The 238027-nt window shown below is 46.4% G+C and overlaps 7 protein-coding genes and 2 long non-coding RNA genes across 16 annotated transcripts; 4 read left to right on the forward strand and 5 right to left on the reverse strand.

Annotated features, from left to right (window-relative positions):
- Nucleotides 1-8027: 8027 nt before the first annotated feature.
- Nucleotides 8028-29891, reverse strand: MORF4L1 (mortality factor 4 like 1). Of its 2 annotated transcripts, XM_082060569.1 has the most exons (13): nucleotides 29747-29891; nucleotides 26584-26630; nucleotides 25339-25406; nucleotides 22973-23059; nucleotides 22092-22172; nucleotides 19449-19511; nucleotides 14981-15006; nucleotides 14284-14372; nucleotides 13901-14002; nucleotides 12284-12372; nucleotides 10851-11023; nucleotides 10438-10522; nucleotides 8028-8713 (listed from the first exon to the last, which is right to left on the reverse strand). In XM_082060569.1, the coding sequence occupies exons 1-13, from the start codon at nucleotides 29784-29786 to the stop codon at nucleotides 8629-8631; spliced, it is 1035 nt and encodes a 344-aa protein (XP_081916695.1). In that variant the 5' UTR covers nucleotides 29787-29891; the 3' UTR covers nucleotides 8028-8628. The 2 variants fall into 2 exon arrangements, with proteins under 2 accessions (XP_081916695.1, XP_081916696.1); XM_082060570.1 differs by lacking the exon at nucleotides 19449-19511.
- A 1714-nt stretch (nucleotides 29892-31605) lies between these two features.
- ADAMTS7 (ADAM metallopeptidase with thrombospondin type 1 motif 7) lies at nucleotides 31606-75425 on the forward strand (the record flags this gene model as incomplete). Its single annotated transcript, XM_082061457.1, has 24 exons — nucleotides 31606-31693; nucleotides 32489-32841; nucleotides 34709-34880; nucleotides 37170-37366; nucleotides 38613-38696; nucleotides 39272-39396; nucleotides 40384-40533; nucleotides 41216-41359; nucleotides 44953-45097; nucleotides 45241-45333; nucleotides 46368-46513; nucleotides 48871-49040; nucleotides 49279-49412; nucleotides 50216-50336; nucleotides 50849-51093; nucleotides 53541-53682; nucleotides 54966-55092; nucleotides 55670-55883; nucleotides 58782-60560; nucleotides 62069-62221; nucleotides 62821-62994; nucleotides 63996-64142; nucleotides 64329-64488; nucleotides 73868-75425. 24 exons carry the CDS (start codon nucleotides 31606-31608, stop codon nucleotides 74038-74040), a joined length of 5436 nt encoding a protein of 1811 aa, XP_081917583.1. The 3' UTR covers nucleotides 74041-75425.
- Nucleotides 75426-80789: 5364 nt separating this feature from the next.
- CIAO2A (cytosolic iron-sulfur assembly component 2A) lies at nucleotides 80790-88085 on the reverse strand. Its single transcript, XM_082061058.1, has 5 exons — nucleotides 87875-88085; nucleotides 84474-84638; nucleotides 83087-83136; nucleotides 82269-82314; nucleotides 80790-81253 (listed from the first exon to the last, which is right to left on the reverse strand). The coding sequence occupies exons 1-5, from the start codon at nucleotides 87999-88001 to the stop codon at nucleotides 81156-81158; spliced, it is 486 nt and encodes a 161-aa protein (XP_081917184.1). The 5' UTR covers nucleotides 88002-88085; the 3' UTR covers nucleotides 80790-81155.
- Nucleotides 88086-94959: 6874 nt separating this feature from the next.
- On the forward strand, nucleotides 94960-124692 carry SPG11 (SPG11 vesicle trafficking associated, spatacsin). Its single transcript, XM_082061055.1, has 34 exons — nucleotides 94960-95099; nucleotides 95232-95377; nucleotides 96594-96740; nucleotides 98027-98205; nucleotides 98374-98550; nucleotides 99016-99087; nucleotides 99337-99464; nucleotides 100113-100291; nucleotides 100756-100963; nucleotides 101465-101668; nucleotides 102550-102656; nucleotides 103428-103573; nucleotides 104437-104598; nucleotides 105360-105426; nucleotides 105860-106025; nucleotides 106806-107011; nucleotides 107773-107881; nucleotides 108378-108537; nucleotides 109706-109957; nucleotides 110177-110377; nucleotides 110693-110800; nucleotides 111874-112036; nucleotides 112446-112660; nucleotides 113103-113847; nucleotides 114710-114852; nucleotides 116210-116408; nucleotides 117419-117556; nucleotides 118718-118851; nucleotides 119473-119580; nucleotides 120134-120302; nucleotides 121016-121104; nucleotides 121605-121760; nucleotides 121847-121998; nucleotides 122404-124692. The coding sequence occupies exons 2-34, from the start codon at nucleotides 95341-95343 to the stop codon at nucleotides 122582-122584; spliced, it is 5607 nt and encodes a 1868-aa protein (XP_081917181.1). The 5' UTR covers nucleotides 94960-95099; nucleotides 95232-95340; the 3' UTR covers nucleotides 122585-124692.
- Nucleotides 123943-134238, reverse strand: EIF3J (eukaryotic translation initiation factor 3 subunit J). Of its 2 annotated transcripts, none has more exons than XM_082061057.1 (8): nucleotides 134082-134238; nucleotides 133905-134005; nucleotides 128407-128464; nucleotides 128099-128190; nucleotides 127524-127638; nucleotides 126391-126549; nucleotides 125490-125563; nucleotides 123943-124944 (listed from the first exon to the last, which is right to left on the reverse strand). In XM_082061057.1, the coding sequence occupies exons 1-8, from the start codon at nucleotides 134107-134109 to the stop codon at nucleotides 124816-124818; spliced, it is 756 nt and encodes a 251-aa protein (XP_081917183.1). In that variant the 5' UTR covers nucleotides 134110-134238; the 3' UTR covers nucleotides 123943-124815. The 2 variants fall into 2 exon arrangements, with proteins under 2 accessions (XP_081917183.1, XP_081917182.1); XM_082061056.1 differs by having other exon boundaries at nucleotides 123943-124947.
- LOC309443794 lies at nucleotides 133903-134884 on the forward strand. The gene is made up of 2 exons (XR_014184860.1): nucleotides 133903-134026; nucleotides 134576-134884. It is a non-coding gene; the product is annotated as an uncharacterized lncRNA (long non-coding RNA).
- Nucleotides 134885-138908: 4024 nt separating this feature from the next.
- Nucleotides 138909-177618, reverse strand: CTDSPL2 (CTD small phosphatase like 2). 3 transcript variants are annotated; one of them, XM_082061458.1, is made up of 14 exons: nucleotides 177450-177618; nucleotides 169558-169789; nucleotides 159526-159734; nucleotides 155354-155492; nucleotides 153128-153277; nucleotides 152414-152629; nucleotides 151354-151432; nucleotides 150976-151087; nucleotides 150030-150116; nucleotides 144796-144858; nucleotides 144622-144701; nucleotides 142072-142198; nucleotides 141389-141484; nucleotides 138909-140858 (listed from the first exon to the last, which is right to left on the reverse strand). In XM_082061458.1, exons 3-14 carry the CDS (start codon nucleotides 159715-159717, stop codon nucleotides 140793-140795), a joined length of 1407 nt encoding a protein of 468 aa, XP_081917584.1. In that variant the 5' UTR covers nucleotides 159718-159734; nucleotides 169558-169789; nucleotides 177450-177618; the 3' UTR covers nucleotides 138909-140792. The 3 variants fall into 3 exon arrangements, with proteins under 3 accessions (XP_081917584.1, XP_081917585.1, XP_081917586.1); XM_082061459.1 differs by lacking the exon at nucleotides 169558-169789 and having other exon boundaries at nucleotides 177450-177617; XM_082061460.1 differs by lacking the exons at nucleotides 169558-169789; nucleotides 177450-177618 and adding an exon at nucleotides 162980-163000.
- Nucleotides 177142-182318, forward strand: LOC309443997. Of its 3 annotated transcripts, none has more exons than XR_014184899.1 (3): nucleotides 177142-177252; nucleotides 178748-178857; nucleotides 180510-182318. It is a non-coding gene; the product is annotated as an uncharacterized lncRNA (long non-coding RNA). The 3 variants fall into 3 exon arrangements; XR_014184900.1 differs by lacking the exon at nucleotides 177142-177252 and adding an exon at nucleotides 177780-177973; XR_014184901.1 differs by lacking the exon at nucleotides 177142-177252 and adding an exon at nucleotides 177780-177973 and having other exon boundaries at nucleotides 178748-178839.
- A 4095-nt stretch (nucleotides 182319-186413) lies between these two features.
- On the reverse strand, nucleotides 186414-207850 carry GOLM2 (golgi membrane protein 2). Of its 2 annotated transcripts, XM_082061275.1 has the most exons (10): nucleotides 207177-207850; nucleotides 201466-201520; nucleotides 200403-200505; nucleotides 199245-199335; nucleotides 198194-198338; nucleotides 197465-197545; nucleotides 197014-197112; nucleotides 195433-195606; nucleotides 191116-191283; nucleotides 186414-188076 (listed from the first exon to the last, which is right to left on the reverse strand). In XM_082061275.1, the coding sequence occupies exons 1-10, from the start codon at nucleotides 207501-207503 to the stop codon at nucleotides 188003-188005; spliced, it is 1317 nt and encodes a 438-aa protein (XP_081917401.1). In that variant the 5' UTR covers nucleotides 207504-207850; the 3' UTR covers nucleotides 186414-188002. The 2 variants fall into 2 exon arrangements, with proteins under 2 accessions (XP_081917401.1, XP_081917402.1); XM_082061276.1 differs by lacking the exon at nucleotides 191116-191283.
- Between the last annotated feature and the right edge of the window lie 30177 nt (nucleotides 207851-238027).

Here is a 238027-nt window from a genome sequence, read left to right on the forward strand (position 1 = left end):
AGCTGGGGTTTGGCCCCATTAAAAAAAAAAAAAAAAGCAAACTGCTTTGTCACACACCAGTTCTTAATCAAAATTAATTCTTATGTATCATTAATTCTCTCAGGAGGAAAAGAAAATAAAACTAGCATGTGTAACTGCATCTCTTTGCAAGATGCTCCATAGGCAGCATAAGGGGGATTTCTGGAGAGCAGAGGGGCCGGGGCAGAGCCACAGCCCAAGCTCTGCGGACACTCACACCCACCGCGGATGTCGCTTCACAGCAGGACCAGCATTTGATTCATCTTGACGTGCGGGCAGGTGAGGTTGCAGCTGCCGCCCAGGTTCAGCTGGGGCAAAGAGACACATCAGAGCAAATTACGGGGAAGAGCTTCTGCTGTGAAACTCCCGTGAGAAAGAATGAACAGGAGCAACTACTCCCCAGCCGCTCCCATGGGCTAATTGCTGAGAGCCACGGCCCAGGAAGCCCAAGCAAGTAATTATCCCTCCTCAGGAGCAGGATTGTCACCTTCCCCATCGTCACCTCCCCTGCAGCCGGGTTCAGGCAGAGGCTGGAGGTTCGCATGGGTCAGGGCTCCTGAACAGCAGCTCCAGCATCCTGGTTTGGGCACGGTGGAGATCTTGCTCGCCGTGGGCTGGAACGGGCCCACAGCTCCGCCAACGGGAAACCCAAGTTTTGGTGCTGATTTAGAGCCCAGCCCTGATCACATCAGCGCTGCTGGGGCCGCAGGACGCACAGGGACGATGCTCAGCCCGTTTCCATGGAGAACTCAGCAATGAGAGGAGAGTGGGCTGGGATCTTCATTTAATACCATTCAGAGAGCTGGGCCCCTGAATAATAAATCCCTCTTGTTTGTATAGAAAGGAGACACCAGGTTTCCACTCTCCACCCAGTTAAAAAACAAAAGCAGCGATTGCAGCAGCAGGAGCGTCCGGCTGATAAGGCACCCGCAGGCCTGCAGGGCCAGCACACAGCGGGATGCTCCAGGCCAGCCTCCACCTGCAGAAAACGCTTTTCTCTTCCCTCCACCTGCACAAAACGCTTTTCTCTTCCCTCCGCCTGCACAAAACGCTTTCCTTTTCCCTCTGCCTGCAGAAAACACTGTTATTTTCCCTCGGGGCGTGCACGATGCTGTCACGGGGTCAGGAGCCAAGGCGGCTGCCCGTGGCATCTCCTGGGCACAGGCTCCCGGCTACAGGTGTGCCCAGACCCTGATGGAGACCCACACACCCCATCTGCTGTGACGGGGCCCCATGAAGCCGCCATGGGCCAACACACAAGGAAAGCAGAGAGGGGACAGCAGGCGGGAATGGAGCCATGCTCCATCCCAGACACCAGGTCGGTGCTCCAGACGAGCAGGAGTCACAATCATCAGTGTACTGCAGCCTGAGAGGTGACAGCATCCAGCAGTAACAAATGCACCAACAGGAGAAATGGCCTCAGAGCAGCAGCTGTGCCAGGAACCGTCCCCGTCAGGACCAGCTGCAGGACGGGGGCTCCTCCTGCTGCACCCCAGCTCAGCTGCCCTATCCTGTGGCAGCTCCCGGCCCATGCCCAGCTGGGTGCTGCCCAGCCGGTGGCACAAACCATCCAGGATCCTGTGGGGAGATTTTCAGCCATGAGGGCTTTAAATCCAGCCCAGCTGAGCTGGCCTGGGCAAAGAGGAGCATGGCAGGGCTGAGGAACCAGGTATGAAACAGCACAGGGAGCAGAGCAAGAAACCAAGGCTGTGCTGAGGGCACTGCAGCAGCTTGGGGCTTTCAACCATCATCTCATTTTGCTACTGAGGGACTCGGGACTTCCTCAGCTAGGTCTGCATTCACAAACTGTCTCAAACCTCCGGGGCAGGGGGACAGCAGCACCTTCCCCAGGGCCCTGGCTTCCTACAGGGAAACAGTCCCAAATCCCCACGGGTTTGGGAGGACCATGCCCCACTCCCCGGCTCCAGGACACCCCGGCAAACAGCTCGGCTGGGTCTCTGTGTCCCAGAGCCAGCTGCTGAACCCAGCACCCAAAATCCGGGTGGCAAGCAGCCTGTGTGAGAGCACAAGGGCAGCTGCAGGGTACAGCCCGAAGCGCAGGGTTCCTGGCACACACCGTGTCCCTGCGCAGACAAAAGCTCCGGGCACGGCACAAGGCAAACAGGCTGCGCCGCAGAGGGATGTGCGGACATGTCCGGGCACCGCGCTGGCACAACTGCCCGGGCCGCCCAGCGCCTCCGGGGAGGTGGCACAGGGCTGAGGGTGCACCGGGGGGGCACGGGGGTTAAACACGGACAATGGGAGGCCGCACAGAGGGAAAACCTCATGGGTCCTCCGCAGGTCCAGCACTGCTGGGATTCCGAGGGGGGATGGACAAGGGGCTGAGCACCTCCTGGTCCTGCAGTGCTCCCAGAGCCCCATCCCTCTGCACAACTGCAGCCTATCCCACTGTGTAAAGGCACCTGGTGAAGGGAGAAGGGCCAAGACCTGCAGTTATTTGGCTGTCCCTTCGCTGGGAGGATGAGGAGTTTCCAGCGAGACTGTTTTGTAACAGCTGGAGGAATGGCTGGGAACCAGCAGAGGGCTGGGGGCAGAAGCCACATGCTGGCATTCTGAAAAGGAAGAATTTGGGGGTGAAACATTGGTTTTGGGCAACGTTCTCCAAATTAAAAAAAAAAAAGAAAAAAGAAAAAAAGCAAAAAAGCAAAAACAACAAAGAAAATCACCTCAGACTTCCTAAAACATTGGATCCCACCCACTCCCCCAGGACATGCCCTGGGGATGCAACGGAGGGAGCAGGGCAGAGAAAAAGAAGAGAAAGGGAGAAAACAACCAATAAAGAACTAAAAATGGCACAGCCCTGTGTTTCATTTATGGAGTTTGTTCAAATGCATAGTTTGCCCTGAGCCTTTCACAAAATTTCCCTCGCTTCTCCCAAGTACCCTTGGGAATTAAAATGCCATTTCTCACAGTCTGCTCTTAAAACCACTTGTGGCAGGAGCAAGCGGGCCCGTCCCGGGGCAGCCAGGCTGCAGCACAGGCAGGTCGGGGACACCCTGTCCCCCCATAGGGGCCTGCGCTGCTCATTTCCAAATAACAGCGTTCAGCTGTGACACCCACACTGCCCCGGCAGCTCCGGTCTGTGGGAGATGTGAAGGATGAAGTGCGTGCATGTTGTTCTTCCATCAGCCAGCCCCAGGAACAAGGACATCCTCCCGCAGCCTTTCCAGGGGGAGCAAGTCATTCCTGCTTTAAAGAACAAACTAATTAGCAAGCAGCCTTTGTTTCTGGATTTAGCAACCCTTCAGTGCAAATTACAGGTGACAGCAGTGTCAGAGCGCAGGGCTGTGCACCGCCCTCGCACGCTGGCTGCTCCTTGTCCCCTGCGAAGGTCAGGCAGCCCCTGGGTCCCCCCACTCCTCTGGGTTGCGGTGCTAGCAGGTGCTGGCTGGCCCAGGGCCCCCAGACCCACCAGGCGGCTGCTGGGACTCAGGAGGACGTGAAGCCATTTGGGAAATGACCTGGACCAACATGGGCTGGGGTGCGCTGTAAGAGGAGAGCTGGGATGGAAAGCACACAAGCTGCAGGCACATCTGTGCAGCACCGTGCCCCTGCCACCCCCATCCCATGAGGGGCCGCGAGCAGAGACACTGGGCTTCCTGCAGGCACGGCCCCAGAGGAGCCACCCCAGCTGTCCCCAGGCCGGGCAGCAGCGAGCAGCTGCGGCCAGGAGCGTGGCCATGTCCCACATCTCCTGCAAAGTGCAGCGTGGGCTGTGGTTTCTCACAGGAAGGGATGCCCTTGAAAACACTCAGCATTGGTCTTATTTTTCTCCTTCTTTCCTGCAGACAGGGAGGTCCCGCAGGCACCGTGCTCATGGGTGGGAGGAGCAGAGCCCCTCGCCCTTCGCCTCCGGCACTCGTGGGGGCTCTCATAGAATCACCCTCAGGATCAAGTCCAACCTAACCTAAGTCTAGCACTAAACCATGTTCCAAAAAGCCTCATCTTTTGCTCAGCATCAGCTGGAAGTGGTAGGAAAACCACCCTGACCGTATACCTGCTGCAATTTAACTTCCCCTTCACTCACTGTAAATCTTTCTTTAAGGATCTCAACCTTGGCTCATGAGCTGGGGTTTCCTCTGTGGTTTCTGGGGGTGCCCCAGGGCCCCCTCCCTTCCCAAGAGTGAACCCCTGCAGAGCTCTCAAACCCTGGCAGTAACTCCCAGCTTTTCCTCTCTCAGTGGGGAGGTTTGGGGGCTGCTTTGCAAACCGCTTGGGGAGGAGCAGCAGGCTGGTGGGCTCTGGTTTACTGGGCAGGGAGGAAAACCAGGCTTTCCCAAGGGACAGGATGTTCCTCAGAGTAGTAATTCACGAGCTACACTGTGCCTCCAGGTTCTCAGAGCTGGTGTAAGATACCAAGGCGGGGAAAGAGAAAGGGATAATGCCATGGATGTGGAAACTTAACAGAGCCATCCAGCAGCAGCCACTGGAGGATCCTCAAGGGGAGATGCGGTTTCTGGCAGATCCAGGCACCCCCTGCTCCTTCCCAGCTGCAGAAATAAGATTTAGTTGAGGAGAAGCTGGTGACAGTTCCCTGACACCCAGGAGGACAACGGGGTCAGCAGATCCCACAGTGGGACCGTACAGTGACACCGGCAGGTCCCTGGGGAGGGTTCTGCAGGGGCTCTCCACTCTGCATCGCTCCACCGTTCTGCTCACCGATTCCCTTCGTGTTACTAATTAACAGGAGTGAGCAGGGCACGGCTTCGGTGTAATCCCATGTGGCATTAGAATGTGTGTAAAGCCACTAGTGAGTCCCCACAGGCAAAAGCCTCTCGCAGTTAATAGAGAGCCACACGGAGACTTAATGGACTTTGGCTCAAGCCCCGCGGGGGGACCCACGAGCTCTTTACTCCCTGGTGTAAGCACCTTATCTCTCAGGGAAGGCAGCGCAGGCAGCTCCGGAACCTTCACTCATGGTGGGGCCAAGTCCCCACACGCTGGCACAGCCCTGTGTCCCCTCACACCACGGCCGAGTCCCCACACGCCGGCACAGCCCCGTGTCCCCTCACACCACGGCCGAGTCCCCACACGCCGGCACAGCCCCGTGTCCCCTCACACCACGGCCGAGTCCCCACACGCTGGCACAGCCCCGTGTCCCCTCACACCATGGCCGAGTCCCCACACGCTGGCACAGCCCTTTGTCACGGGCAGCCCGTCCCACCAGCGCAGCCCCATGCAGGGTCACATGCGATGCAGCTGCACCAAGAGCACAAACGAGAAGCGGTGCCGGTGGGCCTGAGGCGCCGCAGCAGAGCCCCCAAGAGCAGCTGCTGCCCTGACACATCCTCAGGCACCGGGGACACCGTGCACAGACATGGCCAGAGGGGACAGTGGGAAGGGGTGTGGGAAGTGCTGACCTGTTCGGATGCCGGGGAGCCTCCTGCTCCTCCCTGTCCATCCCATGGGGGCAGAGCAGGGGCCGAGGCTGCCGAGCTCACCGAGGAAGACTCGCTGTGAGGATGGAGGAGCATTAGGATCATCTGACACAAGTGCTGCTGTGCTGGGCAGGCTCTAAATGGCAGCGGGAAAACAAGGCGAGGATGCACCCAGCCCTCCGCACCCCACGGCACAGGAAACCACCCGGGCTGGAGCAAAGGAAGGAAAAAGGTAAAACAATGCATGGGGCAGGATCCAGGGCTGAAGTGCCAGCACCCTGACAGCCACAGAGCCAGGGTCACCCTGACGCGCACCGGGAATAACCACTGCTCATCCTCAGCCTCCTAAATAAAATAATTTTCCATGTGTAAAAGCATTTTCTGCAGGAGGGAGCTTGGCCTGTTGAGCCTCCCCAGGTTTACGCTGCCTGTCCCGCTCTCAGTTTTCCAGTAAGCACCAAGTAACCACTGAGGCATCACCAGAAGGTCCATATAGGTCTCAGGTACAAATGCTGTTCTACAAACATAAGCGCACTGACAGCAAAAGGCTGTTTTCATGCTCGGAGCGGTTTGGCAAAGGATAAACTCATTGTTCAGGCTCAGAACGTAGTCTGGGTAATGACCGTGATAAATAAAGAGCAGGAGTTAATTAGCCTCATGAAGCTGTTCATTAAATGCTGAGAAGAGCACGCAGGGATCAAGACAATCCCAGGCAGCAAGCAGAGCGCACATCTCGTCACACCCACCCAGCTTCTCCCCCAGCCCAGCGCTGGGCAAGGGAACCGGGACCCACAGCCCATCTCCTCCAAACTGATTCCCACCTTGGAATCCACCTCCCCAGTACCACCACTGCCTCCATTTCCATGGCAACTTCCACTCACATCACTGCTCACTATTGTTCTTCTCCATTGAACGGCAGATCCCTGCTGCTCCTTTCAACAGTTCATTATGGTGTGCACTCCAGCAGACCTTCCCTCCACCAGCACCGCCTCGTACAAAACAGAATGCACATAGGAAGTGTCTGTGCTTTGGTACAGAAGGGCAGATGGAAGAGGGTGGGACATAATCCAACTGGGTTCTCATACAGGTACCCACCTCAGGAGGCACCCACCAGGAATCTGAGCCAGCCGAGTCCACTCCCATCTCCACAGGTGAGCGGCTGCTCCAGCAGGTGCACCCTGAGCAGCAGCACATGGGGCTCCTCACCTCCTGCGGGACCCCCCAGCACTCAGCAGCCCTTTGGCACAGCCCTCAGATCCCCAGGTACTGTGCTTTCCTGCAAGAAAATCTGTGATTAAAACCTGGTATATTGCTTAGAAATAGCAGCTAATTAGACCACAGCCAAGTCATGTGATGCTTTTAATAGCTGTGACCAAAAACCTCAGTTATCACCCCCAGGCTGGCCCCAAATAGCACTGCTCTCCTGGCAAACAGCAGGCAGAGAACCCAGAGATGGAGTTCAGTGCTTTGCTGTCGGCAGATGAACCCGCTCACAGGGAAACTCTGGCTCCTGCCCCACAGGCTCAGAGCTGCGGTAAGAAAACCTGGGCCATGCACGGCAGAGCCGACATGCTGAGTCCGGTCTGGCTGACGTCCCTTCCTCCTGGCTCTGGGAATTGGCTTCCAAAGGATGAAGCATGTAAGCGCAGAGTTTACAAACAGAACAAGTTACTCAGATTTACCTAAATGAGCTGGTACAGAAGAGTTTCTCAACAGGCCTGAGGGCAGGAGGAGACAAGACAGGAACAGGAGAGGGCTCCCAGACAGACTTTATCCCAGAGGGCTGGAAGAGTGAGTTGGTAACTTTGATGCCCGAGCACAGACCAGCTGCCCTGGGACACCCACAGGGAGGGCAGGAAAAGAAACAAGGGCTGGACAGGACAGACTCACACAACAGCCTCAGTCTGTGCAGCTCAGAGCTCATTCCATTTGTGACCCTCCCAGGAAAAGTGCGTAAGCTCACAGGGAACTCACAACACAAAGAAGAGAAACTTTACTTGCCTGATACCAACAGCTCAAAGCTGAGTACAACACTAATCTGCCCATGAAAATAAGAAACAGAAGGCACAGTCCGGTGTCAGAGCCTCTTTCCTGCCAGAGCTACTGCACATCTTTGACAGCCATTTCTTCACCACCCATTTCAGCATTTGCCAGAGCTGCTCTTGTACCGAGATAAGAGTCAGGAGCATGAGGATATAACAGCTTCCAGGAAACCATTAAAACCAGCAGCCTGAGTGGTGCAATTCCCAGTGCACCTCACCTGCCCTCCAGTTCACCATTTACAACGTTGCTATATATATAAAAAAGAATTAAAACAGGAAAGCAATTGACAGAAGCCAGGCCAATGTGCTCAGAGTTCAGGCTTTAAGAATAAGCTTTGTAAGTAGATATAATGTTGCAGAATTCTTAAAGACTATATGATGATCCCAGAGAAAAGGCATCTGCTTCCTCCACTGGAACTCTGTGCATGGGCTTTAACTAATGGTCCTCAGAATTAGAAACCCAGCATCTCCCAAGTTAATATTGCAGAACTTTATACTACGCTTAGTACTCTTAGCACTTGACAGGACACAGTCATAGGGTAGTGACTGATGCAAATACAAGAAAACATTTCAAATTAAAAAAGTTTATTTGAAGATTTGTAAAACAGCTGTGTGAAAAACCAACAATTCCAAGACACTATGATATGATAATGCATTTTTCTATTGTTAGAATATAAAAGTCACAGTCCTTCAACTACCTAAATAAAAGCATACATTTATGAACTGAACATTTTACTTCCAACACCAAGAAGGTAAATGGGTTTGAAAGTCAGACTAATCAATAGCACCAACACTAGGTGATCACAACCCCATGGGTCTAAACCTGCATTTGTCATTACTACACAATAAAGCAGATTAGTGAAGCAAATCTTAACGACAAAACAGACCCACAAGCACTGAAGAGTTCATACAATGAAATACCATAATGCATTCTCTGTACATTCCATTGATGCAAACAACAGTAGCAAGCCAGAAACCCCAGAGTTCCCATTCAACTCCAAGAAAATCTTCAGAACTTACAAATGCCAGTTCTGTTTTAAACACACAACTTTATTCACATCATGTTTACATAATTTGTGCAATAGAGACATGTGCAATAGAAAGGTGAAGAACAAGACGCAGAAGAGGACAGTGTTACAGGGGTGCAGTCACCACTCGGCAGCACAGCGTTATACTGCTTTCCGGTGATACTCAGGAGGGGCTACTTCATAGTCACTGGCACTGAACAACGCAGAGGAATTCTTTGCTAAATACCTATCAAAAATAATAAAAAGATGAAATTACTTTTTTTGCCTAAACTCTCCACTGTTTAGCATCACATGAGTGAATCGTTAGGTGCTTGCTGAGACCATAAAACATTACTTTTAGAGTAGAAAATAAACATGTATCTACTAAAAAGTCAGCTGTGTAAGGCAATTAAAGATTTGATAGCTTGCGCCAAAAAAGAAAACCAATTCCAAACAAGTCATGAAGCAACTCCAGCTCCAAGGACACATGAGGTTCAGTCAGCTGCTGGGCCAAGAAGTGATTTACTACTGATTGTACTCAAAGGGGTAGAGACAAGGAGAAGGACACCATGAGGTTCTGTCTGCACAAAGAGAGAACTGACGTGGCCAAAGGGACAATGGTGACAGCAAACTAAGCAGTGGCCGCCTCAGTGCCCTGGCAGAGAAGCGTTATTTGCCATTACTCAGATTTCTGGTCAGTGCACAGGCTTCCCATTGCCACCCGTACAGCCCAGGGCTCCTCAGCACCTAAGGCTCCTTCACACTTACCCAAAAGACCCTGATCTACTCTAGGACCAGTCCAAGGCAAGTGTGCCTGGAAATCAGGCTGCTCCACTCAAGTTCTACTGCAGAGCTGTCCTGGATTGTCTGAGGGTTTTCTTTCAGCTTCTCACAGCGTATTCAAACACACAGAGAGAAAAACTGTATTTACTGGCAAAACAGCTTATTGCTTTGATACTGATTACTTACAAATCTCTTTTTCCAAATACTATCCATAGACCACTAAATCCTTGTATGAAAATATACAGAACACTTCTCTTTCTTCTGTAATTATGTCATGGAGAAATAAGTTTACAGCTTTAGTGAATTTGACCAAGAAAATCTGCCAGTGCAGCAACAGCAGGAAGCTGCAGGACACTGGGAGCTGGCGCACAGCTCAGTTCCAAGCCACACTCCTGGCCCTACACACATGTGTATATAATACAAAGCTCCTCCAGTGTGGCACAGAGGCATGGGAGCTGCTAAAGTCATGCTCGCATATTTATATGGGGAACACAGGTACAATTCCTCAGACACTAAACTGAAGTTTAGTTCTATTGCAGAATCTCACATTCAGGAAACATGTACAGGTGAACCAAGCAAGTGCCTCCATGGTTTTTTACAGATGTGGGTCACCTGTCTGAAATCAAATGTCTGATTTTTTCTTTTCCAAGAGACATCCTGCATTGAAGTCTTGTATTATTTAGGGTGGAGTTTTCATCCTGAATATAACATGTCCACACCACCACAGGTACTGCAGTGCACTAAAGCTACAATGAGAGTTTCTCCCAGAAATACATTGGTAAAGTTCAGTTTTCAACATTTGCTCAATTGTTGTTGAGTAACTATTGCATAATCTAATAGTTTGCTGTAACTGTCATCTGCTTTTTATAGCAACTACAAATAAATGCTTCAACATTTATTTTGAAACAAGTAGCAGACTTGGACAGTTTAAAAGTGCGGACTAATAGTTACGTAAACATGTTGAACTAGCAATAACCTCAGCATAACTGGAGAGAAGTTAAAACCAGTCTTACTCATGTTCCTGACAGCAGAGTTTGAGAAAACTTTGCACTCTTCAGCAAAGATGCCGCACACAGGCCCAAGATAATATATATGGTTTATAACAATTGTTCACTGAAAATAGGCCAAGTTACAACAGCCTATGCTTACTGAACTTTTTCTTTCTTGCTGAAAGACTTAAATACTTACTTTAAGAAGTCATGCAAATAGTTCAAGAGCAAAGCCAGACTCTTCTCGTCCAGGGGAGTGTAAGCAAGCATGGCTCCAATCCGCACTGTTTCACAAGATGTAGAACTTGTTAGTTATAAACAACTTTAACAAGTATTTCAGTACAGTCTAAAACCTTACAGTAGCATATAAAAGCAGCCTAGGAATCTATTCCTTATGTACAAGCTCACCAAAAATGACCAGACTGTCAAAAATCCATTGCCATTCCAAATCCCTGAACGGCTCTGAACATTTTAGGTACATGGAGTAAAGAAAGAATGAAACAAGTTTCATAGCTGCTTGTCTGGTTTCTGCAGTTCACACCCACCAAGACTCAGGACAGGAAGAAGAAGAATTTGAATCCTTTAACCACCCTCCTTCCATCTCTTACTCACCGAATAACCTCAGCAGGTGTGGGGCACCATAGACTTGAGACATGGGAGCATCTGGGTGATCTGCTAGAATTTCAGCATATTGGGGCCTCTCAAACTTGTACAGCAGTTGAGTTCCCAGCATGACATTGAAGTATTCTTTAATTCCAGCCACAACTTCATTGACTGCATACTCCCTGGAAAACAGAGACAACACTGCAAGTCTTGTTCTAGAGACCGGGTGGACACGAGATAATTTTCTTGGTGAGTCCATCAAAATCAAAGATCTTTTACAAGCCTTCAGATTTTAAAGGAAATTTGCCTGGAGACCTTGAAATATGCAGCTGCAGGGAGTAAAGCATTTCAAGATCTCCTTTGAAATGTCCTGTTCTAGACTCAGTATGAATTTAGGCAAACCAAGAAAAGTCTTGCATTTAGTCATCTGTTCACTTAAAATACCTCTTGGAGCAGTCCTTTCAAAGTGACAGTAACTGAGGGTACTTACCAGGTCTGGTGTTTTCAACCTAAATTAATCCCAGCTACACATCAGCTTCAGAGTACAATAGTACTTTAAGTAATCAGACTGAACTCCTGCTTAACAGAAAGGGACATGCACCAAATATTTCAGGGCACTGTCCCTTTCTACCCAGGGTTCTCCAGGCCACACTCCCACAGGCCTCCAATGTCCCGACTAATTGAATAACTGTACAGGAATCAACAGTGGCACTGCATATCTGAGAAGTACAACCCTCCCTCCACCCTGCAAACAAATTCAGAGCAGAGAATTACATAAAAGAATGTTAAAACACCCTGACAAGTCAATGATATGCTTCCTCTTGAAGGGAAGAAAATAACTTCACATTTCTAGTTTCTCTCCCTTTAAAGCAGGAAAGCTTCATTCAGGAATAAACACACCTTGTTTGTTGTCAGGGCTGAACTGCTGAGGTAATTACAAATAAGAATCTTCAAAGCCATCACCTCAAGGTAATTAGGTCTGCCCATCTCGTTCTTTCACAAGTCACTGTCTGCCCCCATCCCCAAGCCCTCTCCCTTCACCAGGGTCCCCCAAACAGGAACACTTTGCTCATCTGCTAAGCAGCTTTTTGGATCATTTGTTGAGCTCATACAGAGCAAGTGCCAATGACTTTAATTCACCCAACACAGGAAGCTGAGCTACAGTGAAGGGGTGGAGAACTCTTCACTCGGCTTGTATTGGCTTCTTTTAGGAAAAGGCTTAGGGAAGGTGCGGTAAGCAGAAATAATATTCAGAAAGCAGAACTGCATTCTTGAATTACCTCGTCAAAGATTTCTCAACTCCTCAATCATCCTTTGTCTTGGAACATAAAGCTGGACATAGGGCTGGGACATTGTTAACTATCTTGTAACATTTTCCATGAAATACAAGTCCAACAACAACAGCTAAAAAAGTATTTAAGCTTTGAAATGACACTACTTACTTGTTATCAGTATTTCCCCGTGATTTTTTGTAGTTTGCATAATCCTCTAAAATGGAGTCAACATTCTTCTTGGCAGGAAGATAGAAGAGCTACAAAAGAAGCAAAACCGAACAAATATAAGTTGTCTAATTTATGCAGGCATTTCTATCTGCATGCTAAATTTAGGCCAACACACATAAGGACATTTCTAGAATAAGATTAACAGGTTAAGAGGTTAAGTGTTAAAGGAACACCCGACTGTTTTAGTTGTGCATACCAAAAAAAACCCAGAAGAGTGACTCCATCCATGTTTCCATGACACATTTGTGCTGCTCAATAACAACCTGACAAACTGTTGAAGTGACCCCAAGAAGCAAAGGCACAAGGCAAAGCATGTGCCCCTGCAGACCTGCCCCAGCAGCTACAACAGCGGCCTTGACCAATCCACCCGCACTGTGTGCGGCTCCACTCGCAGCCCCAGTTCACAGCTGGCACCCGTGAGGAGGTGTCGCTGCCTGTGCAGCGAGGAGTCCCAGCTACATCAGAGCTCACAGAACTGAAGACAAATGTTCCCTGAGGATTAACTTCCAGCTTTAACACCATGCACATCTGTACCCACAGGCACTAGTTCAGCTTTGTGCAGCAAGGCTCAGTAGCACAGCAAATTCACATACACAGGGTTGTTTTTTTGAGGCATGCAGTCCAGTTCTCTGATCTGTTTCCCTTCACAAGAGGACTGCAGTCTGAAGACATCCAAGGGAGAAAAATTAATAATTCTCCAGAATGGGAGTCAGTGTAACACAGCAGTGCTCAATGACCTTTGCTGCTGATGCAAGTTGAAGATTTGTATTCACCAAGAAAAATCAATCTTATCCACACAGGACTTGAACAAGATTTTCCCGTGTCTGGGATTGCAAGAACAGAAAGAGTACCTGGGAGCAGCAGTAAGAGCATGCAATTGCAGCCTGTCTAACAATATCAAACAGTTTAACAGTATTGTCTTCTATACTTCTTGCTAATTTCATACAAGAAACAAGCCATTAATGTTTTAAGATCATGAAAGTATTTTATACTCTCAAAATGGAAAAGCAAAGTTTAATTTACTGTATTAGGGAGCTTTATATGGATCCAGCCTGGCAGAAGTTATTAATAAGAATTGCAATCCCAAGCAGCAGCTTTTGTCAGAGCTGCAGAACAACTCCAGATACCTGCAGAACTTGGCGGTGAGTGACACATAAACAAAGCAGGAAGGACCTCAGGTAAAAATGCATCACGTGGTGTTCCTACAGACCAGTTCTCTACCAACTAAGTCAACTGTTCAAAACATGTCAGCAGGCCAAGCATGCAGAAAGTTAACACCACGCTTAAAGCTTAAGTTTTTAAAATTATTTGCCTTTCTAGCTTATGCTTTATTAGACTAAGTCTATTTTACAAATCTACACACAGCTCTGCTGAGCCACAGTCCTACTCACAGGTGACCTGTGGTTAAAATCCAACTAACAACAAGTGTCAAGGAAGCCATCAGGCTGCTGCCAGGCTCTACAGGAGATTGCACTGCTCTGCACTTGAACGGGATAGGAAATTCCAGTTTTAGTGTCCTCGCTTATATATGGCCAGATGGTTCTGTTGCCAAATTACCTGCTTTTGCCTGGTGATCAGGTCCCAGTCATCTACCAGCCATGGTTTCAGCTCTTCTGGGATTTTCACCTTTACTTCAACTCTGTTCATAAATGTTTCTTCCTGAAAAAAGTACAGCCAGACCAATTGCTTTCATATAACTGTCCAAGCAAAGAGTCACCCATATTTCTTGTTTTCACAACTGAAATACAGCACTGGACTGAGAAATTACTATAGTAACTCCTGCAGGCTCTGCAGGGAACAAAGAAATAGTTCAGATTGGGAACCTTAGCTTTGCAAGCTGTAACATGTCACACCGCAGGACAGAGTATCCCTGTCTGTATTTCTGAGCAAAGCAAGAAGTTTTCTATCAAAAATTCTGTGAGAGAACCAGAAATACATACACTTTCCACTGTTGGATCTACTCGAGCCCTCTTCTTCCTTGGAGGCTGAGGAGTCTCACTGGTACTGCTCCCTTCTCCAATTCCTGGAGCTGCACAGAAAAAAGAGACACTATGCTGCTTACGAAATCTGGTAAATCAGTAAGAAATACCACTAAAAGGGTATAGAAGAAGGACTTAAAAGCGAGACTCAGATTTCTCTCAGGTCACTTTTTTGTTTGTTGTAAATATTACTTGTATTCTGGAAATTCTACATATTTGTGACAGTTTAAGCTGCCATATTTACATTTATCTGAAGATGGAGGTTTCTGCACCAAAAAACCTCAACAGGTCAGTATCTGTAATGTTCTTCAGAAGTAGTTTTGGAACCAGCAACTCAGCTTTGCAGTTATGTCACATCTCCATCTCAACAAGAAAACATAAGCTTGGCTTATGAAATTATTTCAACAGATCCACAGAGATATCGCTTTGCTTTTAATTTGCGAGAGGTCAAACTCACAATAGACCCAAACAAGTAGTTTGGTTATAAGGCAGAAAAGTACACACTCCTCCTGACCATGAGGAAGGGACATCAAAGTGCAAGAGGAACAACACAAGGTGACAGTAAGTCATCTTGGTTAAGACAGATTTAAGGTCTTATTCCAGCTAAGAATCCTTCACTAAGGATATCCATCTATATACAAAATAAAGACATACTTACTTTTCTGTTTGTTCTTTTTTGTTTTCCTGCAAGAAGAACACGAATTATTGCAAATATAAAGACAACTGTACTTAAAGAATCAAAAGTGGAAAGCTGGAAAAATTGTCCACTAAGTTCAGAACAAGTAAATACTCAGTGGTCTTATAAAATATTTAGATAAAAGCACACGAAAGCAATGTCAGATATGATTTAGCATCACAGTTATGATACTACAAGAGCTTACATGTAACTGGTTACAAGTCACTGTTTTTGAGGGGAATCATAAAACTTAAACCTACAAAACCCCAGAAGGCATGCCAAGAACACGAGTGTTTAAAACCGGTACTAACACTGATGCAAGTAATATCTACAGATGTTTTGCACTTTCCAAGTGCTCTTGCAAAGCTACACTAGATTTGTAGGCATTTTATTTCTGTATTTCAGGGACCACTTGGAGACGGAATATGGGACAAGGAAATAGAAATGCTGGGAATTATAAATTGCAATCAACTGAATTAACTTCCAGTTAAGTATTGAAAACACACAGTTTCAGCAGCACAGCAGTGGAGAGAAGTTGAAATAGCACTAGCAGAGTTCTATGCATAAAACTGTGTGGACTGCCTACAATTCTATCACCGTTTTTAGGACGATCACAATTGCACTGCCCACTTATTAGAAACATTTGGACCAGTACTAAATGACCTTGACCCTAATATTTATCTACTTCCAAATGCTCCTCTCAACAATTACTGTTGCTAACATACTTCATGCTTCTCTAAAGTCTCTAACCTTAGCCCTTATTTTTATTCCAAATGAAGAGTTGTACTTCCAAAAACCGGCACTGGAAATACAATGCACACAACATGTAAATATTCTGATAGGTCAAGAGCATAAATGACAAAATTAAACTGTCCTAACAGGTGTTTGTTACTATCTGGACTTTGTATATTTACTAACCATTTTCAGAAAGTGTTAATTGAGAGTACTACTAGTCATGTTTCAATTTGCTCACTATTCACAGGAGTCCAGTGAAACCTCTCAAAAAAAATTGCAGATTGCGTGGATAAAAACTCTTTACCAGCACAAGATTATTTCCCTGGAAATTCACCACTACCTCAAGTGACTGTGCATTCAGGATTTTAACTGCATTTATCTGGGTCAGGGACTAGGCAGAGTTTCTAGGAAGGTCTGAAGATAGGAAGATTAAAGCTTTTTTCAAGCTTCAAGTCATGAAGAAGCATGAGGCCTGAATAAAGCAGAAAAAAGATCATCCCTCTCCAAGAAGGAACAATTGCCAAGTTAAGTCACTGATAATGGACTTGCGCATTGAAGAGAAAGTCTTCCAAACCCAGAGTAAACAAGGAGGAACACTGTGTTCTTTCCAGAATTCAAAAATCACAAGATAAAAATAATGTTAAGCATTAGTTTAGAAGCAGAGTCTTAAACTGGAACAGACAGGCAATATGAAGTACTTAAAGAACTACCGCAATGAAGACAGTAAACCACATCTCTGTCACTGGAGCACAGAGTCTGGCACAAACCACTCCAGGCAGCTGCTTGTGCTCTCCCACCTCATTCCTCAGATTTCCTCATATTTCAAGTCCTGTGTTTCTGCTTGTACTCAGATGTCACCTCCTCAAAGCAGCCGGTCAGCCAGCAGGTCTGCTGAGGAGCAAACCTGGTCTCACTGCAGGGGTTGATTAGAGCAACACTCAGCTATAACAAGAATATTCAAGTGTCAGGGATCAAAATGTGAGACTGAATTAGAAAGCCAAAAATAAATGAACTACTGACATAACCATCTGAAATTGTGTAGAAACAAGATAATCCGTAGAAAACAAACTATTACAGGTCACAGAACAATACTATATGTCAAAGCTGACAGACACTGAAGGAAAATAAGCAGTCCATGCCACAAGAGCATAATGGTGAGCTTCCAGCCTCAGTTTCCAACTCAGGACCATGTTCATGATCAAAATGTGAGACTAAGGAGGATGTCACAGAAGACAGACAAAGACTGCACTTCACCTTCCTATATACATCCCAGCAGAAAGACAATGAAGTGTCTGTTACAGAACCTTGGGCAGCCAGCAATCTGTGCACAAGAGTTGGTGCCAATGCCTACAGGTCTAAACTGGAATGGCTAAGACACGGCTATAGGACTCTCAGTAGAAAAAATAGCTTAAATAATTGAATTAAACACAGAAAGACATCAGGAAAAACCAACACTTCAGAAGGTTCACTTACTCCACAACAGTTAGGAGCCCATGACCAGGTAGATAAAAATGCTGTGGACAATAACAAGTATTTTACTCTCCCCAAATCCATGTGCCTTCTAACATGACTTAGAGGTCTGTTAGAACCTCCCTACAACAGCTGGTTAAGACAAAGGTAGCAGCAGAGACGGCTGCCACTGGGCTCAGGCATTTGAGTTCAATACAGTTATAAATGCCAGAAAAAGGAGATTAGGTGCCCGTTTACTGATAAAACAGCTGTAACTGAGCTATATGAAGTCATAAGGTCTTTCCTAATACAAGGTGACTAGCAGTAAAAAAAAAAAAGACTGAAATGTGAAAAATAAGTATGTTGGAAAAAAGTCTGAAATCAGACACTATTGCTCAAGCAGCTCAGTCACTAACTCAGCTGTGAGAAGGAAGATCCCTACCCAGATCAATTAAACCTTGAACATTATTAGCGAAAGGATCAAAGTCTGGGTTATATACATGTATGCCTCCCATGCCTGGTCAGGCAACCCGACCTTAGAAGGCACGCAATAAAACCAAACGGGTAAAGAGAATAAAGAACAGCTGGCAGTTACAACAGCTTCTACACCAGGAGTAAGCAGGCAGCCCAAGGCTTGCTCAGGTTGAGAGCTGGACAGGGAGACAAGCGAAATGTGGCAGAGTTATCACTAGAGATAAAAGGTAAAGTTCTTTGATTAATCAATCTTTCCTCAAGATGCATTAAAACAAGCAGCAGACATTAAAACTACAGGAGTAATTCTTTCCTCCCCTCTCCAACACAGCGCTGAATTAAAAATGAAAACATGGTGCCACAAGGTGCCAAAAGTCCAAATGGTTCAGAAGTTAGTACATAAAAGTAAGACAGCCCTACACAGGGTTATCAAACCCATCACACAGATACAGCCTACAGCTCTGAAGTCTCTTAATTACAGACTGCTGGAAGCAAAAAGGGTATTTTGGGGAGAGCATCAGTCTAGAGTGGACTTAACTTGATCCTCCATAAAGCAGACAGTACCGGTGACAGTCAGACGGCAGGACAGGGCAGAACACATGGCTGGAGCGGCTGGCACAGCCTGGCACGCAGGTCTTCAGATGTCACTGGACACTTAGAGGACCTTGAAGCAGCTTGTGAGAGCTACTGGCTGTGCCAGGGGCAGCAGGAGCTCAGGCTTTTGAGCAACATGTTCAGATTAAGAACAAGACTTCTAAAAACAAGACTTCTACTAGAAGAAAAATCATTAACCCCAAGTTGAGATAATGTTTTGAGAGTAGCTCCCTTGAGACTGTTCGCATATATAGAATTTCAAAACAGATGCTATTCTCAAATTTACTAGTCAGTAACACAGCTTCCCTCCAGAACACTCTCAGTTGCCTTTCTTATTTTCCAAGAACATGTTAACTCCAATAGTTTACTGTTTTTTTGCAAGTTAATCATATTAGGCCCACAAAATGTAGCATCAAGTCTTAGAAGCTGGAATTCAGCAGAGCTACATATAAAACAGCCTAGAGAAGTCAGTATCTCTAATGATGTGTTTCATTTTTGGCAGCCTGCTATAACCATACAAAGTTTTTTTTCTATGATAATTTCTAGTTATAAGATGAACAGTTACTTTAAAAACAAATGTACCCAACCTGCATTTCATGCATATTTCTATTTGATCAAACATTGCTTACAAATGGTCTCACAAGCTTTTTGAATCAGTTGCTGCAGTTTACAGGCACAGTTATTCAGAACAGAGTCAAGCCAACAATAAACATATAGCACATTAAAGAGCAAGTTCAAAGCAGGCATTTCAGGCACCATCTGTGGCAGCAGCCTCGTGTCCCACATGCAGAAGATGGTGCAATTTGTTACCGACTTCCATGGAAGCGGAACTCCAGCTCCAGTGAGCATGCAGAGCAGCTGGAACCTTCCAGAACCAGCCAGTTCCAGACACCTGAAACCAGGTGCCCCCCGCTTGTTAACCAGTGGCCACACTGAATGCATTTGGCTGCTCACATCGTACCCTAGCCCAACTGAAAAGGGATACACTTCAGAGAAACTAGAAACTGGTGGTCCATACTGGCTTTAAAAAAAACAAAACACAAAGCTATATAGTGCAGTACATCTAATTGTTAACTGAACTGCTACTGAAGCTTACATTATGACAACTGAGGACTTTAAGAGTCTAAAAGAAATGTACGAAAGCAAGGAGATCTGGATCTCAGGATGAAAATCCTGGTTTGACAATCCATCCTTAACTCACCGCGTCGATATTGTAGGCGTCTCCAAACAGCAAACTGTATGCGCTCCATCTCGTCTGAAAAATCTAGGCACAATGGGGGTTGAGTTAAGGAAAGAATGTCAGACCTAGTGTTTAGCCTTAAAGAGAATCTATTTAAGATTCAAAAATTTACCTTTTTTAGCAGCATATTATAGTCTTACTGAACATTCCTGGAGGATAAGTTGTGCTTACATTGTTATTTCCTTCCCATTATTGTTTGACTATCTGAAGAATAAGTTTCAAACTAAAAGTTACCTTTCCCTTTAATTGATCCTCCAAGAATGCTACAAAAGGTAAATTTTGAGGCTCAAATAGGTTGACAATGTTACCCTATTAGAATAGTTTCATTATCACTTTCTCCCCCTCCCCACCATCAGTACTTTATGTATCTGCAATGACCTTAGATTTACAACATGAGAACAATCCAGAAGTTTCATTTCAGAACTGTATTTTGAGATTTTTCAGAAGCCATCTTGCCTTTAGCTGTAAGCAGGATGTGAGCAGCAGTAGTTTGGTCAATAATACATCGGCATCACAACCCTGTGTCGCTGCTGGGGTCAGTCAAAGTATTTCCTCTCCCTCAGTCTCCAAATAGGGAAGAAAAATAATGGGACTGTTGAAAGCAGCAGCACAGGTCTAATTTAGAAAGACACATTGGATGCTGGTGACGGCTAGAGACAAGGAGCAAGATCAGTGCAACAAGCATATAGGACCCTGTCACAAATAACTTCCACAATGCAAGACTGCTGTTCCAGTGACAATAGTTTTCTTTCTTCCCCTTTACACCTCTGAAAATCCACCATCAAGCAATTCATTTTTGTAATCAACATGAAATAGAAGTTTCAGGGAATTAGCTTACTGTCTGTTTCGCTGTGCTGGAAACAGCCACCCAGGCTCAGGAGAGTCATGACAGTAAAAAGCAAAGCTGCTCCCTTTCCCTACCTGGTTTAAACCAGAGAGTAAAGACAGACCCAGTAACGTGCTTTCAAGCTTCAGAGTTACACAGAGGCTTAAGATGAAGTAATTTTTGCTGTGTGGGTCTCCCTTGGACACAACATTATTAGGTGTGGTTGAGAGGATTAAAGCAACTTCAATTTCAAGCACAGGTTGACATTTCATAGTTGCTCAGAGAACAACTCATCCCCCTGCAATCAGTCTGAACTACCCAGTGACTAAAGCTGTGAGCACAGGGAACCTCGTCCTCATGGTACTGCTGGGATATTCTCTGCAGGGCAAATTGCAGCCATTTATAATTGAGTCATCAATACCTCCGTCAAAGTCACACATTAAATTAATTCTACTCCCACTGATTAAAGTGCAAGAAGACTCAGGTACAACAACCCCTGAAGCAGCCGAATTAGTAATGGTCATAATTTAGATATGTTTTGGATAGATTTTAATGACGTTCATTAGGAGCTGTCTAAACAGATGTTTGGGTTGGGTTATTTTTTCCCACTTCCAAACAAAGATAACCGGGTGAGTAGGTCCCTCCAGAGGCCCGTCCCAAGCTGACAAGGCACAAACCAGTGGCAGTAAAGCCCCTCAGAATCTCCAGCAGGTGAGTGTGCCAGCCCACAGGACTCCCCTTCCAGAGACCAAGGGCCAGCATACAGCCTTGGCCAGGCCCGGACTAACCCCAAAGGGAAATCTGCCTTCAGACTTAGAATAAAAAACTGTACCCACTGCTGCTGCACTTCTCAAATCACTGATACATATTTTGTAGCATAAAGTTTCCCCTAAATGAGACATGAACTCTTAGGCTGCTCCCAAAAGTGCTTCTTAGGAACTGATGTCATTTCAGCAGCTTCCTCAAGGACCAGAATCATAAATGAAGGCAGGAGTTCAAAACATCTCATTAGTCATGACCATCTCCATGATGAAGTTAAGCACTGCCCCAAACAGAAGTTCCATGGCACACAAGCAGATCTGCACTGACTGCATGAGAATCTAAACACCACACAAGCCTCTTCCAAAAGCCAAAAAGGGTGGAATGAAAGAAGTCTGACAGTTACATCCTGACATTATTTTTTCTAATAAATGTCTGAGCTTGCTTCTGGTCTCTTAAGATACAAAACCATTCTGAACAACATATGGGTTTAGTTTTGTCAAAAAAAAGCAAAACAAAGACTCCTGAAATGCAGTTTTAACACCTGTATGGTAAGAGGTCAAGGCATTTTGAGGATTTTATTCAAAAGTGCTTACACAGCTTGGAAGAATTGAAAAATTCTATATATAAACCAATTTCACTGAGATACACAAGTCTTAAGAGGACTCACCATTTTTTGAGTGTCAGTTCACTGATTTCAGAGGAACAGAGTGCAAAATAAGTACAGAAGTAGTGTCTACTCAGCAGCCTGATGCAGTATTAAACACTGCACAGTCTAAGAAGGCAGTTTTAATAAAATACTTCAACAAAGGCCTTTTTGATATCACAAAAGTGAAACTCAGCTTTTGTACTGGTTGCCTCAGAAGTAATGTAGTTTAGCCTGCAGGACCATTCTAAGAAATACACTATTTAAAGATCAATTGTAAAACTGACAAGCAAAAATCTGGGAGGTTTTTTGGGTGGGGTTTTGTTTGTTTTTAAATTTAAAAAAAAAAAACAAAACCAACAAAACTTCTTACACTTCAACATTTTTCTGCTGCAGACCAGAAGTCTTCTTGCCCGGAGCAGCACCTCTCATCTTCCCCTCTGCATATTGTTCCCTTTAAAAAAAAACCAAACAAACAAACAAAAAAAAAAACCCAAAAGAAAACAAAAACAAAACAAAAAACAACACACAAACTTGTAAGACTTTAACGGAAAAAGCAGCTCATTTTCCCTCAAAGGGTAGCAGGTTATGCAAAACATTTAGAAAATGTCTAATAAATGGCTTTGCAAATCAGTATGTGCTACGAGCAGGAACAAATTAAACTCAATATCAAGAAAATTTAGGTTTCTGCATACAAAACTTGGCAGTATAAAACCCCATTTCCTCCCCCTCCCACCACCCTTGTTATTCTGAATCACATGGAAGCAAGACACTGCTGCTGAAAAATAGAACAACTTCTCAGTAAAAGCATTTCTATTAAAGAAATAAAAGATGAGCATTCATGAAAATCAAGCTATTTGTAGACATCCCGGAGCTGTCTGAGAAGATCTTTACCACTTCACAATAGATTTTAAGGATACTACATAAGGGTCATTTTTAGGCAGGTAATTTCCACATTACAGGACGTACAAGGTGTCAGGCTGCCCCTCTGTTTCAGCAACCCACTCTTCCTTAAACATCAAGTCACCATTTTAAAACCAAGTAGCAGCTTGTTCTTTCGAAGCTGCTAGAGGGCAAAGATCAGAACACCTCTGTAAGCCAAAGCATCTCAAGAATAAATTAACATATGAATATCAACATTTCTTGAAAGCTTTTTTATTTGTCCCAAACTCACTAACTTCTTTTGATATATGACTGTTGGACTGAAGCTCTATTAAAAAAAATACTGACAAGGACTTCTAACAAAATACTTACTGATTGGCCTTTTGAAGTTCTTTTTGTTTCTGCAAATTGGTATCCACGTATTTGAGCACTCTGCTTTCTGGAACCCATTCATCCCAGCTGAAACAAGAAAATCAAACCATCATTCAAAAACATTACATAATTGCATTCTACATGCAATAGTCAATTACAAGCTTCACAGAATCTGAGACTGAACTCTGCTTTGTGTCAAGTCATGGACTGGCACAACCGAAGGTGTGAATCAGCAAACGCATTCCCCATTGACTGAAGCTGCAATGATTTTTCTAGGGAAGTGCAACCCTCAGTCTTTTCCAAAGAGTTTTCCAAACTAGAAGGATGGGCAATTTAGGAGGGAAGGGACTGTCTTTAATTTAAAAAAGCATCTCAATTAAAAAACACATATTCTACACTTATTAAATTATGGGACACCTGTAGCCATAACAATATTATAAAACAAGCTTCCTTTATCTATTCCAACATTTCACAGGTTAACAAATTCAGCAATAAGATCTTACTGTAAGAAGAAGAGCTCTGATTTCTGTCTGTGAAGGAAACCAAGATGGCATGAATATTTGAAGAATCTGAAGTGAACGATTTAAGAGAACAGGTGTTGGGGAAATCGCCATTATGAGCAAGAATTCCACTTTGACAAAGAGTGGCTTATCTGAGCAATCTGACAATTTATTTCAAAGAAAACACATTAAAAGTGGCCAAGTTATTCAAAAGTACCCAAGTTAAAGCTCTCCTTATAGAGTTCTGTGTCATTTCAATTTCATGGCAACAGCTGCCAGTCTTGGGCCATCAGGCTGGCAAACCCACACTAGTACAGGCCTTCAGGAGCATTAAGGCAAGTTTAGCATCCCAGCACTCCATAGAAACACCTGTCCAGCTGCACACCTGCTAACACTATGTTTTTACGATAGTGCTTCAGTCAGATGTTTAAGCCACTTATCTCACTCCTCCTCATACAGTTGTAAGAGACCTTCAAAAGAAGTGCTATATAACCATGCAGCACATTATACTGTATGATGAACAAACTTTTTTGGTATCCTAACTGTTGATGTTTGCAAAAAAAAGTTAAGCCGAGCAATTAACAAGTAACAAAGGACCATAATTATAGTAACCAAAATTAAGGAGTCATATTGCCCCAGCTGTCTAGATCTTGCAGCAATGCCACTTTTAATGTCATTAATTGGAAGCTTGAAGGCAAAAAAACTCAAACAGCACAAGCAAGAAAAGCAGGAGTCATAACATCACTTATGGCACCTTTCAGAGATAAACAAGAAGAGGAAGTATCTCATTTATGCTGCGTTGTTAACAAACAGCAGCCACCACAGCAATCAATTACCCTCCCTGGAACTGTTGGTGTTTACAATAAAACATTTCCCTGTCCATTTGGCAGGGAGGGTGTGCAGATGCATTTTAAAAATGTGCATATTAAAACATGAAGCTCCGCTTTTAGCCATGTCAGTGACCTGAAGGTACTAGTGACTAAGAGTCTTCACTCTAGAGTCTGTAGCATTGGAAGGAAACAAAAACCAAACAAAACAAGAAAAAGTGCTCTCTGGAAGGCTTCTGGACTCTGAAGATCTGGAGCCTTTAATTGCTAAGAAAAAAATCCCCACTTTTCCCAAATTCAAAACCTAATGACAGAATTCAAAAAGACAAGTACATAAATGCTATAATCTCAGGAAAGTATTCACCTTTAACAGGGTGAACTTTTATTTCATGGAGACGTCTTTATTCTTCAGAAATCCCTCACCTAAAACTCTACCATTCTTGCAGAACAAACAAGTATCTCTAACTCTACCTTAGCATAAGAGGGAAGAACTGAAACATAGGCTAAATCCACTTCTGTCAAGGACTCAGACAGCCTTTCCCATTCTGAGCACAGTCTCACTAAGGCACGCTGTTCCAAATCTTTGCTACCAAACCTTGCTGCCAAAAGTGCTATGAAAGTAAAGAACGCTGTGTATTTGAGCGGAGAGAGTTCCTCCACCTCAGGAGGGGTTGCCTATCCTACCAACACATAACAAGGAAGTTTTTGTACTAGGTGTTTCTGCCATGGAAGAATTACAGTGACTATGTTCAAACTCAACAAACAACGCTACAAAACATTCCCATTACCTTACTAACACCCTAAGCTAGTCTGTCCATACACCCAAAGCTCTGAAGAAAGGGATTAGTTATGCAATATTTTCTTTGTGTTACTATAAATAATTGGTTTATGTATGCAAATCATTTGGGTCCACTTCAGAAGCAATCTCCTCACAGGGACACAGTACTTCTAGTCCATCAAGCTCGCATTCAAACTGATAAAGCTTGCATTTTCCCATCAAGAAAAATGAAATACTGCTTTCATTTTATGCAATACTTACTTTTTATTCCAACCACTGTAATGGATAAAGTATTTCACTTGCTTGTCCTTTATGGCAACCTTTACACACTGGAACAGAGAAGAAAGTTTGGTCAGTGCCAATGAGAACAAGATCCAAGTGAGTTTTGCTCTTTTAGCTTTGAGTTCAAACATGCAGAGATTTCCATGCAAGAGATCAACATCCCCACAGCTGTTCCACAGCAGAAATCAGTTCCCTAATACCAGTGACTGCCTATTGACAGATTCACAAGGGCTAGACTAACAAGTAATGCTGCTCAGCCATGCAAAGGGCCACCTTCTTTCAGGAGAAGGATCAGAGCCCTGAGGATGACCAGAAGAGTTGAGGAGCAGCCAGCTCACTGGCCCAGGGCAACCAGAGCCATTCCTAGAGCTGGGTCACACACAGCCCCCACCTCACACACAGGTGAGCTGGTTGAGTAGGCATCTTCCAGAGTCAAATAAATCATACGGATCTCTACAGCCACAGAGGGAGCATTATATTCAGTAGAAAGAGTTGCAGTAAGGTCTTTTTCTAGGTTAAGAATGTATACATGAGGTAAATAGAAACAGTTCTTTCCATCAAACGACTGGCCTATGAATACAGTGACTTCCTCAGCTACTGCTATTAAGGTGAGACCATTACAAGGGGGAGCATATACATAAAGAGGCGGCTCCAACTACTCCACAACACCACTCAGATGCAGAAGTATCCCTCACAAAATCTGCCTTACAGTCTGGCATACAGTTGCAGAGGTCTGCAGCAGAAACAGTTAAGGATACTCCCCCAAGTCAGAAATTTGCAGTGCATGGTTTCCATGGGTAGAAAGGCAGAACTGAGAATGGCACTGAGAATGCCTTTAATCTGGCATCACCTTCTGCAGGGCTGTCCCATTTGAAGGCCACTGGCAGTACTGCCGCTGGCTTACTGACTCCTGCATCAGCACCACGTCCTCTGGGCACAAACACTTCCCAGTGTTCTGGGAACACAGGGGTATCCGATGTTCAACACACAAGACCTCCCCAACCTTTAGTAGTTTACCAGAATAGCTGCACGGGGGTTTTGTGAAATTCTTCTGTAACATAGAGCTCCAGGATTTAAAACTATTTCATACATTTTCAGGTTTATGTTCATTTTAGTTTCAGTCCTTAATCCCACCTAGTGAGGCACAGCAGGTAAACTGACACAATTCCTTATTTTCTTGGGGAACAGTCAGAACCGCCTGCAGCAATAAGCAGCCACACGTACCTTTGCTTCATAAAGGAGAGGTCCATGAAAACAAAGCACTCGTTCACCTGAAAGAAAGTTGCAGATAAATGTCTTGGAACACCACCAATGTGCCACTCCTGTAAAATAAAAGTCATCAAGTACAACACTGCATTTCTTTCCAGGTTGACACTGGATTCATTCTAAGGCAGTTACTGATTTGAGGAGCAGGCTGGTGTTTGAGAAGCAAATTCACCCTCATACAAAAGAGGATCCAAGAACCTCCCTGCAGAGCACTCACGCAAGCAGAGCTGTGTGCAAACTGCATCCAAGCCTGCCCAGAGTTCTGCAGAACGGCTGGTGACTTCAGCAAACAATTGGTACCAAAACTTACGTTCCTGCCCACACGTTCAGCCACTGCCACCCCAACTTACAGACACCCCTGCATCCTGCTGCAAGGCAGGCATGGAAAACACTTTCAGAGCCTTGAATGTCAATGCAGACACCCAAACACTGTTTCAGCCTAAGCACTCAAGCAGCAAGCAGGTAAAACCATCTTGCTGTACAGGATTCATTAGTCTCCATGACATTGCATTTTGATTCAGAGAAGGAAACCAGCTCTCAGAAGAGGTGTCACCTCTGCAGCTTAAGCTTCTGACACAAAGGGAAGCAAGTGTTCCCGGTGCTCCTTTTCCTGCAGTCACCACCTGCTATTGCTCGTTCAATGAAGTCAGGAAGAGCGAGACCACAGTGTTGTTTCCCCACCCGACTTGTGGGACAGGAGAATGCCAGGTTCGTGCAACAGCAAGAAAAATTGTTCACTTTGTGGTTTTTAAGTAGGAAGAGACTGTTCTTCAGTCTGTTTTTTTTTCCTCCTCAATGGCAAGGTCTTATTGTGTGGTGACATTGTGGGAATTTGAATGTACTTAACACAGGATATCTGAGTACAGATGTTTCCTTCTCAAAAGCTGCAGTACCTCACATTTTCAGAGAGACAAACCGTGTGTAACACTCCAGGGTGTAGCACACTGCCAGTTCTCAGCAACCCTTGCACAACACCAGGACAGCAGGGAGCTGCCACAGTCACCACGTGCGGGCTGGGACTGACCCAATCCCAAACCAGGCAAGGATTGCAGGAACACGCTGTCTCACCAGTAACAACCTTCTTCCTCATGAGCAGCTCAGGAATGATCAGTTCAGGGGCTGTAGGCTGAAAAGTACCTTCCACTGTAAATCTTACTTTGCTCTTCAAAACCAGAATCCAACTGCCCACTCCTTCCAGTGTTTTACACACAAAGTATTTAAAGGAATAAGAGGTTCTCAATTTGTGGATTGAGGATACACCTACCAGGGAAGCCTTCCCAGGTATGTGGGAGCTGCAGGCTAATCAGCACCTTCCGAGCAGACAACACAGATGAAAAATCTGCCTTAAGCAGCCCAAAAATTGAACTTGACATCTGAGACTCTTCACACATATTGCACTCACTTTAAAGAGATACCAGCATCAAGATGCGAACACCTGAAGTACCCACAACTTAGTTCATCCCCAATGCTGATCTCATTTCTCATGCCAACACAAAAACATTAGTCCCTTTGCTTCAAGGAGTATACTCGTACTTCTAGCTTGACATTTAGGTTTTTCTAGCTCTTACACATTTCCATAATAAATTAAGTCTCCTCCTCACCCTTTGCTTTGTGAAGAACACTCTATGGATAACTTCTAAGTCTACCTACCGCTCTTCAATGTACATGTGGCTTGAAAATCTACAATTAAATTAATTTTCATTTGTTATGCCATGAAGGGCCACAAGAAAGCATTAAGTTTTAGGTTTGCATGAAGCCTTATTCACAAAACTCTTCTCCCTTTCATTGTTACAGTTGAGACCACAAACGCATTTGCATCTGTGGAAAAAACCTAAAAAATTTAACTTCTGTACTAAATTTAGGTTGCTCATATTCCTCCAGCTGTGAACATAATTTTAGCCCAGAATTCTACTTCAGTGTCTCCAGTTCACTTGATTTCACATTAATTATTATAATATGAATAATATATTAAAATCTTGATTATTTCTGCAGGTTAATAATACCATTGTTGTTAACGCACAGCACAGAACACTGCTGCACGATTGAACGCATTCCGCCCCAAGCAGCCATGGAGCACACACAATTGCAGCGTTTATAAGCGACCCAGGATGGCCTGTTTCCAGCCATTCTTCTGCAAAATGCACATTTAAAGATAAATCACAATTGTGTGGAAAGTCCTGATTAGAAGCCAAAGTGGTAGAAAGGGTGAAACAGGCTTTCATTTACCATTGTCTTGCATTTTCATTTACCTATGTTAGTATCGACCACAACCATCACCTACAAAATCAAAATGTATGCAAAATAAGTCTCAGAAGAAGCATAATCCTTATCGACTAAAAAAAAATATCTGGTGCTTTATCATAAATATGGATTGCACAACTGCCAGCTCTAGCCCAAATACTGCCCGTGGCTCCTGCATGAGGATCCTGAACCGAGCTCCCTGTTGAGGAACAGTAAATAAAAACCACGGTTCAAACTAAAGACAATAAAAAACCTGACAGATGCAGGAGATTTGAACAGTTTTAATATCAATAAACGTTTGTGCCTGCAAGAAAACGAAGCGTATTTCAAATGGCTGGCAATAGGATATGAAGGCCCCACATCTTACTGGTAGGGAAGGTGAGGAGCAGGAAGAGACACAAAGAGTACGGGAATTATTTCCTCGTTTCTAGGGCTGAGCACTGAAAGCTAAAAACCCAATCACCCTCTGCGCTGAGGGACCATAACCAGCGGCCTCACCGCCGGTGCAGCCGCCCCGCTGGCAGAGCCCAGGGCCGGGACGAGGGGCCGGCTGCTGACCCCCCGGGCCCGTTGGTGCCGCAGCCACATCCCCTCGGGCTGCGCCTCCTCAGAAACAGCTGCAGGATTTTTTTTTTTTTTTTCGGCCCCATTTAAAGCGTTTCCTTTGTTTCTTTTTGTCGCACCCACCACCACAAAGTCAGCGACACAGACGGCAGCAGCGAGGTCAACGCCGGGCTCTGCAGCGAGCGCTGGGCGATGCAGCCCCGGGCCCCCCCTGCCCCACCCCAGGCCGCTGCCCCCCAGGCCTCACCCCCCTGCCGCAGCTCCCCCCCCAGGCCCCCCGCTTCTCATCGCTCCCAGCCCCCCCACCCGCACTCACCCTCCTGGAATTTGGGCTTGGGGTCCTGCTTGGGCGCCATTTATAAGTGACTCTCCCTCCTCCCGCCCCCTCCCCGCGGGGGCCTCACCACCTCCGCCGCATTCTGCGCGGTCGGCCCCGGCCCCCACCCGCACCGCGCAGGCGCATTGCACCCCGCCGCGGGCCCCGCCGCATGCTGGGATTGTAGTCTGCGGGGAAGCACCGCCCTTCCAGGCGCTGTCCTCTGGGGGATAAAGTATCACTGTGGTTGTCAATCGTTGGCTGCAAGGGTCGTGAGGAGGGCGAGCCGAAAGAAAAAATACGATTGATTAAAAAAAAACAAACATGAAAAGTAAAAGCTAGCCTGCGCCCAACGTGGGGCTCGAACCCACGACCCTGGGATTAAGAGTCCCATGCTCTACCGACTGAGCTAGCCGGGCGCTGTGCACAGCTTTTTCTCCGCTCTGCTCTCCGCCCGCGTGCTGCCCGCTCGCCGGCGCTGCCACCAGGGGTCGCCTCCGCGGGCAGGAGCGGGCGCTACCCCAGTCACTTGCCAATCTAATAGTATCGCTTAAATAATCAAGTATCTCCCCCAGGGACGGCAGAAGTGGAGCCGCAGCAGATGGGATTGTCAGTGTCAATGTTGTCTGGACCGCGAGCCCACCGTGCTGCGTGCAGGGAGGAGAAAATACATTTATTCTGCTTTTCTACATTTATTTTGCTTCCTCTGTCCAGGGTGGGACACGGGGGCTCGGGGAGCATCCGGAGTGCGTCACCTGATGCCCTCCTGGGTAGGGACCCCCCTCGTTTCCTCCTGCTTCACTTTCATTCTATACAAAATGTCTTTTACGGTGTGTTTGGGCTGAATTGTGCTCAGAAATGTGGATTTCTGAGCGTGACCTGATCTTCAGGAAATGTCAGAGCTCCAGGTAAGCTGGGCTGGATCCCACAGCCTGGCTTTGTTAGTCCTTGCTCACCAGTCATCCTTCAGAATGGGCTTATCAGAAACTCAACACCTGATTTTGCTATTTTTTAAATATTTTTCCTCTGACTTTCGCAGGTGAAGTTGGGAGGGGTGGAAATGTTGCAGGGGCTGGGCTCTTTTTCCCAGGTGGGAAGTACCTATTTCAGCATAGAATCGCTGGATTATTGAGTAGTTTGGGTGTGAGGAGACCTTCGCAGCTCCCCCAGTGCCACCCCTGCCATGAGCAGGGACATCTTCACCAGCTCAGGTTGCTCAGAGCCCCTTCCAGCCTGGCCTGGGATGTCTCCAGGGATGGTTCATCCACCACCCCTCTGGCCGAACTGGGCCAGGCTCTCACCACCCTCAGGGGCAACAATATCTTCCTTATGTCTGGCCTGAATCTCCCTCCTTTAGTTTAAAACCATTACCCCTTGTCCTATCGCAACAGGCCCTGCTCAAAAGTCTGTCCCCATCTTTCATATCCACCCCTTTTAAGTCTGCAAAGGCCACAATAAGGTCTCCCTGGAGCTCCTCTTCAGCTGAACATGCCAATTGTCTCAGCCTGTTCACCCAGCAGAGCTGTTCCAGCCTCGGACCGTTTCTGTGGCTCCTCTGGACCATCAGGAAAAAGGAGAATTAAAAAGGTGAAGAGGAGAAAGCCTTGGGTTCGGTGCTGTGCCGGGACCGGCAGCCTCAGAACCAGCACGTCCCACCGCCCGCTTCCCCCCGCAGCCCGCGCGGCGAGCAGTGGCTCCCCGCAGCCGCGTGGGGGCGCCCTCGCGCTGCAGCGGGGGGCGGGAGGGGCGCGCGCGCGCGCTGCCCGGCCCTGCCCGCGCCCTCCGCACGCGCGGAGTCCCGCCCGCCGCTGCCGGCACGAGCCGCTGCCGTTGGCCGCGCGGAGCCGCTGCCCGCACCCATGGCGGGACCGGCCGGGCTGCTGCACCTCGCCGCCGCGCTCGCGCTGGCCGCGGGCGGGCGGACGGGCGGAGCGGCGGCGCGGACAGGTCCGCGGAGGGGCGCGGGGAGCGGGGGTGTCCGCGGGGCTGCGCGGGGGTGTCCGCGGGGCTGCCGGCGGGGCGTTCCGCGAGGATGTCCACGGGGTGCGGAGGTGCCGGCGGGGCCGGAGCCGGGCAGCCCGGTGCCCACGCCGCTGCAGCCCCCGGCCGGGCTCGCCCCGCCGCTGCTCCCCGCTCCCGCCGGCTCTCCTGGGACGCAGCTGGGGAAGCTGCGGGGCGCTCAGTGCCCGGGGTACTTTGTCCCCAGAAACGGCTTCCAAACACTGTTTGAAAACTGGAATTTGGTTGGGGGGAGGGGGGTGCTGTGTTTTGGTATGTTGTCGGGATTTTTTGGTGGGGATTTCTTTTTTGTGTTGTTTTGTTTTGTTTGGTTATTTTGTTTTGTTTTGTTTTTTGTTTTGTTTTTTTTTCCCCTGCAGCTGTAGTTAAACAGCGGGAACGTGTGCGTGGAAGCCGTGACCGGCTCCAGGCAGCGCGCACCCCCGGAGCTGCACGGCCCCCCCTAACCAGCTCTATCCTCCCCCCACCCCTGACCTTAACCCTTCCGGGGAGAATCCCAGCCCCTGCCCCAGGGTAGGGGCGGCAGTGTGGGGTGCCCCATGGCCATGGGGTCCCTGCCCTTCCCTGCTCCCCACCGTGCCTTTGGCACTGGACACCAGTTACCAGATCCAGCTGCTGCTGGGGTACCTGACCCTGCTGGGCTGCCTTGGGAGTTCAGCATCCAGGGCTGCAAGAGGAAAGGTGATGAACCCCACAGCTAACCCTAAACCCTTTTCTTCCCAGAGCCTGCTCCACCCTACTCCAGCAGTGACATCGTTCATCCCATCAAGGTTGACGAGAGTGGATTGTTCCTTTCCTACGATCTCTCCCACCGAGCACTTCACCGAAGGTCTCCTTCCTCCAGGAGCAAGTTTCTCGCCTTCTATGAACTCCATTACAAAGGACAACCCCTGAAATTCAACCTGAGCCTCAACAACAACCTCCTGGCACCTGGGTTTGTCAGCGAGAGGCGATACGGGGGCATTGCCAGCGCCAAGATCCAGCCTCACACCTCCCACTCCTGCCATATGATCGGGGAGGTTCGGAGCCGGGCGCTGCCAGGGGGTCTGGCCGCGCTCAGTACTTGCGATGGTCTGGTAAGTGCAAGATCTTTAATCGATAAGGAAATAGCTTTGTGAAAACCTTTATTCTGCTGAAAGATATGGTAGAACTCCTCCCAGCAGCAGCAGAGTCGGGATCTCATCGCGTAGGTTTGATGTGGCTGTGGATGAGCTGACTCTGAATTTCCCATGGATTCCAGTGGGTTGGGAAGTTTCCGGGACTGTGTTTACTTGTTTATGTCCAAATTCCCAAAGAGACCATTTCTCCTATCACTTCTGCCTTCTAGTACATAAGCGTAGGATTACGAGAAACACAAAACAAGGTGTTTGAAGCCTGGAGGTATTTCTGATAACGCAGCTCATGTAGAGTGAAACTGCTTTGTTTTGTGAACACCTCCACTACCTCATTCCACTGCAAATATTTTTGAAGGTGATAGTGACCTGTGAAAGTGTAAATTTTGCTGAAAACCAAAGTTACTTTCACAAATAAGACTCTTGTTGGTACTCATTAAGCCAAATTTATGACATCAGTGTAAGCGTCCTTATCTGCCTGAGCTGGTGTCCAGCTGCCACAGGTACCAGGTCTCCACAGGGTTTAAAACCTCCTGGGCGTTACAGAAGCATCACCGTGTGACTTGGTGGCTCCCACGATGCGCAGATGCTCATTCCCGTGCAGGGGCCGTGGGGTGACAGAGTCGCTGGGGTTCCCTGGAGGTGGGGTCTCCTTGGAGGCAGGGGAGGGATCCCCAGCTGAGCTCGCATCTGGTATCTCTGGGTTTGGGGGGACGATAATTCCATTGGGTCATTGCTGCTGCAGGTGCCTTCGTTCAGCTGGGGGCTCTGTTTGCGTTTTAAGCTTCCTGTGTTTAAATGAAGGCAAGCAGGTGTCTGTAATGCTGAGTTAGCCCTGTAGAGCAGGGTGGCTTTTAGATGGAAGGTCTACAGAGGCCACCCAAGTCCCTGCGTGCTGTTTGAGAGTGCAGGGCTGTGCTACTGGGTTCGAGGAGAGCAGAGTGTCTTGTGCAGGTGTGCGGAGGGAAGCATCGCTGCCGCCTCCCCAGCACCTGGACCTGCGAGAACAGGGCTCGGACTCTCCCTGCCATGTCTGGTGGCAGGGCAGGAGCTGGACACATCCTGGAAGGTGTTTGTTGCTCTTTTCCTACCAAATTTAACAGCATTCCTGCTAAAGGAGAGATGCCAATAATGTCCTCCAGTTGTCATGTGGAAGGGCCACGCTCCTTGTCAGAGTCTGACTCTCTGTGGTGCGTTCCTGCTGCCATCAAGTGCTGCTGCAGGTTCCTGTTCCTCTTCTCCGGGGGTTTTGTGGTCTCTGGCCTGGGCAGTCTGTTCCCGCTGGTTCCCAGCAGTGCTGCTCAGGCAGTGCAAAGGCCGGGAGCGACTGCCTGCATGTGTGGAGGGTGTCCTGGGGAAAACACCATTAGCGCAGCGCCTCCTCCAGACACTAGTGCTGTGCTCTGGTCCTTTGGGGAGCATTCCTCCTTGGGAGCATCTCCAGGGAGCTTAGAGCGGTGGTGTGGGCACAGGAGGGAGCGCAGTTTGTGTGCCCATTCCTGGTGTGTCTGTGTCTCCGGAGAACATCACTTTGTCTCAGCATCCCTCCTGTCCCCAAGCTCCTCAGCATCACACACCTGTTGGCTTCACCACCCATCTACTTTGTGACAGGGTCTCTTTAGCTTTTTAGTTTCTTATGGTCAATCCACACTGACTTGTTCTCTTTTGTCTGGGAGTTTAGAGCTCAAAATATCCATAGAAACAGTTTCTTTAGAGAACACTTATTTCTTCCTGGAAAATTTTGCAAACCTCTCCCATTCCCAGGTTCTTCACTGTGAGTCTGTGTAGGTGCTGATGGCTCCATGGTGACAACTTTGTCTCTCCCTGCCAGAAAGGTGTGTTTCGGCTCATGAACGAGGACTACTTCATCGAACCAGTGTCCACCAGCTCTCGGGAGGATGGAGCAGCACAGCCCCACAGGATCTACAAGCGCCAAGTGCCTGAGCGCGGGGCAGAGCAGGGCAGGAGGCCACCGGCTCCGTGGGAAACCTGTGGTGTGCGAGGTAATGTCCCCTTCCTCTGCCCGTACTGCAACGAGCTGGGAGCTGCTGGGTCGCAGGGTTTCTATGAAGCACATCGTAGGAAGATAACGGGAGCAGGTCCAAGGCTCAGCCACCTGCATTACCTCTGCGGATTCGTGTGTTAAGCTCCCAGCATCCATCAGTAACACTGATTGCTCTCAGTTTGAGTTTCACAAGTTGGGCAGGACATCCTTCTTGCCACATTGGCTGACAAGAAAGAAAACCCTCAGGCCAAAAGCCAGCGGTGAGGGGCTGTGCGGTGTCTGGCTGTGGGTGGATTTGGCATGGGGGGTGTGCGGGGGGACATGCTCATACACCGTGCCCACCGGCAGGGAAGGCTCCTGCAAACTGCTGCTCAGGAGAACTAATTTGCTGAGTACCAGCTAATGTGTTTGTGGCATTAATGACTGGAGCCCACAAATCATGGGAATCAGTGCAGAGCACAGGGCTGGGTTTTTTCCTCTGCCAGTTTGTCTGTATTTGCTTATGTTGCTCACATACATGACTGTGTGTGCCGAACCTCAGGCCTCTTGCTCTCATCTCTTCCTCCCAGCCCTGCTGCAAGCATCCTGGGATGTGGAGACTGAGTATTTGTTTTTATTTCCTCGCAAACATAAGTTTCTGACCTGCCAGGTCATTGGCCTTTCAGAGTGAAACCAGTCGCTGCCCCGGGAGTCTGTCTGTGAGGCAGAGAGAACGTACCAGTACTGGTCCCTTCTCCTCTGTCTAGAGCAGATGGGCTGGAAAAGCTTCCAAAGCCAAGATTTCAAGTAATGAGGAATTCAGCCCAACCCCAGCAGCTCATGGACACTTTACTCCTCATCTGTATCAGTGAAGCTGCATCTTCCAGGCATTTCATCTTGTTCTGCATATTTCCTAGAGCTCTCTGATTTTGGAAACTTAGGGTCATTTTTTTTTTTTTTTCTACAATCAGATTATCTTTAGGCTTTCTTCCATTAATCTAAATCAATTGTTTAATCTAGAGTAAAAATCATAATGGCTCTTCTAGACTTTGAAGTCTGTTCATTGTAAATGAATTTCACTGGGCATGATACGCCCGTGCACAGTGTATGTGCATCCCTCCTGTAGTCTGGCAAAGTGGATGTGATTTGTGTGCCCTGGAAAGGAAACCAAAAGTCTGCAGGATTTTAATTACTGCAAGCCTTTCATTTTGTACTGATGTATTGCCGGTTTTCTTTGCAAAACACCACAGGGCCAGATGGTGTTAAGCTGTTGGGTGCTATTGAGTGTCTGTCAGTGTGCAGGGCAGGCTGTGTGCACAGCTGGGCCAGTGGGTCAGGGAGGGTCTCCAAGGGAAAATGCCGTGTGACCCCCCCGGGATCCCAGGATCCCTGCACCTTCATGTCCCGCCTGAGAGCTCCGCAGCACAGGGCACAATGGAAACAAGCTCCAAGGAAGCTGCTGTGATTAAACTGTCACAGTGGTATTAGCAATTCATCAAATTATCCAGATACTTGGGATTTTTCAGGCTGGGGATAAAACACTCTTTCACAGCTATAGTACAGTATAGTCCATAAAATGTAAAAGTCCATTGTTAACAAAGTAATGCTGAGCCCTTAGAAACGGGTCATAAAAGCGATTCCCACTGTGTGGGATGGGGTTTGTAAAGCCTTTACCCAGCTTGGGGCTGACCCTGACCTTGACCTTGGAGCAGCGTCTCAGGAAAAGTCTCCACATGAGAATTCCCAGTGGCTGGTGTGCGTGAGCAGCGTCCCCGCTCTCCTCCGCCTCCGTCCCCGTTCAGCCCAAGGAATGTGCCTGTTGTTTCTCCCTGGGAAGGAGCAGATTTCAGTCTCCATGTGACCTAGGAAATCTCTGTGCGGTCCTGCAACATCTCAGTCTTGCCCAGGACACTGATGATCTTTAGGAACTGACTCAAGACATCGGTCCAGCTTCGGGGGCGCAGAGTTTATGATGTTGGGGAACTGTCTCTCTCTGCAAAATGCAAATTTGTGATGGTAATCACAAGTGTCAAGCCACCAATATTTCTCAGTGATACATGCCCAACTGTCTCTCTTGGAATATTGCAAACCCTGTCCCATCCAAAGAAGTTATTTCAAATGCTTTATTTATTGTTTTGTTTTGTTTTTTTCTGTCATGCTAATGCTGCTGTGAAACAGACTGAGGTCAGAGTCTTCACCCCCCAGGGTGGAACATACAGCACAGCAAAATATATGTAAGTTATGTGTCTTAAGTGTGGAGCCTTCTTCTCAACACCAAAAAGTCTTTTTTCCCACTTTAATCCCTCAGAATCTCAAGAAAGCCTGGAGAGGTCTGAGAAGCGGAGGGAGAGATGGGAACAGAAGCAGCACAGGAGGAGAAGAATAAGGCAGCGCTCCATCAGCAAGGAGAAGTGGGTGGAAACACTGGTGGTGGCTGACACCAAGATGATCGAATACCATGGCAGCGAGAACATAGAGAAGTACGTGCTGACCGTGATGAACATGGTGAGTCCTGGTCCTCAACAGCAGAGCCGCCAGGCCCCTGGGGACAAGCTGGGAGACAGGCAGGCCACTGGTCTTGCCACGACTCATCCTGGTGGGACCTCAGCAAACCTCTGGCCAGCCCGGCCATTTTCACCGCGTGGTGGCTTTTCTGTGTTGCTCAGTGCTGAGAGTGGCTCAGTTCCCGGTGGTTTCACCTGCTGTCAAGGGGACAGAGTTTTGCCCATATTCTCTTATGTTATTTAAAATATATTGGGATGTCTTTGAAGTTTTCTGGGATTAATCTCTCTAAGCTTGATGAGTAATTTCCAGCCTTTCTTGATAGTCTGTGTCTAAGATTTAGGGGAAAATGTATGTGATGGCTTGCTTGAACATATATTGGAATTAAGCTTTTTTTCACTTGGCTTTTGTTTGTAAGACTTTTAGTGTAAAAAAGTATATTCATCTCATGAGACTCATCTGATGACCTGAGAGCTACATCTAATAACGATGAGGCATGGCTTTCAGACACAAGGTTAGCGATGGGTGTCAGTGCATGGTTTTAAATGAGTATGCAACCCATATGAGATAGCTCTGCTCAGAAAGGAATGACATCTTTTCAAATAATATTTTTGGTATTGGAGTAGTTGACATCCCGCTTTATCCTTGGGAGAAGGACGTCTCTTGTAATTATGGGCTGGAAAAAGGCTGCGCCACCACATCCATCTATGATGGAGTTATATAAGGAGTTGGACTCGATGATCCTTGTGGGCCCCTTGCAACTCAGGACATCCCATGGTTCTGTGATGCCCACCGTGGGATGAGGTGGCCGAGTCTGTTTGCTGTGCAGCTGCTGTGGCAGCACCTATTTGTGTTTCAGAAGGTGGCTTTGGTTGATGGCCAGGAAGGAGGGTGGGACTTGGCAGAGGACCTAGAGGTAACATCTCCAGGTTGCTGGGGGTGGTGAAGGCACCCAGTGAGCACCGGCATCCTTTGAGATGTTAAACATGTCTATTACGAGTGAGCCTTGGGCATTTCTGGTTGCGTTTCAATGTGCTACACGGATTATCTCCATTTCAAATGGATGTCATCCAACTCCAAACACTTAACTCCAGGTCTGCATCTGGTCTAGCCTTTCATTTTGGGGAATTCCCTGAGATGTTGTCAACAATCTCTTGTAGCTTCCCCTCGAGCTCACATTCCCCTGCAGATGTACTTACAGGGCAAGGTCTCTTTTGGGCTTTATTTCTGTGGCTGTTGTGTGTTGCAGGTGGCGGGTCTGTTCCACCATGCCAGCATTGGGAACCCCATCAACATTGCTATAGTGCGACTCATCTTGCTGGAGGATGAAGAGGTAAAAAGAAAATACTGTGCTGGCAGCCAGGCAGGGACACACGGGGAGTCTTGAAAGCCATAAGGTCTCTCTTGACCTGTTTTCATGGCCTGGATGAATTTGCACAGGATAAATGCAGATGCCGCTGCCTTGCATCCTTGCATGGTCAGAGAGGCTGCAGAGTCTGATTCATATAATGAATGGTAACTTGTCACCGCTGCCATAGTGGGGGCTGGGGGCCGGTGGCTGGTGGTGCCCCCGCTGCCGCGGTGGCTCTCAGGAGCCTGCTGCTGCTCAGATGGGCTCCGCGGCCCCGTCCTTCAACCCCAGCCAGGACGGGATATTTTCCCGCAGTGTTTCTTAACCCCGGTATCAGATGATTTAATGTTTCGATTGAGTCACAGATAAAAAGAAAGCAGAAAAGGACTGTGTCCCCACTCAGCCCACAACCTATAAATATGGAACAATTCCATCTGGATGGCAGTTACTCCAGATTTCACTCTGATATGTCTGAGATCAGACTCTTCCCCATTGCATCCTAAAAACCAAACAAACCCAGCAGCAATATGACAGCAGACTTTTAATTATGTTGGCAGGAGGATCTGAAAATCTCCCACCACGCAGACAACACCTTGAAAAGCTTTTGCAAATGGCAGAAGAGCATCAACATTAAAGGAGATTCCCATCCCCTGCATCACGACGTCGCAGTCCTGCTCACAAGGTATCATGCCCATAAGCTGATTTTATGATGTCGGTTCTACACTGGCAGCCATAAACTCCTCTGGCAGCTGCAGACAGGGGACAGACAGACAGACAGACAGAGGAATATCTCAGTGGGAGCAGTTGAAATGCTGCTTGCCCTGCCTGGACACCTGCACATTAGATACATAACATGAAACCTGAAGATAACCTGATCCTAGTGGCTGGAACTGTCTCAGGTTTAAACCTAGAGACAGCTCCCAGTTACTGAGCAGCAGAGGTTTCCAAACCAGGATTTCACCGTAGCCCTATTGCCAAGCCCCAGAACGGCTGGATCCTCCCAGAAGATGCACACAGGGATTAACTCTCCATTTTCCCTTGGAGGCCAATGCTGGGCTTGGCAGAGGATCCTCTCCAGAGGCCCCTGACCTCCCATGGAGCTCAGAGGAATTCCCACCCCTGGCCGAGTTTATGTACCTTGCAGTAAAAACGCAGTTTGATGGTTCCAGGCTGCAGTGACTTGGCTTTTGGCAGTGTTGTGGTTGTTTGTGTGATGATTCACAACCCACAACGGTTTTATCCTCTGTAGGAAGTTTGCTTTGTAGCAGAAATGAGGCACTTCAATTGAGTTGTTCTTCCTGGGTGGCTGGAGCTCCTCTGCCCTGGACCACAGCACCGCTGCAATGTGCTTCCCCCATAATGGAGTAATTGCTTAATTATTCCCAGCATCAGCTTTATTTATACAATGGAATAAATGTAGCCAGGCTGGCTAGCAGTTCCCATTAATCAGACTTAATAATAAGCCGGGGATAGTGGGAGAGTGGAGGGGAAAGGAGAGGTCGTAAATCTTCGTGTTGCAGAAAGCGGTTGGATGTCTCCATCCTGGCTTCTGTTTGGCCAGGGGCTGCATGCGTCCCTGTGGGCTGGGACACGTCCCATGGCGGGTCCTGCCGCTGTCACAGCCTCTCTCTGCTCTGTGTCTGTGTGTCCGTCCTCTCCCCGGCCCCAGGAAGGACATTTGCGCGGCGATGAACCGGCCCTGCGAGACACTGGGGCTGTCCCACGTGGCAGGGATGTGCCAGCCCCACCGGAGCTGCAACATCAATGAGGACACAGGACTGCCCTTGGCCTTCACTGTGGCCCACGAGCTCGGACACAGGTACCACCGGCATCCTCCTCTGCCCCCTGCGCTGCTCGGTCAGGGCTCCAGAGGGCAGGGGGGGAATTGGGAGAAGGTTATCAAGCAGTTCCTCCCCACTGTAAACCCTCCTCTGCACCTGCCAGAACTTACCTTGGGAGTTGCATCTCAGAGTTAAGGCTTTGGTTGCCCCAGGTTTAATGGAAATCATATAAATCCAAGGCAACCTGGACAAATTACATTTGTATATTATCCTGTGTAGTTGATGCTGAAGGTTTTGGAGAATAGGGTTGCCCATTGAGAAGTTTTAAAATAGAATCAGCAACAGAATTTTGCTTGCCTTAATTTCAATTAAATTTTGACAAGATCGCTTGAACATCATAGGTCATAGTAGATATCTCCATATAGTAAAAATATATACCTAGTAAGTTTTATTGACTTGATCTTGCTCAGTATTCTCATTACTTGGCTGAGCTTTCAGTAAGAAAACTGAAATAAAAGCGTGGGACAAAGTTTGGGGCAGTGTCCCTGGTGTCACTAAAGTGTCCCCCCTAGCCAGATCCTCCCAGTTAATGCGCAAGTCCCCATGGCGCCGGGCCGGGTTGCGGTGTCTGGCGCGACATTGTGCTGGGAAGCAGCGAGGCTGCGCGGTTGTGGCGGCGAGCGGCTCACCTCTCCTTTGTGGGGCTGTGCTCTTACACAGTTTTGGGATTCAGCATGATGGAAGCAGCAATGACTGTGAGCCAGTTGGGAAAAGACCTTTCATCATGTCTCCACAGCTCCTGTATGACACATCCCCACTCACCTGGTCCCGCTGCAGCCGCGAGTACATCACACGGTTCCTCGAGTAAGTGCTCCCCTACTCTTCCTCTCCTTCCTCACTCCCAGGTGCTGGGGGTGGCTCAGGCTGGGGGCAGTGGCTGGGGACTGACCCAGCTCCACATGGGGATGTGTTTATTAACAATAATGAATAATAATAATATAATATTAATGATATGTGGCTCATCTGCCTGGGTCCTTGCTGCACGGCTGGGAGTTTGCACGCAAAAGCAGCCTGAGTGTTTGGGTGGTGACACAGGGCTTGTGGCTGGAACAAATAAAGCCAGAGTGGTTTTCTTCGCTGCTCTGTGCAGTTTTGTGCAGCTCTCTGCACGGGGCAGATGGTGTTTGCCTGCAGGCAGGAGGCACCACGTGAGCAAACGAGACCGAGCCAAATTCTTCCATGCATTTGTTTATTTTTAGCACCCCAGGGCTGATTTTCCAGCCTGTTGTTATTAAGTTCCTAGGAACGCAGCCCAGAGATTTACGTTTGTCAGCCAGTGCCTTGTGCTGGAGAAACGTTTTCTTTCACTGCTACAGGAAGGTTAGAAAACAGTGAAAGCATCGGCAAGAAGGGGTGATGGGGAGAGCTGGGCGCGGGGCCAGGCGCTGTGTCTTGGGGAGACGGCCTGGGCTCCCATTGCTACATCCCAGCCTGGAACACTGGGCTTGGGCCCCACACAGGCAGAATTATTATTGATTTATGGCTTTCGGAAGAATGGCACTTTCTCGTATCTGCAGCGTTCTTGGCCTTCTACTTTTAACCTTCACTTTTGGATTAAGAATTTCCTGCTTGCAATGACCTTGGGCTGCTACAAGCTGCGATGGGGAAGACATGGAGCAGCTGGATGCTGCTCCGGTTGGGGTTTGGTGTGTGTGCTCCCCCTCGAAGGAGCAGCTCTTCCTCATGGTGGAGCTGAGCCTGACAGGTGTCGGTCACCGGTGTCAGTCACCGGCTGTGACATCCCCTGGCAAGGGAGCAACTGGTTGCCAGCACAGACAGGAGTGCGTTATAACACGGTGTTGGCAGGAGAAGGGGAAGGAGCGAGCCAGCAAATGAGACTGCGCTGACCTGGGATTGCTGGATGTGCTTGAAACAGACCTCACATTTAAAGAAAAAAAAAAAAAAAGGCAAGCGTTCTCAGATGATTATTTTACAAAATATTATTATTTTAGAAATGCTGCTGAACTTTTAAGCATCTGAAAGTGATTCACGGTTTCGGCAGCGGCACAGCCCTGGTTCTGCGGGTCAGGCCCTGGGCACAGCCAGGGCTGGGGGACCCTCCTGCAGATACTGCAGGCTGGCGTCCGCTCAGACACCCGGGGGCGATGGAAGTTGTCACCTCCCTGCTGTGGCAGTGGTGTCCCCAAGGGAGTGAGCACCCTCGTTCAGGCTAATGAGGGAGGTGGGCACAGGGCTCCAGACCTGGATGAGCCCTTCTTGGCATTCTGTGGCAACTAGGCATTTGCTCCGTGCCAGCTCTGCCTGACCCCCTGTTTGTGCAGCTGATCCTTCCCAAGCTCCCATCTTTTCTTTCTTTTTTATTGAACTCAGTCCTGGCTTCTTGGACCCTTCCTCCAGTTCTCTGAGAGCTTTTGGAATTTTAATCCTGTTCTCAAATATATCTGCAGATCCACCCAGCCTGCTCACATATGGGGATTTAATAATCATACCATCTAGTCCATCATCCAGCTCATTGATGAATGGGCCCAAACAGGCAGGCGCAGCACAGACCCCGATGTGTTCTTCCTGCAGACTGTGGCTTATTGCAGATCCCTGCAAAGTCAGAGGGAAACTCATGCCAGTTTTTACTGGCTCAGTGATATGTTTTGGACAATTCAAGTGACCAGTAGGATGATTGTAAAGTATTTAATGAAGTAGATTTTGAACATAGCACTGGGAAGCCAACAGCAAATCCAGATCACGCCCCATACCGGGACAGAGACCTCTCCCGCAAGCTGGGGCAACACAAGGTGCCTCGAGCACTTTGAGAGGGTGAGGAGGGTTGGGGACAGTTTTGGGGTGACGTATGGGGCCCCGGCTGCTGGTACTTGACCAGCAGCTGGTTAACCCATCCAGAGGAGCACCAGTGTTGTGCATGTAGCTTGTGCAAGAGCCCAGTGCTTAAACTTGGGCTTTCCTCAAGAAAGATACCATTCTTTCAGTTCTGAAATAAAACCCTCTTAAAGTGTTTTCTACCAGCAGGTAAAGCCAGTACCTCTAGAGGTGCAAGGCAGTGACTTCACTGTGTGCCTGAAACAGGCTGCACCACGATACTGCATCCAGCTGCCTAATCCACACTTAACTCATGCCAGCTCAGCCACACCTTGGCCACAGGGTCCATCCTCCCGCTGGGCTGGGAGAGGCGGGATGCTCCTGCTGCTGTGGATGCAGGAACAGAGATGTTCGAGCCCCTGGGCTGCTGACAGCAACCTGTTTACTCATTTTTCTAATAGGGAAACTACTCATAAGAAATATAGATATCCGTGGTATTTTAAGGGGCTGTCTCCAGCCAAGCAAGCTGTTTGCAGGTGTCCAGCTTGGGGATCACTGGCATGGGGAAGGAGGTTGGGTGCTGGTTCTGCCAGGCATCACCCCATGGCATGGCCGGCACCCTAAAGCTGGAGCTCTCCTGTGCTGCTGGCCCTTGTTTCTGTGTTACTGCTTTGGGTTAAAAAGGAATCTTGTTTCCAGTTAATTTAGACCTGTTCCCAATCACAACAAGCTGAAGTAATCTCATCTGCTGAGAAAACCTCGCTGGAGCCTTTGCCTTGCTGGAAACAAGTTTGTTTAAATCAACACTGGAAGCTCAACTAGTGTGTGTGTTTGTGAAGTATCATAGCAAAAGTGCTTGGAGCAGAGCAAGGAACATCCCTCGCCATGCCCTGGCCGCCTGCCACAGGCAGCCTGGATGGCTCAGTTCTAATAACTCTTTTCTAAGGACGTCCAGTCCCGCGTGGTTTGAGCGCTGTTTGTAGCAGCAAATATGAGGGCGAGTGTGTTTTGCTGCTGACAATCTACTTTATTTCTATTAGCAGGGCATTGACACATGGATTGTGGCGTCTGCAGGGATGTTTCTGGGGTCAGTGTGATGTATGAATGCGGGGACAGCATCTATCTCTTGGCAAGGAAATGTTTATTTGCTGAAACCCTTCACCGTGAATGGCGAAAGCAGCTCCCAGCTGAGGCCTGTGCCGGTGACCTGGTCGCAAAGGAAAAATCCAGGGGGTTATTGCCAGTGAAAATGACATTTCTGGGTTTCTGTCAGGGGCATCTTGGAGGAAGAGGGAAGCATACAAGGCATTGGCATTGGCCTGGCAGCTGCACGGAGAAGCTGCTCCTGCCTTTGCCCCTTTGCCTTCCACAGAACCCGCCATCCCCAGGGCTGTGGGGTGATCGTGCTGGGAGCAGCACCCACCCCAAAAAGCCAGTACCCACACGTGCCCATCATGTGCTGGAACAGCTCCAGGGGTGATGGGAGAGCTGAGGTCACATCAGCTAGAAATGCTAATTGCTTCTCATCGTGGTTGGATGTTAATGAGATGTTGGATTCCTCTGTTAGCAGCCACCAGGACATTGTACAGGGCCGGGATGATGCCACTCTGCCCTTTCTCTTTTAGCCGGGGCTGGGGGCTGTGCCTGGATGACCCCCCAGCCCGCGAGGTGCTGGACTATCCCTTGGTGCCACCAGGCGTCCTCTACGATGTGGGCCACCAGTGCCGGCTGCAGTACGGCGCCTACTCCACCTTCTGTGAAGATATGGATGTAAGCCAGGCTTCCCCCATGTGCTCGGGCTTGAGGGGCTCACTGGGGATGGGGGGCTTTGCGTGGGGCAATCCTCTCCCTCCAGGTTAAATTTGTGCCTGTGGGTTGGCCGGGGCAGTAACTGTGTCTCCTGTTTTCCACAGAGCGTCTGTCACACACTGTGGTGCACGGTGGGGAACACGTGCCACTCCAAGCTGGACGCGGCTGTGGATGGCACGGCATGTGGGGACAGCAAGGTGAGGGGGAGCAGCCCCCCCACGGCTGCAGAGACACCTTGTCCTGCACACAGGGCTGTTCCGTTGCTTCTGGCACACAGGGATGGGCTCAGCTTGCTGCCTGGTGGGCACAGCCTTCAGGGAAGCTAAAAATGCCTTAGGGAGGTGAAACCTGCAGATATTTCCCATGGCAGGAAAGCATGAGGCTTGTTCTGCTCTCCAGCTGCTGCAGGGGTGGATGCTCGTCTCCAGGACACTTGGGGACACAGGGGTCCAGCAGCCGACGTGGCAGCTCAGCAGGAGCTGCACTGGCCAAGGGGTGTGGAGGGGACCAGCTCTCTGCAGCTCTGGTCGCCCTTGCCTGGGTGACATACCAGAACAGAGTTTTCCTGCTCAAGGTAGCATCACTATAGAGTCATAAAGATATCTGCATACATCTCTCCTCACTAGGTTTAGTGTCCTCTCCCAAAACCATGGCCCCGGAGCACCAGGAATGACCCAGGGCTGAGCTGCTGCTCCCTGCAGAACCTCCTGCTGTGCCTTTGCCAATGGCTGTGCCCACTGCCTCTTCCTTCTGGGCTGAGATTGGGCTACAAATCCCCTCGCTGAGGGATCTCAGTGGAGGTTTGGGTCTGTTGCACCAAACAGCCTAATGTTTTTTACACTGGGGTGGTGAGAGCCTGGCCCAGATTGCCCAGAGAGGTGGTGGATGCCCCATCCCTGGAGACATCCCAGGCCAGGCTGGACGGGGCTCTGAGCAACCTGAGCTGGTGAAGATGTCCCTGCTCATGGCAGGGGTGGCACTGGGGGAGCTGGGAAGGTCCCTCCAACCCAAACCCTTCTGTGATTCTATCTCTGAATTTCATGTTGCTCAGAAGTGCCCTGGGCACTGGCAGAGCCCTGCTGACCCCCAGGCACCTCCGTACCAGCAAAGCACAGATTTTCACCGGACTATATGGGTGCTGGACTTCAGTGCTCCCCGCAGGCGGGCTCTCTGGCTCAACATCAATTACTGTACTCTGAAACCTCCTTTTCTCTTCCCTGTCCCTCTGCAGTGGTGCTTCAACGGCGAGTGTGTGCCTGTGGGTTACCGTCCCGAGGCCATCGACGGCGGCTGGGGCTCCTGGAGCTCGTGGGCCGCCTGCTCGCGCAGCTGTGGCGCGGGCGTGCAGAGCGCCGAGCGGCACTGCAGCAACCCCACGTAAGGCAGCGCCCGGGACCCCATTTTGGCAGGAACCCAATGCTCCCTTATCACCCCCTAAAGACAGGAAGCATGATCTGGCCACTGTGCTCCTACCCCTCTCTGCGTCGCACGGCAAATCTGTGCCATTTGCAGTTATCAGTCTGAACAATGTGCTTTTGAGATGCTCAGGGAATTAATTTCATGCGGTTATTCAGGTGGGGGGCAGCAACAGCCTCTGCAGGGGCAGGGTTTGCTCTGTCTCCTTCCACAAATAAGTTGCTCCTGCTCTGTGCTGCAGAGAGTGGTTCTAATATGACTCAAACAAAGAGCAAACACTCCATGCTTGCAGATGTAAAATGTATCAAGTGTCCTTTGCTGACAGAAAAGAAAAATAGGCATTCTTTGAGCCTGATTCAGAGTAGTTTTGAAAACTCCCACTGCTGTTTGCACCCCCATTGCATTCTGTCAGTGATTTCTTCTCCATGCCTGGGCAGAAGCTGCCATCCCCAGCTTGGCTCTCACCTGGGAGGATCTGGGCGCTGGTGGGTGAGCAGCTTTGTCCATCCCGTGAGGTCCGGGCTGACCCACCTGCTCCCCAGATGTCCCCTTCGTCACCAAACCACTGTTGTATTGGATTCAGCCAGCGCCCCCAGCTTGTCCAGTGTCAGAATGCCCTGGAACGTGGGCAGAAAGGGCTTTGTGAGCAATATTTGATGGCAATCTCTCATTAATGGCTTGAGGAGCTCTGGAAGCCATGGGACGAGGTTTGCTAGCAAGCCCAGATGTGCTTTCTGCCCAGCTCCTGCCTTGTTTTTAGTGCAGGCTGTTGAAGAAGTGCTATATAATCTCAGTCCCAGGTCAAGAGCTGTGTTTGTGTTTGACATGAGTTTTGTGGCAGAAGTGCAATTGTAGTTTATGGAGTGTTTTAAACACAGCTGCGGGCAGGCAGGAGAGCAAGCACTGGAAAAGCAGGAGAATTTCCCCGGGCAGTTGTTTGCTTTGGCCACCGTAGGTAAATCTTGAGTTTTGCCTTCTGGATGGAGTGAACAAATGTGTGCACTGGGCAATCCTCCTCCCACAGGCATTTCCTCAGGGCAGGATATGTAAACACAATCCTAAAATAATAATTTACTATATTCTCTTCAGCAAAGTGTGCCCAGACCTAACTGATCTGGGAAAAAGTAATTTTCATGAGGTCATGGGGGCATGAGCCATGGAGTGTGCTTTGAGCAGAGGAAAATGCAAGTGTCTGGAGACAGTCACAGGATTTTGAGAGTCTGGTGGCATCTGAGGAAAGCCTGTTGTTGTATTTGAAATCCCTCTTGCTTTAAAAAGTCCAGTGGCATCTTTCCTGTTCCCTTGGGCGGTAGAGGAGCACTGTTGGCAGCACATCCCAGTGGGATGGAGATCAGCTGCAGGACGGGCACCTGCTCGAGGGAGCGCTGGCCTGTCCTCAGCCATGGTCTCCAGGGTGGCAATGTAGACATGTCACCCCATGGAAGGTGCCCAGCTGCAGCTGTGGGACCTGGAGGGACTTCCAACGTGAACGCTGCCAGTGACCCAGAACCTCAATAACTGCTTTTATAGCACCAGACACCAGGCCTATAAACCTGGCTGTATTTGAGACATTAAGGAGAGATTGCTGAGAAGGACAAAACCCAAGATGTGGCTTATCTGTCTTGAGAGCCATCACCCAGCTAAAGCTGCCCGTGGTCCCGCAGGTGGCCTAGAGTAGGGGGCAGGTCCAGAGGGGACCTGGAGAAGAAGGAGCTGGGCCATGGTGTCCCCGCATTTCAGAAGGTTGTTCTGAGGAGTGAGGATGCTGCTGGGGTGGCCGTTGGGTTCTGTGAACACCGCAGCAGAGCGATGTGGGGTGTGACTGGGGGAGCTCCCGCTGGCTCCAGGGAAACCAAACCCCAGCAGCAGCTACAAACTCACCTTAGCTGGGAATAAAAAGGGAGTTTCCCCTCATGCGGTAGGTCTTTATTTGATAGAACAGAGGATAACCGTTTAAACTGAAGGAGGGGAGATTTAGATTAGATATAAGGATTAAGTTCTTTACTGTGAGGATGGTGAGGCCCTGGCACAGACTGCCCAGAGCAGCTGTGGATGCCCCATCCCTGAGAGTATTCAAAGCTGGGCTGGTGGAAGGTGTCCCTGGCAGAGGCTTGGACTATTAAAAAACATAAGTGAGAAAAGCGCATTAAAATTATGTATAACATAACCACATTTATTTAAGGATACATTCCAATATCAAACAGCAAATTTTGACAATGCAAAGACCGCAATTACTTTTGCACTATCCTAACAGATGGTCTGTACGATCCTGTCCTGCCCAGACCCCTCTGTGATTCTCTGATTTTCCCCGTGGACAGGCCAAAGTACGGGGGCCGGTACTGCCTGGGGGAGCGGAAGCGGTTCCGGATCTGCAACGTCAGGCCATGTCCCCGCGACAAGCCCTCCTTCCGCCAGGTCCAGTGCAGCCACTTCAACCCCATGCTCTACAAAGGGAAACTCTACAGGTGGACGCCAGTGCCCAACAACAGTGAGTTGAGGGCAGAGCCTGCTGCCGGGTTTCTGCCAGCAGCCCTCATGAAAACCCTGAAAACCCTGAAACAACCCTGGCTTGATTTTGCTGTTTGTGTCTGTAAGATTTGCCTTGTAACATGTTTATTCTGTGTTTTAAATTATGGCTGGGTTTTCAGGATTAATTGATGTTTTGGGAGATGGCTACTTGGTCCTCCAACTCCTTGGGTTGAGTTTTTTCTTGTTGGGCTCCCCAGTTAATCCCTGTGAGCTGCACTGCCGGCCCGAGGACGAATACTTTGCGGAAAAGCTGCGGGATGCCGTCATTGATGGGACACCATGCTACGAGATGAACGCCAGCCGCGACATGTGCATCAACGGCATCTGCAAGGTGGGTCCCGGTGGGGAGGGAGCCCAGGGACCCTCCATGCTCAGGGAAATGCAGGTGGGTGCGTGACCCATCCCTTGAGTGAGCCCTGTCCCCACTCTCACATGCACTGATGGGCTGAGCTTACTTGTTTTGTCATTCCCATTCAGGAAGCTTTCCTTATTTCCATGAGGCAGGTGATACGGACATATTTCAGCCTCTATGCTGGTCTCAAGGAAATAAAGCACAAACCCAAGGAAATGAAGAAGGAAAAGTTTCACTTGAAGATAAGGTTGGGGATATGAAAGGGTGACTAGAGAGGATGTCCAGCCCAGCACCCTGACCACAGCCATGGGTCTGACCTGCAGTGATGGAGATGCCTCCTCCGGCTTGGCAGCCTCTCCCAGCACTGGGATTTGTCCTTCCTTCTCAATTGTCATTTTTCTTTCTTGGAATCTCCCTACAAACATGCCACGGTGTGCAGAGGCATTGCTCTGGCTGCCAGCTGGGAAGGGCATCCTCCGGTGTGGGAGGCACAGGAACTGGTGGAGATGGCATGGCCAGTGCCAAGAATCAGCCGGGAGATGCTGCTGTGGGGGGAAGGATTTGCCAAGCTGTGTCCTGGCTCCTCCAGCTGCCTTTGGTGGCAGCAAGATGGTCCCTTCACTCACACCTTCCCCATTCTTCCATCCATGTTCCTTGTTTTTCCCCATTTAGGACCATTGCACCTCTCCCTTGTTCCTCCCGTTTCAGCTGCGAGTGCCAGGGTGTGGGCAGGGGTGTGGGCAGGGATGGGGGTGCAGGCGGGTGACGGGGCTGCCTTGCAGAACGTGGGCTGTGACTACGAGATCGACTCCAACGCAGTGGAGGATCGGTGCGGTGTCTGCCATGGGGACGGCTCCACCTGCCACACTGTCAAGAAGACCTTCGAGGACAGCGAGGGGCTGGGTAAGGGCACTCAGCTCTGTCCCCAAAACACCACGTGGCTGTTCCCTGCAGCGCCAGGCTCGCTGTTTGGTTTTTCATCACAGCTTATCAATTTTGGTGAGATAAGACCCAAGCGGCAGCATGGGGAGACGTGGTGCTGCCATTCCACTTCTCACTCCTCAGAAGAAAAGTATCCTCTTATGCTTTTTGTGTCTAAAGGCCTGAAAACAATTCTGTGCGTGCTGGAGTGGTTTGGAGAGGTTTAAGGGGATTTTTTGGGTTGACAAAGACAAAGAAGCGTGGTAAACATTTTGCCAGCACCTGTGTGGGAAATGTCCTGCTCTGCAATGTATAACACAGGGAAGGCAGCTGGGCTCAGGGCAAGGAGGGGATTGTGCTGGCTGGCGCCCTACAGAGGTGTGAGGATTGGCATGATGCTGGCACCCCAGGGACACCAGCATCCACCCCAGGACACAGATCATCTCTGCCCCATCTTTGACTCCCCCAAGACCAATGCTCTGTTTCATTCCCAGGTTACGTCGATATTGGGATTATCCCTGTGGGAGCACGGGAGATCCGAATTGAAGAAGTTGCAGAAGCTGGGAATTTTCTGGCACTGCGGAGCGAGGACCCAGAGAAGTATTTCCTGAATGGTGGCTGGACCATCCAGTGGAATGGGGACTACAGGGTAGCAGGGACCACCTTCACCTACAAGAGGACGGGGAACTGGGAGAACCTCACCTCCCCGGGGCCCACCGTGGAGCCCGTGTGGATCCAGGTACAGGCTGGGCTCTGCTGGTGCTGGGGGTGTGTGGTGCAGAGGATGGTGGGGACAGAGCTGCTGGATCTTCTGCCTTCCTGTGGTCCATCACAGAACTTTACTGCCTTCTGGTGAAGGGGCTGGAGCACAAGTGTGATGGAAATAGCTGAGGGACCTTGGGGGTTCAGCCTGGAGAACAGGAGCTGAGGGGAGACCTTCTGATCTCTGAACCGCCTGAAAGGAGCTTGGAGCCAGGGGAGGTTGGGCTCTGCTCCCCAGGAACAAGTGCCAGGATGAGAGGAAACAGCCTCAAGTTGCGCCAGGGGAGGCTGAGGTTGGATCTTGGGAACAATTTCTTCCCCAAAGGGCTGTCAGGCATTGGAACAGGCTGCCCAGGGCAGTGGCTTTGTACTTCAGTGACCTTTGTGCAGCTTTGCAGTGTTATAACTGGGTGGGGAGAGTGGTGGGATGGCAGCGCAGTGGGGGCTGCGAGGCAGGCCCCTCAGGAGCTGCTGCCGCTGTGCCCATCTCTGCAATTCCTTCCCCCGGGAATGGCCACCGGGATGGCCAGGACAGCAGGATCTGCCAGTTAATGCAGAGCTCTTGAGAGCCAACATCCTTGTGCCCATAAGACACTTTCTCCTAGAGAAGCTGGTGGGAACCATCCCACAGGTGGTGGCACAACCGGCACCGGGCTGAAATTCCTCGTGGTGCAGAGGCAGTGATGTCCCACAGACATCAAGTACGTCCCACGGGCCCCCGGGGCCCCCAGCCCCGGCAGTCGCGGCTCAGCCCAATGCAGCCGTCCTGAGCATCACCCGACAGCCCGGCCACGCCGAGCAACCCTAGCCTTTGCCTTTTGCATTTCTTTCAGCAGAGGCTTGGGATGAAATGTGAGCAGGACCCTGGGCTCATCTGCCACCAATGCTGCTGTTAGTGGGAATGCTGGCATGCTCAGAACCCACAAGTCATTTTCTGGGATTTGTAACCTAATTAAAACCTTTTGACAAAAATATTTCAATATTCGTGAAGAGGTTTTGGAAAGATGCCCTCACTCCAACCAAAGCTCCAAGAACAACAAAGCTTTGGCAATAATGGGAGCACTTAGGCTAAGAAAAACAAGGTTAAACTCCCAGCCTTTGCCCAGCACTGGTGCAGGAGGTGCTTTGGGCAGGACTTGTGTCAACCACCTGACCCGCTTCATGCATGTTGAGAGCAGCAGGAGCCACCTTTCAGGTGGGGAGAAGTTAATGAATCTTGGCATGTGTTGCCATCAGCCATTTCTGGTGTTTGCTGCTGGCAGCTCCCTCCTGTTCACACACAGTGCCAGTGCGGGGGTGCAGCCCCTGGTGCCAGCTGGCGCACATTGGTGACAGCTTGTATGTGTGAATGGGGACTGAAACAAGTAGGTGGCATCTGGAGCTGAGCTGTGCTGCTTCCCCAGGACAGTGCTGGAGCTGCTGCAGCTCTCTGGGACATGCTGAGCCAAGGGGATTTGGTTCGTCCTTGCCGCTATCCTCTTCCTTTCCTCCTGCTGCCATCCTAAAGGACAGGTCACTGTGACTTATGCGTGTGTCTGTCTGGGCCAGCCACCACCAGCCCAGCAGATGGGCTGGGAGCTGTCAGAGCCTCCCTCTGGCTGGATCATCCGTTGTGGGGGGTTTGGGAAGGCGATGGAGGAGGCACTGTGACTCGGTGTGCTTCGGGCCCCACAGCAGGACTGTTCTCCTGGGGATGGTCGTTTCTGCCTCACGAGCTGCAGATCCTGGTGGTGGCACATGCAAAACCTCCCCCTCAGCTCCTGCTGTGGGGAAAGGGACATCTGGCCACCCTGGGCCCTTCATCGTGCTGAACCTTGAGAAGGTCCTTGGATGGGGCTGCATTTGACAGTGGGACTGGACTCCCCAAATTAACAGGGAATCCTTTCAGGCTCTTCATCAGGGGAGACATAAAACCAAAGTCCTGATGGTTCTCAATGCTCTCACTTGTTTTTTATTATTACCTGACATTTCCACAAGCCTGATGCAGCTCCTCTGCTCCTGCACTGCTCCAGCCATTCGCTAACCCCATTTCCAAAACAGTCGTGTGCTGCTGCTGGGGCACAGCAGCTGGAACTGTGGTGGTCTCCGCCAACAGACAGGGCAGGGGGACAAATGTGTCCTTGATAAAGAGCTGGACATGGAATGATGTCTTTATGGCCATGTTAGGCAGGTGGTCATTTATCTCCTGGAAAGCCCCTGGGGTGCAATGGCCAACCAGAATTGCTCTGCACTAACCATGGAATTATAGAATCACAGGATGGTTTGGGTTGGAGGGACCTTCCCAGCTCCCCCAGTGCCACCCCTGCCATGAGCAGGGACATCTTCACCAGCTCAGGTTGCTCAGAGCCCCGTCCAGCCTGGCCTGGGATGTCTCCAGGGATGGTTCATCCACCACCTCTCTGACCGCCCATTCTCTCCCCACAGCTGCTGTTCCAGGAGACCAACCCAGGAGTGCGGTACCAATACACCATCCAGCGCCCAGCCGACAGTGAGAATGAGATCGAGCAGGCAGAGTTCCTCTGGCGCTTCGGCTCCTGGACCACCTGCACAGCCACGTGTGGCACAGGTGAGTCCAGCTCCTGTGGGACTCCGAGGCTCGGCTGCCTGCAGAGGGGGAGCAGAGCAGGCAGAGCATCTCTGTACCATGGGGATGCCTTAGAAATTCCTGGGTCTTTGGTTTCAGAAGGTCTCAGGGGGATGGAGGTGGAAAAAAAAGCACCATCTGCTGAGGTTACCGCTCTACGGTGCCCCTGCCACACTCGCCCATGGACCCTGCGCTTTATCAGCACTTTGCTTCTCAGTGTCCTGTTACCATGCCGGGCATTCCTCGGCGTCAGGGTGATGGAGACAAAGAAGCTTTAGAGAAATCCAAGGAGTGTCAAAGGGCCAGTCTCCCACCTGGCTAGGCCGCTCCAGGGGAGGAACATTTCTAGGGTTTTATGGAGAACACACGGGAGGGTGCTCAACACAGGCAGAGCACAACTCCGCAGCTGCAGCAGTGTCGTATCAATCTCAGCTGATGGCAGCAGTTCATAACTACAGCTTTCCTAAGTCACAGGTCAAGTAGGTGTTGCAAAAAGGAGGACAAAAGCGGGCAGCGTGGTGCGGGGGAGGTCATCCTGAAAACTGTCACCATGTGAGTGCTGCAGAGTGGGGCAGGAGTGATTTATCCCTGAGCTGTGGCTGGGGCAGAAGGCTGCCAAAAAGAGCTGTGCTGCTGCCATTGGCTCCCCATGGGACACAGCTCCCCCAGGCCTGGCTGTGTCTGTGTATCCCAGCACATCCGAGGTCCTGGGCCTGGACGCGGCTCTGAACAGTGGTGCCAGGATGATGCTGTCTCGCGATTTGCAGCATCTGCCCCACGCGTGCCCCAAATCTGCACGGCTTTGGCTGCCCCAAACACATGGTGCATCCTGCACTGCAGTGGCTTTTTGTGAGGGGAGAGGTGGGAAAAGCCTTTTCTCCTGTGCAAGAGAAGCTCCCTCCAGAAGCAGGATGTTTTCTGCGGAGCGTACACCAGCTGCATTGCTATTAAATCCCGCTAGGCATCTTGGAACATTTTTCTGTACCTTTTTCATCTTGCTACTGCCCATAAAGGCTGTAGGATGTTAAAGGTTTTACTCTGGAGTGCTCCTGGGTACGCTGGGAGCATCGGTGCCATTGGGCTCCACAAGAGCATCAGTACACCAGTAGAAGCTGACTTTTGACTTCCAGTTTCAATTTCAGCAGCGATTTCATTTTCTTTCCCCTGTTGTTGGTGGCTCAGGCCTCCTCTTGCCAGCCAGCAGAGGATGCTCGGTGGTTCGGTTGGATCTTCGCCTCCAGCCGAGCCCTCGCCTGTGTCCGCAGGGGTGCAGCGGCAAATCGTGCACTGCGTGGAGAAGCTGACGGGCATCGTGGAGGAGCGGTACTGTGACGCACTCACTCGCCCTGATGACCAGCAGAGGACGTGCAACGAGGAGCCTTGCCCGGCCAGGTCCCTGCGTGTCCCCTCTCAGCAAAGCTTCAGTGTCCAAACTGCTCCAACAGCATCACCAGGGGCGGGGGCACCTCAGTCACTGCAATGCCCAGGTTGCTCCAGGACATGTGCAGCTACCTGCACCCCTGGGTTTGCACCTCTCCACTCCCTTGTCCTTGAGAAGGGGTCCCAGACCCTGCATTGGTCCTTGGGAGTGAATCCCTGTGGTTGCCCAACTGCTGCAGCATGTTGCTTGTGGGCAGAGTACGAGGTGCACGGGCGGGCCAGGAGCCCTGCTCTGCCTCTGTGCAAATCGCAGATGGTTTGGGTTGAAGGGACCTTCCCAGCTCCCCCAGTGCCACCCCTGCCATGAGCAGGGACAACTTCACCAGCTCAGGTTGCTCAGAGCCCCGTCCAGCCTGGCCTGGGATGTCTCCAGGGATGGGGCATCCACCACCCCTCTGGGTGACCTGGGACAGGCTCTCACCACCCTCAGTGGAAAAAATTATTTTGTCATGGCCAGCCTAAATTTCCACTCCTTTAGTTTAAAAGCATTGCAGCTGAGACATTTTCCCTTCCCTTCCCTGTTTTGCAGGTGGTGGGTTGGCGAGTGGCAGAAATGCTCGGTGAGCTGCGGCCCAGCGGGGCTGATGAAGAGGACAGTGCTCTGCATCCAGAGCGTGGGGCTGGACGAGCAGAGGGCCCTGCAGCAAGCGGACTGCGAGCACCTCGCCAAGCCAGCTGCCACCGCGCCCTGTCACCAGGAGATCCCCTGTCCCTCCCAGTGGGCTGTGGGGAACTGGTCCGAGGTGAGAAGGAGCATCTGGGAGGTCCCAGTGTCTTGCAGAGCTGGTGGGAGCTGGGGACAAAGTGTCCCCAGACACCCTCAGCCTGCCTGGAGGTGATGGACGTGCTGTTCCTTGCAGAGAAAATGCACAGATGTGTTTCTGTGGGCTCGCATTGTCACACCAGCTCGCACGGGGGGGTCCCAGGGTGGGGAAGGAGCCCCAAGCTTTTTGGCTCTGCTCATCCTCTCTGCACCTTTCTGGATCAGGGTGATGGCCATGCTCCGTGCATGATGCAAGGAGGGCAGAAACAAGAGGCTTTCAACCCTTTGGTGTATTTTCCGGCACCACAAGCCTTCCCTGTTGGCTAAGCCTTAAACATATGTGTTGCCTGTGGGGGCATGGTGTGAGGTGTCAGCCAGGGTCTGGGTGCACCAGTGGGAGCATCTGCTCCCCACAGATGGGGCGAAGCCACCTCATCCCTGCTGCGGGGGTGGGCAGCAACAGGGACCCCTCATGATGCCCCCAGGGAATGGCGGAGCATCTCAAATTTTTCAACTATTTTTAAAAAAGAGAGGGAGAGACCAAAAAGAACCCCCCCATATATAAAATGCCACAGTCAGTGGACACCCCGTGTAGCCTGTATTTATTTTTGTATTTCTGTGGGTCAGCTTAACCACAGGCTGAGGGTTTTAACCAGAAGATTATAACTCCTCATTTAAGCTGTGGTTTCGAAAAGTGTTCAGCACGAAGGCAAGTATCAGGAGAGAAATGAGAGAGCCTGGGAACTGAGCTTGTTGCTAAGAAACAAATGGAATAAAAATGCGAACAGAAAATTTGAAGGCTAAATGAGAGCTATTTAGAAATATTTTTCTAGGGGCCCACAAAAGCCACAATTGCAAGGCTGAGAAAGGAGGCTGCAGCAGTTTGAAGGAAAAATCCCACATTGCCCGCAGGTCCGTGCTGTGCCTGGAGCCAGCACAAGCCGGCACAGTTGTCCTCTGTGGTGTTGACATCAGCAGATCTGTGAGCCCAGGAAAAATGTGCTTGAGATTTTGAGTTGTCTGCAATTTTTCTGTCCTTCTTTCACTTAAATCAAGAGTGCTCCCTGCTTAAATCAAGCAGGGCAATCTGAGGGACTTGGAGAAACAAGGTCCTTCTGTGCAGTGACAATAATGGGGCTGTTGGTTTTTCTGCACTCGCAGCCCCTTGGGCAGGGGGAGCCAAAGGGGTTCTTTGCAGTTCGGGCAGCCCAACAAAGTGCTTAAACACTTAGTGCCTCCAGAAGAACACTGAAGCAATGTAATTCCAGCTTTATAGACCTTCCAAAGCAGTTATCAGTGCACGCAGAAGCATTATTTTTTGTTGTTGCTGCTGGAGCACGTCCCACCACGCAGCTGCTGCTAAACCCTCCTGTGCTCAATGCTGAACCCTCCAGCAAGCTCTGGGTGTTCCTCCCTTGGGCTCTTAACAGCCCTCGCTTCTTATCTGTGCACCGGAGGCTTTCCTGATAACTGAGACCTCTCCTTCCCCCTGCAAGAGCTGCGATACTTGGAATTTATCTCCCGGATGGAGCTGGAGGGGTTTGCTGGGAAATTCTAGCTTAAGGCTCATGCTGGGGGAGTTGAGCTCTGTTTTCCCCAGTTTGGCTATGCCAGTAGGGAGAAGCATCCTGCTTGCAGCCCTCCTGCAGGTGTTAACATGGGGTACTGTTTTATTTCAACACCACAGTGCAGCGGGTGGAAATGCCTCAGACAGCCCTGCCTGGGAGTGGACGTCCCACAGGGTGGGCACCCACCTGAGAGCCCCCAGGAGCAGTGTGGGGAGCGGGGCAGGTCCTGACCAGGCAAGGGCTGAGCAAAACCAAGAAAAGTTCAAAATCCAGGATTATATGTTGTGTGGGGAGCACATCCCCCGGCCAGCCCAGCCCAGCAGCTCTGCCCGTCCGCCTTCACCTCTGTCTTTCCCCGTGCTGGTGGGTGTGCAGCAACCCCCTGCCTCAGCCCACCCCTTTTCATCCAAATAGCAGGGATTTCAGCAGAAATCCCCTCTGTTGGGTTTGTTTGCCTTGCTGACTGTTTGTTCTTGTTGGCTGGGCTGTATGAGGCGCTTTGATGTACATGACTAACGCTCTGTGCATCTGTCACCACAAACTGCAGCGGCCTGTGGCTTGTGCAGCCCACATGTGATGATAGTAGCACTAGGATTTACTTTTCCAGCAGAAAAATTAGCCATCCTTCTTTCCAGCTTGTGGGTTTCTTTTATAGTGAAGAAACTCAGAGACTGCTATGGTGGAGGAGGGGGTTGTTCTCAACAAAGCTGCTTATTGACCCTGGCTCTTTCTCTACTAGGACAACACCCATGTTATTATCCGCTGCTTCAAAAAATTCTTTTCTAGAAGAAGAGATGCAATTCATGGTGATAGGTCACAGAAAAGACCTATTAGATCATCTTACCCAATGCCCTTCACAATATTCCTCTCCTGGGAAAAGTGTTTCTGGCTGGAGTGCAGGTCAGGGATCACCCTGAGCAAAGTGCCTGCAATACCAGCCCTGCGCTGGGATGGTCTCACAGGGGGAGACAGTCTGGAGGGAGATTTGGGCAGTAATACCACCACTCGCCAGTGGAACTAGTATGGGCCAGTAATAGCACTGCTCACCAGTGGGACCAGTAGCCCTTGCTCCTGGTACCAGGGACCCCATGCCACAGGTGAGACTGGCACAGGAGACGTCTCGGGATGCAGGTGGGTGGTGGGAGCATGGCAGAGTGACATGGAGCCCCTTCGCCCTGTGCCCAAAGCACCCAGCACATGGGACAGTCAAGCATTCTCTTTGGTATCTTGGAGGGGAGCACTCGTGAGCGGCACCGCTGCCCCTAGCATCGCTTGCGCTGCAGTTCCTGATGTTTCTCTTCCTTTTCCAGTGCTCTGCAACGTGTGGCAATGGAACACAGAGACGCCCCGTTTACTGCAGCAACAGCACCGGGGCCGCCTGTGACCCTGCAGAAAGACCCAGCGCGGAGACAACGTGCTCCTTGCCGCAGTGCCAGGAGAACCTGGACAATGCTGATGTGGACTGGTCTGGCAGCGGGTCCTCCAGCAGAGAAATATTTAATGAAATCCATTACATCCCCGGCAACCACATTGCTAAATTTAACCCCTTAATTCCAAGTATTCCAGAGTCCAATGATGTCAATATCATCACTGATGAGGACTTCTCAGCCAAAAAGGGAAATGTCTTTGTTGATGATTTTTACTATGATTACAATTTTATCAACTTCCATGAGGATCTGTCTTACTATCCCTTCACGGAGAAGGAGACCAAAGGCGAGGAGCCCAAGCCAGAGCTGAGCACCAATGACGTGGAGGGGTCCCCTGAGATGCCCACTGCTGTCCTGCACCCCACTGAGCTGGAAGGAGCAGCAAGTGAGGATCATTCAGTGACCAGTGAAGCCAATGCTTCTGCTCCTGTGCATGGCAAAGGAGAGCTGGAACCTGGGGGCTTAGCCATGAGTGACATTCTGAGCATGGTCCCCAAGGATGTGGGGACAGCTGCTCCCAAACCTGCCATCCCTTACCTCATGGGTGAGGAGGATGCAACAGTTGTGCCCCTCTACGAGGACCACCTGCCCACCCAGAGCACCACAAATCATAACTCTGCAAACATCTACGACCACCCACCCCTGGATGAGCCCCATGGGGTCGTGACGATGAGCCCTGGGCAGGGTACTCCAGCCCACAGCCCCACTCCCTGGGCTCCTCACCTGGCCGGTCGCCCCCTGCCACTGCCCACAGGCAGGGCCAGTGCTGTCACAGACATGGCCGAGGGCCTGGGAGAGCCAGGGAGCAGTGGCGGGGAGCGGGCGAGCAGAGAGGGTGAGGAGTGGAGCTCTGCGGGGAAAGGCCATGAAGACTCCAGGGAAACGGTGCTTGTCATCACCGGTGATGCCAACGGTGCTGCCCCCCAGTCTGAGGAGCAGGAAGGGTGGGCAGGAATGCCAGAGGGGACAGCGGGCACACAGGCAGTGCCAGTAGCTGAAGAGCGAGCCCGTGGGACAGAGAGGGCAGGACTTTCCCTCCCCACCCTGCAGGGACCGGGCTGGGCGGTGGGAAGGAGTGTTGACAGCATATACCCCGCTGTGGGTACCCATCCCACAGGTGCTGATGGGCGCCCCCCCGGGCAGGCAGGGTACCAGCCAGAGCTCCGCACCCCCGTGTCCCCAACCTCAGCCTTCTCAGTGGCCACCACAGCCTTGCCAGCAGCAGCGTCCCTGTCCCCCACCATGCCTGGGCCAGCCACCCAGCTTACCTCCAGCGGCCTCTCCCAGCAGGATGCCCTGGCACCAGCCCTACCTGTGGCCCCTGCTCACAGCCCTCCTGTGTACCCGGCAGGAGCATCGCCCTCCGAATCCCCCCCGCTGTGGTGGACCGTGGGGGTGTCGCCCCTCTTGGCGACAGCATCGCCCCATGCACAGCCGACCGCCTACGGGGCCCTGCTCAGCAGCACCGTGCCAGGGGAGCACTTGCCGTCAGCAGCCCCAGAGACATTTGCTTTCAGTGATGGGGAGCACAAGTTATCCCAGGCCACCCCTGTCCCCTCACCACTTTGGGAAAAGGAAGAGATGGAGAAGGTGTTGCTTCTGCCATCAACCACCACGGCAGCCACCGCCACCCCCAGCTGGGAGGTCGGGAACTGGAGCGAGGTACGTGTTGAGTCCCATTGAGAGTGTGACATGGCCGGTACGGAGGTGAGGGACCTGTCCCTCTCCTGGCTGCTCTCTGGGACATGGTTCTTTGCATGCAAATAAATGTGCATGGTTCAAAAATGCTCCAGCTGCTGCTTAGTCCCATCCCACTGCCCTGGACACCGGCTACGGCAGCAGCTCCTTGTGCTCTGCAGCGCCCAGTATTGTAAAACATGCCCTGAAATGACAGAAGTACAAATTTTAAGTGCAAGGTGCATCAAGGCTGCAATTAACCCTTTGGTCATTTGCAGCTTTGACACACCTTGCACTTGAAGGGGCTGTGCAGAATGCAGCAATTGGGGGATTGTCAGCAATTACCATCTCATTTACTGCCTGGTTGTGCTGGGCTGTGCTCTGCAGAGCATTTGCACTGACAGACAAGTGGCTGCTGCCATCTGTGGTAATGGGCTTTTATCAGAAAGCACAAAAATAACAAGCCTTCAGTGTTCTGGGGCACCAGAGACTGAGCACTAGGGGAGCCTTTTCATAAGGCAGTGCAAAGGACCCGGTGACAGTCAGGACAATACTTAATATCAGCAAAATGCAGTTGTGCATGTGGGCTTTGTGAAGGGACATCAAACATGGCTGGAGCCCTGCCCGTGGAGCCGCGGCGCTGGAGGGAGCTCTGCCGCAGGGATGTCTGTGACATGCAGGCACACAGGTGTGTTTGGAAAGCCCTGCAAAGGTTTTTAATATGGAAAGGCTGCAGCAAAATAAGTCAGACCAGTCTGGACAGTGAGGGGTGGATCCAACACTGCCTTTCAAGTGGAGAGAGATCTTTACTGGAGCTTTTAACACTGAAAGAGCAGGGGAGAGGCAGTGCTTCTGACAGAAGGGTGTGAACAGAACTTTAGGAGACAGCAGGCAAATGGTTGGAGCTGTTAGTGCAAATTAATAGAGATCTAGCAACAAATGAAGCTAAAGGCAGCCCCAGCTGCCAGGATCCCCCTTGCTGCCTCATTCCCTGTTGAGCTGGGGACGGTGGTGGCTGGGACGGTGTCCCAGGGTGATACCATCGCTGCCGGGTTGCGGGGTCATGGCGTGAGGATCCTCCTGGGAGCCAAACACTGACCAGGGAGAGCAGGGACAGCCCCAGCCAGAGCAGAAACAACTGAAGTGGGTCATGGAGGAGGGGTTTCCTCCTTCTTCCCCAAAAGTGAGGGCTACCGGGTGTGGGATCAGTTAGAAAGGAGCCTCTTGCTGTGTGGAGTTCTCCACAGGGCCAGGTCCCTGGGACAGCACTTCTCTCTGCATCATCCCCCAGCCCTGATCCACACACCCCCGCCGATGCCCATAGAGGGGACGATGAGCTGTGTCCCCAGGGATCTTTCTGCTGGGCCCTGTCCTTGGCCAGAGCCAGCCCCACAGCATCTGTGGCACTGGGGACATTGGGGGCATCATGGCACAGCCCCGCTGGGCCAGCTGGGAGCAGAGCAGCGGAGCAGGCGGCCACTGGTGTCTTGCAGTGCTCGGTGACCTGTGGCATGGGCGCAATCTGGAGGACCGTGCGCTGCAGCACCGGCAGCGATGACGGCTGCGTTGTGGCCAACAAACCCGTCCCTGCTCGGAGATGTTCCCTGAGACCATGTTCGTCGTGGCGCGTGGGGAACTGGAGTAAGGTAAACAGGGGGGCAGCCTGGGGATGGGGGGTCCTTAAAAATCCAGAGGCAAATGAAGGCAGATGGTGCCTGCCCCATGGCCAGAGCATCGCCTTTGCTCTCGTCCCAGGGCTCACAAAGGCAGAGGGTAAAGATCTACTCTTCCCACAGAGTTACAGAGTTTAAACTACTTAAAAATCCCAGAATTTGAAAAAGCTAGATAAAGAGAGGTTTGAAAGTTTCTGGAATACATTCTGGCCAGTCTGCTGCGGGTGTTTGCAGGTGGGTTGGGTGAATCCAGCGTGTTCCGTGATGGTGACCAACCCACCTTGCTCTGGGTGGCCATTCTGGGCTCTGCAGGTGGGAGACCAGCAGTTGGAAGGACAGATTCTGTTGCTGTTAAAACTGGAAGCCAAGTGCTTTCAGAGGGAAGTTAGTAACAGATTCAGAGCTGCATGGATTTTTCTCTCGCTTGAACTAAAGAAACAGGTGAAAAGAAGTTGAGTGTCAACCCAGCCCAAAGCAGAGCATGTCTCTGAGGTCACGTCCCTTTGCCCATGGCCTCCCCCTGCCCCAGCCCCTGCCGCCCTTCCCCGTGTGATGCTGGTGCCGTTTCCCAGTGCTCCCGGAGCTGTGGCGGGGGGATGAAGGTTCGAGATGTGCAGTGCGTCGACACCAGGGACCAGAGGCTCCTGCGGCCCTTCCACTGCCAGGCTGTGCTCTACAAACCACCAGCACAGCTGCCCTGCCAGAGCGCACCATGCCTGGACTGGTACACATCCTCCTGGAGAGAGGTAGGGCTGCCGGGGTCTGGGGGCAGCGCTCAGCCCCAGGGCATGGCAGCTGGGGTCTCACATCTGCAGTTATCTTGCTTCTGTCTCCCTGGAACCATGTTGAACCAGCACTCGGTGTTTGCTGGCCCAGAGTAAATGCTCAGTAGCAGGTGGCTGTGGGGTTGAGCTGTCTGCAGCCCCGCAGACACGTTGCTGGGACCCCCGGTCACTGCAGGGAGGCAGTGGGCTCAGGCTGCACCTTGAATCTGGGGGTCAGTTTTGGGCCCTTCACACCAAGAAAGCCTTTGAGGTGCTGGAGCAAGTTGAGACAAGGGAACGGAGCTGGGGAAGGGGCTGGAGCACAAGTGTGATGGGAGCGGCTGAGGGACCTGGGGGGTTCAGCTGGAGAACAGGAGCTGAGGGGAGACCTTCTGATCTCTGAACTGCCTGAAAGGAGCTTGGAGCCAGGGGGAGTCGGACTCTGCTCCCCAGGAACAAGCACCAGGACCAGAGGAAACGGCCTCAAGTTGTGCCAGGGGAGGTTGAGGTTGGATCTTGGGAACAATTTCTTCCTGGAAAGGGCTGTCAGGCATTGGAACAGGCTGCCCAGGGCAGTGGTGGAGTCACCATCCCTGGAGGGGTTGAACAGACGTGGTGATGAGGTTCTCAGGGACATGGATCAGTGCCAGGGGTGGGGTAATGGTTGTACTCGATGATCTTGAGTGGCTTTTCCAACCAAAATGTTTCTGATTCACACACCTGCATAATTCAAGCAGATGCCTACAGTGGGTCTGCTGGATCCTCTGGGAACCTCCTGGCCAGTTCTGATCCCCAGGAAGGAAATCATCCACTGGGAGCAGGGGTAGCTGCAAAGCAGAGACTCCCCCTGGGAGGCAGGTTTTGCAGGTGCTTTTGTATTTGTAGGGTTTGCAGCATGTTTTTTTTAAGACAGCAATGCATGGAGTGCGTGCCTGTCTCCTGCCCCCTCCGGCTTCCCCGTTTGACAGCTCATGTCTCGGCAGTGCTCGGAGTCGTGTGGCGGTGGGGAGCAGGAGCGGCTGGTGACGTGCCCGGAGCTGGGTCGCTGTGAGGAGTCGCTCCGGCCCAATGCCACCCGGCCCTGCAACATGCACCCCTGCACCACCTGGGTGGTGGGCTCCTGGGGAGAGGTGAGCAAGGGGTGGGGGGAAACCAGCCCTTGGAACCAGACTGGGCACTACTGCAGTAAAAACGTCCTGGGGTCTGGTGCTGCTGGCATGGCGTGGTGCTGGGACGGCTCTGCGGTGCTGGGGGTGGCTCTGCAGGACACAGGGATGGGTGCCCCCCAGGCTGACAGGTCTGTCCTGCTCCCACAGTGCACAGCTCCCTGCGGCGGGGGCATCCAGCGGCGCCAGGTCAAGTGCATCAACACCAGGACGGGGCTGGCCGAGGAGGACAGCAGCCTCTGCAACCATGAGCCCTGGCCCGAGAGCACGCAGAAGTGCAACCCCCAGGACTGCGAGAGCTCTGAAGCGGGTAAGTGACCGTCCTACCCATCCTGAAAGCTGAATGTTTTCTGTTCCATGTGGTTACGCTTCCCCATAGCCTGTGTGTGCCATTTGGGATAAATGCTGTGTTTTGAGGACATGGTGGTAATTGTGGAAATTGCTGCGAAAACCACCCAGGTTCTCAGTTCAGAAATATTAGCTGGAGAGTTAGCAGCTCCTCCATCATCAGTTTTAGCCTCATCCTCCATTACCATCCTCTGCTGGGGCTGGAGACACTTTGCCCCCACACAGCACTGGTCAGGGCTGAGGCAGCGACACCCCATTAGAAACTCGGGTGTGCACAGGTTTTATGCTCATCACGCAGCAAGGTGACGAGGCACAGCACGGTGTCACCCAGCATGCTGTGTGCTCGGGAGGTCCAGTGGCACCGTGTTGGTGGGTGCTGGGTGGGGGTGCTGTGCCGTCTCCTCGAAGCCATGCCATGAAACAAGTAAAGAATGTGCAAGAACACAACCCATTTCTGGGCCTGGGAGCTGTAGAGGTGGTTTTTAGCCAAGTTTAGACTCATTCTTTATTTTTCTTCTCCAAACCTTTTACTTGTGGGTCTGCCTAGGTATCCTGGAAGAGGGTGCCAGCAATAACTGGCTGTGCTGATAGACAACCTACACTCCATTAATTTTTCCAGGGCAGGTTGTGCCCCATGCTCTCCCAACGGGCTGGCAGCACAACACTGTCCTGCCCTGGGAAGGGGACCCCAGGAAGGGACCCTGGGAAGGGCCGTGCAGCCAGCACAGCAGCACCCAGCGTGGGATGGGCTGGGTGCCAGGGGAGGGCGATAGGGACAGGGTGCTTGTGGTGCTGCCAAACTGGGAGCTGGAGCCAACTGCAGCAAGGGGGGTGATGGGGGAGGGAAGAAAACCAGTCAACTAAGCAGCAATGTGTCTGTGGGAAGAGGGAGGGGGTGTTTTAGACATGAGTTGTGTAAGGCTAGCTTGGCTAATCGATAATGAAGTGGGAATGTTATAACCATCTAGAAATGTCCAGAGCATTCCGCTCTCAAGGGACCAAGCATGTTTTTTATTACTGGCACAAATATGAACTGGGATGTGCTTGTCGGAGGCAGCAGCATCACCAGCAAAGGGACCACGCCAGGGGTGGCACGGGGTGATGGGACCTGGTGCAGGAGCCATGTGTAATTCAGAAAAAAGAAGCCAGAAGGAAATATCAAGAGACTAAGCTCTCTGAGCACCAGAAAGCTGTTTAGTGACAAACTCCCAACACAAAAAACTTTTGAAACAAGCCTTGGCTCACCACTAGAAGTTCAGATAAAAGCCCTGTTCTCCAGCATTGGTGGGTATGTCCCAGCAGATGCTCCAGCTGTCAGTCCTGTGTTCCCCTGCACCGTGCACTGTCCCAGCGTCACTGACCTGCTCTGGCTGCAGCTGCGGTGCTTGGCCATGCCACAGGCTCTCACTTGGCTTCTCCTCGCACCTTCACTCATAGGAACAATCTCACGGCACCAGGCAGTCCCCTAAGAGCCGTAAACCTTGGGACTGCAAGGGTTAACAGCACGTAAAAGGAAAAGCAATATAATGAGGGGATTAGATGTCATTGATATTAGCATGTTAATCATTAATCCAGCTTATCTTTTTAATGTGTCTGGACAAAAAAAAAAAGGCTTTCTGTCTGGCCAGAAGGAAACGTTAGACCCTCGGGAGGTTTATTGGACAAAGAGAGGCCTGAGAGCCAGAGCAGGGCCGGGATGGCTGTGCCTGGGTGCTGGGCAGAGACCCCTCTGCAGCCAGGGACACCCGTTCACATCCGCCAGCACTTTATATTTGTCCTGTATTCAGCCATGTTCCTCCTAAAACTGGTTCTGGAGACAGCAGGAGCACTGGTTTTAGTTAATCAGGACTTAGAGACGGTGTCCACTGGCTGTTGGGATGATTTTAGCCATCAGACCGCTCCTTTTTGGTGGCTGCATGACCCTCCTGCATTTGCAAGTCTGTTGGGCAGTTCAACATTTGGGAAATAACCAGTCAGGCTTGTTCAAGAAATGATGTGCGGTTGCAGCTATTTTTGTCAAGGGAAAATTTCCGTGCCGGGCTTGGTGATGAGAGCCATGGAGCCGTGCGGCTCTACCCGAGTAACCGCTTAGAAGTGTAGGAAGCACACAAATAAATGTTAAAATCCTGGATTAAAAATGACATAAATGCTCTGGCTGTAGCCCAGGGCAGGAAACGCCTCTTGGAAATACAAACATTTCCTGCCAAACCATGAAGAGGAACGAAACTTTCACATGGCAGGAAATCACAGATGTGTAAATCAACAGGCAGAGGCTCCCAGAAAAGGCAGGAACGTAAACTCCAGCCCTTTCCTGTGTTTTAAAGGGTCTTTGCTGCACAAGATTAATGCAGGCTGGAGTGATTCATGTGTTTATGTTAGAAGCACAAGGAGCCTCTATCTCCTGTAACATGAAGTGCACCAATACCAGCAAAATCATGTATTTGTCTTTGTGAGCAGCCGTGTTCTTACTGGACACAAAAATGTGAATAACCCCAGTAGGGTTTAAATGTTAGAACCATTATCAGATGAATTTTTAACAGAGGTGGAACAGATTAAACATAAACAAACATCTCTACCGATGATCAGCTCTCGTGAATTAAAGGAGGTCGGGATTAATTAGAACCAGAATCCTGTCTGTCGCCAGGTTGTAAATGAATTGGTGATTACAGTGAGGTTATTTTAAAACGTGCCTGTGGTGTTACAGCTGCATCCAGCTGTGAGTGGAGCAGATAAGGGTGGCCGTGTCCTTAGGTGGCTCCTGGGGAGCATCGGGGCCCATTGGGCACCAGACGCCTCCATGCGATGGCCCAGCCAGGCTGGGGATGTTGATCGTGCTCCGTGCTGAGACGAGGAACTTGAATAAATGTTACTGCAGTGCAGGAGAATCCACCTGGGGCTGAGCACCGTGGCTCTGGCCCTTGCTAGTGACTCCTTGCTGGTGTCACGGGCGGGGGACGTGGAGGGGGACACGGAGGGGGATGTCGCTCTCCTCTTGACAGCACGGCTGGGGACAGGAGTGGGGACAGCTTGGCTAGAGCTGGGGCAGGGCTGGGGGTGTCAGAGCAGCCCCCAGCCCAGGAAAACCTGTTCCCTGATTCCCCAACCCTGAGCAGGGCTCTCACACCCACACCAGCCACTCCTCTCACCCGGTCATTTCTTGTAACTCAGAAAGCTGGAAAAAACCTCTCACAGCATGTTTGTTTCTGTGTTTGAGTCTTACACTTTGTTTTATGGCCCTCTTGGAAAGGAGCTGAGCAGCAGGTCCCGTGTGAGAGCTTGGAGAAACCAGCACTACTTCATCCAGCAGGTCAAGCAGTCTCAAAACACAAATGCAGTGATTGCTTTTTGTCGGAGGAGGATGCTGGGGGGTGATCCGAGCCGTGGTGGCTTTTGGCCAGACCCTGTTGGTGATGGGTGAACAGCCCTCACCAGGACTGAATGTGTGCAGCCCACGGGGCGTTTGTTGTGGCAAATGTCATAAAATTAATAATTTCCCTCGTGCTTGTTTCCTGGATCTGAGAGTGGGTGGGTCTGCGAGTTCCCCAAATTCACGCTAAGCAGGTGAGGGGTCCGTGCTTTGCTCCAGCAAAAATGACTGTTCCCCACAAGTGTCTCAGGCTGTAAATACCGAAGGAACTCAGATGAAGCGCTCAGCTGGGCTGAGAACAAATCGAGTAGGTCTGAGCTGGCCGTGGGTGCAGGTTCTCTGGGAGCAGCGCAGGGGTTTCCATTGGGATGGAGCAATTGGTGCAGGGACCGTGTTTGGTGGGGTTGTGGCTCAGGGGGTCTGAGGGGCGCAGCCCCCCTGCCCCAGGGACGTGCTGGGGTGTGTCCCAGACACCGGCTCCTCCTCAGCTGAGCGGTGCCTCGGGTTCTTTATCCAGCGTCTGGTTGCGTTTCTTGTTGCCTCAGGATTAATTGGCAATTAGATGTTTTATTCCTCCTTGCTTTGAATAGGGAAATGAAATTATTCATGGTGCTGCATGTAGCTGAATTTGTCCCCAAGGGATACATACTAGAAATAATTGCAGCAAATTCCAATTTTCTCTGTCATTTGAGCATGTAAGCCTGTATCCAAGTGGCAAGACAGGGAGGTGCTGCTGAGCGAGTCATTAAGTGCCCTTTATTTACTGCTAATTAACAACAGCTGTCAATGGAAAAATGGGAGCTTGGGAAAGGATTCCCTGTTTTTATTAAATGTGGGAGAAATGAATGTTACACGTTGTAGCCTAATGGAGAAACAGGCTGCAGTGACACAGGCTGGCAGAGGCTGCTCAGGTGTCCTGTCCCATCCTGCCGAGAGGCTGATGCAGATCAGATGCCCGATGTGAGCGGTGACGGTGCTGCGCAGGTCCCAGAATGCACCCAGACGCCAGCCCACCCCGGCCTCACGCCGTGTCCACACAGATCCCCTGAAAACCTGGGCAGCAGGAGACAAAACACCATAACCAGCAGCAGATGGAGCAGGAAAGACCCATTTCATCCCCACAATGAGAACAGTTGGGTTTCCTTATTGCAGTATCACATGCTTTTTGGTTTGAGCAGAGATGGTGGGAGATACTTCTCCTCCGGTGTTGGGAGATGCTTCTCCTCCATCCTCTTTGACAACCACCAAGTTTCAGAAAGCGTAAATGTCAATGGATCTCAGTGTCCAGGCCAAGCAATTAGGAGGGTATATGGACCTGCTCCTAGCCTGCCCTGGGCATGGGACACCCTGTGCAGGCACCCAGTGACCCAAAAGACCAACCTGGCAGGGAGCAGGCAAAGCCTGATATCAGCAACAAGAGATTAGCTCTTATTTAACTTTTCTGAAAACTCCCCAAAATACATCAAAGGCGTATTTTTCCATGCAGAAGACAGACAGTCCTTCAGCAGGGAGGATATTTGCCTCAGCTTTGAAGTGCTAAAAATAGGGAAAGCAAGGACACAAATGAAGCAGTGGAGCTTTGCGGGTGGCTGGAGGAGCAGCCGTGCTCGGCTCTGGCAATGCTGGCAATGCTGGCAGCACCGGGTCCTGCTGGGTCAGGTTCTCTTGGGCTGGAACCAGATGGGGCTCAGCGCTGCTGCTGAGCGCTTTCCCCTGCCTGAGCCTTGTGTAACAAAAAGCCACAGCAGGAAAGGTTCTGTCGCGTGATGTGGCTGTCGCTCCAGCTTGATTGTGGGGTTGGCTGTGGGAAGCTCTGGATTTGGAGTGTTTAAAGCAGTTTGAGGGTTCAGAGAGAAAGGCAGGGTGTGTTCAGCACCTCATTTCAGCAGAATTGGCTTTTTCTCCCCTCCCTGTGTGCATGAGAAGGACAGGGGAGACAATGCAGAGTGAAGTCCTGGCTCCGCCACGGCTTTTTGGAAACGTGAATTTCTGTCTGTGTGATCCAGAGACTCTGAAAAATGGCTAATCCCTCTGAACCTCAGCGAGGACTTGTGTTTTACTCCCTCTGGTCTGTAATCTCCTGGCTGGGTGCTCAGGGGGTGTTGATGGGAACTCCGTGATGGTGCTGGGGCTGAGACCTGAACACGGGTGGGTTTTTGTGCTTTTCTCCCTGTTTCTCGAGCTGTGGCCGTGCCGCCGCCTGCCTGTGCAGGCAAACCTGGCAGCTGAGCACACATCAGATCTGTGCTGCCGGCGATGGACGTGCTGCCTGCGCCCCTGCCGGGTCCCGGGGGGGCACCGCCGCCCCGGAGCAGGACCTGCGATAATCCTTGTTAAATTTGGCACCGGCTCTGAGAGCATCCCCAAGGCCAAAGGTCAGCAGCTTAAGCTCTGGTTTTGCTAGCTCAGCTCTAAGCTCACCCTTTCCTTGTTTTTACAAAACCTGTTCCAGGAAGTTTATTTTTTCCCTGAGCATAAAAGTAAATGCTTAGGTCTGTACGGCAGAAGCTTAAATGAAATTTAAAGCGACTTCCACGCCAACTTAAAAAAACAACTAAAAAAAGTGGGGGTTTTCAGTTTCTAATGTGCTGACTTAGCCTGGATTTTAAAAACCCTGCTTTAAGCTATTTCTTTAGACTAAAATTTGGCACAGGCTTGAATACTGGAGCATATGTTCAAATGAAGTGTTAGGATTATATAAAAAAAAATTGTTAATAGAAAAAAATAACAGTATAAGGATTAAATGAAAATTAGGTCAATTCTGTAGAGACTCTCTCTGAAGAGCTGACAAATGAAGTGCTTATTACAGCTTCCCTTACCCAAGACCAAATTCCAGGGAGGAATCGCGAGCTCCGCCAAGACTTTCAGACCCGAACTTGACCCCGCACACATCCACACTGGGACACTGTGTCAGACCGGAGCACGGTCCGAGCTGCAGGAACGCTGAGCACTCCACAAGTCCCATTGGCTTCACTTTATTGAGACGCTTTGGAAGCCTCGAGTCCTGCGGCGGGTCCCATGGCGGGTCCATTCCAGCGATGGCCCCGTCCAGGCTCCAGCAGCATTTGCAGCTCATGCAGGGGAAGGCAGCTTGGTTACGGTCCATAAATAGCTTTCTAGAAAGCCCGTTATGATAAGCAGAAGGCTCATGGACAGAAAGGAGCCCAGCGAGGCACCGCAGCTAAAAATACCAAGGTGCTTGGGGAGGTCTGCCTCAGCATAGCATCCCCCCAGGAGCATCACCCTGGGACTGACCCCCCGAAACACCGCTGACATTCCTGGCCATCCCTGCAGTGTTTGTAACTGGATTCTTCTAAACGTTGTGGAGTTTTTTCTGCTGTTACACTTGCTCCGTGCAATGCAGTGAATAACGCCCCCAAACAAGCCAGCCCGTCCTGCCTGCCGGGAGCTGTTGCTGTGTCCCCGTCTCCCCTACTCTATGTCACTTCCAAAACCAGGGACCCAAAACACCACAAGTCTATAAATCCTTCAGGGCATGCAGGTCAGGCAGGGGGGTTACCCAGCGATCGTGCCCCAGTGAAGAGTAAATGATTAATGAATCCTGCATGAGTGAGGAGACGGTTGAGATCAGTGTGCTAAGCCAGAGCTGGGCACCAGGGCCTTGTAAGGTGCAGCTCAGGTGGAGGCTGGTGCACCCCGCTATTGCCATCGCTGGCTACTGGGGACATGAGGGGCTTCTCCAGGCTGAAATGCCACTTTTCAGCTTTTCTCATCAGGGACCTTAGAGGCATTTTAGGATCCCTGTGTGAGACATCACTGTCCTGCAGCCCATGCAGGTGGGACTGCAGACACGTGTCCGTGTGTGCGTGTCTGTCCTGATGCCAAAAGGGTTTGGCGGTTTGGGGGATGCTTCTGGGGAGACCATCCCTGAGAGCCCCATGGAGCATTGCACCAGCAAACTGTTCCGTTACCCGACCAGCTCTGGTGCTGTCACACGGCATGGCTGCTCTCACGGCAGGTCTGGGGACCCAGAATCACAGAAGGGTTTGGGTTGAAGGGATCTTCACAGCTCATGCAGTCCCACCCCTGCCATGAGCAGGGACATCTTTACCTGGCTCAGGCTGCTCAGAGCCCCATCCTGGCCTGCCCCTCTCTGGGCTTTGCAGCAATTCCTCATCCATTTTGCTCAACCAGCAGGAAAATTCCACATTGTCCCCCAGCACCCAGGGGCTGGACCAAACCCCAGCCCAGGAGGGCGATGCCGGGATCTGGCACTCGGTCCTGGCCCATCTGCAGCTGCTGGAGCCGGCAGTGCTGGCAGCAGCTGCTGTGTCAGACGCTTTCTTCAGGGCACAGAGACACTATTGCCGGGCAGAAATAGCTGTTGCTCAAGAGGAAGAGAGGAAATACCTCTACTGAAATAGAAAATTAATTTTAGACCAATAGGGTGACCTCCTTGCTGATGGAGTGAGGGCTGTGATTGAAATCCCAGATGGGGAAAGGTCTCTGCGCTGCATCTGCTGTGTCCTTCGCATTAACTGCTGCTGGCTAGCTCATCCCCGTGGGAACGGGGGCAACAGCCTTTCCCCGAGCAAAGCCTGGGAGAGATGGTGAGGGGCAATGGGCAGCGAGAGCTTCCCCAGCTTGGTCCCACTGTTTTCCCAGCAAAAAAGTGTCCTGAGAAAGAGAAAAGCTCATTTTCGTGCCTTGTTTCTGCATCTCCTCGGTGTTATCCTAGGCAGAGGGTGCCTGGAGAGAGGCAGTGTGAGGGGACCAGGGATGCCAGCCCCTCATGTCCACTCCAGGGAGCATCGACTGCCCTTTTTCAGAGAAGAGCTGTCATTTATTTTAATCACTTGTGCCGGAGATATAATTAGACAGATCTGATTAATTTAAATGAGTCTTAAGAACTGCGTGAGATACTGGAGGCTGCACATGTTTTGGTATAAAGTAGAGAAGGAAGAAATTAAAAATGAAAGCAAACCAACTATATCTGCTTATAAACAAGGCAGATTTGGTGATGGGTCTCTGCCACTGTAACTAAGCCGAGCTACAGCCTGTTTGATCTGGGTCAGGCTGGTGTTGGAGCTGCTGGGGCTGATTTCTGGAGCTGCTGCTGATGGTGCAGGGAGGGCTGTCCCCTCCTGATCGTGTCCCATGCCATCCCACAGGATGCACCGCACCAGGGTTCGCATGCAGTGGCAGATGTGAGGGTGTTTGGGGGTGGTGCGATGTTCCACCCTATCGCACCCTAAGGACAAGGTGTCTCTAGGGCAACACTCGTGTCTCTCCCGCCGTGAACCCCAGTGCTGGACCAAACGCCCCGATGTGTCGCCCCCGGCCCCAGAAGGGATTTGTGATTCCCAGACTGTTTGCAGACAGGAAACTGTTTCTGCAAACAGTTTGCTCAGCCTGAGTGTGACTCAGCCCGGGGGTGGCCGGGCTGCGACCCACAGCCGGTGCTGCTGCAGCTGGTCCGGGCGCTGCCCCCGCAGCGGGGCCGGGTGCTGGCACTGGAGCAGCGGTTCCCAAAACAAAGCCCATCCTCAAAAGAGCGCTGATGTTGTTTGGAGGTTTGCAAGACACCTGCAGGAAGACCAGATGATGCTGCTTCTCCAAATAATCTAAACACAATGCAAAGATGAATGAATTCTTGCCTTTCTACCACCTTCTGCCAGCGTTGCGGGAAGGGGCTGGGGACTGGAAAGAGGTGCCTGTGCAGGGAGGTTTGTCACCTCTCCCAGGCTGCAGCACAGGGCTCAGCCCCACTCCCCATGTGGTGTCATGACCCTGGGAAGATGCCACAGAACTGCAGACAGCAGCAGAGGTGTTATTCCTGCCGGCAATTAGGAATAACGAGGGTGCTTGGTACCCAGATGAAGATGGGCTCTGCATTTGGTGAGGTCTGTCCTTGTCTCTGCCAACCACGTGCCAATTTGTGCATCAAACGCCTGATAACCGCACTGATGACACCAGCAATAACACTGTCCTTCTCCTCTCGCCTCCCCTCCAGGATTCGTCTGCGAGCGCGACCGCTTGACGTTCGGCTTCTGCCAGACCCTGCGGATCCTGGGAAGGTGCCACCTCCCCACGGTCCGTCTCCAGTGCTGCCGGAGCTGCCACCAGCACGGGCACCACGTGGCGCCCGACCGGGACCGCGGGGACGAGCGGGCGTCCAGGAGGTGACAGGTCTGTCCCCGAGGGCAAGAAGCGCCCGGCCCCACGAGGGCTCCCGGAGCAGCACGGCGCAGGGAACTGGGTCACAGCCAGGACTTGCGGCTCTGCCTCGTCCCGGCGAGCTGCGCGGTGCTCTTTCAGAATATGGGGAAGTCTTGATTTCTTTAATTTGTGCTACACTATAATGGTGCTCAAACTATCGGTCTGAAAAACCAGGTCTGGTGTGGGCTGGGGGTGCAGGTCCCGCAGGGTCACGCTGCCACCGGGGAACCAGCAGGGAAACACTGTGGGGAAGGGAAACCAAAAGCAGCAATAGTTTGGGGGTGACCTCTCAAAAATGATTGTGGTGCTATCATTTGACATTTTCAGCCTCTTAATGGTGTTGGCAGGCCAACACAAAACTCTCGACTTTTATTATTATTTTTATATGTATGAAGTGAGCATCTAGCATTCCACCAGTACAGACAACCCTTTGAATTAGTTGTTTTTTTTTCTTAAGGGACTTGAAGCTGGCAACCCATTCCTGTAATTTGCATTAAAATGTTTACACACTGAAGTTAAACAGCTGTAATTTAAGAAATTGAGACAGGGCAGAGGAATGAAGTATCAGCTTCAGTTACCCGCCGAGCTGTGTGCGGTGTGTGTGGCGGCTCCGCACCCTTGCCCTCTCTTGCTGGCTGTCTGTGCCAAAGCCACTGCCCATGTCACTCCAGGGACGGTCAGGGACACCAAAGCATGAGTGAAATGACATGTTGGTTTGGAGCCCAACAGTGCATTCCTGTGTGGGTGTTCGTGAAGGATCCCGGTGGTGGGCAGCGCATCCCCCGCCACATCCTTCCCCCTGAGCAGCAAAGTGCTCACGCACCGGGATTTCCGTATGCAATTACGGCATAGCAGTTTAATAGTTGGTTAAGGTGTTTTTCTATGTTCTTACAAGCTAAAGACCTTTTTCCTGCTTATATAGATTCACCTCTGTTAAGATTAGTTGATTCTTTTAACTAGAATATTTGATATTGTACGAGGAGCGGCGCTCAGCCAGCACAGCCTGGTCCAGGGGTGTCGTATGTTAATCCCTCCCTGTCTTAGGGAGAATTTGCTGTTAAGTTGGTCCCCAGAGGAGAGTCAGGAGCATTTAGGTAGGAATTCCTTTCTGTATGACTCTCTGGACTATAAAGGATGCCCAAAAACTGGGAGACCGCGAAGGCAGCCCTGTGTGCAGCCAGGGCACGGGGAAGGGCCGAGCCCAGGGCGCGTTTCTGTGTCACCTGTGCTGTCGGGAACGACATTCCATCCCAGAATGGAGGAAATGTTGTATGTAAAACACAAGCCATGGCTTCACCATTTGTGGTTTATTCCTTTCCAATGTGGTGTAAATTTTTTATGTTTCGAATGGCTGTGTTCTGTCCTGTTTTCCTTCTCACCAGCACCATCCGTCCCGAGCTTTCATCCCGCTCCCAGGTTTTGCCAAGGGATGGCCTCGAAATGTGTTGGGGTTTAATGGCTATAGCTCTCGAGTGTGTTAAATTAAACAGTTACTGAAGGAAATGGAAGGGTTTCATATTTTCTCTTCCCCTTGGGGTATTTCAAGGGATTTTTCACTGAAAATGCAATTAAGTAGAGACAGTTTAGGCACTGGCAGCAGCAGGGGTGTGATTACCCTCTGCTGCGGCAGAAAGCAGCAAACACTTTACATCTGAAGATCATTCCAGGCTGTTTGCAGCTGGGATTTGTGTGACCGAGACATGAGCTGGTCGATGGGTAAGTGCTGGTGCCTCGCAGGTCTGAAGGTTTCAGCCCCTGCACTGAGGTGACACCCGCTCCAGTTTTGCACATCGGTTCATCTCGGTGGTCACGCCGAGAACACACATGTTCAACCGGAGCCCCCAGCAGAGCATTTTCCCCCATCCAAGAGAGCCCTGGCTGAGACCAGCGCAGACAGAAGAAAAGCCCCACATCACGCTTTTCAGCGCAGATCCAGGATGTGCGGGGTCCCGGATGCATTCGCTTTGTCATTCTAAGAGACTTTTGGTTCATTGCTTCAGAAAGAGCCCATTGAGGAGCAGCACTGCAGAGCGCACACGCTTCATTTGGCACAGAGCAAAGGGGGTTCCCCGCATTGTGAGCTGGGGCCACAGGGGGGTCAGAGTCTCCCCGACCTTTGGCTGCTCGGGTTTACTTGGCCTGTTTGAAAAACATTTGGTTTCTCTGTCAGAGGCGACAGGGAATGTTGTTCCTGCAGCCTGGTTGCCTCCCAGCACCGGCTGGACATCTGCACTGGTTAACTGGAGCCAAGGGCTGGTTTTTAAGGCAGGAATGTACATTTCTACAAATCTAGGCAAGCTCAATTACAACAGCAGCCATCCCAGAGCTATGACTCCTCTTTCAAATGAGTTGTTCTTAAAATGTTATATCATTCACACTTTTTTGGGGTGTGTGGCATAGACTGTACTTTCCTCACAGGCAGCTGAGGCTGACAAAGACCTGCTGGCCCCTGGCTCTGCACATATGTGGAGAATAGATACAGGTATTTACACACATATGGGTTTATACTCAGCAAGAGCCCTCGCTGTCACCCCTGCTAGGACAGGGAATTGCGAAAGCAGATGTGTGATGTTCCACAAGGTGAGCTCGTGGCTTTAACAACCAAAATCCAGAGCTTTCAGGAGCTCGTAAGGGAAGGAAGAGCTGAGGGGAGGGGGAAGACAAAATTCTGAGTGATGGAAAAAGTCTAAAAAGATAAAACCCTACACAACCAAAATATAGAAAGTTACAAACAGAAATTGAGGCAAATAAAGCTTCACAAGGACTAGAACCTGCCTTTCCAATAATTTTCTGGGAGGTCGCACTCAGCTCTGGATTGTAGCATTATCCGCTCCAGCTGTTCCCAGAGCAATCCAGTGCCCAAGCTGCCCTGGAGGTCGGGCTGAGTTGCTTTAGGAAATAAAAAGTGATGGGTCTGAACCTCCTTCTCCAGCTCCCTGCCCTGTGCCTCCAGCCCCCAAACACCCAGCACTGAGCTCTGACAGACACTCCTAAGGAGTTTTTTCCTATATTTTCCACAGAGGAAACAGTAAACAATATGTTTTTAAAAGAGGATTTCAGTTAAATTTCCTGAAACCTATTATAATCTCCAGCTGGTAATTAGCGAGCAGGGAAAGAATTGCTCACAGGTTTCACATGTCAGCTTTCGGACTGACAGATGATGAATACACAGAAGGCAGATTTGGAACGAGGGAAAACCCTTCATTCTTGAGAAACTGTTGATGAAGTTAATTTAAACAATAATTTGACTCTTTAGCAAATCAACCCTAAAGGGTAAGTTTAAAATGCTTGGCTGGTGTGTGGTTTGGTAGCTGGAGGGTGTTTGAGCAGCTCGGGATGCACAGGGGCTGCACGGGCAGGTTGGACAAAAGCAGAGACAGTTCAAGTTTGTCTTTGGTGCAAACACAGGGTGAACGAATCCCCTTAGCCAGGCCGCTTGCTCCTTCAGTGTAGTACTTAAACCTGGTCAGTTGAGGACTTTCATTACAGGAATATTGGCTCAAATGAAAGACCTTTCCTCCCAGATTTTGCAGTTTTCCAGCCTGCAGCTGTGGCTCCCGTTCAAACCATCCTGACATGCATGAAACTGAACGTCCAGAGGACTTTTTTTCAAGACCAATTGTAAGTATAAAAGCTCCGTGAAATAGCTGCTGTTTCTCTGTAGGCTTTCAGCCTGTGCTTTTGTTTTACAAACATCTGATTTTGGAACAAGTCAGCCGTGCAAACCATTGACATCGAGGTGCCATCGGGGCTGGCCATGCTCAGCCCCGGGAAGGCACCAGGGTCCCAGGGTCCCCAACTCTTCTCCCACCTCCACCTGGGTCTTTTTGATAGCCCCTTCTCCTCCCCTCTTGTCGGAGATAGGATTAAATTGACTGTGTCCCCACCGCATCTGTCAGCAGAGCTGGATCCAGCCCAGCTTTCTGGAGACAGATGGCAGGTGTGATTTCAGAAAAAAAATTGCAAGATGTGAGAGCTCCCTTTGAGTGGGCAATGAAAAATGTGGGAAAGAACTGGGCTAGTATCCAGCAGGAAAGTTGTGAAGAAGGCTTGTGACCATGAAAGGAGCCCGAGGCCAGTGGTGTTAAACCAGGGGAAGACTTTGAGACTCCTCCTGCTTGCAGCATCGCAGGAAAACCTGCATGAGGAAGGTGTTGGGACAGTAACCTGTAGCTCGTGTTGTGCTGTTGCTTCTATTTATTCACCGGGATCTCCTGAAAGCCTCTTCGAGAGGAGCCAGAGGCTTTTGGCTCCTGATTAGAAAAGAGACCTTGTGCCTCCCCTGTCACCTCCAGACGTTTCCAGAGCTGGAGACAGGAAGGAACTGAGAGCTTGTTAATTGGGAAGCAGCAGCATTTTATGGAGGAGGTTGTTTGTGTCTCTTATTAACAATAAGCCTTAAAACACTTCCGCAGCTTGAGAAGCAGCTGGGTTGCCCTGTCAGAGCACCTGCGTTCTGCAGTCTCTCAGATCTTACCCAAGTGCTCCGCTGCTGACCAGATGATCTCAGCTGGAACATTTTAATCCCCACGGAGCCAGAGGTGTCACCAGCCCCTCATCGGCTGCGGTGACTGGTGAGGGATGTGGTCCCGCCATGATCTGAGCACACAAGGAGGCAGCGAAGTCCAGACAGACCGGGAACAGCTCACACCACCCATCTGTACCTCTTCAGCTCCTCTAGCCCTTGTGCTACACAGAAAAGTTTCACAGAAAATATCTTTATGCTAATAATAGCTCTGTCTGTCTATGCAACATCCCTGTTGCCATCTGTAGTGACTAATAGTTACACCCCTGTGTAAAGTTTTGCAAACGAGCCCCATGGGCCATTGGCACAGCCCTGCTGCCATCGGGCAGGACGAGCCCGCACGGTGTGAGCGGCAGGAAAGGAAGCAAACCGTCCCATTACCTCCCAACTGACACCGTCCTCTCACCCCCAGCTGACACCATCCCCTCACCCCCAGCTGACACCTCGCTCGCAAGGGCTGGCAGCCCACTGAGCTGGGACTGGAGACGTGATGGCAAATGTTGTGTCCTGGCTGGACAAACAGAAGCTGTTGTAAATCCCTTTGCATGGCACAGGAGCAATGAGCATGAGCAGGGAGAGCCAAAAACCTGCAGAAACTGTAACAGCTCAGACCAGACGCTGTCACCATCAGCTCCTCCAGTGCCCTGCGTGTCCCAGCCCCTCCAGCCCCCTGAGATGCCAGCCCGGTGCCAAGGCTGCCTGGGGAATGTGTGGACCAAGATCCCTGGGCAGGGATGCTCCTCACCCTGCAGACAGCGATTCCCGGTGGGAACGGTGCTGTGTGGCTGCTTGCTGCCCTCTGCAGTTGTTTCTCCTTATTGTAAATGCAAAATGTTAATAATAGGAAGGGGCAACTTTAGTACTTGACGATAGCAAGTGAGGACAGGTGACACGTGCCTGTCTGCTTTGGAGAAACATCATATGGTCCTCAGGCACCTCAAATCCTGCCCAGTGTGCCCCTCCTTGACCCATTCCTCCACTTGCAGGCTGACAGCACGACCTGCTCGCTGGCTGTTTCTCTGCCACCACGATACGGCTTCACCGCTGAAGGGCTTGGGAAATGTAAGTAAAATTTAATTGAAGCTGAGTATTGGAATGTAAGAAAGTAATTTTCCATACATGCTGGAACTGACAGCTCTGCAGATGTGCAGTAACCTGTGGAAAAGGGGGATTGTTCTCTTGCCTGTCCTCCCGTTTTGTTTTTTGTTTGGTTGGTTGGTTGGTTGGTTGTTTTTTTTTAAGGTAACTTTGGCACTAAAAGTAGGAGATGAGCTCTTGTTGGCACAGCTGTGACACGTGTGCTATACTGTTTTACAACTGTCTTACAACGAGAAACATTTCCCCCTACTCTTTATAATTTGCAGCCCAGCTGAAGCCCAATCAATCATTTCGTGCCTTCAGGAAAGCTTGATTATTAAAATGGCTCCAAATCTCTGAAATCTCAACAGCTGTTTGCACTGAACCCCAAGGATTTCTCACCATTTAACCAACTACAAGCCCACCAGAGTCATCGCTGTTCCACAGAGGAGCAGGTCCTTAAATCTCATGAAAAGCACAAGGCCACAAGGTTCTCAGGGATGTGGGGTAGTGCCAGGATGGGTTAAGGGTTGGACTCCATGATCTTGAGGGTCTCTTCCAACCAAAATGATTCTGTGATTCTAAATATCTGCCTGATTCTTCAGGGAAAGGTAAATCTGTGGTCAGGTCCACATCTGCAGCAAAAACTGTGCCCAGGGAACCTCTCCAGTGAGAAAACACACGACAGCTGATGGCAGATTAACGAGGGAGCAGTGAAGAGAACCAGGACAGGGGAACCAGAGGAACGAAGGCTGGGGGATCCTCTTACCTTCCACATCACAGGTGAGTCATAAGAAAAAAAGGATCAAAGTGACAAGATCTTGGCACAGGAAAGATTTACCCTCAGGGTGACTACAGTGAAAGCCTCCAGAATCAGAAACATGTGCTTAACAGGGAAACAATTGCAAATATTTACCAGGAATAGTGTCCCAGTAAAAATCCACCTTGTTCTAGTCCAGTCCCTTGGTTCCCAACTCTTTTTCTGAATTATTTTCAGCTTTAATGTGTTTATCAAAGATGAGAAAGTTGCATTAAATGTTTCCTTCTCTTAACAAAATCTAAATCTAAGCTTAAAGAGAAAAAAAAGGAAAATTTCTGAACTCAGAAAGCAGCATTTCAGTACAAGAATTGGTTTTATTTTTACAGTGCAGTGATTGAAACAATGTAGAAATTTAACTTGCAAAAATGAATTTATATCACAATGTCCATCAGAAGGCAATACAGATGTGCTGTTTTGTTTTTAATCATAAAATATTTCTCTGGACACCAGAAATTACAAACTCTTAACACTATACACTTCACTTTATTTTAGAGAGTAATTAATCATAATTTAAATCTATCTTATAAACAATTTCTTTTAAAAACCATGTGGAAGATAAAAAGAACTCAAGTATTCAACTCAAGGCCTTGATTATTTTTTTTTAAACAAAGATATTTTTAGAAATGTATCAAAATGACAACTCTGTGGCGATTACAGCTCCTAGTCGGGCTCCATGACACACTGCTCCACAATTTCGCGCAGGTTGGGATTCTCCATCGCAGCTGCTACTCTCTCTTTGTCATTGATTTGCTTGTTGACTGCAAAACATCACATGAAAAGTTGAGTCAGAAGCAGTTTGCAGTGTAACTTACACATGGGACAAATGCAAGAGGGATTTTCCAAAGCCAGTGAATATCCAGCTCAGAGACTGAGAAAACGTACAACAACAGCACATTGTGTCAACTTTTCTATTTTCTCTAGGTGGAAGATATTATTTGTGTAATATCAAAAACTGAAATTAGTACAATAGCTTATCAAGCAGTGGACAGACAGACATTTAAGTTGCGTGTCTGTGTGCCAGGCACAACAGAAGGACGACAAGCCCAGGAGAACATGAGGGTGTTCGGGAGTCAGTGCTCACAGGACAGAGAATTAACAGGGAAATGAAAGCTCAGTCGCAAAAAACAACCATCAGAAACCAAGATTTGTGTTACTTTTCTGGTTTAGGAAAAGAATGTAAGATGCATTAATGACGTGTCTTAAAATCAAGTCTGACATTTGTGACAAATTAGCGCTCCGAGTTCTCCAGGTTCAATTTCTTATAATTTTCATCCAAAGAACTTATTTTCCCCATACAAAGATATCTAATGCTTAAGAACCCAAAAGCTTGGGGCGTTTCTCGGACGAAGGTGTTCACAGCTGGTTACAGCAGGGATCGGCTACAGCTTGGAAAGAATTTCGGTGTCCTCTACATTTTATATGTTTCTCAGTCAATGTTTAAAATATTTTTGTTATGATGGTGGTGTTAAGATAGTAAGGTCAACCAGTCAGAAAGTTCTTCATATTAATTATTCAGCAGCACAGTAGCAACTTCTTTTGTTATAAAGACAACACCTTCAAGAACTGTGAGGTTTTTAGTTTTAAAAAACAAACCAACAAGAAGCAAATGTTCACAGTACCAATACAGCTTCTGAAACAGCCTCATCTACAGTTTTCATTTTAAAGCTTTAACAGGGTATTCATTTCTGAAAAGGAGAGGAAGGGAAGAGAAGGGCTTTTCAAGGAACACAGAGCCAAGGGCTAAAGCTGCACTCACTCCTAAGCTCTACTTACTGTCTTCCTCTGTGGAATGTGTACCCTCAGAGATGTAGATTTCCAACTAGAGGAGAGATTGTTCATGTTAGATGCATACATTAACAATTAAATCTACACATTACAAGAAGAAAAAAAATTGTACAATAACCATACAGTGCATGTAATTCATACTTTTAAAAACGTTCACAGAGGGATGAATGACAAGAGCTGATCTTGGAATTCACTGCATCACAATCATAAGACAATCTCCTCCCAATCTTCTGAACTCTTCTAATAAACCTGTTCTGGAGATTGTCCTGGCTGGGCGATGCCCACACAAGGCAGTGGAGCTGCCCCGGGCTGGTTTCTGACAGCGCAGTTCTGCAGCAGGGCTCGCTCGCAAGGGCCGGGCCGCTGGGACAACTCAGATATTCCAAAAGGTACAGTGGAGTCCGTAACTATTAATATTTTATATTTATGATGCTTAGATATATTGAAACATTGCAGAAGGCCAAATTCATTTTCCCCAAGGCAAGAGGATGACTTTGACTCTTTGTAACCCCGGGTTTGAACACAGCCTCTCTTCTACCCAGCAAGAACCGAATGCGAGCTGGTGAGGAAAGCCCTGGCAGCACAGGGAAGCTCAGAACCGCAGCGACAACTGGGCTTTTGTAAAGGAAAGGAAGAAGCACAGTTATTCACAGCTCCCTCCGGGTGCTACACTGGCACACGACAAGCTTTACAAACAGCCCGTCCTCAACCCCAGCTTGGGAGTTACCCCATCCTACAGTAAACACCCCGAGAGAACCTGGCAAGGATTCACAGAGGTTAAAGCAATTCCAGAACAGACACTTTACCTTATGTCGAAAAGGCAAACATCTCTGCAGTTTTATTCTTAAACAAAGGCCTGTTTAGACAAAACAGATGGGAGATTTTCTTGTAAAATTCAAGGTTTGAGGTGCAATTTCAGAGAATCCATATTTAAGAATAAAAAACCACCAGTATAATTTACTATCTTCTCCTTTTGTATTCTGAGCAGCACAAACCACAGAGACTAAATAATCTGTGGTTTGACCCTTTGGGTGTAGCTGGTCAGTTAAGCTCATACCTGCCTTACAAGTTTAGGAGGTCTCTGGTCTCTGAACACCTAGAAACACTAAACACAGACAAATCCTCCATGTCCAGCTTTCTTCCACATCTCTGACAGTGTCCTGGCTGCCACTGTGGCCTCATCTGTACTGAGAACAACACTTTGTTCAGTTTCTAACATTTATTAAAAACCAAATCCAACATAAATCACTTGAAGAACACAAGCCTGCAGTGACATGGGGGCTATTCAAGCTCAAAACTTCACTGTTTAGTGTCTAACGTCCAGAGGGAGCAGAGGAGGTTGTGGTTCATCTCTGGGAGCGAGATCCCAGTTTAAGATTTGACGCGTACATCATTGATCCTCAACCCACTGATGTTCCAACAGGGTCAAACTAGGAATAAATTGTTATTGTTTGGCAGGCTGATGCTTTCCTAGCTATACTTTACGTTCTACCTAAAGCTACAAAGGCTGATTTGGGCATAAATACATTTACTTCTTCATTAAATTAAAGACTTCTTTTCCCTTAAATCTTTATAATAGACTGAGAAATTTTAGTATTGATATATAAAGGTAAGAGTTTCTAACTTTGGTACACTTAAACAAATAATTCCAAAGATCTCAGACATGATTTTTCAGATGTGATCTCCCCATAAATAACAAGGAAGAAGCAAAACAAGTCAGTGTAGATTCTCATTCAACTTAATTGCTTTCAAACCCCTAACACTCTGAATTTTTTTTTTTTTGTATTCTTGGATTGCATGTGGGGTTATTTGTACATGTATGGAGAATAGTCCACAAGGTAAGAGAAAGACAAGGGAAACAATCATGAAGTTTTAACTTTTTCTTTAATTTAAGAGCTTAAAAAATTTCAATTTAGCATTACTAAAATAATTTGGAGAATATCAAGAAGGAATTCTGTACCAGATTTGAGAGCTTCTCTTTGAAGAGTTTCCCTAACTCAATAAAAACAGAAGGATGTCCCCACATTTCTTCTGTTTTGTTTGTCTGCATTACGAGTAGGGTTCTCAAGATGAAATTCCTGGTCAAACTGCTAGCAAAGCAATTCTGAATTTTAGCTCAGTCTGATGTTATTCAGACAACCTAAAATTAACTTTATGCTCATTGTTACAGATTTAATGAAACAGAAATCTTACCGATGAGAGTAGCCAAAGAGCAATGAGGTACTGTTGGTGTAAACCTGATGATAACCAGATATTCATCTTCACCAATCTCTTGCACTTCAACACAGCTTTCCGTCACCACTTCCAGTTCTTCTAGAGTATTTGGTTTCTCTGGGTCCCGGATAGTACGGATTATATCTAAAGCAGAAGACAAGCGACCAACAATCAAGTAGCTATCCTGAAGTTAACAAAAAGTACTTTTATTAGAAACCACCTTCCCAGCATTGTTTCTTTTGCTCCTCTTCAGAAAAGGCAGAGCTGGAAATGTCAGTGACGCACTAGAAATCGAACCACGCCTGCTAAAGGGTAGGTATGACCTTCGGAACTAAAGGTCACGTAATATCAGCCTATCCAAAAGACACCCACTGATGCTGTATTTCAGACAGGTTTGCTTGCTTTTCAGGTTTTTCCAAATCCACCTTACTACCAAGACAAGCCAGGTTTCCTTCTCAGCTGCTTCTCTCCGCTTTCCAGCCCATGCCTCACAGGTAAGATTTTGAAGGCATCTTAAGGAAAGCCAATACAAAATAATGCACTAACTCATAATTATCTGTATCAGTGGGCACTTCCTTAGCTTGTAAAATGTGGGGATCAACTGGTTTTAACACACCTGCACAGACAATTATAAGCAGCATTGCCTTTTCTAGAAGCAATCTCTTCTGGATTAGCTTAAGGAGATTTCATCATGCAGTGAAACAATTACATCTATTGTTGCTTTTCCATAGAGCGAAAGGTTTTAGAGTGATATTCAAAAGCAACAATATTTGACTATAGTATGATGCACAAAAGAGTGTATGAATTCACTAAGTTTCCCAAGGGCCTGAAAACACAAGTCTCTGCATTTCAAGGTGTTTGCCGAGTGATGTCGCAGAGGAGGAACTGCGATGGGGTCTCCAGCCTGTCCACATCTGTCAGGCATAACTTGGAGAGACAATTGTTTCGACAGCAAAAGCCAAACCGCGGAAGTTCCCAGCTGGCACCTCTCACTCACTTCTGCCTGGTATGGGGTTGTTGCCCCTTAGAAACACAAGTACAAGCATTTCTGCTGTAAATCAGGTAATTAAAGGGATACAGGTTTACATCAGTTAAAACAACAACAAAAAGTTTTTAAAAAATAATGGGGAGGTATTTTTAGCTAGGTATAGTGATTTTATTTTTCGTGTAGCCCTCCCAATAACTCTACTACCACAGCCAACTATTGCAAAAGCAAATGTGACCCCAGCCTTCACCATGGGCAATGACTTCAGTCTGTCCCAGGTATGGACAGACCCTCTCAGATCCTCACTCCACAGCTGCCTGGCTGCTCTTGGTGTGTTCCTGCCACGGGCAGGGACCACGGGCCCAGCACACGGGGCTCTGGTGTCACTCTGGTGTCGCTCTGGCCCTCCCAGGCAGGCAGAAAAGCCGCCAGCAGCAGGAGCGGCAGTTCGGGTCTGTCTGGGCTCTGTCTGCACAGACACACCCCGAAGTCCCTGGCCCTTGAGCAAGGAGACTCATGCTTGTGCAGCTGTGCAAGCTCTGGCTGCTGGCACTCACCTCCTCAGAGCTCTCACCCTCCTGCCAGTGCCGCTCTAATCACTCTCAAGATGTTCAAACCATAGAACAAAACTTGGGAAGAATGAGAGAACGGAGCCCCATCCCCTTATTTCCAGGGAAGGAGAAAATTCTGAAGCCCCACCCTCTGTTTCTCTGTCTACACTATGATGCTGCTGAGTTACAAACCCAGAAAACACAGTTTGTTCTGTCTTCCCGAAGAACTGGTAATTGCCCCTCAATTGCATTGGGGATCATGAAGGTAACAAGCAAACAAACTGCCCAGCTTTATTAGAATATTTACCAGCAAACTGATTAGTAGCCTCATTTGTCAGACCACTAAAAAGTATTTTCACCTTTTTTCTGTTGTTCTGTCTCTAGTATCACGTTTTGCTTCCAGTCTTAGCAAACTGCTGAAGCCTAAGCCAAACAAACCTCAATGAAAACAGAACAACTACTTAAAGAAAACATTTTTGATCCTGCGACATCAAACCCCACTTGATTTTAAGCAGAGGAATTCTCACTGAAATGACTTTTGATGTTTTATTCATAAGATTAGAATAGTTCCATTGGAATAAACCTGTGACGACCTTCTTGTTCAACTGAAATGACTTTACACGTACATACAAGAGAAGTATCTTCACATACACATTTCCTTGTAATTTCTGATACAGTTCTTCCTCTATTTTTAAAATTTGTACTCCTTCCATGTGAAAAGGCCCAGTTAAACAAGAAATCAATTACTTCAAGCAGTGAGAGCAATACTAAAGTTGATTTATTTCAGCAGTATTTCATGGATGTCTCTGGCCTTTTCAATATAAATTTTACACAGGGACATGATTTAGTTCTGTAAAGATCATGCACAAGCTTAACCCTTTGGATGAACTGAAATCAACAGACTACTCATATGCTGAAGGTTCATAACCCAAATTATTACTTAGAACCACTGATGTTTTAAAGTATCTATCATTCAGCATTGCTCGTTTCAAAACTGACTGTTTCCTCTTTTGTTATTTTTAGATAAAGTGTCTCTTCTGTGCACAGTGTTGCATAGAATCCTCACTCTACTTCTAATTGCCTACAAAATAACAGAACTTTGAAGCCTGGCACTGTTTTTGGGATCCTCCAAGATCCTCCATGCAGCACTTCCAGAGGTGAAATCCTCCCCGTTTTACAACAAGCTCAGTTGTTCCGTAACAGAAGCCTCCACGTTGCTGGGCTGTCCGGCTGACCTGTCCGGAATTACTCGCCTTCCCAGGTGTGTCCGGCTCCTCTTGTGCCTCAGGTGGTGACACACCAGGGTAAGTGTCCTCACGAGGGGCAGCGAGCCCGGAGCCGCCCAGCCCTGCCCGCAGCTGGGAGCAGCGGCACCGGCCACGGCTCCAGCGGGACATGGCGACAGTTCCCCGGGGATCCCAGCGGTGACCGTGGGACACGCTGCATCCCAAGGTCACAGCATCCCCGTCTGCAGCCCTGGCCGGGGGCTGGGAGGGCCGGTCAGCACCCAGGGCTTGGCCCTTCCCCTTCCCTGAGCGCTCCTGGGCTCCCCAGCAGCCCAGGGGTGACCGCACACGCCTGGCAGTGACTCCAGGTCCCACATAACCCCGACATCCGTCCTGTCCCGTACCGGGGCAGCCGGCCCCTCGGGAGCCCCCGCTCACCCAGGACACAGTTCCCCGCCCAGGGCCGGGCTCCCCCCTCACACCCGGGGGCACAGAACCCGCCAGGGCCCCGCACGAACCGCGCCCCACAGCCCCTCGCAGGCCCCTCACGACCCGTCATCCCGCGGCCCCTCAGCCAAGGCACGACCCTTGAACCCCCGACAGCCCCGCGACAGTCACCGTAAACCTCGAGCGCCTTGTCCTGCTCCATGGCCTGGCTCCGGGGGGCATGGCAGCCCCTACGCAGCCCGGAGTACCGCAGCACCCTGCTCAGCGTGTGCGACAGCAGCCCCAGCACCAGCGACATCCTCCCGCTCCGCCATGGGAGAGCGCGAACTGGGCCCTCGCGGCCACCGTCCGCCGCCACCGCCGCCAGCGGGAAGTTCCTGGTGGGGCGGGGCCAGGCTGCTCATGGCCTATGGGCGGGGTTGTACTGTGGATGCTCCGCCCGGGGCGGGGGGGGGAGTGGGCGTGTTTATTCCTCAGCGTTGCCGGGGTGGCTTTTCCCGGGGGTCTCTCTGCGCTGCCCGGGGATGCTGAGCGGGTAGTCCGCGGGGGCTCAGCAAGCCCGGGCAGCGCTGCCGGCTCTGGGCAGAACCGCGACCCCAGGTACTGTGATGAGCATAAAGGCCCCCGGCGGCAGTCGCCTACCTTGAGCTCACGGAGACTACAACTCCCAGTTCGCATTGCTCCACTGCCCGCCGGCCCTGGGCTGCGGTGCCTGCTGGGAGTTGTAGTCGCGCCACGGCATTGGCCAGCGCTGTCAGCTGATCCGAAGGAAGGGTTCCCCGTCCAAGATGGCGGCGAGCTGCTGCGGGGCTGGGGGCGGCGGCTCTGCCTGAGGAGAATGGCGCGAGCGAAGCGGGAGCTGCGCGTCCTGCTGGCCGCCCTCTCGGGGGAAGCGCGGGGCTCCCTGCGGGACGCGGCCCTGGTCCGGCTGAGCAGGGACCAGGACGCTCTGGGCAGCCTCCTGGTCCCTGGTGGGATCTACCTGGAGCCGCTGGTGCCGAGCGGAGGCGGCAGGGCCCGGGGCAGCGTCCTCCGGGGAGACTGGGCTGAGTAAGTGGCGAGGGGCGGGCAGGGGAGCCCGGGGAGGGGTTCCCGGTGTCGCCCTACTGCGGTGAGATCGGCGGGGGCTGGGGACCTTCAAACTCTGCCTTGCAATGGGGCACCCTCCGCTTAAATCCCGTTGCTGGAGAAGACGTTGATTTATATCTACTTACTTTTTTAGTTGTGGGTGTAATCATTGCTGTAGATCAAAGAAAAAGAAGAAAAATCGTCTGGTGTTGTCAGGTTGCTGGCTTAAAACTTCATAGTCCCCTGACTCCTTGACTTCCTTGTCTGCTGCTCAGGGGGAGGCTCTGGTGTGTGACATTCAGTGGTCACATGAGATGTTTTTATTTTGCTTTAGTAGCTTTTAGTGCTGAGTCAAACCACAGTCACATTGCATTTCTAAACGCCTGCAGTGTCACGCAACACCAACACTGTTCCACTGCTGTGGTCTCATGTTCCACTCTGAGCTGTGCCCTCTGCCAGCTCCCCTCTCGCCTGGAGAGCGGCTGTGCAGAAACACCTAAAGACTTTCTCAGCCTGAGCAATGGGGAGGCCAAACATGTTGAGATGGACAATATGCTCTGCTTCTCCCCAGCCCACAGTGCTGCTGTTCCTCCTCTTAAAAGAAGTCCTGGAGCAGAGCATCACTCATGTGGCACGTGCCATGGATGACTAAAGGAAAGAAACACACAAGGATAGAAAACCTGTGCTCTTGAGAGGAAGAGGAGGGGGAATTCCTCAAGCACTGCCTTGTGTTGCAATCTCTGCTAGGGATGAGATGTGTTCTGGTATTGGAAGGGGATGGCAGCAGAATCTTTACTGCAAACAATTCAAATTGTATTGTCCATCATTAGCATGCTTCCAGAACTGTTCAGATTATGAAATGTGGAAAAAAAATAATGTCAATAAACATACTGAATGTTGTGTCTTTAGCTTCATGTGGGAGAAATCTGAAGATGATCTGCAAGCAGCCAAGACAAAAATACTGGCTCTTAATAAAAGCCATGAACTGTTTGTCTATGAAATCACTGTAGAAGATGGAAAATACAACCCGATTTTCCTGCACAGTTGTAAGGAAGACACACTTAAAAAGCTCCTTGAACTTAAAAACATTAGTGAGTAAATTTTCATGTGTTCCATATCTGAAATTATTACAAGTGTAATTCTGCTTCAGCTGGTGAAACAAAGTGAGGCCATAGGACTTAACACCAGGGAGGTGTCACATACTGTCACACTGATTTAAAGCGATCAGTAGCAGTAATAATGAACTTGAAAAACAATAGAGATATTTCTGTATTCAAAGGTGACGTTGTCAGGGAGAATTAAAACTGTTGCAGGGTAAGGTGTTTGGATGATACAAAGTTAAAAATAAACTCTAATAAAACATATTAATGCAACACTGCTACCTCAAACTTTCCATTTTATATTGGAACTGATGGGAAGAAAGGGTAGAGTGAGGGCTTTTCACTGATCCTGTCAAGACTGCTCAAGTGTTGAACCTTGTGCAACTGCAGTGTGCAGTTAGAGTGCACGGTCTTTCCAGGACCTAGACTGCTGACGTTTTACATATTCGCAAGCAGTCTTCGTTGCTAAGAGATTTCCGAAGATTGTGGTCTCTATTTTCAGTTCAGTCTGAAATATTATTTTGTGATGATTTTTTGGTGTTCTTCATAGTATTGTCCACTTTAAAAGCCTGCACTGTTTTAGGAAACTGTTCTAAAATTAATGCTCCTGATGTAGAAAGTGAGATTTGAAACACATGCCACTCCCATCCTCAATTCCAGCTTGCATTAGATGGTAGCAGTGGCAAGGAATTTGAGCTGTAGTTTTCTTGAGATATCTTTACAAATCAAAAGTACCATACTGCTATAATCTTAAAATATCTTTAAATTTACAGGTCTGTCTTCAATTTTCTCTTTGAGGATACTGTCTTTTCGAAACAACAAATGCAGACTTCTGCTCAATAAGCTCGTTGTTGTGCATCTCACCTTTCCTGGACAGGACTCGCCCTTAGAGACGTGCGACTGCTTCACCCTCGATTTGCCACCACGAGTTTTGGACAGAATAACAGATACACACTTCTGCAGGGGGATCCTGTTTCTCTTAGATAGCTCTGGCTGGATTTGTATCCTTTGCAGCAGAGATTAACTCCCAGTGTAAATGAGCTGAAAGAACAAAGTAGTTTTTCTTTTCTGTCAAGGTTAAGCAGAAGTTTATTGAAAGAAATTCAGGCATCTGTTTTGAAGATGCTTTCAGTGAAGGGGTTGTGTGGCAAAGTGGTTGTTAGTGTAGTAAAAAAATGCCACAGTCATATTAAATGTAGTTTTTCAGCCTGACACTGGAAATCTGTTTCACAACAGAGTAAAGGTTTTCAGTGGTCTTGATCTGCAGATCTGTGCATAACAGACTCACATCCACTGTCACTAGTCTTGCTTTTCTTAATGAGATCCTTTAGAAATAACAAATACGCAGGGAATCCCAGCTTGGAAACCAGGTACCTGTCTCTGCGTTCCAAAGAACCAAAGGTCAGACCTGGCAGACTGTTTCACAAGGTGCTCAGCTTTAACCTGCTCTTTGTCAAAGCTTTCTGACACATATGTAGAAACATGCAATAAAGACAGTTACTTTTTCCTCCTAATTTTATAACTGTCAATATATATCTGTCCCATTTCACTTCTAAGTAGAAATTAGCTCTTTTGAGATGGCGCAAGCTGTGAGTTTGTACAGCACCTTGCACAATTCACTTCTGATCCTACCTGGGCTTAGAACGCTCTTGTAAAACAAAAACTTCTGAATGTTTGGTTGTGCAGAGATTGGCTTGGACCACAAAGTTACCAGAAACTCACCATTTTCCTGTCGCAGGGGAGTGATTTTAGGGTTCTGCTTGCTGCAGAACAATGCTTAGATTTTTTTAAAGAGAAGCGTGACCTTAAAGAGTTCAGTGGTGGGTTTGCTCTATTATTCACTGCATGGGGGAGATATACCAAACCAAACATCATTTACCTTCTTTCCAGGCACGTGTGTTCATTCACAAAGCAAATCTCCAGGCATCTTCTCTCCCTGAGGACTGTTTGCTCCAGGGGCTGTGTTTTGAAGCTCCGGAGGCAAACTCTGAGGCGACGTGTATATCCATCACGATGCAAATGTTCAGGGTTCTTCTTCCCCTGATAACTGTTAGCTCCAGAGACTGCACTTAGAGCTCTGAAGGCAAAGTTTCAGGGGAGACCTGGAACCGCATGCAAAGTAGACTTCCAGGAAACAAAATTTTCAGGAAAAATATTTTATAGAGTAAAATAGCAAGATGGCTGGTTCAAGCTGGGTACCTGCACAGAGGTCCGCCCAAGCATAGAAAACTACAAACTTTTATATCTTTACAGACCATTCACACCCAGATTCAATCCAATAGCGAAATTTCACCACCAGGTCCCTTGCTGCCCATTGGACCCCTTTTCCCTGACTCCACGTGGCCCTTTGTTTTGTTCAGCTGTAGACATTGGTTTTGGTCCATATCCGTGAAGGTGTTGTGTTGTCTGGACAAATCCTTTCTTCTCAGCGAAGGGCAAAAATAGGGCCTGCTCTCCAGATGTCTGTGATGTCTCCGTGTTAGCCTTGGATCGTTGTTTTTCCCAGTCAGTCCCATTTTTCCCTGCAAAATGCAAGTTAGACTTTATCTTGCAAGTGTTTAGTGTAGTCTATGGTTACTTTTGGTAAATACAAGCAGGAGCTTACAGCTTAAAATTTTAGCAAACCTAGTCTACCGAGTAACATGAATCAAAGAGTACACTAAAAATCATACAACCTTATATCTCTAAATAATCCATTGCACTCAGTATGCATCTACTTAAGCTAAATGACTAATATTGAACTTAAATTGGGCTCATCCACTGACCTCTGAGTAGTAAAACCATTACCATACAGCTCCCTTATTTAGCAGGGAGAGCTCAAAGTAGGCCCATCCAGGCTGTTGTATCTATAGAATGAAGTGGTTGACTTGTAGTCAAATTGCATACAGTAGGAAAAGTCTGCACGAGACTCCCTGTGCACAGAAGCCACTGGCGTTCAGTGCGCTGTTCTGCTTCCCTGTGGGTCTCCTGGAGGGAGTTCTTGGTCTTTACCCCCTCTGGAGCCTGGGCCAAACTGCTGCTGGTTCGGCTGGCAGGCGGGAGGGTCGAGTGTATCCGCCACACTTTCCCCTCTCTAACTTCGTTTTTGTTGGATGGTCTGAGGCCTGATGTTTTCTTTGACGCTGTTTAAAGACGTATTTGACTCTTTTGATGGTGCAAATCTGGCAAACATCAACGTAGTGCTCTGGCAGGCTGGAGACAGGAGCCCGGCTGTCACATCGCCACTCGCTGCCGTGACAGTGTCGCAAGATCTCGGTGTTGCTGTGGTCACCAGCTCTTCCAGCTGCGCCATCGCGGTGGATCTAAACATGTACTTCAGGTGTGTTTGCAGCAGAATTCTGAAAGGAACATTTTGAGTACAACTGACATTAAAAAGTGCCTAATCTGTGTCCTGTAATAGTTGAGATGCAGTCAGCTGTTTTTTTTAGTTCTGGCTCTGCAGTAGAGCAGAAATTTTATATTTGTTTAAAGATTGCATATTATTATTATCTGCTCCAATTTATGCTCTGTAGTTTAACAAATAGAAAAGCTTTGTATTGGACTTCCTATTTTTTTCTAGGAAGATTAGGGTACGTGCTGTCAGTTAGTGCCAGTGGTGGCTGGTAGCACCTTTGAGAAATACTGTAGGGTATGGGATTATTAAACTGTTCTGATACAGCTTTACTGATTTTGCTTGGTAAATTAGGACTAGGTTGTAATTTAGAGGTGTTGTCCACCTCAAAGGAAATAACATCGGGTTTTGATGGCTTACCTGGATACATTTTTATGAATTCTATTAATCTGAGAGAAAACACCTTCACTGGTAGCTCCTGGAGGAGTTGAACATGAAGGAAAAAAATTCTTAAGTCATCTGAGGGAGGTGAAGTTTAATATTGATTTCTTTACAGACAGTTCCCCGGGCATTTGCTCTGTAAGAAAGATCCTGAAAATCTGGCGGTGAAGCCTCCGGAGGGACTGGACGAGGATGACCTGGCCAGTTCTGACCGGAGCATGGAGCTGTTGGCACGGCCTTTCCGCACAGACAGGTACAAAACCAAAATACTTTTGCAAACAGGCTGGGGTTTGCCTCCTTTACATTCTTGATCAATAAACTACTGATTATTTTTTTTTAATTGTAGCTGTGGTGAATAAAATCAGCTCATTCTGCTTTAAATATTTTGAATGTTAGAATGATGTTAGGAAATGGGCCAAGACAACTCTAAATATGTCACCAGACAGCTTCCAAGTAGTAATTCCTGTTTAGGGTGTTACCTTTAGTTTGAACCAGTGTTGACAGATTTTTGTATTCCAAATACTTTACAGTTTATTGTGTGTTTAGCACAGGTAAGTGCACGTGGACTTCAAAATATTTTGTGTTCATATAAAACATTTTAACTGTGTTGTGGCCCTTAATATTAGAGGCATTAATACTACTACTACTACTGCTAATTATTATTATTATAACTTTATGTGAATATAACAAATACTCAATTCTAGAATTAATTTCATTCTACTTTTTTTTAATTGACAAGGGCATTTTCTGTGAGGAAAATAAAATTTTCTATTAAAAATGCTCAGCTTCATGGACGTTATCAGCTAATGCAGCTGCAATCATTCAACTTGGCTGCAAACTGTATTTAACTAGAAATGAGCAGGAGATGTTAAGGTTAAAATGCAAGAATGGATGGAATCTGTAAGGTTAAAATGCATATTACTTACCTGAGGAAACTTTAAAAATTGTTTTAGCTGCATTGCCGGTATTGCAGGTAACTTCTTTCCCCGCAGGTCCTGGAAGGCACATTTGTCCTCGCTGCGTGACACAGTAAGGAGAAGAAAACCAGGTTCTCCAGACTTGACAGATGACTTGAATTTACCTTGGTATCAGTTTTTTACCCATCTTGAAGTTCATGACCCTGAATTCTATGAAAATTCAGAGAAGTTGGTGGCTTTTGTTCCACATGTTGTTACATGGGCCCCTTCCAAACGAGGACAAAGCTATGGTACAAACCTCAGCGATGCAGGACGGCAATGGAAACAAATCCCCGTGGCAGCACCACAAGAAGTGGTGAAACTGGAGTGTAAACTGGTAACCAGCGTTACCGCCCTGTTTGTCATGTTAACCGATGACCAGGGACTGACTCTTGCTCTCTGGGATTTGGAGTCGCAAGATGTGACGCATTACCACTTTGGTAAAAATAGCGTTTACGTGGATTGCAGTGAAGAGGTGCCGTTATGTCTAATTCTGACAGGTGAGGTGGTTTTTGATATTATATAATTGTTCTGATGTAGGCTTCTGCTAAAAGCTTTTTTTGTTTGTTTGTTTGTGGTGCTCTTCTTTCCTGACCACCTGGCTTTAATTATGGTTTGATTCTTTTATTCAGAGCGTGGTCTCTCCTTAGTTCTCTTTGGCTTAACTCAAGAAGAGTTTTTGAATAGATTGATGATCTATGGCAGCGCTGGTGTTGTAGACTCTGTTTGTCGTCTCAATGGATGGGAACAGTGTTCAATTCCAGTACATGCGCTAGAGGTAAAAAAATTTGTATCTTACAGGTAAAAAGATACTCTTTAAAGTAATGAGCGCACTTTAGCAATGCTAATGGTGATTTTAGAAACAATTAAGAGCATGACTCAGTAACCTGGGGCAAAAAGTAGTGGTTTAGTTATTAAATAAACAATAAAAACCCCAGGTAACCCAGATGAGTAACCCAAAAGAGGAAATACAGCAACAAAGTAAATGCACATTTAAAAAAAGAAAAGTTTTAAGCTAACCAGTGCTCAAAACTCCTTCTGTCCACCCCATTCAATTTGTTTGCAGGTGTGATCATGGGGAGGGAGCTCAGCTGCAGGTGTTTGGTAGAGCTCTTCTGGTTCTATTTAAAGAGTGTGATGGAAAGGGAGTTGGTGGGGGGAGTGGTGTAGCAATTTTCAGTTGCTGTAAGCATATTCAAAGTCCTGATTCTCACAGTATTTATTTTTATTTAAAATCAAATTCTTAATTAATGGTTAGATTAACATTTTGTCTCTGAAGATATGGGGCAGGGTTTCTGCAAAGCAGAAGGAGCATGGCGGGCACTGAACAGGTCACCTTGGTACTTCAGGCTACAGGTGTTTCATATTTAGTTTAAATTTCTTCTTTTTTTCTGTGTGTATACTTTGTTACTGAGTATGAAGGAAAAATGCTAGCAATAAGTGTACAAAATATATTTAATGCATGATTGTTCTACTGCATGTTTCTCTAGGCAGGTTTGGAAAATCGTCAACTAGACACAGTAGACTTGTTTTTAAAAAGCAAAGAAAGTCTTTTTGATCTGGCTGCCCCCTGCCCTGGAGCAGAGCAGTCTGCTGGTGGTGTGTCCCAGTCTTACCTCAAAAGTAAGTCAAATACTTTCAGCTATGTGGAGCTTTCCATTTTATTGCCTTTCTGTTAGTGGCTATGTGTAAAAGCAGATTGAATTGCGTGTGCTCTTGTGCGTTTGGATATTGCTATACTGCAACTTCTCTACTTCTGGAAAATAAGAGAGAGATGGTGCATAATATGTGAGGTTTTTTGTTGTGTTCTGGTATTGGCATTTGTGTTATAAGCTTTTTTTATAAAAAGGCAAAGCATGTTACATATATCATTTGACACATTTTAGAAGATTTTTATAGCGTATCTCTATGACTTTTAACTTAAATTTTAAATGTGTGTGATCAGTTATATGGTAGAATGCAGATGTTTTAACTTTTTTCTCTAAATATTGCAGATTTGGAAGAGCTGAGGCCAGCTTTAAACTTACTTTGCTCAGCAATCAGAGAAAATGATATGGACCCTCACTTTTCTGAGCAGCTGCTAAGCCTCACATTGACTTTCCTTACCAAGCAACTTGAAGAAGTTTTTGTGTACACAGAAGGTAAGATTACTCATTTGGAATTGTATGTAGTAATGTAATTTGTCATTGTTTAGGTGAGTAAGAACAAGTAATCTTTTAAATTAAAAGCCTAAATTTGCCTAGAATTGAAACAAAAAAAAGCACTGGAGTTAAGCGAATGAAAGATGTTATTTAAGGGGAAACACAAGAAATTAATCTGAATCCAGTGTCTGTGTTAAGCCAGACAATTCTGACCAGGCTCTCAGCTCAGGGCGCTGTGACTGGGATCATTTTGGGATGCACAGGACTGGCAGCACGGGGCTGTCGGGCCGTTGCTGGATACTCGATGGTCGTGCAGTTAAATGGCATGAGCTTATCCCTCAGCTGCTCCTTCTTTTCTCAGTGCCACCACTTGATATATTCTGGCACAAATATTTATGTGGCTGTGGAATGGAATAGACTAGTTTAAGAAACTGATACAGCTGAAAAAATAGCCTGCCAGGTTATTTTTTTTATCTGGAGCATTTCCCAGTCTGATTTACTGTGTGGTGACACGGCGACATGTCCCAGCGTAACCCAAGGGGTGGCACAGGAGCAAGGAGCAGTGGCTGGAGATGGCAGCGCATGGTGGGTTATGCTGGCACTGCTGCCGAGATGCTGCTCGTTCAACTACAGCCTAGAAGGTTACAAGAAGAGAGTCACAGCTGTGGAGTATTGAAATGCCAGAATTGCAGAGGAGAGCTTTGTTCTTGCTGGAGAACGCTGTGGGGAGTTGGCTGACATGGCCCAACATACACTCGCTGTCCTGCTGTTCGGGTCTGAATTGGGTCTCAGAGCTGCTTCTTAGTCTGAGGACCAACACGTTATATGTGTTAAGCTGAACTGATTTCTTCCAATAGTAAAGGTGCAGACTGTTAACTCTTATTCCTAATAATTTTTTTCCTGCATGGTCTTTATAGCCTTTGTTTCTTACTAAATGAACGTTACATTTAGATGTCCCTGCATTTTAAATGGGATTTATCTGACTAATAGTCAGTTGGATTAATTAAAAAAAAAAACAGTTCTTGTAAACTTGTGTCTAAAGGAGAAAACATGTGACTGAGGGCAGGGGGATGTCTCTGGAGCCCTCCAGGGCTGTGACTGTGCCCTGCAGTGTGCTGGGAGCGCTGGGCAGTGTCAGCTCTGCACGGTGAGGCTGCGCTGGGGGCCGATGTGCTCCATCCTCACGGCTGCTCTGGTTATTAGTCAGAACGCAGTCAGCATTGCAAAGCATAAAAACGCTGTGGTGTTCTTTTCTGTTTAACTGATACCTTGGATGCTTTTGACAGAACCCGATGAATTCCTGCAGAAGGCTGCAGATATTTTAACTGATTACATTATTAAACTTAGAAAATTTCTGAGAAAATATCCTCAACCACAAATAACCACAGGACATACAGGGAGAGATCATGAAGAAGACTTACCTGCATTAGAGGAAAGCCACATATGGGAAAAACTGACACCAGAGGTAAAAATGAGTAATCCTTTTTTTACTAATCTTATTAAATATATTTAAGGAAAATATTAATATGAAAATGTCTTTAACCTATTGGGGAAACAAGTCAATACAGGGATTATAAAGGTAGTGACAACGAACATTGATGGGATCAGTTTGTGCCATTTTTTCCCCTTTCAGGAAGTCATTGCTGAGGCCATCTTAAGCAACAAAATACCAGAGGCCCAGATCTTCTTCCAAATCCATCAGCATCCTGCTCAGAATTTTCCAGAACTGATTCAGACAGGTTTGAACCTGGTCTATGACTGTCTTCTGAAAGATGATACCAGAGAGGCCTCAGAGCTTTTGAGAAATATGGTGAGAGGCGTTCAGTGAGCGTTTAATACTGATCATTTAATACTTTGCTATAATTAACAAAACAAATGCTAAGAGTATGGAGAGCATTTACCTGTCTAATGGATGTATTGATTTTTACCATATACATGTATTACAGTGAAAATTAACTTGTTTTAAAGAACTGCTTTGATCCCTAGTGCCTTCAGAATGCTGAGGGTGCCTGTTTAGGAGTGATTATTGACTGATGTCATGACCAGCAAAGTGCAAAGGTGATTCTGGCAAGTCAGGTGTTACAGGGTACATGTTTTATGTCCCATTGCGCAGGTCACTGGATTGTTATGACACCTCTAGTAAATGGTGACGTGAATGTCACAAACATGCTTGTAAAGCTTGTGTGCTTTTGGAAGAAAGCAGGTGCGTTTATTTTATCAACCTACAGCTGCGTTTGTACAGTTTGCATACAATGAGTATCTTCTTTTTTGTTAGGGCTTTGATGTGAAGGAAGAATTCCGTAAAATATGTTTCTACACAGTTGATAAACGTGTACGAGATTTGTTGGTAAGTGTAGAAAAGGCTTTTTGTCTGGCTGATGTTCTCAGGTCTGAAGCCTGTGTGTGCTGAGAGAGAGCACTGGACTGAACACACTGTCACAGTGGAACAGACAGGTTTTGTCCCTGCATCCTTGCAGCGTAGTTGCTGAAACATGTCACTGACATGCCTGTATTCTTTTGTACTTGAAGTTAACTTTAATATATTATGAGTAGATAAAAATTGTAATTGGAGGTAATACTTTAATTTGAATTAAAGGTGAAAGTTTTACGAGAAGAAAATTATTTTTCTGAAAAAGAGAAGAAAATGATAGACTTTGTGCATCAGGTTGAAAGCTTTTACTCGGAGTCCTTCCAAGAAAATAAAGAGATTCAGTCTCTTTCCAGGTAATGTGGGTTATCAGTTTTATTATTAATTAATAACATTAATGGGATTTTTAAATATACTGGCTTCTATGTTCCATGTGATTTACTGCACTAACAAATCCAGTCTTCTGTAATTTCATTAATTTCACACTGGTCTTCATTTGCAGAAATAAGGATCAGTGTGGGAACCGATTACTTTTCTCATTAATGTAACAATCGTTGTCGTGTTCTTTCGGGACTAAGTCATGACTTGGTGTAACCGAGGTCTTCTGTTCACGTCATCAGCACCATAAATGCAGTATTTTTAATAGCAAAGGATATTAAATATTAATGAAATACGTTCAGATGTAATGTTTGCTGTATTTTTGATATATGATATCCATAATATAGCAAACTAACTTAGAAAAATCATTTTATTACTAAATAATTGTAAAAAAATTATGATACTGGTCGCTTGCTATGTCAGTTTTGGAAAAATGACTTAATTCTTTGCCCACTTCTCTCACACACAAACTTCCAGCTGAAGTAAGTCCCTCTACCGCTTGCAGAACTCTCTTCAAAATGGACCAGCAAAATTTGTTGATCCTTTCATCATCTTCTCTTTGTTAGAATGTGGTTTGTTTTGTAGAAGAGTACTGGGGAACGTCCTAATGCAATATTTCATTGCAGTTGGAAGAGCTGGGGAAAAGAGCAGGACTTTTCCAGACATGCAGCCGTCCTGGACTCGCTGTTGAATTGCAACAGACATCGGGTTCAGCACCGGAGGGTCAGGATGGTGTTTGACTGGGCCCAGAGCTGGGATGAGCTTACACAGGAAATGATTCTTCTCCCCAGAAAACCACCCCAAGGCAAGTGTTCTAGTACCAAGGACCTAACTGTGAATTAAAAATCTGTTTTTTACGTAGTATGTTGCAGTTGTGTAGGAATGGCATTGGTAGAACTCAAGTTGTTTGCCACCACAGTAGGTCACTTATTTTTTGGTCAGTGACAATGGGTAAACAGGGTGTTTCATCCTGTTGTGTTCTGACAGGGATTTCTGTTTTTCCTATAGATAAAAAATTGGACCTGGCTGGAAGGGACTTGTCTAATGCATGGGTACTTGTTGTAAATGTTCTATTCTGCTATGTGCTATAGAGCTTATTACTCAGTAGTATTATACTTATCTTCTCCAACATGAAACTCTAACAAGCTGTAACAGTGTATTTACTCTCAGCTGTTCGTTAAAAATATGTACATGTATTAAAAATATCAGTATTTCCTTAAGGGAGTGTGTGTTTGTGCTGGTTTCATCAGCTTGCCTTTTGAACCACAGAACTCAAGATGTGCAATCCTGAGGTTCTTTGGAGGCATTTGACAGCCCAGCACGATTGGGTTAGCATTTGTTCATGGATTGAAGAATCTGAGCCCAACCAGGCTTTGTGTGGACAAGAGAACTGGCCTCCTCTCACTCCAGACATTATTGACCAGAGCACATTATGCAGCAGCTATATGAGAAACGATATATTAAACATGCTGGCCAGGTATGTGCCCTTAATGCATTGTACATGTGAAGCCAAAATCAGATATAGAAATACATGTAATAAAATCTTTGATACATATTAACTTTTATGTTGTATTTAGTGCTCTTTTTGAAACAGTACAAATCCATTAATAAATTTAATTTTAGTCTTATACTTGCACTTTGCATTTTCTGCAAGGGTAAGAAACAGGAGAACAACAGGAATCTGTCAGCCCTTCAGCCTTTCACAATGGTTCTATTCCTGATGTGCGTTTTAATGCAAGGGATAAACTTCTAAACACATTTCACTCCTCACGCCTCGTTCTTCACAGTGAACTGTAGTAACTGAGACGTTGTCTGAGCACTGTCAGACTTACTTGGGCATGTTAATTTTGCCTCAGTAGGGAAGTAATCCCCTAGAAGGAAAGGTCCGCTTTACAACTTTGAGCTGAAAACACCCTTCAGCACTTCCTAAAGAGAGAACCATCTAATCAATGTGTGTGCTTTTTGTCTTTTCTGATAGAAAGGGGATTTTTGTCTGTTCTGAGTTGGAAGATTTTGAACTTCTGCTCCAAAGACTGTCCTACGTTGGGGGAGTACTGCAAAATCCTCCCCCTGTTCCGACATACAGTGCTGCAAGCGGTTTGGACTTCCATGCTCGCTTTGTCCTTCACTGTTTAGAACACAATTTGCAGTATCTGTTATACACTTACTTAGACTATTACAGGTATGAATGTTTTTAAATTTAAATAATGCAGATTTAAATAATGAAACACAATTTTAATAGTTGGCAGTAAGAGTTTTCCCTGGCCCTTGCTGTTTGGCGAGAAAGACTACTTGCGTCATAGTGGTGGCATTGAATGAAAGATTGTGGGACAGTGTTTTAAGTTTCATTCTGTATTTTGAAACTCTATTCACATTTCCAACATTAATTTGTATGTCAGTCATCAAATGATTATAGTTTTAATTAGTATAATGTTATAAGCAATACGATCTTAAATGGGCCAAACCAACTTGTTCTTCAGAAACTCTCTCACTTGAGCACAAGTACGAGTTAATTCTTGATACATTCACAAATAAAGACATTGCTGGTTTCCGTTTGAATTAGGATTAGTTAGAATTTGAAGGAGAAAGAACTATTAGGTATAGGAACTGTATGAAGACCTCCCACTTAATGAATACTTTGCAATTAAAATTTCTTAGCTGTAACTGCAGTCTAATAGTGTAATTATTAAGAAGGTGAAGTAGACCAGAAAAAAGCCAGGAAATCTTGTTTGTTTGTGTAATCAATTCTAGTTTGCATAAAATATTTAGACCGTGCAGAGTGGTATTTGTGAATAGAGTCCGTTCTTTGGGAAGTGTCTGGGGTTCTCAGGGCTGGAAGCTGCTACTGTGATTTACAGAAACATCACCTCCGAGAAGGGACCTGTCAGAGTGGCTCTGTCAGCTACAGCCGTATGTTGTGTAGAGAAGAGTGATGTGATTTGCCTCCTTCATGAGAATGGATGAAATAAGTCACTATAGCACCAAGTCAGATGCTCTTTATTTTCAATGCAGCATTATATTGGGGCAGAGGATGGTTACAAATACTGTGTTTTCACTTTCCAGTTTAAGTCCTTCAAATTGCCCAATTTTGGATAAGAAGGAACTGCATGAAGCTCACCCCTGGTTTGAATTCCTCGTGCAGTGCCGAGGGGTGGCCGCTAACCCACGAGGTAGGAGGGGATCCCGCCTCTGTGCTGCTGGATGTGTGTTTGGCTCAGCTGGGTTTAATTCTCTGTGCTGCTGCAAGCTCTTCATTGAGCCCAATGCCAAATCATTTACATGTGCATCAGTTCCTCATCTCTATAATGCAGATTATAATTCCTACCTAAACTGTACATAGAGATTTGGAGGCTGTAGATATGTCAGAATTGTTTTGCCTATGAGCATCATTGCCTTCGTTTTGATTATATTCCTAACAAGTTAAAAAGGAGAATTCATAAGAAAATACATATACTGTTAAAATTAAAACTTCCTGTACTCCTTGTGGTTCTTCTCTGCTCCTTGGATCATGTGTTTGTTTTTTGTTTTAGTTATTGTCATTGAAAATCAGTAGAATTTCTGCCCTTAACTCATTTCAGGGTTTTTTTTAAATGTTTCATCTTTTGGAGAGTCGCACTTTAACAAATTATAAAAATAAGTCCAAATGAAGCTTTTCCGGAAAGTGTGATGAGTATAGGATAAAAAATTGAACCAGTACAATGCTAAACTGTGGGACTTGATCCAAATCAATCTTTGTAGGTAAAACTATGGATTGAAATCAAGGAAAGCTTGGTAAAATTTAGAACAGTATCTGTATTTATAAGTAAATTGAGAAAAATCACTATTAACAACAAAAAATAGAAAATGCGTCTTTTTTCATAGTTGTAGAACAGTTTTAATATGTGATTGGATAATTTAATAATGTTCTTGCATGAAATTAAACCTTTTGTTTTTCTTTTAAGATCCGAAGATGATTTTTCAGGCCAGTCTAGCAAACGCTCAGATCTTGATTCCCAGTGCCCAAGCCGGTGTGAGCAGCATGCTGCTGGAAGGACGGACGCTCCTCGCACTTGCTACTACCATGTTTGCACCCGGAGGTATTGATCAGGTACTGTGTGCCACAAATTACTGATGAGCTTGTGGAGAAATTCTCCCAAGGTGTTGAAAACTCAAAGGGATAGATTAATAAATATGCTAATGCCATCATATAATTTCTTTTCACGTAAAAATCTGATTTTGGTGTTGCATGTGTCAGTGTGAGCTGACCCGATGGAGTGAGTAGAGCGGTTGGAGGTTACGTGGCTTAGAAGCAGCAAGACACAGTGGCTGCAAGTTGGAGTCATTAACTCCTTTGTAACAGTTACAGCTGAGAGGGTTTATAGGCACTTGTGTTCCTCAAATCGTTTTAGTTTGCAAAAATGTTTTCAAAAACTTTTAAAATTGTGTGCCTGTATTTGTTAGACAAATATCCCCTTTTATAGTAACTTGTAGTCTTAATTTTCATGCATTTTAATTAATGAAGCAGTAGGTAACTGGACTACTTTTCTGCTTGGTAGTATTCAGCTTCCATATTTTTATTTTTAAATGCTGGAAATCTGGGCACATATCAAAAAAAGTCAGCTTGCTGGTTACATTGTGTTAACCAGTTGCATTGTGTTGTAGATATCAAAAAGCATGTTATAAGCAATTATCGTTTAAAAATATGAATGCTTGTTGAACCACGTGTTGAAACAGAATTTATTAACACAGAGAGCTTTTTGATACATAGCACAGGAACCTAAGACATCAAGTACCGTTGAAGATACGTACAATAGAACTTAAAAGGATTTTCCAGGAAAAAATATTGTCCCTGTGTTGTCGCCATACGTTAAGTTTCTGTGAGGCAGTTTGGCACATTCAGACATAGTTTTGTTACTATCTTAATGCAGTTTCTTCTTCCTAATGAAATAATTTTGCTTCCTTGCAATGTAGGTTCTTCAGAATGAAGACACAGAAAAACCTCTAAAGAAAGTTGATCCGCAGCTCTTAAAAATGGCCTTGGCTCCCTACCCCAAGCTCAGAGCTGCTCTCTTTCCCCCGTGTACGTCTCATGGAATTTTGCCACCTGACATCTCTCTTTACCACCTTGTTCAGGTATGAAGTGCTCCTTGGTAGAACTTTTGGGCAGAACAAAAGCAAACTGAGAGAAGCTTGTTTTCAGGTAGAGCCTGGAGGATGGGGACTATATGTTCTTTTCTTAGAATCCTTAATTTGGAGCTAAAGCTTATAGCTTCATTCTGAACTGTCTTTTAAAATGGCATCTAAATATTGTGAGTCTGCTCTCCCCCTAGTCCCCCCAGCTGTGTGAAAACGTCTGCAGTGTTTAGCTTCAGCAGTCCTGGAACGTCAGAGAAGTGATGTTCTTGCAGTGTTTAGTGGGCAGGTTGTTGAGTATTACAAAAATTAAAAAGTTTTGAGTTGTTTAAGGGAAATTGAAATCTAGATTTAAAGGATAGCATCTCAGGGAATGTCATGACACATTTCTGGGCAAATGCCATTTACTGCACATCTGTGGTATAAGGTAAACTGAAAGTTGGAAGAAATGGTGTGAATTATTCATTATTAGGGAAGTGTTAACCTTGCTAAAATCACAGTTTAGCAAAATACTTCAGCATGTTCTTTCCCCATGTTCTTAGACCAAAGTCTAAGCCTTTCCTTGCACTCGTTTGTGTTCTGATCCTGCGGAGCAGACAAGTCCATACCTTAGTGAGAGAGCTGCACAGATACATCACTGCTCCACAGCAGCACTGGCCATTCCTGAGTGCCTGCTACTGTAGCTCCCTAAAATGTTCTGTAGTCTGGTCTGATGTGAAATTTTTCAGCTGTTTCAATATATTTTGTTTCTAATCTTTCAGTCATTAGTGCCCTTTGATCCCACTAAATTGTTTGGCTGGCAGTCAGCAAATACTCTTGCTGTATCAGGTATGTTACTTCCAAGTTTTATATCCTTTTTTTAGCCTGAGCACCAAGGATGAAATGCCTTCAGTGGAATGATTTAGCAGCTAAACTTATTCAAAAGACCATTTAATCTTAAAAAAAAAAAATGGAATGTACTAATTTTTTTTAATTAAATCCCAGAAAAGTTACCTTTTTCTATTAAGCTCTTCACAGACAGATTTTTATTGTGAGGTAGAAAAGCAGTGTTTTCTTTTAAAAGCCAGTCAAGGGCCTAAGAAGTGATCTAGAGTTCTGATTTTACAATGCAAACTGGAATTTCAGTGGGATTTGAGTATGCTGAGATTTGAATTAGAACAAGAGGAGAGGTGTTTGTCCTCTCATGTTTTGTAGCTGAAAGCCATTGTCTATGTTTACTTCAATTGTTTATCAACTTCTAATAAGACGATATTATTTCTAGATGCATCAAGTGACTTTCCTCATTTTTCATCCCCTGAACTGGTGAACAAATACGCTATAATGGAGCGACTGGATTTTTTATACTATCTACACCATGGACGTCCATCATTTGCTTTTGGTACATTTTTGGTCCAGCAGTTAGTGAAGAGCAAATCTCCCAGACAGTTGTAAGTCTGACGGTTCTTTTGAAGTTATAATCTAGTACATAGATTAACATAAACCCTCCCCAACAGCAACCGAGTGGTGTTTATTGGCATCCCTTGGAATTCTAGGTGTCCTAGGAGTCTGTTCACTCTAGCATTGAATAAGATAGAAATCAAATATCACCTGAAAAGTCAGCTTATTGTGAATTACCTAAATAAAATCTATACAGTGAAAGGAAGGAATGAAAAATGTTCCAGTCATATCAAACACAGGGAGGCTTTTCTTTTAAGGACCTGAGCCTCTAGATCACTTTGTAGAAAAAAGGAATTAAATTTTCTGGCCAAAGCTTCGAAATTATGTGTTCAAAAGGATACAGTCAAATTACACATCTTGCTTGGATGTATTGAATTTACTATTAAGTATATTCAAAATGAGTAGGAGTTACATGAGAATGAATTGCTGTTTGTTCCTAGAATGTCATTTGTGTATTAGTCACTATATGGTTCTTATCATTTTGATACAAATCAGTTTCTCCTGTGTGACCATCTAAGATTTGGGCAAAAAGGAAAACTTACCTTAATGTGGACTTAATAGTACTTCATAGCTTAAAAGGCTATCAGGCATGAGGCTTTATTTGCATACCTGTGTTTTTTATAAATGTGAAACTTCTGGTTTGCAAATGTATTTCATGCTAATAAGGTCTGTGAGTTTAGTAAACCTTGTAGGTACTTGTTTATATGGGGAATATTTGTCTTCGAAAGTTGGTTACAAAACGTGTGTATCAACTGTTGTTTTGGTTTCAGGATCCAGCAGGCAGGGAAGGAAGCCTGGATCTTAGCTCTTTCTTTCTTCAGTGTCCGGTCGGTAGGAGCAGCCTGTGTGTGTTTTCTGGAATTGCTTGGGCTTGACAGCCTCAGACTCAGAGTTGATCTTAAAGTTGCAAACATAATTTTCAGTTACAGAACGAGAAATAAAGAATCTCAGCACAATCAAATAAGAGAATCTTTGGGTAAGGATGTCTTTTAAGATAGAGTACTCTGTATTTATTGAGAGGAGAAGCAGGGATGGATGGAAAGATGGTGCCAAACTTCTCAGTAATACAGTAAAAGCATCCTGTCCTTTGAAGAGCTAAGAATTTTGCTTTTGTTTTGTTCCTGCTTCTTACTAATTTTGAAGGTGCATTTTGAACCTGGCATGCCAAATAAGGCCAAAGAGCGTGGTATGACGTGCAGCCAGAACTGCAGGAGTATCTAACAGACACTGCTGAGCAGTTGCCTAAGCTCAGTGTAATATTTAGTAAAGTTCAGCCTGATGTTGTAATAATATAACTAGAGGATTAAACAAAGGGACATGACCAAATCTCTTTTGTACTTGAAGACTGTCTTACAGTTGCAGTGAAATCAGCTGTAAGGAAATATCCTAGGGATGACTTTCTAAAGTTGAATTTTAGCTGTAGGTCCACAGGTATCTTTTTGTCCTAACTGTGAAACTACTGGCATTTATTTATATTTTTGTGATAATTCTAAAAACGTTTGTGTTATTTAAAACTACAGGTAGAGCTTATTAAAAAAAAAAAGTGTCATGTGATTTGAAAGTTGAAGTTATTTTTCAAAAGTCATGTAGCCACTTTGGTGCCAGACTTGGCATAGTTATTAAAACACTTACAGGAGTAAAATTTGTTCTGCTTGTTGATTCTGGTACTTTAGAAAATATTACTGTTACTTTAATGCCAAATAGCATCTCAAAAATAGTCATATGTTCTTTTAACAGTTGAAAAGTTAACAAAATTGGCTAGTGGTGAAAAAGCAGCAGCAGCAGCAGTTCTTATCTCCTTAGAAGAAGCCTTTTGGGATGCGGTTGAGCATCAAGGAATAAAGAAGTGAGTAAAACTTGATTGAAAGGATTATGCAGGCAATTGAGATTGAGCACTGAATTTTACCATTTGTGTATTCAGATAAGAGATCTGTGCGTGTTTTATTGCAGTAAACTGAACAACAATATCTGAGGTTAGAACACAGTCTGGGTCTTTCCAATATTAGAGGTAAGAGGTGGATGCTGGCAGGAATAAGGGGGTGCAGCTGGTGTGTCAGACTGTTCCACAGAGCCCTTGCAGCACACTTTGCAGTGAAAGCTGTGGGCTTTTCAAAGCCTGCGTTGTTAGGCAAGACACTGTCCCTGCCCTGGGGGTGGGGACGTCCACATTGTGCGGTGTGGAAGCTGCTGCAGTGGAATGTGACCCAGTCTGGAGTGGAGTCAGTGGAAATGCTGGTGTTGCCATTCACATGGATCTCGGGCCATGTGAGGAGTTTCTGCATCATTAAGATCTGGTGTAAACATTAGTTTATTACAGCTGAAACTGTTTCAATTCCATGCAGGACGTCTAGTGACTCTAGAAGGCAGTGGTCTTTGGTAATGCAGTTCTGTAAACTCCACGATGTTGCGCTGAGTACATCTTACCTAAAAGAATGTGCCCAATCCAACGACTGGCTGCAGTTCATGGTGCAAGCGCAGCTGTATGGCTACCGGCCGGACGAGGTGAGCTGGCTGTGGGCAGAGTGTGGCAAGAATGGTCTTTGTGATGTCAAAAAATAAAAAAGAGGAAAAAATACCAAGAGAACATCACATTTTGGAGACAACATAAAGCTGAAACCTCAGCAGTTTCCACAGATTCAGAAGGTGTCTCAGGATGTCGATATCCTCTGATTACAATAACCCTTATTTACAGCTGCATTTCCCAACTTTTCTGCTTTTCTCTCCCCTTTGGTATGTGAAAAGCGAACACAAGACAAGGGACGTTGGCTCCAGAGGGAGCTGACTGTTTAGCAGGTATAAGAATATGCTTCTGAGAGCATGAAAACGATTAAAGGAGAAGATCAGGAAAAAAATCCTGGTTTGAAAAATCATGTGTGTTGTTATTAATCAGTAGTGGAGAAAACAATGTTCAGAGAGGAGTGACTTGAGTGCCTCTTTGAAATGAGTTGGGCACAAAAGTATTTGCCAAGAAGGGACTTAATTTTTATTTTCAATATAGTTAAAATTATGACATACTATTTGTAAGCTTAATTTAAAATAATTTAGTTACCGTTTTGTTTTTGTTTTTTGTTGGAGAGTTAACATATGTTCAATATAAGTTTTAATAAAACTACTCCTCTTTCCTTTCAAAACTTATATTGCTTTTTGTGTAAAGATATTTAGGCTTTTGAGATTCCAAATCTTCCCTCTTTGGTTTTGAACATAATTTAAAAATCAGTAAAATGTACCAATATGTAAAAATTAAAAGCGGTTTGGAAAAGTAATGTGAGGAGGCTGACTGGAAAATTCCAGCCAAGATGATACTTAGCAGGACTGGGATTTTTAACTTGTATTTCTCGGTTGTTTTCCTGAAAAGAAAAATATGTAATTACACAGCAGCAACTAACCAGACACTTTTCATAATACACAGTTAGAGTATGAGAGATATGACAAAAACGGGTGTCTCTAGGAGGCATTTTAGCTTTATGTAAAAGGATGAGTTTCAATATTTTATTAGAATAATTCATACCTACAGAACACTTTTTCCTCTCTAGGTCTCCAAAAATGTTGTAAAAAGTCAAATTTGGATAATGTTTTATTTGTCTTTTCTGTGTATTTAATGCTTCAGTCCTTCTCCCTTGTTTTCTTTGGACCTCAGACTGTAAAGACGCTTTGGGTTCTGTTTCCCCAGGTCATTTCTGTCCTTCAGGATTTCGCTCCTGTTTTACAAGATCACTTGACGCTGGCATTGGAGAAGTTCCCGCTGTCACATCCAGGGAGCCCTGGTAACAGCCCTGCCGGGGTGGCCAAGGGCCAATGCGCAGAGAGTCTCTTTCAGGTCCTGTTTCAGTGCCAGGGGAACCCCAGCCCCTGGCGGTACCTTCTGGCTGAAGGGCTGAGAGAGCACGTGCCCATTCTGAGCATCTTAGCCACCTGCTTCCAAGTGAGCATTGACCACGTTATTTGTCTTTCGGGGAAATAAGTCATGAAATAGTGGTGGTTGATTTAATTATGTTAAATAGTGGATATGTAGGTTGCATTTAATTGAGGTTTTTTTCCTCAGTTTTTGTAGTAATTGTGAATAGTGTGACATGTTTGGCCAAGTGCTGTGTAATGAGGTGATGTTTGTCTCAGGCTGTTACAAACCCATCATTTTTGACAGGATGCAAACATCATTCACTGTCTCTGTGTTTGGATAATCACTACTGTGGATGACACCACCAGAGCTGAAGCAACAAACCACATTGGAAGCTCAGTGGAAAATCACCAATGGGACCTTCATGATCTATCAGTTATCTGGAAAGTCTTTTTAAGAAAGCAAAGAAGTAAAACACTTCTAAATGGCTTCCAGCTCTTTTTAAAGGTGAGGTCATGTCTTTTTCATGGTACACCTGAGTGTGTCTCAGGTCACCTTGCAGAGGAGAAGGCCCATAGATCGCCCCCGTCTGGCTGTTTGTGGCCTGGATAACCTGGGTGTAATACACTGAAAATCCCAGGCGAGTGAGAAAATCTTTGAATGGAAGTTCTTCCAATTATTACGAATTTGCAGATCATATCTCAATCTTGCATGCCATTTTAATAAATGAGAACTTTGTTGTTCTGATACTGAGGAAGACAAATTCTACATTTATGGAGGTACTTTTAGGAAATAACGATAACCTATTTTTGTGTCTTGAAGGATTCCCCTTTACTGTATATACTGGAGATGTATGAACTATGTATGAACTGCAAAAAGTACAAGGAGGCAAAAACCAAACTGGACAAGTTTCAGGAAAGCCTCACAAAAGTAAGCAAATTCGTTTGCTCTAAGTATCTTTGTCTAGGTCTTTCCTTATTAGATTGTGGTAGGTATCTAATGTAATATATAAAAATAATGTAAAAGGATGATGTAGGAACTGATTTGTGAAGGAGGAGATTCCTTCTACTGCTGGCACTTGATGGAAGAATGTCTTCAACAATTCAAAATGCACAATGCATTTTTCTAAATGATTTTGGTTTAAGTTGATGTGGGCAGATTGAAATACAATATCACCCTCCTTGTGTGAGCAGTTTAAGGTTTGAAGGCTGGCATTGACTCAAGTAGGACCACTGGTGGTAAATTGAATTATTTGTGGTAAGTGTGGGATATTCTCTGTTCTGTATTGACCAGAGCAGGTCAACACTGAGCTGGTAAACCAGTGGAAGATCTGTTTAAGAGAGACAGCCTTTTTGAACGTGTTTGAAAGTTTCTGAAAAAGTCTGCGACGTTGCTTTAGTTTTGGTAACCGTCAGAAGTTGTGTAGACTTTTCTTTGAAAATTGCTCAGTGAACTGAACTACACTCTTTGATTAAAACACTGATTTAGCAGTTGATTTGAAGAGGACCGCAGTGTTTTCATGCAGTGTTCCTTCTTTGGCACACACAGATGTTTTCACAAATTTTCAGTTCTTTCTGTCACAATTTTCTAGTTTCCTGAATATCTTGGTAACTAACATTCTGTGTCATTGGTGGGTTTTCTGTCCTGCAATCCAAGCTAAGGCTACATCGGTTTCCTTTCCCTAACCCCTCAGAGTGGATGTGCTGATAAAGTACACAGCTACATGACAAGGGCTATTAATGCAGCAATTTATTTTATCTATCCACTTCTGATCATTCTTGCATCTTTCATCTCTTCTGTGATTATCAGAAGTAATTGGTGGTCACCCTGTCATAAAATTTCCTACTTAGAGCTCAAACATCCATCAGAGATGGGCAGTGCCCCTTGGGAGTGGCAGTTCACTGTTAAAGGAGGAGGTAGATCTGGTGCACACCTTCTATTTCCAGTGTGATTCCCACCAAAATGCGGAATATATTTGCACCTAAAAATCTTTATCTACACAGCTTAAAACTGAAGATGAACCAGCAGCGTCAGAATTACCTGTGCAGTGGTTGGAATCACAAGCGTTGTTTCTTCTCGAGTTGATGATGCAGCAGTGCAGGACGGAGTATGAATTAGGAAAGCTCTTACAGCTCTTTGCTGCGGCAGATCATCTGCCACTCAACGGTAAGTACAGCTTCCTCTGTTAGACGATATCACTGCTTTAATCTAAAGACCACATACAATGATTTTGGGGTGGCTGAAAATGTTAAGTGTATTCATACTGGTTTATTTTTTTAATAAGAATTTATATAACCAGAGTTGGTTTTTATGGAGAACTGCGGTGGTGAACATGTAATTGTGTGTGTAAGTCTGTTTGGTCGAGTGATGATGTGCAAGTGTTGCTGAGGAGTGCACAGGTTATCTACAGAAGTATTTTAATTATGGATTGAGAACTCATTTTCAGTCCCATTATATTTTTAGAGTGTAAAATCTGTGCTCCTTCTCTGGCAGGGTTGCATGCTGAAAGCAGCAGCAGAATTTCCTCAGGTTTTAAAACCAGCTGCCTTCAATTGTTAATACTCTTTTAAAACAGGCCCTTACGTGAAGAAACTCTGTGCACTGAGTGAGACCCTGAAGGATTCCTCCATCCCAATTAACCGCTCCATCCTAACCAGTTACAGCATGGAGACGTTCCAGAGCGAGTGCGGGTCCATTCTGGAGCAGCTGCAAGAGAAGCGAATGTTCTCCCTGGCTCGGCAGGTCGCAGCGTTGGCTGGATTGCCCGTGGACAACATAGTTACCCAAGAGGTACAGTATGGTTGTGTAGCTATATCTACCTACTGATACTCCTATCACTGGCCATGTTGAGAATGTTACTTCTCAGTCTTCCTGAAACACAAATCTTCCATCAAATCACTTTTTATTTTGAACATGAGTGTACCCAACAAGTTGACTCTAAGTGCTGAGCTGAAAAGGACAGTGTAGCTTTCCCTATTCTCATACTATTTTTACTTGCTATACAATCAGTTTTATTTGGTGAGAAAAGCAGATGGATTTGTTGCATATTGGGACACAATGTAAATTCAGTTTTTCATTATTCAGGACATCCGGTGTGATTTTTTTTTTTTTTTTTAAATTATTATTACTATTTTATTTTTGTTTTTTGGTGGTTTTTTGGTGGTTTTTTGGTGGTTTTTTGGTGGTTTTTTGGTTTTGGAAAGGTTGTTTAAAACTTCTGTGAATTTTGCAGGTTCTAAGAGATCTACATCATTTAAGAGACCTCGGACAGTGGCATCAGAACCAGACAAGAATTGAATTCTGGAAAAAGTGTAATGACAACTTCATGAAAAATTCAATCTCCAGCGGAGCTGCGTCTGACTTTTTTTTGAATCAGGCAAACACAGTATTTGAATCTTTATCTCATAAGAAGATAAACAGCATCATGGAGAGACACTTGTTGCTTACCCTGGCTGGCCACTGGCTAGCCAAGGGTGACTCGGTGTCACCGCACGAATTAGAAGAACTGGAGAAGCAGATCTGGATCTGTCGCATCGCACAACAAGCGCTGTGCACAGATGAGGGGTCAGGCGAGTCCAGGTCGTCCTCCTGTGCTGTAGTGAACGGGGATCTTTCCTTTGATCACTTAGCTAAGGAATTTTCTTTTTCAAAGCTGCCTGCTCTGAACACGCCAAAGTACTTAAAACTAGAAGGTCTTGCATTCAGAGAGTCTCAACAGACCTTGACCAGTGAGGAGGAGGAATCGCTCCAGGTTCTGATCGGGCGCCTCCTTGACGAAGGCAGCGTGCACGAAGCCAGCCGGGTTTGCCAGTATTTCCACTTCTACAACAGAGACGTTTGGCTGGTGTTGCACTGCAGAGCTCTGGCTGCCGGGGAGGCCGAGCTGGACAAATTACACACAGATATTCAGACTCTCCTTGTAGCAAGAGAGGAGACACCTGAAAGCTGCGCAGCTCAGCCGAGCAGGGTCCCCAGCGGTAAGTGACACCAACCAGCTCGGCCACCTGACCAGTAAACCCATTGCTGGGGTTCCACTGGCTTCTTCCTCTTCTGTTACAGTGGTAATTTCCCCCAACATTTCTGCAGGAAGGAAGGTCTTCCTGACAGCAGGGTCTCCCTGGTTCATAAATCCCCTAGCAAAATGAGTTTGAAGCCTTGGAGGACACGCTGCCTGTGCATGTGTTGGGCAGGGTGTTCTGTGTACGCTTTCTGTAGTCTCTTCACCATTCATTTCTGATAGCTCATGATTCTGTGGTAAAGTAGCACTGAACTCATCCATGTTCCTGCTTTTGGAATACATGCTCTAGGAAATCTTGGGTGTGTTTCTGGAGCTGAGACATGGAAATGTTTTAATTAATATTTTCTCTGAATTGTGTGTTATAAAGGGTTTAGACTTTCTTATTAACAGAAAGGCTGATATTGTTTATATATAAAGTACTCTGTGTATATTTCTGAAGTCTGAATGAGAGAGCTGTCAGCTGGAACATTGCTTTCTAATACTACCATGTACAAAGCTTAATAGGAATAGAAGAGAATAAATAAGGCCTAGGCCATCAGAAAGACTGCTGAAACCTTAGGCTCTCTTGTGCTTAGGAATTTTATATCTGAGATATTGTTGTGGATATTTTGGCTCATTCATTTCTACCCTAAAACTTAAAAAAAACCAACCAAACACAAACAAACAAAAAAACACCAAAAAAAACCCCACAAGGATCAAGAGTTCAGTTTTCAAAGACTTGTGAAAGCATTATGTATTTGCTGGGCATTTCTGAGGCTTGCTCCCAGCATAAGGCTTGATGGTGTTATCTGTCTTTGAGAAAGGAATTTTTTTGTTCCCAGCATCAAGCTTAGAAGACTGGACGCACATCGCGGCTCCATCTCCGGAGGATCGGGTGGTCGCCAGTCTGAAGGCTCTCACAGATGAATGTGTCCATGGCAGAAACTACTGCAGACAGGTTCTCTGTCTATATGAACTTGCTAAGGTATGTGTATAGTAATGTTATTGCAGAAAGAAGTGGTTTGTATCAAGCTGTGCTGTGGAAGTTTGTGGAGAAAAGGTCAAAGAGTGGTGAAAGTGTTCCTCGGGTGTCCAAAACAAGGTTCAGAACGGGAAATCACCGAGCTTTGGTGTGGAAAAATGGCCAGATGCTTCCTGGGCATGAAGTGTTGACATGGACTCAGCTCCCAGGCCGCCCAGGCCCCACCTGTGTCTCCACTAAGCCAGACTGCAGCTCGGGCTCTTGGATGTGCCTTTTTCATCATCTCGCAGGCGTGTGGTGTTCGTGTGGTGCGCTGCTTTCAGCCTCTGCCATGGGACACCTTGGAAATGACCCTCGCCCCGCAGCAGACGCAGAGCAGCTGCCGTGGGAGCTGGGCACAGCAGAGCTCTGCAGGGCAGCTTGTGCCTCGGGCTGCTCAGAGGAGCGGCTGCTGCGTTCGGGGGGTCTGACCAGCCGGTGACAGAAGTGGCCGGTGGTGTTTGCTGCCTGTGGCTCCTGGCTGCTGCCCAGGGTGAGCTGGGCACAGAACCCTTCCCGTGCTGTTCGCTCCGTAGTGTGGGAACACAACGTTAGTTTTTCTGAATAAAACCAGCAGTGCGCATGCTGAAAATATTAGTATTGTCTTTGTCACAGAGGTTCTTAGTTTTCCCACAGAATTTTTCATGCCTCCAGTATTCAAAGTGAGTGCTTTAGGTTTGAGCTACTAAGAGAGAGTTGTGTGACTGACTTGTTCTATTTGATACCATCCATGGACTTTTTGTCTGAATCTGGGAGTCCACACTGTGAGGTACATTTTTCAACTAATTTGTAAATTTATAAAGTGTAATATATTACAGCAGAGTATTTACAGAGCCTCACCAACTCCTTTTCCAAATGTAGCAGATGTGAAAACTAGTATAGCTTTTTCACTGAGAGTTTGTCATATGTAGAGAGGAGGAAAAGTAACCTCATAAATAAAACTTACCCAGTGAAACACAGTTCTTCATGTGGGAGGAAATGTACCTGCCTTTCTTTCAGGGATTTTAAGTGTTAAGGTTTATGTTTGGTTCAGGAAAGCATCTCTGTCCGTGATGACTGCTCTGTGAGAATTAAACTTCAAATACAAAGTTACATGCTGTCCTGATCTGGAGAACTTTAATACTGAAGATAAACAGATAAGGACACTGTTAACTGATAGAAGAGCAGATCATGTTTGTGGTTTTTGAAGCTGAGTTTCGTCTGCTCCCCAGCACTCTCCATGCATCAGCTCATCACTGGGAAGATGCACTGCAGGTCAATGGATGTTCTGCAGTGGAGTTTGTCAGTGCGTAGACTCTAAGTGTGTGTGTGTGCGTTATAGGAACTGAACTGCTCCTACAGTGACGTGTCAGCGCGCGACCCCGAGACGGTGCTGGGAGCGATCCTGTCGTCCCGCCGGCCCGACCGGTGCAGCAGGGCCCAGGCGTTCATCGCTGCGCAGGGGATCCTGCCCGAGACCGTGGCCGAGCTGGTGGCTGAGGAAATCCTGCGGGAGTTACTGGCGTCGTCAGAAGGGAAAGGTAGGAAAGAGGCTTCAGTTTGTATTGTATTTGGTTTGTAAGGGTGATAGTTGTGTATCTGAAAACCAGTCTTTGCTTTCAAGATATAGTCAGTAATGTTTGGGCAGCTCTTGTATAAGGTTTGTAAACCTTGTACACCTCCGTTTTACATAACTGTTTATTTTTAGTTATTTTCATGTCCATTGTGGTGTTACAGTATTTAAGCTTTTTTTTTTTTTTTTAAAGGTTTGTTTGGGTTTTTAATGATGATCTTTGCGGGCCCACATCATCTGACTTGGAAAGACTCGTGTTCATAGTAAAAAGCGTGGCCAAAAGATTTTCCTTTTTATTTTTCAATTTGTAAAATGAGGGATGTTCATCACAACAGCAGGAATTATCCGGGGGACTTTTCTATTTGAGTAACTTCTGCTTTGCCACAACATTAACAACAATGTTCCATGAGACAGAATAAGCCATCAGATGGGGATTCTTGAGCCTCCTCTGCTCCCTCTGCCCTGCACCTGCTGCTCCCCAGGCACTGGTTCCCCTGGTTACCCCTAGGGTTTGGTGCTTTTGCTTCAGAAAAGTCAATTTACTGACCCAGCAGAAAACAAACCCAGGAAAGGGGAGTTTTCTGTTGAGTTCATGAGTTGAACTGGGTCTTGGAAGAGTATGAATTGGAGCCACTGCAAGGGATGGGTTGGAATTGTGTGGTGTCAGGAAGAGGAAAATGCTCTTATTCTCCGCAGCAGCAGCTGACTGGGCTAGTGAAATTATGGGTGTAATTGCAGTGGCAGCGCAGTTGCTCAGTAGGATTAATTGGCTTGGGCTGGCAAAGGAGTAGTATCTGATTCTTAAATTTAAGCAGTAAGATCAAAAGTGTCTTTAGAGCTGTAGTTCCAAGTCCTGAGTCAGTCTGGATGAAGTTATATTGGTGTTTTGGGTTTTGGTTTGTTTGTTTTCCTATTAATGTAGCTAATCTCTCCTGAACAGTTAGCACTTGTGACATAACTGTCTCCCTGTGGTCACAGGACAGCAGCAGGGGTGGAGCCCCGCAGCTGAGAGCCAGGCGTTCCTGCAGCTCGCCAAGCTGGGCCAGGACCACACGCTGGTCGGCATGAAGCTGCTGGGCAAAGTGCCCTGTGTCCCGCGCGGGGAGCTGGCGTGCAGTGAGTACATGGCAATAACCCCTGACGTAGCTAATGCCTTACTAACCACGGCATTGCTCGGTGTGAAATGGCAGCACAAAGAATAAAAGCGACGCTGGTGGAAATACCTGCTACTGATCTCTAATGTGATGCGAAATGAATAGGTCTGAGTGTGTGCACAGTGAGTAAGCGCTTTGCCGCAGTGCGGTACCAGTTTACTGGCCAAACAAAACACAGTTTGTGCCAGCAGTGAGTGACCGGGGCTTCTGCAGTTCTGTGCTACAGAAGGAGGGGTTTGTGATTTCTTCAGATTAATCACAAGTAGAAATTGCTTTCTTTATCCATTTACTGAAATAACTTCCTAGATCTTATGTTAGTAAAGTCCATTTTACACCTTGCAGCTTTATATACTGTGGACATGTAGTCACTGAGTTCATAAAACATAGCCAAGGTACTTTGGTACCGTTTGCCACTGCTCTTTGAATGGAGTCTCTGCCAGGGTACCTTTTTACAGGCAGAGACATAATTGGTTTGCTTAAAAATATGTTGTATAGGTTTATGGCATTAACTGTGTTCTTTTCAAAATCTGCATTTTTAAATATCTTGTGTGCCTGTTCATAACTACTACAGGTCTTCTGAATGAATTCCCTGGTGCTGAGTGCAAGGTCTGAGACCCCACCACTCGTGTTGCTTTACGGTATCAGATCAGGCCTCCCAGGGAGGCTGGGCTATGCTAAGATGTGCTGCTTTAACTCTTTTATTTAGTGTATGGAATTTATGAAGGATTTTTCAAACCCAGATGCAAAACTTGTGGCCTTCCTCTTGCAGATGCAGAGCTGGTTGGTAACAGTGAGTGCTGGTGTGTTGTTATATTCTTGTCAACCAGCTTTTGGTGGAGGAGGTTGGAAGTTTTGTGTGTGGAATAAAAGAACATTTCAGAAAATGATCCAGACTTCCCCACAGATGGAGAAGTCTGACTGAATTCAGGCTGTCATAGAAACTGTTACTTCTTGAAGTTGTATAGGACAGAACAGTAACAGCTCGAATTCTAATCTAGTTCTGCGGTTTGTAACGGGAAAGGTTGTGTATCCTCTGCAGAGGTGGCCTCACGTTTGGAGAGAGGCATAATAATTAACTTCCTGAGCTTATTAACTGAAATACCTGCGTTCTTCTGTTCCTCAGTTACAGAATTGCTGATTTTGGCCCATAATTGCTTTAGTTTGACTTGCCACATGGAAGGAATCACCAGGGTCCTGCAAGCAGTGCGGCTTCTCACGGACGAGCATTTGGCACCTAATGAAGAGTACGGGCTCGTGGTGCGTGTCCTTAGTGCCACACGTGTCCTCGCTGCCGCGTGTCTGTCCAGCTACTGGGGAAGGTTTCCTGTGCACGTTGGCAAAGAACTTTGCTCGTGAGCGCTGCAGGCAGCGGGTGGGGATGGAGAGCAGACCGGCCTGTCACCTTGGCTTGACTGGTCTTGTCCTGCCTGTCCCTGGAAGCTAAAAGTGTGTGTTTGGTTTGTGTGATGATTTTTATGTCATAGAAGCTCTTAGAAGGCTTCTCTAGAAAAATAGAGGTGGGGATAGTGGAATGGTGAGGTGCAGTAAATCAGAATGGGAGTGTCAAAGTAATTGAGCTGCTGGTGAAATGTGAAGGTTTGTGTGGCAGGGCTGTCACGCATCCCAAGTCCTGTCTTGAAAGGACTCCCGGAGTCTGAGACGTGCCCTGTGTAGCGGTACCATTGCTGAAAGTTTGCTGCATATTTTCATATGGGAAAATAAAAAAGCTGCAGTGGGTTGATTTGAAAAACAAAACTTTGGTGGCTGTGAGGGAATATCTGTGTGTGAGGTGCAGCTCTCTGGGCTCTGCCCTCCGCAGCCTCCCCCCGCGCTTCCTGCTCAGCCTGGAGCTTCGGCCTGACACTGTTAATTCTACAGGTTCGTCTTCTCACTGGAATTGGCAGATACAATGAAATGACCTACATATTTGAACTGCTGCACGAGAAACACTACTTTGAAGTGCTCATGAGAAAGAAATTAGACCCGGTAGGTGGAGGGGAATAAGGGGGGAAGAACTTTGAGAGAACTGTGTCTGCATCAGAAACTGATACGTGCACAAGGCGGAATTATCTGGGTATTTGGGTTACTGGAGTGCCAGAAGTGTTACTCACGTTTCATAGTAATAAATTAACTCTGGCTTTTATTCTGCTTTTTGTTTAAGAAGTTTGCAGCATTGAAACTTCACACTTGGGAATGTCACTTAGAGTTTTCGTGTCCTGCTTTGGTTATACTTAATGTTTTATGTTTTTTTTTTAAAATAATAAATATTTATAGCTTTCTTCTAACACAGTCATAAACAAATGTCAGTTTTGGCATTTGTATGTAAATAAATAAATGCGTAGGTGCTGGATTTTCTTACCTGACATAATGTAGTTAAGCCTGGGTATAATATTGCTATTATGTTTTAAAATAATGTGGAGAAAAGTGCAACGATCACTTTTTGGAAAACTGTACCAGAACAGATTTGCTTGTGGGTACTAAAATGTGAACTATAAAAAAGCGGTTCAGATCTTAACCCGGTGCTCCCTCCCGCGGGCAGAGCGGGACGCTGAAGACGGCTCTGCTGGATTACATCAAGCGCTGCCGCCCCGGGGACAGCGAGAAGCACAACATGATCGCGCTCTGCTTCAGCATGTGTCGGGAGATCGGGGAGAATCACGAGGCTGCCGCTCGCACGCAGCTGAAACTCATCGAGTCGCAGCCCTGGGGTGAGTGGAAACTGCAAAACCGGGAAATACAAGCAGGTTGTGTAAAAGGAAGACACGGTGGGTCGCTGTAGTTTGGATTGTCTGTGTTGTCCTGGTAACATCCAGTAGCTTCTGCCTGGAGGAGGGTCCCGTTTGCCAGGTTTGGGGGGTTCTTGTGCTGCTCTGGTGTTCAAAGAGTCGAGGGGTTTGGCTCTCACCGTGATGTGATGTTCCTGGGTACCAGGTCAGGACACATGCCCGTTTCCCTTACTTCAGTGGGGTGTGACACAGTGGTTTTTATATAAAATCTGTATAGAAATGGTTGGGGTTTTTATGTTTGTGCAAATAACTTGTCACCCTGTGAACTGGTGAGTTCTGCACAGCTGGTGTGGGGCCCACAGGATCTTTCTGGGAGCCCTTGGCCAGCGCTGCAGCAACGCGAACAGCAGCTGTGCCGCTGGTTCTGAGTTCACCTGGTGACCGCTCTTGTATCCACTGCCAATGTAGGATCTGGATTTCTTCCCACCTTTCAGTCACTTGACCAGGTTTCAGCAGTAGCTTTGGCCCATTAACCGAACAGGCATCACTATTTCTTTGCACTTTTTTAATAAGAGAACTTTTTTTGGTCTTTTGCTTTGTGAAACACTGGGGGCAGACTTGGTACCAGGTGGTATTTTTGTAAGTTACTTTGTAATCTTTATAACTAATTGGTTATTTTTTTTTCGCCATTTCAGAGGACTCTCTTCGAGATGTTGCCAGCTTAAAGAAACTGCTGATGAAAGCTCTGACCCTTTTTATTGATGCTGCAGAAAGTTATTCTAAGGTAAAATGAGCTGGAATTGTCTGAGTTCTGTACAGTGTTGGGAGCACACGAGGAGTGGGCTGGACAGGGAGAACAAAGGCAGCTGCTGTGTGGAGGGTGAGCAGAGCCTGTCCAGGAGCAGGGAGCGGAGGTGCCTCTGGCTCTGGCCCAGCAGCGTCCCAGTGATGCTGCGGCATCCAGGAGCCACCGGCTGGTCCCTGTTGAGGCTTTGACATCAGGGGCTGCAGGCAGGTTCCCCCATTTGAGAGGAGTGGCCAGGAGCTTAACTGGCAAGAATAGAATAATATGAAGTGTTTAAAAACTGGCCTGATTACGATGAAAGTCATGTTTGTGGTGAGTGAAGCTTCATTTAATGGAATGTGATCAATGATAAAACTGCAGGGATCTAAAAGATGAAATACCTGAGAACTCTGAACTCGTTGTTGCTCTCAGGAATATTTATTGCTTTCCTCTAGAACCACACTCCAGCAGCTTGTGTTTGTGTTTGATTTCCATCCCAGGAGTCCTGTGTGCGCCAGGCCCTTCGCTGCACTCGGCTGACGAAGCTCATAACCCTCCAGCTGCATTTTCTCAACATGGGGCAGAGCACAATGCTGATCAACCTGGACAGACAGAGCCTGATGGGCTCCATCCTGGCCTTGCCCAGATTCTACCAGGTGAGCTTGGCTTCTTCCTCTGGCATTCTTTCTGTGCCAGAACATTCCCTTCCTGCTCAGTGACTCCAGTGCTGGTGTCCCCACAGGCAGCCATCGTGGCCGAGGCGTACGAGTTCATTCCAGATTGGGCTGAAGTTCTGTACCAACAAGTGATCACCAAGGGAGACTTCACTTACTTAGAAGAATTTAAACAGCAAAGGCCGCTGAAGCCCAGTGTATTCGAGGAGATTGCAAAGAAGTAAGTAGGTCTGTGGTCAAAGTGGAACTTTCTTTTCCAGAGGCTACTTTAGAGGAGCAACTGTGTGTTCAGTCACATGTAAGTCTGAGTGCTGTTGGAACCTCTTACGTGATAAAGCATCATGTACAGGGACTTGAGATCTATTCAGCTGCTTAAGTGTATCATGGAAATAGCGCATGCTCTACCATTCCTATTGAGCTGGACATGTGGGGTGCCTGAGGGCTGGTCAGATCAAATCTTATTTTAAAAAATGAATTAGTGCAAAGTAAACAACCAAGACAATCCAACAAACATGTTGAACAAAACCTCTTTTTAAGTAATATATTTCTTATAGTTCTATAGCAAGCTAGTCTTACAGTCATTGTTTGTAAAGTCTATTTCAATTATATGGACAATTATTTTCAGAGTTAAACACCACCTGCCAACTGATGCTGCTCTGAAAAATCTGAAGAAACTGCTCACGTACTGTGAAGATATCTACACATACTACAGACTGGCTTACGATCACAAGTTCTACGATGTGGTGAACACGCTGCTGAAGGACACACAGACCGGCTGCTGCCTTAATGACATGTTGTCCAACTAGAGTCCAGCACCTGGCTCCACAGGTACCGGTGCCACAGCTCCTTGCATAGGTAGTACTGGTTCTTTAACAGATATTTTTATTAATTACCTGCTTACAATAATATGCTGCTATGTAAAAGTTCCTCCAGGAAGCTGGTGGTCATTGTAAATATTTAAAATTCTGAGGCTGTATTAACCTAAAATCGTGTTTTGTATAATAAATCTCTTTACAAAATACTTGAGTAACCAGCAAATAGAGACTTGAACTCAGGCGTGTGGGTGATGGATCACCATGGAAATTGTAACTAAGCTGACAAAAGGCTGAAAGAGAATGTGCAGAACATCCAGGAGCTTGACAATGAAATTAGGACAATCAGTAAACTCCTTTGAAAGTGTTAGAGACTCACTAGGATGATCCGGCCCTTGATTCTAGTCTGATTTGCCTGGTTTTGTTTTCTAACTTAGTGATAAAGTGAAATAAGTCTTGCACAACTCTGAACAGCAAGTACTTACCTTTGCTGCTGCCTTGGAGTAACCATTATTAAATTTGAAGCCCTTTCTATGCTCAGCCAGTCCGACGGGGCAGACAGTTGGTATGGAGCAAGTTTACGAGAGTGGGTCTGATTTAACTGCAGAGGGGACAAGACTTGGATGCTGCTTCAGGCAGAATCCCCTGCAGTTGGGATTGTGTGTGCTCAGCCAGAGCTGACACAACAGAGCTTGTAAGTGCAATTAAATGATATCGTACTAGACATTATCCTAGCAGAAATACAGTTGCCATAGCAACCAAGTTAATCAGCAAAGAGATGCTAACTTGGATTTATACCTTAGTCTCCTTTGGGTTGCTGAATGCTTTCATGCAAGCAACCGCTCCATAGAACAAACATTTACTTGCACAGTATCTTAAATGTGCAGTGGCTGCTCTGGAAGTTGTACACAGGTAGACACAGGACAAGTCACAGCTCCTTTGATAAATAAAACATTCATGCAGGGATATGAAAGTCCAGTTCTAGTCAGTCTCCTAAGACCAAATGAACTAGGCTGGCTGTGATTAGACCAAGTTAACTCCTAGCTAGCAAGCCTTAACAGGAACTGTCAAGGTCATGGCATGAAAGGAGAGCTTGGAGCTGTGCTGAGAATGACTGTCCCTGAGCCTGGAACAATTTGGGACCATTTCCAATGGGGAAGGCAGTACACGTGGATCCCGGCTGTGTTGGGAACAAACACCTGAGAAAAGCGCAAGCTGTACCTGCAGGACTGGAACACAATACCTGGTAAGAGCCACCCTCAAATACACCAAGGTACGTATGAGCCGCTGAGTGCAGCAGTTCCAGTAAAAGATGAAGTTCCTCAAAAGAACTGGTCCCAAGGCAGCCACAGTGAAGTCCTCAATAGTGATTTTTATTAAATTAGTTGCTTTATAAAACATTGCAGATGTCATAGTTGTTAACATAACAATTTGCCCAACTGTAACTGCTGCAGTTTGCTAAGCAAGTTTTTGTTTTAAAATGAAGGAAAATGGCTGAGTTGTGAAAGATCTCCCACAACCCATAAAAGACCAAAAGGAAGTTTTGTTTTCTTACACTTAAACCAGGCAATTAACTGTTAAAGAATACCCAACCCATACAGCTGCATTAGTAGAAATTTAGATGAATGGAAACTAAACTTCATACTCAAGACACAAGTTGTGTTTTTCAAAGCATCTCTCCGTGCCCTGACCCACCTGGTGTTTGCACGTCAGGCCCTGAAGCAGTGGGGCTCTCGGCTGCTGCGTGTCCTCCCGCTGAAGTCGGCAGTTCCCTGCACAATATACTGAAAACCTCAAGCTCTAACTCAAGACAAAGCAATTGTAATACTAAGTGCACACCACGCCTTGCTGCAAACTGCTGCTGTCACCAAACAAGTCACCCTGGAGGTACAGTTAAGGCCGTATCGCTGAGCTGTGCTGGTTATAATACTTTTTGTCTGTTGGAATTAATTTCCAATTTACTTGCTGTTACTATAAAATAGCAACAGTTACCATTATCAGAATATTGGGGGGTTGAACTCCAATTTGCAGAGGTTTTAAGTGTCCTCATTGTAACCCCCCCGGGTGCCCAGTGCATGAGCATGGACCTGTCCAGAGCTCAACCACCAGCACAGAGATACTGCAGTTCTGATTGTAGCATTTGGCAGAATTTAAAGGAAGAAAAGTTGTGCTACATGTTTAAGGGATTGTGGGCAACAGAAAGACAACAGAAGGGGAGATTAATGTCACATGAAGTCTTCAAAGTCTTGTACGTATTCTCCATCGTATCCTCCGTAATCAGCCAGGTCATCTTTCATAGTAGCCTTTAAACCACCACCAGGCACAACACCTTTTTTCTTCTTTTTGGCTTTATTCTGCTTAAAGAGGAAGAGCATGTTTACTTTAAAATCCATACTCATTTGTCCTGACTCTACAGTAACACCATGTCTCTGAGGGGTGAGCATTCGTGTGCAGGTGCCTTTGCCACCATTTCTACCCCTCGTTTCCTCCCACAACGTGACCTGCTCAGGTAAAGCTGTGACATTTCCAGGTGTCCCCCAGCTCCTGCATCACACACTTGCCCAAACTATTCTATGATTTATTATCTGTTGCCTTTCATCCTGTTCTACATAGACTCTGAAAAAGCAAAACTAAGCAAATGCAAGTCTGGTGTTGAGTTCTGTGACATTACCAACTGATTTTATCCCCAGTGTGGCTGAGCGTCTTCCTTGCAAAAAAATGAGAGTTTTAGACAAACTTACAAAACATTTCACAGTAAAGTTTTTTTTCAGTGGATTGTGTAGGTGCAGCTTTCAGTGGTTGACCAAACTGATTTACATGAAAAGCCAGGAGAGAAGAGTATAAAAATTGCACTTTGCCACATAAGCCCCTTCGCTGCAGAAATACACACAGTTCTTACCTTTTCTTGTTTTTGTTTTTCACTGCATAGTACTGTCAAAGTATTCGTGATCTTTTTCAGATCATCAACTTCCACTGCATCAGGGAAGAAAAAAAAATATTCCTCAGCAATGTGGTTCTTAGAAGACAGTTAAATAATCTCACATCAACATTCTCTAAAAACTAGAAATAAGCATTAAGTATAGGCAAGTACTTGATTGAAATAATCAGAACACAGACTGGGTAATTCACAATTACTATTTCCCATGGTTCCTTGTAAGCAGCTTGAATGTTGTAGAAGGTAAAACTTGTAAATTAAGAGTTACTGAACACAGAAGTCTTAATGAGGAGGCATTTGAACAGTAAAATATGGATACACTGAAAGCCAGTAAAAGATATCAAAAGTACTTCAGCCAACCAGAGCAGTGGGAAAAAAAGAGTTTGAGTTCTTGTGTCTCTGTATCATTATATGTTGAATTCCAGAACAATTAATTTTGCAGTCCTGGAGTTACATGAACTGAATTTTATAACAGTTTCCCTCCAAATGAGCTACTCAAGTTATCTGGCTCAGAGAACTTTTTAAATATTATTATTATTATTTTTTAAATGGCTTCAAGAAAAACATGCAAGATTTAGATCAGCATAAAAATTCCCACTTTTGAGGATGACTGCCTTTAACTCCAAGACACACACGTCTTTAACTGACATGCAGAAACTCTTGGACCAGCACACAGCCTGTAAGAAAGTTTGTGGGGATGGAACTGGATGCTGCTCAGGGCAACAGATTAGTCCCTCATTTAGTGTAAACTACACAGTGCAAACCACAGCTTGATTTAATGTTCGCTGCACCAGCATGTTTCCAACTTCAACTCCACTGCACTGTTGGTAGCAGCATATTCTAGGATGTCTTTGGTTTAACTTACATGAAATACATACGTCTCGAACTAACGCTTCCAAAAAACTGGCGTAATGTAATGATTTTTCATATTGTGTGATTTTCTCTTTTAGTAGTTTGCCAAATTCCGTAAAGTCGTCTTTTGAAGAGGGATTCATGGCATCTATTCCACAAGTGTTATTTATACCTGCACAGAAAGACAGAGGAATTGCAGAAAAAGAGCTGTGAGTGTTAAGAGACCACCCAGACACAGCAGCAACTGCTGGCACCAGCTCCCCCCTCACCCCGGCTTTCCCAGACCCAGCCCGGGTTTGCTCACACCAGCTCCTGCCACACGAAAGGCAACAGCCCCAGCTCCTGACCTGTGCAGAAAGAGGTTTTCCTGCAAAACTCAGGAATTGGAAGAGCCATTCCCGTTTGCTGCAGCGTGTCCTACATGAAGCTCCTTTCCTCTTAAATAATTCCTGTTTGAGCTCCTAAGTGCAAAGTTGAGTTGGTTCTTCACAACTATGTTCAATTCCCCCCAGGCCCTGTCCTCCTTCAGAAGCCTGACAGAGCAGAATTTTCCCTGAGTAATAACCTGTATAATCCACTATAATCAAGGAAACACGCTTTCATGTTTGAAGCACGCTGCTATGAATCAGTATCTCTGCTGGTTCCACCAAAGCACAAAACCAGACTGATCTGCTCCAGGCCTAGGCCGGAACACCAGCTCATCCACTGACCCAACTGGCTCGCTCGACATCCAGCCCATTGCTCAGACTGCCCCACGTCAGCGTGTGTGAGCTGTGCTGAGTCGTGCTCAGCCAGAGCCTCGTTACATCCAGCACCTTTTAAGGGTTTTTTTTCTTTTTAAACACTCATCTTTTTACCAGAAGTACCAATATGTTGGAAAATGTAGTCACCTCTTTTTCCTGTAACATCCTACCAGGACTGTTAAGAAAAAGCACCTTCTACTCTAAAGATGTTTTTGTGGTTCTTGCAACTAGTCCTTCGCACCCACACATGCCTCCGGTAGTTTGAATTTAAACCCTCTTTATTCTCACTAACGCAACCTGCACCTGCTCCGACACCAAATCCTGCTCAGCTCTTTTTGGAGGGTATCTTGACATAACACAGTTTTATTTAGAGGATCCAGCTCTTTTGTGCACTTGCACTTACCAAAAGTTTCTTTTGCTAACTCAAGGTCTGACTCCTCTTGTAATTTCTTTAGTCGTAGTTTGTCTGCTAACTGTTCTTCTGGTGTAAGTTCTTTATGTTCCTCTGGTGCATCTAACTGAATTTAAAAAGGCATATAGAGAGAATGTTATATTTCTTACCCTTGAGCAGAGGTAGGATTAAAAAAATCCATTTTTTTCCAGTGCCACCTGAGTCGCTTCTGCCTGAGTCAATAAACCCCAAGCACGTACAAACCCAAGAACCAGCCCATGAAGTACCACAATGCCACACAATAAATCGCTCATTTTACAAGAAGCGGGAAGAAACAGCCTAGCTTTCAGTTTCACACCTCCATGTTTTATCATGTAGCACTTACAAAAGAAACAGAGATAAACATTATGCCAATAACTGGTGTAAATTACAGAAAATTAAAGCTGACATCCCCCAGATGTTATTAAGTATAAGGCTTAAGTTTGTTTTATCAGACTAGTCAAGATCTTTACAGTTCTTGTTCAACCTCAAAATAAAAAAATCCTGCCCTCTAAATTTCATGAGACCTGGAAGAAATAAGGAGTTACCCTTTTTTTAAGCTCCTCTTGCTTCTTCTTCTGTAGCTTTTCTTTTTCTTTAATTTTTTCTGCTATTTTCTTTTTTTCTGAAACCTTTGGTTCTGTAAAACATTGAACACCACAGCACTTGAGAAGTCTACTCATTTTACTGCTGAAACACCAATCAGAGTGAAAGGCACAGAGCCCAGTTACTGGAATCCCAACATGCTTTGTCAAAAAAACCCAACCCCATTAAGAGGTTTTGATTCTTCAGATATACTCAAGACAGACAGAGTCTGTTCTGATGCTGCAAACAGAGCCACATGTTTAAGTCTTACCTTGTTTTATCTCTGTCTCCTTTACTTCTTCCTCTTCCTCCTCATCATCCCAGTTATCCTGCAAAATAAGTTTTAATTAAGATTCTTTCACACATATTTTCTACTTGTTCAAGTAACAAGAAAAGCATCTCACACGTAAGCTCTCTAAGTGCTCACAGACCCACGACTGTTCTGTCCTGGGGTAGGAAGAGGCAAGAGCTGTACGGGGACTGGCTCTGGGGAGCTGACCCCAGGTGTTCCAGGGCCAGTTCTGACCATGAAAAAGGCAGCCTGTAGCATCACAACGCTCACGTCAGCATAGTTACAAAAGCAAAATCACGAACAGTCAAATCAATGCCCACAGTAAAACTGAGTTGGTAACAATTCCTTTGATTACACAGTACCAGATGCTGGAATGCCAGGGGGTGCAGGCAGGTGGTGCAGCCACTGCTGGAAATCCACAGCTCGGCTGAAACCACCTGAAACCCCAACATGCTGTCACCACCGCAGCCCTGTTCCCTCCCAGCGCCACCGGCGTGTCCCTGTCCCGGGGCTGGGACTCTGCTCCTGGGGCTGCACGTGGGACAGGACATGTGGACACAGCAGCCACCAGAGCGCGGCTCTGACCAGCAGCTTTCTAAGAGCCAAAGGAGCTCTCAAAAGACTCTTCCCACAAACACATCACCCAGATGTTCTCCAGCAGCCACCATGTTCTCCAGTGCAAGGCACGTTCAGCCTCAGCCATGGTGTTCGCAGTGACTCTGCCTCCAGTTTGCACCTTCTCAACCAGACCCCGAGGAAACACGTTCTCTACAGCACTGACCCGCTGCTGTCACCTGCAGGCTCGGCCAGCGGCGACTCGGCAGCTTCTTCCTGACACCTCCCTGCGTTTTGGCAAGACCTGTCCTTGTCCTAGTGCCGCTGCAAATCCAAGCGGATGGCATATGCTTGCAAATCCACACTCTCAAACTGAAGTTGCATCATGTGGGACCCAGTGTGTACACACCACCGGTTAAAGAATCTCACAGGAATCTCATTTTCGTTACCTGTTTCGACTCAAGTTGCAAGCTTAAGAGAGTACATTTGCCAAGACCTCCTTTACACAAAAATCACACTTACTGTCAATACATCATTATAGGTAAGCTTGAAAACCATAAATCCCGATTTTTTTTATTTCCACCTCACAACAGTAATGCAGGAAGTCACACACGCTATTTATTAATCCCTAAGGGTTGCTACTGGCACGGCAAGGTAAGAGACATCGGCGGAAACGCTCAGTATTTCACTGCGACACACTGATCCAAGCAAGGAAGACACCCGAGCTCATCTACCAGCTGACTCGAGTTAATTGGCACTTGTACGGGATTCAGCTTCCCTTCCACATTCCAAGAGGCTGACTTGAATTTGGAGCAGCATTATTTTAGCTCCTATCTAATTAAGAGTTTGTTACACCCACTTCTTAAATAGCTCTTGTCATGATTGCTCTATATAGCTTGCTGCCTCATCCCCTGCCCTGTCCTTCACCACAGATTTCAGAATGACACATTTCAGGGTGCAGAGACCCAGCAGGGGGGCAGCCTGTCTGTGACACTGAGGGGCTCGGGGACGGAAGGGAACAGCTGCATGGCCAGTGGGGACGGAATGTCTGTCATCATGTTGGGAGCCCCTGCCCTCGGTAACGTCTCCCAAACGTACTGATGTCACAGGATGGTTTGGGTTTGAGGGACCTTCCCAGCTCCCCCAGTGCCACCCCTGCCATGAGCAGGGACATCTTCACCAGCTCAGGTTGCTCAGAGCCCCGTCCAGCCTGGCCTGGGATGTCTCCAGGGATGGTTCATCCACCACCTCTCTGGGTGACCTGGGCCAGGCTCTCACCACCCTCAGAGGCAACAATTTCTTCCTTCAATCTAATCTAAATCTCCCCTCTTTTGGTTTAAAGCCATCACCCCTTGTCCTGTCACTACCTGCCCTTGTGAAAAGTCCCTCCCCAGCTTTACTGCAGGTCCCTTCAGGCACTGGCAGCTGCTCTTAGGTCTCCCCAGATCCTTCTCCAGGCTGAGCACCCCAACTCCCAGCCTGTCCCATAGCAGAGCTGCTCTAGCAGGCCCTTGTCCCTCTGATGTTGGGGGCCCCAGAGCTGGACCAGCACTGCAGGGGGTTCTCACCAGAATGGAGCAGAGGAGCAGAATCCACATCCCAACCTGCTGCTCACGCTGCTGGTGACAGCCCAAGGACATGGGTGGTTTCTGGGCTGTAAGTGCACATTACTGGGTTGTGTTGAGCTTCTCCTCAACCAACACCCCCAAGTCCTTCTCCTCAGGGCTACTCTCAACCCATTCTCTGCCCAGCCTGTGTTTGTGCTTGGGGTTGCCCTCACCCAGGTGCAGGACCTTGGACTTGGCCTTGTTGAACACCATGAGGTTCGCACGGTCCCACCTCTCCAGCCGGGCAGGTGCCCCTGGATGTTCCGTTCCCTCCAGCGTGTCGGCCACACCGCTCAGCTGGGCGCTGTGGGCAGATGTGCTGCGGGGGCACTTGATCCCACTGTCCGTGTCACTGACAAATACGTTAAACAGCACCGGTCCCAGTGCTGGCGCCTGGGGACACCACTGGTCTCCACTGGGACATCGAGCCATTGACCCCAACTCTGAGTGTGACCAGCAGCCACTTCCACATCCACTGAGTGTCCACCTGTCAAATCCACGTCTCTCCAACTGAAAGCCACGGATGTCATGAGGGACAGTGTCAGATGCTTTGCACAAGCCCAGGTAGATGAGGTCACTGTCTCCTCCCTCGTCCACCAACGCTGTAACCCCGATCTCAACTGTAACCAAAGGGACGGTCGGCTGCCGGGAGCTGACCCGCAGCCCCACCAGCCAAACACCACTGGGACCGGGGACGGGAACCGCCAGCTCGGTGTCACCACAGGAAACGCTCCTGGCCCAGCAGCGTGGGAGATGCCACGGCCGAGAACTCACTGCAGACACGCGGGGGCCCCAGGGTGCTGAACACCCGCTCACCCTTCTCCAAGAGTGTTTTTTACCACTCTCTTGGAGGAAAAAAAAATGCTTTAGTGCTCTTTGCGCTAAGTAAATCAAAGAGGTCATCTTTGTTCCAAAACATCCACTAAAGTAACTTAGAACTTTGAAGTACTTTCACAATACTCATCTATGCACACTTTCCTAAAATAAGGCTATTGAAAACATCTTTCATTTCACATACATAAGCCCTTAAAGAGAGCAACTCTCTTATTGTTTCATGTGCTCCATATGACAATGCACATTATTGCCCCAAAACCAGAATATGTGACTGGAAAGCAACAGGTCTCCAGCACTGGGGTTCCAGCTAAACCTGGATCTCTCCCTCCCCGCCAAAGGCCAGTGCCAGGCCAAGGCTGTCGCCTGCGCGACAACACGCACACCGCTCAGCTTTAGCTTTGTTAAGCACAGAATTGCCCAAAAGTAAAAGGATGCAAACGCCTTGGCAGGAGGCCCGTCTGCTGGGGGACACTGCAGAGAAGTTTTGTTACTGATGAAGACACTAATTTTAAACCCAGGTAAGGAAAAGTTTCCTGAACTTAACAGTTATTTTAAGTTCATTACTAAAAAAATCTTCCAAAATAAACCACAGGATCTGGATATACAAACCACATTACGAAGTGTGAAATATCAACCTGGAGACAAACTCATGGTCAGAAAACACTTTGTGCTTCTATTTTAGACCAGGTCATTTTTATCACATTTTTGTGCCCAGGGTAGACCCGTGCAAACCAGGTATTTGGAGCCAAAGCAACCACCAAGCTCAGTCCTGTCACTTTCAGTCTTTACATACAAAGAGCAAATCAGAGTAGAATACACCAGCTTTCTTTGCTGGCCCGGTCCTCCTCTCTAGACGCAACTCCAGTGCTACAACCACAATCCCTCAGAGAGTTAAGTGGCTGGATTCTTACTACAGGTGCAAAAACTTTTCCTTTATTCAAACAGCCACACAAAGCACAGGTGTCCTCAGAGAATAAGACTCCTGGACACATTCTATGGTAGCAGAAGAGTTTCTCACTTCCAAAGGCAGAAGGAAAAGCAAGCCTCATATACACATATACAAATTATATATATGCACATATAGTTACATGCTAACCACACTCTTGACAAATGACTGTAGCTACTGTACACAGAGATACTTGTAGTTACTTTGCCTGCTGTAATGTGACACCTGTGATAACTACAGGGTGGGGGTGTTATTAAGAGGGAAAATGGACAGTCTGTAACTTACATGAATTTGTTAACTTTTTAAAAAAAAAAATATTAACTACTTTTTTTTAATAAAAAGAATACCCACCCTAAGCTCCAATGACAACTGTGTTGGTGTTTTTCAGAGGTTCTGGTAACACAGTCAGTGGCTTAAATGAATGCTCACCACGTGAGCCACAACACTCCACTCCAGAAAGCTTCACATGGTGACCACCCTGCAGCCACCAGGTCACCTCCCGAGATTGTCTGTTACAATATCTCAGCAGCTTGTTTTGAAACAAAAAGGACTTTTTCAGTCCACCTATTTCCATTCCTTACATTTCTGTGGCACCCACCAGTTAGTCACCCTGGCTCACTACTGGACAGCTGGAAGTAAGCAGGAGAACACCAGCTTTTATGGCAGGTCTGCTTTCATCAGCATCAGAAATGAACATCCACACATTTTTGTACTGATTCCATGCAGACATCACTCTCTGGAGCACAGTAAAAACCTGGTCCAAGCAGTGCCTTAAATGAACACGTTTTAAGTGACCTCAGCACCACCAAATCTGAAACCGCACCGTGAGGTTGCTGTACTTTCCAGCTGCGGGTGGTGGGGCCTGGGGGCGTGAAGAAGTAGGAAAAAGGGTTGGCAAAGAGATGGTGCCACACAGGAGATGGTTCTGGTGAACAGCAGGAGCAGGAATCCAGCAGTGCTGTCATTAAACACAACTCTGATGTCTTGCCCAGCACATTAGACTCAGAACTGCGAACCTCAGAGGCTACAGAAAGCTGCAGGAAAGCGCCCAGCAGCCTGGCAAGAGCTGGGAACAGCAGGTGGGTCCCCAGAGAACACAAGACCCCTCCTCGGCCTTGAAAAGCGTCTGTCTGTCCGTCCGTCCCCTGGAAGAACCAGCGCAGCGGGAACGAGCCCGGGCAGAAACGCCGGCCCCGAGCGGGGCCCTGGGGCAGAGACCGGCCCGTTCTGCGCTCTGCGCTGTGACCTGGCTGGGCCCGACCGCTGCCCTTTCGGGGCACCCGCATCGCCGCGAGCCGCCGCGGAGCCCCCGCCGCCCCAAGGGCCCGGCCCGGGCCGGCGCGTCACCGCCCGCACCGCCCGAATCCGGCCGGCCCGACCCCAGCGGGAGGTTCCCCCCGGCGCCCCCGCCCGGCCCGCGGCCCCGCACACGCGGCACCTCACGGCACAGCCCGCGACGGGCCCGGCCCCGCTCCCCGCTCCGCTCCCCCCGCGGCCCCGCCACGAGGGCCCGGCCTGGGCCCGCCCGGCCGCACCTTCACGTCGTCCTCCTCATCCTCGCCGGCCCAGCGGTCTCCGGCTACTCCCGGCACCAGCCGCTTCGCCACCGGCTCCACCACCTCGAAGCTGTCGGCGTCTGTGGGGGAGAGGAGAGCGGGTGAGCGCGGGCGGGCGGGCGTGGGCACCGGCGGGGCGCGGCGGCCGCCACTCACCCCACGAATCCGCTGCCTCCGCCGCCATCTTCCCCGCCGCGCCGCGACCGCCGGCACTCGCAGCAGGCACGGTGAGGCAGCCGCGCCAGAGCGGCCCCAGCCAGCGCCGCGCGCGGGGCACGCCGGGACGGCGGCGAATTGCCGGGGGGCCGCGCCCCGCCCGCCGAGCCCCGCCCAGCGCCTTGAGGGGCGGGCGGCCGCCATGGCGGGAGCGCGGGGCTGCCGGGCTGAGGGGGTTCTCCCTGCTTCCCCGCGTCCCTCACCCCGGCAGGGCCGGCTCCCTCAGCGCCCGTGGGCGCGGTGCTCCCCGGGGGAAGGGCCCTTCCCCGCGGACGCTATCGCGGCGCGGCAGCTGCGGCCAGATGAGCCGCGCCCGGCGGGCCAGAGCGGCCCCCGGAGCTCCCGCCGGGGACGGGGCTGGGGGGAGCGCTCACACAGATCCGGGGGTCGGGGCGTCCGCTGCGGGGGAATAAAGCGGGCGGTGCTTTGAACAGGGTGACACCACAGAAATGGCATCAGCTTCCAGAAATCAGCCCCGGGCAGGGCGAGCTGGGCCTGCTGGTGCTGCTGCCCTGTCTCCTCCAGGAGGAAGGGCGAGCGCGCTCCCCTGGACAGCCCTGTGGAAATACCAATGCGCGGTTCCAGCAGAGCGAAGGGCAGAGGCCGGGAAACGGCCCGGGTGCTGGCCGGAACTGCTGCAGCTGACTTGTCCTTCAGCTGGCGCAGATTCTTCTTTTTCTTTCATAAAACAGAGCAGAAGTGTAAGTGCCACCTCCAAGAGTACAATTAAAGCTGGAAACATTCACTTTATCCAGTTTACTTCACCTCCGCCTCCCAACACTCTGATTTCTGTGAGAATCTGAGCAATTAAGGAGAAAGGGAGGAGATATTTTTGTCTGAAGAGAATAAATTTAGAACATGTGTCTTTCATATAACAAGTGGAATGATCTATGATACTACATGTTAGCTAGAAAAAAAAATTACTTCCAAATTTTTGTGATTTTTTGTCATTACCCATTTACCAGGCAATATAAACAATAGAGACACAACTACAGATCAAATAGTGGCACAAGTTCCATCCTCACCAAGGGGTTTCACAAGCTCAGTATGCTGTGAAGATAATTATGAAACGGCCAAGAACTGTGCAATGCCAAAGAGCATATTAATTGTAAAAGTATTATGTCTGAAGTTTTCTGCTTAAGAGGAGAAACAAAACAGAAACGATCAGGCCCTGTGGTCATTTTACCAGAGATCCACGGAATGTGCCTCACACTGAAAACCAGATTCAAAAGAATCTGCTGTGACAATTTTGGTACATAAACCACATCTATTTTTTTTCTTGTTTGGTCTCCAGTATCCTTAGTTTTTCAAACACAGATGCCACGCATCTTTCTGTTTTAAAGGCTGAAAACTGAATGAGAAACATCCTGCTCTACAGGAAAGAGTCTTCAATGAAGGATTATACTAGCTAAAAATCATAAACAGTAGCCAGAACATAAATATTTAATATAAATCTTTATGATTTGATATGCTAGAAATGATTGCAGAAGAAACACAAGTTTGTAGAACATGAGTTCTCTTCCAATTGTATTTTACAAGATTCAGCCTATCAGTACAGTGGCATATTTACAAGTATCAAAAAATAAAGCAAACCGGTATTACATTAATGGTCAAGACAACCAAAATAGTGATGTGCTTCACAAAATGTGTACAAGCTCCTCCTTCGCAGACCATCCTTGCTTGTTTCCAAACAAAATCTCACGCAACCCATTTTTTTTTTACTTATTATTTTTGACATCATTATGACTCCTAGCTAAGAAAATGATGCATCTACGCTACTTCTCATCAGCCATTTATCAACAAATCTCTGAGAGCAGACCTCTAGTGTCTTCCAGGCACTCAGTGACACTGAAGGAATGCAACCGTTATTTTTTCCATAACAATTGTCTTCCCATGACCTACCACAATGGTAAGGGCTCTGCACCTGCAGCGCTCCTTGCCACAGTCACTCCGTGTTGCTCCAGGGGCGATTTTTGGCCAGATCTGCTCCCAGCACAGACTCGCTCAGCACAGGCAGCGGGTGACAAAGGTGACGCAGGGAGGGATGGAGAAGCTGGCGAGGAAGGTCCCAGTCCAGGCCAGCGGGGAACTGCACCCCCCACTGCCATCCTGGGTTCTGTCAGCCTGCACAGTTAACTTCACACTATTCACAGAATGGATTTTAAAGTCCCTTTTAACTCCAATTCTCAAAATAATCTTTTTGTCTGAAGATCCTGATGGTAGACCTTTGATGGATTACTTCTCCCAGAAAAAGGTGCTTGTCTTCCGAAAATGAAGACATTTCTCTCGTTCTTGGGCCGTGAACAATTGGCTGTGCACTGCGGTCTAACCCTCAGCCTGTGCGTCTATGATTGCTTTTCTGCTTGTATTGGTCCTTGATAGTGAGTTTAAGAAGTCTAATGGCGTGAGACATGGAACTGGCAGGAGACATGGAGCTGGTCTGACTGCAGATCAAAGGTACCACCCGTCGTCTCTGCCGCACTGACCAACAGAAGCCTTTCACCAGAAATATGCTATGTCACCCAACACTCTGCTTGCTGTGGAAGACATTATTTCAATTAAAAAATGATGAGTTTCACTTGGCACCTGTTGGAACAAACTTCTCCAACTGAGCTGACATCACACCAGCAGGAATTGTGTTTTTAAATTGACAAGAGATTGTGAGTGTTTACTTTCTGGCCTTGACTTCTTGAATTCCTTGAAGTTATGTTGTAGCTGTCTGTACTGCGTTGGCATTAACTGCCCATGGAAAGGTTGGCTTTGCCAAGGGGCTCTCCCAGGCGGAACTCAATGAGAGTGCAGCCAGGGGACAGGAATGCACGGGGAGCTTTTCTAATTCCCCACGCTCAGTCGTGCTCAGCGCTGCTCCTGTCCTCGCTCGCAGCAAGAGGGACCAGGAAGGACGGCAACCATGATGCCCTGCAATGCAGGCAGGGGCTTGCTTTAGCTTTTATATCAATTGTGAAGGTGAGAATCACACAATCTACTTTAATATACTAATGATAAGCTGTTCATTCAAGGTGGTTTAGACAAAGAAGACTAAAGGGTCTGATCTGCAATACAAGACTTCAGGGAAGCCAGAAGCAGGAGGAAAAATAAAGGAATATGGGTATTTACTCCGTAGAGTCCCAATGTTTTTGTTTCTGGCCATGTTTCTGTACTGAACAAGCCAGCCCTGTGGCTGCAGACACAGGCCCACATTACTGTGCTGCTGAGGGCAGACGGTTGATGGATTTCCCCCCGCTCCACCTTCTCAGCCCTCTCCCTTCAGGGCTTGACGCCGTCCCAGCTGTTCCAGTTCAACCACCGCCCTCCAGCTCTGACGGCGACAAGAACCACGTCTGGGGAGGGGGACACTGTGCGACCAGCAGTGAGCGGGAGCAAACTGGGGCAAACTGTCCTGGCCCCCCCGCCAGAACTGCGCTGCGTTCTCCAGCACTGCACTCGCACAGCTCGGCGCTGCTGAGAAAGAAGAGATGTGTCCTGAGCGGGCCTTTGCTGGTACCACTCTCGGTTTGGGAGATTTTTAATCAGCTCTTCAAACATTCAGGCTTTCTGATACATTTCAAAAGTAACAAAAAAGTGTTTTCCTACACAGATGGAAGGTGAAATGAATCAAAGGCAGAAAGGAAGCCAATAATACCAGGGTGAATGCTATTCTAGCTATATAGCAATATAAAGAAAAAAAGAGATTGAACATGTATTGCCAAAACAAGTATGGAAGATGTTATTTTGCTGTCAGAACCAAGAATGCTCAAACCTAGAACAGAATACATATGGACATGTAAAATTAACATGTGATTACCGCGATCGAGCAAAAGACCACAAATGAAATAATTAAGAACTTTGGAAATATGATGTTGTGTTTTCTAAAAATACATAAAGTTGGAATAAATGATACAGCTACAAGATGAACTGCTGGAGTTGCGCAATTCTACATTCAAGACTCGAGTGACGCACGCAGGGACTCCCCGGCTGGCAGGGGTGACAGGCTGAGCCACTCACGTCAGAACAGCCGAGTCCCACCCAGGAGACTCAGAAATGAAAATAAACCCCCATGGATTGTACCTCTGCTCCACGCAAAGACTGTTCATGCCAGAGTGTTTGACACTTTTAGGAACTTACATTTTGAAGCAGGTAGACTCATTCTGCAAAGAAAGCTCAGAATGATAAATACCAGACTTGCAGCACATTAAAATATTAATATTTAATATGTTTACTAAGCAGTGTCTGTTATTTTTGCTGTGCATCTATGTAGAACTAAATCCCTCCATTTACATTTTTATTTCCCTCACTGATCTGATCGTCACAACACAGATACAGCTGTAAAGTGCAATGTATGCTTTGGTTTCCTTAACTAAAGAAGCACTTTGAGAATGGTTTTTGCCAAAGACAGGACCATGTGTGTAAGGACACTATTGGAACAGGTGATCTGCTCTTTACAGGCAGAGAAAAGCGATGAACTACTGAACAAAAACCGTTTCATTCTGCGAAACTAGTGAATTTTAAAGCAGTTCTATTATGTCAATTACTTGGAGAAATTTGGAAGAATTCCGCATTAAATAAGGATTTACTGTTAATCTAATTAAAAATCTCAGATTTACGTTGTAACAAACAACTAAAAAATAGTTGGCAAACCATGTTGTAATTCAAATACAAGCTGACCATTTTCAAAATCTATAAATATTTCCAGAACCATCTTATCAACATAAAAACAGGAAGGAAGGGGGCTGGTTACAGGGTTCACACGCTGCGCAAAAGCATATATAAAGGTAATGTTATGTACATTTTATTTCAATAAAGACATAAGACAAACAGCGTAAAGATGCCCAGATGCCCTAAAGATAAATACATTTAAAAGATTCTCATTAAAATGAATCTGTAGTATTTCTTTCCTGCAAGCAAAATACCTTTCTTTAAATACAAAAAAAAATCAGTATTCTGAATTACAAATGTTTTCACTTTTTTTGCAGAAAATCTGCCATGATGATTTTTTTTTTTTTAATGAATAAGGATTTTCCACAAAACAGGCTTGCTCTACATGCTAATTTTTTAAACAGTTCAGTGACACAATGTGCTAGCTACATACACAACAGATAATATAGTAAGAAAACACTCAACCTGATGAAAAGTTAAAATCTTCATTAATACACTGGAAAAAGTTGACATAACTCATGCCTTTTAAAATCAAAAATACAAAAATTAAATGTTTTGCTAAAAAGATTTTCCTTATTTTAAGGACTCATTTGAAAATGAAGCTGCATGTAATTTGTACAATAAAATTGTACAAGTAAACAGGTAATATACATAAAAAATTAATTGACATACCTCTCAATTATCAGTTGTCCACCTTTAATTTCCAATACTGTACTTTCTTAACAAGCATACAAAATATCAAACTTCTCTTTAGAAAAAGTGCCATTCTGTGACATCTTTTACACAAAACCACTCTGAGCCTGTGGCGTTAATGCAGTCGAGAGGCGAAGCATCCTGACCCTTACCAACACTCCTTTCCATAAAAAGCCTCCAGCACAGGAGGGTACACACCAGTACAAAAATATCGGCCTCTGGCGGGAGCTGCACCGGGACCACGGCTCACAGACCATTCCCACAGCAAACCAGTCCGAGGGCAGCTGGGCCGTCCTGCCAGGTGCAGCCGTGTCCCCCGGCACCGCCGAGCAGCTCAGAGCGCGACCCCGCGCATACCGGGGCCGCTGGAGGGAATCGGGACCCACCTGCGCTCCCTGCGCAGCCCACGGATCCGTCTCCATCGGCTGTGCCGCCGCGAGCTCCCGTCTGTCCAGCGCACACGCCATCACACCGCTTCCCAATATCCTACCAGGCATTCTCAGAGTCTTCTTACCTAGCCAGTCTCTTGATTTTTTTTAAAAGATTTCAACTACAGTAGAATATTACAGAAAGAAAATATAAATGCAGGGTTTTTTTCTTTCTAAATGAAACTTACGTGGACTAAAAGTAGAGAATACTTTTAAACAAATATACAGTATGCAGGCAGACAAAGCAGGAAAACGGCCATCCAACTGTTTAATAAAAAAAACTAAGAAAATTTGGCTATTTCCAGAAAAACTATGAAGCGCCTCAACTAAAAGGAATGCATAATGAAATTCTAATCTAATACAGGTCAAAAGTGTAAAAAGGTTATAAACCTGAACAGGAAAAAGAAAACAACTTTTACTGGCCATTCCTGTTGAAATGAGAATCTGAAAAGTAACAGAAAAGTGGCTACAAACCCACTTAGAGCACCGAACAGAGAGAAAATAAGAGTCCATTTTCAATCTCTGTTATATCATAAAATCCTGTGTTTCTACAGGTCAAACTGCTGGTGGCAGAAACAGAATTCTTTATAAACTGCAGATGTCCTGTACATAAAAAAATTTAATTGGAGTCGCACTAGTTCTAAAGACTGTTCTGTTCTAGCCTACCTACTGCGCTGTACTGGATTGTTCTGAATGGATCCAACCTCCGATGCACAAAGTCTCTTTCTGTAACCCTTGATTATTTTTGGGCACCAAAGATAAGAAAAGCAAGACGGGGTACAAAAATGCAAAATTTCAACAGTAATGGCAATGTTTTGTTTCAGTCCAAAAGGGTCCTGCATTTTCTCCCCCTTCAGTAATTCGAGAAAAGGCTTTAGTCTGGGGGTAGCAAGTCATGCAAGCGAAATCTGTCTCTGATGTGAGGTCGGACATCTTCATTCTGGAGGAGAGAAAAGAAAAGGTGCCAGTTTTAGGAGAATAAACACATCTATAGATCAGATTTTAACAGGGTCTATTTTCTAACACCACTATTTCAATATAACAAAATATAAGCCATGAATATATGTAATTACAAGAGCCTTACAGAAAAAACTATGTAACGTTCACAAGAAGTTAGGAGTAATTTCTGTGCATTTTAAGAACAAAGGCACACATCATAGCCAACCATAGGCATTATTTAATCTAAATGCCTACAGATTCTCAATTTCATTATAATTGAGGTTACAATTCTCCATTTTTTTGATCAAAAGCAGTCAGAAATAATGATGTTCTGTCTTTTACTATGTAAATAAGTTCTTATGCATACTTGAATTACTGCCCAGAGTATCCTTTTCAAAAACAGACATACATGACTTAGCAGTCTACATCTCAGCAGCTCTGAAAATCTCAAAATACATGACAATACTTAAAAGAGCGAACTAACATATTGGGCAGGGGCCTGGGGAAGAGCCAAGTCAAGGAAACACTTACCAGCTCTACAAGTTTCTCCAGAAATGGAATCAATTTTAGGAGTTCATTGTCATTTTTATCCATGAACCAGCTTTCTATAGGAATTCCATTTGAAAGCTGAAGTAAAAATTAAAAAATCATCAATACATGATTTACAGTTAACTTACCTAAGAATATTGTGAAATAGCATTTTTGGGAAAAATGTTTCCAAGCTAGAGTTTATTAATATGTACTTTTCCTCTGAAGTTTGTATTAATTTCCAAAATATCTCCTTCCTTTGCATTCATCACTATAAACATTTCCACACGGAAGCTGAAACAGGACTAACTCTAAAAGCTCTACTGAACTGAAAAGCATTGGTATGTTGAGAAAATGTGATGTTAAAGCACACGAGGACACTGTCCTGGCTGTACACAGCTTGTGCACATGAGGGCTCTTCAGAAATGCAGAATGAGAAATAAACCCGACTGGTCACACAGTCTGCTCGTGTAACAAGGCGCTCAGTTTGCACTTGATCAGATCTTCATAACAATAAGAAAATATAAGTAAACCTGTGTGATTTGTTACAGTTGGGTTCATAAACTTAAACACAAACCTGAGCACATAACTTAAACAAGAAGTTAAATCCCACTGCAGCGTTTGGCCACCTGCTCTCAGGAAGGTTTTGCCGTACCTGAGGAGTTTGCCGACAGCAGTATCCTTACCTGATAAGCAAAGGCTTGCGGTGAATTGTCAATTATGATCGTTTTTGAAAGATCTCTGCCAAGAATGTTTAAATCTTTGATGTAATTTCCTTGTACACAAACACAATGCTCACGGAAAAGTCGATGCCTGTGATTGAAGTAAAATACTTGTTAATGAGACAAACCACAACACCGACATTGCACAGGGGAAGAGTGAACTTCGCCAAATGTTACCCAGGATTTTCTCTTCTGATCCACTTAACTCCTTTTAAAGAACTGTCCCCTTTTTTCCCATTCACTTGTGAGCTTTTTACTGGTAAAATTACTAGTTACGGTGATTTGATATTAACCTAGTTCTGCAGGTGGTTGTTTGTATTTAAACAAAAAGCTCAGTTCAGATGTATCAAATATTTCTCAACATGCTCTGGCTTTCTAACCATTTTTGCAGCTGGATTGACAAAGGAACCCAAAATACTCAATGAATTTGCAAGGCCCCAAGATCAGAGATTAGTTCTGCACAGGAGCCAATTTGTTGGGGTTTATTATTCCTTTATTTTGTTTCAGCTGTTCCAGCACACAGCTCCCCATACCACTGCATGCTGGAACACAAAGTATTGCGAGAAATATTTTCTTTTTTATGTTACCTCTCTTTGCAATTAACCTATTTCACTTATTAGAACTTGAAAAAACCCTTGAGGCCAAAACATTCCATCAACTTCTTCCTTTCCAATTAGTCTACTCCCTTTTAATTTTTTACAGAAGAAATACATAGTAAATGGATGGATAGACTAAAAGGACTGGATTAAAAAATACCTGGAATAAACTGGAATTGCATGGGATATCAATGTAATACCAATTTAAAAATTAATTGTAAACCAGACAGATTTTTGGTTTTACAGAGCTGTATTACAATGCTGTTTTTAAGGCTGCTCATATTTCAAATGAAGTTTTTAGAAGCGGTACATAGTGTGCTTGATTTCCTAAAGGCCTTGAGTTCCTGATGTTGCTCTAGAGGGAAATAAGCTGACACCTGGGCAGCCAGCAAATGTGTGTGTGTGTGTATATATATACACACACATATACATATATATATATATGTGTGTGTGTGTGCATATCTATATCTCTATCTATATCTATGTATATATATGCACACACATATATATATGTGTGTGTGCATATATGTATACCTAGATCCCAAGTCCCCCATGCAGTGCTGACACGCCCCCCGTTGGGCTCCTGGCACAGTAACCCTGCCTCGCTGCCAGCGTTTCCACGGCATGTGAATCACAACCAAATTCATGCCTCACGTGCACCTTCCTGCGCATTCTCAGCACACTGTTTGTCTGCATGTTTTATTATCTTTCTCCTGTTCCTAACGCAGTTAAAACTGCAGCTCCAAATCAGACATATTAGGTTCTCGGAAGCAGGTTTTTAGTGCCAGGGGTGCACACTTGGCCTCATTCTCTGTGCATGCAAAGGCCTCGCTCACTCGTCTGTCCCGCTGGCTGTGCAGTTCAGCTCACTCGGCTATTCCAATGACCGAAAGCCTTTGCAAGTCTAGTTTTGTTGGCCTGTTCAAAACGCAGTGGGAAATGAGTTTACCAAAACCCAACTAGGATTCTGTTGCACATGCCACATTAGCAACAAGTAATACGATGACTGTTTCTGGATTAAACCCAGCAAACAGTTTATCTTTATGCTCTGAAGGAAAATGAGTTACAATGTGCCTAAGCTACCATGGGAAAACAATGGATGCGACTGCTGTCTCAGTCCAAATGGTAATTTTATTACAGGTGTAAAGAAAACTATGTTTTCACTGAAGAATATTACAACAAAATGAGGCAGAGAAGTGCTTTGCCAGTGGTGCCCCAGGTACAGAATTGTACAGGTCTGACTCTAACCAAGCCCAGGTGTTTCCTTCCCTTATGGACACCCTACGCGGGGTGAATCTCCTCTTTGGTTTCAGCTTTCCCATGTCACAGTTCACCTTCCGGATGAGAATAATGTAAAGAATCTCATCTGGCAGAATTTCTTTACGCCTTATGAACTGTTCTTGAGAAATGCCAGTCGCTTCCAAACAAAGCTCAGTATTAAACAATGAAAAACCAAAACAACTTTACTACAAACCCCACAAACAAGTTATTTTGAGATTGAATAAGAAATAAAAATATGCTGATTGTAAAGATAACTCTACAATTCCTAATTTATAAATAATAAATCAAGTTTAAATAGTTTAACAGTAATCTAATGCTCAGTTCCTTTGCTTTACCCGTAATGTAAATTCCAAAGCAGCTCAAACATGTTTGATGCCGTGAGCAAGAATAACGTGCTACAGAGAACAAACGGGATGATTTTGGGCACAGGGGCAATGTAAAGCTCGTGGGGTTTATCTGATCACCGAGGCAACAATTCAATCACTTAACTTTTATCTCACTCTTAGACCAGACAAAACCACAAAGATTCCGTTTAGAGAGACACGCTGCAGTAACAAACACTTCCTTTCATCACGTTTGTTAGGAAATACTAGTTAGTTTGCTTACAACAGGTATGTTCATAATTTTCCATTTTTACCTGACCAGTTTCTTTTTAGGGTCTAGTATGTTCAATAGCTTGTCTGCATACACCTTCTTAGAAGCAGTAAAAAGAATGATCTATGGATAAAAGGGGAAAAATAATTATTTTACAGGTAAGTATGTGAATATAGTTTAGAAGTGAGATTAAAAGGTAATGTCTAATTGTTTTTACCTCATAAATCTGAGACATACGTTCCAGGAATTCTCGGAAGAATGGCCTTAACCGGACATAAACCTGAAACAGAGATGGACTTTATTGAAGATTCAAAACACTGCAGCTATCACCTACACTACTAAGTATCAGTTTGGCAAGATTAGGTCAGAGTGAGCAGTATGAATAAATAGCAAATATTAACTTCCTACAGAATAATAACTCAGCTTAAACAATATTAAATTAGCTTGCAGCCTAAGCACCTGTAATTCAAAGTGCAAGATGATAAACACAGGCTTAACAATTTCACAGGAAAATCTGATGGAATTATAAATAATTTCAATTAAAATATAAAAAGTTGGACACTCTCTAAGGAAAAAATGAAACTGTGATACTGTGACTAAACATCTTGAATCAGCTTTCACCAGCTGGGTACCACCAGTTCAATTACTAGATAATGCGTGCAAGCACATAAACTAAATAATATTCTTAATAACCTTCTTCCACTAAGAATTACACATTGAATATGGGGCTGTCAGGAGCGATAAAAAGAAAAGGCTTCAGCTGTTTCCAAATTTCCATAAATTCAAATGCCAGCAGCACAGAACTGCACACATACATGAATTATTCTCTGCAAAATCTTGTAGACTCCTGAGAAGAGATCCCAAGTTAGGAGACTTCTGCATCTCTGCTTTAACTGCGAATACCTGACTGGGGTTTCAGCCGGCTGAGCCGCAGCTCGGGGTGCTGGCAGATGTGCGGGTACACAGCCAGCACTGTCCTGCTCCTGCGGCACCAGTTCCATTGGGACTGGGACGATGCTCTGCTGGGGGCTCTGGCACAGCCCTGAGCTGCTCCAAGCCCCAGCGGGGACAACAACGGCTCATGCTCTGCTCATCACCCTCTGGGGCAGAGATCGCCCACACTTGGAGTACACAGTTTGGAGGAAACAGTTACTAAAATATCCCAAAAGAGAAGGAAGCATACTGAACTTGTAATTTCAACCAAGGTAATTTCAGCTTCATCAATTTTTTTAACAGCCAGTTAGGAATAGGCTTAAATGCACCTTCAGATCACAGTAAATCTCCACAAAGGATCTGTATGATTGCACTGAATTGTATCAAATTTCTGTGTGGACCAAGGAGAAAGAAAAGGGGGATAGTTTAGTTTTGTTAACACATGCTGCAATAGATCTTAGTCATTTAAAGGAAGCACATATTTCTAAATGAAAGCGAATTTCATGATTTAGCTAAAAATTTGGTAAAGCGTCTATTTGTTTCTATCCTAAAGTGTCTGAAGTTCTGAATGTAGTTTGCAGAGGTACTACAGTAATGCTTTAGTTTTCTTTTTTTCCGTCTGCACTAGGAATAGTCACAAAAAGCAGAGAATCTGGGAACAGGATCTCTGGTTCTGGTGTATGAAGGCCCGTTCCTTGACCACACAGACAATATGCATTTCCCTTCTCATTCTGGCAAATCCAGGATCAAATCAGCTACCGAGAATGGTGTGGAGAGGCTGCAGCCAGGCACTAAATAACATGCAAGTTGCTGTAAATTCAGCGCAAAGCGCTCGCTCAGTATGTAGCAAGCACACGATGTGACCAGCAAACCTCCCTCCTTGGAACCCAGAGATTAAGGGGAGGTGAGTTTTTCTTTGCAGATGCCAAAAGGATTATTCTGTTTGTAGCATTTTTCCTGAGTAAATATTTACTTTATTGCAACCTAAATCTTTCTCTTCAAAACTAAAAAGTCATAGAAAGGATTTGAGTGTTTTCACTGCACACAAGATTAAGAGTTGCTAATAATGGTATGTGAAGAGGATGTTATTCGGTTCTAAGGTTTCTTCCAGAGCTTGATTTCAAATGAACAAGCCTATTCTCTGTTACGGAAGAAATACAGATGTTATTTCAGAAACAGCCTCTTCAACATGTCTCCTACAAACTCCCCTGGCAACCAAAGCAGTAAGATATCTGTTGATATTTCAGCTGCCACTGATATAAATAAAGCTGTTTTCTATATAATTTATTGTTCCTTTTAAATCTGAATTGAATTATATTGGTCACAATGGCCAGTTAAAATAATTTTAGAAATCATTCAATTAAATCAGAGAACAGTTCTGGTTGCTCGGGTTCCTCACGTGTGCACGCCCTGTGGGGTTTATTTTTCAGTTTGTTTAGCCTGTGGGTAATTGCAGCATCTTTGTAATGTGGTCTGTTTTAGGTTACTGCCAGGCAGTGATAAGTGTGTATCTATCTTAATACAATATCTATTTTAATATCAATCTTTCTCTAAGAAGTTCACATGTGAATGTAAAGAAGAAATCCAGGGAAAATAATTTCTCTGTTGAATATGTGTTTCTAATCACAGCTTATATGCACGCACATAAAATTTAACAATAACATCAATAGCAGATTCACTGGTTTGCTTTTACTGGTTTGTGACATTCTGGCATAACATAAAACAACCACACCATTACACACAGCTCCGAGGAGCTGACACAGAACCCCAGGTAACCAAAGAGAAGAATTAAGTAACCAAAGGAGAACAAAACACACCCATCACTCTGGTGAGCAGATCTAATGTGACAGATAATTTTTGAAAATACAGATAGAAGTCTAATAATAATTTTCTCCATTTTTAATTCCTGAAAGTTTGTCAGAGATCCATCCTCATAAGTGCATAACATATATAAAAAGCCCCTCAAAGGTTTTTGGTGTTTTGTTTGTTTGCTTTTCCCCATCCAAATGACCATCATATTCCATTGTTTCAATGGCAACAAAACCTAAATGTGCAAAATCAAAATTGTCATTCAATGCCTTCCTCGTTCTCAATACAAAAGACTTTAATTCTTTGAAGGTGAAATTGGAAGGAAAGATTATTCCTTTCATGCATTAAAAAACCCCAAAGATGTGTGTTCCACTTGGTGTCCCAGTCTCTGGAATGCCAATAAGGAATTCCGGTATACCTGTGATGTGTCTCTATCGCTCAGGATTTGCCATCATTTCACCAGGTGAACACCAGAGAGGGCTCGGTTCACCAGCCATGTGAAGCTGCACTTACCACTGCAGCACAGCAGGAGCCCCACTGGCCCCACACAGCCGGGCACCCGCTGGACCCTGGGGATGCCAGAGCAGCGCCAGAGCAGCACGAGAGCCACGGGACCACTCCCGCTCCTCCCTGAGCCCGGCAGGCTCTGCCGCAGGGCCCGAGGGCATGTGCAGCTGCCTCCCTTCAGCCTGCCCCACACACTGCAGGCCTGGCTGCAGCCTGGGCTTGCCAGCTAAACAAGCCCAGCTCATTTCCCACTGAACCATGTCTTAAGTGATTCAAGATGAAGATCATCTCCTAACCAGACAGAGCTGCTTCAAGTGCAGCCAGTCGTGGCTCTTCAAGGGCAGAATTGGAATTCGAGAGGTTCTGCTGAACTAAAACTGTCTTCCCAACCTAAGACCAGATTTTTCTGGACGCTGCCTGAGATACACGACGGCTTCCTGGCTTTCAGATCCAAAGCTGGATGGCTTTTCTGTTACTGCCGAGGAACAGACAGAGGGGAGCTGGTTAAAAGGGAAAGCCAGAATTCACAAGTATTGTTTATTTCATCCCACTGCCGTAACAAAGTAAAGCACCTAGGTCTTCATCGGTGACAGCAAGACAGAATACATGGAACACTACGCTCCATCACCTACAACTGACCGATGGAGCTCCAGAACATCTTTCAAGGATCACAAAGACCAAAGGGAATTATTCTGTGATAGATCCATAAAGATGCATTTCCACTGAAGAACTGAGCAAAATGGAATATAGTGATCAGGAGAGTGTGCTCAGAGGCAGTGGCTGACCTTCTCAAGGCTGTAAGAAGCTGCTCCTTGGCAAAACCAGCCCAGACTACAGAGAGAGCTACGAGAAAACTCAGCCAGGACCCACATAGTAACTGTACAATGCCATTAAATAAAGCTTTAGAAATCTTGTAAGTCACTTTTTCCATTGACTTCCATTTCCTAAAGACCAAATCCCAGATAGATCTCAGCATAAACACGCAATCACTAAAAGGACCACAGTTATAGACAGAAAATACTCAAACCATACTGTAATCTTGTAAGAGAAGAAAGGAAAAAAAAATGAAGTTTTCATCTTCCTGATTCTGTTAGCAGTGTCAAGAACCTTCAAAGAACTAATTCTAAGGCTCCTTCCAAGTTCAGCCTGGGTGACACTGTGCATGGCCATCACCAAATAAGAGATTAGATAACCCATGTTTAAAAATTATTTCAGCTTTTGCGATGCTAAGGGTTTTTATATGCAACAGTGAAGAAAAACATCTTTTAAATCAGGAAAAGTACCTGGACAAGTGGCCTTTTAAGGTGCCTGATGAGTGGCTCATTCTCCAAAGATACTACAGTGAGGTCCGATATGGTGCGAACTACATGGTGAGGAAGCTGCACTTCCAGGTACATCACACCAAAGGACCTGGGAACAACAGCCTGTGTCAGTGCAGCTTCTTGGCTAGTTGCAGGAAGAGAGTTCCTCCTTCCCACGCTTGCTCCTCTATGCTATGTCAAGATAAAACACACACAACTAACACCACCTCCTAAAGCAGAACAAAAACCTAAATTCAGCAGTCTCCACGAGACAATCAAAAATCACTCTAAGTACCCAGCAAACTCTCTCTGGGAGTGAAGAGGCAGAATGGGCACTGGCAAAGTGCACGGTAAGGCTAAGGATCGAGACAGTACTGGTCACCGCCAGGCTCTGAAGACGTCTGCTGGGTGGAGAGGAGCGATCGGCCAGCACGGACTGGCTTTCCCTGTGAGGGAAGGAGTGATCAGCATGGACTGGCTTTCCCCGCGAGGGAAGGAGCGATCAGCATGGACTGGTTTTCCCTGCGAGGGAAGGAAGGGAAGGAAGTGAAAGTCGGTGAGAAGCTGCCCCTGGGCAATGATCCAGCTGAACTCCAGGCGCCACGAGAACGGCTGCTGGCAGATCGCTGTGACAAGGACGGCTCCCGCGCTTGCAGCAGTGAGGTTTGCGACCGGAGCCAGTGACTGACCCCACCATATCGCAGTGGCAACGAACAGGATCTCTAACACAGGACAACCCACTGTGCACAGTGTGACACCTGCAGGTTATCGCCCAGGCAGCTGTGAAATGCCAGGCAGCTGCTTATCTCTCTTTAAACAAGATGATAACAAATATGTGCAGCAAGAATTCATACATTAAACAAAATTAAAAGGTACATATTTTTCTGTGCACACTAGTTACCTGGTAAATGACATCTTGAAAAAGAACTGGAAAAGTGAGTGCAGCATCTTCTAGTTCATTTAGACTACAGTGCACTAGTGTTTCATCCTAGAAAAAAAATTAGAGATGGTATAAAAGAAAGAGAAGATTGTGAAAATAATGTTGAAAATAGAAGTAGCTTTCTGGATTTTTATGCTCATTTTAACATAGATTTGTTTAGTCAGGAAGATTTGTTTTAGTGCAAGTGCTGTCAAGATTGAAAAAGAATTCTTAGAATGAGTTATGCATTTCATTATTCTTGCAGTTTTCAAAATATTTCATTTAGAATTGTGTGCTAGGGGTATCATTATAAGAAGATATTTTAATTTTTTAGGCTATCCTGTCATTCAGTTCCAACACTCTATCCATTCACGCGACCACTAGAGGACACACCAATCGATTCTGTTCATGATAAAGTACTGTTCCTGACTTCATTAACAGGGTCTGAAGCAACTTTCAAAACTGAGAGACTAAAATAAATTATTATAAAGACAAATATATTTTCTATTAATATTTTGAAAAGCGGATTTGTGCCCTCTAAGAATAAGAATTTTCTAAGAATTAAAAGATTCTTGATCAGTCTTGATGCAAGACATATGAAGATGAATTTTCCTATTTATTACATGTTATTTTTCCCACATTTTATGAAAGCTTTATGAGGACAGACAACTCTTTGTTTGAGACAACGAAAAGTGTAATGCCTTTTTTTTTAAACAGGATGTTAAGTATTCAACAAATATAGCAAGCATTCTGTTCTTGCCACTATTATTTTTTTAAATGTAGACTACAACTAAAAATACTAAAAATTGGTTAACAGACAACAAGACCTTTTTGTTTAAAGCAAACATTACTAATTTCAGCCACAAACAAAATAAATGAAATGCTACATAACCCTTGCATTTAGTTATGTGTTTATAAAGGTATTTACCAAGTCTAGAACTAATGAGAATTCTGGTGTGCTTCTTGTTTTCAGTGGAAGAGCTGGCTTCCTGTTAAGCTGTTCGTCTGTTAGTGGTGGAACATGTTTGATGAAATAATATCTGAAAAGAATACAGATTTTGCTATAGAAATGCATATACATTATTTAACTGGCAATGTTGTAGTTCAATTTAATATTTCAAATATTTAAGGCTGCACAAGAAATAAGTATTTTAAATTGAAAAAAACCCACATCAATATACACTTTTTTTTTTAAGTTAACAGCATTTGGAATTCATTATCATAATATAAAACTGTTCCAACTTAAATGTCTTAATCCAATACCCAAAATTATAAATAAATTTTCAATACAAACATTAGCACTTACGGATCAAAGACTTCCCAGTCTTCTTCATAGGTGGCTTCTGCATGGGCTGATGAGTAGCCACTGTCTGGAGATACTGGTGCTAAAATTCAACGAAAATTGACCAAAACAAAAAAATAAAACAAAAACCCACAAGAGCTAGTTTTATTAGTGCAGTTTTTAAAAGTGAAAATTTGCACTTGATACCCGAGTGCCTCAAACAACAGTGCAAACAAACCTCCCTTCAGCCCAGCCCTGAGTTCCCCTGTGTCACTCTGCGCAGCCTGGCAGCAGCCAGCCCAGCACCCCGTGTCATGGCACCCACAGAACAGCACGGCGTGGCCGAGCAGCAGTGCCTGCGTGACACAGCATGGCATCCATACAGCCCTAGGGGGATGGACTGGATGCACGTTCCAGGGGTTTGCAGTGACCGAGGGGCCCTTCTGACACCAGAACGTTCCAGAAGGTCTGGAGCAGACCTGCGGTCACCTCCACGGCCAGGAGATCTCAGACCCCCAGCACCACTCACAGAATGTCCTGGGAGGATTCAGAGCACCGGTAAGAATTTGATGCTGCCCATCCACAGAGAGGAGAAGCTGAATGTTGTGGATACAATTTTTGTCAAAAAATATGTATGATGAGTCTTTTGGAGGATATGTGGAAAATCAATGTAGGATCCGTATGTTTCTGACTCACTTCACAATGTTGTTCTAACGTAAGATATTGAAATGGTGCACATTTCTCTTTGTGATCTGCAAGTCTAGTATGGCCATTTTTAATATGGGGGGGGGTGGACAAGGTTCAATATTAATAAAAATTTGTCTGGAATCTTTGTTTTCATTTGAAGAAATATTACGAGGTCAACTGAGTTATACTGGGAATAGACGAGATTTGCCAAAATTGTGTCTTTGGTGCATAAAACACGTTTGTCTATTGAACACAAAAGTCACTATTAATACTGTTTGCATGCCCCAAGAAAAGATGAAATATTAACTTGCACAAAATTCAGGTGCTAGGATTTCCCTAAGAGTATAGATCACAGACACCTCCACTACTCGAGTCCTAGCAAGCCCACGTTTCTTACCTGTGAGCGGTGGCAGGTCCCGATCAGTTGTTTCCTCCACCTCTTCCAGGCCGTTGTTGACAGCGGATCTGAGCTGCACTGCCTGGCTGCTGTACGCTGCTCCGTTGGTCGATGTTGCAGTACTTGTAGTGATCTCATCTACCTGCTCCATGTCAAGCTGTTTGACTATTTCTTCAGCTTCAACAGCTTGGCCTGGAGAATCTGAGCCCGATGTTCCTGCAGGAAGATTTCAGTGCACTCATAGCCAGGACCCTTCAGCTGAGTTCCCCAGCAGAATGCTGGTCATCATTATTAACCACACACAAAAGTTTCAGAGTAATTGAAGATGGCTGTGTTTGATTCAAGTTACAAAAATAAGAACCAAAATGAAGACCATGACAAATGTCTTTATGTTTGGCACAAGGAACTTAATATATTTTTTTCCTTTTTTTTTTTTTTTTTTTTTTTTTTTTTTTTTTAATAAAAGGTACACCACTAGCTATTTACACTAGCTATTTACAATAGCTATCACTAGCTATTTCTGATGCTAGTGAAAACACTGCTTCTTTTATTAATGATCAACCCTTCCAAGTATTAAGGAGGCCTTTTATTTGGTAGTAGTTACTCTTGATCTTGGTCTGTGTATCACCACTCAAAACAGCTTTTTCTTAGAAACAAGCAAACCAACCTATCATTCTTAGCTTTAGCAGTACTAGCTTTTAAAATAATACTTACCATTTTTATTTGCTGGTGAAAAAAAATTGAAAACAGGAGAAAATATGGTTCCCAGTAAGGTAGTACGTGGGGGGCTGCCAGTGGTAGGATTATCTTCTAATTTTCCATTTTGCTTTACATGTTGGTTTGCCATTTCATAAGTTCCAGCTTCTGCAAAAAGAAAAAAAGGTTAGGAAGTATAATACCATGCTTCTCCTTTTCAGTTACATCCTCTCATTGTCATTATTTTCATTATAGGAAAGATCACTCTTGCTCATGGTTCAATTTAGTTGACAAAAAAAATAGCATAAGTATTTAATTTATTTTAAAAAGCTAGCAATTTAGTATTGCCATAAAAACAAAATGCCAATTTTTAACGCCATCTTAAGGTTAACACTTCAAATTAGGAAGCCCTCATTGTTTATAAAAGTATGCTCTAGATTAACAAACAATAGAAGTTTCAGTCCTTTCAATGGGCTTGCCAACAGAAGACAGAGGTGGGGATGCTGTGCACCTCTCCCAACAGTCAATGTCAGTAGCAGGGGGACTCCACTAGATGGAAACAAGAGCAAGTGTCAGAGCAGCTCCAGTGCCTGAACCTTCACTCTTCACCAGATCGAGCTCATAGTTTATTCTCCACATATCCACACACAGTTATGCACAGACACAGTTATGAAGTCAAATAATTTTTAGTTATCATAGGTAAAAAGGACATGAAATTAAATAAATCTCCACATTATAAAACATTAACACATAACAATTAAGGTTTTCTATAAAATTGCATGCAAAGTACATCCTAGAACTAAAACTTGCCATCTCATGGCTGAGATCCAAGACATGGTTCTGAGGCTGAAATGCACGAGAAGATCTTGAGTTCCCAGTGAGGAGGCTGGGCAGTGTGTGTCCATCCGGAATGCATGCTGCGCACACGCACCGAGCAGTGCTCTGGCAGCTCAGCTGGACAAGCCCTTCGCACTGCTAGCACTTCTGTGAAGAATGCAGGGTGTGCCGGCTGCACCTCAGCGCCTTCGCTAATACAGAATACCTCAACCCAGAACTTGGTGTGATGGTCACACGGGTTCAGTGTGCTCTACATGCACAGGATCTCCAGATGCCAGATATAAGTCAATAGTTTCTCTCTCATCTTTGAGCATTGTATGTGTGCATCACACTGTCAGTGGGTGCGTCTCTATTACCTCTCCAGGAGAGAAAACAATAACAGCAAACACTAGGAAAGGGGTTCCTCCTAAAGCCATGTGTGACACAGACACCTGACGGCGACCAAGCAGTGATCCTCTCACACTGTGGCCATCGCTCAAGTCACTCACTTGGAGCTCTGTCCTTTACTTAGATACCGATGTTGCAAACCTTGTTGGACTATGAGATCTCTGAGCCCTCTGCCTTGCTGACCAACCTAGCAGAAACCAGATGATGGATTCCAGAGTCACTGGGGGAACGGGGAATGAAGGAACACTGACAGGCAGCACAATCACCTAAGTCCTGTTTCCTTACAAGAGAAGTCCAGAAAAATGGGGGCTTAAGTCATATTTAGAACCACAGCTGATACTCTAAATTAATTGACCACTTTATCATGTCAGTATTAGAGATATTCAAAAAGAAACAGTTTTCACAGGGAGGTGGTCAGACGCTGGAACGGGGTTGTAGAATCTCCATCCTTAAAGATACTCAAAACTTGCCAAGGCTGGAGCAGCCTGATCTAACTGCACAGCCAGGTCTGGCTTCCAGCTGGATCCCCACTCACTGGGGAACAGGCGACCGGCCAGGTCTCCTCCTATGATACTATCACAGAAACCTGCCTATGTGTTTGACAAGTGCTTTCAATATCTAAGGACATCTGGTTACTTCCACAAAGGTCATGAGTTGGGAAGTCACATTTCACTATTTTTTTGTGAGGAAAGGAGAAAAGAGCTAAATCAAATAATTATCCTTGGCTTTTTAGGATAATAAAAAGAAAGTTAAATCAGTTCCAAAATAGCTGGTCATGATCACATTTCCAACTTGCTCTTACAAAGACCCAGTGGATATGTGTCTGAGAAGTAATGTAACTGTTGCTTCAGTCTTAGAAATCTTGTTTTGCTGCTATTAGCTCAGCCTTGTTCTTTCTGAAGTCAATCACAAACCCCTTCACAGTCTCCACCAATGAAGAATGTCCTGTACCAGTTAACAGCAGTAAGACCTCTCAATCACCACCTGCTGCAACGACATACGATTAGCATATTTACAAACCTCCATTCATCTGATTTTTCCGCCGTACTCGAGAGATCTGTTTATTAGGCTTTTCTCTTGTTTGAGGTGTGGATGTAATCAAGTTGTTATCTATATCCCGTTCAATTCTACTTCGCTTTGCAGGATTTTCTCTTTCTTCCTTAAAACAGGAAAAGGGGAAAAAAGAAACATACTGAAGAGTGCCTCTTTTCTCCATGGAACACTACCAGCAAATGTTAGCTGTTAGGGAAAGTTTCACAAAAGATCCATTTATTGTTCTGCTTCCAGGTGCGGAATATGCAACTTGTAGCTGGCCAGCTGGAATTTTAAACTCATTTAAACTGACACAACTCAAGGTAAATAGCAAAGCATTAGGAAGAAAACTGTACTTGGAACTTCTGTAGTGGAAAAACTGCCTTTAAGTACTATTTCACTAGATAGCCCATTTATAAATATTTAAGTGCTATGGAGTTGGGGAAAGGGAGAGACAATTATCTGAAATGTGATTTCTCTGCCTGTTAAATATACAGGATGTAAACTGTACAACAATACTCAGTATGAAACTCTGCACCCTGCTCCCTACATAAAGTGGCTTGTTAAACTGTATTGCAGTGTGTGACTTGCTGCTATTCCATCCAGATCAGACAGTACATGGCAAAATGTGGCTGGTAAAAATGTTGTAAACAGCGGTTAGGACCCAATGATTCTTCTTACCTTCAAGTAAATTACTGTCCTGCCCTGTGGCACTCACGTGAATGATACAGAACCGAACAAGTTTGCATATTTTCTGTGCATGACTATATGTGTAGGCACATGTTAAAGACAGGTTTCTCCCCTCTTTCCCCAAAGCACCTACTACAACTTCATAAAATGGCAATTTGAACTCTAAAGCGTGACCAGAGAGAGTACACTGAAATGTAAGGTGTGAGGCAATGCAAAATAAATTGAATTAAATATCCAAATAAATAAAAAGGCCACAGACCATAACAAAGTTAATTAAAATTTCAGTTTTAGAATTACAATATTACCCTTCTGGAACAGCAGTTCCACATCTTAAAAAAAGAAAAGAGAAAAGTGGTTTGCATGCTCCAAAAAAAAAAAACAAATAGATCTTTTAGAAAAATTAATCTGAAGTCCATGCTAACAGTATCACAGCTAAAAGAAATACTAACAAACATGGAAATGAGTTGACATCCATATCAGAGGACAAGTAAACACCACTGATCCCAAAAGCCTCCTACTGGCAATATCCTTGACCAACAACCTTGGTAAGAACAACCTAATTACTGCCACTAGAATAAATAATACTGTATATACCATAAATCCATATAACAAGAGAAAACGGATGGCTCACTGAACTGATCAAAGAACAGTGAGGCATCTCATCTTCTAGGTCATTCAAGTGGTCAACACCAGGTAAAAAATGAGATAAGTTAATTAACTTCTAAAAGCTACCCACTGGCCTTCATAAAATGAGTTGCATTCTCATTCTGCTTTATGGAAAACAAGTATAGAAACATTGCAAAAATGACAATGAAAGCAGGAAATGTGGCTGATGGTATCAGCAGAGGCTCAAAGAATTCACTAAGTCTAGAGAGCTCTTTTCCACCAGCAGAGGAGCCACCGTCATGTGCTGGGAAATCTCACGCTGCTGTGCCCATATGGTGTTAATGTTAGATAACAGAGTTCAGAGGTGGAATCACATATGAAGTTATTGAGCTATTTGGTTTATACACTGAAAATTTTATTGCACAGATATAGAAAGATATCTTTTCAATGTATTTATATAATCCATTTGAATTATCTGATCAATTCAATACAACCTATTACTATGAATAATGGTACCATAAGGAACATGGCAATGTCTACTGACATAAACATTTTGGTTGTTTTCAGAAACCATGTACATATTAAGGAATGGCCTAAACTGAGACTAGAATTAATGACAACACCTTCAAAGTCAATTCAGTGCTGGAACCCGCCAAATCGAACAAGTTTAGAGTAATTTGCAACAGCAAGTTCTGCAATATTTCTGACATTAACATTTAATAATTTTCATAGTACTTTCTGTACGCACACGCGTACCAGTTCCTCTGGTATATCGGATTTGTCACTGTATAAATGACAATGATAACTGTGTGCTCCACACTGTTACAGGGGCCCTAAGTTAGTGAGCACCCTCCAGATCAGACCCACCACCATCCACACCCAAAGAGCCACATTTTAGTCTCTGGTACTATAACTAAAGAGCTTTAAGGTTTTTTCAGGTTTCGTTTGTCTAAGGAATATTTCTAATACATCTTTACAACACCACATAGATGACCCATGACTGTGATCAAAACTGTCCAGATATACTTATGATTAAGTCACTGACTGCTGTAAATTCATCACAGCTCAGTGGTGGCTCAGGCTTTAGCGTACCCACGAACGAACTGCCGGGCAAGTTGTGCACACCCACTGTGCCTGGAGTCGGAGGTTTCCATGGCAGCCACAGGACCACTTTGTTAAGTCACAATCGCGCTGGCAGCCAGCTCAGCACTGTCACTGTCCTGCCACCAATGCCACCACAGCCACACCACGTCCTGCCAGAGCCACAGGAAAGGACAGGGAAGGAAACAGGGCCAAAATGGGGACATCCTTTACATACATATATATATACACATACATATACATATATGTATAAAACTATCAGAAAAAAAAAAAAAAGAATGAAATGTAATTTACAGATTTGGGAGAGGAAGACAAGAGGGGAAGAGAGAAAGTTAACAAAACCTTAAAGAGACAAAGGAAATTGAAAGGAAAATCAGACATATTTCCCTTATCTTAAAAATTCCAATGTAAAATGTTTTGCTTAGATTTCAGTGTTTTGTTGCAGTGGTTTTGCAGCCAAAATGTTGCACTGCTATGCTACAATATAGATGCTGAACGTAAAATAGATTAATTGTCCCAGTTTGATGAAAAACAAACGGTAAGCAGATTTAATAATGTGTTTTTACCGAACCATTTCTTTGTCAGTACCTCAGTGTTTCTGTGATAGGTAATTAACACATGCCATACAATATTATATTTCATCATATTTTTGACAATTTAAGAATATACCACTACTTTAATTACAATTATTTCTACTTCAGCTAGTTACAAAATTATCGTTTCAACACTTAGTCCACCCCCCCCCAAATTTCTGAATTTATACCATAGCTTTTTTAGCATACCGTTATTCTGGGATACATTTTAATTTCTGTGATTCTGTGCTAACTTCTTGGCTACTCTTCTTTAAAATTTACAGCTACATAATGTCAATACCTGGAGTGCTGAGACTGAAAGAAATGGGTTTTGGTCTTGCTGTGGTTTGGTTTGTGTGTGTTGGTGTGTGGGGATTTTTGTTTGGTTTTGGTTTTTTTACTGGCCTCTCTTTACAGAAAAAAAAACACAGGTTTTTGAAGCAACTGCAGCGTTACATTCAGTCTAGCAAAGTCATAGATAGATAGATAGATAGATAGATAGATAGATAGATAGATAGATAGATAGAAAGAATTCACTTTTAAAACATACATTCAAGAAGTTTTAGCATGTGAGGGCTGGTGAAGTTCTGATCTGTGTTCGGATGAAGACAGACAAGGTTTAACGGTTCAGCCCTGACAGTGTCTGAATGTGATCCCTTAACCGGGGCAGCATTCGCTGCAACAACCCACTGAGCAGGCAGGTCAGTTTCCTGATGGCTGAATTTGTGAGGTTAGACCTTTATTGACTGATGGACTCCTAAACAATTTTGAATAAAAATGCTAAAAATATTCAGCAAATTTATGCTTGCAGACTTTCTTTTCTTAGTTGCCAATACTGGTAATTCCCAAATGGAAAGAATCCTTAAACCTGAAATTAAAAATCTACTGAATTTATTACTCAACATTTTCACAAAGAAATACCAAGGCAATAAATCCTGTAATTGATTGGATTGTCTTAAATACGCCTATAAACAACTTGCATAGGGTTTGAAAGTCTACCTTTTTTTCTTTTAAATATCTGTTACCTTACACAACTATCACAGGTACTTCTTGTCCTCCAATTTTGTACAAGATTGTTTTGCTTCTGCCACATTACACAAGTTCATTTATTCTTAATAGAAACATCTAAATCCCATTTAACTGCGTATGACCCAATTAAAAAACAAAAGACAAAGCCCACTGCCAGTGTACCTTGGTTGTGCTTCCTTTAATGAACTTTTTGATTGAAGACAACAAGCCTGTCTCATTTTTCTGCGGTTTTCCTCCGCCCCCAGGTACGTTCTCCTCCGCCTCCGAGTGTTTCCTCTTTGCCCTCAGAGCCCGTTGCGTGTGGATTTGATTGGATTGCTGAGAAGCTTTCCGCGTTCTCAGCCTCATTTTCATGGGTACCACATATAAAGCTATAAAAGGAAAAAAACAAGCATACTTAGTCATTGAAGAAATGTATTAAGCTTCAGATCATGAATTCAAAAAATTATATAACACTGACAGCGTTCTGATGCATGGAGCTTTTACATCCATCTACATGGCTTCATTTAAATAGAAGAGAGAAGCTGTTTAAGTCGAAGCACAACATTGGCAGAAGAACAAATTACTATAATCTGGCCACGGATACATCTTAACCATTAGATCAATTAGGTGTTTGCACAGCCCTCCAACAAACAATGACCTGCTTTGAGGATGAGAAGGGCTGTCCTGGTGTCCCCACCCCCAATGGCCTGGGCAGTCCCTCCCAGCCATGTGTTCCCCACCAGACTTCATTTGAAGTCTCTACACTAAATCTGAGATGAGGCATAAAGCTGAATTTGTGTCGTGTTCACAGAAGAAGAAATCATAAATGAGACTCTGCATTCAATCTGGCTGAGGAGCAACAGAAGAACTGAAGATTGATCTCCAATCCACCTGTTTTTGGGAACAAGATTAGATCCCAGGAAGACTCATGCAAGGGCAATATTTATTAAAGGAGAGTAAAAGGTTGTTCCAGAGAATCCATCCTATTTATCTCCAACCTTCAACCGGACTGCTGCGATAGTCAAATTGGCGCCCAAATAGAATTGCTTTTCTGGATGGAGGGATGTGCCCTCTTCAGCTGAACAAAGCTCAGCCTTGGGTTGACTGGAATGGGACGACTCCTGTGCTTAAAAATCACACGTGTACTGGGTCAGGAGCAAGAAATCCATCTGAGCTGTGATGCAAAGGAATGGCGGTAAGAGAGCAATAGGCATTTCCTAGCTGAAGTCATAACAAAAGACTTTTTTGAAAATAAAAGCGTATGCCTATCGCAATAGGGATTACTATCTGCTTTTCATTTTGCATGTATCTTTTTGCTGCAGAGAGAGAATAAATAATCTATAATATCTAAAATATAAGTCATGTCACAACAGCTATTTTGTTTAGGAAAAGGCATCGGTGACAAGGATGTGATTTACAAACACAGAAATACTGTGAGAACTATTTTTAAAAACAGTGTACACAGCTGCATTTGTTCATAGTTAGGTGAATTTCAATTTCAAATGAAAGGTGTTCTACTTAATGAAGAATAACATAACTCCTGACATTATTTTTAGAAGACTTAGTAAAAAAAGTACTCAACTGTCACTGTCAATAATGAAATATTTTATTTCTGTATAAAATATATGTTGAGTATATAAACATATACACAAGTAAGATTCTTAATTCTCAATTACCTAGTTCAAAAACCTCTTGAATATAAGAGAGCCTCACAGAACCAATTCAAGGTTTGATTGACAATGGATAACCACTTACCTTGGAGAATTGGGAATACAGTAAATGAACACTAAAATAATGGGATTGAGTATAATCACAGATGTAAACCACATTCACTAAAGTGTGACTTTTTGAAAAACTAGAAAACATCCTGTAATGTGACTTGACAAAACAGCAGTCTCCGGAACTGCTCTGGTGAGCAATGGAAGCTGACTGCCATTTCCCACGCAGGAATCAACTGGGACCACACTAAAAACAATGTGTGTGAAATGGAATCAGACAAAATTGTAAAATATTGAAAAAAGACTGACTCTAGTGAAATTCCAATTTGAGAAGGAAAATATTATTAAAATTTGCTATGCTGCAAGTTGCCTGATTTTTCTAGAACTGAAACAAATACTAGGCAGACAAAAGATGAACCAGTGTAATGTTTGTAAGTGGTGAGGAAGTATTTATCCAGAGGAACCATTCGACTCATCTGTACACCATTGCCAGAGGCTTCTTTGGCTCATTGCACATCCTGGGTATCAAGCCTCAGGTTATAAATATCCCTGCTGGACTTAGCAACATTTACCTACAACCCTCTCAATGACAGAAGTTTACTTTCCTAATGCCAGATGCATTTGGCAGCGGACAGTTTTTATTTGAATTAAATTTGTGCTGCTCTTCTGAAACAAGCATAAACCAGATGACAATGCTTAGCATGCTCTCGCACTCAAAATAATCAAGTCTAAACATGCACCTGAATTTCCTTCCGCAAACCCATGCGATGGGGGTTCCAACGCGGCGGGCGGGCAGCAAGGAGCCCAACTAATGCCAGAGGAACGAGGATCTCACTCCGTCCCATTTTATCCTGGCCAGCCCTACAGGGAGATTTGGGGGGATTACACCATACAACCCTCAGCAATTTCTGTACTTCCAGCCTCTTTTCAGCAGGTTCTCTTTCAGGAACTTGCAACTCAAAATCCTCTCTCTGTGCAAGACTGTAATTCTTTCACATCACGGAAAGTTGATACTGAAGTATTACCACAACACTGTGAACCCAAAGTTAACTAAATACATTAACAGCAAACATACTGAACATCTAAAGACTCAGGCCATGTTTCTGCACTATATACATGTCATATTTTAAACTCTCAGTAAACCCTTCTTGAATTCTTTCTATGTCAATAATAAACCCAGAAAGTGGAGAAAAAGAGGAAAAAAAAAAAAAAGGAAAAAAAAAAGAAAACCCTCATTCTTCAAAAAAGAAATACATTGCAAAGAGGGACTAAATGGAATTCTCATTAAACAATTTGTGAGACAGGAAAGTCAGAAATGAAGGAGCTACTCAAAGCAGCAGCTGAACAAGCCACAGCTGCAATAAATTCCCCATTTTCCTGAGTCCCCACACACCACATTGTCAGGCTGGCTACCCCTAAATACTGTTGTTATTCCATGGCACAGGTACAGTGTACCTACAGGAAAGAAATTCCTGTGAATGACTCATATTTCTAAATAAGAACATACCTCCATGAAATGTTCAGTTAGGGATGATTTATTTTCCCTCCCCATATGGTACTACCATTTTATCTATTTTTCCCAAAACTATTACAAGAAAAATTAGGTGAGGCACATGTAATTACAGGGTTTAAGGCTTTTTGATACAGGAAAAAGTTTGAGATGGTAAAAGAACAATAGTGATGAACAACAGGAAGAAATAACTGACATGAAAATTTAAAATTATAGCATTGAATGATTTCTACATTTTATTTGGCTCATAGTAATAACACCAAATTGCCACCACTGAAAACTCTCCATTCCAAGCCTGAACCACAAGAGCTCCGGAGGACTAAGACAACCCAACACGCTTCAGGACCGTAACTTGGTGAGCAACAGGAACACATTAGGGGATTTTTTTGTTTTGTTCCTATCTCACCAGGTTCTCCAGCATTCCATTGTGCTGCACGGGATCCTCCTGGATCTCCTTGCTGTGGCCTTGGGAGGGGACGGAGCTTCTCCTGGGAGGTGAGACGGGAAGAGAAGAGGAAAGGCCGAAACTTGTACAGCTGTCTGGGGATCCTCAGCACTTGTGACACAACAGAGCTTCTGCTGCTATAGATTGGATCAAGCTCCTACTGGGGACACAGGCCCTGATGACAGAGTATTTTCCCCCTGCTGCCACAGAACACCTCCCTTCCAAAGGGCAGAGTAGGCTAAAAAATGCTCCCTTCTCAGAGCAACTGTGCCCATACCCCATGTTTCGCCATCATGGAGCTGACGGCCAGGAGTACAAAAAATTCATATTGCAAAACAACGCATACTAAAAAATTTTGTGAAATACATCTGATTTTAACAAACACAATATTCTTCCTGCATTGCTTCCACAGCATTTCTTGAAACATTTTTCACACAAAGCCAAGAAGACAGTAATTTTTTTTTACTTTAATAAAGTAAAATTTTGAGCAAAAGTGTCAATGCATGCTGTTTGTTTTAGATACAGACGGACACGTAACCAATGCACAAAGCTGTGATCTGTCACCAGATTTAACAGCTGTGACAACTGCTGCCTGGGTTTGAACACGTGAGCTTCTGGTGCAGGTTGGGTGTCCCACTGCCATCCGCTTGGATAGTGCACCTCACTGCTGAAAATGTGGTCATTCCATCCAAATACTTCTGGATGTGAAAGCTGGATCACAGTGGGCAGGAAGAGGAGTCATGGACGAATGTTTTCTACCATGTCCTTTTAAACAAATAATATCAGTCATATTTCATCAGCACATTTCATTACTGCAATGTGATGCAGATTTCAAGGATGAAGAACCATCCCAACAAAAAGATGTGTTCACTGAGCTGGCTGAAGTCTATACATGTGCTACTAGTAATGCCTTCAAGAAACCCAAGATCTTAAGCCAATGTACAAAGAAGCCAGAGTTGCCACGAGAAAGGGACAAAAAGTTGAGAAGCCCATGCCTGCTGGGGAGAGAGGAATATGGGACAAACAGTAGCCCTAGCATAATGATATACCTGTCTGGACTCACACCAAAGGCACAGAACATGACTTTTAGATAAAGTCTTTCATCCAGACAGGCCCTAAAGCACTTTAAAACATCAAGGAAATGCTTTTTGTTAGTTCAAGGATGTTGAGACTTTTCCTTCTCAAAGACTCTTGGCCTTTCTTTAACCAACTTATTTTCCCTCCCTAGAAAATGACAGCAATTTCATGTTATTCCAGCTGATGTATTTAATATTTTGCAACATACTGTATTATTTGTTGTTCTTTTCGAATCTTCAAGCATGTTTTTCTGCAACTGCCTCCTAGAGAGACAACTAATAACTAGGAAACCATGATTCGAACAAGTCTGGAAGTAGTGCTAGTATACTGTAGGTAAAAGCAAAATAAAAACACAATGATTTATTAAACCAGCAAAACACACAACATGTACTATTCAAATGCTGGTGCTTGGTTACGAAATCTGGATAAATGTATAAAGAAACCACAAGTTTCATCAAAACAATAGCTGGCAGTTATAGCTATCAAAGATGCAATGCAAATGGCACCTCTCTGCACAGGAATACAGTGGAAGATTTGGCGAGGTTAGTTAAATGTAAATACGTTCAAGTGACTTGCACCTGTCTGCAGAAAAAGCACATACATCACACTAATTGTTTTACTGACCTTGTGTGCTTGATGAGTAGAACCTCTGTGTTAGGCCTGTGAGAAACTCTAGGCACCTTATCACCATGTCTGAGATTCCTGCCTTGTTGTGAGAAAGAGCGGGAGGCCGCGCCTGCCTGAAGCCTTGAAATACAGGCGAGCTCAGCAGGCCCAGGGAGGTAACTAAAATAAAACTTGCTCTTTGTAATGCATTCGTGGCCTCTCGTTCTTCTTCCTATGTGTGTGCGTATGTGTACACACTCTCCATCTTCCTTGTTTCACTGCATGCACCTTTTCTTCTTCTCCACATCTCCCAGGTTTCTAAGTCAGTTCAGTCTGAAAAAAAATCATGCTCAGCCCCCTGGGTTCAGTCCTTGTTTGAACTAGGATTCCTCAGGCTCACATTTGTAGTTCTGCCTCCCAAAGCTTAAGCATATCCCCTAAAAGAAACACTTTCTTAGAAAGAGTTTGCCAAAGAATGGAGGTGGCTTTGTACAACTAGCCTTAACAGAAAATAGATTTTCTGTTACTATATTTTTCTGCTCTAGCAATCGTATTTCTAGGCACCACTGTTTTGCCATGGCCCTGCTAGTGAGGCTTTGTTTTGATTATACTATATCCATCTGGAACTGAAAGTTTATCCCCTCCCGGCCAAGATATTTTTCTCTTTTCAACTGAGGGTACACACTTATAATTAATTCAGTCTTTTCAGTTTGGGTCAGACTACTAACCAACAACAGCAAATGGAGAGCTGGGTTAATCACAGAAGAGTTCGCTCAGAACTGAACCCCAAAGTCTGCTGCCAAAGGAAGACACTATCTAGAATCTCTGGTGTTGCCAAGAATTTTACATTCCTCAGCTTCAGATATGGCAGAGCTCACCAGGAGCTGAGAGGTTCTGAAATAAAAGTTTGCAGTACTCAAGTCTGAGAGGAGCAGATAAGAAATTCCGCTCGACCCAGCCCTATTCAGTCAGGTTCTGGAAGGGCCCAGCTGTCTTTAGACATATTAGGCTCTCCGGACATTCAATCCATGCTGCTGGGACAGGGGGAGCCTATTTTTGGAAGTCATCTCCCTCTGATTCCAACCCGTGGTACAGACAGGTTGCTGAACACTTCCTGAAGAGACCTGCCAGGATGTTCTCTGACCTCAAAAAAATCCTCATTAGCTACTTTCTTAATTGTTCATCTCATCCATATTAGTTATCTTTTTAATTAAAAAAACAAACAAACAAAACCCCGAACACACACACACACACACACACACACACACACACACAACAATCAAAAAAATCAAGAAGATTAATAAGCCCAAGTAATTCTGTGTTGGGCTGTGGAAGCCATGGAGTAACTTACTAATAATTTTTGCAAGGTCTACACAGCCAAGAGAGTTGCATTTTGCTGAACTTCACCAGCAAACCTAATCTTGCTCTGCCTCACCATAATCTCCCTGTGGGATCAGAACCACAATCACATATTGCACAGGACTTTGTCAGGTTGCTATCTTTTAAAAAAGGCTAGATAACATTTCTGGCTGCTCCATTGGCCTTAAAAATAGCCGACTATTTTTATTGTAGGATAAAACCTCTTTAAATGATAATATGAGTCTTATTGTCCTGGAAAACATTCTTCCTTGGTGTACTATACAGCTTCAAAACCTTTAAAAATAGTTTAAGCTGTGCTCTTTGCCCTGTAAGGGGCTGCTATTATGCTCACACCTGGTTTCCTGATTTAAAAATGAAAAATAAGAAATCAACCAACATGGTTGTTAAAAATGGGGAAAATGTCATCACAGTCAAGATTTTTATCAGTCACTGTCCATACGGGTTTTAAATGAAATATTTTCCATTACATATACATGCTGATTTAAACCTGATGTTTTCATAGCCCATTCTGGCCTATTTCTTGCAAAGAAAACTTCATTCTTACAAACTTCAGTCTCTGAGATTAATTTGCTAATTCGTGCATGAACCTGAGATAAAACTGATATGAAAATAAGTGCTAAAGTTTAAACAGCTTTACTAATTTGTAAGTGATATTATGTCTCTACTTATAAGCTTAAAAACGTAATATTAAGAATTTGAATGTCATTCAGTTTCAAAAACTTAATGGAAATGAGTTTCAGGTACCTGTCTGAGCCCATCACAACAAGGCTGTTTTACACACTTTGTTTTCTTTCATTATCTTTTTTTCCTATTTTATTTTGGGTGGAAAATCCACAAGAATAAAACAAACCCCATTGGCTACTCCATGCAAAGTTATAGGGAGTTTCTGGTCAATATACCAATAATATAAAGTATAATAAACACAAGTTGATAACAGCAACAAAAGTTTTGTGAGCCCAAACTGATCTACATACACACTACAATGTTTCCATTCTTCTTTTATTCTACCCTGAATTTCACTTTTGCCACAAGCTAATTGCCTCCAGTTCGGACTAACATATCCCTGCAAATTTAAAATGGCTGAGATGCAATGAAATAATAACTTTATGGTGTTAAAGGTGCAGATACAGCTCTGTAAACAAGCAGGGAATTGCTCTGCTGAGTGAGGAGACACTGACTGTCTAGTGCCTTACTTGAGGAAGCTTATGCTGGAGAAAAAGGTAGGAGCTATAGAACTATGTACACTACTGTGAGGGATGCTGAGTGGTACAGGTTTACATTCTTTAAAAACCCATGCAAAGCCTGCTGGCTTTGTGTGCCTGGCAACTCCGAGTCTGCAAGCAGGGAGGTTGCACCCCTGTCCCATGGGGCAGGAATCCACATGCTGTGCCACTAAAGCCCAATGGGACGGGGGCAGCTGAAGCCCACGCACCTCCGCACTCCACCCACACATTTGTATCTATCTATTTTTAAACAGAGAAATCTGCAAGAATAAAAAGTACTAATATCACCTGTGAGTTTACATGGCGGTTGGATTTTTTTCAAATTATTCCCCAGTACCAGGAGTAAACCCCTCCACCAGGAATCCCACAGAATAAGGCGCATGTCATCTTCCAAAGCAACGCAAGTCTTCTGGACAGTGTTTAGTTTATTACATTACAAACCAGTTACATTATAATTTGGGGGAATTTTCTAGATAATGAGAAGACCTAATTTAACTTTAATGCCAAACTTCATGCAAATTAACTTAAATATGACAGTTGTCACCTTTGTGCCTTCTACACATATGACAGAGCACACAATACTTTTCACTAGAAACGCTGAAGAAACTATGTAGCAAAATCATGGAACAGTATTCTTGATACTTATAAAGGTGTTTCAAAAAGATGGACCAAATTTCAAAGCAGCATATTTCACGATGGCAACATGTTACGATTACACAAAAAATTAAAAATAGTTTGATGAGCTATCAAGTTTTAGTAGCTTTTTATATAGGCTCATCCCTTTCAAGTGGTAAGAGGTTAATTCATAGGTGGTTCGTGTCTGCAGAGATACCATGATTTCAAATTGGGTCCATCAAATGATGGAAAACAGCCGGTAGAAGGGATGCTTTCTAATTTCCATACCTTCTTCCTCTGCATCCCTCCCAGCTCAGTAGCTACTTTTCCATTTGTGTTATGAGCGACTATATGTATATGACAGCCTGTAGTTCTGTGATGTTTTCTCCAACAGTAAAGTCAACTTAAGGAGCTATTCATTCCTCCAGGACTGTGCCATTCGCTGCCTTTCAGTGTGTAGCTGCAAGACGTTAGTGTCTGCAGAGCAGGCGGCACAGGGAGCTCTTGCCTCCCACCCACACAACTCCCTCGCCCGCACGCCAGGGTTTGCTGCTCCCCGACTGGGGCTCCTCGACAGCCTCATCCCATCTCATTGCTGCCAGAGCGCTGCACCCTCCCCTGGGCAGCTCTGGCACTCACCTCACCCCCCAGTTAGCCGTATTTTTAGGGCAGCTTAGTAAACTGAAATGTTTCAACACAGAATCACAAGCAGTGGAATAAAAACATACAACTCCTGGCAGGGGACAGGACAGCTCTAGCAGTAACCCAGCGAGGCCGTGGGGTTGCAGTGCTGCACCCCGATCACCCACAGAAAACCATGTCAGCTAACACAACCATTCGGCTGGCACAGCACGGCTGGACCACAGTCACAGCACTCCCGGAATGCTGCTCACAACAGCCCACAGCAACACCCGGCAGAGGGCTGTTCCATGCAGGCAGGACCAAGGGCTCACCCGGGTTTGGAGGAGGAGGACGTGTCCCCCACTTGCTCTCAGGGCCCCGGCACACACCCCAGACGTTGCACTGACTGCCAGTGGGACTGTCGCAGCCAAGAAACTGTTCCAAGCTGCTGTGGAACCACAGCCTCAGCTCCTCCAGTATCAAACGTGAGGCTGTGGTTTTGGTTTGTTTGGGTTTTTTTTTGTTGATGTGATCACTGAAACTATTCAGGTTTAAAATGTTTCTTTTGTTTTCTGGTACATTATTTTAACAAAGATCATCTGGGCAGAAATTTTTAAAGCAACAGTATCTTATGTCATGGGTTTCATTTGCTTATGTACTCTTTGATGGGCTGTATTCTTTAGCATAAACATTGGTAAGCTTTTTCTAGGGCAGTTGATTATTTTACAGCCTGGTTTCTAGAGAAAATAAGGCTTAGACAATTGCACCGTCTGTGTGTCTTGTCAGTCTTCTGTTGTTAAATGGGGAACCTACTGACCAATATCAACCCGATTTCACAGGAGGAGAGAAATTTCAAACATACTAAGTTCCTACAAGTTCAAAATCAAAAGCTATGTAGGTAAAACAGACCCTTTTAGCATCTCCAATAAGCAAAAGACAGGCATAGCCCAGCCCTTACCCCACATCCACTCTGGCTACACACAGACACATTCCACCTTGTCTCCTTCCCTGCCTTACCTCTGGAAAAACGCTCAGCTCCTCAGCAGAACCACGGTGGGGAACAAACAACCCTGCGTTCTGCTTGCAGCTCAGGCAGTGAGCAAAGCTAGCGTGGGCACTGCCGGCACCGGGAGGGACAGCAAACAGGAACGACTCTGATGGGAGGTGGGGACACTCGAAATACTGGGGCTGGAGGGGCCGCAGGTATTACAGGAGCTGAGAGGGCCGGAAGGCACAAGAGAACATGAACCTGTGGGAAAACAGACCTTATCAATTCTGCCATTCAAGAAACAACATACAACTAAGTGGATTATTTTAATTTTGCGCTCATCAACAGAAGTTAGTTTTATAATCTCTTTTTGAACACAGAGGATAAATGAAGTCCAAACAGATTGGTTTAAACACCAACCTGCTGCAAAGCAAGCTAATTCAGCAGCCTGTGCACAGAGGCAGGTGAGGAGTGTCCATCGAGCCAGAGGGAAAGGAGCAGAGTTGAGCCCTGGAACTCAAGCAACAGGCGACAAAACATCTAGACATTCGGAAAACTCCCTACAGATTTTATGTGATTTGCTTCTATCCTCTGATGGTTAACGGAAGGCTCTTAACCCTCCTTTACAGCCTTTTCACATCAGATTTGTCCCTTCTTCTGTCAACTCCCATGTATTTCTCACTCATTTCACAGGATCTTAACACCAAAAAAATCTTAAAAGTGCACACCCTTCTATTCTGTCTTCTCCTAAGGCACAATGTGCTTTATCACTACTCTGCACCAGTTTTTTAGTTTGGATCTAGTACAAGCTTTGAACCAAATCTTGTCATCCCATGTACAGTGCTCCAGTTAACACAACAGAGCAGTCTCAGAGCAAACCGCTGGACTCCTCTGACTGAAGCTAAACTGGAAGATACACTTCAACCACTAAAAGACACGGGACTAGACTGAGCTGAAAGCTCCAGAAATGCAAACGACATGGGCATCAAGCCCTCAGTGCCAACAGACTCATCCTACAGGTCTGCTCCTATTACACCGTGCAATTGCCCTTACAGACTAACAACACTGAGTAAGCTGATGCAACAGTAGTGGGTTTATCAGCATGGTCACTTCAGTTTAAAAACAAAACTAAACCATCACACAAACAAAAGCCCTTTGACCTAGTAATTCTGACAAAGTTTCAGCTACCTGCAAATGCAGGCACTGAGCTTTTCACACACCCAGCAAACGGCATATTCACAGCTCCACATACTCCTGTAACATCCCCGCACCTAAACAGAAAGGGAACAGAAAATTCATTCGGACTAGAAAGAGCAAAAAGCAATCTTCTTGAAAGAGCTTTTCAATTTTGAAAGCATGGACCACTGATGACAAATGTTTATTTTCTAATCTTAAACTATTTTATGGTTTGGAACCCTGTTATGTTAATTGACTCAGGACATATTTATATTAACTATTAATGTTTGAGATTGACCATTATCAAGCATTTTCCAGGTATATAATAAACCAATCTACTATCTTCAAAAAAGTCCAACAGGGTAATTAAGCATGACACCTCTTCACCTGAAACTGTATCTCTACAGACCATTTTTCAACTGAGCTCTCGAAGACTTTCTCTTCGGTGCTAGTAAGCTTTCTTGGCCCTAAGCAACACAAAACTAAGGAACTCTAAATCCAGTAATTACAGTTGTTTAAGAATATCACTTCAGCTACATTCAAGTTTCTTCCAAATCTATATTTTTAAGAACATAAAAGTATCAAGATTCCACTAACTTTCTTGTTTTTTTCCTTTAATTTTCATCAATTCTGTCTTAATAAGCAAAATAAAAAAACTTTTCCAAGCATACATAATTGATTTAATTACAACTGCTTGTTCTTGACAAGAGTTCAAGGTCAAAAGAAATTGAGCTAGGTAATTCAGTCAAATATACTATATTTAAGTCTAGCCTATACAAAGCCCATAAGTACCTTTAATGTTGTTGTAGATATTTCTGTTATTTATAAATTACCTCCTTTACTTCCTGTATGCTTTATTCCCCCCCTGAAAATAAATCTTAAAACTTTAGTGCATACTATGCTTTCCTTTGGCACACACAGCAATAACTATTGCCTGTGCTGCTGCTAATAACCAGCTTTCTCTTATCCTCTTTATTTCTTAACTTCCAACAAACACCCTTCTTCACCACGTCTCTGACACAAGCAGACCCACAGCCGGGACTGCAGCACAAGCGCCGTCACATTCAGCCACATTCTCCAAAGAGAATGAACCCAGCCCTCATCCTCATCTCTAGGGTTTCTCTCCCCCCAGGTGGTGGATTTCACTCAGGTGACCAGGCATCACATCGTAGCCCAAAGGCATTATTTCATAAAAAAGGAAACCTGCTGCACCTAAATGAGCTCCCCTAGGATAGGAAAATGAGAGATGTTCCTGGGAAAGGGAGAAAAGAGAAGCAACTCAGGTGATGTTATCTCATACAAGTAAGAGTATAGGAAAATGAAGTGAGGACAAAGGAGACTATAGAGCCTAGCTGTTAGCTCGAGCCAGCCCACTCCTTCCTGAAATAGTGACTGCTTCAGAAACCCCAGTGAGGAGATGGAAATCACACAAGAGCAAGCCCAGAGGAAACTACGGTGGGTGAAGCCAAATCCCACCCTGGGGGTAAGAAATCAACATATCCGTATTGAACTCTGCTCCAGCACCTTCAGCCCCTGTGTACTAAGCAGAAGATACTGAGTACCCTTGCAGCTCTACCTAGCCTAAGGAAACCTGTATCAGGCTGTGTCTAAACCAGAAGCTTTACCAGTACAATTCTACCCGTTAGAAATGCGAAAGCAAGGAGGAAATGCTATTTTTCCCTAGTCAGATATAACTGGGGTAACAAGCCTGCTAGTGAGTGTGAACGCAACTGGTGCTGGCAAAAGGAACCCCTTTGTGCAGGGATTTTACTGACTAGGCTGGTACTGCTGTGCCAGTAAAGTCCTTGTGGTATAGTCTAATCCTTAGATTGAATTACCTACCTTCCTCTAATTAGCACCTCCTAAAATATAGGGAGAATCAAAGTAATCATATTTTAGAATGGCCTAAAGTAAACTGAGTTATGATTTAGACTGATCAGTGTAGCTAAAGCTAAATTGCTCAGAACAACTGCTCTGATTTGATCTGAGTTATTGCTAATTTATTAACTTAAATTACCTATTCCTAAACACAGCCTAAATAAGAGCAGGTTCCTTTCATATGAGGTTTCAAGGATGCTAACGTGCCCTACAGCACCACCTTCCTAGCCTCGCTCTGCTGATAATGATACTCCTGCTGTGTTGCCACTGTGTATGTTTTATATATATATATATAAAATAAAGTCATTTATCTATAGGTAAATTCTAATCCAAATGTTTCAGAATATTGTATTTTTTCCCTCCTACTTACATTTGGCATATTGGCAATGAATAGCAGGATATACTTTAAGCAAGCATGCATAGCTTATTTTTCAGATGTTGTGGAGTTAACAGCTCCTAAACTAAACTAATTTTCATGATACTGTTACACTTAATGTTACACTGTTACAATAAATATTATTAAGTCTAAACTAGGAGTGTTTCATGCCTTCTAACCAGATTCCTTACCCAAAAAGAAGAAATTATGACTTCAGACAGGAGGTAGCACTGTTTGGGGTAACCTCAATTTCCATCAGCTCTTTTATGGGCAAGTCTGGCATCCACATCACTTAGTGGACAGAGGATCCTCATTAGATCTAATGCAACAGATCAGTGGTTTCCTAAATGTGGGGTGTAGAGTTATTTTTAGCTAGATGCATAGAAAACTGATTGATGGGGCTGGACTCTCAGAAACCTTTCCCCAAGGGGAGCTGTATTTTTTATGTCCCAATGCAGCAGAGATCAATGCGGTGCTGAGTTAATCCTGTCCACCAGCGGTTGCACATTTCCTTCCCACCAGTTTGTTCACAGATCTCCATACAACAGCAACAACAAACCCCTCAGGTAGGGAAACTGAGGCAACAAGGGATGTAAGTCAGACCATACATCTGACAATGCCGGCAAAGGTGAAAACGCACTTCAGGCTGATACTCAGCTCATCACTTTCTTATATCAGACTGGCCTGATAAGTGTTTTCCTTGGATCACGAGGTATGATGAAAGAACTTCTTGTTTTCCATAGTTAAGAGGGCTTTAATCAAAGTAATTACTGAAAGTGATCTGATTGAGAAGTAATCTATTTAGAAAAAGTTAAGACTGCCAAGTGGGAAGCTACTATCCACCCTCTGAAACTGATTGCTTTAGATGTGGATGATTTCACACTTAGGTTTTCAAGTGCTATTGAAGATGTCTTTACCTGTAAATGTAAAATATTTATTTTCCAAAAATACTAAATAATGGCCATCTAGGTAACTCAACATGTAAACATCATGTTATTCTGGCTTTCAAGTATTTCAGCATATGAGTTTCTCCTCCAAGCGATCAGAAGAGAGACACTGCACTGCAACTAACGCTGCACTTGAGCAAATTAACCTGTTCAAAGCACTCCATAGGGCCTGCCACTGTCAAAATCCTGCCTGAGAGCTGCTCTTTTGAAATGAGCTTGTAAAGAGCTCACTGCTACCTCACAGGATCAGAGCAATTCAAATATTCTGCCCCCTAAAAATTGTAATCCATTATGAATCTGATTAATCAACTATACACTTATGGTGCATATTTGCATTTTCTGAGGACTTAACTGAGATGTATAAACATCAAATGAACTTTTCATATACAACAGATGAAAAACAATCTTCCATTTAAATTTAACAAGTGCTTGGTGCCAACACTTTAGTAGTAATGTAAGCTGCTAGCAAATGAAAGAATTTCATTCAGACTTAGTCCTTTGCTTTCCGGGCTAATAAGAGAAAGAACCATCATATCTGATCTACTCAGAGTAATGAATCAGAATTGTCTGAGAGGGATGCTCCTGAGAAAGTACCGAATAAGGATGTAGTCCCAGGGGGAGGGGGACACCACAGGCTTTAAATCTGGGATAACTCTAACAGTCCTGTGCTGACATCACCCAAGTGCAAACACTGCAATACACAGACCTGGCTCCCCAGGGAGACTAGCCTGAAAACACGTGGATAAGGAAGAGCTTGGAGAGGGGCTGAATGGGGAAAAGTTGCAAAACCATAAACTGCAAAAGGCAATTTTAGAATTATACAATTACATTGGCTTCAGCTGGGATCTTGAAATTATCATGGTGATGTTCTGAAACTTCCAGTTATTCCTTCAAAAAGGCAAGAAGCTTCAGGCTTCTGTCAGAGTATACTTATGTGTAGAAATGCACATTAATTTTAAATTTCTGCCAAATTCCAGTCCTGCTTTCACAGACTCACAGAAGGGCTGAGGTTGGAAGGGAGCTCTGGAGGTCATCATGTCCAACCTCCCTGCTCAAGCTTTTCTTGCAACTCTTGCCAAAACAGTTCAGTTTGACTTTCAGTATTGGTTCTTACAAAAACGTGCAAGTTCTCCAAGTTATTACTCCACTTACACCTGTGAAAATGTTTCTTCCATGGGAATGCAATATTTGCATAGAAAACTGTCAGAAGAGAAAATGTGATTCTTAAAGTTCTCTGAAAACACTACTTTTCTTAGTGTCAACCTCAGCAGCATTACAAGTGATCAAAGAAAATAAAAGCCAATACAGTATGGAAAAACTTTGTAAGATGAAGACTAAGTTTCCTTTTCAATTCAGTAGACTTTTTTTTTTTTTTTAACTGCTTAATGCTGTTCAGCCTGCAATAGTGTCACGTCAGTGTGCTGGGGAATGACCACAGTGGAAGGAGGTTATCAACCCTTGGGATAGAAGTCTGAAGATGGAAAATTACCTTTAAATTATGAAAAAGCATGTACAGCTCCAGCATATGTGAAGTGTTTACAACTTTAGAAAAATGATCTAACTGAACCATTAAATCTCTGGGACAGACTGACAAGAGAATTTTTTCTTTAATGAAAAAACTTTCTCAGATGAAACAGGAATGTCAGCTTTAGTGCATACTCCACTGACTGGAACGGGATCAAGTCTTAACTAAGTTCTACACAACGTTTTCAGGGGAAAAGTGGAGAATGTTTTACGGAATTTAAGTCTGGATTTGGCTTGCATCCTAGAACATATATCTTGTTATGACTGCTGAAACACTTTCAAGTGGGCAAGCCACAAGTGTCGTTGGAGCTATCCCCTCAACTGGAGTCACAACAGGCAAAACCTCCTAAATACAAAGTCTTGAAATTGGAGGGGGAAGTGAGGGAGGGGCAAATAATCTTGGAAGCATATCTGTTATACAGAACTGTTCGCTTGTGCCTACAGCATGAAGTAGTTCCAACTTGTTTTCTGCGATTGTCACAGATCCAATGTTACTCTAGCTAAATCATAATCTCTTCCTGCCTCAGTTCATCCATGTGTAAACCTGGTTCTCTAACTCTTACCTTAATGTGTCATGGGGCTTAATTAATAACACTTAGGTCTTTTAAGTCCTCTACAAACATTAACTACTTCTTGTAACAACTCTCTGAGGTATTATTATCCCCGTTTTACTGATGGAGAAATGGCAAAAGAGGCTGCGACTTGCCCAAGGCAACAGAGTAATAGTTATACTTAGAGATCCTCTTCACGGACTACTGTATTGCACAGTAGAAACTTATCAAGAAAGGCCAAGTCAATAAATACAATATCAAAATTACGTTTAAAAGTGCACCATGAGCAGCTGGAAGACTATGAAAACCTCTACCAGAAACAATAGGCTCGGGATCAAAACAAGTGCTATAATCATCTCGAAGAGGAAGAAATATCCTTGGCTGATCTAAGCTAGAGCTCATCAAAACAAGCACAAAGAAATAATAAGACCTGTCCTCTCATGTGCTCCTAAGTACCATAAAATTGAGCAACAGGCTTGTACAGTGCTCTTTAGTAACACAGAAGCAAGCAGATAATCAATGTGGTATGCAACGTGCTAAATCCTCATGCCTCGTTCCCAGGATTGACAGGGAATGCCAATAACGGGCTGAGATGGCCCCGGTCTTGCCCGGTACCGGGCAGTACAGCGCGGCCACCTTCCCCCCTCGCGCCTTCACAGGTGACAGCAGACAAAGTTGGTGCCATTCCCCTCTGCCCAGCCGCGCTGACATCCTTCGCACAGCCCTTCCCGCCCGGGATCCCTGCCCGGGCAGCCTACGGCGTCGCGCCGGTGCCCGGTACCCACCGGGGAGGCAGCGGGGCGGCACCCCCGCCCTGGTTCCCCCCGGAGCCGGTGACAAGCACATCCAGCACTGCCACTCCGGCGCAGCGACAACAACAGCCAGCAACAGGCGCGTCCTGCGCGGCGCTCGGCGGGAGCAGCGCCGGGCACGGCCCGCCCGTGTGCGGCAGGGGCCGGGATGCCGCCTGCACAGCTACGCCCCCTGAGCCGCCCGGGCCGGGACGCGCCCCCGCCGCGCACAGCGCAGCCCCCGCGGCGCCACCGCCGCCCGGGCCGCGGGACAGGACGGGGCGGGCGGGACGGGGGGCGGCGGGCGCCCGGGCGGAGGAGACTCACCGCAGGCCTCGGCCTAGAGGGGGAGGCGGGGGGTGTCAGCGCGGGAGTGACAGCCGCGCCGCCCGCTCCGCCGGGGGCAGGGCTGGCCCGGGCGGGCTGCGCCCCCGCTCCGGCGCGGCCGGGGCTGGCTGGCCTCCGCGGCCGGTGAGGGGAGGTGAGCGGGGAGGGACGGGGTGTCTCCGCACGCGGCGGGGCGCGGAGCCCGGCGGGAGGGGACGCGGGGCGCAGGGCCCGCCGCGGGGCAGGCCCTGAGGGGAGGCTCCCGCCGGTCACTCCGGAGCGGCCACCCCTTGCCTTCCCACCTGATCCCGGGCTGGGACCCCGCGCTGCCCGAGCCGCCGCGTCACTTACCTGCGGGTGCGGGGTGCCCGGGAGGCGGGCCCTCAGTGTCCGGGTCCCCGGCGACCGGCCGGGCCGGGCCGGGCGGGCGCCGCTGTGTTTACACCGCCACCGGGGCTCCGCGCTCCGCAGCCGCTCAGCAGCCAGTCGCCATTTCCCGCCTACCGACCTGCTACACCGCACGGAGGGACCCGGATGGGGAGAGGGGCCGCCGCGCAGGCGCAGCCCGGCCGGGGGAGGGGGGCCTGGGGACGGCGGCGCCGGGGCAGGCCGGGAAGGAGGGAAGCAGGGAAGCCGGGGCCTGGCGCGGGGAGCGGCGCCCTGAAGCGGCGGGCCCGGCGGGCGGGCGGAGAGCGACGGGCCGCGGCGCAGCGGGGCTGCGGGAGAGGGCCCGGCCGCTTCTTCCCCGGCCCGGGAGCCGCCGCCGGGGGCGGGAGGCTGCGCCTGGGGCGCCGGGGCCGAGGGAGCCTCCCTTGGAGGAAGCAGCGGCCGCCTCGGTGTTCTGGCGCCGAGCCGGGCGGGCCGCCGGCGCTGAGGTGAGGCGAGGTGTGTGTGTGGGGAGCGCTGAGGAGGAGCGCGGGGCGGGGGTGGCGCGCGGTGCGGGGTCCCGCCGAGCCCTGAGGGGGGAGCTGTGAGGTGGGGGGGCGGCCCCGCTGCGCCATGAGCCGAGGGGGCACCGAGGGCTGCGAGGCTGCGGGAGCGCTAGCTGTGGGGCCGGGTCGTGGCGATCCCCGGGGTCCTGCCGGCTGTGGAGCGCCGGGATCGGCGGGCAGCGAGCCGCAGGGCGGGGGGGAGCGGGCGACTGGGCTGGCCGCCCGCGGCCCGGCTCGGGTCTGTGTCCCCGGAGGAGGCGGGCGCGCCGGGGCAGAGCTCGCCCGCCGGGGCCGGGCGCAGCGCGAGGAAACGCTCTGGCCGGAGGGAGGGAGCGCTCCAAGGGGAGCGGAGAAGCGGCGCGGGAGGGAGCAGCGCTTTCCTGCGCCCGCAGGAACGGGTCGCCGTGGGTTCGCGGCCCCGTTGCCGCGCCCGGGGTTGCGGTAGTCGCTGTTCCCGCTGCCCCGTCCTCTGTCCGCGGCCTCGCTGCCCTTCTGGGGGCCTTAAAACGTTCCCCTCGGCCGGGCACACCGGTCCGGCCTCCCGCCCGCTCCCTGGGCCTGCCCTGCTTTGGGTCCCTCGGCTGGTGCAGTTTTACCTTCCTTTCCAACGCGTAGGGCAGTGCTGGCTTTTGTGGTTTGAGTTGCTGTTTGAAGACGCCTGCGGAGTCTAGCGTAAAGTTTTATTTCCACTTTCTCTTTTGTGTTTGTTTTTCTCAGGCAGCCTCTCTCAGTGTGATCGTTGAGGATGCTGCACGTGTTGGTATTCGAACAACTCAATGAAGCAGCTCAACCATCTCATGCAGGAAAGTGTAAGAGCAGGGAGCAAGGTTAGCTTTGGAATTTGCATCTACTGAACTTGTATATCTATTTTTCCTTTCCATTGGTGATCACTTTTGTCCACTAAGCTTTTACATCAGAAATCTTTAGTTCTCAGGTTAATATGCATTATGACACTAGGAGAACTTCTCAAGGTATTGCTCAAATTGGAATGTTTTCGCAAAAGTAGCTTATATCCATATTGTCTAATTTAGCAGTAGGCAGAGACCAGCAAGGTATTGCATGTTTTCTTTTCCTAGAATCTGTTGACTCCCTTCTTAGCTTTTAAACCTGGATCATATTATAAAAGTCCCAGCTCTCAAGTCACTTAAAATATTTATTGGCTTGTTAAACTGAACCACATCTGCTGCTGTGAAGCCAAGATTTGTTTTAGAATTCTATCACAGGGCTCTAACATTCTTTAGCAGAAGACATTATAAAGCTGATTTTACCATGGTCTCTTAAGAAAAGAAGTAGTAAAAAGCAGTGGGAACAGTGTCACCCTCATGCAGAACAGGGTGCAGAGCATTAAAGTATTTCTAAACATACTCATTAACTATAGTACTTGAATATTTTTTGTATGATCAGCTGTGAAAAAGGTTAGCTCGGACGTGTCAAAACTTAATTAAGATTGTTTGGCAGTCCATTAAGAGGAACTAGTATGGCAAGATAACTTTGTGATGTCTCATAGTACAAGCCCAAAAGGACATTCACTGATGCTTAGAAAGTGGGAGTTTTGAAAAATGGTAGGTGGAAATGCTTTTTCAAACCATGTAATTAGAATGAAACCAGCTGCCAAAGGAAATCATTCAGCAAGATTCAAAGCAGGCAGAAATGTATATGAATTCCAAAACAGTCTAGTGCCTTTATAATGAAAGCCAAGAAAACATTTAGAAGAGAGATTAAAGCATATGACTCAGGGTTCAAACTGATCTTTATGGGAACGAGAACGGTACTTTTCTGTGTCACAGAATATTGATATGTGTCTTCCACAGTGGTCTTGTGCTGTGGAGTTCCCTGGTTCTGAGCAGGTCAGGGAGAGTGTTGGAGCAGCAGGACTATGAGCCACATGTCAGGAGGGAATATGTAAAATCAGATTGCTAATTGACTTTGCTGTGAAGGCAAAAGTTCAAAGGTCCACCTGCTGTAACGTGTTCCCCGCATTATAATGCATACCATGAAAAGAGCATTAGCGCTGTGTGTGTGTAAAATGTAAAAATGCTAAATAATGGCAGGTCTGCCCGCATCCAGCACTGGCTCCATGTGCCAGTGTCCCTGCCACAGCAGGGTTTGCAGGGCAGCGATGTTGTCTGTGGACAGCAGAAGGTTTCCTCGTCCTTCACACCACGTCCAGCTCAAAGCCGCTCTCTGGATCGTGGTCCAGCTCCTCCATCAGGAGAATGATTTGTTGCTTGCTGCTGACAAACTCTTCACACCTTTTCTCCTGGAGGTGACTGCCTAGGAATACCCCAAGAATGGCAAGGAGGATCATTGTAAATATACTCAGCTGGGGTGTAGAAAAAACACATATATCACACATTGTTTTACTGGCCTTGTGTGTTTGACAAGTAGAATTCTCAGTAAAATAATTAGCAATACATCTGTCCATTTTACATTAATTTCCTGACACAGTTTAGCTAATTGTATTTTTTTTTTTTTATAGATTGATTCATTCTTTCTACCTTTCCACCAAACTGAGGTCTCTAAGGGGCATGCAAATCCCATCTTACCACAAGAAGAGTAAAAATAGGCTACATTATTTCTGCTATAAAATGTGGAACAGCCAAACCTTGCTATTATTTTATTCTATAATTTCTTTGGTACTTCTCTAGCTTTGTTGGTCTGGCATGGGAAAGCTTCAGGCCATCTAGAAAATTCAGAAAGATCAATTTACCAATATTATCCAAGAAAATTCCCTCTTTTTCCCTCTCCAGGTGGAGGCTTTATCACTATCTTAAACTTTGCATTTTAGGTCCCATTGAGTGTCTTCTCACACTCACTTCAGCCCCCTCACCAGTGCGATCGGGGAGGGAATCAGAAGAGAAAAGTGAGAAAACTTGTGGGTTGAGATAAGAACAGTTTAATAATTGAAATAAAATACAGTAATGATAAAAGAACATACAAACCAAGGGAAATATCAGCATGTTTCCCCATTCTCCTGCTAACCCTGAGCACAGCACGGTACCCACTGCCAGTCACGTCATCCTGGCCCAGAACACTCTGCTGCTTCTCCACAGGGACACAAAGTGCCCAGTCTCACATTTGCTAGTTTATTGCAGTAAGATTTGTGATCCTATTAAATACTCAAGTCTCTCTCCTCAGAGTCCCAGGTTACTGGAAGTATAACAGGTAGTAACATACTTGGGTCCCAAGTTACTTAAAGTTCCATATATATCCTGAATAAGGATTGCAGTGAACAGCTAGGTACATGGTGTCCTGAAATTTTCCGTAATATGGATAAAACGTAAAGTGGTCACAGCTTCAGAAGCTGTTTTTTAACAGTGAAATAAATTCTGCTCAGAACTAAGGACCTCAAGAACCTTGCTTCAAGTAAAATAGCATTTTTTGATCCAGCGTTTCTCCGACATGCCAACAAACCAGTGGTATTAAATACATTTATATAGAAGTAAAGCTTTTTCACACTCAATTGCATATATTTCTTTGCCTTGGGAACACGTAAGAGCATTTTGACAGCTGTTAATCAGTTTTGGTGAGTCACTGTTTTGAAAAGATGCGACCAATGTTGATAGTGTGCACTGTGTTTTGGGCAAGCTCAATAACGAACCGCTTGTACTCACATTTGATTGTTGCTGCCTGAGAGACACAGTTTCAGGGTAATAAAATGTCATGAGTTTAAAAAAAAAAAGGCTTTTCTTGGGGCATATGAGAGCTGAAGAAGCAGCTTTTTTCATGTTTTGTTGGGGTATGTGTGTATAAATTCCTCAGTCGCTGTCTGGAAGGAGCAACCTCATGGAGCGGAGTTTCCACGTCCAGCCTGCACAGCACATGTATTTGCTCAGCAAAGCCCGGGAGCCTGATGGGAGCAGGACAGGAGTGGATGTGCAGAAATTGCTGGGTTGGTGGAGGTGCCATCAAGTTACAGGTAAAGACCTGACTCATTTTCACCTGTGTTATTGGTTTGGCTTCTGGCAGGTCATATATTGAACTGGGGGTTGAGGTTTAATGTACCATTTTGTAAGTGAGTTTTCAGCGATGGTTTATGCAGAGTGTACTGCTTGTGCAGTGCCAGACCGAGGCAGACAGGCATGACAACGGGTGTGAGGTCTCGTCAGCCTCGTGGAGTTTCCAGGCAAACCGTGCTGTGACTCACTGAAAACATCTCATGTTCTATTACAAAATACTTGCTTACAAGAGATGTTTTGTTCTACAGGCTTTGGATTTTTCACTGTTTATGATTTTGTCTATATGAAAATGTAATATGATAACATTTAATAAAATACGTACACCATTAGTTATTTAGTGTGTGTTTTAATGTTGTCACTTTAGTCTTCAAGTATTTTAAGTAGAATGCTCTTTGTGGTTCTTAAAATTCTGAATAATATGGTTATTTTTAATTTGGTAATTTTTTACCTTTTGGTGAGATACTGCCCATCGGTTTGGTTTTCCTAATGTGTAAACTGAAGTAGGTTCATTCACGAGTCTTCACTTCTGTGGCATCCGTGGAACTTGGACAAAGCTTTGGCAAAGCCTGTTGACCAAACACCTGCAAAACTGGGACTAACTCGAATGAACGGAGTCATTTCTTTGGCTGTTGGGTGCCAGTGCCTGCGTTTCTCATACTTGTTGAAATTGTGGTTCAGTTTGGCAGCCAAGTCTCCAGCTTCTGTTTGTTGTTTCTTTGTGTTCCTCACAGAGGTACCTGGAATTCCGCAGTCAGGCCGTGCTGAGGTTTTTCCCACCAAGCGGGATAAACACTCTCGATTTCACACTCACTGTTCAAAGACCGAATCAAATCATCTTGAGGGGAAAATTCAGTCTCCTCCCCATCCCTTTTTGTGGGGCGAGGGAGAGGAAGGAACATTGAAGGAGGGAGGAAATGAACAGGGGCAGGGAGCACCGTGTGAATTCTGTCAGGGGTTTTTTTCTTCTCAACAAGCCCAATTTTTACCAGCTTCAAATGTCATGTATGCCTCTGAGGTGTAAGGCGGTGCTCGTATTCAAAACTGAAACACAGGTTTGCTCTGTGGCTGTGAACAGCCTCGGTGGCGGGAGGTGCCTGCAGCGGCTGGCCGTCCCCGTTGGTGTGCAGGGGCTCGAGGCAGGTCGCTCAGCAGCGCTGGGCACAGAACCCGTGTTGCCATCACTGCCCAAGCAAAATCCCTTCGGAATATGCTTTTTCTCAGTTTAACGTTGGGCAAAATATTTTTGGCATCACAGCATTCATTTACATGGACTCGCGAGTGCTTTTAAAGTGTGGTCTCTAATGAGGGTTTGTAAACTTTGGTTGTTTACGCAGAGCGTATAGGTGTTTTGTTCTCTTGTAATTTTGTGTTTGAAGTCTTTGGGAAATGGGGCAATTGCCAGAAGTTTCTTGGTCTTTGATATGGTATCAGCTGTCGATGTTTGAGGAATTCAGTGTTTTCCTAAGCTTCCTCACACAGTTGTTATATATTAATTAGTTTATATCTGTACTGTGCTTTGAAGCTGTAAGGTGGTGTTATTATTAAAAAAATGTGTAGAGATCACTGTGCTTAAGTGGATGCAGATAATTCACAATGTGTTCAAAGCAATTCTTGCAATAACCCTGCTGCCACGGTCCTCGTTATATTTTTAATTACCCCGTTACTCTCCTGGATGCCAAATTCTGGGCTTTGCATCTTGTCGCGGCTGGGCCGGCACCGTCCCCCTGTGCACAGGACACGAACAGCGCTGGGTTTGCTCAGCCCCACGCTCTCCCAGCTCCAGGAGGCTGGAGCGGATCATGGCATGATCGCGCGTGTCTCTGAGCTCCGTTTCAGCCACCCCAGACCCGCTGGGCTCGGTCCTGGGGATTCGTCCTCCCGCCTCGGCGCTGGGTCTGGATGTGCCATCGGGACCCCTCAGCCAAGTGCTCCCTGGAGAGGAGGAGGGTCCAATCTCCCCTTGAGGAGCCTCTTCCCTTCAGTGAGCTGTGGTCAGAAACCCACAACAATCAGACACTTCACTAATTAGCCCCGTGAAGTGCTGAGGTTGAGGACTCTGAATGAATCAAAGCTGTTGTACCAGGAGTGCGCTCAGTGTCACTCTGGCTGCTGCTCTCCGAATAACTTCCCACTTTACTACAACTTTCAGTGTGATTTGGATTAGTAGACTGAAAAATGAAATGCAGGGAATGAAACAGAGAAAAAAGTCTTTGCGTTACCCCTTAATAAAACTTTTGCAATATTACGATGTATTGCAAAGTTAATTGGATAATTCCAAGTACATGTGTAGTCAGTGCCAGGCCTGAGGGTGATTCAGCTGTCCTTGCAGTTCCTTCCAAAGGATAAACACAAAACTCCAAACTTCCTGTTTTCATGTTTTTCACTTTTCAAAGTAGGTCTCTGAGAAGGGAGGCTCTTGGCCACCAGCGTCTTACACGTTGGTACAGGTGGCTCAGATGTAGATTGGGTAAAAATATTAATAAATAGATTTTTCATATTACTTTTGAATAGTGCTTTTTCTGTTTCCCTTTAACCTCAAGTCAGTAGGAAGCCCATTTTTCAGCAACTGTATTTAACCCAGTTTAGGGTGCATTTGCAGGGCTGTGTTGGGGGGGAGTTGTTATTCTTTATGGACTTTAAAAGGAGTGAACTAATCAGAAATCATTCTAGAAAAAAACCTGAATAACTGTTTTCCAGTACAGTCAAAGTACGCTCTGCCCCTTTTGTAAGACTACACTTGAACGCATCGCCATGTAGATTGGAATTATCTATAGCATGAGCCTTCCCACCAGGCTGGGAGCTGCGGCCATCACTGTGGGGATGCTGGGCCAGGGTGAAGATGCTTTATCTGATTGTTCCTGTAAACCAGTTCCAAACAGGAGCGCTGGGTGTACGTGAATGTCTGGCTGGTGGGTCAGGGCAGCAGATGTTTCAGTAGCTCACTCGCTGAAATGTGTCAACATTTTGTGTGCTGCTGTTGCCATGGAAACGGGTATTGGCTCCGCAGAAATGGCACAGGGATTTCAAAATTACATTTTAAAAAACAAAATCAAGGGAGGTTAGTCAGCCTTATTTTGACTCATAAACACCGACACTGGTGCTGAACAGAACCTGTCTTTTGAATATATTAGGTGTAGTCATGTGAATTGGCAGATCAGTGATTAGTATTTTAAAATAAAGTTTTTTAAAAGTGAGCTAGTGTCTGATAGAAGTTTATTAGAGAAATGTGTGTTCATTGCTTTTTGTTCAGCACGTTCTCTCCTCCATACCTGAAATCAATCACAGCTCTGGCACCTCAGGCCTCCACCTTCCCAGAGAGGTGAAATCCGTCTTGGGGAGAGCTACACATTTCAGCCAGTTGGCAAACTACACTTTTAAAAAATACAAAGCGGCTTGTGAAACACAGAACTTATCATTTTTTGGTTTGTAAGCTTCAGCAGCATGTCCAAATGAAGCAAGCCCCATTTTGGGGGCTATTGGTTTGCCTTTGGAACAGCCTCCTGCCGGCCAGCTCCGGCACCCCACTCAGCACGGCTGCAGCATTCAAAATAGGAGTGAACTTATTGCTTCCCAGGATATTGTACAGACCAAATCTCACGTGAGATTGTGGACAGGGAGCTCCAGGAATTCTGAGAAATGAAGATGTGTCTGTTTGTTGTTGTGGATCTTCAGCTCGATTCCTCTGATGCTGGTTTTCCAGCCCCAGCAGCAACAGACAGCTGGACACAGCCCAGACAGACGGCCAGTGCGAGGAGGAAGAAGAAGAAGAGGAGGGCGGGAGGCAGAGCCGCAGCAGGAACGGGACCCAGAGGGTGACGCGAGAAGGTGGTTGGGCTGCAGTGCTGGGGCGGGGAGGCAGTGGGAGCTGCAACGGAGCCACCAGCAAACACAGCAGCAAGGAACATCTGAACCACTGGCACTGTCCCAGAACACAGACCAGAGTGGAATTTGTTTGACAGAACAATTCCCCTTAGAAATAAAATTCTTTGAACATTGGATCACTAAATAATGAAGGGTAAAGTGCTTAGTGACCTAAATTAGATTCCTTAAAAGGCTACCCACCAAGATCAAACCGTGGTTCAATACAGGCCGTACTTCAGCCAAGTACTATCCCAAAACACAGAGGCGAGAGGTGGTTTGACAGATGCTCATGTCCCCCCTTTCTAACTCGTATTTCTCTTGTACTTGGCCGGTTCTGAAATAAGCTGTAAACCTGTATCAGTTTCTGAAGGACCAGCCCAGCAAAGGAGAAGGAGGGAGCGCTGGCTGGGACCAGCTGTCCATCTGAGCTGCTCTGCCCATCGCACCCAGCACCGGCCTCGTTACCCCAGAACTGCTGCTGCTGTGTCAAAGTCCCTTCTGTGGAGCCCTAATTTAATCCAATTTTAAGAAGTCAAAAAAAAAAACCAAACAGAAGCCTCACATACTTTAAACAACTTAATTTATTAGAACCCATAAATGTTGCTTCCATTAGAAGAATCAAGTTAACACCTAATTCAGGGTGAAATTACATTTTAAGACAAACAAAAAATTGTAATGCTTAAATACAGTATTTACTGCAGACTGCTATTCTGAGACTCCTGGTACAATTTGTCCTTCTCTTGGGGCATTAGGACAGTATTTAACTCCAAACAGGTCCAGCAGTTCATTTTCAATGGGAAGCACATCACACCATGTGAAGGGCTGTTCCCCCGTCTGCCTCCCCCAAGCATGAAATGAAGAACTCAAACCTTAAACAAAGAGAAAACCCTTGAGATGCATTGCCAGAATCTGAAATTTTTATTTCTAGTATATTTAAGATTGACAGAAGATCCCTGTAGCAAAAAAAAAAAAAAAAAAAAAAAAAATCATTGAAATGTCTTTAAAAGGTTCACTAAATTGGCATCAAGCAAACCTTAACTGTTACTTCACATTGGAACCTGAGTACAGAGAGAAAGTACAATCACCCATGTCCTAGGCCCTATCATTCTTTTTCACAGTAGCCCTTTTGGAGAAGCAGGCTGGGTTAATAATCTTAATTTCCACTACTGCAGATCAACAGAATCATTTCCATAAAATCCAGAAAGTGCATAAACACAGAATACAAAAAGTAGCTAACTTACAAACCTTCCGCTACAGAAAATCAGAACGTGGAACATGGCAGATGTTCAGAGATCTGTACCAAGTGTCAAACTGCAACTGACAGTGAGCGCAGAGGACGATGTGCTGGAGGCAGCAAAGCAGTGACCAGGGGCAGCGGCTCCAGCTGCTCCTTCCTCACTGACACACCCGCTCTCCCCGGCACACACAGACATTCCTTATACGCTGTGCTCAAGTACTTATATTACCTTTTAAAATAAGCTATTAGTTACACAGCTTTTTCAGGATGTATCAAATTATTAAAATCCTAATGTCACCGATTTCCAGCTCTAGCGATGAGATTTGGTCACTGGATACAAGAAGTGGTACTTGGTTCCCAGGACTGTCCAAGTCTTTCCTCAGTCACACGAAGGAAGGAGCAATTATTTAAACCTTTTTTCATTCTCGACTGATAGCTCACCTGCAAACGCAAACCCACAGCACTCGGGAGCACAGCAGGAGGGTTTGTGCTGGTCCAGGTATTCCTGTAGAAAAGGAGTCCTTTGGCTGTACATCGGCTCCACAGTGTTTGTTACATGAGATACAAACTGTACAAGTTCTCCAGTTTACAAAGTGTTCTAATTGCAGAAACAATTCAGCCCGTATTTATAGTATCGGTTTTACATGTAAAGATTAATACAGATAAGGTACAGTCTAAGTAATTGGCTCAATGTAACAACAAAAATGTAGTTTTAATACAATCTGCAATAATACAACTATGTACATATGTACAGAACTGTTTCCTTCTGGTACTTGGCTGACTTTGTGTGTGCTCATCCCTTTTAGTTATCGGCTTCCTCTAAAGTCAGAAACGCTGCAGTAACAATGGTTCAGTGTTGCAGCACTTTGGGTTCCTTGGTGAGATCTCTCTGGCCACGTTCCCGGGGGTCCCGGCTCAGAGAACGCCCTCCCCGAAGCGCTGCTTGCCGTAATCCACCAGGTCATTCTGGAGATCGCGTTCTTCGTCATCTGCAATTAAAATATTCAGATCAAATTTGATGTGATACTACTAACAAAAATATCTAAAGATGCTTTTCCAGGATGTGCTGCCTGTGCAAACATCCAAGTCCATGCTGGACAGGGCGATGGGGAACACGGCGAAGGCGCCTGGGCTGCGCTCAGTGCGGCCACGGCACTGGGAAGTCGGCCCTCGGAAGAACTGGGACTTCACACTATTTAGTATCTTTGGCTTTACTGCAACCACGTTTCAGAGATTTATTGACTTAAGAGATCTGAGAACCAATTAAACTTACTCCTGTAATTTGAGAACGTTCCTTTAAACGTTTCCAACTCTCCCACTGAAGCCCCACTACAAGCTCATCTGCCCTGGGAAGTTCCACTGCCATTGTGAACCCTCTCCAGAGTTAACACACGAAGGTTTTCCCAAGCACGAGCACCTCCCAGCAGAGCAGAGGATCAGAGGTGAGCAGCAATCCCTCCTACAGACGTGGCACATCCTTCAGCCACAGGATTCTCAAGAGAGACTTGTACGAGCATCAAAGGCAGCTCTCGACCTTTCCAAACCTGCTCCCAATGAAATCCCCGGTTCCTCTCCCAGCACTGCTGAAGAATCAGCAGCACGTTTTTCATGACAAACAAGCCAGGCTCCGGGTCAGTGCTCAGCCCATGGGTCTGATACCTCTGGGACTGGGGTGGGTGACACAGGGAGTTCCACTCACAACCCACTCAGGGCTCTGGGATAGGGGTGGGGGATGCAGGGGGTTCCACTCACAACCCACTCCCAGCTCTGGCCTGGATCATCACACAAAGATCATCCTGTCATTCAAACCCAGAAGGACCATCTCTCGGCACTGCTCTACTCTGTCCTACTCGTTGACTCCTTGGACTTTGGTTTTTAATACTCATGAAAACTTGTGAAATTAAAAAAAAAAAATCTGGTGCATCTTCAGTATAACCATTTACTGTAGCACATCATCAAGAAAATGCACATTCAGTATTTTTATCAAGTGATGTTCTAAAATAAATGGTAATGTTGTGAATGCTACCTGCCCTAACACAGACCTCTCCTGTGTGGGTCCCCAGCCGCCTTCCCTCAATAAGTGAAAAAGCCCTAAAACTTCCATTTGTTTCAATTCATGAGCTTTTGCTGCGTTTCAGAGCTGTGTTCTTTTATATTCCAGAAAGAAGCTTGTTTGCAGGGAAGCACAGTTGAGGTTTACGGACGGTAAGTGGCTCCCGAGCAGCTGAGGCTCATCAGTGTGACACACACCTTGATTTGGTACAAACCCACTGACGCAGCGTGTGGACACCCCTTGATTTCTATAACCCACCACAAACGTGTTTCCTGTGGTAGAAGCCAACAGCTTTCCCATATCATCTGGCGTCTCCAGCAGGTGAGGAAAAGCAGGAGCACCAGACTGGGCACCAACATCCACACGAGCCCATCTCCCAAATCTATTTGCCTCTGATAATTTCAGTGTAAGGCCCACACATTTCTCATGGCAACAGAAAAAACATGTTTAATTAAATTGCTTTGTTTGCACATGCCACATGCTTTGTTCTAGCCTGATGCAAAAACCATGTGATGTTTTTCTAATAGTTTTTAAACAGAAAATCAGGTTTTTTTTCCTCCCTAAACAATTATAACCCCCACAATTCTACCCCCTCCTACCCTGTAAACAAATTAGCGTAAAAGTAAAGCAGACACTTTTTCTAAAATGCTCCTTCTGAAGTACCACTTGCCAAGGCTGTATGATTTATATCAAATAGTTATTAGGAAACAATATAACCCAGGGCTTGGAAAACGAAGCCTGAGGTGGTGACAAGCCCTGCCTGAGCCGTTCTCCAGAGGTCCCTGTCACCTGTGCCACCAGCCGGTCCGTCTGTCCTGCAGGTTTTCAGCCCGTCCAGCTCAGGCCAACAGAGCCACAGGGAGGCGCTTTTATGAGGCCACTTTGGTCAGAGCTTTGACTTTTTCCAGCATCCCTTGCTCAGCAAGTTGCACAAGCACCATCGCTACCATTTTTAACAATTTTCCACCACTTGCTGTTACATCATCCGAGCTGCCGCTGCACGCACAATGTGCCGGGTTTGCCTGTTCCTGACCAGATCCCCGTCGGTAGGAGCCAGCCTCCCACTCCACAGCCATGGCTGTCCGTATGTCTGTCCCTTCGTTTGTACCAGCAAATTACGACCCGCTAATGACCCACCCGCAGGAACAGGCCTGGGCAACCCAGAGTCACTGAAATCTGCTCCTGCAGTTTGGAGCAAAAGCAGCAGAACAGGCCACATCTCCTGGAGCAGCAACTTGTCATTTTTATCAGCAAGTTAATTAACTGCCCAGGGTTCCGATCCATACTTTCCTTTTGCTTGGTCAGGAGTTTCAAACTACTAGCCCAGCCAAAAAAATGCTTATACTGCAGAGTTAGATACATACCCACAAAAATCAGGTGCTTTTTTATCAGCTTTTCCCATTAATTATGCTTGGATACCAATTAAACTACCAGCTAAACCCTTGCATTATGAGGATCAAAATCAGGGTGCCTGTAGAACTGCAATTTTGTTTCTTCCCGTTCTGCTCTTTATTTTGCACTTTCTTTAACTGGAAATACCATATATGTTTAGGTAACCATTGTGACCCTAGTGCCATGCAAGCCCTGCCCAACACACCCCCCAGGAACCAGGTGGCGATGGCAGATGTGGGCAGCCGAGCGAGGAAGCGACGCACAAAGCGCATGCAGAACACAGTGAACATGCAGGTGCGGGTTGTGCTACCACCAGACAGAGGAGTTGGGCAGTTTGGTTAGCGAGGAAAAGCAGGAGCCTGTTGAATCTGTGTACAGGGCACAGAAATTACACTTGGAATTGCGGCCGGAGCCCTCCCTGCATTGCAGCTCAAGGCAGGGGTGACAGAAGCAGTAATCAGAAAACATTCTTTTATCTTAGAAAATTTTGGTCAGCTAAAAATAGTGAGGCTTTACACAAATTCAACAAGTAAACTCAGTGTGGATTGTATTACAATGGGATGGAGACAAGGCCCAAGCTCACCTTGGACGTCTTCTTCTCCACCATCACCATCCTCTTCCTCATTGTAAGCCAGCTCAGCCTGCTTGTCTGCCTCGTACTCACCCACGTTCCCATCATCCCCATTATAATCTGCCAGTTTAGAACCCTGCTGTGGATCAACAGGGGACTCATTCTCATCAAAGAATCGGCCTGTGAAGTAGGCAAAGGATTAAGTCAGAAGCAGAGAGAAAAGAAACAGGGAGACTCGAATCGCAAGCAGGCAGCAGGAGAAGAGTCGGGTGCTGTCGGGGTTTCAGCTGGAGGACAAGGGGGGAGAGAACAAGGCGGTTCTGGATCAGCTCCTTGCAGAAAGGACGTGCTCAGCCCTTTGGTGTTTGCACCTTGTGATACCTGATGGTTCTGAGCTTCGCTCTGGGGAAGCATCCAAACAACAAACTCCATCTTTGAGTATCTACAAACATTAATTCATTTTCTTAAAATGCTGAAGAGCACGGAGTGGAAGGTTTTGTATCTAGACTCGTCTCTGAGGAGGACTGGCTTTTTTCCACACGCAACAGAGCCACATATTGCTGAGCTGGGACCCGGAGATGTCTGCAGAGTGTGCACCATCCTGTCACAATCCAGCAGAGACCCGCCTTGCATCTCTGAGCTGATTTCTTTAACTACCTCATTCATTTGGCTTTGCACTCTGGCTTCCGATAAATTCTATTTTCAAAACACTGAACCGAGTATTTTTGTCTCCCAGCAAAGAATTAAGAATAGTTCCAGATAGTGAAATAACACACAAGAACAAGCAGGATGAGCCGGAGCTGTGACGCGAGCCCGTGGCAGGTGAGCGGTGCCGTGGCCGCTCAGAGCAGACGTTCCACGGGGTACAGGGAGATCTGTGCAAGTCCCGAGCAGCTCAGTCCGCTTGCCCATTGCCTAAAGAATGCAACAAGGAGCCTGCAGAGGATACCAGCCTGAAGGGATTATGTATAAATGAAAAAAATAGGATTAAAGTGCAATAGCAGTCTTTACAGGCTGGAAATGGACGGAGGCAGAAGCCTGCTGAGGCAGATGTGATTTACGGTGGGAGCAATTAAACAGAAAAGTAAAACTGAAGAATGTGATTTCAACATTAGGATTAAAAAGGAGGTTGGGGTTACAATGGACAGGTGTAAAAATGAAATTATTTCTTAAAACAATGAAAACTGTCATATGTGGCAGTTTACAGAAATCAGGACAGAAGCAATCACGTAGGGCTCATCTGGGTGGGAAAGAAGAGCAGAAGAATTACATTTAGTGCAACTTGAATGTATAGAAAACTTTCCATTGCTTTCATACAATAAGCAAGCACCACCTATAATCTGCTTAGAAATCAGAAGTTTAATGTATCATTCATTCTCTATTCATTTCTAATTGAGTCATCCTTGCTATCACTGTTTGTATTTTTTGACACTGCATCATATATAAAAAACAGACAGAACTGTATGATTTGCACTTGTTAAATATAAAACAAGCTATGGAAAGACAACTGAATGCACTTAACTTAGAGAAAATCCAAGCCTGCAGATATGCCAGAGACACTGTGACAAATCAATCAGTAACAAATTGAAGGATCAGCATTAGGCAGCACTGTGACCTGGTGAGCTGCGGCTCCAGCACACCTTCGGGCTCCTGTTCCCCACTGCAGGTGCTCCCTCCTGCTCCATGTGTTCATATTTCAGCTTGAGCACAGCAAGGGAGGGACAGGAGAGCCTGAGCACACAGAGCTCCCAGCAGCTGCCGTGGGCTGTGGGGCTGGAGAGCAGCCCCAGTGGCCATCACACAGGGCCACGAGAGACCAAGGCAGCAGGTGGCTCCCTGCACAACCCCGGGGAGAACAGCAATACCCAAACATGGGACACACAGAACGGTCTTGGGATACCAGGACTTTAGGGAAAGACCAGGAATCGCTGGTAGCCAGACCCCAGCAACACGCCAATTGCCTTCTGAAACACACAGACAAGGTATGACGCCTCGCTGGTGGTGTGGATCTCCCAATCACTGTGAATGAGTGCCCGTACCACAGGCATCCCACAGACTGGGAGGCACAGGGGAACATGCTGCTGTAAGCACAAGAGGCCAGTGACAACACGGGATGTCGCTGATGCTAAAATCTGCAGGTGACATTTGCTGAAATGAATTCTGAATAGACACACTGGACCTCTCAAACACGCTGCTCAGAGCAGCAGCCACACGCTCACCACCAAGGACCTGCTCACAGCTCCAGCAGCACAGGCTGCAGGTTTTGCTGCTCCGGCTTTGTGCCAGGAAAAAGAACAAACAGTGACACTGCTGCCAGTGTCACTTGCAGGTTCTATTTCTGCTGAAACCAAACGACCACAATGTGCCCACCTCTGGACCTGGTACCAAAGTTGCTCTTTATGCTAGCAAAATAAAAAAGGAAAATATCTTTTGGGAAGAAGTTCCCCGATTCTGAAATGGGACAGGGGTGACAGCTGCCCTGACCAACGCTGGCTCATCCCGTGGGCTGGCGCACACCGAGGCCTGAAGCTCAGTAACCAAAGCCCCAGCACAGAACCATACGGTGACAGTTGCGTGCCAGAGCGGGGATGGATTCATCACCCACAGACTCAGCAGAACAGCCACTGATCAACACAAAACAAACCTACAAACCCGGGTTAGCTATTCCCATACGCGATAAACTCTCTCCATCATTACAAATTATTACAAATGTGAAGGAGCAAAGAGAAAAGGAACAGACTAATTAGTGACAATGGACACCGAGTTCCTGTTCCCAGCCTGAGATGGAGACACATCAGTCGCTGCCCTGTCCCCAGTCGGCCCAGCCTGCCCCCACAGCCCCACTGAACCCCTGAGCTCTGCAGCTCTGTGGTCACTCGGCCAGACCAGCACAGGGGCTTCGAGAAGCTCCTTGGATAAACTAAACACTTACAAATCTTGGAATAAAGTGTGGCAGCAAAGCTCGCACAGGTTTCTGCCAGTTGTGAATACAACCATCCCGCTTCAGTGGAAAGATCCACCAGTGATAATGAAGTAACTGAGGCTTCCCTAAAGATCTGTTTCTAGAAAACAACAGTAACTTGATGTCCATTCCCTGCCTCTTCAACCCTGGCCTTTCTAGGGCTTTTCCCCCCTCACACTAAAGCCTATAATTTTTTTTTTCCCCCTTGAAGTCCTTTCAGCTTCCCATCATCATTCTTTGACATTTAAAGCCCGAGGAGGCCCCAAAAGCACCAGATGAAACAGACCTCATTACTCCATCCTGTTATCGTACCTGACATTGCTGTTAGCACATCCCAGAAGAAAAGCCCCACTTAAACGTTTGTTAGGGACTAACACCCACTGCTGACTGCAGAGTTTTTAACTGAACTGCTGACTTGCTATCTGTCACTTATTCTCCATTATTGATTATTCACTACTTTTATATGTACAAACTTGTACATTGCTGAAACCACATCTCATCCCTTCTTTATCATCCAGCACTCAAATACAAACAGCACCAAAGGCTGCACCTTTGCAAACCTCACAGCAGCTTTACAAATACAACTCCTAGTGACACCCATGCCTGGAATATTCTTTTCTTAAAGCTGTGCACCCACCAAACAACAACTTCTTCCCGACCAGGTCTCCATGAATTTGCCTATGACAAAGCCACATTCCTGGGTTTATCACAAAAATTAATTCAGAGTTTCATGTTCTCAAGAGTGACCCTAGCTTTCAGGACTACTTGCTTTCACTAAAAGTGATTAATGATTCTATTTCAACAAAATTGTTATTTCTGTACCACTGTTCATGCAGCCCACAGAACACACACAGGTTTCTCAGAAGGCTCTAGAATCCTTTGTTCCTCCCAGTTTTTGTGACCTGAAGGTGGCTGTTCTGACCTAATCACTTGTCATCTTGGAGTACAGACAGATATATTCATGGAAACCAAAGCCCAAGAGAAAGCTACTTAGCAGGGAGTACAAAGAAATGTAAAGTTGAATTTATAATAACATTGTATTTAAGTCAAATAATACAGTGTGAATATAAGTAACTCGGTATCAGACGTATCAAAAGTCTTCCCTTAATCTATTTAAATGTGTAGTAATTTCCAAAAACATCCCAAAATTCCCATAAGCAAATATTTTTTTTAAATGACTGAATATATGTAGGCAAAATGTCAGATTAAGGCCTGTCTTTCAGACAGGAACATATTACATTTCTTTCCAGGCCTCCTCGCCAGAAGGCCACCTGCTGCCATGGTTCCTGTTTGCCAGACAGGTACTATTACAGATAGAAAAAGTGATTTTCTTAATATATTGAAGTATGTGATATTGGCTAACTTACTTTGCTTCATCTTCTGCAAGTCACTAACTCTGCTCTTTGGGATTTTTATATGGTCCGTCTCAATTTTTTGTTCTTTCTGATTTTCCATATTTTCTTCAAAATTTAAGTGCTGGAGAGAGTTTGGAGGTATCTGCTTCACAATATCGGTGTTTCCGTCACTCTCACTGTGGAAACCTACAGAATAAGGAAGCGTTTGGTTTTTATGTGGTTCCAAAAGAAAGCTATAATGCTACTGCAAAAGATAATTAATCACATTTTACTATGCAATCAATCCCAAGTTGTTACCTTCTCCGCTGATTTTCTGATTGTATTTAAGTGCTTGATGAAGCCCAGAACAATAACACATTTATGTATTTTTTTTTTTAATTCTCCTGCTGATTCTGCTTTTCGAATCTACCAAACATTATTTCAAGAGCTGTGATCTGAGGAGAAGGTTGCAACAGGTCACGGAAGTTATGCTAAAAATAATAAGCAGAATCCCAGGACTACATAACCAAGGAACAGAGAAAACCGCAGTCCTCCTGAAATTCACATCAACCTTCTGTTGATAAACTCTAAGTTCAACGACATAAGTGGTTCACCTACTGTCTTTCATGTTTTCTCTTTAATAAAAGTCAAAATGAAGGACTGTCTCACAACAACAAAAAGAAACAAACTACTTAAAAGATTTGACATTTGGAAACAATAAGCTTTAAATGCGTATCGAGACTTCAAGCCCACTCATTTAGGTATTGTAATCTCCATACATATCCATTGCAAAGGGAAAGAAATTAAGAAATACTTCTGTCGCCTTTTTGCAAAAGAACCAGTAATGGACATAACAAGAAAAAGCTGTTTGGTCACATCACAACTATATTACCAATGTTATATTTAAGGGTTGTTAGCAGGACAGTATTTGAATGTGCCACTTGCTGCTCAGATATAACCTAACATTCTCTTGGACATTAAAGCAAAGCAAAGCAAGTAATCCTGAATTGATCAACGAGCACTGCATTTAAGTATATTTTCTATGGATCTGTGTCCTTTCTAACTGCAATTCTTCTAAACCCTTTCACTGCAGGACTTTTAGTTCCCTCAGATTCTAAACCACCTCCACATCACCCTCACGTGAGCTGTTCACAGAAACACTGAACAAGTGATAGTTTAATCTGAGTCTGGCTACCGACAGGTCCAACAATCAACTCCTGATGATGCGCTGCAGCCCTAATTAGCACCCTAAGGAAGAGTCCTCACTTCAAATACTTTCCTCTGCCCAGTGAAGAAATCTTGAAGCACTTAACCTTTGAAACTTCTAACTCTCAAATTTGGCTGATATTGGTCAAAATGCTCAGAAATTATTGGGTGCGGGGGGAATAAAACATGATCATAGACACAGCAACCCCAGTGCCTTGGGAAGCCAGGCTAAGGATTCACTCAACATTGTACCTGGCAGAAATAGCTTGTTTTTCTTTTTGTAATCACATGAAATGCAAAAAAAGGGGCAACGGCTCTGTACATCTGACATTCATAAGATGGCAGCAGATATTAAATGGTGCGTTTCCTACAAAATATTTACTTGATAGCCACTTATAAGAGTTTTACCTGGTGCCAGATTTGGAGCATGGGGCTGTTCGGTTGGTAGATTTATAACAGGTTGATGACCTTCACTTTTAGGAGCTGAAATAAGTGGCTTCTTTAAAGCTGAAACAAAATATGTGGACAAAAGCATTAAGTGAAACAACCAGACACTATGTACCAGGTTTTCCTCTAACAAGCCTGTAAACTTTTGTTGTTGTTTTTTTCTTGTTTTTGAACCACAGATGAAAATGTAAAATGCAAGATCAGGAGTGGGGAGGAGGGAATTAGCAGAAGCATTCCATTTTGAGAATTGAAACCTCTAAAGCACAGTAAAAATCACCAGATTTTACACCCCACTTTATTACCATAGGCAGATTTTAAAACTTCACATTCACTATGAAACACATGGTATTCAAACAGAATGTATACGCTACCACAAACCCAAATCTGCAAGTGTTAGCATATTTCTCCTTACCAGTGGGAGTATCTTCAGCTTTAGCAGGGTCATTATCTTCTATTTCAGGCATGCCTGCATCTCCTCCTGCTTTGAGTTTCTCTGTAAGACAAGAATAGGATATTCTGCCTTATTAACCTTTCCATTTGAACAGTGAATTTCCCTCTTGTGGAAGGCTCTACGACCAGAAGAAAAGTCCTTTATTCACAGAACACGTCCCATATTGATAACACAACTACAACACTCCTCCTATTGTACTGTCCCAGTGGCTGAAGCTGCCTTTGGAGCGGCGCTCCCACATCAGCACGCTCTTCAGAAAAGGATGGGACCAGCTGTGCTGCTCCTGGCAGCAGAGCCGGACAAGCAGGAGCCTGGCAGAACAGACACAACTGAACCAAGAGGTGCTCAGTCAGCAGCACGAGCTGTAGAAACAAAGGGAACCGATCTGGGAACCCATCTGTCCTTCAAAGCAGCCTCCAGGCAGCAAAAAGCCACAGTTGTGGGAGCAACAAGATGCCAAACGAACTGACAATGTGCACACAAAACTGTGCAAGGAACTACCTGCATAAAGGAGGCGCCAGTCTCTGGATACCTGTAAACTAACTTCGCACAATCACATGCAGCTAATCAAGTTACCTGAGCCAAATAATTCATTGATCTATTTCAGAGAAATGTACAATTCCGTATGATAGCACAGGACACAACATAATTGGCCCATTACCTGTCGGAAATAACGAAAAAAGGAAATACCTTTGCCATTTACAACATGATCTGAAGGCTGCTCATTCTTTCCTGTGTTTCCATCTTCTGCCTCTGGAACAGTCTTAGATATTGCCTGGTTATCACTATTGGGACCTACTTCAGGATCTTTACTGGACTGACTTTTTTGTGTGGCCTGTTAGAACAAATACATAAGAAACCAATATTAAGCATATCCCTGAAAATCACAAAACAAAAGCCCTAAAATTCAAGATTACCTTGGGTAAGCAAAATTACATTTATGCACTAGATGATCACCAAAGCAAACAGCAGCAGAAGTCCTCTACATGCAAACCTGAATCCTGAGAGCAGGAGGTGAGAGTATGGACATGGAACCAAACAGAAAATGTAAAGTACAGCATGGCTGTGTGACATTTTTATTGGCATTTGTAGCTCTTAAGTATCACACAAACAGGTTAAGGCCTTGAGGGTCAGGGCACAGACTTGGAAACAATTCTAGGCTTTAAGAAAGATCTGACTGAAACCTACTTCAAGTCTGCCTTATTATTTGACATGTGTGTAAACAGAGACGAAGAAAGGAAATGAAACTAAGAAAAGCAGGTTATTTCATCTGTTTGCAGGAAAGAGGCCCATATTCTACTGGCAGCTTGCACCATGTAATTACACCCTTGATGCTATTCAAAACCCATTGTTATTTGCATCATGTTAGCACCTCGAGGCCCCCACAGAGATCACGTTCCCCTTGCAATAATCTATATACGAGTGTAAGAAGAGACTATACATCCTACCCTGGAGAGCTATAACATAATATCCATTTTTCAGAGAAGAATCTGAAATCCCTAGGAATGTCATCATGTAAGAAGGCTGTAGCACAGCCAGGAACTAAGCCAGATCTTCAAGGCTCAGTTCACTGACTGAGCAAAACAGGCAGCTCTTCTTACAATAATCCCCCCGAGGGCTGCTCAGGAAAATATTTAATGCAAAGTTATGGGAGATACGTCCATATGTCTGAAATGCTGAGTCAAACAAACAGTGGACTTCGGGCTCTTCTAATTTAACAAACAACTGAGCTGCATGTTACCTTTTGTTCCCACGCAACCTGGTCCATTAATTTCTTCATGTTTTCTTCATGTTGCAGTCTCATTTCCTTGATCTGCTGCCCGCACTGCAGACTTGATAAGAAACGCATTATTAGTTATATTTCATTTATTTTATCTGCTCTCCTACAAATAAAATAGGGGGGAAAATTAAAAAGCGGCACAAAAAGCCAAACCTGAGATATAACTAGAATAGTCTGTCCAAAAAGCCGTGTCCTGGAATGTGTGTGGAGTGGAAATGGACTGAATACAGAAAGAAAGCAGAACTGGGAAAACTATGGACAGAGCAGAAAAACAGTAAAATAAACAGAATGGCCTTGAACATATTTCCTCCAAAAACTGGAAAGCAACCGAAAAGTCAAGCTTTGCAGTTACTCTGTCATCAGCACATATTAAATCCACTAGGAAAGCAATGTGTCTCCCATGGCTGTCAACACAGAACCCACACAGCTACTGCTACCGGTTACTGCCACCAACCCAGCCACAGGGGCTGAACAACAGAGCCATGCGCCCCGGCTTCCCCAACGAGCCACAGACACCAACCCCATTCATGCAAACTCCTGTGTCCCACAAACACTCAATGCAGCACATACAGCGTCTTTACAGCACATACAGTGTGTGAAAGTTTCCAACATTTTCCTGAATGTAAACCTCCCTCATTCCTCAAAGCTTCAGGGGCAGCTGTTCTCCCTCCTCCTCCACCAAACACTTAAAAGGCTGAAGTCAACTTAAAATTTCCATCTGCACAATGCTTTCAACTTTAGCTGAAGAAAATAAAATTACGCTTTCAGAAATACAGCGATTAACAACCCTAGCAGCTTACAGAACTGCATCAACTAAACTCTCCCAAGTATATGTTAACCAAAATCTTCATGTTATAAAAAAATGCAGTGACTTAAAATCATCCAGTGCTGAACAATTGCAGTAAGTCAGACTTTTCTTAGGTCATAGCTCACTATGGGGGAGGAGAATGCCACAAACCCCAGAACTTTAAAATCAAACAACTAGCTAAGTCAAAGTTACATCAAGTGAGTACACTCCAGTTTGAGGATAAGCAGAAATAGGATTAATTGGCACTTTTTAATAAATACAGACCTCCATTGCACACAAAGCTCTAATTGCTAACACTCTTGGAGACATACCTGTCGTATTCCAATCTCCGTGCAAGGTGAGTATTGTTCTTCTTGAACTCATGCAGCTGATCTTCCTGGCGAATGAACTCCTGACGTAATTCTGCTAGTTGTTCTAGACCAAAAAGCAAAAATTAACATTAATAGAGAAGTATACCCCACGGTGGATACAACTGTCAATATTGCTATACAAGTTAAAAATATGCCCAAGTTTTACGTTATTTCTTCTGGATATATGTTAGGGATTCTTTAACGTCAAAAAAATGCCACTTTACATGTGTATGCCAGATGTCACCATGAATTATAGAATAATTCTTCTGATACTGTGCCAAAACCCCTAAGTTTTTCTTTATCTTTCCATTCGGAAGATTTACACAATGCTATGTCACCTATCTGTTGGAAATCCCCTTAATTTCCTGAAAGACTCTGTTATTTTGAGCAACACAAAAGCATTAATATGTTACTTTAGGCAAGTAAGCCAAATGTTCTTTTTCTGCAATAAATGAACAAAGGAAGGTACCTCCACACTATGCATAAAACCAACACATATTTCCTGTCTCCACAAGTAATTGCTCTAGAAGTTCTTCTCCCTACTCCTCAGACTGCAAAGAATTGTGAAGTTTCCCCATTTCCAGCTGCGAGCGCCCAGCTCCGGGCAGCAATGACCTGGCTCTGCCTGCGGCATGGCCACGACTTTGTGGCACCTGTTCCAGGCACAGGGAGACCACAGGCGTTGGAATCACATCTGTATAGATCAGCCTTCAAAGATGTTCTCTGGACCTTCTCTAACCCAGTGTAAGTATTAAACGCTGCTGATCCAAAGTACACTGAGCTGTGCATTTGGTCAGGAAAACTATGTTATTAGTGTTTTGGAAGGAAGCAGTGCCAGGACACACGCTCCTGCAAAGTCTCTGAGCCAACCCTACAGTCAACCAGGTGAGGTAATAAACAAATGTAGTGAGAAGTCACATGAGGTGATGGTCCAGCATCACTCCAACTGTCATTAAAATGTATTCTGCAGTACCTAGGCAGTTAAAAAATACACAGCTTCACAGCGTGGCCACAAATTCCTTACCCTTCAAACGATGTATGTCTGCCATTTGATAGGAGATGTTGTTCTGCAGCTTCATCTGAAAGGAAGAAATAGTTATAGAAATACAGACAATATCAGGTGCGTTTGTTTTCATTGTAAATACAGGGTATGTAAAGGGTTATCGGAATTACGTATACAAAGTCCTTGTAAATCTAAGTCATGTATATTTAGTTATGTGTAAGTGATATCACCAACCTAAACACTATATTTAGGCTTTGCTAACAAGGACTTAAATTTATTTCCAGAACATGTTTCTATCAAAAAAGTAGATTCTGTCAGGACTAAAATAAACACATTGCATCTGACACTGCAGGAGGAGACACTGAATTTCAATGTCAAAGCATAAGCGTATAAAAATACACAGTATCATTAGTAAAAACAATTTTTACTTAAAGTATATTTAAAGTAAAATTTTTATGTGATGCTACCTAATATTCATAGCACACATCTTATTTTTGAGAGAATCTTATACCAGTAGACTTCCACAACAGCTTTTACTTTAGAATTTTTAGTAAGGGAAAAATAGCAGTTACAATACATAAGAAATGCATGTACACAAAGTAATTAAGACGTTTGGTCTTGTTCTTACATTAAGACATATGTAAAGACAAAAAAATAGCAGAAATGAAGAGAAAGCTGCACATACTGTGAAACACCCCACAAGTGCCATCAGGCAGCGCTGACGCTGTGATGACTGTTCTTGTGGTTCCCCGCAGGTAAGAGCAGCGTCTCTAGAAGGGGTGCGGGCAGAAGGCTGTCCCGCTGGGTTGACCCCTGGGAACAGCCAAGTGACATGTGGCACAGGGGACACACACACTATGGCAATGCCAGACGGATCCTGGAGATCAGCGTCCCAGCCCCTTCCCTACATTTCCTGCCAAAACAACCCAAAAGGTGTCTGCCCTCACTTTAAGACTTCCTCCACCTTCCCCGTTATCACATTATTCATTTCTTCACAACGTTTCACATAATGTTTGTCGTGTTTAGCAGAGGCACTCAGGCCTGACGCAGCCTGTCCCGTGGGGGTTGAGGCATTTATAACTGTAGGAACCGCGGCCATCCAGGAACTGCCAAAATCGTGATTTTCTGCAGAACGTTGTGTTCACTGAGGCGGCAGCCAGCAGCACCGGCTCCTCAAGAAACAACCCCGGCAGGTCGGCCATTGCTGGAATGCGGGATCCCTGCCCGACACATGGACTGTGCCAGAACGCCGGTCACTCCGCAAGGCTTTACCCCCAAAACAGAATGAATGACAGATGATGCAATATTGCGGTAGCCTGAGAACCCTGACTGGATTGCTCTGAAACACAACACCAAATCGGGACACCCAGCAGGACAGGTCAGGAACATCTCGGTGTGTTACAGCCAGGCTGCTGAGCAGCAGCTACAGGTGTGCTCTGCCCCCAGGCACGGGATGCACAACAAATAACCAGGTAAAAGCCTGTGCTGGGCTTGCCGAGATTTATTTCAAAATGAGCCCTGTGCTGGGGGCCTCACACAGATACACAACACAACAGGAACCGCTGAGCAGACACCAGGACAGGGGAACAGGTACAAAAACATCAACAAAAGTCTCTTCCTCTATTTTGCAAAGCCACTGGCAATAGCGACCAATTTTTTCCCATCTTTCACTCCAATGCAGTTCTTTTCCCAGAACCTGCTAAATCTGCAAACCAAGGAGATCCTGGGAAGCAGCAGGTTCTGTTTTCAAACCTCCATCTAGCAGAACCCACAACTCTTCCCACCGCCACTCCCGCTCATCCTGCAAAATGTCTCACTGGTGCTGGGCTGGGCTGCCTGTCTGTCAACAGGAGTTTGATGTGAAGACAGCATCAGTTTTGTCACACAATCTTGCAGTTTTGCAATTTTGAGTTTCAGAGAAAAGCAACAAAATTTATACCCAAACCAGCCCAGCTGACAGCAAATGTCCCTAATCTGAAGGATGGAAAAGGAAGAAGCATTTTTATGATTCATGGGATCTGTTCCACCTACACAAAATAAAGAAGACATTCCACAAACCATGGCACAAGTCCAGTTCTTTCTGAGCTGCGTCCGCTTTGAGTCTAGACCTACTTGTACTCTTCCTATTTCTCAGTGGCTTCTCAGACCCTTTCCAAAGCAGTTGAGATGTACAAAAGAAATTTTCTGTAGTTTAATGAGTTCTGCACAGGGAAAACCAAAAACCATGAAAAATCCCATGCATGCTGGAGCTATGTACATGTGAGGTAGCCTTCCAGCATCATTGAAATTGGTAACAGTTGTCATATAATGAAAGGCGAGGTAAGGAAAAACGTTAGAGAGTTTCTCTCTGTGTACAGCAGGACAGAACTCCGGTCCTGATTAAATCAGTGGTAAACTGTACACATGCACACTCGTATTTCCCTGCGAGTCATTGCTCTATCTGGCCAGACCAGTCTCCGGATTGTCTGTGGAAGCAGCACGAGCTGGGCCCCAGCTCCTCTGCACAGCTGGGACATTCCCAACACACTGCTCGGGCAGCAAAACTGCTGCAAGTCCATTTGTACAAAGGTCTATATGCCACAAATTCACGATCTTTCTCTGTCCACTGCCTTTTTCAGAGCACACAGTGCTATCATCAAGCAACTGGCACAGCGTTGCAGGTGACATTGTGACCATCAGGAGCATGCAGTCAGATGGAAGATGCACTCAACATCATTGCTGTAAGGCTACAGCTTTGCAAACTGAGGAGCTACCGAGGAGTTTTGGCAACAAAGAACGTAACCAGCCGCTCCCACGGATGTTTTACCAAACAGTTTCACGCTGCAAAGCATCGTTTCCAGGCAGTGGCCGAGGGCAAGGCTGTCGCGCACACCTCGTGCCAGCCGCAGCTTAGCAGGACACGGCCCGGCCCGGGGTTGCAGCAGCACGTCGGGGCTCCAGCCTTGCCACAGGCACGCTGCCATCTGGAAGCTCTGCACTGCACATTCCTGCCATTCTACCAGTTTGTTGAGCTTACTGCAAAAGGATGTGTAGAGTTATGGGGGGGGAGGGGAGTATTCTCACAGTATACTGCAAAAAGCATGAAATACTCAGGGAACTAACGCTCAGTCTCATGGATCCCCTCGCCAAACATGGGGCAACCACCGCCCCGCTCACCTTCCCAGAAGCTGCAGAGTAGGACAATTCCTCTGGTTTGTCCAAGGGCCAGCAGAGCACGAGCTCAGCAAGGTGAGCACAGGGTGACAGGAGAATTTCCAAGAACATATGCCATTTTTTTTTTCCTGCTTTTTTTTAAGCACAAGACAATAGGACATGCTCCTGCATTTGCTCTTAGGAGCAAACAATAGTCTGGCACAGTGTGAGCAGCTTGTTACAGCAAGAGAGGAGAGAGCCCAAGGTCTGGGCTGGAATACAGATACCACTGAGCTCCAAGGAACCCGCCCGCAGAAATTAGAGTTGCCTCAGCCCTGGGAAATGCACATTTCATCTTCGGGACCACAGGGCAAAGAAGACAAAGGGAAGACAAAGGAGCATCGAGCAGAATTGACACTGTCATTCAAGCCTTTTTTTGGTCAGATGCTTTATGCCTGCTACTCACTATTTTTTTTTTTTGTAACAGATCTTTAGTCTCTAAAGTACAGTCACTTAAAGGGTTTTAAAAAAAATATAGGATTGTTGCCACTTATAACAGTAGCTCACATGCGAGGAAAAGAGAAAGGGACCGTGACTGGTTATCAATAAAACACATTGCTATTCTTGCCTACTAAGATACATGGAACATTTTCAGCACAAGTAAAGAAGAAAGAATATTCAAGAGCAAGTAGCTCATATGACCTTAAATGGCACCTTCTGGAACAAAGAACAAAGATACAGGGCACATGCTGCAGTATGCATACAATTAATAAAATTAATTAGTGAGGTTTACTCATCACATCTTGCTCCCCTTCTGCTCTGCTGGTGAGGTTCGCGACCCCGAGCGCATTCTGAGCGCAGCCAGGTCTACAGAGCCCACCAGGGTGCTCGGCAGGCAGTGTCTGCACCGACCTGGGCTCTATCTGCCAGGCACCCTTGCTGCACACCCTGACTTCACACTTGCATTTTCTCTCCTGGTGTCCTACAGCAATGCATTGGATTTCCCAAAAATACAACACCCTGCAGCCTAGGGCAGTTCCAATGCACCATCAGCCTCTGGCAGAACTGCCCCTTCATCTGCCCGGCCAGGAACTGGGTTATTCCGTGTCCTCAGCAGCCCAAGAAAGGCAGTTCTAGCTCCGGGCCGTGACTGAGCAACTCCTGAGTTTCCAAGCTGCTACCCAGGCTAAACCTATTTGTACTCTATGTGCATGTAAGAGTTCAATTAAAAACAAACAAACAAGCACAACAACACAAAAACCTAAACCAAAAACCCCAATGGTTTGGAAAACTATTAGTTTTCTGTCTTCTACAAGGGGAAGCATCTTTATTAAAGCTTAACTGCTTTAATTTGAGTTCAGCTTCTCTTACTCATCAGACTTAACTATTTTGGTATCTGTATAGAATACTTATTTATAAATTAAACTAGATTTTGTAGTATCACAATAGTTTTAATCACGATGGTGTTAGTTGCATTCATTTCCAATGGAGAACACCAGTATCCACCATAACATATCTAATCAGGCTTTTTATGCCAATCTCAGAAAAAATTAAGACGTTAAAAAACCACACTTGCTGAACACACAAATAGCTAAATTTTAATGGTTGAGTAGGAAAGAAAACATAACTTTAATACAAACTAAATAAATTTGAAGGAGTCTGTAATGACATTTATGGATTCAGGTTTTCTGTGATAATTAAAACCATTTTCTTGTACTGCTCTTGAAATGTGGGATATGAAAGAGTCAAACAAACTCAGCCAGTAACAAGCCTGAGTGTGATATTTCCATAAATGCTACAGTGATAAACAGTGTTCAATTAGTAGAATTATGAACTGCATGCAAATAGAGCACGTTACCGCTCACAGCCGAGTAAAAGAACTGTCTGCTTGACTCTGTAAGAGCTGCTGTGCCGACTACGAAAGCGGAACAGTGAAAGTTGATGCATTCACTCATTTTCCCTCCCACAACAAAAGAAATCCCCAGGCCACGTTCACATAAAAGGACAAACTGAATTTTGCATTAGTTGCTCTCTTTGCAGCTAACGAAAATAACACATCAGCAACAGGATTTTTTTTTTTTTCAAGTATATGCTGGCTGCATAAGAACCAGACCCAGACATGCAAGGTACTTTGAGAGAGACAAGCTCAGGGTGCTACACCTGAACGTTAGAGTTTTTAATTTTAATCGAGGCCAAGCAAACTGTAGTTTTGAGGCCACGTTTTAAGGCTTTTTAACCGATCACAAAAGATCAAATAATATCAGCATAGGAAGAAAGGTCATTAAAAAGTAGCAGTCTGGAAAACAATGAGCTCTTAAGAGTTTTCATTGCCAGCGCACACATCGCCCTTACCAGACACTTTCAGCTCTTTCCAGGGATGCGATCACAGAATCATTTTGCTTGAAAAAGACTCTTTAAGATCACCGAGCCCAACGACAACCTAACTCCAGCCGGATCGTCTTGCAAACATCCCAACAGAGACCAGAGGCGCCTTCGGGGGATCAATTTTCCCCCGAGGCTGCAGCCGGGACACCGGCATGGCCGGGCAGGGCCCGCGGTGTCCCCGGGCAGTCACCCCCGGCCGCTGCCCCCCGCCTTACCTTGCTGTCCTCGCAGCGCTTCACCTGGCCGTCCCGGGCCTGCAGCTGGCTGCTCAGCTGGCTGTAATCCGCCTCCTTCTGCTCCAGCTGCTTCCTGTGCGAGTCCACCTTGCCCAGCAGGTCCGAGTTGCGCTTCTCCAGGCGGCCCCGGGCCACCTCGGTGCGCTTGGCCTGGCTCTGCAGCTCCGCCAGCTCCTCCCGCAGCAGGGCCTGGCGGGACGAGGCGCTCCAGCAGTTGAAGGCGAGGACGCCGATCACCGCCAGCAGCGCCACGAACACGAGTGAGGGCAGCCGGCCGCCCCTGCGGTTGGCCCCGAAACCCACCATGGGGGAGGCCGCCGGGCGGGGGCTTCACCCGCTCGCCGCCTCCGCCCGCGCAGGAGAAGGGAGGAGCAGGGACGGGACAGGGAGGCTGCTCAGGGCGCCGGAGGGCGGGCGGAGGCGCTGCCCCGGGAGGCCGGGCGCATCCCCGGCGGCGGGGCCGCGAGGGAGAGGAGCCGAGAGGAGAGCAGGCTGCCCGGTGCGGCTGAGGGAGCGGGCCCAGGGGCCGGGCTGTGCGCGCTGCCGTGGCCGGCCCAGCGCCACTCCCGCCCCGCGGGGAGGGACAGGCCGCAGCGCCGCGATACCGCCGCCCACCGCGCCGGCCGGCAGCGGCCCGCCCGCCCCGCCCTTTCCGGCTCGCGTCTCGCCCCTTCCGGCTCCTGCCTCTCGCGAGGCAAGCTCGTGGCTCTCTCATGAGAGCGCAGCCTCCCGGCGCAGAGGCGCCATCTTGTGCGGGGGAAGTGGGGCGACAGGGGCGGGAGAGGGTGTTTGTGCCGGGGGAGGGCGGGTTTCCGCCCCCGGTGACACACGCATCCCTCCCCGCCCCCGGCGGTACCGGGACCCCAAAGGGGCGGGCTGGGGCGAAATAGCGGGCGGTAGGGGCTGGGCATCCACTCGGCTTCCAGCAGAGTGGATTTCCTCAGTGCTTCCTCTGAAAGGGGTTTATGGAGGAAACAGCATGTCGTGAAATTGTCTGAGGAAATTAGTTCTTTGGTTTTTAATAAATAAAGTATTTGTTCATAATCAAATTGCCTCACACACCATTAATACTTCACGTCGCCGTGGCGGGTGGTGCCGCAGGGCGCAGGGAGGCAGAAGCTGGGAGCTGCAGAGCTGCGTCCTGTGCTCAGCACCGGTCACTTCAGAGCAGCTGAATCTGCCTTTCGGCGTGTGAGGGCAGACAGGCTGTACGCATGCAAGTTTTTGCTGCCTCAGAGGCTTTATTTTTCTGTGATGATTTAAGTAACGATTCTGCTCCATCCCTGTGGTCAAGCACCTGAGGCAAGAGCTGCAGAGTAGGATGTGGGGGAAACAGAAGGGAGCCAGTTTTCTCCTAAAAGGAGGAAAAAGAGTGACGTTGGAGGAATAAAGTGGATTCCTTTCCTGAGATGCAGAATGTGTGAGCTGTGATGACTCCCAGGTGAGGCTCAGCAGGGCAATTAAGGTCGAGTTAGTGAATGCTGGTAGCTGGTTTGGCCAGGAACATCACAAGGATTTTGATTAAAGCAATTTTAGTGAAGTCTGTTGGAGAATGAGGTTTGGGATCCTGAGCCCGGGGTGCCATGGTCACCCACCTGCCATCCAAGGTGAGCAGGGGCTCCAGAGCAGGGCTGACCATGAAGAGCCCAAGGCCACCCTGGGGAGCCTGGCACTTGTTTAATCAGCCCTGGCTGCGGGACATCAGGTCCAGCCAAGACCTAAGATCTACATCTGAATTCTTTTGTTTCAATTATTCTTCTGTTAATAAGGTTGAGCCTTAAGAAAATTATCTGAGGCTGAATTGCCTTCTGGGGCTTTGTGTTGTGTTTTTTGCCTGGGGTGTTGCTCTGGCTCACTCCAGACTTTTTTCCTCTTTTTAAACAGTGGAAATACCACCGTTGAGTTAAAATGGGTTTGTATATTTATATGTAGAATAGTGAATACTGGATAAGAGAGCATGCTGATTTAATAATCTACTCAGCATTACAGAAAATTAGTGATTTAAGAAGTATATAATTCAATATTCTAAGATACTGTTTCCTTCCAACTGCAGCAGAATGAAGCTTTTATTTTGCATATATTACAAGTTTGTAGTTTTTGCAAACATTCTGAATACAGAACTTAAATTAGCCTGGACTTTTAGCATATACTTTAAAAACTTATTAACGTGCTCCATCTGTTGGTAAGCTGAACGACTGTCCAAGTGAGCAGCAGAGCCCATGAACATTTGTGTGTGGATCTGTAAGGCTGCAGTCACAACACAGAGTCATTAATGCCTGTAGAAGAGAATGCTGCTCGGTGCAGGGAGAGAGCAGGTGGGAAACCCTGCAAAGAGCCCAGAGGGAAAACAACACCCACCATTCCTGGGCTGGGTGTAGGTGCAGGGAACTTTAGGGGTTCCAGAGGGAAGAGGTGACATGCGCTGTGAAGCAGCAGCAGGGACTCAGCAGGAGTGAAGACAAGGATTTTAATATCGTGGTGCTGTGGTTCTTTTGTCTTAACATTCAATTACTCTTCTATTTTGTTGCTGGGGAACACAAGCAGAGAAGGAAAACAATATTTTAAATTTAACTCTACCAGATATAAATGAGATTTCATGGGACAAAGACTTTTTTGGCTTGAGGGGTTATTGCTGGGCCAGGTTTCAAAGGCCCTACTGCAGCCAATTGGATTCTTGGAGCATCTTAAAAAATTGTAAGCATTTTTATAAAAATGTTTTAGGCAACACAAATACAGCCATTGGCTCTAGGAGTGTATGTGATTGTTCTTCAAGTCGCACACAAGTATATCCATGTGTTGCTGTTACTGGCTGTATTTGTGGAAATGAAAGAGAGTCCGGGATGATAAAAGTTTCAGACCATGCCCTTAAAGTTTCAAGAAGAGGTATCAAAATGTGTGCATTACCTCACTTTCCCCAGGTGTTCATGGTCACAATATACACGTATAGATTCCAAGAGCAGGTACTCTGTATTTTTACTCTCCCCAGGACAATTAAGGCCTTTTTCAACTGTGGTTGCTGGAATTGCTTTCTAATAAAGACTCCTCCTCAACTCTTATCTGCAAAATTATGCTAGTCACAGTAGATATAATTTAACACTATTTCATGTGAGGTTCTAAAAGCTAGTAGACAGTTCTCCGTTATATGTGTGTCTTAATTCCAGAAAACCCCTTCTGTCTGGTACATTGTATTACATTGAGATACTTTCTGATAAATGGGTGTTGGTTTCAAACAGACTGTCATAAAGCATCTTTTAAAAAAATATTAATCTGATAATATGATTTCCACTAAAGTAATTGATATAGTAAGTGGTTGGATGGGTGGCAGGTTTATGTTTGTTGTTGTCTGTAATAAATTTAATATTAGCTTGAGGCCAAGACTTTAAGGCATTTGAGCATCCCCAGCTTCATCAGGGAATCTACTGCTCTATATATCAAAACCCAATGGTTTTGCTGTAATCTGTACAGGTTCATGTACCAAACTCTCAGCACTAGATGGGGCCAGGCACCGTGGTGAACCTGCATCCAATTGCATGGGCATTGAAGCAAGGCTTGGAGAGCTAGAAAACTCACTGCAAACAATGTTCATCAATTATGGCATAAGTACTAGGTTAAGATAAAATCAGCAATTAAGGCCAAATGCTTATTAAGGATTAGGAGGTTCAATGAGAGCTCAGTGGGCCGTGAGGAGTCGTACTGGAGCCTGGCTAATCCTTTTGCCTTTTCCAGCTTACATTGCTATTTACCACTCATACCCACCACTGGAAATGGCAATTCTGAGGGACAAGCTCTGAAACGCAGAGTCATTTGTTGCAAGCAGGTGATCACGATTCATGTATCTGAGTGCAGGAATGGTGCTGTCTCCCTAGACCAATTCCTCTGCTCTCTGTGCACCTCATTTAGATTAGATTAATAGTTACGATTCCTAGGTTAGGTGGGTTTCTTTTTTTCTTGCAGACTAAGAAAGCCACAGATTGAGCATCATAGGTTGTTGCTCTGTGTGTCAAAGTGTGACCTGAATTTGAAGCAGTTTGTATTCCCAAGTCTATTTTAAGAACACCTTCCTTTGTCCTAAAAAAAAAGGAAGCAAATTACTATTACAACACATGGATTGGAAAGCACTTTCTGTCATACTCGAGAATCTTGTGTATTTATTTCTTCCTTCATGGTAGAAAAAAACCCAGGATTTGAATGATAAACTACTAATCAGAATTTTGGCAGATTTTCTTCATTGCTTTAAGAGGAACTGGCATTTCAGTGTAGGAAAAGCAACAGTTTACTAAGCTGAGGACTGGAAGAGCTGTCCATGCACATTGCTCATTAACATATTTTCAATCATATGAAATGGGTTCATTTCAAATTTAATTTAGGTGTCAATAAAATAGCAGCCATGGCAATAGTGTGTATTCCCTGCCCTTCCAGCGTGGAGCTGTGCTCAGGCCTCCTCCTGTTCTGCTCATACACAACAGGGTCATGGTCCCTGGGACTGCTCTGCCTGGGGGACCTTCCCGAGAGCGGCGCACAGCATGGGAACGTGCACAGGGGGAGAACAAGGAGAAAGGAGGAAACTGCAGCAGTCCACCAGCGTGCTGGGTACAAACTGGGTGGGGATGGGTCACAGAAGGCTCAAAAACAGGATTTGTGGGAGTCCTCCCTTGGTGGGACAGCACAAGGGATGCAAAGGCGGGCAGGGTGACTTCCCATGTCCCTTTCAGGTCTGTTAACCAGGCATCACGGTAGTGAGATCCCGGTCTCTAAACTTAAAGGCAATGGAAGCAGCCGTTGTGTAGGTGCTCCCCAAAGGCAAAAGGAGTATCGAGCCAGGTTAAGGAAAAGCTGACACAAGGCAGAAATGTGATACATTTTCAAGAGCAAATGGTTCCATTTAGTCCAGGGAAGTGCTTGTGTCTGTGGAAGTTAGAGCTGGCCTGAAGTACCACGTCTGTCCAGGGCACCGAGAAACTGAGAAGTCTTTGGTGTGCTAAATGAGCTTACAAATTATTTAAATAATGCTTCCCGAGAAAATTCATATTTGCTTACCATTGTGAATATGATTCTTCTTAATCTTGCCTTTGCTTCTTGTCCTCTCCCACATACCCACTTCAATTTTTTTCTTGCTCTTTAAGTGCCAAATAGCTTCCCTGTCGTCACTCAGTTTTATTTCTTTTAAATGTCCAGTCTAATTAAGCCCTCTGAGCCAAGACCTGCGGAACAAGAGGGTCAATTGTGCTCCCACTTGCCTGGTTGGAGCCTGGAGGAGCTCCCGGAGCCACTGCCGGGAATTTCCACTGGCCTCAGCAGAGCTGCCTGACCGGGCAGCTTGGGGTGAGCTGATTCGGACCCTCGCAGCACCAGAAGGGCACAGGAGACACTGTCACCATGAGGAGCTGCTCACGGGATGCTGTTCCACTGCACCGGGGTGAGAACAGGAAAATGCCATGGGGGTCAGCCAGGCTGTCCTTGTGGAGGAGACCGGCTCTGCAAGAGGTCAAGGAGGAAAGGTGGACATAGGGAAACATCTTGAATGGCTCTGGCTGCTTTCCTGCTCCAGGGAGTACCTTCGCCTGTCTCCTGCTCCCTTCCTTTACAGCACCTATGGCACACGAGTTTCCCAAGGAGCCCATGGCAGCAGCTTCTGTCTGGGAGAGACAGGAATCATCTCCTCAAGACCTGGCTTCTCTCTTCCTGAGAGCAGAGCAGGGCTGAGTCCTTCCAACCTCACTGCTCCCTTCTTGGAGGACACTGGAAGTTCAGATCTCGTTCCTCTGATGAGGAAAAGTGATGGAGCTTTTCACAGCAATCAGTTTACTTTCCTGGCTTCTGAATCCTTTTTCCAGTGGACTGTGGTTGGCATCAAGACCATTCCTGTGGGGAACTGAGAGATGAGGAAGAAAAATGACTGTCAGGGCTGTTTCAGCAATGGGCCTAATATAATGGGATGGCTGCAACCCAGGTTGGAGGTTGAGTAGTCAAGTGATGCAAATCAGAGAAGAGAAGATAGGTCATGTAAATAACATCATCCAGTGTTTACTGTGAGCAAGCAGAATGTGAGTCAGGGAGAAATCTGTCTTTGTCAGGGACTCCTGCTGATCCATTTCTCCATGCATCAGCCGCACGTAAAGTTAATCTGCTTATGCAGCAGCTGAGAAACTGAAATGCCCTCAATGCCCTCCTGTCATCCCTGCATCTAGCTGGAGTCTCAAAAATACCAGGGGAGCAGAAATTCCATCTACATTGTGGGGGTGACCACCCTTCATCCCTCTCATTTAGAATCACAGATGGTTTGGGTTTGAGGGACCTTCCCAGCTCCCCCAGTGCCACCCCTGCCATGAGCAGGGACATCTTCACCAGCTCAGGTTGCTCAGAGCCCTGTCCAGCCTGGCCTGGGACGTCTCCAGGGATGGTTCATCCACCACCTCTCTGGGCAACCTGGGCCAGGCTCTCACCACCCTCAGGGGCAACAATTTCTTCCTCATGTCTGGTCTGAATCTCCCTCCTTCAGTTTAAAACCATCACCCCTTGTCCTGTCACAACAAACTGTCCTGTGGTGTTTCCTCTCCTCTGCTGGGAGAACAGGCTGAGAGAGTTGGGGTGTTCAGCCTGGAGAAGAGAAGCTCCAGGGAGTAACCACAGGAGCTCCAATGCCACCTTGCCTTAAACCCTGACAGAAGAAAACCTCTTGTTTTGTCCTGATTTAAAACCAGCTAAAGTGTGTAGGTTGTGAGATTCAGTATCATGTTTGTAAACATTACTAACAAATGTGTAATTTATTCTGCATCCTTTTTTTATTTCTTTAATTTAGAGTATAATTTAGAATATCTCATCCTTTATTTTATAATGACACTACAAGGGCCAATCAGAATTAACCCACGATGCTTTCCTCTGATCCACTGTTAATTTCTAGATAGAAACACTGGGAGATAATTTACATTAGATACAGTTTTTATTTACCACACACCACACTTTGACCTACGTTTCTTATCACCTTGCCTGTATGGGCCAATGCAATTACTTTCCTTTTGTAGCCTAGTGCTACCTTCAGGTTCATGTAAGAGACGATACAATGGCTGTTTAATTCACAGTAACTGATCAAAGTCTGTACTCCTGTAATTCCTGGAACAGGCACTCACAAGGTCATTGTTGTGGGGATGATTCATGGTCGGCTCCCAGGGATGCTGCTACCTGCTTGTGCTGCTCTGCAGCAGCAACCGCCACGTTGGACACGTTCCAGTGTTGGTTTGAAACGTCTGTCAGTGCAAAACAGCCAATGGTCAGGACACTCCTTTTGTGCTGTATCACAACAAAACAGGGGAACCTCTGCAGGGACAGTAGCAGAGGAGTGAACGCTGCATAACCAGGGTGAGGCGTTTGGGACGGGGAGTGCAGGGCCAGGCCATGCACAGGGATGCACATCCTTGGATGCTCGATCGTGCCTGGTTCCTTGGGCTCAGGCACGTGAACCCTGGGTATTTAGCTTTGCTCTCTGGAGAACAACCATAGCCAGTGTGTTCTGAAATGCTTCTTCCTGATTGCTTTATCTTTCCAGCTGTATTTTAGAACAACGGATCAGGCAGCAAGACCTCCCTGACTTTAAACTAGTGTATCCTAAGAAGCTCATTGTTTTTCTAAGCCCCCTCCTCATCCTCACAACCCTACAGATTTTTCTTCTTGGTTAGCATCACATACAGCAGCATCCCATTCTGAACACCTGAGCTCCTTCAGTCTTAAAAAGTTAATTCGATTAAAGCATTCAGAAAATCACTTTCACAGTGACACATGAGCAGAAAGCAAGATGCTTCTCTTCACTTAAGAAAGCAAGAGTCATGTATTGTATCAGTTAATTGGTTCAACTAAAACTTGCATAATTCAGTTTCTTCAGAGTGACTGGGATTTAATAATAAACCCCTTCAGTTTCACAGCATCATAGTGCTCAGGATGTGTGAAGATGTGCAGGAGGCAGAGCTGTGCACACAGAGCTGCTCTGATCTATCATCCTGTGGTCCCGGGCAGCGCCCGAGGTGCCTCCAGCTGAGAACAGCACCCGAGGGCATGGTCCTGCTGGGTAACAGGACCAGCAGAGAGCAGGCGGCCAGAAAGGAGTAATTATTCCCAGGGACCTCTTCCAGAAAGGTCATCCTCAAAAGGTTGTAGTACAGCTTCGTAAAGCTGTTCCTCAAGACCGTTCCTGTTACAGTGATCTACATTTCTAGCCCAGTTTTTCCAAGAAAGGAAGCTGTACGGTCACACCATCTGGCTGCAAGTCCCCCTCCGAGAGCTTTTGTGCCTCTGGTCTGGCTGTGGTAGGAATGCAGGTCTGCAAAGCCTCGTGTTCCCCGTGCTGGGGAACAGATGGACATGGAGCCATTTCCCCAAGGAGCTGGAGGGCAACAGGAGGCCTGGACACCCCGCAGGAGGCACCTGAGGGGCAGATGCAGATGCTTCGGAAGTGAGGTGTCTACTTCTGCTGTTCACTGAATTGCTGTTTTCTTCCCAAGGGAAGCTAAGGGTCTAGACATTCTCAGTTGCTACTTAAAGATATTTTTGCTTGTAAGTAGGACTGTGCCTGTAGCTTGCCTCTCATCCAGTCCTTTCTGAGCCCAAATCCTTCCTCTCAGCTTCTCCACAACCCACTGTGCTGGAACCTACCATGCCTCAACCCAGGGTCAGGCACTGGGCACTTTCCACGCTGGAGAACTGCAGCTCTGTCTCCATCCCTTTCTCTTCACAAGTATGTTCTTGGATTAGTTTCTTTTTCAGGCTGGATTAAATTGCAGGAGCCCTCCAGTACGGGTTCCAGTGGCTCGGATCTTGCTGTTTGTGCTGAAAATGAGCTCCCAGGTGTCAGTGCCCGGTGATCTGCTGGGGGAAGCACTGCTGACAGTTTCCTCACCACTGCAAGGTTTTCATTCTGACCATTCCAATGTGTTGACTTTCAGTGTCTGTGTGCCAAGTTTCACCTTGGGACCTGTAATTTGGGCAAGACATTCAAATTACTGGTAGCTGTTTTGAGATGTACTGATTAATCTTTCAGTATACTTTAGATTTATGCGTGATTTCAAAGCAAAGGTCAATTGTTCCATGGTGCTTTGTAGGAGTGGTTTTTTTTAGATGTGCAAAAAGATTTATTTTTAGAATTAGACAGTCAACTCATTGCTCGTCAGTTTTCTATGGAGAAGAAAGAAGACCATTCCTCCTTGCACCAAGTCCTATCCTGTTGCATTAAACCAAGATCCAGCATCTATTAAAACAAGATTGGAAAATGCTTTGACTTTTAGTTGTTTGGGTTTTTTTAAAAGTTGACTTGCTTTTGCCATACTTTAATATTTTTCAGAAGTTAACACTATTGAAGTTTGCTTTTATAAATATTTACCCCAAAGACAGTGGGGGAATAGGACAGAATAGGCACAGACTCCTGAGATGCCCACAAAGTGGTATGGAGTGTGTCATACTGCAAAATGTTATGATTTCTCAGTGGGGACTTTTACATACAATTCATTATATCTGTGGCGTAGTCATGTTCATCTAACAAGCTAATCATGACCTTCACATTCCACCCATGGGATAGCTAAAGCTTTGTAGTTACAAAGATTTATGAGGATACCCAGCCATGACCCACAGGGGTTGCTGGAATTGTTTTTTTTGCCTTCTTGGCCATTTTGTCCTGGTTCTAGGGTGACAGAAGGCACTTGGGGAGGGCTCTGTCCATCCAGCACATTCCCCCTGAAGAGGATCAATGTGCAAAGACGCTGGACGTGTCCCTTGGCTCCAGCCGGGCGGTCAGAGTATCAAATACCGCCTGAGCCGCGGCTCTGAGCCACTGTCCATGTTTCCTTGAGCAGCACTGAATCATGTCCCTCTGTCTAGACTGGTTCGTGTCCTTTCAGTGCCTTTTTTATGCCCAGAAGTTTGTGGCAGCAGCCAGGGAGCATAACACCCTTTCCATGGGGAGACAGCCTTGAGACAAAGAGGTATGTGAGCATTATTTACACCTGTGTGCAGTGTTACACCCAGACAGAGCAACTCTTGCCCTTCTGCAAGGCTGTATTGTCTCATACATGGTTTATGTAAATATTCTGAAAGCAGTTTTGTATCTGGCTGCTAGTGAACCTACTGGAGGTAGATCCACTCACTTGCCTTCTACATCCCATGGAACACAGAAGAGTTAAGTTCTTTGTCTGGTAGAGGACATGCTAGAAACTGCTGGTTCAAAAAGATTAGGCACAGTAATTAAAACATAATTGCTATTAATAGTTGTCTTCCTAATCAGACTTTTCTCTCTATTGCTCCTTACCTCAGAGGATTTTTTTCTTCTTTGTGTTTTTCTGGAAATGTATTTGTTACGGATAGAACCGAAGCCAAACCGTGGTCATAAACATGTTTGGTAAATGTTTTTAATTAAATGGGTCCAGCACACACTGAAGTGGGCTCTGCGGGGACGGATCTGTTTTCCTCTCCATTAGGATGATGCGCTGAAAGCAGGGTGGTAGTTCTTTATAAATAAAGACGTAAGCTGCTCTGACCCTGAGTGTACTCACGAGCAGATGCCTGTGCTCTCTCTGCCGCGGTGTTTGACCTGTACAAGCCACTGCAGCACCGACCCAAAGTGACATGAGATACCACAAACCATCGGCCTGCAGCTCTTCAGCTTTTGCTCCTGTCCCACCTCCTCACTTGCTGCTTGCCTGTGTGGGGCTTCCTCTTGAGTTTGCAAGATATGTATCTCCTGACAATAATATTTATACTGCTCATATATTCTGTTACACACATGAGGTATCATACTGCATCTGGAGGTGGTTGTGATTGTGGGTGTCTCCCATCAAACAGACAGGGTTGAAGTCCCTAGGGGTTCCCACAAATCAAACTGGAAGGCAGCTTGTGATCTGCAAATTCCAGCCCTCAACACAGCATTTGTGGAGACTGTAAACTTACAGTCCAGTACAATTCAATCTCATGCCAACCACACTTCTCTCTGAACATCTGTGTTAGTGCAATGCCAGATGTGCTCCCTTCATTCCCGACTTTCTCTGTGTTTCTTTAAGCAAAGAGAACAGATTTTTCTTGTGTCCTGGTCTGATCTTTCCTGCAGACTCTCTCCATCACGCTCCTCAGTTCTTCCTCATTTTCTGTTGTTCCCCTGTTTCTACTGTCTTCCTCTTCCTTTTTTTGTCTTTTCTGATATTCACATTGCCCCCAAGTGCAGCTGTGCAACTACAGTAGAAATCCCCAATCAATCTGCCAGCCCTTTGAAGAACGGTTGTATTCTTCCATGTCGGCTTAATTACCACATCCCGGTGAGGATGCGAATGCCTTTTGGGAGGGGAGAGAAGCAGCAGCTCTGAATGCAGCACCTGGGGATCGCAGTTCTCTATTTGTGTGTCCCTGACATCTGGTCTCTTGACACCCCGTATGTGCCTTCAGCATCTTATTGTGCTGCATTTATTAGGGGTTGGATTCTCACAGCCCTATCCTTCAGGTGCTGAGCTCTTCGCTGTGCTCTAGAAAAGTGCTTAATGGTGCGCTCAGAATCAAGCACCTGATTTAGTAGTTGGCTGAATTGGGTCAGAATTTGCCATGTGTTGCAGGAACAAGCCTGTACTGCACAAACCACACAGGGTAAATCAAATCTAACAGTGTAATTAGGAACAATTCCTACCTGGTTTATCTCCCATGGGACTGACCTGTTGGCTTCTCTACATACATTTGTAGATTCTGGTTTTCCCACACTCCAGGTCTCTTGCACTTACCTGCTCATTGCCAATATTGATGAAAAGAACTTCTCAGCACATGAGCTTTGCAGGAAAATCTATGTTACTTTGCATGTCTGAACACCTGTATTGTCTGTAAACTTTTCCTTGAAACAGCAAAAAGTTGTGATTAACGGGCCTGATGCTGTGAGGAGCTGAGCTCGCTTCGTGCTGAATAGCTTCCTTGGCAAATGAATATATTCCATAGCCTGCTGACATGGCTGCCCTTGTTAGCAGGACTTGCTTTAGTGCTCCATGAGCCAGTAAGTGAACACACGGCCTTCTGGAGGGAGGCAGTGGGAGTGGTACCAGGGGTTTGGCCAAATTTCCTTTACTTCACGTCCTGATCAAGCTAAACCGGAGTTATGATACTGCCTCCCCCGCCCCATCTGTAACCAGAGCCAGGAGCCCTTCTAGTGCCCAAATAGGAAACCGGCAGCTATGATAACATTTAATGTGAAATCTGAGTTGCTCTGTAAAGAATTTATTTCAAGATGGACTGCAGAATGCTGTATGCATCAAACCAGTGTGTTTCTCGAGTAGACAGGGTCATGTCATCTCTGTGCTTTTTACAGAAATAGCTTCCAGATGTAACCATTGTGTCACGGTACATTTATGACATTTGACAGTACTGCATGATGTGTGGGGTTTGGGTGTGCGATGGCAAAACCGTGCACCAGTCTTATCTCTGACCTGCCGACGAGGTTTGTCCCAGTCTGCTGGGCTTTGTGTACTTTTGTATTTTGGGACCACAATAAACAGCCCTGGGTGATGGTGAGACAAAGCCAGGACTAAAACACCAGGCATGAGTTTTCCTCTGATGGCATAGACAGACATGGAAATGAAGTCAAGGCATTTGAAGGCTCTCAAAGACAGGAACAAGGGAATTTAGCAGCCAGCATCTCCTCAGACAGCCACTTGGAAGTCCACAGAATGGAGGCAAAGCTTCTGTCCTGTATGGTACAGCCACCTCCGCAGCCAGTGGGCCACTCGGGTGGCTGGTCACTGCAGCTGCGTCTTCTCCAGGATTTCACCAGTGCTGGAGAATGAAAGGCAGTTGAACTCTGAAGATTAAAAATGGGCAAAAATCTAAATTTGTGCTTTGTTGCTCAGCATAAGATGATGTTGAAAGCACTCAGAAGTATGAGGTGCCGTGTGGGACCCCTTTGTGTGTCCTGCAGAGCCCAGGGCCGGGGTGCTGCGTTCACACCTCGCAGGGTGTGCTGAGGAACAGGGGAGGCTGCCCCGCTCAGAACCCCCGCAATGTCGGCCCCCACTTCTTGTCTTGCTTTTGGAGTAACAGATGTAACCTATTTGTTGGGTGCCTGAAGGCCATTTGGAAAAGGTCAGTGGTTAGAATACAGATGACATACTTTAAAAGCGCATGAAAATAGCACAATTCATTAAACTATGAGGAGCAGAAGGTCTGGAGTTAAGGGTGGGGTTGCTTTTATAGCCCCCTTTGAGCTTCGTGGCCAACTTTGTGTAGAGGAATTTGAGATGCAGGTAGTTTTTGCATGCCTTTTTTTTGCCGTGTTATAAAATATTCATACGGTCATTCACGGGAGCTGAAGTCAGGACTTCTGGGTCCGTTTCTGCAACTGACATGACGTCCTGTGCGCTGCCTGCATTCCTCTTCTTTCCAGTACGTGGGCTCGGGGTCAAACCCCGTTTGCAATCCCTGCCTGACCATCCCACTCGAGCTTTGCCAGCAGTGACAGGACAGCCTGATGCTGCCGGTGGGTCTCTGAACATCTACCACTGGGTGGGTGCAGCCTCAGCGCTCTCCGGGGCCAGCGCATGCGTGGGACTGTGCAATTTATAAGAGAGTGAAACCCTTCCCTGGGAGACCATATTGATGCTGAAAATGCTTTAGTGGTCTGTCACAGAATTACACATAGAAATAATCACAAAACATCTTAACAGACTTATTTTCTAAGCTACCCAAATCAGATAGACTGCACTGGAACCTGAATTCTTTCCCTTTTTTCAGTCATTTTGAATTCTACAAGTTCCAAAAAAATTAATCTGGAGATGACAAACCCATTGTCCCGGGATCTTTTTTTTTTTTTTTTTAATCAGTATTTTAACAGGGCTGCTTTCAGGCCCTTGCATGTTTTCACAGACCTGTGGAGAGCCCCATCAGGAGCTGTGCACCAGAACAAGTGAAAAGCGTGGGGTACCAACCCCAGCCCTGCTTGGGCCCATGGAGTCTGGAGTGTCAGCCACCCTTGGGGCAGCAGAAAAGGTGCTTGAGATGCATGTGCTGACAGCACGGCTGGCTGGTGTCCTTACTGTCAGCACATGGCTTTAAGCAGAAGCAATTGCTGGATCCTGTGAGTCCCCAGCAGAATGAGCCGTACGCTCAGCCGGTTCTGTTTGTCGTTCCATCGCTTGTGTATGTTGTTCCGTGTGAGGGGGAAGATGAGCTGTTACAGTTATGACTTATTCTAACAGTTCCCTTTTATGTTCAGAAGAGTTTGGCCAAGAGCAAAACCCTCATGTTACAAATGAGTTGTGTTTTGTTTTCAGATGCCGCTCGGTGCTTCGGCTTGGGTGAGAGGCAGAAATAGGGCTGAGGCTGCCCAAGGAGCCTCGTCTTTGTGGTCAAAAACTTGAGCCGAGTATTGCCAGGCATAAGAGTTCAAGGACAGGTTGTATGGAGATTTTTGTAACCTTTTTTTTTTTCTTATTTTTGTTTATTCCCTTTTGACAAGCTTTCTGTCCTGTGCAGAGACAGCACAATGTCTTTAAATCTTTTTTAGCAGCTACTGAGGTGGAAACAGCCTGAGACAGGTAGCTGGAGACAAAAGGTGGCTCCCAAGGAAAGGAATCAGTTTAATGGTGACTCGAGTTCAGAAGGCAAGGAGAGGTGGAAGAGACCTCCCCTGAGGTGGGATGTTCTCTGCAGGATGTGAACCAGCCTGAGTGCTGTGTCCCAAACCTCGTTGCCATGCAGGGACACCACCCTGATCCTGAGCCCAGAGCCTCATTTGCTTGGTCCTGTTTGTATCTGCTGCAGTGAACTGACCTCTCAGCTGGAAGGACTCTGCTCATTTTCGCTGTGTTCATGTTGCTGCAGCAGCGTATTCTGGGTGTGAGACCATGTGTGAGACCATATTGTTTTTCTGAGGGCTGGCGCTGCCATTTTAAGCTTAATGCAGCTACTGATGCAGCCTCATGAATACAGGCAAGCTGCCTCTTTCCTTCCCCCAGTGCCTGGGGAGGTGATACCGAGGGCTGCAGTCCCACTGGCTGCAAAAGTGATCTAAAATGGGGAGAGTCAAGACGTCAGGCTGAGTTCACACCTAAATTCAGATGGAGGAACCATGAGCTGTCCTCACAGAGTCCTGTGAGGCTCCTCCAGGGTTGTCTCAGGACAGCCCAGATCAGCATTTGGCTCAGAACAAAAAGCTGTTACAACACTACTGTCCCCTACTACAGATTCCTGTGTCTTCAGTCCCCAGACAAGCAATTGTGGAGCAAGTGCTGTCAATGACAAGCAGTCTGTCAGCAGGTTTGCATCGTCCTGCCGTTGGAAAGCTGTCCTTGGTAAGAACAGATTGTCTCCAACACGTCCCCATCCCGATGGAGGAGTGGATTCGCTTCTCTGACTCCAGATTGGAAACTCTGCCCCTAAGCCATGAAAGCAACAGCACAAAACAGCTCCCTGTATTCCTCTGGAAATAAAACAGGATTATAGCCTAAGCCAATCAAATGAAGAAGACCACTTTGTAGTTAACGAGAGTGGTCCAGTGAAGCAGGTGACCTGGGGTAGACATTGGATCAAACTCCTCCAGCCTCTCCAGCGCGAGCAAAGCAAACAGCAAGTCCACATCAGCCGTTTCCTTTGGCCACCCTGAGGTCGGGTGCTCCAGGCAGCTGCCTGCCCTGCCTGCACCCAGAGCAACCTGGGGAGCAGTGTGGGTAATTAGGGAGGCCACGCAAGAATTGCAGCATGTCTAATGGTCTCCTGCTTCTGAAATGGGTGGGAGTGGGATGGAAACTACCTCACCTGGTAGTACCTCACATCAGGACTGCCGTGAATTCTTCCTGAAGGCAGCAAGAAGTTGCTTCGTGGGAATGGGCTGATCAGTGGTTGCTGTGGGGAGCTGAGGGGGCCGGGATGTGGCCCTGCCTCTGCCATTAGCTGATGGTTCTGTGTGGAGCCCCACGGCCATGGCCAGCTGGATGAATGTCACCTCAAAATGCACAGGGCAAGGGGTGCCTGAGAGCGGGTGCTGCCAGCAGTGGACTTAGAGTGGGCAGGAGGGGCTTTACCCTTCCTTAACCTTCTTTGTTTTGTTGAAAACCCTGAAATACTGCAGTGCAACATTGCCTGTCCTGCTCCCTTCCTTAGGGTTCTCCTGGCTGCATGGTCCTTGGTGACAGCAGTGAGTCAGTGTCCCTGAGGGATGCTGCCCAGTCCGTGAACCCCTGTGCCTGACTCAGCACCATGCTGGGGCAAGTGCTGCAGAGAAAACCAGTGTCCAGCCGTGTGCGCCTCAGCTGGGAAACCCTTCATTTGGTCCCTCCTGGGGCAGAGGGTGCCGCGCTGAAGGTGCTTTTTAGGGTGGCTGTGGAGATCTTGGTCAGCACGTGTCTGCCAAGCCGTGGGGCCAATCGTGCCGGCGGGAGTAGAGGTGCCTCTGCCCCCCAGAGCCATCCATGCCACACAGGGAGGTGGGCATGGTAGGCAGAGGGTTTCCCCGCCCGGCCCCAGGGCTTATTTTAGGAGTAGCTTTGCACGGCATCAATAAACCTGCTGCTGTCATTTAGCAGTCGCGAAGCGAGACGGAGTGGGGAAAGCAGGCTATGGGAGGAGGGTGGCAGCGAGGCATGAGCTGCTTTAGAAAATAGGCTCTGCAGCATTCGGAGCGTGTGTGCACAGAGCTGCCGTTCTCTCCTTTGAGCTGAATAATGCGCAGTTATTTTAAGTGGCCCTGTTATAATTTGAGGTGTACTGACCTGCGTGACAGCAGCCAGTTGTCAAATGCCACCCACAGGCTAGTGAGCAGGAAGAGTAATTTGCATCCACACTGTCTCTCCAGCTTCCGTACTGGTGCTGGTGGCTGGAGAGGGTCCCGGCTGTCCCCCGAGCCCCACCGCCGAGGAGGAGGAGGAGGAAGGGCCTTGCTCTCACCTGGTTACTGTTGCTTGGGAAACCACTCCTGCCGCATCCACCTCTTCGGTACAGTGGTTCTGCCTTCCAAAATGGCAATAGCATGATGGGGCATCTTAAAATCTGGCACAGGTGCAAGAAAAAGCACAGAAGAGGGGTGGAAGAATTCCTGAACGTTTTGCGAGAACACGTACCTAAAAATATTTGTGTTTCCACATGCAACATCAGAGAAACAGGCTTGCAATTATGTGGATGTGTGCCCCAGGCTGTAAGTCTGCTGGGCTCTGGAGACAAAATTTTGGCCACGCAGAAATAAGTGATGAAATTCCACCGATCCCCCAGGGCCAGGATTTGCCTGGGGACCAGGAGAAGCTCAGCCCATCACATTCCCTCTGCTCCGGCATGGGCCTCCCAGGCACATTTGCACCAGGGAGATTTTCACTGGTGTGTTCATGAGGACAGACACCTCCAGGGCCTCTGGTCAGGGTGAGAAGTCAAAGCCATGTGCTGAGGGATGTGAAAAAGCTGGGACACAGGGTGAGGAGAGCTGTTCTGCAGGGCTATGTGAGGAACACACGTGCTGGGTGAGGAACACGTGTGCAGCCAGGTGTGGAACACACATGGAGCTGGGTGAGGAACACGTGTGCAGCCAGGTGTGGAACACACATGGAGCTGGGTGAGGAACACGTGTGCAGCCAGGTGTGGAACACACATGGAGCTGGGTGAGGGACATGTGTGCCCCTGGGCAGCAGGATGGTGGAGCAGCATTCCCCTATGGAACTCCCCAGCAGAGCTCTCTGCTGCTGTAGCAGAGCTGGGCAGCCCGTGGGACTCTGCTCTTGATTAGAGAAACCTGCTCTACCGGGAGAGAAGTTCAAGAATTTCCTTAAAACTTCATGATTTCCTCTTAATAAAAATGTAAGAAGTTTGAAGGTGCCTCTCAATGGATTTGGTGGAATGGTCTGTGCATGGTTCATCTGAGCTTCCCTCAGTAGCTCTCCTCGAGTGATGTGTTTCTTCTCGCTGCCAATATGAGAAACACAAACATTCTGAAGGAGCTCATCATGCAGTGGTTTAGTGTTGGGGCTGCTGGTGGGCGCCTGGCCATCCGCAGGCTGCTGGAAGCTCTGCTGAGCCCCCCAGGCCCTGCGGTTGGATCCCATGCTGGAGGGGTGCAGGGGTGCAGGAGCTGCTGCCCCCAGCTCACAGCATTTGGCCAGGAGCTCGGGGGTCTGGGGGGGGCCATGGGGTGCACAGGACCCGGTGTGGCTGGGGTACCGCACGGGAGGTGTCCCGAGCCCAATGGGCTGGGCACAGGCGACCTGTACTGGGCTGCACCAGCAGCCCTGGTGCTCCAAGGGCAGAAGCTCCAGCTCGCTTGTAGGGTTTGGGTGTTTATTTTCCAGCAAACCCATGATTTTATCCATTCTTTTATCCACATGAGCCTGAGGATGCTCTTGGCTTTCTGTCTCCAGAGAAGAGGCAGTGTCTTTGCTTTAACTGTGCTGTGAGTCCTAAAGAAGAAAATCATTCAGTTTAGTTGATTTTTCTTTGCCTTTTACTGGGAAATCCCCTTCTGGTCACCGGGGAATCAGATGCAGCTTTTTTCAGTGTTCAGATCTTCAAATGGGGAAAGTGGTTGTTCTTTGTGGGAGCCTTTGGGCCCTGCAGGTCACCCTGCCAGGTACAGCAGCACGACCATCCTTCTGAAACTGGGCCCTGGTTGCAGGAACTGGCACTTTTGCATATTCCTAAATGTTGACATTCATCATCTGCTATTTTTATTCACTCTGTCAGAAACATTTGGTAATTCTTTTTTGTTTCTCCTCCCTTCCTCAGGCTGCTTTCCAGGCACTCTCAACCCCTCCTCTTCTTGGCTGGATGTGTCCTTTCTGCCTTACTCTACTCCTTGCTGGGGTTATGGATTTGAAGCTAAAAACAAACTTCATCAACTTATCTTCTTCACTTTGCAAAAAATCTTACTGTTTTTTAAATGGTGAAGCTGTTAGGATTGCAGCACCTCTTCCAGCCCAGCAGGACCAGCTGCTTCTGGGCAGGACTGTGCCCGTTTGCTGGAGAAACGGGTGTCCAACGTCAGCATCTCTGTTGAGTCACCATCCGCTTCAAATGTCACTTTGGTCTGACAGAAAGAGAAAAATCTCTCTCAGCTGAAGATCTTCCCATCTGAAACTCTAGGACACTCAATTACTGTGCAGCAAGTACATTTTATATTGCCATTACAAATAATTTAGCTACAACAATATGGCAGTTTAATTTGCCTTATTTATCTCAATCATTTTGCATGAGGAAGATAAATGCCTCAGCATAATTTCATGTAGACGCGTCTCCTTTAATGTGGTTACAGGTGAAGACTGCATGATACATCCCTGCATAAAAATCAATCTTGCAGACAGTTGGCCTGAATTAAAACACCCAAACCAGATAACACGGGAACTTTGTTTGCATGGAGGGTGCGCGCTGTACCAGTGCCCTAATGCGAATTAATTTAAAAGTATCTTACTTTCAAGCACAGAAGAGGGAAAAAGACGATATACCCACACATCCATGTCCACATAGTCCTGCTGAGAGCATACTTTGCTGCTTCTTTCCTTTTTTAGTTTACACGTCTCAGCACTTTCTGTTCCCATGGGAACCCTGCCTTTTCCCTTGGCGCTCCCTTGCATTTCAAGGCGCTGGGACTGGTGGGGCTGTGGTCCTGCTGGCAGCACATGGATGTGGCAGCCCTGTCCCTGCCCAGTGTCCCTGTCTTTGCCCAGTGTCTCAGTCCCTGCCCGGCGTCCCTGTCCCTGCCTGGTGTCCCAAACAGAGCATACAGGAGAGTACAAGACCTTCCTATTGCGGAGGGAAGCATGACGGATATCAGCACTGTGGTGAAATGCATTTCTGATGATGAAACTCACATTCATAGTAAAAACCTGATTTTCCTATTGTTACATGTCTCCCTCGCTTGCCTGGAACCAATTTAAGAAGATTCATTTGCTACTGAAGTCATCCATAATGTGATAATATCGGTAAGAAACTCTACGAGGTTCAGCTGGTCAGTACTTCTAGAGGTTTGTATTCTAAAATATGTTGAGTTAATATAATTCACCAAACATACACTGAGTTCACTGGGTTTATGGGTGCCAAGGTGGATTGGCAAGATTGTTATCTTCACTGCTCAGTTTTAAAATGCTGCTTCTTAAAAAAGATCCTTTCAGAGCAGTAGGATGTGTGAAACAATGCTGCAAACTGCTGACAGGTACCATGGCAATGGGCTCTGCCAGAGATGTGACGCTCTTTGGAGCTGCTTCTCCTATTGACTGAACTATTTTTCACTCCATATTTATGAGTATTTCCACTCCCAATGGATGCTCAGGCATCGTTCATCTCTGGGGTGGGGGGTGTGCAGCCCGTCCCCCTGTTTCTGCTGGGCAGAGGAGGTCTGGCTGCAGGTCTGGCTGCTCCCAGCAGGTTGTGGACGGTGGCAGCAGGGGACACGCTGTGCTGAGGTTCCGGCCTGAGAAGTGACACTGAGCTCAGGGTCCCAGCACCGATGTGCTGTGATGGCCCCTGCATCCCACCAGTTCCAGCTGATTCCATGGCCCTCCCTGTGAGCTGCCCTGGCTCACAGCACCTGTGGGGAATGTTCACCTTTTTCTGTTTGTCTCGCTTGGTCTCTCAGCTCCCTTTGTTTTGCACAAGACATTTCTGATGGCCAAGCCGTGCCGCCTCACTCCCGCTCAGAGGTGCCGCGCCAGGCCCTGTGTCGTTACTCTCTAGTGGGGTGTATTTTTGCTAAATGCTTGGGATGTGCAAAAACACGATTGCAGCTTGTCAGAGCTGCCCACGTGTCAGAGCTGGGAGCAAGAGACCGCCTCGGTCATCGCTCCTGGCGCTGAAGGGCAGAGCTGGCAAGGCTGTGAGCCCCGGTGCTCGTGGCCATGCCTGCCTGTGCCAGGCTGGCTGTGCTGAGCCCGGCTGTGCCAAGACCCCGTGTTACCATCCCATGCCCCTGGCTCCTTCTGACCTTGTGGCCACAGGTCTCGGCTCTCAGATCCTGCCATTGCTTGTGGATGTGGCCACTGGTGGTTTCTGCTCTGCCCCAGCATTCCCTACTGGATGCATCCTACATGTTGTACAGGGTTTCTTCAGGAGCACAGGAATGCATTCATTGTGCAAGGGCATCACACAGCTGACTAAGAAAATGCAGCACTGCATGATGCAACCTTCTTGCTCTGGGAGATGCACACGGACATTCCGTCCCTGGAAATGGTGGTTCAGCCCCCTGAAGAGATGCTACAGCAGGGATGGGAGCAGGAGGCCTCACATGTGCTGTCAGGCAGGAGAAACCAGCCCTGTCTGCGATGGGGTCCTACCCGTGAGGGGGTCCTGCCTGCAACGGGTCCTGCCTGTTCTCAGTGCCACCGTGGCTCTGGAGGTGACATCCCTCCATGCAGTGCCCACAGCTGCAGCAGCACTGGCGCACAAGCTGAGCCGTGTGGCCGTGGTGCTCAGCCGGCACCACATGCCCCACTCCGGTGTGATGTGGCTGAGCTCTGGGAAGCCAGAGCTTCAGAACAGGAAGGTTAATTGCTATTTGCTTTCAAAGCTTTTATCTCATTTTTTAACTCCTCTCTCTTTCATCTTCCCTGTCTGCTTTTTGAAGAACAGCACTTAGAAATCTGTTTTTCAGGGTGCAAACCAGTCGGAAGTTCAGGACCAGGGAGAACAAAGGGAGGAGACCCATCTCACGTCTGTAGTGGTCCCACATGCAGAAACATGCATTCCAGTAAGACAGACTGTAGAAATGGGTTTTAAGGATGTGGAGAGTCATAGACCCAGCTCCTGAGAGTGGCTGCGCCTCCCTGGGAACCCTGTGTGCTTTGTCTCATCTTCTCTGCTTTGGCTGCCAGGCGTCAGCACCATCTCTACCTTCCTGTGTTAGATAGAAGAACCTTTCACCATCATATGTTTTCTTTGCCATAAAGATATTTATATACCTTAATAAAGTCAACTCTTGGTATTCTCTGTAAGCTACACAGATGGAGCTCGCAGGGTATTTTTGCCAGGCTCTCAGTGATTTTACCCATTCTCTTCTGTGCTCTCTGTGTATCTGTTAAGATCTTGAACACCAAACCTGAATGGGGGTTTCCAGTGTTGGTCTAAACACTGGGTAATTGAATTCTCCATGGGCAAATTCTCCCTGCTCTCCCCCAACTGTCTTTGCTTGCCAGGAGTGCTCCGGACACTCGTCTGTGTTGCTTTGCCCCCCACGCTCTCCCAGCACGTCCTGGGAGCGCTCCTACCACCCTCACCGTGCTTTGCTGCCTGGGATGGCCCCTGGCCTGTGCGCTCACGTGTCCAATTTTATTCTCAGCCACACTAAAATACTCTCCGTTCGGACGAGGGAGCATTTCAGAGCCCCATGTGCCTCAGCTGCTCTTCCTTGTCAGACTGTCCTGCCAGGCTGGTAATCATCCGTATGTTTTACCAGCAGTGATCTTGCATTTGCTAACAATTTGGTGATGGAAGAAAACGCCTCCCAGTGCCTGGCGCAGCCCTGGGGAAGCCGTGCCGTGCTGGTGCTGTGCCGGTGCCGTGCCGCCGTTGTGCCGCAGACCAGCCATCTGGCCAGGGCCTCCTCAGCATGGGCCTCGAGAGTATGCTCATCCTTACCAACTTCAAATGATAGCACATCTGCACGGCTTCCCTTGATTGTAACCTTATCAAGGAATGAAAACATATTTATTTCACCAAATCTACTGTCTATAAAACTGTATTGGCAAGAATTATCTTTTTGTCTCTTAACTCTGACTCAATTTTTCCATTAGCTTTCCTGGCTAGAAACCTGCCAGTCTGCTTGGATATCCATGCAGCATCAGCACTTTTCTTTCTTTTGGATTTTCCCCGGTATTCAAAAGTGTATTTGAAATCAACAGCAGTGGGTCAACCGACTCTTTTCAGTTTTGGGTGTTCCTGATTGTGGGTGTTTTACATCTTCCCTGGATGCCAATAGATGGAAATGTGTTTGTTGTTGTTCTGTTGTTCACAGCAGACAACACTTGCTGCCCCATCTGCTCTCTGGGCACAAACCCCAACTGTCCCACTGCTCTGGGGACGCTGTGGTCCCAAACGTGGTATCCGCTTGCTCCTGATACACACACAGGTCTTCTGGTTATTTCTGATTCTTCCCATCCAATGGCTTTTTTTATCTCCATCAATTTTGTATATTTAGTGACTTTTAAATGACCAGCTCGTGTCTTCCTGCTCGTTTCTCATTTGCCAGGTATCAGGTTTTAATTTCTAAGTGCAGACTCACATCAAGAATTCATTTTTACTCAGAAATACTTTGTTTTTGGTGGCAGTTATAGACTGCGCAGTGAGCTCCTCTCAGAGTGTTGGCTTTTAGGCATGTTTTTCTGTCTGTTTTCTTCTCAGTCTCTTTGTTCCAAGTTTAACTCATTGGAAGCATCAAGTAATAAAATACTACTACAGTTAACGAATGTGCTCATTGGATGAAAGTGTAGTAGGTGTGTTTCATACCATATTAAATAAAACTGTATGAATGTAATGCACTTCCATTTTTTGAAAGATTTGGCTTAGACAGAATGACATTATTGATACAGTTATTCATAAAGTAACTTCTTTAAAGCATTAGGTATGTCCATCAATACGTCCATATATTTGTTCTTGTGAACCCTAAAAGGGGGCCAATGTTGTGATAATAGCCCAGATAAATGGGCTTCTTGCAGCTGATATAGATGCCAATTGCTTTCTTAAATGCACTTCCACTAGGGTATTTTTTCTTACGGGAGCTCCTTGCGGTTCCAAGGCACATTACAGACTTTTAAATTTATTTTCTGGAGCTCGGTACAATCTCTGTCTCCCCGACAGCATTCAGAAATCCGCAGGGATGGGAGAATTTCATATTGACTCTAAATAAAAGGGTAACTTTACACAAAGAAAAAAAAAGTCCAAACAAAGCAGAAGCAAAAACCCCAGGGTTTCCTGAAGTGGAAAGGAACGTTTAATTTCTTACCCAGCGCTGCTGCTGCAGCACCACGAGACCGCGTGAGCTTTTATCCCCCCCTCCTCTCCTCAGAGCAAAATCCTTTGAAAGGCATCTTTTTCCTTATGATTCATTAACCTGTAAAACAGATCCGTTTTGTGGAGAAAAGGCCGTTTACTGAATTATAAGTGGACATCATCACTACATTGATTTTCCAGGGTCTTGTCAATAGAAACAGCATTAAGTGACTCGGGCAGGCTGGAGGCTGTGGACTAACACACTGGATCTACCTCGTTAGGCTCTAACAAACGCCAGCTCCAAGGGCACCATGTGTTCTGAGGACAGAATGAAAGAAACGGGACGCTGGAGGGCTGGCTGGTGCATCGCCTGCAGGCTGCGCCCTCGGGAATGGCCAGATACCTCCATGCCATCCAACGCCAGAGCGTTCAAACATCATCTGTCGGTGCAGCAGCATTCTGGGGTGTTCGCTGCCCTTCCAGTTGGGCCCTGAGCAGCTGCCACAGCTCTTGGCATCTCTTTCCACCCCAAACATGCAGTAAATGTGAGAGGCTCAGCAATGCAACGGATGGTCCTCTCCCTGCTGACAGCCTGATGACGTGTCTGCAAGTGCACAAATTATCTTTGCAGTTCTCTTGCAGCTACATTTGCCAACAAATCTGTATATAAAGTGAAGATAATAACAAGTAAACATTCAACCCAGGCTGTTGAATTTCTAGATGTGGAAGCACCCCGGGAGCCCATTTTCTTCAGACAACAGGGTTCTACTAGAAATATTTTTAAGAGAGTAGCTTTAAATACATTTAAGGGGAAAATAAAAGCAAGTTAGGAAAAGCAATGCCCATTGCGTGAAACACTCAAGATGCAAATGCATTTTCTTTACACAGTGCCCAGGCCTGGTGGTTTTGGGAAGGTGTCTGAGGCTGAGCAGCTCCCTTTCCTCTCTTCTGTTGACAAACGTGGTTTTAAAGTCTCTCGGATGTGTACAATGTGATGTTTCAATTACGAAGCTTCACCTGTTCCTCCTTCCTTTGGAAAAACACTAACTGAGCGTTTGATTCTATCGCAAGCCAGTGGGACATCGCTGTCGCCACAGAGGGGACAGGGCTTCAGCAGAGTGGAACAGATTTAGAGTGCCCAAATCTTGTTGGATTATGTGCCCAAATCCATCAAGCATCCCTGAAAAGTACATATTTACTTGCACTTAAATTCTTGCATACACATCAGGGACAGCATTAGCAAATCCAAGAGCTCATGCCTGAAAATCGGGAGCCAGGAGTGGAAAGCCTGAGCAACAAAGAACCTCCAGGGCTGCTTCTCCTGCTGTCTTATTTCTGAGCCCTGCTGAGCACCCTCTGGTACATATGCCTCACATTTTCAAGCCTTCTTTTGCAATCAGGAGGAATAAATGATCATTTTTTTGACAGAGACTGTGATTACATCTTAGTCACAGAGAGCAAGAAGAGGGACCTTCAGAAAAATACCAGTAAATATCAAAAGAATCATAAAAGAAATCACAAGCACTGGCCATGACACACAGTGATGGGTCATGGCAAAACTTCACTGGGTGTGTTGGTGGGGACATATCACCCTAGTGATGCATTTGTACAGACCCCCAGGTCACAGTCCACAGAGACACGCTTTTCTCCGTCTGTTAAAACATTTACAGAAGCAGTCTGTAAACAGAATTATAGGAATGTTTTAAATGGATTTCTGGGGTGGATTCAGAACTATTCCCTATTTTTATTCTCTAAATATAAACCAGAGCGCATCTTGCTAGCAAAAAAATGCCAAGAGCGTTTCTCAGTGTTACCTCTGTGAGCACCCAGGGAGACTGGAAGTTGTATTTGCACTTTCAAGGCTGGGTGATGTGAGTGTCTGCCAAAGCAGTGACTCAGGAGGAGGAACGAGCCCTGCGTGCCCCGTCTCGCCAGGCGCAAACTCGGGGCTCTAATCTCTGCCGCCAGCGCAGAGCAAAGATTTTTCTGACATACTTATGATTAGTTCTGCAAGCAGGGAAAGAAGTCACAGCGATTGTGTGCTGTGAATTGCCCACTGGAATGTCACATTTTATGCTGTCTGTCTCGTCCACAAGCACATTCCTCCATGAGGGGAAGACGTGGTGCTGCCATGGGCAGCGAGCTCCTCACCACGAGGGGCTCGGCCATAGAGAGCTCCCTAAGGAAAAGTGAAGAAATCCAGGGATGAAGACCCTTAAAAGGATCTTTTGGACCAAAAAAAGGCTGGTGCCTTTGATCCTCTGGGGAACCTGTAGAAGATACAGGCTCTGCCTTATGGAGGAAACCATTTCCCAAGAAGACCCGAGCCCCATCAGATGCAGACAGAGGTGAAGATGAGAGAGACGTCAGGCACTGCCCACAGCTCCAGCACAGCAGAACCGCCCAGGGAGCGCAGGGGTCCCATGGTGAGGTGCCAGCCACAGCAATGCCGTCTGAGGGGAACAAACGAGATGCTCGGGAGTGACCCAGCGGCATGGTCTGCATCTGCTGCTCCATCCCTGGCAGGTGTCCTCCAGCTGGCAGGAACGCCCAAGCAGAAATTCACCCGTGTCCTGTTGCCTGCTGGGGAGCGTGGCAGCAAACACCCTCTGGAGAGATGCTGCTTCTCGGGGTGACAGACTGTGCTGGAGAAGCAGCATGTTATAGGGTGTGAGATCAGATGGAGAGTTTCAAGCGCTGTTGGCATGCAGATGACATTGCTGCACACCAGGTTGCTGATGGAGGGTTATTGCTGGTCCTGCTGGGCAGATCATGCTGCTCGGAACTGAGGCTGAGCAAGGGTTTCCCCAGACTGCACCTGGAGCAGTGGTCCCTGAGCACAAGACCCCTCCTCCCCTTCATTCTTCATTGTCATTGCCGCAGGCGATGGATGCTGCAGAGGGGTCTGAGCTTCACCTCTGCTTCTTGCCGGGCTCTTCCCAGCACCTTCCCCACCTGAGAGCTGCTCTGCACCCCACAGCTCCAGGAGGAGTGAGAAGGTGTATGAGGCCAACAGCACAGGCTCTGTAATTACCCCCTGAAATACCTGCCTCCAGCCAAAAATTGTGTGCTGGAGCTGAAGGAGACCTCTGCCTAATGAGCCGGTCCCTGTATGTCAGCAGTAATTAATGTGCATTGCCCTGCAGGTTCCCACCTCCTCCTAACAGGCTGAAATTTTATCCTCTGGTTATAATTGAAAACTAGCGTTAAAATTTTAAATGCCTGTGAGCTGGGAAGCTGGATGCTACAGCCTGTTCCCCATGGGTACATGTGGGGCAGTTGCTGGGGTGGTTCCAGCCGCCGCTTTCACTCCTGGCTCTTACTGTTGACTTCCATCCTCAGCACCTTGTTCTCCTCCCTCATTCCCTTTGCTTCTCTTACTCTGTCATTTTGAGTCTCCTCCTTTCCTCACCTTTCTTTGTCTCCTTTTCTCTTCATCTCAGCATGAAACTCCCTCCAGGAGCGTGGTGTCATCCCTAGTGGCACAAAGAGCCACCTCTGTGCCAGCAGCCCCTTCCCATCAGATGGTGCTGATGGAAATAATACCAGGATATAGAGAAATAATAAAGGGACCAAAGACATACATGGATATGCATGTGAAGCACGTCATGCTGCTTCCCGCTGTACTGGGAGAAATCATGGGAGAAACAGGATTTGGGGATTTCTTGTTGGTACAGTTTGTCTCTTCCCCAGCTAGACCTGCCACCACTGCTGCATGAGCTGTGCCAGGGACACTGTCTAAGCCTAAACAACTAGAACTTCCTGACCTCATTTTGCTGGAGGAGGTAACTCAGTTGCTGGTCCAAATGTTCCCCATGGCCATTAGTGTTCAGCTGAGGATGAAGGATGTACAAACACTCGCTGAAGGGCAGAGCACTCCCTGTCTGCATCCCCTAGAAAAATCTCCCATTGGTGCCCAGCATGCATTTCTGAAATACTGGCCTAAAGCCAGTGATGGGTCCCTCGTTGGTTGCCATAGTGTTTATAATTATTTGTTATTGTAGAAAAATACTGTCTGAAGAATATACAAGCATTTATTCCAGTTCAGAGCATGTAAATGTAAGGGAGCTCAGACACATGGTGGGCTGGTTGCAATAGCTGGTGAGCCTTTTTCTAGAAGAGGTGAAAGTCTTTTTTCCAAAACTTTTCATTAACAAAAAGTAATTGAGGAATAGCAGAGAATTTGGCCTTTGGTTTCTGTCTCAGTGTATAGAAAAGTGAGAGCAGGCGTGAACTGGTGAATCAATGCCTGCTTCATGCTGCAGACAGCCTGGGAGAGCAGAGCACGGCTGGGAATCCAGCTGATTTGGTAGTATAATGACAACACTGACAGTACTGGTGACCATTTAAATTAAGGGCAAACCCGGTGAGCTGGGCCATGTTTTGACATCTCATGTGGATGGTGCTGGGCTTGTGTTGGAGCTCAGATGATAAGAACCATTGTTTTTCTATAATTTCAGATTCAGGTACCTGCTGAAAAGCAAAGCAAAGCTGACAGCCTCATTTGCTGGCTCTGGATGAAGAAAATGCAGAAAGTATCTAAACAGAACAGGCTGCAGTGAAACAAGAAATGCCAGTTAAAGCAGAAGTCCATGTTTTGGTCATCTTGAGCACAAGTGGTTATCACTTCCAAACATTAGCATAATTTAAAGAGGAACGGACACCCTTTAGGGCTGTGCCAAGACAAAGGGCAGCTGCTGGTGAACCAGAGATGTCCAGCTGAATACTGGGGACAGGGACATCCCCGGCAGGATGGGGACATCCCCTGGCAGGACGGTCCCTTCTGTCCTCCAGGGCTTTAAGATGCAATCTCTTAGTAAAGTCTAACCTACTGGAAAACAATTTACCCAGGAATTAATTTTAAAAATACATTTGGAAAGCTGCATTTTGGATTTTTGAGCTCAAATCTGCAAGTAATGGAGAATCCAAATATGCAGAATTTGTAGGATTTGCTGTGTTAATTATTAAAAAGAAAAAAAAAGACATTACTCATCAAAACTGCATTCTTGTCAGTCAAAGCTGGGGAACAGAGTATTTTTATAAGGGCATTTTTTAGGCTTTGATACACTCGTTGGAAACCTTTTCAGGTAGTTTGAGAGAGAAGCGCCGAGCTGCCCTCAGGTGTCTGGCTGCAGCCGTGGCCCTGTTCTGAGGACGAGCCTGAGGCAGCGGAGGCGGATGAGCCTGGATCCTGCATTGCCCCGGTGAGGGTCTTTAAAAAGATACATTTTGTCTGTCAAAAACTGGAACCTCAGCAAAACCGTTCACTTGGTGGAGGAACGAAGTTAACAGGCGAGCGCGGCATGGGTGAGAGGCTCCTGACAAAACGGGGCTGCTATGGCATGAATGCTCTCTTCATTAAGCCGCTCAGCTGGCTCAGAAGCTTCTGTTCTTGATGAAAGCAGCACCTGCTAATGCTGAGGATCCCATTCTTCATTAACAGTTCAGCTGGTTCAGAAGGGGAGCTCTGAGGCAGATGAACAATTTATGCAGAGTGGGATACATGACAAAGTAGCAGCTACTTTAGTGAATACAAGCATCTTTGTAAAAGTGCCCAGATGGTTCAGGAGCGAGTCCCATTCTTTGTGAAAAGCGCCGTTGTTGTTCCGGGCTCTGCATCACGCCTCCTGACAACGTGCTGGGCACAACCCATGTTCCTGGGGAGCTGCAGGATTCAGTGTCCTGATAGACACCCCACACAAGCCAAGGCTCTGGGTTTGTCTTCATTTTTTTCCAGCAGAATAATGTCCTCTCCGAGATGGTGCTCTCTGTCTCACTGCTGCAGCACCACTGCCTGCAACATTGCATTCCCTCTCTGTCATTTGCATTAATTGGATGTTTAGATTAATTGCCTATTGGACACTAAGATAACCAAGCCTGGTTCCCCTCTGTGGTCCCTCCGTGAGCACAACTGTGGTGGGCAGAGCTGGCACAGCCAGCCTGGATGGGGACAGGGAGGTGGGAGCTCAGAAAGACCCATCTCTTGTCACCTGTCATGGGGACAACCCCTAAATTGTCTGGCCCCAAAGAAAAGTGCTGGGGTCAGAGTCCCATCTGACAGAGTGTGGACTGGCCACAGCAAGGATGGGGTGTCAGGGACACAAGAACCTGGAGAGCCCCCGGCACCTTAGAGCCATTCTCCTGGCTATTGGGGCTGGGCAGGGGTTTGCAGTGTCGTGGTGCAGGGGGAGGTGCTGCCCAGCAGGGAGAGAGAACTGAAGGGCTGGGATCAGGGAGCCTGTGCTGCCCGGGGAAAGGCGAGGAACATGGCTGTGTAAACCGTCTTTCTGGCTGGAAAGGCAGGGATGAGCAAAGTTGTAGCAGAGATAACACAGGGACTTGTTAAACAGCTGCACAGTTGGAGTCTAAGGCTGGCGCTGAGGAAGGGAGGCCAGGAGCTGCAGTGCAGCCTGTGTCTGCAGCTGGAGGGGATGCAGATGAGTCCCCCGGCAAGGACGAGCTGAGTCAGGAAGGTGCAGCAGGGACAGGGCCTGTGCTGCAGGGAGATAGACCAAAGACAGCTTAGCAGGACCCTCACTGGGGCCTGTTTGCTTCAAGCATTTGTCAGCACGTGTGGAGCCAGGGTGGCGGAGGGAGCAACGCTGAACCCGTCAGGGGCCCTTGCTCTGCGCAGGTATGGCCGTGGACAGTGTGACACCCAGCCAGGAAATGGCCAGGGCTGGAGGCAGAGATCCTCAGCGCTGCCGGCCAGGCTCCCAGCCCTGGTCACTGCTGACACTGCCACCAGGTATTTCACTTCTCCAAAGAAGCACCGACTGCATCTGAGCAGCACTGAGCACTTTTAGAGTCCATTTTGTCTAATAACCAAGGATATTAAAGTTTCCTTTCATAGTGAATGAACACTAAGAGAGAGGCTCATGCCTTGGAAACTGTCTCAGCAGTGGGGCTGGCCCAGCGTCCTGCCCCCAGGGCCGCGG

The sequence above is a fragment of the Streptopelia decaocto genome (assembly GCF_964273445.1).
Source record: "Streptopelia decaocto genome assembly, chromosome: 9".
Classification (NCBI taxonomy): domain Eukaryota; kingdom Metazoa; phylum Chordata; class Aves; order Columbiformes; family Columbidae; genus Streptopelia; species Streptopelia decaocto.

Excerpts from the sequence above, each read along its gene's own strand:
- MORF4L1 (XM_082060569.1), bottom strand. The coding sequence starts at position 29,786 with ATGGCGCCCAAGCAGGACCCCAAGCCCAAATTCCAGGAGG. Across the intron at positions 22,173-22,972 it reads GAACTTCAAAAGGCCAATCA|GGAACAATATGCAGAGGGGA; the intron begins GTAAGTATTTTG and ends TTTTTTTTAAAG. Across the intron at positions 15,007-19,448 it reads ACGCCTACAATATCGACGCG|GAAAACAAAAAAGAACAAAC; the intron begins GTGAGTTAAGGA and ends TTCTTCTTGCAG.
- EIF3J (XM_082061056.1), bottom strand. The coding sequence starts at position 134,109 with ATGGCGGCGGAGGCAGCGGATTCGTGGG. Across the intron at positions 128,191-128,406 it reads GGAGACAGAGATAAAACAAG|AACCAAAGGTTTCAGAAAAA; the intron begins GTAAGACTTAAA and ends AATGTTTTACAG. Across the intron at positions 125,564-126,390 it reads TCGAGACGTATGTATTTCAT|TGGAAGTTGATGATCTGAAA; the intron begins GTAAGTTAAACC and ends TCCCTGATGCAG.
- GOLM2 (XM_082061275.1), bottom strand. The coding sequence starts at position 207,503 with ATGGTGGGTTTCGGGGCCAACCGCAGGGGCGGCCGGCTGCCCTCACTC. Across the intron at positions 199,336-200,402 it reads CGGAGATTGGAATACGACAG|TCTGCAGTGCGGGCAGCAGA; the intron begins GTATGTCTCCAA and ends TTTCTTATCAAG. Across the intron at positions 191,284-195,432 it reads CTTGCAGAAGATGAAGCAAA|GCCGATTCTTTGATGAGAAT; the intron begins GTAAGTTAGCCA and ends CCTACTTCACAG.
- CTDSPL2 (XM_082061458.1), bottom strand. The coding sequence starts at position 159,717 with ATGAAAATGAGGCTGAGAACGCGGAAAGCTTCTCAGCAATCCAATCAA. Across the intron at positions 150,117-150,975 it reads TCTCATTAGTTCTAGACTTG|GATGAAACACTAGTGCACTG; the intron begins GTAAATACCTTT and ends TTTTTTTTCTAG. Across the intron at positions 141,485-142,071 it reads CGCAAGCCTTTGCTTATCAG|CTTTCAAATGGAATTCCTAT; the intron begins GTAAGGATACTG and ends TTTTTACTTCAG.
- CIAO2A (XM_082061058.1), bottom strand. The coding sequence starts at position 88,001 with ATGTCGCTGGTGCTGGGGCTGCTGTCGCACACGCTGAGCAGGGTGCTG. Across the intron at positions 82,315-83,086 it reads GTTTGCCTTTTCGACATAAG|TTGGAAATCTACATCTCTGA; the intron begins GTAAAGTGTCTG and ends TCTCTCCTCTAG. Across the intron at positions 81,254-82,268 it reads ACATTCCACAGAGGAAGACA|TCAACAAGCAAATCAATGAC; the intron begins GTAAGTAGAGCT and ends GATGTTTTGCAG.
- SPG11 (XM_082061055.1), top strand. The coding sequence starts at position 95,341 with ATGGGAACAGTGTTCAATTCCAGTACATGCGCTAGAG. Across the intron at positions 99,465-100,112 it reads GAGATTCAGTCTCTTTCCAG|TTGGAAGAGCTGGGGAAAAG; the intron begins GTAATGTGGGTT and ends ATTTCATTGCAG. Across the intron at positions 110,801-111,873 it reads TTCAGGAAAGCCTCACAAAA|CTTAAAACTGAAGATGAACC; the intron begins GTAAGCAAATTC and ends TTATCTACACAG.